The sequence below is a fragment of the Camelus dromedarius genome, chromosome 14 (genome assembly GCF_036321535.1).
Source record: "Camelus dromedarius isolate mCamDro1 chromosome 14, mCamDro1.pat, whole genome shotgun sequence".
In the NCBI taxonomy this organism is placed as follows: Eukaryota; Metazoa; Chordata; class Mammalia; order Artiodactyla; family Camelidae; genus Camelus; species Camelus dromedarius.
Window position 1 is genome coordinate 64,167,387 of NC_087449.1, and position 211,313 is coordinate 64,378,699.

At 41.0% G+C, this 211,313-nt stretch overlaps 6 protein-coding genes, 1 long non-coding RNA gene and 2 other non-coding genes across 29 annotated transcripts in view; 3 read left to right on the top strand and 6 right to left on the bottom strand.

Moving 5' to 3' along the window:
- PEX14 (peroxisomal biogenesis factor 14) overlaps positions 1 to 2,018 on the bottom strand; it is a 120,056-nt gene extending 118,038 nt beyond the window's left edge. The window contains exon 1 of the mRNA XM_011000819.3: positions 1,953 to 2,018. Within this exon, the coding sequence (XP_010999121.2) occupies positions 1,953 to 1,988 (36 nt within the window). The 5' untranslated portion in view covers positions 1,989 to 2,018. The remainder of the gene's footprint in view (positions 1 to 1,952) is intronic.
- A 1,564-nt stretch (positions 2,019 to 3,582) lies between these two features.
- Positions 3,583 to 12,090, top strand: DFFA (DNA fragmentation factor subunit alpha). The gene is made up of 6 exons (XM_031464041.2): positions 3,583 to 3,762; positions 5,319 to 5,480; positions 6,733 to 6,875; positions 9,830 to 10,019; positions 10,243 to 10,391; positions 11,132 to 12,090. The coding sequence occupies exons 1-6, from the start codon at positions 3,627 to 3,629 to the stop codon at positions 11,342 to 11,344; spliced, it is 993 nt and encodes a 330-aa protein (XP_031319901.1). The 5' UTR covers positions 3,583 to 3,626; the 3' UTR covers positions 11,345 to 12,090.
- A 4,822-nt stretch (positions 12,091 to 16,912) lies between these two features.
- Positions 16,913 to 19,694, bottom strand: CORT (cortistatin). The gene is made up of 2 exons (XM_011000816.3): positions 18,241 to 19,694; positions 16,913 to 17,204 (listed from the first exon to the last, which is right to left on the bottom strand). Exons 1-2 carry the CDS (start codon positions 18,373 to 18,375, stop codon positions 16,983 to 16,985), a joined length of 357 nt encoding a protein of 118 aa, XP_010999118.1. The 5' UTR covers positions 18,376 to 19,694; the 3' UTR covers positions 16,913 to 16,982.
- A 3,092-nt stretch (positions 19,695 to 22,786) lies between these two features.
- On the bottom strand, positions 22,787 to 32,928 carry CENPS (centromere protein S). 2 transcript variants are annotated; one of them, XM_011000817.3, is made up of 5 exons: positions 32,787 to 32,928; positions 29,370 to 29,493; positions 28,799 to 28,832; positions 24,893 to 24,959; positions 22,787 to 23,218 (listed from the first exon to the last, which is right to left on the bottom strand). In XM_011000817.3, exons 1-5 carry the CDS (start codon positions 32,838 to 32,840, stop codon positions 23,078 to 23,080), a joined length of 420 nt encoding a protein of 139 aa, XP_010999119.1. In that variant the 5' UTR covers positions 32,841 to 32,928; the 3' UTR covers positions 22,787 to 23,077. The 2 variants fall into 2 exon arrangements, with proteins under 2 accessions (XP_010999119.1, XP_031319898.1); XM_031464038.2 differs by lacking the exon at positions 22,787 to 23,218 and adding an exon at positions 23,240 to 24,620.
- A 3,505-nt stretch (positions 32,929 to 36,433) lies between these two features.
- On the top strand, positions 36,434 to 53,283 carry LOC105107011 (uncharacterized). 7 transcript variants are annotated; one of them, XR_010383981.1, is made up of 6 exons: positions 36,434 to 36,621; positions 38,130 to 38,323; positions 39,302 to 39,409; positions 40,427 to 40,521; positions 42,630 to 42,679; positions 52,760 to 53,283. It is a non-coding gene; the product is annotated as an uncharacterized LOC105107011 (long non-coding RNA). The 7 variants fall into 7 exon arrangements; XR_010383984.1 differs by lacking the exon at positions 52,760 to 53,283 and adding an exon at positions 49,639 to 49,767 and having other exon boundaries at positions 36,437 to 36,621; XR_010383985.1 differs by lacking the exon at positions 52,760 to 53,283 and adding an exon at positions 44,836 to 45,199 and having other exon boundaries at positions 36,437 to 36,621.
- PGD (phosphogluconate dehydrogenase) lies at positions 39,703 to 53,414 on the bottom strand. Its single transcript, XM_031464037.2, has 13 exons — positions 53,277 to 53,414; positions 52,540 to 52,615; positions 51,662 to 51,841; positions 49,683 to 49,748; positions 49,018 to 49,136; positions 47,289 to 47,358; positions 45,104 to 45,238; positions 43,422 to 43,611; positions 41,131 to 41,261; positions 40,826 to 40,959; positions 40,334 to 40,433; positions 40,055 to 40,177; positions 39,703 to 39,958 (listed from the first exon to the last, which is right to left on the bottom strand). The coding sequence occupies exons 1-13, from the start codon at positions 53,282 to 53,284 to the stop codon at positions 39,839 to 39,841; spliced, it is 1,452 nt and encodes a 483-aa protein (XP_031319897.1). The 5' UTR covers positions 53,285 to 53,414; the 3' UTR covers positions 39,703 to 39,838.
- Positions 53,415 to 56,507: 3,093 nt separating this feature from the next.
- Positions 56,508 to 56,654, top strand: LOC116156983 (small Cajal body-specific RNA 16). Its single transcript, XR_004140948.1, has one exon. It is a non-coding gene; the product is annotated as a small Cajal body-specific RNA 16 (non-coding RNA).
- Positions 56,655 to 61,382: 4,728 nt separating this feature from the next.
- KIF1B (kinesin family member 1B) lies at positions 61,383 to 201,132 on the bottom strand. Of its 14 annotated transcripts, none has more exons than XR_010383980.1 (52): positions 200,778 to 201,128; positions 187,670 to 187,850; positions 168,608 to 168,684; positions 167,691 to 167,870; positions 165,405 to 165,470; positions 161,932 to 162,110; positions 161,242 to 161,353; positions 158,213 to 158,290; positions 157,430 to 157,495; positions 156,510 to 156,527; positions 153,287 to 153,362; positions 149,396 to 149,474; positions 148,500 to 148,642; positions 147,503 to 147,544; positions 144,541 to 144,752; positions 136,638 to 136,717; positions 135,486 to 135,561; positions 132,178 to 132,257; positions 131,560 to 131,666; positions 130,689 to 130,772; positions 130,285 to 130,465; positions 130,087 to 130,159; positions 110,860 to 110,953; positions 109,821 to 109,969; positions 108,278 to 108,456; positions 107,339 to 107,476; positions 105,599 to 105,847; positions 98,142 to 98,260; positions 97,115 to 97,200; positions 96,658 to 96,787; positions 96,329 to 96,491; positions 93,706 to 93,796; positions 91,912 to 92,030; positions 91,225 to 91,280; positions 90,587 to 90,787; positions 89,070 to 89,178; positions 87,623 to 87,689; positions 86,834 to 86,918; positions 84,831 to 84,936; positions 78,991 to 79,105; positions 78,099 to 78,232; positions 77,233 to 77,294; positions 75,926 to 76,071; positions 75,516 to 75,755; positions 74,355 to 74,426; positions 73,215 to 73,336; positions 71,596 to 71,745; positions 71,079 to 71,271; positions 70,755 to 70,873; positions 65,849 to 70,201; positions 63,295 to 63,426; positions 61,383 to 61,476 (listed from the first exon to the last, which is right to left on the bottom strand). XR_010383980.1 is itself a non-coding variant. In XM_064494067.1 (50 exons), exons 2-50 carry the CDS (start codon positions 187,773 to 187,775, stop codon positions 70,159 to 70,161), a joined length of 5,574 nt encoding a protein of 1,857 aa, XP_064350137.1. In that variant the 5' UTR covers positions 187,776 to 187,850; positions 200,778 to 201,128; the 3' UTR covers positions 65,814 to 70,158. The 14 variants fall into 14 exon arrangements, 12 of the variants coding, with proteins under 12 accessions (XP_064350137.1, XP_064350135.1, XP_064350136.1 ...); XR_010383979.1 differs by lacking the exon at positions 61,383 to 61,476 and adding an exon at positions 62,548 to 62,781; XM_064494067.1 differs by lacking the exons at positions 61,383 to 61,476; positions 63,295 to 63,426 and having other exon boundaries at positions 65,814 to 70,201; positions 144,541 to 144,674.
- Positions 107,933 to 108,038, bottom strand: LOC116157007 (U6 spliceosomal RNA). The gene has a single exon (XR_004140972.1). It is a non-coding gene; the product is annotated as a U6 spliceosomal RNA (small nuclear RNA).
- Positions 201,133 to 211,313: the final 10,181 nt, after the last annotated feature.

The following is a 211,313-nucleotide window of genomic DNA, read 5'->3' on the forward strand; positions in this document are numbered from 1 at the left end:
CAAAATGAGAGACTGATGCCACAAGGCGAACTCACAAACTTTCCGAGAGACAGAACACTGGCTCAGTCCCACAGGTGTAAAGCGTTCTTCTCACATACAAACCAGGTCTGGGGGAAATAGCCAAACAGTTCTTTCAGTTCCACTCTGCTTTATTCAAGAAATGGGAAACCAGCTGATCAGGACTTGAAAATGAAATAAGCAGCAGCAGCTAAAGAGAGTGGGTTCACGTAAAACGCGTGCATTTGCAGCTTATTGTCAGATAGTGACAGGATCTGGCATGAAGTGCTCAAGTTTTTCCCGAAGCTGCCAGCATGTTCTGATGCAGCCTTATCTCTACCAGCTTTGGAAAGGAGGGCAAAGGAGAAGCAGAACTGAAAACCAAACAAGCGCTGGCCAAGCCCCCTTAAGCATTGTAAGAGAGAACAATTTCCAGAACCAAAGCAATCCTTGGGCACTGCAAAGGCTCTAAGTGGCAAAATTTTTAGTAACCCTCACAGCACTGACAAATTAAATGTCCTGGCACTCTTTAATCCCAGCCTGTGGACATTCCTAACATTTAACAGTTCAGAGAAGCCCGGAGTCTGAGGAGCCTCAGCATTTCAGCAAGCTAAGTGGGGTAAGGCAAGAAAGGAGAGCCCCCTTCTCTCAGGCTACGCCCCACAATCCAGAACTTCTGACAGTGAGAAGACCAGAATCAGCCCTAGTTATTTCCCATGTTTTACAATCCAGACATCTCTGAATCATTTGCTTTGAAGCTGGTCTGGGGAACACACAACTCCTCTAAGTGCAATTCCTGTAATAGACTAGTGAAGAGTGAAAGAGTAAGAAACACTAAGTGGTGTTGTTCTGCCAAGGAAGTGAAATACCAGGAGGCCGCTAAAAAGTCCACAGGTGTTTCAACGCGGTGAGAGATGAGTGATGAGGTCCAGGCTGAAACCATTTTCTTCCGCCTCTGTCTAATCCTTACTAAACTTAACGAGTGGAGTCACACACACCAGGCTTATTCAGGCACATGATTCGGGGCTTGTTAACAAGACCCTAGTATCCACTCCTGTAAAATGGCGGTTAATAGCCTGTACTTCATAAAGGTTGTAATGAGCGTTAAGCGAGATAATAAACGTAATTTGTCCTCGGCATGATAGCACACACTCAGTAATTGTAAGGTACCGCTTACACCCATCCTCCTCACCCCATCCTACCCCACCTTTGGACTACAAAAGCCTTCAGAGGCCTTATCATCCACTGCTTCCTTACAGCAGATGTAAGACATGAGGACTGGTCCTCGCGGTCTCCTAACTGGAGTGGAATTTGGTTGAATCTGTGGCTGAAAAACTGGAGCCCTGGACCGAGAAAACCAAACTCTGGGAAACAAGGACGGATCACTAGCGAAAAGCTCGGTGGCGTCTGTTTACAGTGAGTCCCCTTCCTATCAACGCGCTGAGAGGATCCCAATACATTCCCGACCCTCCAACTTGGCAGGGGAAGCGCAAAGGTGACTAAAGACGGCGAGGCTGGCAGCGGGGCCACCCGGGAGGCTGGCGATTGGGAACCCTGATGGAGTCAGGCCCTCCCCGGAGGGAAGGGCCGGGAACGATCCAGCCTCTCACCCCTCTCCTCAAGCAGGGGCCCTCGCAGCTCAAGGTTGGAGGCTTCTCAAGGGTCCCGCCACCGTCCTAGCTAAGCTCAAGTGGGACCCGTGGGGCTGGCCAGCGGGAAGTGGGGACCCAAGGACGCCCCCGAGCCCTGGCTCGGGAATGTGGTCAAAGAGGGGTCACCGGGGGAGGGGCCTGGCGGCTAGGACCTGAGGAGGGGCGGGGCCCCGGAGGGGGCAAGAGGTCGGGGACCCCGGCTGCGGAGGCTCAGGGTACCCACCCGGCTCCCAGTCGTCCGCCGAGCGCCCCCTCCAGCCAGGGTCCCTGCCAACCGCGGCGGGGCAATCCCACTCCCCTTACCTGGCTCGGGTGCTCTGCCTGCTCCGAGGACGCCATCTTTCTGAGGCCTGACTAATCTATCGCAGCTGGGCGAGGTTTCTCCCAAGCGCCCTGGCTCTCGTTCGCTTGCCCAGACAAAAGTAGCCGGAACTGAGCCTGTCGATGGGGGCCACTAGGGAAGGAGAGGGGAACTCCCATGTCACGGTCACCACGCAGAGTTTCCATTAGGTCTCTGCTTTCCAAGAATACTGAAGTCTGTCCTTTTTGCATCCTTAGATGTGTGTCATTTTTATTTAATTAAATCTTTGTCCATCCCCACAGTGCCTTGGGCACATGTAGGGACTTGCTAAGTATTTCATAAATGACTGTGAAGAAATTTGGAAAATAATTGATTAATGGTTCGGTTCAGTACTATTTGTTAGGTGCCTACTATTTGCCAGGCACTTTGGTAGGCGCTAGAAATAAAAACATCTAAGACTCAACCCCCGTTCTCAAGTCTAGGCCAAATACACACACACAATTACAGTATCTTCGCAGCATGAGGGGCTTATTAGAATACAGAAGAGGTTGCTTTTTGGAGAGGAGGAGGTTCTACGAATCATTATTTTATAGCGGTTGAGTTGTTAGATTTTAAGCTAATTGTAAAATTACACAAAAGTGTTGCATACATTAGAACTATCAGTCAGTTCATTTTGCGGTGGTGTGTTGATCAATGATAGAGTTATTCAAAAGGGTTTCCTCTGTTAATTCCTCCTACCAGTTTTAAATGTCTACTTTTTAATGAGATAATATCGATTTCCTTTCATAAACAAAAAATGAAAGAAGTTGACCCTGAAGAAATATGGACTGACAATTATTTCTTGTTTATATAAAATGCCCCCTTTTAAGCAAGGAGATTTTTGATAATTTATCATTATTTTCATCTTAAATGTTAGTTTTTCAGGGGTAAAACCAGAGACTTTTCCGTAAGTAACAGTATTAGAACAAGGACGAATATGTTGTCAAGCAGCATCTGGATAATCTCAACAGTGATGTGGTTCGCATTTCCCATTTTCTCTCTGATTTCTTTGAGACCTTAATGTTTTAATCTAGTTACTTGAGCATTTCGTCCCGAGGTCCCAATCTGATTTGCACAGCTGAAGCAGAGAATCGAACGACTGGAAATGTCCGAGTATCTTATGCTTCTCTGCTGTTTTCAGGAAGACTGAAAACTACACTCAACAATTTTTAAAATTGACTTCCTTCAGATCAGCCTGAAGATGGGGACAGCTTATAGATCTTTTCCGGTTGGAAAGGGAAAACAAGTTAACAGAGTACAATATCAGACCGTTTTATTTAAGTATTATTAGTATTATGCATCTATATACGCAAATAGAACTGTTCAAAAGAGTACACCTGCGTGTCCTTCATAATGCAAAATAAATCCCTCTTGATCTCTTGGTGAATGCCCGATTGTAACTCCTAAATATAAGATTGGGAAACACACACACGCACACGCACACGCACACGCACACGAACACACGGAGCCGCACGTGATTAGCGGCAACTGGAACTACATCTCCCGGCGTGCCTTGGTCCCACGCGTGATTTGCTACAGCGAAAACTACGTCTCCCAGCATGCCGCGGGTTTGGGGCGGACTCCCGCGCCCAGCTTCCCTGAGTTCGCTGCGTGGGTCAGGTCCTACCCTGAAGAGGATGGAGGTGGCCAGCGGCGCCCCGGCTCCGGAACCGGGCGAGATCCGGGCTCTAAAGAAGTGTCTTCTGCGACGCAACCACAGCCGGGAACAGCACGGCGTGGCGGCCTCCAGCCTCGAGGAGCTGAGGAGCAAGGGTTGGCGCGGGATTGGGGTGAAGGCTTGAGGGGCTGGGGCCGGGGCTGAAGGAAGCTTGGTGGGGGGGGGGAGGGGTGAGGATGTCAGGCTGGGCAAGGCGGGGTCTGGAGAGGCGACTTGGGGCTTCTTGTGACTCGAATGGAGCCTTGAGCCAGAAATGACTCATGTGGGATAGCGACTTGTCAGCTTCAAAGCGTTTACAAACGCTTTAACTTAATGTATCTTGTGTGAGACTCAGATGGTAGAAAGGCAGACGGGAAGCAATATGCAAATTAAGGCAGACTTCGATATCTTGCCTCACACGACTCAGATTTGGGATCAAACCCAGCCCAGTGTATTCCTGGCATTCGGGCTCCCTAAGGTGGTACCGGGGTTCCCAGCTGAGCGTACGGCGGAGTAGGGGCAGGTCTCCACAGTCAGCTCTGGCAGGTACCTATGCGGTAAAGAGGGAGCTGCTACCCACCATTCCGAAGGTCCAAACAAGGAACTTGTGTTGTGAGTGACGAGTTCTGAGCCCCATACCGTTACTAGCTGCCTGACCTTGCACTTAACCATGTCTCTACCCACAGTTTTCTCAAGGGCAAAGTGGGTATGTTTCCAGCCCTGCTTCACAGGATTGTTGGGACTCTCCAAGGAGATGATATATTCAAACGACTTACAAGTTATTAGCCTGTGGCAATAAATTGTTTACCCAAATAAGTTCTATAAATTAAACGTGTGAGTCATTCGCAGGCATGTAGTTAGGTGTGTGTCACAGTGCTCAGTGCTTCCTCCCAGAATCAACAGATATCAGACTGAAGTCTTTCAGAGACCCAGACACAGCCAAAGCACTCTAAATGCTTTAGTGACGTGGCTTTTGCCATATGGGTGCTTACCTGTTTTTTTCTTGGCATTAGGGTGCTTAAGTTTTAGTGCCCTTTCAGTGCAGTGGCTGGATGCACTTGGCACAGAGGCTTGTGTAAGTGCTTATGTTTCTGGATCTCGGCCTGTGCAAGGCTTGCTGTTCTATTTGGGTGATAGACAACATTGGCCAATGGTATTTGTAGTCTCGTGGCTACCTCTCTGCATACTCTAGTCCCATTAGCATTTTAGGCATTGCCATTGCCAAATGGGATGGTACAGACCTGCCCTGGACAAACCCTCTCGCCCAGTGATCATAAAGATAAAAAGCTACTGTTACAAACTTCGGCCTTCTGTTTCTCTTATACTTTCTTATAGGTTAGTAAGACTGCAAAGAAAAATACTGCAAAGAACATATTTTTTTTCCTTTTCTTTCTTTTTTAAAATTTTCTTTTTTTCTTTTTGACATTTGATACATAAGATTGTTGTGAGATTAAATACTATATATGAAAAGCACTTAAACAGTACATGTGGTACTGTTAGTATTATATTTCAGGCATGTGGTAAGTGTTATATTAGTAGTAGTGGTTGTCATTATAGTCAGTTTTACCTACCAGGGATTTTTCTAGGCTCTAGGGGCATACATATTGAGAATACAAGTACAGATGTAATTTCCCTATGTAACTTGTCAATTACCAAATATTTCATTCCTCAGCCTGTGACATTCTGGCCATCGATAAGTCCCTGGCACCAGTCACCCTGGTCCTGGCAGAGGATGGCACCATAGTGGATGACGATGATTACTTCCTGTGTCTGCCTTCCAATACCAAGTTTGTGGCATTGGCTGGTAATGAGAAGTGGGCTTACAGCAATTCAGGTAAGAAGTGCTGGCCATACATAAAATATACCACCCATCATGATTCATTTTACTGCACGGGCACCTGGTGGCTGTTTGGCTGGGTGCTTAGGTATTTGTGCAGCAAATGTTTACTGAGCACCTTCTGTGCTGAGTCTTGGGGTGAAGATGAATGAGACGGGCTCAATTCTCAAATAGCTCAGACCAACAGCAACTAAAATGCAGCAGGACAAAAAGATCTGTGCTGTAGGTGGGGTCAGACTGGTCTGAATCCTGGCTCTGCCATTTACTAGCCACGTGACCTTGAGCAAATTATCTAACTGTTCAGCCCTGTATTGAGATATTAATTATAGTACCCATCTCCTAGGGTTGTTGTAAGGATATTAGAACATAGCACATACCAAACCAAGGTTTCTCAACAACACTGTTGGCATTTTGGGCTGGAGAACTCTTTGCTGTGGGTGTGCTGTCCTGTGCATTACAGGATGTTCAGCAGCATCGTTGACCTTTACCTACTAGATGCCAGTAGCATCTCCTCACCCCAATTCTGACAACCAAAAATGCCTCCAGACATTGTCAGATGTCTGTTGGGGAGCAAAATCACTCCCAGTTGAGAACCACAGATGGAAAGCATTTAGATCTTACCTGGTACATAGTAAGCGGTCAGTAAATGTTACCTGTCGTCATCATCATCATCACTGCAGATACAAAGAGAACTGGTATGATGAGCAAGGATCAAAGAGCTAAAGAGGTGTCTTGAGGAGAGTCCCTGTGCCACTAAAGGAAGGAAGTCACCCTTCAGCAGTGGCTCTCCCAGCCACCTTTGTACTTGGGCCCCAGGGACAGCAGAGAGTACCTACAGCTCCTCCAATCAAGGATAAGACCCATCCCCAGGCACAGGAGAAGTGCTGTTGAGGATGGATGTTTTTGTATGCAGAAACAACACACCCACAGATGTAAAAACTAACCAGAAGGGAAGTGTGGGAGTATCTCACATGGCCGTACACTGGATTTAAGTGGCTTCTTTTCATAGAAGAATACAGAGCAGTTTCCCACGGAAATAACTTGAAGATGGGACAAGAGGAGAAATTAAGGTCCCAGATGGGGATTGGCTCTCCTGCGAATCTCTGAGAAAAAGTGCTTCCTTCACCATTGAAATTATTCTCAATAGTCTTTTGGAAGGATGTGCAGACATCCTCAAGGTCTGTGTTGGGGGAGGAAGTGAAAACAGCACTTCAGGTCAATCTAACTGGCATTTTCTCCCACGTGTCAGATGGAGGTACAGCTTGGATTACCCAAGAGTCCTTCGATGGAGATGAAACAGACAGCGGGGCAGGGATGAAGTGGAAGAATGTGGCCAGGCAGCTGAAAGAAGATCTATCCAGCATCATCCTCCTGTCAGAGGAGGACCTCCAGGTAAGCCTCCTCCGAAACCCACAGCCACGTTCCTCTGGCCTCTGCTGCCTCCAGCACCTTAGTTTCCATGCATCTTGCCATAATTTCATTATTTTGTAATTTAAAAATAATTCTTAGATGACAACCAAGGCTCTCCATTGTCTAATTCTCTCACCTAGAGTAGGAATTTTTCACCCCTCACCCTGCCTCAGAATCACCAGTGGAGCTTTGTAAAGATACAGAAGCCAAGGCCCCACCTAGATCAATTTAGGCCATTGTGTGGGTCAAGGATGTACTGCCAAAGAATGTGGAGTTAGAATAGCTGGGTTAAATCTCAGCTCTATCACTATGACTTTGAGCTAGTGACTTATCTTCTCTGCTTAGGTTTCCTCTCCAGTAAAATCAGGATAAAAATAGTATGTGTTAATTTTTTTTAAATATTTATTGAGCCCCTGTCCTGTGCCTGGCATGGTTCTTTGCCCAGGGGTACAGTGGTGAACAAGCCACACATAGTCCCTGCTCTAATGGAACTCAAATTCTGGTGGAAGGAGGCAGACAAGAAGCATGTAAGAGGGGCCGGTGTGCCAGGAGTGATGGGGCTACTGTAGATTGGGAGATGAAGGAAGGACCCTTGAAGGAAGTGACCTTCTGGTTATTTTTTAAACTTGTATGTTTACTTTGAATGAGTAATATGAATACATTCTCATGGTTCAAAATCCAAGAAGTATAGAAGGATATACTGGTAGCAAACAGAATAACCCAAATATCCACCAGCTGATGAATAGATAAATTAAATGTGGTCTGTCCAAACAGTGGAATATTATTCAACCATAAAAAAGAATGAAGTATGAATACACTTTCTAACACGGGTAAACCTTGAAAACATTATGCTAAGTGAAAGAAGCCAGACAACCACACATTTTATGATTGCATTTATATGAAATTGCCAGAATATACAAATCCATAGATATAGAAGGTGGATTAGTGGTTGCTTTGGGCTAAGGTTGGTGGGGGGCTTTGAGGAGAAATAGAGAGTAACTACTAATGGGTAGAGAGTTCTTTCTGGGGTGGTGAAAATGTTCCAAAACTGATTGTGGTAATGATTGCACAACCACAAAAAAACAACTAATTATACTAAAACCCCCTGAATTATATACTTTATATGGGGAATTGTATGGTATGTGAATTATATTTCAGTAAAGTTGTTTGTGGGGGTAAAAATGGGATATACAGGAAGAGTCTGACTTCTGCCCCTAGCTACCCCGGTTTCCCTTTCTGGAGACAACCAATCTGTCAGTTTCCCATTCTGGGGATATTTTATATACAAACAAATATGTTTATATTTTCTCCTCGTCCCCTGTATTACACAAATGGAAATTTACTCTCTTTTAAAGAAAGATTTAGAGAGTATTTCAAATCATTTTCTAAAAGACATCCTCGCTCTTTTTTACTGCTGCATAGTACTCCATTTCGTGCCTGTACCATGATTACTGAGTGAGTCTTCTCCACTGGTGGACATGCGGTTGTCATCAGTCTTGCTATTCCAGTCAGTGCTGCAAAAAATTTAGGCCAATGTCTTTTTGCACACATGCTTGTCCATAGAATAAATTCATAGTTTAGTTGATAAACATTGGCAGGTCCCAAGAGGTGACACTGAAGGACAAGAGAAACCTGCCATGGAAAGGCTGGGGCCAGAGTGTTCCAGGCAGAGGGAAGGCAAGAGCAAGCTTGATTTTTTTTCTTTTTGTAAGAAACAAAAAGGGGTCATGATATCCCTTCCCATCCCAATAGACTGGCATATTATGATGTACCCTTAGAATAAGGAACACAATAGTCCTTGCCAAAATAGGGATGCCAGAACATGAGAGCCCAGCCCTGACAGCGAGGTTCCACAGTGAAGCTTAGGACACTTAAAGGGAACTTGCAGAGGCCGGCCACGTGGGAGGTAAAGGAAAGTCCCCACCATCACGGGGACTTTGGGGAGTGAGAACAGATGGGAGGGAAGGGAAGAGCACAGAGACCAACTACAACACAGGGTCCTGAGGATTAGAAGTAAGACCAACTGATTGTTGTGAAGTTATTAACCTCTCTGGCCTCATTTTCTTCATCTGTAAAATGGTGGTAATACTAGTACATACCTTGTAAGGTTTGTACCTCTTGAATTTTGAACCTTGTGAATGTTTATTAATGCTAGTTGTTTGAAAATTGATGCAGTATGAAAGTTAAAGATAACTTGTAAAGTCACCTCCTCAAAGAGGCCTTCCCCAGTCTGGACCCTCCTTGTCACTCTCTGTTCTGATAGTTTCACATCCATTTTCTCACTGGTACATAGTAATTGCTCAGGAAATGAAGGCTCATTATTGTGGGTTTTATTAAGCTCCACAGCAATTCTGATCTGCAGCTGAAGTTAGATTTACTATCCAAGAATTTCAACAGTTTGCTCTTTCTCTCATGAAGACTGTTTTTAATCTAGTGCTGGATGTGCCAAAAGACTTAGCCTTCTTAAGATTTAGGATATGATAAGTGAGCTCTCCCTTATTTCACAGACTGAACATGTTATTTAAGTTTAAAATATAGTTTATATTTTTAAAATAGTCTTTCAAAGTATGAACATGATTAACAAAAATGTTGAAGGTTGAAATCATTAGAAAACTTTTGCATAAAACAACCTCAGACTGATTCATTGTACAAGGGATCATAAACCTCTTCCTTTATATTCTGTACAATGAACAATTGGTTTTTTAATATGAGGACTTTGTTTTGTTTTTAATAAGGCACTAAGGCATTATTTTCCTAATTTTTTTTCACCAAGGAAAATTGAAAAAATTACTTGCCTCTCTCGACTTTCAGGCAGCCTTATTAGGTAACTTTGGGAACTAGATGGAACCAGTCTCCGAAACTGTTGTATTTAAGAGCTAGAACCTCATGTTTAGAAAGTGCTTTTGGGTTTCTGAAAATCTGTATTTGTCTGTCAGATGCTCATTGATGTTCCATGTTCAGAGCTGGCTCAGGAACTATGCCAAAGTCAGGTCACAGTCCAGGGGCTCCAGAACACCCTCCAGCAGGTTCTTGACCAGAGAGAGGAAGCCCGTCAATCCAAGCAGCTCTTGGAGCTTTACCTCCAGGCTTTGGAGAAGGAGGGCAGCGTCTTGTCAAAGCAGCAAGGTAGGATTCGTTGGCTGGGGGGGCTGTCATACTGAGAACTCAGGAGAGCCTTCCCTTGAGACAGAGCCAGATGCTTATCACGTGGTCCGAAACAGTGGAGCCACAGCTGCTGGCATCTCAGGAGGACAGGCCTCTGGCCGCCCAGCCAGTGGCTCTGGCCACTCGTCAGCATGGCTGGATGTGGACGTGGTGTGCTCATCTCCATCTCACGTCTGCTTTGCAGAGTCCAGAGCCGGCTTCGCTGACGAGAGGGACGCGGTTGACACGGGTATTAGAGAGAGCTCGTCCGAAATTGCGCTTTCCAGCCGGATCCTCACCACGCTGAGGGAGAAGGCGGCTCCAGAGCTGAGTTTGTCTAGTGAGGCTTTGGAGGTGGGCAAGCACCAGGGCCCCTGAACTGCAGAGAGGGACTCCCCTGGAGGGGCAGTGTTGCCCTGCAGAGGCTTGTATGGGTTTTTTTTCACCTCTCCAGACCCTGAATCGTAGCTGCCCATCTGCCTATTATTTATTACATGCAAAGCATTTGCAAACATCTCATTTAATCTAAATCATAAACAAAATAGGTATGTTCCCTCACATCATCAAACATTATTCCCTAGTGCAGAGTAGCTAATGAACCTGACAGGGAGGAACTGCAGGACTTGGGCTCCTGAGGTGGCTCGCGTCAGTAGTTGAAGATCCGTAGTCTGTCAAGGCCCATAAAGTGCCCCTGGGAAAGGCCCGCTGGAGGGGATCCCCCAGTGCTGGCTCTCAGGCTAGGGAACCCGAGGCTTGACGAAGGGGACCCATCAGAGTGGGTGCTGCTTATTCTCATCCATGTCCCGAGTACTTCCTGGGTGTAGCTAGGAGGGAAGGAAGCCGTAGTGACTTGAGCTTGGCTACATTTCCTGTGAGCGGAGGACGTTATAGTTGTTCCAAGTAAACTACGCTCTAGAGAGAGCCTTTCCCGTGGGCGTTATATGCTGAGAAAGGGCCTGTGACAATTTACTATGAAGGAAACCTGGCATCTCGGCATCAAGCCACAACAAACTGACACTGCCTGTTCTCGCTCCCCTAAAGAGAATCATGAGAGCAGAGGGGCTGGTTCTCAGTGCTTCTTATTCTTGCTGCAGTTGGTTGCCAAGGAAGACCCTAAAGCATTGGCTGTTGCTTTGAACTGGGACATAAAGAAGACGGAAACTGTTCAGCAGGCCTGTCATCAGGAACTCGGCCTGCGCCTCCAGCAGGTTCAGAGCTTGCATTCTCTGAGGGGCCTTTCAGCAAGGAAGAATTCAATGCCTGGAGAAGCGCAGAATCCCAAACGGGCCAGACAAGACCCCACGTAGCTGGCAGCCAGAAATACGCCAAAGAAAACCTTGGTTTTTGTTGTCAGTAAACGCCTTCAGCCTAATTATTGTAGCTACTGACTTCTCTACCCCCTGCCTTAGAGAATGTTCTCCTGGAACAGCCTGGAAGACTGGCTTCATGCCCTCTCCAGAAAAGCTATTCCAGACCTCCACATATGGCTCGTCCACCTCTTTTGAACCACAGAGCTGCACCAGCAATAGCCCACCTCTTACACACCCTTATGTTCTCTGTTTAAAAGTAGTTGGGAAGGGCAGTGAAAAGAAACTGTCATATTTCAGACCCACTATTTTTGTTCTAAAAATAGAACTGCAGGATTTTTAAACACAAATAATGGTAGAGAAGGTGAAATAAGAGAAATAGTGACAGAAGAGAACATAACTGATGATGGCCACAAACTTGTTTCTCAAGTTAATGAATTTCTTCATTTGTTTAAGGCACATATTAAGTTTGCAGACCATAGGGACATAGAGTAATTCACCATTTCTAATATCTAATTCAGTATTATGAAACTATATCTGGTACCACTGTGAAACTTTTCAGTTTCCTAATATGTTTTATCAGCAGGAGGTATAAAAAGGTCATTAAATCGATCTCCATGTGATAGGACTCCAAATCTCTCTGGATCAAAGCAGAGACTTCTGATTTATATCCTCCTGTTTCTGTACAAACTTGTTCTTTGGGTTTGGTAATCTACAATAAAGTCTCTCTTGCAGGGAAAAGATAATTAGTTATTGACTGACTTGACTTTTTTTTAAAGCATACTTAGAGGAAAATAAAATGCTATTAAGAGATACATTGGCTAATTATTAAGTAAAGAAACATAACAATAAGTCCTGGGGTAAGGGAGAGGTGCAAAGAACAAACAGAACCAAAAACACTCTTCCTTCTCCTGTGACCTTCTTCGAGGAGGGCTCACATCTACTCAGCATAGTCTTACTGATGCTTTACAACCACTGGTTCTCACTTATTAGCCCGATTTCTTTTTTAATAGCATATTTTATAATGCCTTCTTAATTATCCTTAAATGAAAGCCAGACTTGATAACCTACCCATAGGCATACTTTCATCAACTTAATACCCCCAAATGTAAAATTTCAGAAGAAACAAAATAATTTCCAATAAAACAGTATGTATTCTCAGCATGTCACTGTCTGGAGATGACCATACTAAAGGCACAGTGAAGCTGTCAGATGCTTGTACTTAAACACTGAATTACTGTGAATTTGACAGAGGCAGCCAGGCATGATGTGTAGCGATTGTCAACTCAAATACCACAAGCAGCACTGCCTTTTGTAATGGAGTTTCCCAAAACAGTGAAGTTCTGGATAAAGTAACACCTCTATCCTTGATTTACAAGGTAGCTGCATTTATGAAAAAATCCAGGGAACAATAAAACTGGAAAAAATACTTTGTATTTATATATAAAACCGAAATAGGTTTGGGGCTACTTTGGAAGAGGTTTTCATCCATATGAACATGCAGCCTGATATATAAAAGTCTTGTGGGATATGGGGTGATTCTCCACTGTGTGGAGCAGTCTGTGCTTTGCAGGAAGATTAGCACCCCACCTCCTACCCCACCCACTCAGTGCCAGTAGCAGCCTCCAGGGACTGAGACAGCTAAAAGCAGCCTCACACTTTTTCAGAATGTCCTTGGAGGGGCAGTAATAACCAGTTGCATTCTGCTGTGTGCTGGCACCCACCCCTCCAGTGCCCCACAAAACAGTGAGCTAGGCAGGGCGTGGCTTGTCACCTCTCGTTTTATACATGAGCAAAGTTGTGCTCAGTGAGAGTCAATGACATGCCGCATGTCACAAGGCTAATTGGAAAGCCAGGATTCAAAGGCAGTTCTTCTGGTTCTCATTCCAGTATTCTTTCCACTTGTTTGTATTTGCTCTTAGGTCCACACACTCTGTATCCAGATCACTGGTTTTGTTACACCAGTGTAGTAAGTTGAAGTCAACTCCAGCTGGAAAAGGCCTAATACGTCTGCAGCATGATTGCCAGATTGCTAGCCATCATCACTGTGCTGATGGTGAGAAGCAGTTCAGCCTCGTGAACCCTGTGTAGCTAGCACAGTAGTAAAGGAAGCCTGGGCTCCACAAATGATAGACTAGCACCTCCATTCACCAGTTATAGCGACATCTCCATCTTTGCCCTACTGAATTAAAAATGTTTTCTTAAATTCTGATACACAGTAGAGCTTTGGTCGGCCAACCTGCATGTTGGTATTGGTCTTCCGTATTTGAAACAAACCCAGCAAGCATCTCAGCTGTGCGGGACGATGGGGAAAGTACTGCAGGTTTTGGAGTGAGACAAATCCATGTTGAGTCTAACTTTCTGGGACGTTAGTTTCCAAAAATGTAAGGTTAACTTGAGGCCCCAAGGATCAAAGGGTTACGTTAAATGAAGTATGAGGAAGAGCACAGTCCCCAGCACAGAGTAGTAGGGAGAGGGGCCCTTTCATCTCCCCAGGGGCAGAGAGAGAGAGCAGAGAGATGGGGGTGGGAGCAAAGACCTCAGGTCTGCAAACTCCAGCCCAAATGCAGAGTGAGAGCCGTTGCAGACACATTATTTTGCCCCGGGTACCACTTACCTTCCCTACACCACTGTGCCTTCAGGCCTTCTAGAAGCACAGCAATATGTCTAAAAATAGGGGAGGGGGGAGAGAGAGAGGGAGTAGGCCATGCCTGTTCTTCTGGTAAGAGAAAAGAATGTCAAAGAAAGCAGCTGGGACTAATGAACTCTGCATTAGCCATATTCCATTCTTTCAACTCAAGTCAAATGTCGGTCCCCATTAGGCAATTGGCTTTGACAGGAGGCTGTGCTAATTACCACTTTACCAACCTTTAATTTCTGGGTAAAAGCACAAGGAAAAAATCTAATGAATTTTTCATTTTCTAGAGAAAGGAATAAAATAATAGTAGTCTGTAAAAAAAAAAAAAAAACATTCATTACAAGATATTAATGTGCCTTTACTAAACAGATTTTTAAATTTCCTAATTATCTTTTCTTTTTTCCCCTTGCCTTCAGAGTTTTTTCTTATTTTGTTGTATTAGTAGGGTTTTTCCTTAAATTATTTTGGCTGGGTCATAACATCACTTGAGGTTTTTAAGGAACTTGGAAATTATCTACTCCAAATACCCATCCACTGCCTGAATCTGCGACACAGCTGACCCGGGGGTGGGGGTGGGCTCCTGCCGACCTATTGGGAAGCCTCCAATGAAGGGAACAGACTCACTCCTCCCCAGGAGCTGCATTAAAATTTTAGACTACAGATCCTTAAATTGGCTGTTTGCTCAAATTAAGTCAGACAACACTGCACAATTAGAAGGACGTGAGCCAACAGGGTAATGCAGGGCTACCGGGTTTTCTTCAGTATTTTCTAATACTGATACAAGAACCATCACCAAAAACATTCTGCGTTTTCTCCAGCTTATAATTATTTTCATAAGGCAAATGTGTATTTTTTTAATCACTTAACTATTTAATTACAAATGGAAAGGATAAATTAGTGTTAATTTTTATTAGAGTTTTGAGAAGCTAGAAATAGTGGGTTTCCCAGCTGTCCTTTCTAGTCTAGAAACAGATTTCCTTCCTTTTAACAGCTAAGTGACTTTTCTGTTTTTTTCAAAATTGAATCCGTATTTCTGTCGAAGAAGCTGTTATTATTGAGATGTGGGTTATCCCTTCAGCAGGTGCTGTTAAATCAAGTTGTTTAAGTATCTCCCATGATCTTACTGGTCTGAGTTTCCACTGAAATGGTTTGCTGTCAACCCTGAAATATGAACACTATGAAAGGATTGTTGTCCAATGCTTATGTCACACTCAATTCTTCCCTAGCAGTTAAGGATCTATTCTGGTGACAAATACTGTAAGTAAATGCAAGCGAATGAACTAGAAGTTGTCCAGGACTTGACTATATTGAACTACACAAAGGTAGACTTTAAGAAAAAGTCTACCAAAAACCTGCTGGTATGAAATCACCCTGATTTACGAATCGTGGGCGCTATGAATCTAGTCTAACATGCAGTTGATGCCAGCTATCATTTTATTAAGTCCTCTGAACTAAGGCAGTCTTAAACTTGATAGATTTCCAGGCAGTGTCATTAGTATAGCCTCACTGTCCTTCAGACATTAGTTAAAAGTTAAAATTCCCAGTCTTAAGGACAATGTAAGTGTGACCCCCAACTGAAACTGAAAAACAGCATGTTTTTCTTCTAGAAGAATTCTAAGTTCTGAAGGTTAGCTGGCCTTTCAGGCAGGCATCTTCCACCAGTGCACTGACCCAATTACTGGTCTCTTAAAGCTGCTGTGTTTCAAAATATGGATGCTATTAAGGCTGTTCCATCACATTATACTTTACTCAGCTAGTAATTATGAATATGAGCTCAGCTCTGCGGAAAACAGAACGGAACGGTCAGCAGTCATACTCTATGAGTCTGTTCCCCTGGCGTCCAGAGAAGAAAATAATATCACAGTGCCTCCAGCCAGCCTTTGCCCGTGTTCCTGATATGAGGCTTGACCCTCAGAAACTTTCCATAACTCCAAGTATGAATCTCTAAGCTTCAAAGTTTAGCATCCGAAACCTCACACTGGAAGTTCTCTTTACAGTCTGATACAAATGTCACAAGCAATATGAGTAATTGAGGAAGGGTTCCGGGGCTATGGGGGAGAATTAAACTTCGTTTGGGGTTTAAAACTCAGCACTTTACCTCTAATGCCATCTGGGCAAATGGACTAAATCCTGGTCCACAAGGGGCTCAGTAGTTGCTCAGCGTTACATCACAGAGAAAGCAATCTTCCTACCCTGGTTTAACCATCATCCCCTATCGCTTCTGTGGGAAGTTACTGAGGAATGGAGAAATACAACAATTTATACACATAACACATATCAATACGTATGCACCTGTGTCCTAAGTCCAGAACTTGCGACTCTGAAGTTGGTTGTATTAGAAGTCGAGGCAATCAGGCTACAGGCTGGACAGCAGCACTGCTCACTATATTTGATTTGAAATAAACCTGAAGCTCTCACCATAGAAAAGAATTATAACAAATTAATATTAACTTACTGATTAAAATTAACACCGGTATTTTCTAACGGCAGGTTCAAGTGTAACTTTTACAAGCATGTCAACATGTCTGTTTGACAGCATGACATTTGTTTTTACATTAATTTTAGTTAAAACATGAGGAAAAAAATGTGCTCTTTGAGCACAATGTGAAAAATTTTCTTTTAATATGAGGGGAATATTGTTTAAATTAGACAATTTATACCAAAATAAACTGAAATAAGATGTTATTCCGAGCACTTTGTGGCCTTCAGCTATTTTAAATCAAAGAAAGGAAGACAAGGACAGAGCAACTTCCAAGCACATGATGAAGGAGGAAGGAGAAGCCCAGTGGCTACACTGAGTAGTAGAGTACAGCAAAAGAAGCAAAATCCAGATTACTCAAGACATTCAGCATCGGGCATTGTTGGTTTTAAATTCAAAATACTCCTCAGGTTACATGGGAAAGAGAAGACAACTGCATAAAGAAGAAAGATCACGGCTGCTTAATATACTTTATTCAGATCCGTCTGCACTTCTTCGTGTGTGTAATCATGGCTGGGGTTTTATTTGCAGGAGGAAAAGGTCTTCCAGAAGAAATTCTTGCAGGGCGTTTTATCTCGGCGCATGGACTGCTGAAGGGGCGGCAGGCCCTCCTCCCGTTTGGACACCTCCCTGACCTCCCCTCCTGTGAAGGGCGCTGCACTCGCCTGGGAGGTCCACTCATACCACCACGCAAGGAAAGTCAACAAGCTGTTTTTCTTTATTTCTGCCACTTCCTGCATATGCTTTAGGGGACAAAGGAAAGAAAAGTCAACCATCTGGTTCTGCCAGCATTAAAAGATACATAATTCCTTCCTTAAAAAAAAAAAAAAAAAAGATGCTCCAGAACAATAAATCACACTTCCATTTAAAGGATGAGTAACTTAACACCTTAATGAAATTACTCTAATTAAAGAAAAGAAAAAGTTGAAAATTTTCAATCAAGGGAAAAAAATCTGCTTGTTTTGCCCCTAATCTTTGCTTAGGTCCTTAACTAGAAGAGGTCAGGAGATCTATCATGTTCCCTGACAAGTGACTGGCAACGAGGAAGCCCCCCAGGTGGATCAGGCTAATGTAGCTTGGTTTTTCCATCACTGGTCTTACTCCTGGCTGTCCACAAATTGCTTTTCAAGACAGATCAGATTGAGACATTATACTCTGGCCTTTCAAACTCCTTAGAAAGCTTCTAAGAGTAATCTGATGATAAATGACTTGTCTGGAACTCATCGGATAATTTCAGAGAAAAATCCATTTTTAATGGTCAACTTTACGTACTGTTTCTTGGAAATTTTTCAAAATGGAAAAAAGAGAAAAATAAATCACCTCATGAAGTTACAAAGTCTCACAATGGAAAATGTAATGATGTCAATTAATCTGAGCCAGTGAGAAGATGTGGTGTATATATAAATTAAGATTATAGAGGTATGTGTGACTAGCACCACCATAGCAGCTCTGTGACTGCACTGTAATAGACTGGTGTAATCACTTAATTCTTCAAAGACCAGCAGACGGAGATCACTAGCTGGAAGATGCTCTGCTTGAGTTTCAGAGCTTTCTAACAAACTTCCTAACAATTGAAGGTAAACAAGAATCAATGGTCTGTGTGGACACCATAGCACCACAGGGCAGCTGAGGGGCATGCTATGAAGTCCAGTCCTGCAGTCTGTCCTGTACAGACGTTTAGCCATAAAGAGGCTGGGGAATCCACAGGGATGGCCAAATACGCCACGGAAAGAGACAGCCCCAAAGTAGGTTAGCACACGGCTGAGCCGGACTACTCACCCCGCTGTTGTGGCCGGCGAGGCCGCCCTCCAGGGGAAGGGCAGCGGTGGCCCCTGAGAGCAGCAGCAGCAGACAGAGGGGCGGCAGCATCCTGCAGGCTGACTGGCATGACTCTCCAGCTCTGCAGCTGCTCATCCTGCTTGGCAGCCCCCAAAATCAGTGTTGTGTGGACTTGAGTCTCTTCTTTGGAGACTGGAGAGTATTTTAAGCTCAGCCTGCAGGTGTTTTTTTGTACATAAGCCTGTCTAAAGCCTGGTACCCCCTCTTCCCTCACACTCAAGCAGTGACGCATAAGCCTGAGCAATCAGTGCCCACAAAAGTGCTTTTGGATTGGACTTACCCCCTTCATTAAAGCCTGAGATCTTTTCCTGTGTTTAGAGTGGATTTGCTCTTACTTTGGCATGCATGTGCACTTGCTTCTGAAGAAGTTCTACCTCCTCGTAATTACGCCTTTACCAAGCAGGAAGCCATGAGAACAAAACCAAGTGATTGAACATAATACAAAATTAGCCTTGGATAAGGAGCTTGAAATCTGCAATTTTGCCCACATTAAAATATGACTGAATCTGCTTGGGCAGAAGAAACAAGGAGACAATGAGGGCTCAGGGAGCCACTGAGAACATCCACTGGGCTCAGTAAATCGCAGGCAAGGGTGACCCGAGTGTGACTGTTCCCCAGCACTGCCTCCCAGCCCAGTAGGCCAGAGACACGGTCCTCCTGCCCAGGCCTTCTCAAACTGTGATGTGTCCCCAGATCACCTTATTAAGATTACAATGCAGATTCTGATGCAGTAGGTAGAAAGAGGAGCCAAAATCCTGCAATTCTAACAAGATCCTGGGTGATGCCAACACTGGAGTCGCCAGGTTCAAGTCCAGTATTTTTCGAACTGCTGCTGACCACTCACTTTTGTTTTGAATGAAACAGAAATCAGAGTGCATCATATTGAGTGAGGACAAATATTGTTTTGTGTGTGTGTCAGGTGTAAAACCTGTCTTAGTGACTGCCCTGCACTTGGCCAGCTCCTGGGGCTTGCTCTCCTGATGACAGAACCACTGCTGAGGAGTCCAGAACGTGAAGCCCTCCGCACCACCTCCTGCCCTTTCCCGATAGGTCCCAGGTTCAGAATCACACAAACAAATGCACAGCACCTCTTCACTGACTGTGACAGCTAGGAAAATCTGAAACCTCCACCACAAACCTACTAAGATGACCAATATCCAAGGCAAGATTCTAAATGAAAGTAAAGCAACCAAAGAACTGACAGCTCTTTCCAGAAGTGAACATCGAAGTTCTCAGTTTTCCAAAGTCCTGGTTCACAGCCCTTCACAAGGGAAATCTCAATCTTAAATTTCATTTCATGGCAGATTTGCTATTTAAGATCCTAGGTAAAATCGATGTGGCCTGATAACCCAAGGCTCACACACTGCATGTTGCTTAGTCCTTTTTTTTTTTTTGGTACCAAAGTAACTTTTTTGCTCAAGATAATTTCCACAAATGGTATTAAAAAATTTTTTTAGATATTCTTGCAGAAAGTCATGGCACCTCAGCCAGCTTCTTACATCCTTAGTGTCTTTTGCAGATTTCATTCGCCGCACTCAAAAGGCATTTAGCAGCTGGTATATACTACATAGAACTAGAAAGAAGCCACACCATCCATCCCAACAGAGCCGTTACAGCCTAGCTAAGGGGCAAGATACATACTCTGCAAATGAAAAGTAAACTTGCAAGCAGTAAGTGAGCCAAGGAGGGTTACATGCTGCAGGCTGCGGAAACCTGCACCTGGTCTTATTCCTGGCTGTTTTCAAGGTGGCAACAACGTATCTTAGTACTTCAAGGTGAGGGCTCTAGACTAAAATCCTGGTTTTGCCATTAAATTAACCTCTCTATGGCCTCCGTTTCCTCATCTATAAAATGGGCACAAAACAGTAGCTACTGTCTACCTCACAGAATTGTTGTAAGGACCAAGTATAGATGACTTAAAGCACCTAACATAAGTGGAACGCACAGGAGGCACTCATGTTAGGAACTGTTATTAAGATGTCCTAAATCCTTAGTCCTTACTCCTCCACAGCATAAAGAAGAAGGGACATTGGAACTCCATGGTCAGAGCCATGAAATCTAAGCAAGGGCTCCTCCTTATCCCCCAACACATCTTAGACTCCAGGGTACAAGCAATCACGGGGCACTACGCAAGGCACTGAGTGATTGCTATTCACCACCCCAAAGCCTGTCTGCAGGGAGCTGACAATCTAATGTTTTATGTAACAATGTTTCTGAAAAGATGTACAATGGGAACTTTGATTAAAAGGAACTCAGTCCTGAATTATTTTGAAAAAGGAAGATTGCCTATTCTAAAAGGCAGAGAACTAGGACGTAGAAAGAAGGTGGAAGACTCTTCTCCATATACAGAAGAAACCTGCAACAATCAAGTGTCCAACAACAGAAAGGATGCTCCGCCCCTGGAGGAGTTCAGCAGAGCCTGGGGAACTAATCGTCAGCAGTGCTGTAGCAGGGGTTCCTCCTTGGTGGGAAACTGGACTAAATGACCCCAAAGGGTTATCTATGGAGTCTGCATTTCAGTAAAAGGAATAGGCATGCCCAGATGAGCCATTCCTGGACATCGAGGTTTCAAGATATCAGCTGAGCATGAGCTGCTGCTGTGTGCAGAAGGGGATGCTGTGACGTTTCCCTGGCTCGTTAATTTCAGTAATAAAAAAATTAACACAGGATCTTTTATTTCTTTTTTGAGGAAGTGGTGTAACAAGGAAGACAACAAATATTATAAATGTAAATTGCCCCCAACTATGTTCCCAGGCCACATTTATTTCAAAGACACCTGCTGCTTTATATGGTCAATCATCTGGTTATACGGTTAGTAAGTCCAGCTGAGGTTCAGACGAGCTTCCAGGACTCTGATGAAGCAAGCCCATGAGGAAGAGCTCTCTACAACGCCTTTCTGCCAACCATCAGCAAAGATGGAATTGCAAAGGATGACCAACATCACCTTGGACATTCCAGAGTAGACTAAACCCTAACTGGAACATGTAGGGGGGAAGAGGAGCTCTTGAGAACACAGGGAGCAGAATCAGCTATTCCTTACAAAGTCTGACCACCTCTGTGTTATAATCCCTGAAAAATGTGTTGTAAGACCACTTGTCTAAAATATAAACAGGTTATACATAAATATACCAAATAAACCAAAAGATTACACGAACACCAAGTCAACTTTCTCAACTGGCTAGAAAACTTCACGTCAAAATACCCACGCCAACTGGAAGGTGCCCCCTCAACCTTCTAATCAGAGACAGGACACCCTTGGGGCACACAGGTTCACCATTTCGAGTCATGTGTATACCGACTACAGAAATCTATAAAAACAAGATGCATTACAACGGTCCCACCCATTTTCTCTTACTGTCACGTATAACATTGCTTTGAGGCATTTTTAACCTATTTCACTGATAAGAACACAAAGTTTCAGAAAGGCATACAGCTACAAGAGCTGCCAAACCAGGCTGCAAATCTAGATTTGCCAACCTTTAGAAAGTCCATAGCATCTATTCTCCAAACTTTCCCTGATGAGGCATTCAAAGAGAGCTGATCTGAAAATGAAACTGCCAACACGCACATCTTAGGCTGGAAGGTACTATAAGGAGGGCAGGCTTTCTGATTCCCTTTTCTTTCATTGATGTGACACACAGATGTTACAATTATTATCTGAGATCCGAATATCAGATCATGGGACTGTGAAGTTTGAATTCAACGCTTGAGTATGACATGAGCTTAGCATCTCCTTTTGAGAGACAGGCTCTGGGGTATCTTTTGCTGACTATATCTAGGCATGGATGGTACAAATTCTACCCAGAAATGCATGTCCTTTTCGCTCTTGCCCCGCCAAGAGTCAGCACTCTGGATGTGAATACCATCTCTACTGGTCAGTAGATCCTGGGTGGCTGGTTAACCTCTTCAAGCTTCAGCTTGCTTAACAGTAAAACGGGGATAATCAGATAAACCCTGAAAAAAATCGTGAAGATCCAGGGAGCTACCATTGGAGCCCTCAGAGCAGCAGGCAGAGGACTCTGTAAATGCCAGTCCCTTTTCTTTACCTCTGTTGCTCAGTGGGGAAAAGGCACACCATGGACCTCTAAGAAACCCCAGTGAGAAGACAGCAGTACTGGGACCCCCGGAAGCATCATCTCTCACAAACTACAACAGAGGACACACACTGAGGTGTTTTGGAGGAGGAGTCTAGATTTTCCTCTCAAGCAAAACTTCTGCCCATAGTTTAATTACAAAATAGCCAGAGAAAAGTCACATAAACTCTGTTCCTGGAGAAAATCACCTTTTAAAAAGTAAAAAGGACCACTTCCAAACATTCACCCTTTTACCTTCTGATCACAAGTGACATGGGTTTAAAAAACAATATTCGTAATCAAAAGAACTAAATAAATATAGCTTTAGTCATCTTTCAGGGATTGTCAGCCTGCAAAATTATGCAAAAGAATGAAAAAATAACTATGATTTTTGTCAGAAAAAGTTGACCATATTTAATTGCTAACACAATTTTATTAATTGCAATAGATACAATTTCTAATATATACCATTCAAACGCTCGCCTTTTTCATGTGCTTCAGTAAGACGGGGGAGTATTTTGCTTAAGAGTTTCCAGTTCTCTTTTAAAAATAGATTTTGCAGTCAATGACTTGGAGAATACAATACAAAAAGCCTCCTAGCCTTTTTTTTTTAAATCTCCACTTTCAAAATTCCCTTTTTTGGCAGTAAGTGTTTTTGGTGGCTCTACCTGCTGAAGGCTGCTTTTTCCAAATGGTGACAGAGTTTAATCCTCACTTTCCACTGCACCAGCCTCTGCTGGCTCCACTGAATTTTTGTTTTCATCCTCTAGCTTCTTTTTCTTCTTTGCTTTTCGTTCCAGGTTAAACTGAGCAATGTCTTCATTTCTCTCTGTGATGTATTTTAGCTACAAAAAAAATTTTTCTTAATTACATTTTTCTCTAGTTGTAAAGTCATTTACAAACCTAAGGAAAAAAAATATACACCCTTTCTCAAGCACTCCCACCCTGGGTTACATTCCTTAGAGATAAATAGAGCTCCAAATTTTTTCTGGAAGAATCAACTACAAAAGTCAATTCACTGCAACTCACATATCCTACCAAACAAGCAGGAGTTCCTCGAGTAATCAAAAGAGTTAAAACTTGGAGCTTACTGAAGGCACGTCAATCACAAGTATATTCTACAAAGCACAAATACAGTCAACATCCCCCTAAATTTATCCAGCTAAAATTACTGAGCAACTACTATGTACCAGATACCAGGGATACAAGGGAAATAAGACAAGGTCCCTGCCCTCAGAGAAGATTTGGTCAAACACACAAGAGTAGCTACGATCCTTCAGTAATATGCTTCTGTCGGATGAAAAGAAAAATTAAAAGTCCAAAATAAAAACAATATTCTGAGGTAGACAAATATGCAATAAGCAGACAGCTTCCTAATTAATATTCCAAGATGAAACTGTATTGACGATTTCTTGGCAAAAGACAGAAACTGCTCACTGAAACTGACCAAGTAACAGTTACGACAATTTATGTGGAGAGAGAAATGTCTTTTCCACTGACACCCAGCACCACCAGGCACCTGAGCGATTTTACTTAGGGATTGTATCATGTTTATCCTTGACTTAAACTCTGGAGGAAGGCTACTTGAAGAACAGAGACAGAAAAGAGCCCAGAGCAAACAGCACTAGATTCAGGGTTAGAAGGCTGAGGTTCAGCTGTCAGCCAGAAAACTCCACATCTAACTTTGGGAAGCTACTTAACTCCAGTGGCCTAGCCTGCAAAATGGGGCTAATTAGTCGTGTTATATAAAAACCCTCATAAGGTGGTTGTGAGCTTTAAATAATACATGTAAAATATTACCTACCTGTAGAAGTCCCCTGTAAACTCTCAAGTGCTATACAAACTGATCCATTCAACAACGACTTCGCACCCACTATGGGCCAGGCCTTGTTCTAGGCACGGCACACGGAGCAGAGAAGAAAGAGACACAAACCCCTGCCCTTGTGGAGACCACGTTCCGGGGAGGAACGCAGGGTATCTTAACTGCGAGGATTAGACTAAGTCGAGAACCTCACAGGGGCCCTAGACTTGCCATCGGCCACAGCCACTAGCCAAGATGACCACAGCATCACCTGTGAAGCGAGGACTTGGTCGAGATGACTTCTAGAAGATAGAAAACATGCTCAGCTTCCTGCACATCTCAGCTGTACAGATACTCCTTCCACACCTGGCCCGTCAGAACTGTGGGTGCCATAATGAAGCCATCCTCACACACTGTAGCCTGTGACCTGTCTCTGACATCGTGTTCTAGATGAAACATGGGACCAAGTTTTGAGATATTACAGAAAAGGCAAACTGTGAAATTCAGGGAGTGCTGATTAGAAAATTTCAAATTGGCTTAGCAAGATCCATCATAATGAAAAGCAAGACCATAAATTACAGGCAGGTCTGAATGGTTAGAGCATCTCTAGTTTTTAATGCAAGGTGCCCTAGGGAATCACTTCATGGCTGCAAGTGATTAATTGGGAATAATGTATTCTGATGGGAAAGGGGAGTGAGGGGAGAAACTCATCTCTCACCAGTGAATTACTCCTCCTGGCTAAGAGCTTCACATCTTCAGTGTTAATTGTGCTTCTTTTCGCATGTCTGTAGAAAGGGCAGAAACAATTCACCAAAATGTTTGGTATTATTTAAAGTTTTGATGCAACACAGAAGTTCATGGCCAGACTTCACACTAGCAAGGATCTCTAAGTAGCTCATCTTTTCAGATTCAGGTCATTGAGCAACACTGACACAAAAATGACTTAAGTGATGAGCCAAGATACCAATTAAATAAAAAGACAGAGAAAGCAGAAGCCCATCTGTCCACCTCCAACTAAGGGCCAAGGGTGCCTGAAGAGTATGAAAGGAGTATGAGGCACTAAACCTTCCCAAATGACCTGCTTGACCAAACGGTCACAGCAAGTGCCATAGAAAAAGCAAGGAGCAGGTCAGTGAAGCACCTTCAGTGAAGAGAGAATACAGCCCAAATGGGGAGGATAGGGCTCAAGTGGCAGAGTGCATGCTTGGCATGCACCAGGTCCTGGGTTCAATCCCCAGTACCTCCTGTAAAAATAATTAATAACCTAATTACCTCCTCCCCACCTGATTCCCTAAAAAAGAGAAAATGGCCCAAAGCTCACAATACAAAGAGCATCTTCGCTTAAAGAGACATTAAATAGAAGAATAAAGAGAATTTCCATGAAGCATGGCTTCATTTATACCAAGAACATAATGCTCTTCTCCTCGACAACAGCCCAGTGAGAACAAAGAACATCCTTTAAATATCGACTTAAATTCTTGTTCCAGTCCTCTTATCTTTGCTTTAAAAGGTAACTTGAGGTAATAAGTGCTATTCAATAATTTATTACTCTAATTACACCCTTTCTTGCCATTTCTAACTTCCTCCAAAAATAAGAACTTTGTAATTAGGAGTAAGTAGAAATCTTGGTATCCTTAATAACTATCAAAGTGGCCAGCACGTGGTAAGTCCTCATGGAATATCTGTTGAGCTAAAGATAAAATCACAGAAATTAGACTCTATAATTTGGCCAAATTAGTCCTTCACATCCTGCTAAATGTGAGACTATCAGGTGTCATCTCATCATGATTGACAGTATCTGCCTGTCCTGAGATAATATCCGTGTCAGAAGATAACTTCTAATTAGCCACCTGCCAGGACCAGCAGAGAGGAGAGGGAAAAAATGTCAGACAGGGAATGTACCAGCAGCCACAAAGCACAAAGCCCTCCGCAGATGCCCTGTGTGGAGGACAGTAACTGCCACGGACACCCAGTGGCCCTCATCTCAGTCACAACCTCAGGTTGCTCTGTCCGTATTCTCTGCCTGCAAAGTGCTGGAAGAGGGGTAAGTAAAAGGAAGCAGCACACTGAACTCACAGAGCTTACAGAGTAATGTTAGCTTGTCTGCTCACAAGGAAGCATTTAGAAACAACAGAGTCAGTCCTCTCCACCACGGGGCTTGTCATCGGGTTTCTCTATACCATGTTTTGATGGTACCACTTCCCTAGATGGAGGGGCAGGTATATCCTATGCCGGCCTCTGCACTTCACAGACTCTCCTAAATCAAACCTCTGGCTCCAGAAAATCACTCCAGGGAAAGTAACAAAGCAATTTTTCATATAGCACTTTTAGAAGATTTTAAAGACTATTCCCAAAATGTGTCTAGAATTTATTTACTATTGAATAGCTCTCTTCTTCAAAATGTTTCATCTTTACCATATGAACAATATTAGGTGACTAGAGATTTCAAAGCCAAGTAAAGGAAATTCACAACTCAAATTGGGAGATGATTTTCCAAAGTTTATAGGTGAATTCAGTATTTACAATTTAAATACATTTTCTCAGAGAAACAATGTTACAAATACTGGCTAGGTTCCCAGCCTCCAAAGACTATTTAATACGTAGCTGACCTGAAACAGTACATATTTCAGACTTCTAAAACTGGGGTAATCATAGTTTTAGGAGCAAGGACTGTGTCATAGGGAAAACTCAAAGCCATAAGTTAAAGTTGATCTTCTGGGAATGTCAATTTTACTCATGATAAAACTTTAAAATAGGATTGGGGAGGGTAGGTTATTTATTTATTTATTTATTTATTTATTTAGAGGAGGTACTGAGGACTGAACCCAGGACCTCGTGCATGCTAAGCATGCACTCTACTACTTGAGCTATACCCTCTTCTCCTAAAACAGGATTTTTTTTATAGGAGAAGAAACTGTAATATTTTGAAAATGAACGTAAAATTAAGACAAAGGACAAGTCTTCAAAGAAAGTCCGCGTCTGTGCTCACCCAGGGTTCTTAGGAGGAAGTCTGAGGAGCACAGTGTGTACACACTTGAACACGGAAGACGAAGCATCTCTCAGTAAAGCCTCTGACGGTCTCGCTTAGGGAACATCAGCTATCAGCCCTTACACAGACTCCTTTACTTAAAGATGATGTCCTTCCTTGTGGAGCTTACAGACCAAGTGATACCCACACACCACTTCCACCAGGTACCCAGCAAAAGGAAATCGATTTCTCAATGTAATTATTAAAAAAGAGTACCTGAAAGCTTAATGTGTTACAATGCTAAATAGTTCTAATTTCATTTTTATTTCTAGTGTTTTTACAGACATATTTAAAATTTGTCATTCTCTTTTCCCACAGCTAATATAGAAATGGCAAGAAAAGTCACAAATGGGGGCTTGCAACTGGCAGCTAGTGGGTAGAACCCGGGGGTGCCACTAAATACCCTACAATGTGCAGGGCAGTCCCCACCACAACAAGGAATTATCCAGTCAAAAATGTCAATAGTGCTGAGGTGGAAAAACCCTGATCTATACTGATAATCTCTATGTTCAAATCAAGTAACATTTGTCTACTTATTTACATTTTTTGGTCTTCTTTTGTTATATAAAGGACTCATATTTTAAAGAAAGAAAGAAACGAAATGGCAAGTAAAGGTAATAAATGTATTTCACATGAGACTCGGGGTGGCGGTGGAGGGATAATGGGGCCCAGGTAAGGGGCAACCCCCTGAATTAACACTGATAAGCCGTCTGAGCTATCAGCATCCCATATATTATCCTTATCCTTTTGGCCAAGTTGAAGATGCTAAGCAGTTTTTAGGGACTCACACACACAGAAATGGGAAAGATTTAGAGCCTGCCCTCTGAGAACCTACGGCTTTAATTCATTCAGAATATTCACTGGAGAAACAAAGAGCTAATAGGAGCAAGATGAAAAGTATGGGTGTGGGAGAGGCTGGCACCAAATCAGAAGTGGGGGCAAACTGGAAAGCTTTAGCCCTTTCAGGCCTTCGTCATTCAAATTGCTTCGTAAAAGCAATTTGTTGCAATTGTTTTCAATTACCTGAGGTACTAATTGAAGAGATGAGCATAAATCACCTATAAAAGCTAAGGCTTTACCAGCTGAAAGCAAGTCACCCACTTTTCAAGGAGCGTGCGTCTCCCTGGTAACAAGCGCGGCGAATGCAGGCCCGATGGGGACACGGGCTGTATTACCTCTACCCCAGCGAGCGTCACCTCAGAACATGACACAGCCCAGCCCAGCCTGGGCACCCGGCCCAGACGCCCATCCTCACGCCCCAGCATCGCACCACCCGCAGAAATGGTCTTAAAAGCACGAACACCGGGCTCATCCAGTGTCCTGGGAACTTATTCATACCTTTCTGACCCGGAACTGAATGATGTCGGTTTGGTTAACAAAAAAAATACTTGGGAAACTTCAAAAAATGCCAAATCAAGTCTGAATGGACATGATTAAAGCAGATGTTACATTCTTGCAAGATCATGATTAGAGACTGAGCCTCCACAAAATACAGGGGGGGGAAGCAAACCGCTCTCCTGAAATTCACCACCAGATGGAGAGTTATCAATAGCCTGTAAACAAACACAGCATCCGACAATCAAGCTCTCTACCCACCTTGCAAACATTTCAAGGTCTCTGGCAAAATTTTCTGAAAGAGAAAGAGATGTGCTTTAGCTACCATATCTCAATCTTACTGCAGAAGGAGAAAAGTGAAATCGCAAGGTCTACAGTAAGTCCAGTGACTAATACAACAAATTCTTTTAAACGTAAGAGGAGGCCCTTCAGCAGCTCTATCGCTGGACAGGAGCTGTTAGCCATTGTATTCATTATGACCTCCTGGTCCTCCGTGGCACCCACCACCCTTCATTATAAGCTTCTGGTAATTGTGGCTACACCCTTCCTTCCTAGAAACTATCCCTTAACTTAAAATTTTGCTACAGGTTTGGGTTTGTGAGGACATTAATCTCTTCTGAAGTCAAGCAAATATCAATGCTGTAAGTTCAGCTGTCAAATAAACGGTAGGTGACATTAAAAAGTTATAAAGCAATGAATTTAAAAATGGAATGTCTAATGTTCCAGGCAGTTTAAAAACACAACAAAACAAAAAGGTACTGAAGCCCCCGCGTTAGTGCAAAATCAACCTCTGGGCTTTCCATATGTATACAGGAAGACCACGGCTGCATACCGCACTGTCGGAAGGTCACCTCCGAAATCGCCGCAATGGTTTGTTTGCTGAACTGCACTTCTTTGTCCGATGCAACTTCCTCGCAAAGACAGCCAACGGTGTAGTGAACTGCTGCCTTTAGCCTCTGAAGCAAAATCAAAACACTTCATGGGTAAGACTGCAAATAAGAGCTATTCATATCTTAAAAAATTAAGACCAAGGAGGGGGTCTGCTCAGCCTAATTCCTTCAGCACTCTCCACAATGGCTGAGTGACTTTTCAAGTGTACTAATAAATTAATGGGGCCCTCTGGAGTGTGACTTGTAGAAACATTACTTCCTAGTTAATGGCTATGATTTAGGTCAAGTAAAGATAAGGAATTACGATGGCAGGTCAGCAGGGAGAGAAGGCAGACTGGAACGTGGGAAGCATCTGTGTGACTTTGCTCAGTTATTCCACATGTACGTGCCAAGTGTCTACTGGGTAAAGGCGTGTGCTAGGGGTCTGGGGAAGGCAATGAAAAAGCAGACAGGGATTCTGCCCCCAGATGGGGGTCAATCAACCAAATACAAAAGGATCCCGTCCCTGTGCTTCAAGTCCTTGCCAGCCCCAGTCCTGCACGTGACAAAGACAATGGTGACAGCAACACAGGGAAAGGCTCTGGAGGGCACACCTAACCCTCTTTTTTTTCCCCCAAATTTTGTAACAGCTTTATTTGTAATAGCAAAAAAAGTGGAAACAACCTCAATGTTCTTCAAGTAAATGGTTTAACTACATGGCTAACACACCAGACTACTACTCAGCAATAAAAAGGAACAAACGATTGATACACACAAACCCCTGATGTATCTCTGAATAATTATGCTGAGAGAGAAAGCAAATTCCAGAAAGTTATATTCTGCATGATTCCACTTGTACACCATCCCTCACAAAAGGGCTTTGTTATGAAAGCAGATTAACAGCCATCATAATTATAATCCTAATTGTTCCGTTTATTGTGTGTCCATCACAGGCCAGGTACTATACTTGGTCCTCTCCAGATGTCATTGCCCTTAAACCTCACAGTAAGCCTGAATTAGAAATATTTCTGTCATTGGGCTGACATAGTCCTCCAACCATCTGACCCTTCAATGGTATGAAGATACACCTGCCTTGACGTGCTTCCTTTGCCGATGTAAAGAAGTTGCTCTGCTAGTTTTCAGGTTTTTTTCAGAGTAAATTGTCTAAAAGTAGCCGTAGCCTTGGTGCACCCCTGGGAGGAGGAGAGTTCAGGCTCTTCCTACATCGCCATCTTGAACCACCTCCCAAGACTCATTTATTTCATAACTGAAAGTCTGGACCCTAACCCTCTTTTGATTTGCTGGTTTCCTAGGCCACCTCTAAAGGACTCTCTCTGCTCCCAGCAACCCTTTCGGGTACTGGAAAACATCTCTCTTCCCCATGCAGAGGAGTAAAGCAGCAGAATAAGCTAAGCCAAGGTCTTAGTCTCGTATCAACAAACTTGCTGAGCCCCGTGTGTGCTCCACCTCTGCACTGGAGACAGAGCTGAACTGAATACAGTGGTAGCTGAACCCAGTAAGTGTTCACAGTAGAGGCAACATGAGGAGGAGCTGCAAAAATTCAAATCCAGGACCCCAGAGTAGAGGCCAGGCAGAGAAGCAACTACCTTCCTTAGTTTCAGATGTCACAAGAGTAGGTAAGTGGAGGGCTTTGGCAGGAGGAGACAAAGAGACCACCACCCTGGGAGGGATAAAGACCCTCCATCTTTTTTAGGTATATGTGGAGGTGAGGTCAGGGGTGGAGGGACACGACAGGGATCCTTCTGACTGGTCCAGAAGTTTTCTCTGTCTCTCCCGCTTCTCCACCTCCTGGAATGGGCCAAGTGCCTTCTTCAGTGCTGCAGACATTTAGAGGCTAAATTACTAGACTCTAAACTCCTCAAGGGCAGGACCCTTCAGTTGTTCACTGTTGTCCATCTAGTACCAAGAACAGCTGGCTGAATGAATGGAGAGATCCTCCATCCCACTGCATAGAGAATGAGGTCCAAATTTCTCAGTCTATCTTTGCAGCCTTAGTCATTCATTCTGTAAGCATTTATTGCCTTCTGAGAGCCAGGCTCCATCCTAGGGGCTGAGAATACAAAACTGAAAGGACAGCCCTTGCTCTCAAAGAGTTTATCTCCCACCACACTTCTGCCATGAATGGACTCTTCCCAACCACCAATGTCAGGGAACACCAAGAGGGTGGAGAACAGCTCCCGAGAAGACCAAAGAGACAGGACTGCCAGATGCAATGCCTGATCCTTGACTGGATCCTGGATGAAGGAAAAACGACCACTAACGAAACATCTCTGGGACAAATGGGGAAATCTGAATAGGGACTGGCATTACATAATAGGACTTTATTAAGATCAAACTTCTTGAGTGTCATCAGCGATTATGTTGGAGAATGCCCTTGTTCTTGGGAGATGCATACTAAACTATTAAAATTTAAAGGTGAAGTGTCAAGTGTATTTAATTCTCAAATAATTCCAATAAAAAGGAAGCAAGAGAGCAAATACAGCAAAATGTTAACAGTTGGTGAATCGAGGTGAGGGGCATATGGGTGTTGAGTGCATTACTCCTGCAACTTTTTCTGGAGGCTTGAACTTCAAAATAAGGGGAGGGGGTGGGTAAATAGCTTCTGAAATGTCCTTTCTGAACTAGAAAGGAAGGTCCCATGGACTGAGCTCATTCCCGTGCCTCTTCGGTTAATCCTCCTCGAGGCTGTCGGCCTGGTTCTCGGTTCTCACCCCTTCACAGCGCTGTTTTCACGACTCTGCTACACGGTATTTATTCCCGGTGCTGATTAAAGAACTGAATACCGGCAACTATCCTGGGAGGTGGTTATTAGTACTTCGATTTTCCATCTAGGAGAACTGAGTCTGGGCAGTGTCAACACAACCCTCCGGCTGCGGAGCCGAGATTTGAACCCACATCCGCTGGCATCTGGAGCGGGACGGCCTAGGTTTGCACCAGGCTCCGAGGCCGTCTCATCAACCGCAGAAGGGAGAGCGCACCGGTTACAGGAGCCTACATTTTAAAGCTCGTGCCGGGCGCCTCACCACAACCCTGGCCGAAAAGGGAGCCTGAAGCTGTCACAAAGCAAGAAGAGCCCCGCCGCGGGACTCCCAGGCGCGCAGCAGCCACCTCCTGGGAACCCTCCTTCCCGCTCGCCCCGACCCCTGCGCTCAGACTGGCGATACCATGGAAACCGCCTCCCAGCACCCTCCGCGGCAGCAGAGTCGACGCATGCGCGGGCGGCCGAAAGCGGCCCGAGTGCGCCCTACGCCTCCGGGACGGTCGCACCAAGGCGAGGCCGGGCTGACGCGGGGCGCTTTTCTCCCCAGAATCTCTACGCCGTCCTCCCCCAGCCCAGCCAGGACCGCGTTCGCCTGTACCTGTCGGTAAGAGAATCGCTGTTGCTCCTCAGCCCCCTCCTTCTCCTCCATCATCACAGCAGGCGGGTCCTGGGAGGCGCGCAAGGACGGAAAGAGGCGGCGGCCGGAAAGGTCCAGTCGGATTTTCCCGCCGCGGCGCCGGGCGACGGGCCGCGCATGGGGCCAAAGCGCGAAGCTGCCTCGTGCGTGCCCCCTGGCGGCGGCGCCGGGAAGGTTGTCTCTCCCGTCTGCTCCCGTCCCGCCCCAGACCCAGACCCAGCTCAGCTCCCCGCACAGTGGTTAACATCAGTTCTCGGAAACTGTGTGTGGACAGCGGCACGCAACTCTTTATTGTAAATTCTATGCGGCCTAGGTAGGCCTTGCAAAATCCAATGTGGGTTTTTCTAGTTCTGTCACCATAGTGTCACAAAGCCAGACCACGGATAAGTGCTTGATTTCTGACCCATGCAGCGAACAAATTGCACACCCCATTAACACTGACCAAGGAGTATAGTTCTGACCCTAATGTTGGCTGATTTTCCTTTATGTCAAAAATTAAGTAAAATGAAACAGTGAAACTCAACGTCGGATCTTCACTGCTTCCAAACTTTCTTCAGTTATTTCCCTCCTTCCCAACTTCACTCTTTTTGGAGTTTCACTCACACCTCAGTGACATAAATGAGGAACTTCTCTACTGAAGTCAAATAACAGTGTTCAAGTGCTGGAGGGGTATCTCCTCACCTTGTGCTGTTCACAACTTAAAACGCTGCAGACACGATACACATTCAGGTTTCATCTGCATTATTAACATTTTCCCCCTCATTTCCTTAAGGGAACAATCGACAACAAATCAAACCCCGATTTGTAGATTTCCTCGGTGTAAATATTTACGCCATTGCTGATTTCAAGCCACCAAATATGGGGAAGCTGAACTCAGCATTTGCTACCAAACCAGGTTTGTTTGCCCCACCAGCAGCAGGCCAACACTATCACGCTGAAGTTCACAGCAGAGAAAGGTTTTGTTCAGCCACATAAGGAGACAGGAGAACAAATCTCAGATCCACTTTGGGGAAGGCAAGAGGCTAGGTATTTAAGGGATAAAGAAGCAGGGTGGTCTTAGGCGTGGGGAAATGTGATTGGAGGTAGGGAAAAAGCAAAGTAATCGGTGTTCTGCGCAGGCCCACTTTTAGGGTCGGTGGTCCCAACTAGTCATAGCTGGTCTGAACTGGGCAGGAGCCAATTCCAAATTTCTGGAAAACAACTTAAGCCCCCGTTACTGTGGTGACCTACAGGTCAGAAGCGTTATCTACAGAGGTGGTTAAGAAGTCTGGTGATATATTACCCAGGCTACGTGAAGCTTGGAGGGTATGCAGTTAGAGAAAGGGAAAAAAACAACCAAAGCTGGCTTAATCAATAAAGGCAGGTTACAAGCAGCGGGGTTTCTAACAGGCTGTTCCCTTATCTGCTGTTCTGTGAGAGGAACTCAAGGATTTGTGCTGACAGCTTCTGTTAACCCTGTGGGGTGCGGTTTCACACTGAGAAGAGATGCTGCACTACACCACACAGACACAACAGACATGAACAATGTCAAGAACACAGATAATAGAAAATGTGCAACGTAGTAACATAATTAAGCACTGATGAGTTTTGAGTTTTTATTTGTTTTTAACATAATTTACTTAAGCCTAAATTTATGCAACTTAATTCTTAATAATGGCTGTGTTTGTCTCTGGTTTTCAGTTTTCCTGAAAATTTAGAAATCAGCTCTCACCGTAGGACTGGCTTTAGCAGACCACTGGCCTAGCACATAGTAAACACTTAACAGATCCAAGTTGAATGAATGCACTGTATTGTAATTAGTTGTTAAAGATGTGTGTCCACCTGACTTAACTGAGTTGCAGTGAGAGCCCCAGTGCCTGGCACATGCAAGAGTTCACTAAATGTTTGTTGAAGATCTGACTCTCAGCAGCATCTTGAGTCCTGATAAATCAGAGGCTCCTTGATAGTAGGCACCTAGGCCCTCAGATCATCAGCAATGCAAGTTTTTTAAAAGAAATTTGACTTAGATATACAGGTATCCCCCGCTTTTGAAAGTTCTCACTGAGCCACTTGGCTTTTACGAAGACCTACGATAGTATGGTGACGGCCTTTTTCTCATAAAAGTGAAAATTCTCTTTGGATTTCTTTTGGTTAGTGGAAACAGGTACTTGGGTGGTTCCTTTGTAAAAGCGAAGTGGGGGAACTCAAATTTTCGGGAAGCAGGGGAACCTGTATATTTTCTAACACCTCACTGCAGTCATCAGAGGGAAAACAGTATTTTTAGACCTTATCACACTTCTTTTATGATTTAGTGCTGTGTTTCTTTTTAATTACAAGTGGGATGAGAATGGAAAGCCTTTCATGTTGAGAATCTCTAAAGGCCTTAACACATCCCAGTCTTTCCTCTATCCCAGCACCTTCTACTGCATGTTAAACTCACCTGCCTTTCATGACAAATGTGAAACTACGGAAGGAAAGAAGGAGTTTATTTGTGCTCAGTTGGAAGCTCAGAGTTTGTGCTTAATTGGAAGAATATACAGGCAGCCTCTCTCTCTTACTGCCTCTGTGGAGAAAGTCAGGGGTAGAGGAAAAAGAGTGAGAAATGGCAGATGGAGAATCACACAGGGAATTCCTTTTGACCCCTCACCCCGCAGTTGCCCCACATCTCAGCTGAATCCTAAGTGGTCAGGCTGAGGAGGCAGAGATTCAACATGCAAAGTTATTAGGGGTTGATTAATTGTGTAACCTAAGGTTTTTGTTCTTCTAAATAATTTATGAAGTTCTTGGAAATACTAAGCTGTAACAAGTTTAAATTGCGAGTTAATAGACTGATGTGCTCTAGGACGTTAAATCTGTAGACTAGTATGTACAGAATAGTCTTGTTTCTTTTTTTTTTTTTTTTTTAAGAGCATATGCATCTATGTGGGGATATGGGATAGTTGAAGGGAATAGAAAAAGAGCTGGGAGGATATGTGGCAAATACAATTAACTCCTGAGCAATGAGTTGAAGAGAAGGCAGAGAAAGGCACCCACATTTTTCACTTTATATTTCTGTATTCTGCATTTTTAAGCAAACTCCAGCCCCCAGGCCAGGCCTTGGGTTCAGAACCCAGCCCCTCTCACAAGCTTTGTGACCCAGAGCAAGTCAGAACCTCTCCAAGCCTCCGGTCCCTCATTTATAAAGTGGGGATCATGGTACCAGCCTCACAGAGCAGTTGTGTGGTTTAAGTCACCTCCCCGAAGAGCTCAAGAAATAGAAACGATTTCCCAGGCAGTTTCTATGCTTTGTACCTCGCATAGTGTCGCATTTTAAAGCAGATGCTTCCCAGGGTGAGAGAACTTTATTCCAGTGACACTTGTGGAATACCCAGGCACTTTAGACTCTGAAGAGAAAGGTCCAGGGCTGAGGTGTTACATTATAGGAAATGGATGTTCAGTTGGCCCTTGAACAACACGGGTTTGAACTGCTCAGGTCCACTTACACGTGGATTTTTTCCAGTAGTACATGATCTGCAGTTTGTTGAATCTGGAGGTACAGAACCACAGATTTGGAGGGCTGACTCTAAGTTACATAGGAATTTTCAATTGGGGTGGGGGGGGTGGGTCCCTACCCACCTCTCTCTCAAGGGTCCGCAGTGTTTGACTGGAACTGTTTTTACTCGATGAAAAGCGAGCACGTACACTGGCCACTAGGTAGCAGCATCGCGCCACAAAACAAGGCCCTTCCTGTCCCGGGTGGTGACTGGTCCACACCGAGCGCTGACTTGCTCCTGGTGGTGTTCTAGGTGCCCGTTTTCTATCTCAGCTGCCCTCGGAGGTAAGTTGTTACCTTTCTTTTATGTGTGAGGGAGGAGGGTCACAGGTGAAAGAGCTTCGCCCGAGCCGCAGCCGCAGCCGCTAGGAAGTGGTGGAGCCGGTTTTGATGGAGCCGCCTAGCCTCTGAGTCCACGCCCTTTTCCTGTACTCTCATCCCGCTGCCCTCGCCGTAAATAACACAAGGACGTTGCAGGTCTCCTGAGTCCTGCTCAGCTGCGTTAAGTAGGGTACCATAAACGTTCAGTCATCATTTATTTTCCCTGAATTGTACTATAAAATGCTGATTCAGGAATCAGTCTCCATTAGCTGTTATATGTATTCCAGAAGCTCATGAGGTCAGGACTTGACTTCCCTCACCACTAAACAAATGGTTCCAAACACAGTGTTTGCACACAGTAGGTACACAGTAAACCTGCCAATGAATAACTGAATTGCACACATCGAGCGGTGAGATAATACGGTGATTAAGTGCATGCGTTCTGGTACCAGATTGCTGGGTTTCAGATTTCAGTTGTTCAGGAGCTCTGTGACCTTGGACAAGTTACTTAAAATCCTCATTCATGCTTCACCTGTAAATTGGTGAAAGTGCTGGCACCTACTTCAGAGGCTCTTGTATTAAATGAGTAAACTTAAAACAGTGCCTGGCATACACTCTGTCGGCTATTATTATGTTCTCATATAGGCCATTTAGACTGTACGAGACCCTCAGGAAAACCCCCAAATAGGGCCAGACTTCCCGATTCCCCATGTAACAAATTGTCCTCTTCAAGGTAAGCATACATGGCAGATTATGTTTGGAAAGAAAAAGGTCAGTATCTCCTGACCCACATGCTCCTCTAGAACCTCATCACTCCGCCGGCAGGAGGTAAAGCCTAATTCTCCTTCCCTCGAATTTGAAGGGTTTATGACTCTCGTAACTGATATAACGTGGCTGAAATAATGCTGTGTGACATCCACGGCTAGGTCTTAAAACACTCCCCTTTGGAGCCCTGAGCCACCAAGTCAGAAGTCGGCCTAGTCTGCGGCCGCACAGCTAGGCACCGTGCACCCTTCCGGCCGAGGGCCCTCGCTGAGGTGCCAGCGTCAACCACCCAACAAAGAGGACAGACACCTCCAAGTGACCCAGCCGTGGAGTCAGCCCCAGCTTTCAGTCCTTCTAGCTGAGGCCCCAGACACTGTGGCACAGAGACAAGCGGTCCACCTTGTACCTTTCCAAATCCCTGACCCTCAGAATTAGAGGAATAATAAAAATGGTGGTCATGTTGCACCAATCAGTTGTCGCTGGAACCGCACACAGGATGACTGGACAGGGAGCGTGTACGTGCTGACACACCACTGACACAGCGTGCACGTCCGGCAGGCCTGTGTGCCCTGCTAAAACATGGGCTCCGCGTCTGCCGCAAAGCAGCATGCCACCTGCAAGCCCCCGCCTAAAGCCTCTGCCCAGAACCCCCGTGTGCTCCCCCGTCTGACCCACGTGTCTTTTTAACTAACTCCTTTGTATCCCAGATAAGCAGAAGGAGGTTGTGCTTGATGTCATAAAAGGGCTACAATTTCTGCTGACGGAGGCCCTTTGCTGGAATAGCCACCAGACTGACCCTGCGGCAGCTGGGCTGGACAGGACCAACTTGGCTGGAGGCAGAACGCGTCTGTGGCCCCCTCCATCCACTTTCTGAGGTGTTCGACTGCCTCTCCTTCTGCAGGTAAATAATATTCACTGTGGCAGACACTAATTTAATCCTCAAAACAGCTCCGTGAGATAGGTATTCTCTCTATTTTACAGATGAGGAAGTACACAGGTACAGAGGCAAATGTGGGAAGAAGGAATTAGTGGTCTAGCCAAGATCTGGGCCCAGGCAGGTGGCCCCAGAACCCAGGCTCCTAACCAGCAGGCTAGGCTGCCTTCACCAGAGCTATTTTTATTCATATACTTTTTAAATAAGTCATGGGAGGTAAAATTCAAAAGGCATGAAGTCATATATAGTTAAGTCTCCCTGTCAAGGACCTAGGCAAAGGACTGTTACATTCTTTTAACAATAAAAAGAGCTTCCATTTATTTTGCCCTTCCTGTGCCAGAATGTTGTCACCTGGGAGCTTTTTAGAAACAGACTGTGGGCCTTCACCCAGACCTGCTGAATCAGAATCTGCCTTTTTTCCAAGACCCACCCCCTGGTGGGGGGGGGAGGGCGGGGTGGGGGGGCAGTATGTGCAGTTTGAGGAGTTCTGCCGACTCCTCTAGGGTCTGTCTTAACCCAGACAGTTGAGCACACAGAAGTCTCACCAGGAACCTGAGGGCTGGTTCACAGTGAATTCTGAGTGCTGAGAAGTAGCATTTGTTTTCTCTCAGAAATACCACTGCTTCAGGGACAGGCACACCCTGAAGTGCTAATGATAATTACCAGTTACATAGGTGCTTATTATGTGTCAGGTGCTGGTCTGTTTTAATTAGGTGAAGCCTCAAAATAGCCTTAAGGAGGCAGGTACTGATATTATCCCCATTTTACAAATGAGAAAACTGAGGCCAGAGATATTAAACAATGTGCCCAAAGTCATACAGCTAGTTAAGTCGTAAGCTGGTACACGCCCTCCTCGACTGCCTCCTCATCCTTCCCTCTAGAGTTAATCATTACCTAACGTTGGTGTTTCTGGTATTATTGGGGTCTTCTTTTCATTTTTTAAAGATAAGAGGAAAATATGTAACAAGGCCAGAAGGAAGTAAACTAATTTGGACGTAATGAAACCGGCTGCAAGCTTTTCTGCCAGTGAGGCTATGGCTCCGTGTGGCTGAGGTGAGAATATCTGAGTCTGGAGGAAAAGCATAAATCTGATTTTTTTACTTTTATTAAGGGAATTCAGCTGCATGATACAAAGTTTCCAATTTGATCAAGTTCCACAGAAACCTTCCCTGTGTGTCTGTGTGAAAAGAGCTGCTGCCTCTGTCAGGGCAGACGTGACTCGCCTGCTAGTCCCAGGGGCCGCTGGCTCGGCTGTGTGCACACACACGCTCAACCCCTGCTTAGTCCCAGGAACCCGGGGCAGGGGGCGGGCTGCTTCTCACAGAACTACTTCACAAATAAGCGGGTTGACTTTTCACAGGAGTCTCTTACGACACTTTATTTTAAAAGATCTAAGCAGAAAGTAGGGCGAAGGGCCATGTAGGCAGTGCTGCGTGGCACGTGGAATGTCTGGGTCGGGGTCGTGGGGGTGATGGAGTCTGGTTAGGCATTGTATGAAGATGATGACACACTGCCGCCATGGCCTGTCCAGTTAGTGTGGATAAACTGCCCCGGCTTGGCCAACAGTTCGTAGGTGTGAGCCCCAAAGTAATCCCGCTGAGCCTGGAAGACAAGACGTCAGGCTGGTTAGGATACACACAGGCACACGCCCCTCGGGTACCACCCAGGTTAATGTTACCAGCTACTCCGAAAGCTCACCTGGATGAGGTTGGCCGGCAGCATCTCGTGCCTGTAGCCGTCGTAGAAGGAGAGAGCAGTGGTGAAGCAGGGCATGGGGATGCCTGTCTGGACCCCAGTACAGACTGTTCGCCGCCAGGAGTCCTGAGCAAGAAAAGCAGAGCCAAAGGCTGGTGATTAGCTCACAGGAAAGATAACAGATTTCCATGCGCATCAGCGCTGGTAAATGAAAAGCAGGTGCCCCCAGAGCAAAACCCACCGAGATAGAATTCCCGTGCCACCCAGCTCTAGGCTACACACCTGGCAGTTTTCGACAGCTGACTTAAAGAAGTCATCTAGTAGCAGATTCTGAAGTCCTGGGTTCCGATCAAATGCATCTTTTATCTTTCCCAGGAATACACTGAAATAATCAAGAGGGAGGAACTAGCAGACTGAACACCTGGCAGAAAGCAGGGGAAGTAAGGTGAAGCTGATGGAGACCCAGCGAGGTACGAAGGCACGTGTCCCACCCCCCGAAGTTCTGTGTCCGGCCAGGACAGACAACCAAGTCCCAAGAGGGGAGGGCGGAGGGCATGACAGTCGTCACAGAACTACTTTAAAAGGGGCAGTGTGGACACTTGAGTTAGAATAACTGATAGCCAGGAAGAATGTGAGATGTGACACCTAAGCCTGTCTGGTCACTAGTGTACTAGCGAGAGGATTCACCGCACAGTTATAGGAGAACTGTTCACACAGGCGCCCTGAGACCACGGTTCTCCGGCAGGGCAGGTGGGGGTCCCTCCCACCACTTACCTCCTGATGATGCAGCCCCCTCTCCACATCAGGGCAATGCCACCATAGTTGAGGGTCCAGCCAAATTCAGTGGCTGCCTGTCTTAGCAGCATAAAGCCCTGAGCATAAGAGATGATCTTGGAAGCATAGAGGGCCTGGAGAATGACACAAAGGCTCATGAGAAGTGCACACGACCAGCCTTGTCCCCCTGCAGTGCTGCGAGTCCATGCGGGCAAGGCTGGCCTGACCGCGCCTCCGTGCGTGGCGTCAGGGTGCTCTCCCACAGCACCCCCCACCCCCACTGCCGCTGCCAGGCCTGGCCCCACCTTTCGAATGTCCTCCAGGAATGATTTCTTGTCACCTTCAAACTGGGTCTTCTGAGGCCCCTTCAGCTTTTTGCTCGCTTGAATCCTCTCGTCCTTCAGAGATGATAAGCATCGAGCAAAGACCGCTTCTCCTACATGGGTTGGAGGCAGGGGGAGGTAATATGTCACCAGAGTTTACACAGAACCCGAGGAGCAGTACACATGAGCCAGAGGATGAAGGAAAAACAAATGGAGCAAGATTTTCCATTTTACAAACAGCTGAAAGTCTCAACCTTAGGCCACAAAAGATACCCTGGATCACAAGGAACTTTTATAAAAAAGCTCTGAACAGTTCATTTGGAAACTAAAACTACAAGTCAGTCTTCCAACGTAAATTCAGGGATTCAACCACAAAGATCACCATGAAATTCAAAGGGGAGTTTTTAAAGGAAAATACGAAGAGGCAAAACCACCATTATTCAGAATTATTCAGTGTTGGTCCACCAGTAAAATTTCAGTTTCAGCTGGGAAGAATTTAATTTTTAAATGCTCACCAAAAACTCAGTTTATTTTCTTTTGAAGCACTAATACCCAACACTTTGAAACAACTAGGACACTGAGAAGTAACACAGACTTCACTCTTCAAAAACCTCCATTTTCTAATTCTTACAGTTTTCAGCATATCCATGATCACTGTTACAGTTTCACAATTTTACTTCATTTGAATAAAAAGCATTTCAATATAGTATTTTAACATTAAGACATTTAGTATCTTAAAAATTATCACTTATAAATGCTTGCCCAATTGACAACTTGTAAAATTAGAATAAATTAACCCTTTTTTCCCCCCAACAGACAAAATGAATTAAAATCTTTGGGAACTAACTCAGGGCTTTATTTCTGAGGAAAGGTTTCTGGCCATAAACTTGAGAGTGGGTATCTTCCTGTCCTTGTCCTCATCCAGCTCTCTGGGGTCCTGCCGTGCATAGACATAGACATAGACACACACACACCCCCATGACTTCGCATTTCTGGGCGGAAGCTTCGTAAGACAAAAGGCAGAAAGAGGCCATTGTGGCGAAACCCTCAATGTTACCTAAAGATGAGCCGGAAGACTCACTTCCCCATTAGTTCAGAGACAAGGACGGCTCCCGTCCAGGGAGTAAGCCTGCCTGCCGCCACCTGGAAGGCAGGGCGCAGAATCTCTAAAGCAAGAGAGTAGGGGGGTCTCTGAGGCTGTGATGCTCTTGTATTTGAGTCAGTGATGAATAACCTGCTCCCAGTTCCTGTCTTGGTCCCCTGCCCAGGGTAGCACTCAGATTAGCCAAAAGGAGTCAACTTCCTTCTCTATCGAGCTGGACTAAGCAAAGGACTTCCCTCCTTACTGTGCCTCGCAGCCATACAGCTCACGGTCAACAGAGTGAGGCATAACCAGGAAATGGAGAGAAGGGAGGAGACTAGGGAGGGAAAGGCAACCTCCATCTGGAAAGCAAACACAGTATCGAGTTTTATTGCTACAGGGGGAATCATTCTGCAGGAGCAAAGATCAGCCTTTCATCAAACATGCCAGGTACCTTTTTTCACTCTCCTCTTTCAGTCTTGCCGGAAGCGTATCTATTTTATTCTTAAAGAACCAATGTGTAGTTTCGTTAATCCTCTTATTATTTCTGTTTATTTCTGCTTTTGATTATATCCTCTCTGCATCTTTTTGAGTTTGATGCTTGTTGGCTCATTAAGACAAGATAGAAAGGACGGATGGGAAGGATATACACCAACTTCAGGAGAGAAGTCTTCTTCTAAAGGGAGAATGGGGAGGAGCTCAGGAAAAGAATATCAAAGGCCTTGAGATGTACAGATGATATTTTATTTCTTAAATAGACCTGAGAAAAACCTCAGCAAAATACTAATAAATGTTGAGTACCTAAACTCAGATTATTCCATGAAATTCAGTATGAAAAATTCCATTAGTTACCTTCCCTATTAAATAGATCATCGATCACTGACCATAATTAAATCACTAATGTCAGAACTATCCCAAAAGTCAAAGACAGAGACTAACTTCTGAACTTATCTCAATGCTCATACAACTGAAGGATTATAAAGAAGAGAGTCAAAGGGAGCGTCAGCCTCACTCACACTGTGAAATTTATTCAAATACAGAAAGAGCAGATCAGACTCTAAAGCTGACTAGGGTTGAACCGATTCTCTGAAAGACCTAGTAATTCTTGGTTGCCAGTCTATACCAGTATCCCAGAAGGAAGTCAGGATCAACACAGTGAGAGGAAACGGTTCAATCAAAAGCTGAGTGTTACCAATGAGGGTGACAGGGACACCGTACTCCAGGGCGGAGATGGCGGTCCACTTCCCAGTGCCCTTCTGTCCCGCGCTGTCCCTGATCTTTGGCAGCAGGTGTTTGCCATCAGTGTCTTGGAACTTGAGAATATTGGCTGTGATTTCGATCAGGAACGAGTCCAGCTCGGTCTTATTCCATTCCTCAAAAGCCTGTGTGCAGGACGTGAAAGAAAACACTGAGAGAAACACGGATTACACAGGCGATGCTCCCCTGCCTGACCCATCCTTTTTCTATGTAAACACTGCCCTGCCCTCATGATCTGCTCGGCGCCTGCGCCTACAGGATCCTCTCCCCTGTGCCCGACACTCTCCTGCCGGTGGAGTTCTGTGCTAACCGAGGGTCGGCTGTCGGGCTTCAGCCTGTTCATGCTGAGTTTCCCTTCACCAGACTGCCTCCCCCAGGGCCATGTGCACCCTGCCCTCCCTCGGGCCTCTGTACAGGCACAGTCGCCTCCTCAGAGGCCTCCCTCGATCATCTGATCCAGATCTGTCTCTCACACTCACCCACTTTTCTTTATATAGTGACCACGAACTCGTCTTACATACTTAACTAGTGTAAGACTGTCGTCCCAGGTCACGAGGGCAAGGACTTGGTTTTCTCCACCATTAAATTCCCACCCTAGAACAGCGCCGAGCATACAGTGAAGCGCGCATATGTGTTGAATGAATACATTAAATATTACGTAAACGACTTAACCATGAACACAAAAAGAAAAGCCAAGTTTCTGTGAAAACTAAGTTAAACTATTTTGGAAAAAACGATAAGGGCAAGTCAGTGAAACAAAATCCGTGGGGATGGCACACAGTTTTAAATTAGGAGGAAAAAAATGCAAAAAATCCAGGATTCTGCACTGTGTGTCTTGCAAGTGTCTTTAAATCATGTTCCACTTGAAAGAACCCAACCTGCAGATTCTAGATGATAAGGAAATTGATGAGACTGTAAGCGGCAGACTCCTCACACTTAAAAGCACTCGGCTCTCCAGGAAATGGCTGGTGAGCGAACACACCATGAATGACGCCGAGTTGTTTAGAAAAGAGTACTAATGCCTGCAGTTTCCTTTGAAATGTATTTTTTAAAAAGATAAACTGATAGAGGGATGGACGGAAAGTCTACAAAGCAAGGACGGTAAAAGGTAAATGCAGAATCCAGGTTTGGGGGGAGCTGTTTTTAACTGGAAGTACTGGGGGTTGAGCCCAGGACCTCAGCGCGTGCCAAGCACATGCCCCACCCCCAGACTGTGCGTGCACGAGCGTTCACTGTCAAGGTCTTTCCACTTTGTTGTATGTTTGAACATTTTCATAATTAAATGTTGGGGGAAATGCTTATGTTTCCCAGCTTAGACTAACTTTTTTAATTAACTGTCAAAAACCCAGTCCTAACTTGATCAGAAAAGAAAGCTTCTCCTGCGCCTCCCACGTGGGACGATGGGAGGATCAAATGAGAGCATGGAGTTAAGTGACACAGGCCTGACACACGGTCAGGGTCCCTGCGTGGTGGAGATCACCGCCAAGTCTCTGGCTTAGAAACTGGCTATCAGACTTTCCAGCATGACCAAGGGAAAAAGCGGGAGGAAGGATTTTCTGTCACCAGCAAATCCCTTCTCATCTGCGCAGCGTTACTCACCCGGGGCCGGGGCCTCACCTGTGCCATCTCCTTGTGCTCCATGCCCAGGACGTCCTTCATCAGGTGGTAAGCCTCACAGATCAGCTGCATGTCACCGTACTCTATCCCGTTGTGCACCATCTTGACAAAGTGCCCCGCCCCCTCGTCTCCCACCTGTGAGAGCCACAGCGTCAGGGGGCCCTCAGAGAGCCAGGCAAGCACCGGAGAAGCCCACGTCCCGCTCCGGCAGGGCTCCCTCCCCGTACCAAAGTCACAGACACAAAGAAATACTTACAGTATTTTCACAAGAAGAATCACTACATAACTCAACACAAGCTTTAATCCAGTCCAATGTTGTTTTAAACCAATTCCAAACTCATTAAAGATTTTTCAGAATCCCCAGACTTGCTCTAAGTACCCAGAGCCCTTTAGCCTGCATTTTCCATTCTTTCTCGTCGTTATTAAAAGTAACTTCCCACTCACAGGTAAAAGGAGTCTTCTTTTTCCTGAAGTTACCACTTTTCTAGCAACTGGAGGTGAAAATAAGCTGGACAATTAAATCGCTTTTACTTTAAAATATATATAAACTCTTGTAGTTGTTTCTGTGGCCACTGAGGGGGAAATGACCTCAGATCCAAGGCTTGGCCCTCCATCTTTTAAGCCCAGAAACGTGTCCTTGCCAGGGTCCCACAGTTGACAAGATACTGACTTATAATGAAGCTAGCAAGACGTGTGAGATCAGAATACCAGCTTGTGAATTTATGATGAGAAATGTAACTGTGTATCTTCCTTGGTTACAAGTGTTAGCCTGGTCCACACATTCTGTCCCTGTGGAGAAGCTGGGAAGCACATCATCTGAAAACTGGCTGGAGGGCAAGGGGTCAGAACAAAGGGAGTGCTGGGGCATCGGGCCCTGCACTCTTACGTGTCCCTCTCTGCGACTGGGACGTAGCTGCTGGGACCTGCGCAGGATGGATGCCGGCACACCATCCCCCTGCCATCAGAGACCTCCTCTGTCCCTGTTTCCATCGCTGACCTACCTTCTTCTGATTTTGACACTTTCTTTGGCCATGAAGTAACGTAGCTGATAACACCCTTACTGCACCCTTCCTTCCTGTAACTTCAAAAATGAACTAAGGAGGGCCTGCGTTTACTGTTTGTATCAGTTTTTTGCAGTAACCTAAGGGTAAGGCGTGGGGCTATGGAAAGGCAGCCAGAGTTGATCAAGATACACAGGCAAGTACTGTTTTGTTCCTCAGGATTATGTCCTAAATGTACACAAGAGGAGTTACTGTCACTGGACTTTTTTTTTTTTTAAATATAGTAATGTTCCGTGAAGGAAGGAAAGCCCCCTTCCCAGCCCTTCCCACGGGTGAGAAAGTCACTCAGCCCTGAGTCACAGCCCCAGCCTCTCCACGAAGCAGCTTCTGAACGATGTCGGCGACCACCGGTTACAGTGTGAGGAGCAGCTCAGCGCTGGGCGCCGCCAGGCCCAGGAGGGAGGGCTCCCCTCAAAGCTCCACATGTGCCTTGGTCCTTGTTCGGCCTCACCTTTTATCTCAAATACTACAAATATAACATCCTAAAAATGGCACGCGGAGCGAAGTGCAAGAAGCCCTGGAGCTCATCCGGTCCAACCCCCATATTCAACAGATGAGGAACCTGAAGCCCGGGTGAGAAAGTGACCGCCCACTGTCACACTGCTCGCCAGGGGACGGTCAGGATGCTGGCTCGGGGCTCCCCGGCCTAGCTTGTTTTCACCCAGGGTATGGACTGAGGCTGCAACACGGGGTGAGGTTTATCTTGCCAGCAACACAAAATACAGGCAGGGGGAGGGTGAGCCGAGGCTCCCTTCACGTCCCGCCTCTGCTCCAGCACAGCAGCGGCCCAGGCCGGCAAGCCCTGCTCTAGACTCTCACATTCTTCCTTTAGCCCTGAAGTCACCTGGCTGAAACAGTCTTCCTTCACCTCACCCTTCCTGCTCCTTTTTAAGGAATCCGTCCTTTGGATGAATTCAGGAGGGCTGCTTTTAATATCAACCTCCAAGCTACGAATATTCAGTCACGATACAAGGACATGTATGTACATGCATTGTAGGCGTCAGCTGTGCTGGCGACGCACTGACTGAGCAGTTTATGTCACAAAGCAAATCGCTGGGACCACGGTGACACCAGCTCTGCCCTCCGTGGTGCCACCTGGCCTTCGAGGGTAGCCCAGCACTTACCCAGTCACAGCAGGGCTCTCCAGTGCCCACCTTGGCGGCGATGCTTTGGAAGATTGTCTTGAGGTGGGGCCTGGGGAAGGGAAGTGTGGTTAAGCTGCTGAGAGAGAAGGGCTGAAATCTACCAACTAAACACTCAGGGACGCCCCGACCCACCCAGTTTTTCTCTCTGATGGGAGGTGGGAGGGCCTGCGAGAAAGTAACGCGGAAGCCGAGTCCTCAGAGCGTGCAGACTGGCTGACTTGAGACAAAGACAGACAGGCTGGGCAGAAGGACCACCAAGGCGCCGGAAGAAATTTCTGCTGCGCTCTCAGAAGTTGCCATTCCAAACAGCAGCAGCGAGACAGTTCCTGTCAAGGCCCCTTTTATTCGCCTGGACATCTGTTACCAAGTACAGCACGATTCTGGACAGACAGCGCCGTGCAATGTTTGCAAGGGCTACACTCACTATTCAGAGAAGCAGCAGCTGTGCATTCCCGCCGCCCCCCCGGGGAGAACGCACTACTCCCAAGGCTCATCTCCTCCCTGTGGACCAGGAAAGCCTTCTTCACAGGCTTTTGGTAAAGAGAGAAAATCTGCTGCAAAGTTAACACTCGGGATGAGGGGCTAAGACAGCTACACCTTAAGCTCTTAGAGCTTCTCCGAACTTTTACTGTTTCAAGTAAAAGTCCCATTTTACTTCTGACAGGTCAGTGTGAGAAAAGTGACTCCGAATTGGAACACCTCTGTATATGGAATATTTCCACGTGTATCGTCTGCATTTCTCACAGCCCGCTGGGCAGTGCCCCAAGATAGGTATTTGTAAGCTTATGAGAAGCAGGAAGGTCTCTACTTCTAGATCTTAACGTACTGATGAGAACCCCCAGACTTAATCATTAGGGAGATACTTTAAAGAATCATCTTTCCCAGCTGACCCCCACCTTTGGGGTCAGGTGTGATCACTCCTTCCTTTAATGCCTAATATAATTCTAGAATATTTGGAAACCAAACTCACTCAGAAAAGCACATTACCTTTCCACGTCTCCCTCCTTTTCTATTTCTTTCTCTTCTGCTCCATCTCTCTATCTTCTCTATCTGGCTTTCTCTTTTTCTGCAGTCTCAGCCGCGGTGTTTCCCTCAGTCTAAGTTGTGTATAATTCATTACTTTCATCTCTCCATTTTAATTCTTTGTCCCGCTCACCACCTCCCCCAACCTGTGTCTTACACATCATCACCAAAGCACCTCCCCTTCTCCAGCCAACCCTTCCTCTTAGATACAGCACAGTGAGCAGTGTGAAGCTTGCTTTTTCCCTAGTCAAATAAAAATCTTCCACTTCATTCCCAGGGACAAAAGAGGCCCCATCTGTTTTTTCTATTACTCACAATTATTAATTAAACAGTTATCTTAGGACCATGTATCAGTTAAAGAGGCAGACCTTACTCCTAAGTCCAGATAAGGCACAGGACACTATCTGAGCTACTTCCTCAAAGCCTCTGAACCCTTTAAGCCTATTTAGAACTTCCATTATCAGTAGTGAAGAAAATAACAGAAGAAAAGTGGCAGAAGAGGAAAAGACACGTACATTTTGTCCAAGAAACAAAATGTTTAGATAAAAGAAAGATTTCCAGCATCTCCTACCTCCATCACTCCAGCAGGATGGAGGACACGGGGTGGCAAACTGCACACCGCTCACTTGTTCTCAGAGCTCAGGCTCCCTTGTGCAGACACGAGGATGGTGCTTCTGGTACTCACCAAGCTTCTTTGTTCCCTCCTGGCATGAGTGATGGGCCATACCGGGCCCCTTCCTCTCCACCACTAACACCGCTCCCCACAAATAAGATTCCCTTGGCCTTGAGATCTCGACACCGTCTCTACATGAGAGAAAAAGAACGTGTTTATGCATCTCTAAAATAAGCTTCTCCCAGTGACTGAGAGGAGGTATGAGACAGGATGGAGAGCCCACAATTAACTTAAATGACCCACGGGTCCAGGAATAACCTGGTCATTCAAGAAATTTAATTCCCTCGGTTTGGGAGTTAAAAAAGAAAATCCATGGAAGTTTAAGATAGCTACCATGTCCCCAGAGGGAAATAATAAAGGCAAACATACATTCTCATTTTACTGGAAAAGACCTTGTACAGTAAGACTCAATGAAGAGTTGGTTTAATACAAGTAAGACTTAGGGCCATTTGGCATTCAGATCATACTGGGACCTCTTCCAGCAAATGACCCATCAGAGCAGCGGTTCTCAACCAAGCTGCACATGGATGTACATCTTAGCAAAAAACAAAGGCATCAGTGCCAACCCCCAAAGAGTCAGCACCACCCAGTCTACTCTTCTGTCACATGTGCAATACTGACACTTTTTTCTAGAGCGTTCTCAGAACCTGGAGGAGTCTGGACTGCAGAACACTTACCGTGGTATCCCGGTATTCAGAGTTTCCTCCATCGATGATGATGTCACCCGTGTCCAGCAATGGCATCTGCCACCAGGCACCAGCGTTAAGGTGGACCAAAGACATGAAAGAAGAATAAAACATACCGTGACCAATTAAAGCAAACAAGAATTTATCCCAAATAAACCCAGTCCAAATATATAATATATATATATATATATATATATATATATAGTTATTTGATCTTCAACAATCCTCTCTGGGGCTAGAGCTAGACCCTATCCTGACTAGCAAACCCAGTCAGAACTCTCCACAACTGAAATATTTCTTCTTAAGTATTCTAAGATTTCTACAACAAACAAAACCTACTTGGAAAATTTTGTATTTCCAATGTGTACTACCTGATTTATATTCCCAGATTGGGTTAGTTCTAAAAAAAATTAAACCACTTCCAATAAAATCTGCCTAGAACAGAGTATGGATCCAGTAAATATCAAGTGGTTTGGTCTGAATAAATGATTTAATCACCACCATTTGGAGACGGCAGGAAGAGACCAGGCCTTAAACAAGAATATCTTCCTATATACACCAATCAGGCTGGCTTCACTATTTAGTATCCAGTCTTCCCCTGCAAGGCTCCAGTTTACATAACTTGATATTTCCCTATGCTGCAGAGTCCTCTACCAGTTTTCAGTCCATTCTGTCTATCACTAACCATGGGCAGTTTGGCATCTTGCTACATTAACGTTACTACAACGTTCTTCCTTTTTTTACGGTAGCACACTGTTTACAAATTCCTCTCCCCTTAGAAACAAGCCCATTGTTAACACTCCTCCTTTAGAAAAAAGGAATGTTCATCCCTTTCCTTTGTTTACTGCCATAATACTTCCAATAACAAAACATTTCTTCCAAATGCCTTGGTTTTCTCAGAGTTGATACAGTTGAACTGTTTCTGAGTATCTAGACACATTATTTCCACTGGTTCCCCTTCATCCATATGCATTTTTTTTTTTCCTGAGGGGAAAGCACCCTGAGGCTGCAGGGAGTGAGGGAAATCCTCCTGGTTAATACAGTGGGATCTTTCCCCATAGGTGTGTTGAGGACGTGGGCCCAAGAGGTGTCCCAGAAAACACTTAAAGCAACAACACTTTGACCAGAAGCTGCCGGGCATGTTCCCTGGGGAAACGGCATAGCCATGCCAGTGGGTGAGTGGCCGTCAGTCCTCCAGTGGGAACAAGTTGGGAAGAGAACAGACTGGCAGTGACCACGCACAAACGGGCCCACTATCCCCGAGTCCTGGGACGGCAGAGAGCCTCAATGAGGGGTCAGACCAACGCGTCAAAGAACCAAGATGTGCACCTATGCGAAGCCCCCCTGGGAGGATGATCAGGGACCAGAACTGCCGTAGCCTGCCTCCCAGAGGCACCCATATGCCCCAGCATGGCCATCACAGCCCATAGGCCTATTTTTTAATTCCAAAAAAGATGTATTTGCTAGGATTCCCTCAGGGGATCTCTTGTCATTTATAGTAAATTATACAACAATTTGAGAATTGTTGCTATACAGGAACACTGAGAAAAATGAAATCTACTTATAAATTTTGACACTAAGATTTATTAGTCAATAGCACTAAATATTCATAATACATAATCAAAACTGTAAGTTTTTTTTGAGTATCAATGATAGAACTCACTGGGATTACCACTGTTTCTATTCTGGTGGATAATGAATTCTTCCTGAAATGTCTCTTGGTGTCCTCAGAGTTTTACATACAAGGAATCATCACCACCCGAGGTTATGGTGTTACTTAACTAACGCCGATCAAGTTAACCTACACTGAGACATTTAAGCAATAGTTTGTCCATACTGAAAAGATCATATCTAGAAATTGAAATGTGTGTGTGGGGGGGGGATCTCTTAAGGAAAAAGTACAACAGCTAAGGGAAGGGAATGAGGAAAGTTCTGTCCCACGAGTAGCAGCTGGAGAGAGCTGGCCTCACCAGTTTTTCAATGAAATCATCAACCGCTTGGCCAGCCTTCACCAGTAGTATGATCCGCCGAGGCTTCTTCAGCTTGGAGACCATCTCCTCCAGGGAGTGAGCACCAATCACCTTGGTTCCCTTTGCCTCATTGGCCAAGAAATCATCAACTTTGGAGACTGTCCTATTAAAAGCACAGACCTAGAAGGACAAATGGCCTGATTAGGAGATCTAGGACATAGAAGACCTTCAGACTGGACCGAGTGACAATGGAACTGCTATTCTGCCAAAGGTTTTGGGGAAGTGGGACCCTGATTTTACCTTTTTCCCACCCAAGTGCTGACTGATCACCGGAAAGTTAATTTTAATACAATAAAAAGGCAAAGAACAGAATATAAGCAAAGATCAACTGGCCAGGACATAGCGGGCTAGACAGTCTGTCACTGTTTGGTTAGGACTCAAGTCTAGAAACCAGGTAGTTCCAGACTGTTACTTTTTGTCATTTTGTCACTGATAACCCTTGTAGCGAAGCCAGCTTAGTATTCACACCTGAGCTTTTCACGGGCTCCAGCTCCCATCAGGCAACAACCTTAGAGCTCACACTCCCAGGGTTCCTCCTCCTTAGGATACTGACAGGTTTATTCAAGGCTGCAGACCTTACAGAGCTGACAGATACGTTTAGCAGGACTCTTCTTCCTGAGAGAATTGTGGAGCTGGCCCTCCCACACCCACCCATAAAGTGGTGCGTCTCTACTGCAAAAATGTCATAAGCAGCAACAGAGCACATATAATGAGAAACACGTTCAGGTCATACGGGACCTTGGAAATGAGAACGATCACCAGCACTCAGGCTGAGGACCAAGAACCCCTAAGAGAAGAGTGTGTTCCTCCTGACTTACCACAAAGCCGTGGTCGTTCATGTTCAAAATTAAGTTCTGGCCCATGACAGCCAGTCCAATCAGTGCAATATCAGCTCTGAGAGACGGGAACAAAGAACAAAGAAAAATGTTTCAGTTGCACTTAATCCGTTACAACTCAAGGACCCAGAGTTTTCTAGCTTTTGCTAATTAATAACCTGTCTTAACTTCCCTCTCCCCGCTCCTCCTTTTTACACTTTAGGACTCCGGCCTGCAGCCCTTCGTGCAACTGGAGACAGGCCACTCTCCTCTTCCACTTCATGGAATCTCAAGTTCTCCTGAGACAACCAAACGTGCACGTAGGAGGATGTTCACTGCACGTAATCTCTGCGCTCCGGCCGATCCGGTAACGACTGTTCCCGGCGTCCCGTCTCCCACAGCCGGGCAGCCCTGCAGGCAGAGCCGCCGGCCGGCCGGGGACCCGGGCCTCCCTCGGCCACGCCTGTCCCCCACCCTCGCTCCGGCCCATCCAAGGAGCAGGATCCGCCTGCGCCGCTGCGAGGGGTTAGAGGGGCCGGGTCCAAGGAGAGGCGAGGCCACGGGGTGGCTCGGGGTCCGGAGGTTCCGAACTTGGGCCCGAGGGGGCTGAGACCGTGGAGGTCCGGGCGCCACGAGGCCCGGCTCAGCCGACCCCCGGGGCCGAGGCGGCGTCGGGGGACGGACCCGCCCTCCGCGCGGACCCTCGTAAAGTTTCCCGGATCCCGCGGGCGGTCACTCACTGGGCCATGGCGGCGGCGGCGGCGGCGGCGGCAGAGGCAGAGTGAACTCGAGCGAAGACAGCCGAACGGCAGCGAGCGAACAGCGCTGACTACCGGAGATGAGTCCCGCTCCGGCTTGTCTCCGGAGGCCCGGGCCACGGCTCTGCAGCGCCGGCCAATCATAAGGAAGGGGCGGGGCTAGAGGACCACGCCATTGGCCTGGCCCGGCGCCTGTTAGACCACCTGAGGCAAGTGGGCCCGCCCACTCCGAGGGCTGGCTCAGGAGAGCGCCGAGCACATCGATAACACCACTCAGCGCGAGCGGGGGCGTGGCGCGGGCCGGGGGCCGGGGACCCGCAGAGGGGGCCGGGCGCGGGCCGGCGGCAGAGGACGCGTAGGGCGCGGACTCTGCTCCGCGGCTCGGTGAGGAAGGATGGTGGCTGAGGTCGGGCCGCGCTTTCCAATGAAGGGGCATTTGGACACCTGTTGTCCAAGTTTCCATCACTTCTTCCTTCCATCGCTCCGGTGCCCTGTAGGGTTTATGCGTGGAATCGCTTGACCCCAGGCAGGGTCCCAGGTGTATTCTTGTCTGCGGACACGTGTGATGGGTGCCAGAAAATGTTGCCCCTCACCACTACCCTATGTGGGAGACGTGTAGCCCCCTTTTGCAAGTGAAGAAACAGGCTCAGAGAAAACAAGCGGGGAACGTACTTGCTGGGATGTGATGGGGCCCGTCTTAGAGGTCATGTCATTGAACTCTTCCCATACAGCTGGGAAGCTGGAGACGACGTGTTGGTGAACGGTTGGTCCAGGACATTAAATACCACCTCCCACGTGCACGAGTCCCTGGCACACGAAGCATTTTGACCCTCAGCACTGAACTCTGCCACCTCCAATGTAGATGCTTGTGAAAGAGGCTTAGCTCCTCCCGTACATTTTAGGGTTTTTTGCTTTCTGTGAATGTTTCCTGTCACCTAATACTGCCTTGCACATAGTAAGTGCTCACCAGATGTACAATTACTAAAGTCACACAACTGTTAATGACTAGTTCGTGGCCCAATTGTGACTGACTCAAGGCCAAGGCTATTTCCATTACACCAATTGCACAGGTTACTTTGTAATAAAGTCTTAACAGATACTGTTATAACTTCCATGTTAGCAAATGTCCCACCATATCGGTTTTTTTCCTCTTGGAAGTTGTGTGTTAATTAAATCACAGTAACTATTTTTTAATGCAATAATGGAATCTTACTCTGAAATTTTAAAATGATATCACAGTCTACTTTATCTTGTAATTATTTTTTCTGTGTTAGGGTTTCTCCTAATATAAATATTCTTTATATCAATTTGTTTTCTTTGAGTTGCTTCCATATTTGCCTGTTTTGCCTCAGCCAGGCCTAACATTCCTGATGGTACAATTTTCCTTTTCTCTTTTACTCCCCCATCGCCTGGTATGGCATTCATGGACTGTGGTTGACTCTCTGTACAGATGTCTAGGTGGTGCCAGGCTTAGCACAGAATTCCTCCTGAGGGCACAAGAGGTCCCCGTCCCATAAGTCCCTTCCTTCATTTCTTCTTGCTTCTACTGGACGCAGAAATGTAGTCATAAGCAAGCCTGAGGTTTATTTTAAAGCTATAAGCAAGGTGCCTGGCTGCCCTCGGCAGCTCCCAGAATGGAAAAGAAGTGAATGGGGAGATGGGCCCTGATAAGCCAGGCAAACCAGAGAGCACAAGCTGACAGCCACAGCATGCTCTGCACTGAGACCTGGGCCTTAGTCCCAGCTCTACCAAAACAGATGACCTGGTAGCTCTGAATGAACCAGGCTGGCAGGAATCTTGAAACTCTCCCAGCCCAGTGTCCCCAGACTCCACTGTGCAAGGAGACTTGTTAAACGTGAGTTCTGACACCACAGGTCTCGGGTAGGCCAGGAAATGTGCATTTTATTAAGACCCCCAGGTGATTCTGAGTGCTGGTGGTCTATGGACCAAGTTCGGAGACAAGTCTCAGAAAGTGGTCAGGATGTCTGGAAGCCCCTGAGACCCTTTCAGGGGGAAGTGGGGATGGAGGTATTTCCATGGCACCAGTAAGATGTCATTTGCCTTCTTCATCATCATTCTCTTACTTTCTTCATTATCATCCTCTCACAAGTGTACAGTGGAGTTTTCCACGGGCTACATCACATATGATATGGAAGAGATTAAATACAGAGGCAGATATGAGAATCCAGCTGTCTTAAGCTATATGAAACAGGACATTAGATTTATAAAACTGTGAAACAGTGCCACTCATCTCACTGCATTTTCTTTTATTTTGGGAAATTGATATTCAAAAGTTTCTCAGTTTCAATTTTTTAATGGTAAATATTAATAGATACGATGCACACACACAAAAGCTCTTCAGGTCCTAAATAATTTTTAAGAGTATAAGAGGGCTCTGAGCTTAACAGGTTTGAGAACCACTGACCTAGCTAAACTCTTTAGATTCGAGGAAACCGGGACTCAGAGAGCCGAGACTTGCTTGGTCACTTAGTGGCAGACACTGGACCTTCCTCTTTGGGGTGGATTGGATGCGCCCCAAGGTCACTTCTAGTAAAACCTGGGGTTGGGAGAGAGCCTCTGTGGTTGGACAGATGGCTTCTCAAATGATCTGGAATGTCCTTCTTGGAAGCTGCTTGCTGGAGAGGGAAAGCTGTGGGTTTGGGTGTCACACTGACCTCAGCTGGCTCTGCTTCCACTTCTTTCTAGTTGTGCAGCTGGCCCAGGTTATCGAATCTGTTTCCTTGTGTGTAAAACAGGAAGGAGAAAATCTCACAGGGTAGCTCTAGGGTTAAATGAAACCAAGGGACTTGTGTCCAGGACTTAGTACCGAGATATTAATTTCTACCTTTTTAATGAAAGGACTCAGAAGGGAGAGATATAAACCATCATGGAAAATGGGACTGAATAAAAAATGTGTCCCAGGCTTCCTTGTGTAAACTTCTGGGGAGAGAGGGAGAAGAACACCGTCACAGCTGCTTGCAGAGTTCCTGAGTGGCTCCTGCGGACCAAGCTCAGCTGGCAGCAAAATGGTCCGTTATGTGGACTGTTGCTGTAGAAAAAATTCCTCCTTGACAATGACACACCCAAGCATTTCACAGTATCTGTTTTCCTGATCCAAACACATCATCCCGGGCGACTTCTCCTTTTGCCTGGAGTCATTTCCTCTGTTCTACACCCCTTTAGGGTGCACCAGTACATCCTATTAAAAATGCTTTTTTCTGGGTGCAACCTCATACCAGGCAGCCCAACCCTGACTTACAGGAAGTTCCCAGGGGAGCTTTTCCCTGGGTTTTATTTGCAGTAATAGGTGGGAACATTCTAGCAGCAGTTTGATGATCATTTATGATACTGCAAACAGGACCAAAAAAAAAAATGTGTTTCTCTCCAGAGCATCCTGATACAATGCCTGGGAACGTGCACCTCAGTCTGAGCTTGGGTCCGCAGGGCTGACAATGTGACTGACTTAGCCAGGGTGGTGCCACAGCCTTTTCTCTGCTGCATCTCCAGCCCAGGTGATACATTTTCCTTTCAGATTCAAGCACTCGGGTCTTTTATTCACAAAACACAGCAGTGCTGAGACCAGGGCTCACCTCTGTCCTCTCCCTTTGGGATCTCCCTGCTGGCACACTGTTCCAGACACTGAACTACCTTCTGGTTCTGGCCTCCGGTGGTGTTTTGCCTGCTCTTGACCCTGCTGCCTCCTACCACCTTGCAGTCCTGGCTCACGGGTTCCTCTCCTCTCCCAGGATGACTTAGATGCCTCCCTGTTGTGTGCCATGAGCACAGTGACTGTCACTGCCTGCTTTCTCTCCCATCTCCCTCACTGCACCATCAGTCCGACAGGACAGGGACCATGTCTCTATCTTGTTCCCGCCTAGCAGATGGCCACTAACTGTTGCTATCCAGTGACAGTTTTGTAAAAGGGATACCATTCAAGCCAGTTGGTCTGTGACAATCCTTGTTCACAGCTGTCTTCTTGCAGAGTTTTAATAGCAACCCCTTTCACTCTTAAAATTGTTCTGGCTTGAATGATAAATTATATTGGCATCCTACTTTAAAATGAGATCATCTCTTCTTCATAGCACCGTCCTTTTGTTTAAAAAAATTATGGAAGTATAATTTACATGCCAACCAATTCATACATTATAGAAGCATACAGCTGGATATTTTTAGTTAATTTACACTGCTGTGTAACCATCACCATTTCCATCACCCCAATAGTGCCAGTTTGTAGTCAATTTCTGCTCCCACCCCCACCTCAGGACCTATGATCTACTTAATGTCTATACAGTTTTGTTTATTCCTAGAAGTAAATGGAATGGTATGTAGTTTTTGTCTGGCTTCTTTCCCTTAGTGGAATGTTTTTGAGGCTTATCCATATCACTGTATTTGTGAGCAGCACATTCCTTTTTATTGCTGACTCATACTTCATTGTGCATAACTTGTTAATGCATTTATCTGTTGATGGATACACAAATTGTTCTAGGTTGGGCAATAAAGAATAAATAATTCTATTTTGAAAATTCATGCACAAATCATCGTGTGGGCATATGTTTTCATTCTCTTGGGTAGATATTTGGGAGTGAAATTGCTAGGTGATACAGTTAAGTGTATGTTTGAGTTTTTAAGAACTGCTGAATTATTTCTGAACTGGTTGTGCCATTTCCCACCAGCAGTGCATGAGGGTTCCAGTGTCTCCACATCCTTGCTAACACCTGATACTGTCTTTATGATTACTGCCATCCTAGTGGGTGTGCAGTAGCATCTCACTGTGGTTTTAATTTGCATTTCCCTAATGGCAAATAATGTTGAGCACATTTTCCAGTGCTTATTAGCTATTCACATATTGGTTAAATGTCCATTCAAATCTTTAGCTTGTTTGTTTAAAATAAACATTAGAATAGATTTATGTTTATAGAAGAGTTGCACAGAAAGTTCGGGAAGTTCCCTTGTAGCCCTCACCTAGTTTCTACTATTGTGAACATCTTAACATTACCAGGGTGTATTTGTCAGAACTAAGACATCAACATGGGTATAATACGATTATACTCCAGACTTTATTAGAAGTACCAGTTTTCCCCTTTTCTGTTCTGCTCTTATCCAGGACACCACATTATGTCACCATGTCTCCTTAGTTTTCTCTGGTCTATGACAGTTTCTTAGTCTTATTTTTTCATGACTTTGATGGTTTTGAGGAATACTGGTCAGGTATTTATAGAATGTCCTTAATTTGAATTTGTCTGATGTTTTTTCTTATGGTTATAGATTTTGTAGAAGAATACCACAGAGGTAAAGTACCATTCTCATGACATCGTATTACAGGTACATGTTATCAACACCAATGATACTAACTTTGATCATCTGGCTAAGGTAGTGTTTGTCAAGTGACTTCACTATAAAGTCATTTTTCCCCCCTTTCTATATTTTATTCTTTGGAAGCCATTCACTAAGAGCAGCCTACTTTTTTCCTGTTTGTTTTTTCTTTTTCTTTTCTTAAAAGCATAGTTTGCTTGAATACTGAGTTTTAAAAGTTCTTCATGTATTCTAAATACAAGTTCTTTATCAGCTATATGATTTACAAATGCTTTCTCCCAGTTATGTGGCTTGTCTTTTCATTTTCTCAATAGCTTCTTCTGAAAAATAAAAGTTTTAAATTTTGGTAAAGTCCAATTTACTTTTTAGTGACATATCTTTAAATAATCTGTGCCTAACCCAAAGTCACAAAGATTTTCTCCAATGTTTTCTTCCAGAAGTTCTATAGTTTTAGCTCTTACATGTAGTATGATTCATTTTGAGTTAATTTTTGTGTAACCTGTGAGTTAAGGGTCCAAGTTCATATTTTTGGATATGGATATCCAATTATTCAATATTTGCTGAACAGACCCCATTGAATTGCCTTGGCACCTTTGTCAAAAATCAGTTGACCACAAATGTGAATTTTTTTAATATATATATTCTTTTTTTATCATAGGTTACTACAAGATATTGAATACAGTTCCCTGTGCTATACAGTAGGACTTTATCTATTTTACATGTAGTAGTTAGTATCTGCAAATCCCAGTTCCATTTATCACATATAAGTGATAGCATAAGGTATGTCTTTTTCTTTCTGGCTTAACTTCAATTAGTATGATAATCACTAGGTCCATCCGTGTTGCTGTAAATGGCATTATTTTATTCTTTTTTATGGCTGAGTAGTATTCCATTGTATATATACCACATCTTCTTTATCCAGTCATCTGTCAATGGACATTTAGGTTGCTTCCAAGTCTTAGCTACTGTAAATACTGCTGCTATGAACATTGGGGTACATGTATCTTTTTGAATTAGAGTTCCCTCCAGATATATGCCCAGGAGTGGGATTGCTGGATCATATGGTAAGTCTATTTTTAGTTTTTTTAGGGAACCTCCATACTGTCCTCTGTAGTGGCTGCACCAAATTACATTCCCACCAACAGTGTAGGAGGGTTCCGTTTTCTCCACACCCTCTCTAGCAACCACAAATGTGAATGTTTTTTGTTTCTGGATTTTCCATTCTTTTCCACTGATTTTATGACAATACCATACTCTCTTGATTCCTTTATAGTAAGCTTTAAAATCAGGTAATTTAAGTTCTTCAACTTTATACTCTTCCAAAATTGTTTTGGCTATTCTAGGTCCTTTCCCATTTCTATGTAAATTTTAGAGTTAGTTTGTCAATGTCCACACAAAAGGCACCTGAGATTTTACAGGGAGTGCACTGAATCTGTAGACTATTTGGGGAGCACTGCCATCTCCATTGGTCTAGATCTCCTTTGCTTCAGCAATGTTTCACAGACCGAGTGTATAGATAGGCTTTGCTCTTCTTTTGTTAGCTGTATTCCAAATACAACCTTTGGTGTTACTGTGAATGGAATTTCCCTAATTCCATTTTCAGATTGTTCAATAGTGATACAGAGAAACACAACTAATTTTTGTAGGTTGATCTTCTATCCAGAGACTTTGCCATCTGTAATCATGTCATCTGTGAATAAACACAATTTTACTTCTCCCTTTCCAATCCGAATGCCTTTTATTTTCTTCACCTATTGCAGCGGCTACAACCTCAAGTACTGTGCTGGTTGAAGCAGTGAGAGGTGACATACTTGCCTTGCCCCCCACCCTGGGGGGAAAGCATTCAGTTCTTCACAACTAAGTATGATGCTAGTTTTAGGTTTTTCATAGATGCCTTTCAAAAGATTGAGGAATTTCTCTCCTATTCCTCATTCGTTTTTATCATGAATTTTCAGTTATCTGTTTGCCATTTCACCTCTATAAGTTTTTGCTCATGTCTGATGCTAGGTGCATACACAATTATAGTGGTTATAACTTCCTGCTGGACTGACCCTTTATCATCATGAAACAATTCTCTGTTTCTAATAATATTTCTTGTCTTAGGGTCAGTTTTGCCAGGTGTTAATATAGCCATTACAACTCTCTTGTGATTACTGTTTACATTGTAAAGTTTTTAAAACCTTTTAGTTTCAAACTATGTGTCTTTGAATCAAAAGGTCTCTTGTGGAAAGCATATAGTTGGATTTTCCTTTTTAACATCCAGTTTGACAACCTCTGCATTTCGATGGGAATGTTTAGTCTTTTCACGTGTAATGTATATTGTCCATATGGCCGGCTACGTGGATGCCATTCTGCTATGTGTTCTGTCTCATGTCTTCCTTGTTCCCCTGTTCTCCTTTCACTGCTCTTTTGTGTTAATTTGTGTATGTGTGTGTACTATCTTAATCTTGAGGTTGATTCTTCTTCTCTCGGTTTGATTTTTGAACTGTATCTTGAGTTATTTTCTTAGTGGTTGTTGAGGGATTACAATATACATCTTTAGTTTATTACAATGTACTTCAGCTTCATATTGAAAACTTCTGGTAAATACAGAAACTTTACTACAATATAGCTCCATCTTCTTGCTCTTCCTTTTTGCTATTACTGTCATGTATATTTTATCAATATATATTTGAAGCCCGATAATACATGTTATGATTACTGGTTCAAACAATCTTAGATTTTTTTTTTTAAAAATTAGGAGAAGTAATACAAAGTATCATTTCAGCTATATACTCATATATACTTAACATAAAGTATATATTTAGTTATGTATTTATCATTCCGGAGATCTTCATCCTCTTTCCCAGACTGGATTTGGCACCTCAGCCTTGTAGCAAATGAGAGAGACCCAGAATCAGAAAATGCAGGAGCAACTTCAAAAAGGACAAACATGGAAACCTCCCCAAACTCCTGCCATCCATTCTCTGGGGCTAACAACAGTCTGCAGGCTCCGTGACTGCAGGGACGCCGCCTCCTGTCTGTCCTGCCTCCCTCCTCACATCAAAATGAGCTATGTCTATGAAAGCTCTTTGTAAACTTCAGATGCTATACAATTTTAAGATACCATTATTAATACTATCTAATTTGACCAAGAAACTCAGCTCAGGGAAGCTGACTTTCTCAGCTAGTTCGTGGCAGAACTGAACTTTAACCCAGATCCGCTGGGGCCGGGCCCAGTGCCCTTGCTTAATCAGATGAGCAGGCCATAATCATGCAAACTCGCAGAGACAGACTTTCACATAGCAGTTGGGTTTATCTGAGTGTTAGAGATGTTGAGTTGACTTTAAATAGAAAGCAATATTGAAATTAGCTTTCAATGACTAGTTCCAGGGAATCAACAGCACTTGCAGAAATTTTACAGGTAGAATTTTACACAGTGGCTTTCTCTGAGAGGGCCTTGGTGCCTCTCATAACTTTTTTTTTTTTTTTTTACAATTATTTCCTTCTTCTGTGAGGCTCAGTTACAAGGAAAGCCTCCCACCAGATTTTGCTGCAGGAAAATTGATTGCTCTAGTCTGAGATTTGGCAAGGGAGAAATCATGCTGAGTCAATGTGACTAAACATCTGGACACACCCAAGTTTCCACTGAACAGAATCATTTGAGGCAAACATGTTTAAATACCTAATCAAACCATTACTAACAGTACATGCTACACAGCCTTCTCATTTCTTTGTTAAGGCGGTAACAGCCTGCAAGAAATACTGCTCCCCAGCATGGTTGGAAAACTACAGCTAACTGGCTCAGGAAAGCAGGGCTGGGACAAAGGCAAGTCTCCCCAGAGATGAATGGGGTAGAGTCAGGGCTCACTGGGACTGAGGCTTCATGCTGACCTTTAGTTTTTAGAAAATCCTCCAATGTTTGGCTTACAAAGCTTAAGTCAACTCACATTACTGTTCACCTTTATTATAACTTTTTGCCTTGCCCTAATTCCCCAAATCCCAAATCAAAGCTTGGGCAGGAATTCTACAAAAACAGCCCTTCTGTGCAAACCTTCCAAGGCTGAATCCTTTGTTTGACTTACATAGGGAGTGTGGAAGTAACGTACTAGCTGGGGCAGATTTGAAAATCCCAGCTCTGCCACTCACTTGCTGTATAATTCTTGCAACTGAAGTCAAATGGCTTGTTGGCAGGCTAGGCAGAAAGAAAGCAATTTTGAAAAAACCCAGAGACCTTACGTTCTCAAGTGTAAGCATATGATGTGCGCACAAAAGATAAAAATTTAGGACAGTGCAGAGAACACACGTTTCTAAGGGAGAATATAAAAATCTCCACCTGACCAAAAGTAGAGTAACAAGAAAAGTCAGATGTAAAAGTAATGCATTAAATAAACATGTACAGCTCCACGGGACCTCCTGACACTCTGTACTGTCAGCCTTGTGAGAGCATGGCGCCTATGTGACCCTGGATGAGGCCAAGGTGTAGGGGACAATCCACTTTATAAAAACAGTTTCATTGAAACGTCCAGCAGAGTTCAGGAAGACGTGGACTAGAGTTGACCGACGAGTCCCAGAGAGAACACAGTGACCAGGAGGCCCCATCCCATGCCCGCTCTGTCACTTAGCTGTCTGGGAGCTGCGCGCACATACACGTCGGCTCCTAGTACTGCAGATGAACGGCGCTGCTCCCCTAGGACCCGGGACTTACCTCCAAGCCCACCAGCCACCTGGAGGGAATCACTCCGGCCAAGTCTCCGTTCTGGTCTCGCCCCATCATCAGGTTCTCCCTTTGAGGTCACTCGTCCCCGTCAGCAGACACATAAGCTGGACTATCTCCTTCCTTTAAAATAAAAACCTCTCCTTAACCCCACGTCCCCTCCCCTTCTCCCCTGCACTCTATTACTCACCCTTTCAACAGCCTCCCCCTCTGCTGTCTCCAGCACCTGCTCTGGTTAGGCTTTCCTTGGCCCCACTCATGATAAGCACTCCTCACCGATGACCCGCTAGAGAAGATGCGCTCCTGGTGCCTCCTGCACATGACGTGAGCTCCATCCCGGGATCACGCCTGCCACCGCCCACCCCTCACACAGCACCAGGAGAGCATGTAACCGGCTGAGTTTGGAAGAAGCCCCCAGGCACGGCCAGCCCGGCCCGCTGAGGGCCTCGCTGCCATCGGGGACATCTCAGCTCTCTCTGTACGTCAGCTCCTGAGAGCTGGCCCCACGACAGCTGCACTAACATCATGCAGAAGCTTTATTATGCAGGACCTGAGGCCCCGCCCTAGGCCTACTCAGCCAGAAGCCGCACTTGGTATGACCCCAGGTGAGTCTGGTGTACACTGAAGTCCAAGCCGCACTGCTCCCGGCTATCTGATTCCAAGGTTCAGTTTTAGGAAACCCATTTACCCACAGTTAACAGTGAAAAGGGTGATATTTTGACCTCCCATCTGCCTTATTCTTTTGTTTCTCAGTTGGCTCTGAAACTGGGAAAAACCGATGGTATTCACCGGCTCCTTCAAACTTCCCTGACCTCCCTGTTGCCAAAGCCTGTGGTCACTGCTCAGTTCTTATTTTAACTGGTCAGCTGCACTGGACAGTTATCACTTCCTCCATCTTCAAACACTTCCTTAACTCAGTTGCCAAACACCACTCTCTCTCCACTGGCCACTTCGTCAGTCTTTGCTGGTCGTCCTGTCCCCAGGACCGCCCTGCACCGCACAAGTCTGGGTTCCCACCAGCCACTCCCTCCCCAGATTCACCTCTTGCCTTTATCATCACCTTCTGTGACAACTCCCAAATGTGTCCCCAGCCTCTTCCTGAGTCCAACTAGGACATCCAACTGCCCCATCGGCTACACGTGCGGGTGGGTATCTCAGAGTGAACGTGACCCAAAACACATTCTTCATTCAGGAAGAGCCCTCCTCCCAGCCTTCTTCATTTTAGGAAATCCAGCGCCTGCTCTGTGCTCAGGCACCTGCCGGGACTTCCCTTTCTCCTTTCTCTCCGACTCTGCACGCAGCCCAGCAGCACACTGTTAGTGCTGACAGTAAACCGCGTCCTGAATCTGGCGGTTTCTCCCCCGATCTACTGCTCCCGCCTCAGTCCGAGCCTCCATCCCCTCCCGTGGGACCCTGGGCAGCATTTCCTGTTCTGTCTCTCTCCCTCCACTGGTCCCCCATCTCCACACACTAGGCAGGCTGTTTTCCAACCCACAATCAGAATGGTCTTTTAAAAACACAAATAAGATCATGTGATTTATTTCCTCAAAGTCTCCCCTTGGCTCCAATTTCACTCTAACGGAATCAGTTACCTAAGCCCGAACCACCACCTGGTCCCTGGCCACATTCTTTCTCCACACCGGCCTCCTTGCTGATCTGGGACCTACGCTGCGGCCTTGAGTACTCACTGTCTCTGCTTCCAGACCTCTTTGCCCAGGGTTCTGCGTGGCTGACCCGTTCTTTCATTCAGCTGTCCACTCAAATGTCACCTTCCACAAGAGGCCTTCCCTGACCGCATGATCTATGGAGATGCCTCCTTCCCGTCCGTTCTCATCTTTTATTCAGCTTTATTTTGCTCTGTAACATTACATATTTGTGTAACAAGCGTCTTCCCTCACTGGTCGGAGGGCCGCGGGTGCTGGCTCATTCTGTTCACTGCTGAAACACCAGCATCCAGACACACCCCACGGACTCGCAGGCATGTGGACACACACCCCACAGACACGCGGGCACGTGGACACGAATCACTGCTTTCTGCATGAATGTTACTTCTCCCTCCCTGCTTACATTTCTCCTCAAACACCAGGACAGTGGTCCCTGCTCATATGCTCTGCGCTGGTCATGCTCTGCTCTGTGTCTGTTAAACTGACACAGGGAAAATTTCAACCCCTCTATTACCCTCCCCACACCCCACCCGCCACCAAACGCCACCGCCACCACTACAGAATCATTGGTAGGCATATAAAGAGAGGCTTCAGGAGAAAAAAAACACAGATCTTCCACAAACCTTCCACCTAAAACAGCCACTTCCATACTCGGGAGGAAAGCACTTTCAAAGAAACAGCACCACATTAGTCATGCAATAGCTGCTGTTCTGACTTATCAGAAGGGAACATGTAGGTCACAGCATCGTGACATTTGTCTCAGAAAAGCAGTATCTCTGCAAGTCAGGAAAAATCTCTGTGCAAACGCCTTTCGGAGGGTGCAAGAATAAACGCACATCAAGAGCCTTCTGATGCACTGGTTGTACCTTTATTGTTTTTACCTCGTTCACTAACAGTTCCGTGATGCAGGTTACCATACACAGTTAGATGATGTCTGCATTGCACACCTAAGCTATACAGCAAAGAACCAGAATTAGTACAAATACAAGAACTATATTTACATTCTGTATACTCAAGCTCCAAACATCAGATAATATTTACATAATAAAACATGAAAATGAAAATCTGAAATTAATAATGTACATTGTTGCTAATGTGCTCAACTCCTTCACTGGGGAGAGATCAGTTTGCAAAGTCTTGGTTCAAAAAGGCCACTTATGCTTCACGGGTTTTGCTGTAGTGCACGAGGATGGTGACAAGAGACCTGAAATCTCAACAGACAATTTCTTTAGAGCCACAGAGTCTAAGACAGTTTGTGAGAAGGCTGATGGATTCCTCAGGTGAACTGGTGCCAGAATACGCAGCATGAAAAAAATTAACTCGAAGACATGAAAACGACACGTGACAGCCAGGGTTTGGCAAGAGACCAACCTCAGCTCGGACTTTCCATCTGAGCACAAGCCATGTGGCTGTGAGTTTTTAACATGAAATTTGTATCAACTCTAATTTCTTCCTTTGAATGGTTAGAGGCTTTCCTAAGATTTTATGGGGCTCAAATACCAGTTTCATAAATGGCCTTTTGAACAACAGCAGCAGATAATCTCTCAGCTGATATTTCCGTTTACTAAGGAAGCACAGATCATACATTCCTGCTACGCACAGTCAGGGTCTGGCCGCACACCTGGGTGGATCCTCACTGGCCGGTGGACAGCTGCAATGCACACGAGTTAGAGCCCTACTTCAAATACATTCAGCAAACCTTCTGAGAGCAGCAGCAAAATTAGTCTCTTCTTTTTAAAGAGCAGGTTAACAATCACATTTTAAAAAGGGAACCAAAAGGAAAAATGAAGGACCCAAGTCAAACAAGAAACGAACAAGCCCTGATACTGTCCTGGAGAACCCGAGTGGAGCCCAGACAAGGGGATGCCAAGTACCGATAGGTGCCTCACGCCAGGTCATCCTTGCTTTTCCAGTTCAATGTGCAATTAATTACAGCGGTATAAATATACAAATACCTACAAAATTAAATATCCCTGTAAATCAGATAGCAAGCAGCAGGCAACAAAGTCTTTGCTTTGATATATGTGCCAGGAGAAGTCATTTTATTTTTAGATACCAAAAGACCTTTCACAATGATTCAATTTATTCCTCCAGTGTAAAAGAGCTGAAAAATCCCATCAAAAATATGAGTAGTCATGTGAGTTCTATGTAGCTGAAGGGGAAAAAAAGCAGTGGTTTTTCAGTTGGGAAAAATAGTTCCCTCGCCTTCGCCATGTTATAAATACACATCGGGATTCAGGCGTCCACCCGGCCGCCAGCAGCAGCCTTGGCCGTGCGCCTGGCTTGTGCACGAGCTGGCTGGCCCTGCACAGCCTGGCCTGAGAGCTGACTGACCCCCAGGGCGGCGCAGCGACAAGGAAGGTGTCAGCACTGGTTTGGTGGCAGCTGTGAGGCCACGTTTTGCTTTGGCAGGAGACAGAATGATGGGGGAGGAGGGGAGGGGACTGTTACCTTTATGTGGCACTCATTTCTCCTTAATTGGCGTAAGAGTGTTCTTTCTTGCCCTTTATGGCTTGTTTAAATGAGTGCTTTAGGTTAAAACAAAACAAAACAAACCTCAAAAGGTGGTTTCCTTAAAGGTTCAAGTTCTTTCAACTTTCCTGCCATTATGCATTCAGCTAAAGCCTCATAAATAGTTCCTAACATAGATTCTCAGAGCTTCAAAGTGGAGACGGCCCTGTCTACAAAGGGAACATCAATCCTGAAACTGTTCCAGCTCCAATCTGAAAATGGGCACCCAGAGAAAGCGGTACCTACAGAGGCTGTCTGTACCTGCAGCCACAGCTGAGGCCCCGAGGTGGTGGGAAGCCCACCTGCCGGGACCCCTGCTTCCTCACAAGGCCTTCTCACCTGGGGATGTTACAAACAGTCCAGCTGGGCCTGTGCTAGTATCTGACACCTTCTCCAAAGCAAAGACTTTCCAAGCCAGTTTTGTTTGAGTTAGAAGGAAAAACAGAAGTCATCTCAGCGTATCACAGGTTTTACTCTCCCACCACCACCACTGTCCCCACCTCCTGGTGCCACAGACATGGATCCTCCGATCAGACTTTGTAACAGCAGCAGCATCCATGATTTAATTCTGAAAGTAACCTTCAAATCTCATCTTCATGTCCCTGAAATTAGATTTAATGTCAGCCCAGGAAGCCGTCTCTAAGCACTGACAGACCCTGGATTTGAGTATACACCCGAAGGGCACATTGTGTCCATCAGACAAGAAACCTCTAACTACATTAAAAGTCTCATATACCACTTAGGAAACAAATAACATTATAGTTAGTGACCTATGTTTTAAGGAGAGGAAGAAAGTTAAAAAAAAAATCTACTATAGAGTTTTAATTGATAATTGATCATTTTTTAGGCAAGGTCACAGCCTTTGATTTCTATCCTTTCTTTTGTTAAGCTCTTTGTGACTCACTTTTCCTCCTCTTTGCAAGGCAGTTATGATGAACGAAGCTGGGAGCGAGCCCAGCCAGGAAGTCAGAAGCAAGGGGCTGGGTGATTACGAGCCTGCCCAGCCACCATTCCGTACAGTGCACAGGCCCTTCCCCTTCGCTGCCCGAGAGTCAGCAGCCTGGAGGCTGAGGACCCCAGGTCCCACCCAAGTGGGAGCAAGCAGATACTCTCCTGAAAGCCTGAGGGACGGGCAGACAGAGGTGTGGGCAAGGGAGGTGAAGGACACAGTACAGAATAACCCCAAGTCAACTGGCGAAGCAACGGAAGTAACGGGAGGCCATCTTCCCCACGTCCCTCCCATAAACTCCTTGCAGCTGAAAGAGGAAGACGTCCTCCAAGATGGCCCTGGGAGCAGACCCTGCTCTGCCAGAGGAGGAGACCGTCAGCAGTGAGCCGCCACCCTTCTCCTCTGGCTTTTTTCCAGACGGAGACAACCAAGGAGCAGGATGCAAGCAGCTAGGCCTGGGGCCAGGGCTCAGGTGGACCCTCTTCTCGGCCCCCAGGTAGGGGTCCTTTTCTTTTTAGTGATGGGAGGACATCGGTTATAATCCTGGGACCCAGGAAGCAATGCCCATCATGTCTGCTTATTTATGAATACAGGGAGACAAGCATCATTCAGAGTATTTTCAATTTGACAAGGGTCATTGAACATGACCACTGGATTTCGAGGGAGACTTCCAAGTTCAAACGTAAGAGCTACATGTCTTTGATTAGCGGAGTGACGACAATCATAACGTCACTACCTGGCATTATCATAATTATGATGATGACAGAGGCCATCAAATTCATCACCAGAAACTGAAACACGCCCTCCTTGTGTATGACATCGCGGCACTAATTCCAACTGTACCGCCATAACTACTCATGCCAAGAACAGGACTGAGAAACTGAGAGGAGAGGCTCCCTCCCGGTGGAGTCAGAGGAGCCCTGCTGTGACAACGACAAGTGTCCCACTGGCCGCCCACCTCCACAGCCCACTGCCAAGTCCACGGTCCTCTGAAATCCACTGGCAGTGTCCTCGGCTCTTCCCTTCTTACAGGGTCAACAGCAGCCACTGTCCCACACCTGCTAAAGAGTCCTCTCTTCCACTAAATGAAAATTACATGGCTATGTTCTAAATAAGTCCCAGTTTCAGAGAACATAACCTGTCCCATTTCTAAACTCACTACAACCTTTTCCCTGAATGGAAAATGCAGGGATTAGCAATGGCAAAAAGAGACAGAAGGGGGAAAGGTTAACTCTTTTTCCTCTTAGGTTCTAAAAAGACCAGATGTCTCCTCCTTTAGTCTCGAAGCTACCCAAGAAAAATTAAAATTATGTCACAAATAGAAAAGAGAAATAAATATTATGTTGTCTTAAAAAACAGACAGAGATCTCCAAAGACAGCAGTACAGACATCAGAGTGGTCGCAGTAGGGACCTATCATACAAAACAAGCCAAAACACACCAAAAAGTAATTTGTAGATTCACTGGATCCCCTCTGGGTTTCTGGTTTTTGTTTGTTTTCCCCTTTTGTTAGGCCACATGCTCCTAATGAGATTCTCAGCACAGGAAAAAGAAAAGAGTACAGAGCAACGGGGATGGGGAACAGGAGTGCTAGAAAGAGTGCTGGACAAGAGGGACAAGGAGTTAAGCCACAGGATCACACACAAGAGTCACCGTCAAAAATCACAAAGAGAAATGAGAGGTAACACTTCCTTTATCTCTCGAAGGTGATGAGGGCGCTCGGCAGAGTCACTTAGTACTTGGCTTGGCTCGGGCATCTGCGGGAGAGTTTCGACCTGTGGGTGACAAAGGGATTAGAGAATTAGGCAGATGGCAGGATCAGAGAACTGGGTCTATATAGTCTCGCCCTCGCAGGTCTTCTTCCTCTGTGGTTCCCTCCTTGAATGCCCTCCCATCCTGCACTGCGGGCCCAGGTCTCCAGGCTCCTGAACAAACAGGGCAGCCTGCAGTCCTCCTCACCCTGGGGACCCGGGGACACAAGTCCCTAACAGGATCTGAGGCTGGATCACAGGGCTGAATACTGGGAAACCATGAAGGCTCTCAGTCTTCCCTTTCTTCAGTCCCACCAGCAGCAGACCCCTTAAGAACAAAAAGTCAAAGCAGGAGATAAATTGGGTGCAAATTGACCAGAGTCTCCTTGGCCCTTCAGGACACCAGGAGACACCTTATGAGAAGCTGAGGCCCCATCACCACCTTACAACCACACTTGGACTCCTGTCCCTCCTCTATTTTAAACTTGTTTGGAACAAGACTTCCTTTCCTAAGTATGGTGCTGTCCCTGGGACCAAAAACCACGAAGAGGAAGGAAACACAGGAACAACTTCTTACCGAATTGTGCCAGCAAGGAGCGGGTTAAAGGCATATAACCAGTCACTCATGTCTTTGTCATTGAGAGCCTGCAAAAGGACCCCGCGGTGCTTTGTGCATACAGCAAAGGTGTTCAGCGTCTGGAGGAAACACAGGAAGATGAGAAAGTCACTACGCGCACTGAACAATGGGGACCACCTGCCATCTTCAGGAGGCTCACAGCACTTTAGACCAAAGGTTCAGAGACAGCAAATAGAAAAGAGTTTCTGCACCACACAGCAGAGTCCAGAACACAAAAGGGAAGACCATGTATGGCAATGAAAAGCAACAGGGGGCAGGACTGACCTTCACCATGGCCTGCTGGTCCTCGCTGTATTCCACCTGAGCTGTGGACAGGTTAATGATGCCACGCTCCACTGGGTCTTTGTCACTGTTATAGATGAAGACATAAGGGCGACGGACCACGACAAAATGTTTAGCCCAGTTGCTGGAGAGTGGCTCCTTGAAATGCAGATATCCTTTCTTAGAGACCACTGAGCTAAAAAAAGCACAGCACAAGAGAGGTTAGTTGCTCACAAAGATAAAGTAATCATGAGCTGAGGGTGAAGGCCAAGACCCTAGGATGAACAAAACAGGCAAATGATCCATTTGGCCTAGAATCCGATCTGCCAAAGTAACGCCGCGAAAGACCCAAAGCCCCCCCCTCCACATGCTGTGCCGGGGTGGCGATGGTACACCCGGAGCAGAAACCCGATTCCATCTGCATTAGGTGGCAACACAGAGCCCACACGGAAGAGCCGGAAGTAAGCTCTTGTTAATCTGCCTTGTCACAGCCGGCATCCCTGGTCAATACGGTACTCACCCTGGCCTGATTTCTTCAATATCTGGAACAAGATTGAGAAATTCATTTTTTCCTGCTCGGGCCAAATAGGGTGTTTCCACAGTTGGGACAATCTGAAACTGTTCAAATTCTGGGCAGGGACTAGAGGCTCGGGAATTGGCTTCAGGAGTCCTTGAAAAGAGAGAGGTGAGGAAGAAAGGGGTAGTGCAAGCTTCAGTAAGGTCAGTGCACAACCACCTCACCAGGAGGAACAGCGCTTCTCCCCGAACACCTTGCAAACATCAGTTTCAGAGAGCGTGGCTCAGAAGACAAAGCTGGCGTCAGAAAGGTAATTCCAAATTCAACTGGTGTCATCCCTCGGAAGTTACAAAAGGAAACTGATCACTGATGACTGCCAAGTCACTCAGTCTGCCCTCCTATTCTGAAGCCCTATGAACAGAAGTGTCTGGAATATGAACTCCATTCCCTCACATGTTTCTACTTAGTCCCAAGGCCACACCCAGGGCAGTGGTTCTCAAAGTGTGGTCCCTGAGCAGCAGCAACAACTTCACCTGAAAATTTGTTAGAAATTCTAATTCTCAGGCTCCAACCCAGACCCACAGAATCAGAAACTCAGGATGGGGTTCAGCCATACAGGATCTATTAATAAGCCTCCCAGGTGATGCTCATGCCTCTGAAGTGTGAGTGAGGACCACCGCCTGAGGAGTGGGCAGAGCAGGCCAGCAATGCGAGGAACCTGGGTTCCTAAATGACCGCGTGAGCACAGCTGCAGCACCAACCTGGACCAGCCCGAACTGCTGTGTGAGGAGGGATCCCTACGCTCTGTACTGTTATCTTTGTAGAGCAGCTTAGTCGAATTAAATGTACTTCAGTCGCCCGGCTAGCTCAGTTGGTAGAGCATGAGACTCTTAAATGTACTTCATTAATTCTCAAAAGCCATTTTTCTCATACTTCACTGTTTCTTGAGTTGGGAATGCATCTTCTAATTGATGGCATGTCACATTTTAGTTGGCACTACTTTTTCTTTCTTAGTGGCACATAAAATAATGTCTTAGAGTTGATGGCATCCCAAATCTAATTAAATTACCTGTTTGTGCTCTTTTCTCTGGCCCACTGTGTCAGTGTTGGTAGAGGAAGACAGACCGCTGGGTGATAGCCAGATGGGTTCTGACAGGTGAGCAGAGTGAATGGACACAGGCAAGGGAGGTTGGTGGTGCAGTGCAAAGCAGTGGTTACAATGGAATCTAGACTTTGCCTCTATTATTCTTACTTGTGTATTTTGTTGAGTCATTAAAATATTTTTTCCAAAATAATTCCAAAATATTTTTCCCAAAATGGGGCTTCCTGTGCCTGATGCAACTGGGGAGACATCAGGGTTGTGAATGGATGAGTAAACCAAGCAGGAAGGGATTAAGAAGAGGAGTCTATGATGTGATGCAGAAAGTAAAGTGTGATGTTAAAAGACGTCAGCAGCATCTTCCAGTCACTGTGATATCCAGAAAAGGTTCCCACGTATCTCCAAACGCTGCCGGGGGGACCGTGCTGCCCTCAGCTGAGAACCACTGAGCTACAGGAAGGTTGGCATTTTCCTTGGTTTATAAAAGATTAGCTTCTTCTCTCAGTGAAACCTGGGTACTTACTTCTGATCCAAAGAGTTGCTCCTAGCGTCTACCAGAGAGGGGCAGGTGGAGGAGGGAGTGAGGGTAGCGCTGCTAAAACTGGACACAGAGGGATCCCGTCCAATCGGAGAGATGTCAGACAACTGCAAGAAAACAGGACACGGCAAGGGAGATTCAGATGAACAAAACTGTCTCTGCAGGGAACAAGTTTTGACAGCCAGTGACTCCCTTCCACAAATCTTCTGTTTCAGGTCATTCAAGAAAAAGTCTTACAAACATTTGATGGCTTGAGTGTCACAATAGGAATCAAGATGTTTACAAAAGAGGCAAGGCTAGCTTTACATTTATACAATATATTTATATTTTACATTGCTACTGCCTCTTGCATTAATTAAATGACCCTATCTACACGTGCCAAGCACTTATAACAACAGGCACTGTTCTAAGAACACAGCAGAGGCCCTGGCCTCCCAGAGCTTACATCCTAAGTGGAGAAGGCAGACAATAAACCAATCCACACTTTAAGGAGTGTCAGGCAGGGATCAGTGTTTCAGCAAAAAATAAAGCAGGAAAGAGATTAAAAAGTCTGAGAGAGCTGCTGGCTTGACAGTATGGTGGTTAAGGAAGTTTGCCCCAGAGAGGCAACATTTGAGCCGAAAAATGAAATAGATAAGGAAGTCAATCACGGGAGTATCTGGAAGAAGATCATTCCAAGCAAAAGAACAGCCAGTGCTCACAACCCGGAAATGAACTTGGAGTGTCTAGGGGATAGCAAGGAAGGTGAAGACGATTAGAACAGAAAGCATGATACAGAAGTTCTTTAAAGTGCTCACCTCACTCTTAATCAAAGGCAACAAAATTCTATGCCACTAAGAATCTCAGCACTTCTTGTGCCCTGTCATGTAAAACAATATATCCCTCCCTACAGAATATTCTTCTCCAAGGGATTCAGAGAAAAGCCAAATGTTTCCCATCTGATAATCACTCTAAGAGACACACAAGAATACTTTTATCTTCAGAAGTCAGAGTTCTGCAAACAGAGTTTGCAAATTAAACAAATGCAAGATCAGATACGTCCTACAACCTCAAATACAATGCTATGCCTGTCTGAAGCCCCCAGAAAGCAGCATAACCTGAGGACAGGAAACGTGAGCTGCTCACCTTACAGTCACTGATGCTGCCGTGCACCTGGCTGAATTCTCGGTTGAAAGTGTGGGTGAGAAGTTGCAGGCACTAGGGAAGAAAAAGGGAAGTGTAAGAGTTAATGGTTAAACACAGCCCTGGATTAAAGCAGTGTGGGAAAATAACATGCTAAGACCCAGAGTGAAGCTCAGATGCTGTTCAAATCATCCAAGCATATAGCAAGGGAAGCCTGGTACATGCCTAATAAAGACGACAAAATAAGTGGATAAAAAGCCATTCTTGAGGCTACAAAAGTGAATTATTGCGACCACAGTTTAGAAGTGCTTCAGAATGCAATAACTTCCTTTTCATCCTCCATTTACCCTGGCACTAAAAGACAGGAAGATTTTTGGGTGGACATAAGTTCCTGAATCAACAAGAAGGCATTTGATTATTAAAACAACAAACCCAAAATCCCTCGTTTCTGTACTCCACTGTCAGCCAGCTGCCCAGACGCCACATGCCCAGAAGTCACCTTCAGCAGCTGCCTGGCCCTCTCCTGCCATATCTGGGCATGAAGGTGCCAGTTCCACCTTCCAAACATCTCTTCCACGATTCCTCTCCATCCCACATCCTGCCACAGTTAAAGAACTACCGTCTCTCGTCGGGGTTACTGAAATAAAGAACTCTTCCTGCCTCCAGTCTATCGCTTCACCACAAATCCACCCTCTTTACTGCTGTCGGAAAAATCTCCCTAAAACACAAATACCTATTTGAGATACTTCCGCATCACTCCCAGGACTGAACACTTCAGTCCAGTACACAGACTCCTCATGATCTGGCTCTGGCCCATCTCTGTCCCTCTCCTGCATGAATTCCCCAACGCTGATCATGCTGGACATGGCTGGCTCTCTCCTGCACAACCCTCCAAGTTCAGGTCACGAGTGCTCTCCTGTGGAGGCCTCTCCTCGGACTCCCACAGCATTCTAGACCACACCTCTATTATCAGCTTGTCACCTACCGCCTGTAAATTTATTAGGTGTAGAAATCGAGTCTTACTTATTTCTATTTTCACAGTGTTAGCCCAGGCTTTGAAACAGAGGCCCTCAAAGAAAGATAAAGATGTAAATGAAAAACGGAAAGACTAGCTCACTGAGATTCATGGGGGAAAATGCTCAGCAAAGAGGAAGGGAGTCACACCTTGGTGGCCAGCTCTTTCTCTCGATCCACCAGGCTTTCAATGTCCGCTGAATCGTAGCCACTGCTCTCACTGGGTGTGATGGCACTTTCAAAGGTGGTGGTTGAGATCTGAGAGGAGATGCTGGTGGAAGTGCTGAGGGTCCCACTGCTGAGACTGGGGGACAACGAGTCGCTCAGGGATTTGGGGATGCTGTCACCAAGTCTCTCACGGAGCAGAAGGAAGTGGCGGGTTTTCTCCACCTAAAAAGATCAACACTACTGCCTCAGCAAACACAAGCTCATCAAGATCTTAATAAGCCAAACATTATACCTCCAACGTGACAGAAAACTCAAAAGCCAGGATCACACAGAGAAGGTGAATGTGGGAATCGTGCCCGAAGTTCACCAGAGCACCTCCTGCCCTGGGGTACCTCGTGCAGGAGCTCCAGCTTCTCCAACTCCCACTGGTGCTCGAGGATGAGGCTGTCTCCGCGGGGCCGCCAGCCCGCCAAGTTCTCTTCCCCTCGCACGTATGCCACCGAGGTGTCCAGGATCTTTCTTCTCCTCCTCTGCATGCCTGAGACAAGAGGAAATAATGCTTTTTTCCCCGAGAAAAACCTGACTCCAATTTTAGCTCCAAAAGAATTGATAATTCATATAGATGGCAAACTGAGACAGTTTGGTCTCAGCACGGGATTTTGATTATTAATAAAAATTGATACCGTTTCCCCCAAAGCAACTCTCTGAACTTCTTTTAAAACTGAATTTTATAATCTTTGATAGTTATGAAGCTGATAGTGCAACTTAAGAAAATGTTAGTTATTATGTTAAGTGAAAACAGAGAGAGATTAAATAGTCTGTATACTATGGTTCCAAATATATAAAAATACACCCATACAAAAAGAGTGGGGCAAGTCTCCCCACACACCCCTCATGTCAGTAGCTCAGTTAAGGTACTGCCTACAGTCCGTTGTGGTGGATGACAGACTGCTTTAGCCTCCATTATTTCCCATTAATTTTTAAAAATGTTATACTGGCTTCACATATAAAAGACATGAATTTTATGTTAATTTTAAAATTCCTGAAGGAACTATCGAGACACAATAATTAGCTGCTACTGGGACTTGGGTTCATACTCAAAGTCTTTTATCTCAGTCTTACTGGTGGGCCCTGAACTCTTTTCCACATATGTTCTCCAAAATGATTCAAACTTACATTAAATGTTCTTTAACACTGAGTTTTGTCCATAAAAATGTAGAATACTGCTTAAGGCCACCAAGCTAGAGGAACAACAGCAGTCCAAAGAGACATTAAAAAGGACCAGAACAAGTTCAACTTAATAATATATCTTTCTAGAGGACAGGAAGTTGGATTTTAGTTTGACAACACCTATAAAGTTATACTGTCAAGTTATCTTCGGGGCTGAGGTGGGAACAGAAATGGTTCTGAAGTTTCCCAAGCCAAATTCATTCTAATGCACTTGAAATCTTTTACAGAATTCCACAGCCCATTAACATTTTGTTCCATACAATTTTTATAACTGTGTTGCATGTCATAAACCAAACAGTGTTGCAACTCAGAAAAAGGTAATTCCCACCACCACCACCAAAGTGGCTTGTGAAATATATCTGGTTTCCAAAAAATGTATATACATCCTGCATGGTGGGGTAGATTTCTGACATAATATACTCCAATCATACGCAAAGACAGCAGTCACCTCCCCAGTCCGCGAACTTACCTGGACTGCCTGTGTCTGCCATTTTGCATAAGCTGAGTTCATAAATTCCAGTGACTCGATTACTATTTAAATGAAAACAAATAAACAACTGCTTAATTTCACACAGCACAAAAACAGAAAAATCTCAGTTCTCGTTACTTAAAACATTATGTTCTCTGCTGGGCCTGCAACCTGCCCTCAAATATAATTACAGATGCTTCTTATCAATCACTGTTCTTTTCCTGTTCTGAACATCAGTATATTTTTTCTAAGAAGAGTCTGTTTTCATTGCAATCTTTTGAACATTCTCATTACAATGGATAAATAAAACTGAATGATAAACTAGAAAAGTTATATTACAAATGCAAAAATTAAAATTTACTTTTTCTTACCCCAAGAAAGAAGAGATGAGGGGGAACAAGCCTGACCAGAATGAAATGATAAACCACTTCTAGGGGGTGTGATTAGGAAGGGGTAACTGAACCTTCTATTGCACTAGTAATACTCAGTTTTTAAGCTGGGTGGTGATACACAGGTATTCACTGTATTATTCTTGATGCATTTTTATATATCCTAAGTATGAATAAATCTTGAAGAAAATCCTAACTGGTAGTCTGTTAGAAATAAAAATGACATTTAAAAGAACATTTAGTCCCTGCAGAATTGTTTGAGACGTGTTCACAATGGAACATTCCTTCCTTCCTTCACTAACTCATCTATTTATCAACAGTTTATTAAATGCCAACATTCAAGTCACTGCAATCCGGGTATCAGTTACCAAAATGTTACAGGTTGTGAATCTGTAACGGCAGCCAGAGATACCCAGAAGACTGCTGATTCCATATGGGGCAAACCAATCGAAAGCTAAACTTGTCTCAAAAACTCACGAGTCTGGTGACTTTGAATAGCCGCTGCCGAAGAGGCTGCGCAGGGAGCGTGGCGGTGAGATCTTGGCGTCCCGGGAATAGAAGACCATGCACACGTCCTTGGTGATGACAGCTGGCTGGATGCAATGATCCAGCTGAAAACAGACAGGAATGGGCTCCGATTAAAAGCAGATGGAGCATCTGCGACCAGTTTGGGCATCACCATATCTGGAAAGCTGGTCCCAGATGTGAGGGGTGGAGGATTTGCTCTACCAATTATTTCAGCGGCAACTCAGGAGATACTGTGCGCAAGATCACGTGGTACCCTTTGCAGATGCATTTATCTCCCCCCCACCAAATTTTCAGTTTTTCCTATAATAAAGGCTAATGTTCATTGTTTATTATGTGCCAAGCACTGTTCGAAATCCTTTTATGTGACCTCTCAACAACTTCCTGAGGTAAATGCTATTATTATTACCCCTGTTTAAGAGATGAGGAAATTGAAGCACAGAGAGAGAAAGGCACTTGTCCAAGGACAAGTGACTGGCAGCACAGAGACTGGAACTCAGATTGGCTAGTTCCACGGTTTGTGCTGTTAACCATGACTAGGCTCTGTCCACAACTACAAAAGAGACAGTTTTCTTAAAATCATACATTCTTTGAAGAATAAGGATTAGGATACTAAAGCTGATACTGTAATAAAAGTTATGTGACTTTTTTATTAACTAGAGACCAGGAACAGAATCTAATATAACCAGAAGAGTCAGTAAAGCATAATAAGAGAAATAACTTAAGGATATGGATGGAGAAAGGAGAACAAAACTGTCAAACCTTTCCTCCCCACTTCCTGTTCTAACTTGCCCACTGTTTAGGGCTGGCTGTTCACAGTTTCTCAAGTCCTGGGTCTTCTCACCTCTAGGTAGGCCGACAAGGTCATGTAGATCTTCTCCCCATAGGGCGTCACTCGGTTCAGGAGGAGGGAGTTGTGGAGGGAGCTATCCCACACAGCCTCAAAACGATAGAAGGTCCTAAGGTCAAAAGGCAAGAGGAAGTCATCCAAAAGAAGCTGAGGTCACCCTAGTCCAGGTACTGTCATTGCCAGTAATGCTGCAGAGCCCTACACCAACCAGCACTTCCAGTTTATGGAAATCCAACAACACAGCAGAACCTGCATCTCCTGGGAGGAAGAGGCAGGCCTCCATCCTCTTGCCCTCACTCAGCATCAAGGAACACTCAGTTATGCTTGTTTTCGTTTCTACTAGCCTGCTTCTCCTCTGCCAATAAACATAAACACAGTGAGCTCAACCACAAGGATTAAGATGAAAAGGATGAATGAGTCTGGACAAAAACTAAAAGGAGAAAGAAAGACTAAGCTAGCTCCTCTGTCAGTCAGCAGTAAGGGCAGGAAGCAAAGACTCAGTCATTTGTAAGCTGCAGTCTTCGTATCTCAATCCTGTTCTGCTGAGCCTCTGAAATGTCACAAACATACCTGGGAGAGTATAGGGAGAAAAGAAGGAGTATAGGGAGCCTTGTTTTAAATAAAAGAATAAAACATTATTCTTAGTTGACATCTCAGTAAAAGAGAACGAATTTTAATACCACAGCTAGCCAACTAATATTTATGAGTTTTCAAAATAATCCACATGAAAACCTTACATTTAAATAACAACTAGAGGCTTGATTATTTGATAGATACCCATAAACTGGTTTTTTAAGTTGTTTTAATATCTTTCTTTTTCCCTACTGGTAAAACATCACAGACGCTAAATGACATTAAATCTTACAGCTCCGCCAGTTTCATCTGCAACCCCGAACTGAATTCAACAGCCGTGTTACAGATCAACTCCCAACTCCACTCCGTTAGAAGTGTGGGGCAAGACACCTCGTTTACCCCTGCAGAGTGGGTTTCCATCACCACTGGCTCTTTGCACATGTAATACACTTCATCCATTTCAACTAGAGAGAGTTTTTGCACACCCTGTTCCCTGCCCAATACATTCTACTTCACTCCCTCCCAAATAGCAATCTCACTGTTGTCTTTTCTAGATTTCCTATGACAAACAGCTGGCCCATATTCTCTCTAAGCACATCTCCACACTCCTTTCTCTTGAAACAATCATACAGAAAACCATACACTTCTAAATGAACTCCTTAACCACACCTCATCCTCTGAGGGCCGGTGTATGAAGCCCTGATTGTTTCATATTGTAGCTCCTTCTAGATCTAAGTCTTCCTGAAGTACAGACGACCCTTGACCAACAGGGGTTGGGGCCCCGACCCTTCACATAGTCAAAAATGCATGTGTAACTTGCAGCTGGCCCTTGACATCTGAGGTTCCACATCCACAGATTCAACCCCGGACCATGAAGCACTGTAGTACTTTCTACTGAAAAAATTCCACGTGTGTGGACTGTGCAGTTCAAACCTGTGTTGTTCAAGGGCCAGCTGCACAGGATACTCTCTCTAACATGTAGTTTCAAGGCAGTATGTGTGGGTCAAGAAAATTATCTACAAGACAACAAAAGAATATACAGACAACTAACAAAATAAAGATGGACAAAGCAACAAAAGGACCCAAATAGTGACCACAAAAAAGGACAACAGAAACCTTTCCCCAGCTCCTGAGCTCAATGGGCTCAGCAGAGAACCCTTTATGCATTCACAAAGCCCTGTTTCAATCAGATCTTCATTTTAATTTGGTTTAAGATAAATTATAATACTGTGTGATGAAATCCATTACTTCAGCAGAAGCCACCTGACTGAGGGCTGTCCCCGAGACTGCCCTCTTACTGTGTCCCAGTGATTGTCAAGGTACCTGGAATGTCGCGCTGCAAGGCCTGGCTACACCCATGCTGAAGTGAAATGAAGCCCCTCCTTAGAGCAAGGGCACGTGTTCCTTCGGAGACACCTGACAGACATTCCTAGCACTGCTGCCTACAATCTGTGATTCATTAAGTTCCAAACCAGAACTTAAGCACCTGCCAGGGCCAGTATTTAGGTTTCATGATTCCCTTTCAACTGGGGCAAATGTTGGAATTTGTGTAAGAAAGCTTCTTCACATTTCTGTTTTTCAGGTTAAGTGACAACTTAACCTAAAGAGGAAATTTCACTGGTAGAAACTTGGCTAACATAAAAAAAATTCTGACTCCACTAAAATCTTTCTGAATTGCAATGTGGGGGGAAAAGGTAGGTTTTTGTTTTATGGGTTTTTTTGGTTTTGCTTGGCGCTTGGGAGTTACTGCAGCACATTTTTTTTTTGAAATACCCACCAAGGGTGGCAATTCTTAAGAGGTAATTATAAGAAATACAACCAAGACTGGTGAGAAATGTCAACTGAATCAATCTATAGCAAGAGAATTTGGAGTTAGAAACAGGGCTAAGTCCTAAGACATGTTTTCTTGTATGGCTCCTCAGGTAGTCAGGAAATGATCCGAGGTGGATCTCTCAAGATGTTCTGGACGACGGCAGCATGTGTCTATGTATGTGTGTGTGTGTGTGTGTGTGTGCACATCTTTAAAAAAACACTTCGGCTATACTGTCATGTATCACTTCCTTCAGTTTTCTTGTCTAAATCAGATGAAGAAGCAGATGGGAAAAAATTTCCTTCACTACCAAACCAGGAGTTTTTTCTATTCCTAAAGAAGAAAATAAATTGATGAGTCAAGCAGTCCTGACAGGAGAAAGAGAAAAAAAAAACAACAAAACCCAAATATTTCTCAAACTTAGCTACCCAAACAACCCAAATTGGTCTTTACTACTGCACAGGACAAAACAAAGAAAAAAGTGAACAATTATGCAAAGCCTGAGATTCCGTATGAAATGAGTGGGTAATATTCTGCTCTGTAATGTGGAAGAGGAAAACCTGAAGGGGCGTAAGACCAAAATGGGCGAGTTTAATAAATGGAATGACAAAATAATTAAGAACTCTACAAATTACTTAAGAAGCTGTATGTGAGACTACACACGTGTCAGAAAGCCTTAGGGCACAGGGGTGCAGAATAAGGTCTTCCTCTATTCTAGGTGGGCACAGGTTTGCATGGGGGAAAACTACTAAATTAAAATAGCAGTCGAAGCAACATAAGACATAAAGCATTCTGATAAACTAGAATCTTAATCTTTATGTGCAAAAAAGCAAACAGAAAATACCTAGGAATATCCTTATCAAGAAAGAGCCTGCAAAAACACAGAAAAGGTTTTTGTTAGTGCAGCAAAAGAAAAGGAAAAAAGAGAGAGAGAAAGAGAAGGGAAAAAATATATAAAAAGCACAAATTTGCTAATAAGCAAAGTGAATTCAAGTGGACAATTAGCAGAGAACTCCATGGGACAATCTGATAGAGGGCTTACAATGACATGGGTCCCTCCCCTGACACATTCAGTTGAGGAAAATGCTGGGCAGAGAAGGGAATATGAAGATCACCTCTACTAACAACCCTGTAGGAGGTGACTTAGTATCAGAAACGGCAGGAAGTTGCTGGGGAGTTAAGGGAAAATCAAGCCAATTAGGTAACATAAACGTAGGGCTGGGGAAAAAGGAGTCACGGCCCTTGTCAGTTACACTCCACTGTCAGTGTATCAGAAGAGCCCTCTAATACACTTACAGAACACACAGGAGTTCTGTGAATTCAACTTTAACCATTAAATCTTAGGCAAAAAGAACAAAAGCTCTCTTAAGCAAATTCCATTTAGCCACTTACCACATCAACTTATGCTCTCCACAGCCCGAAAACATGAAGATTGATTCCACTTGTCATTGAACATTATTCTAAAGTAATGGGATGCTCAAACACCCAGACAATTTGCTACAAAGAGCTGAGTTTCGTGCTTCTCAAGTGTCAGTAGGATTTGGTCCCAAACCTATTTATGCAGCTGTATTTGTTATTATAATTATTAATTTAATTAAACTTTAGATAAATCAATGAAACATGAGGGCAAAAAGAATTTTTGTTTAGTGTGAAACAAAACTAAGTGTGAAAACTACGTTGAATGTTTTTAAAAGATCTGATTATGGTGAGCTGTTTACAAACAGCTGTTAAGTATGGGTGAGATCAATGTAAAAGAAAGGGGGAAATAATAAAATTTTAATGATACATGATAAAAAGTTTAAAGGATTGTGCACTTAGATTTTCTTCATCCTAGTTCCACCAAACTGAAAATCACAAATGATGAATTATGGGCGTGGTTTTACAAGAAAGACAATTAGAAACCTAGTAAGCCTACAATTAAAGAAAAGGCCTTCTTGGCCCTACAGCAAGAGCTTGACAAGTTAATGTGCATTCATATAGCGTAAATTAAAACAAAAGTGTTTATAAAGTGTGTACCTTTTTATTATTCTTGACTTTAGCAACTTTTTTCATTAATTAACTCTAAGCTTCAATTGTGAAAGATGAGCCGCTTCTAACAAAGCCGAATCCATCTTCCACAGCATCTGACCTGCTGCTGGGCATCAATCAAAGGCTTCTGAAGATCACACTAACTAGTTTTAGCAAATTTAGCACAATGAGCATTTCAACCAAACACCATTATTCCCTGTGTATTTTGCTAAGTACCCCAGGGGAATTTAAGATAGATTTCTCATTGTTGCAAAGAAAACGTAGTGAATCCCAGCAGAGGAGAGAATGCTATGTGGGGTTAACGCTGACTTCAGAGTGATGGTATTGTTCAAGATTCTGCCCAGGAAATCTTTATCTCTGCCCCTCCCCCTCCGCAGACACATACCCTTTCACCCTCCTTTCCTGTCTGTCCACAGCCCCTGCCAGCTCCTCTTACAGGCAAAAAGCAAACAGACATTCTTCCTTTTTCCTCATTCTTATGCAAAACTATAACATAAGGAAACAATGTAAAGAAATTAATCCTAGCCCAAACTTTTAATTCTGTTTCTGCATATTGTCTAGTTTTTCCTCTCCCTCTTGTCACAAGTTGTGATCAAGTTTTTCAGGAGCAGACAGACAGTGTTCTGAGCCCACACCAGAACACACGGTCACTCCTGTTTTCCAGACTTCACTCTGTAAAGAAATGAAGTCTCTGTGCACAGTGACAGGACTCCTTTCCTGGAGAGGTTAAGAGGGCCCCAGCAGATTTATTTCCAGTCTGATCTGGGAAAGCAGAATGACTAAGTACTTTATGCACTGTCTGTCATCACTTGATTATAAAATGGAATTTTAAGGGAAGCTAATTCAAAATTAAAAATAAAATTTATTATTTATGGCAGCCAATCTTGGTCAGAAGACTTTATAATAATTTATTGCCATTATGAATAAACAAAAATGAAAAGCAAATACTGAGATTCCCTGAGCTGATACTGGCAGCAGCAGAGACGAACACAAGAGGGTTCACTATACACTGGAGGGCATGTTTCCATGACACCCAAGACCGAGAGGTGAGAGGTCTTCCACAGCAACCACTTCACAGGAAAACATCTGGTCTTAGCCAGGATTAATCTATACTTTTAAGCCCACGGGTAGCATGCTGAATTTTCAGCTCCTGCTTTTTCCCTGTCACTGTGCTATATCTACTCAAACTCCGCACAGGACAGAACATTTCTGTTCTCTGAGGGTACATCACATGCGAGGTGCTCTGATGACTTATGTATTTATCTTGGAAGAGCAGGGTGGGCAGGGAAGGAAGTAGGGAATTTTGAAGTGAAAAGGGTTTTTTTCTCCATCTGAATAGGAGTCATTAATGAACAAGGAATCTAACAGTGCATCAAGCAATCGGCCCCCATGGGGCTGACGTCTCACACTCAGGGCGCCCCACCTGCTAGAGTTGTGGGACGACTTCAGGTACTTGGCAGAGATAATATTTAGGGAGAGGATGGCATCAATTGCAGCTTCATCCACCTCAGCCTTATTCCTGATTCGGCCTAAAAGAAAGAATAAAGAAACCAGAACAAAGATACATTAAAAAACAAAACAGTAATTCAGTAAGCCAAAAAGAGGCTTTTAAATCTTTGTGTAACTTCAGGTGCTGTAGAATGGTCCGTCTCCCATTCTTCTTCCTGTCTCCCCTTCACATCCCATGTCTAGTCAGCTGTGAAAACTTACTCTTTGTTCAAAGAGTTTCTCATATCCATCTCAACTTTTATTTCCAACATCACTGCCCTGCTCATGAAGGCCATCCCCTCCGGATCTGAGACACTGTAACAGCCATTTAACCGGTCTCCTAGCTGCTCTCACATCGCCCCCTTTCCAATCCATTCTACATTCACCTTATATAAACTTCTTAAGCCACTGCCTTCATGACACCACTTTCTTGTTCAAAATCTTACAGTTCTGTTTTCAGATTAACACTAAAGGGTGCAGCATTGCAAAGAGATTAAAAACAGCTTCTGGACTGCCTGGTTTTAAATCTCAGCTGCAACACCAGCTATCTGTGAGAACTGGGCATACGCTCAACCTCTCTGAGCCTCAGTTTCCTCACCTGTGAAGCTGGAATATTAATTCTTGCCTTATGAAATTTTTACAATCATGTGTTTGTCATGTTATGTTATATTAAATAAACTAATATTTTTAGAGCATTCAGAAAAACACCCACATTTCATGTTTGTTTTAAAAAATAAATCATAGGGTTATAGAGAAGCCTCGGTAACTGCTGCCTCTGCATCATACTCTACCCTTTCTAATCAGAAACCATCTTTTCTGCTTTGTGTAAAAATTAATTTTGAAAAGCCTGGAAACCGCTGCCCTGGATAGGAGAAAATATGATCTTCCTTCCAGGGGTTCTGAATCGGGTCCAGAGATACCCAAGGGGTTTATGGATAGAATTCAGGAGGTCTGAATTGGATGGAGAAAAAATTTACAACTTTATCTTCAGGAACCTCTAACTGAAATTTGGCTTTTCCTTCAACTACGAGGGGAGGGCACAAACCACAGGAGAATCAGCAGTACCTGTGACTCTGCCCCCAGTAGAAACCACAAATGTTTCCATATCACACTAATGTGAAATATCTTGACACACATCACCACTTTGAAATGGTAGAAATTAGACCCGCTGCTTATTTAATGCACAGTTTGTTACACATTTGTTTAGTATTTTAACAACTGTGTTTCAATATTATTAGTTCCCTTTGTAATCCTAAGTTAAGTACTTTATTTTCTACATTTAAAAACATAATTTTGAGGCTTCTCCACTGCCAAAGAGGTCCATGGCAAAAACAGGTTCAGACCCCTGCCTTAGACCATCATTCTGAAGCTTGTACTGTTTGGCCAATTTTTCCCTCTCACTGTGCCTTAGTTTGACTGCTTCACTCTGGCCATAGGTTTCCACCATTTTCACATTAGACATTCCTGACTCGCTAACTCCAAATGTTTGCGTGTGTGAAAAACAAACAAAACCCTCTAATTTCTCTCGAATCTCCTCCCACAAAGCTACCCCAGGACTCCTGGGTCCTTTTTGTCAACATTCTTAGTGCAAGTCTTTTTCAGTTGTTCTCATTTGGAACTTACTCCTCAAACGGCTTTGTACGTACACACACACCGTCTCCTCAACTAGGCTACACGCTCATGGGGAGCAGGGACTTCCCTTTGCTCTCTCACAGCCTCTAGCACAGAACCTCCCGTGGTAATTGAGGAAAATAATGGCAGGCAAGGTAACCTTTGGTGGGATCTGGGAAACACGAATAGTTTCAAACTCAAGGCCTCTCTATTCTGCACAGCCACGTTCCAGGCGCAGTCTTCCACACTCTCCCTGTGCTCCAAACAGGGAAAAGCCTCATCTCTAAAAAGGCCCAGCCACATCCTCAACAGATGGAATGTACTCACCTACCACCAGCTCACGAACATCCTTCCAATGGAGTTCACTCCCCTTCTCATGGATAATGGTCACTGTGATCCTTCTCTGGATGCCCTAGGTAATGGAGCAGGGTTGCAATTTAGTTAGGACAATCTCTTATTTCCTCTTGTTTGTTGTTTTCTGGATCATATGGTGTAGGGGTGGGCAGGAAGGAGAGGCATGGACAGAGAGAGGCAATGCTGTCCACATTTGTTTTTCTGAACAAAGGGACATAGGTCAGGGACTAAGGAGGAGCCAGGTTCTGATACTGCCTTAGGAACAGATGCCCAGGCTGTACATCCCATAGTATGCTCACCTGGGTCATAAGCATTTTTTGAGCACTGATGAAATCTACTTTTGATTTGCCAAAGAGGGACCTACATTTCATGGCCAGATCTTTAGTCCTCGGAAATCTTCATCCTCTATCCCTATTAAGAACTTTTGGCTGTGAAAGCACAGTTTCCAAACATCACAAAGTGAAGACTGTGTAAAATGATATGGGAGCTGCACAAATTATAGTAACTGAATGAAACAGACTCTTTTCAAAAAAGCTCTTTTAAAACACATGTATATATAAAAGCAAGGGTATATATAAGCCAAGGTTTGAGAAAGAAACATTTAAAAACAAACATAAAAACAAAACAAAGACAGGGCAATGTCTGGCAACTTCCAAATCTCCTTGAAATGGAGATTAAAAGCAAGGAAACAGAGTTATGTTTCTTATTCTAACTCTTTTTTGGTTCTCCTTCCTAGGCCCTATTTTGCTCCCTCATTAGTACCTGGTGAAGCAAAAATGTCCCCTGGCAGGGTAAGCCTGCTGTATGGTCAACCACAGCTGGGATGTACCTACAAAAACAGAAATGCAAAAGAGGGAAGTTAGACAGAACACTTGTGCTAACTGCGACTTCATCTGCAAGGTCCTCCCTCCCTGGATGCTCTAGCTCTCCATGGTCTCTGTTTTTCTAAACTCTAATCCCATGTCTTTCTCACCATTTGGGCCTTTAATCATGCAGTCATTTGCATCTGCATTTAGTAAACCTCTCTACATATCTCTGTCTCATCATCCTGACTAGACTGAAGTGTTCACAGGGCAGTAACATCTTTTGGCTCCATCCCAGCTCCCTGTCTAACAAATATTCCATAAATAATGTATTACTGCAATGGCACGTGTCAGGAGATAAGAAAGGGATAATTTCAGATTCTACATCATCTTTTTGAGAATCAAAAAGCAATTAACTCACTAGAAACCATTACTGTAACTACTTCTCCGTCATAATGCAAGTTATAATCACATTATAGATCTGTCTATGGAAAGTCAAATTCCGTAAGCAATGCCACTACTGACAACTACATACAGGATCGATAGAGCCAAACCTCACACATAGTAGGACTCAATAAATGTTTCAGGGAGGTGATCATGATGGTGGTACTCAGCATCATAAGCAGAGAATCTCTCAGATAACGTTTATCCCCTACCCTTTACATTCACTGATATAGCCCCTTGCCTCTGTTTCAGGAGAGACGTTGCCTTTATTTGTATTTTTCAAAAGAACTGAGAGACAACTATAGACAGTAAGTACATTAGTAATTAGTCTAACACAGCTCATACAAAGAAAATAAGCTGATGCTGACCATTCTGATCTGGGTCGGTGGGCCTAGGGGGTGATTCTGCCCCCTAGGGGACATCTGGCAATATCTGAAGACATTTTTGGTTGTCACAACAGGAGGGGAGGTGCTACTGGCATCTTATGGGGAAAGGCCAGGGATGCTGCTAAAAACCCTACAATGCACAGTACAGCCCCCACAACAGGGAATTATCTGGCCTTAGACAGTGCAGAGGTTGAGAAACCCTGGTCTACAGAATATCCTGTCCCGTAAACCCGAGATACTAACGTTAAGTCTTCGGCCATGTGTGCAATAAATATGCTTCTGACTCTGACTCCCTTTGCTTTGCTGCTGATAAAACCCACTATGCAGGTTGTCTTCCCTCATAACAAAGTGCCAGTCTCCATGAGCTTGCTGTTGCTAACAAGAAGGCAAATTATTATACTAGATAGTTAGTTCTGACAGACACCCGACTCAAAGAATAATACAAAGTCCCCCCAAATTCAATTCAAAACTGGAATGTGACAAAGATTCGTGAACCTGAAGATAAGAGAGACTCAAAATTACATTTTCTAATTTTGAAAAACTGCCTTATTTTAAAATGTAGAAAGTTGGACTTACTCTCCTGTAGGCTCCAATTCACTAATTTCAAACCAAACCAGAAGATCGTACTTGCTCATGCTCTGGCCGAGGCTGGTTTTGCTCATGGTATTTAACTTGGTAGCTGGAACTTTTAAAAGTTTTTAGAAAATGTTAAGATCTGGTTCAAATCTACTCAGCAAAGGCATAAGCTTTTCTAATGTTAGTCTTCAAGGACACATTTGGGAAAGGCAGCAAGAATCGGGATAATTTCAGTGCAGAAGACCCAGAGAAACTTCACCATCACCTACATAAGTACCTCTAACTTCAGAGAACAAGGAAAAAGGAGTCAGTGTCTTTCTCCCTCTCAAAAAAACTGTACCCAACAATGAGAAAACAGGTTTTGTGCAGACACGAATGGCTCACAGAACCATTAAAAAAACTTTCTTTAGATTCTCCCACGCAGAGCACGGTAACAATGGGGGAGAGATGAGGGGAGAGCCTTGCACATCACAGGGTAGCATCAAAGCTGGTTGTGGGGAAGGCAAGGCCTGTCCTCCAGCTCAGCAGGTCCTGAGCCTCCCTGCACATAAGAGTCACCTGGGGATCTTAAAGATGGCAAAGCCCAGGCCACAGCGAAGGTCAATTAAATCACATTCTCTAGGGGTGGGAATCCGTCTGCTGGGAGGTCTAATCTGTAAATGCAGAATTCTGTAAATGAACTCATGTTACCCATTTTCTTCAGATGTAAATTCCATGTTCTCATCTATACTGATGAAATACATCAGCCAAAAACCTCACTATTTCCAAGAATTTCAGATTCTACGTGGTAGGCATTTTGAAACACTACTTAGAAATCCTGAAATCTTGACAATACAGAGGGTTCTCTGCTATGACTCTGGGAGTCCTGGCATGAGAGTCCAGTGACTTGGGATCTAAATACCGCTCAACTGCTAACTAGCTATGAAACTCTGGTTGAGTCACTTAACCTCTGGGAGTCTGTACAATCCTCATCTGTAAAATGGAGATCATAAAATATTTGGCCTGCTGTCTCAAAAAGGTAACTGTGCAGATCCACTGACACAATGTGTCTAAGAGGCTTCATGACTCATACAGCCCTAGTCAGATGCACAGCCTATCAGCTTTATTCACCCTAGCTGAACTCCAGGAGAGCTGGCAATGATGGTAGTCAAGAAGGTAAAAGGGTTACTGGTTCTGGTGAGCATCTGAGGGTCAGAAAGCAAAACCAGAAGCATTAAAAAAAAAAAAAGCCACCTACATCGTTAGAATTAAAAATACAACTACAAAGAATCCAAACAAACAAATATAAGGAGCACGCCCTTCACTGCTGAGTGATGAGAAAGGGGCTTAAGTAGAGAAGGTGCTTCCTAAAACGTGGTCTGAAGGAAATGTGATACGATCTTGACAGTGTTCTAAACTCTACACTCAGGTCAAGTAGCAAACAGAAACGTCAGTGTTTCATACACAGAGAGCCAAACTTTAGGACAAGCCCCTGAGGATGGTTCTACATCTAAGGCAGGGCTAATTTAGCTACTAACCATCTCGTTTAGGTACCCTCTCACTCTGGCAGCTGGGAATTGGCAGCAAGAGAAAAGGCGGCAATGGGTCAGCCCCATCCTGGAAGGTGGCAATGGCGGAGGATGCGAACACACTGGCATGCTCAGAAAATGTGTCCAACACATGCACATTCACATAGTCAGATACGAGAAATCGAATCAGTTCAATCTTTCTCTCATGGTCTGAAGGCAGGATGGAGGTGAGGAACACAGAATGAGCACAGGGCAGGGTGGGAATGTGGCAAGTGGGCAGTGAGGAAAAAGGATGAAAATAAACAAAGAAAAATAAAACAAGATAAATGAACATGCAGAATAAATGTAATATGCAAAGATACGCCCAGTTTCCTGACAGTTACAGGGAGTTACACACAAAGAGACTTAAGGCTAGGGAGCTGATCACAATCTGCAGTAAGAAGACCAGAGTACTGGCAGGGATAGAGCCCTACTGCTCCTTACTTCTTATTTTAAATCAGGCAACAAGAATTCTAGTTCCTGCCAGATACAGGAACACATAAGGATACACGAAAGTGGAGCAGGAATTTGAATATGACTTTTTTTTATCTGTAAAGTCACTCAGAGTAAGAGATGTACATCATACAAAGAACACAGCTAGTGCTCACCTGGCTTGGAGAGTGGCATGGGTGGCGGGAAGAATCGTCGAGATGGCTGAGGTGGGCTGCAAAGGAAGACAACAAGTATTTTCAAAACTAAAAAGAGTCCCATGATGATATTAATTGCATGTTTAAATCCCCTTTAGAAACGGATCATCAGTACTTTCAACTCTAGCACACCATCAAATACCAGACATAACCCCACACAGTAAAACCGAGGTTAAGACATCTTAATAAAAATCCTCTTGTAAGTCATAGCTAATAAATTAAAATTTTTTCTATTAACAGACACTCTGCCATCACTGAAGTCCCCATCATTGCTCTCCTCACCAATTCTGATGTCTCTACTTAGACACACACACTTTAGGGACTTTATGCTTCAAAAAGTTCTGGGTGATTAGGAGCAATTATACCAATTTTCATGTTACATCCCTATCACCTCAACTTTCTATCCTATTCAAAGTCTCTTCCTACAAAAAGATGGTATTCAAGGTCACTTGGCCAAAATTTAGTTTGCCCTAACTACAATTAGTGATTAGGAGCCTTACAAAAGAGATAGTGATGTTTCTATAAAGGAAACATAGAGTAATATATAAAACTCTCATTTAGCTATCTTAGTCCCTCAGAAGACTTCTTCCTTCCCAGCAAGTAAGAATAACAACAACAGCATCAACACAAAAACCTTGTGGTCCGAACCTGCTAAGGTCCTGTCCTTGCAAGTGAAGTGGGTGCTGCTGATAATGTCCAAAGACTTCAAACACGATAGGCTTGGTTTTGATATATTCCACAAATGATTCCGTAACCTCCACTGCAATCTAATATGGAATAAAGCCAAGTTAGACTGGGGAAGGGTTTATTACAGGAAAAGACACATTTTTGCTGCAAACAGCACTTTAGCACTTTTGAATACCCCGTATGTGCTGGATATTTTACTATGCAGGCCTCTCACACCAAAAGATAGGGGATCCTCTCTGGTCTTCACTCTACAGTACCTTTACCAAGACCCTCCATCACCTGCCCTGACTGACCTGTGGTTTCTCAGCTGCTCTTTACACACTTAATGTTTGGACTCAATTAAACACCTGTGCTCCCTTCGCCTGCTCTCTCCTCTGCTGTGCCTGAGGCTGCAGCCCTGGCCGGGAGGCCTTTCCCTATCTCTGTACCTCTATCATCCCTATACTCCAAAGGGCTAATTCAATTAAGAAAACCATGACTGTTCACTATGTGCAGACACAGTGCCAAGCCTGACTCACCTTCTCTTATTCACGCTACATCCTTCAGGAAGTTCCCCCACCTCCTTTCTCTACCCAACCATCCACCCCACCCCCCAACAAAGAAAGTAACTTAAAGTCTCTTCCCATTAATGGAAACAACTCTCCCGTCTCTCCACTCCCACTGTATTTAATGGATACCCTTCTAATGTTTCTATATCTTGTACTACTACTGTTTAAATACACATTTTATTCATAATTCTAAGCTCCTTGGAGGCATAATCCTCTGAGATTCATCTGTACCCTTCCCAGTGACATCAGGCACAGTCCTTGTGCACAGTAGGGATCAATATTTATCATATACATGCATGCTCACATTTATACAATTAAACATGAAAAAATAGTGTGTTTTGTGTTTGCTTGTTCCATTTTTGGAGCTGTCCTTTCCTCTCATATTTTAGAGCGTGGATACAGTTAACAAGAGAACAAGACTGTTTCATGTAGAAGTGAAGGTCCTAGATGCTAGAGCCACACTATCCTGGGTTCCAACCCCATCTCTGCCTCTTCCTAGCTTTGTAACCTTGATGAGTGACTAACTGCTGTGTCTCAGCTATCTCACCAGTAAAATGAGGATTATGATAGTGTATGGCACAAAAGTGAGGATTAAATAAATTAAGATACAAAACAACACTTATACCAATGACTAACACAAAATAAGCTCTTGAATGCTAGCTATTGTGATGAAGATGATGACTTTTGAAGAGAGTTTGAGTCAACCTTCCTAGAAGAGATAGGAGGTCTGTTCTCTTACTCCACATGACAGAGTTGTAAGGGGCATTAAAGTATTAATCATAGTATCAGCTGCAAGGAAAACAGATTTTGAATCTTAATTTAGCTACAAAAGGTATTTCATAGTTCCTACATTATTTGCAACTGAACAACGTTAAGTATCTTAACAAAACTCACACTAAACATGCTTATTCTTCTAGGAAGGAAACACTAAAAACAACTCACTACATTCAAATTGACAAAAGAATTTATTGGCTGACCAACCCCTAGGCTGCTCACAGGGCCCACTGTAATTCAGAGATGCTGGCTGCTGCGTGCACAGGGGATGAGCTCACAGAGCTCCCCTACGCGGCAACTCAGATTATCATCCTTCTTTGGCTGAGAAAGCCAAAGGGAGCCCACACCTGACGACCGCCTCACACCAGCTGCTTCAAGGTACCACAAACCACAAACCCACAATACATTTGGCAAAAATGTCCATGTCACTTACATTCTGCACGTGATAAAAGCCCAGAGGACTTCCTCTGCCATTGTTTTTGAGGGGTTCAGTGGAGAACGCTTCATCATGGCGATGCAAAAAGCTTCATAGGAAAAAAAAACCCACAAGAATTTTGCATTAAATGGTTTCATCAGGATTAGTTTGGATCTTACAGAAAGGAGCACCTTATTAGCAGTCTTTAACTGAGTCAAGTTCTTTACATTTCTTTGTAAACAATGTTTTCCGTATCACTCAGACAGCATTTTAGATTTTATTTCAAAAATGACTGAAAAATCAACTGACCCTGATCACTTAGCTATGTGAATGTATGAAGACTGAATTCAGTGAACTCTTGTTCCTTTGCAGAAGTTTTTTACCAAAAATATAAATTATGTAATCATGTTGTACAGAAAAGTTCTGGCAGATTCAAGCTTCTGTAAGGTAGTCCTAAAGCCTGTGGGTGACACACTTGCCTGGGAGTCTCTCTAAGACCAGCTAAGAGTAGACTCAAACGTCACTTCTTCCAGAAAGACTTCCCTGACTCACCTAAACAGTTGTGTTCCCACAGCTCTAGGGACTTGTTTTCCTTCAATAGCAATGACATTATTGTTTATAATAATGCATTCATACGCCTGTCTCTCCAAAAGACACTGAGTGTCTCCCACAGGGCTCAAAATTAAAAAATACTTCTGAAATATTTGTTGAGTCAGTGGGCTATGTTTATTTATTCTTACAAGTAGTGAGATTTTATTGTTCTGTCTCCCTATGATAAGCCTGAAATAGAAGTAGAGAATTACAGAATACTCAATTCAAATATTTACTGCCAGAAAGAAATATCCACCAGAAGGACATCCCACACTCCCACAAGAAAAAAGGGAAAAAAGAGAACACTTTGAATAGAGGGGAGAAAGACCAGGATTATGAACTCCTGGTCTTCCAAATTATAGCTGTCCTTGAACAACATAGGCTGGAACTGTGTGGGCCCAAGTATACATGGATTTTTTTCAATAGTAAATACTACAGTACTGCACCATCCACAGGTGATTGAATCCTTGGATGTGGAATCTTAGACACAAAGGAATCTCAGATACATACTTGGATTTTTTACTGTGCGGGAAGGTCAGTACCAAGTCCTGAGTTATTCAGGGGCCGACTGTAATTCACCGAGTCTGAGGACAGTGCTGCATTTGCCAGGCACCTGCATCCCTGATGCCGCACCCTGCTGCGGTACTGCAGCACTCCACACTACGTGTACCCTTTTCTATTCTCTTTCTTCTCATTTTCTCCTTACCTCTCTCACTCTCCTTCTCTTACTTTACTCCCTTTTTTTCCCTCCCAGTTTTTTCCTCTCCAGACCACACAGGGTACCTGCCAGAGGCCCCAGGGGCATCAGCTGATCTCTGATCTACACTCCTCCAGTGCTTTGCTTGGAGCAGGTACAAATATCCTGGGATTCCACACTGGTGATGCATGAAATCATTCACACTGCTCTACAGCTGTATTTTCCCTTTGCAGGCCAGATGAGAATTTATAAAAACCCAAGAAGAATTTGAGTCTTCTTTTGAAGTGAGTCAACATGCTCTTTCAACCAGAGCTAATGCCAGGTGGAGATGCTACTCTCTTCTTAGGAGATTTCAGGACAAAAGTCACATACCACTATTGCCACTTCAGATCTTTTCTATAAAGCACATCAGTTACTGACAGAGGCCGTTAGTGAAAACACATTAAATGGGCAAAGTCAACACTGGATGGATAATATTTCAACAATTATGACTTATAACAAATGACAGTAGTGGCTTAGTATGTAATAATCACACTTAACTTAGGACCTGGCTAAAATTTATATAAAAAGCCATGCTTCAGAAACTGCATTAGGACCCTGGAGGCCAAGATGCTCCTGAGGGGAAAGGAATGGCAGAAATCTAAAGCAGCCTTTTGGTGGCACCAGCGGCAAACCTTGGGCTTTAGGAGTCGGGTAGCTCAGACTTCATTCTCTCCCACTGCAGCCTGTTCCAAGTACTGAAAAGATACACTGATGTTTGGAAGTATTAAGACTCTCCACGAAAAATGTTTTTAGAGGTCTTGAGAGGAAAGTGCCTATAGCATAGACTTCCAGAGGGTTACAGGACAGAAAATGCTTATTAGTGGATGAGAAAGGAAACCTGTCTCATCTTTAATACTTACTAGCTTTTTTTCAGTTGATATAGAATTCTGTTCTTTAAATGACTTAAAATTTCCCTTTTCCAAGTATTAAATAGGCATAATTGGCAGCTAGATAATTCATTGCTTTCAGACTTGTTTATTAATAAGACATTTCAGCACGAGGAACATAAAAAGACTAACAAATTAGGCTTATCTGGATCAGGTCCTAAACTCCTGGCAGATGAGGACAGTCTACAACAGAACCTTCTAGCAAGACGTGTGGCCACACTCCTTCCCACAACGAACTGTTTCATTCCACTGCAGGTTTCCAGGTCTCACTCCCATCCGGACTGAAGGAAGCGTTCTGTTTCAGTGATTGGTAGTTGCTTCTCTCTTGAGAGGGTACCATCTCCAAGGGTAAGAGCACTCTCCAGTGCACAAAAGACACCATCTGGGTGAACAGGTAGGGAGGCAGAGCACAGGGACAGCTTACTTGAACTGACAGAAGATGTCTGCATACTCTGGGAGGATCCCACTGGCCTGCAACACTGTTACACGGAAAGTGAAGGCACTGCCCAGTTTCAGGTGGTTGCCAATCTCTTCAGAAAATCCTTCCATTACCATCTTACCATCCAACAAAGTACTTGACTTCAAATCTAAAGGGGGTCAAATGAACACAGATATGGTTCAAATAATGCACAAAGCACCTTTCAAAGAGGAGAGAATGTCTTTCCTAGTTGATAAAAGCAACTGTCTCCCTTGAAAACGGTCCTTTCCCCTCTTTAAAAACATCCTCAATCATAATGAACTCTGATTACACACCCAAGTCATTCATTCGATTGATTTCTTCTGGAGGAGTGATGACCTCAGAACTCTGACCCTGCCCTTCCACAATCCTCAGCTCTTCCAAGGATAAACCAGAACGAGTCATTGCAACCGAAGAAAAGTCACTCTGAAAACAAGGCAAGAGAAAGTAAATAATAAAATAGTAAGACAACATATTTTCCCCCAGTTTCCCTATGTTTATTTGCCCCAAAAATAACAGTGACTGAAAAATTATGTGGACTAAGAGCTGCCTGAGAAAAGGCAATGCAATACAATACAAGTGCAGGGCCTTTACCCTCACCTCAGTAATCGTTAGCTATGTCCCAGAGTCTCCTAAACAAGCCTGTGTTTAGTTCTAGGTGGAACCGCTCCCCAGTGCTGAGTGTTCTTCTTATAAGCCTGTCTATTTCTTTCTCCTTCCACAAGGTTATCCTCTTCCTGGAAAGTTTCTCACCTGATTAAAGCACTCATTATCAAAAGATATTTTAGCTGTTCCTGACTGTCGGATTCCAGAGCCATAATCAGGAGCTTCTTCATCCCCTAAGTAGAAAAGGAAATAAGCAAGAACGGAATGAGACCAAATGTGGGACCAAGGCGGACTGTCTCTTACTGGATTGCAAAATAAACAGCAAATTAGAGGAGCCTTAAGGTTCTCAAAATTAATACAAGAGGAGACACTACAGAACAAGTCTTTTGCATAAGAAAGAGAGAATGAGACCAAAGCAGTAAAATCAAACAGGCTGCTTCCAACTCTTCAAGCAAATTTACCAACCTCCTTAGCTCAAATAAAATTAGTTACCAAAGAATCAGTTTTATTCTTGATATTGTTCAAATGTCTTAATTAGAAATACTGAGCCCTTTACTTGGCAAGATTATATTCAATAATACTCAACAAATATTTGAAAATATTAGATTGTACTTGTGGAGACCCCCATAAACTCAACATTGGTGACTGTCACTCATTTCCATGAGGAAAAGCTGAAAGGTCACTAAATATAGCGTAGCGTTTGGAAATTAAAACAGAAAAGTTACAGGGAACAGCCACAATCTTTCCTCAGAATGTAGGCTGGATCATGGAAAACTGTAAAGGATCAAAATCTTGACCCATACATTACAAAACAGCAGCCAAAGGAAAGAAATGTCTAGCAGAAGCACCCTGAGAGAAAATCAGGCAAGAAAACATCTTCTGAAGCAGTTATGATACATTATTTAAAGTGCAAATGACTTTTATAAAGTTAGTCTAAGAGTTGTTCCTCATGTTAAAGGAAATCCTTTTACCCCATCATTTCAAAAGAGCAGTAGCTTGAGCCAAACAGAATCTGTTTATGATACTTGGGAACAACAGCTAGAAAGGAAGCACAAAGGCTTTCTTCAAGACAGACAAACGCACCACAGTTTGTACTGTAGCGTGTAACTGAACTGGCCTGCTTTGTCTCTAGACAAAGAATCCACAGCTCTCATTTCAGAAAAGGGTCACCTACCTGCAATGGCCTGTACAGCCACACGCAGAAATCCCCGCACTTCACCCTTCTCACTGACAATGGCCACCCTGTGAATCAGGGGCACGGGGTACAGCAGGTTGCTCAGGTAAACAAATGCCCTAGAGACAGAAACCAGGAGACAAACATCTGAGCATCCCACAGACAGAGAAGGTGGCTTTCAGATTTACCGAGAATACCTTCATGAAACTGTGAGCTGGCTTCTGGGCCCCGTCTTAAGGTTGCCTCTCTGTTCTGTACTCTCAGGCTGCCTCCAATGGCTTTTTCAGCACAAATAATATATAAACAAATGCAAATGCTCGGTAAGGCACTTGAGAAGACCAACTTATACCAAATTACTTCCTATAGAAATTACTACTGTACATAGAAGAGTAACAGTTGGAAGTAGACTTTCCAGATACTGCTCTATAAATACTACTAAGGATGGGGAAATGCGAGCCCCTTAAACTCTGACCTTTTAACATAACTAATTACAAAAAGGTTTTGTTTTGCCCAACAGACAAAACAGAAATCAGGAGACAAAAAAAAAAAAAAAAAAAAAGTCAGAGAAATGTGACTGAGATAGAGTTAATAACTCTAAACAGACTTCATGTCACAACATTATGGGTCTTTATTTTTACTCTAAGAAATGACTATGATCTTCAGGCACCGTGACTGACACACACATGCAGAGAGGCTACGAAGCCAGAACTTTCTGAGTTAGGAACTTTTGGGAACTCTGGATGGGCATCAAGATAAAAAAAAGGCAAGGGAGAAGAAGACAGCTGATCCCTAAAGGATTGCTTTTGCTCCTAGAGTCCAAAACATAACTCAGAAATGCATGTACACAAGGTAAGACCTAACATTTTCTATTTCAAATGAACTAGCAAAGTTATACCACACTAGTTCTCTTTTCCTTCTTTCATTATTTTGTAGCTATTGATTTTTTTTAAAGCAATAAAAACTGGTGATGACAAAGCTTGGGTGTTCATTCCAATTAGTGGATGGGAAACAGAATCTAGTTCCTACTGTTACTCTTGTCTTCCCACTTGGTATGTGCTGATCTTTGAGCACAGACAGGACAAAGAGCAAACATTTGCATCAAGAAGTCAACCTTAACTGAACATGACACATACAGGCATACCTCGTTTTATGGTGCTTCGCTCTCTTGCGCTTTTATGCAGACATTGCATTTTTTACAAATTGGTTTGTGGCAATCCTGTCCCCAGCAAGGTGCCACTTTTCCAACACCATCTGCTCATTCCACGTCTCTGTGTCACATTTTGGTAATTCTCATAATACTTCAAACTTTTTCGTTATTATTATTTTTATGGTGATCTGTGATATTACATTATAACTGTTTTGAAGTACCACAAATCACATCCATACAAGACAGTGAACTTAATCAAAAAATACTGCTGTGTGTTCTGACAACTTCACCAAGAGGCCATTTCCCCCATCTCTCTCCCTCTCCTGCAGCCTCCCTCTTCCCTGAGACACAGAAATACTGAAATTAGCCAAATTAATAATCCTACAATGGCCTGTAAGTGTTTAAGTGAAAGGAAGAGTCTCATATCTCTCACCTTAACCGAAAAGCTAGAAATGAATAAGCTTAGTGAGAAACATATATTGAAAGCAGAGATAGGCCAAAAGCTAGGACAGCCAAGTTGTGCCAAACAGCCAAGTAGTGAATGCAAAGGAAAATTTCTTGAAAAAAGTTAAGAGTGCTACTCCAGTGAATACATAAATGATCTAAGAAAGCAAAAAAGCCTTATTGCAGACATGGAGAAAGTGTTAGTGGTCTGGACAGAAGATCAAACCAACCACAATATTCCCTTAAGCCAAAGCCTAATCCAGAGTAAGGCCCCAAGTCTCTTCAATCTATGAAGGCCAAGAGAAGTGAGGAAGCTGCAGAAGAAGAGTTTGAAGTTAGCAGAGGCTGGTTCATGAGATTTAAGGAAAGAAGCCACCTGTATAACATGAAAGTGCAAGGGGGAAAGCAAGTGCTGATGTAGAGAGTGCAGCAAATTATCCAGAAGGATAGAGCTTAGATAATTCATGAAGGTGGCTACTCTAAACAACAGATTTTCAATGTAGACAAAACAGCCTTCTATTGGAAGAAGATGCCTTCTAGGACTCTTATAGCCAGAGAAAGGTCCGCGTCTGGCTTCAAGGCATGAAAGGAAAGGCTGACACTCTTGTTAGGAACTAACGCAGCCAGTGACTTTAAGTAGGAGACAATGTTCATTTGCCATTTTGAAAATCCTAGGGCCCTTAAGAATTATGCTGGATCTACTCTGCCTATGCTCTATAAATGAAACAATAAAGCCTGGATGACAATGTATCTATTTACAACATGGTTTACTGAATATTTTAAACCCACTGTTGAGCCTACTGCTCAGAAAAAAAAAAAGATTTTCCTTTAAAAATATTACTGTTCACTGACAATGCACCTGGTCACCCAAGAGCTCTGCTGGAGATGAATATTTTCATGCCCACTAACACAACACCCATTCTGATCAAAGAGTAAATCTGACTTTCAAGGCTTACCATTTAAAAAATTCATTTTGTAAGGCTACAGCTGACAGAGATAGTGACTCCTCTGATGGATCTGGGCAGAGTAAATTGAGAACCTTCTGGAAAGGAGTCACTACTCTAGATGTCATTAGGAACATCTGTGGTTCATGGGAAGAGGTCTAAATATCAATATTACCAGGAGTCTGGAAGAAGCTGACTCCAACCCTCATGGGTGACTTTGATGAATTCAAGACTTCAGTGGAGGAAGAAACTGCAGATGTGGTAGAAATAGCAAGAGAGCTAGAATTAGAAGTGGAGCCTGAAGATGTGACTGAATTGCTATAATCTCATAACAAAACTTTCATGGGTGAAGAGTTGCTTTTTACGGATGAGCAAAGAAAGTGGTTCCTTGAGATGGAACCTACTCCCAGTAAAGATGCTGGGAAGACTGCTGAAACGACAACAAAGGATTTAGAATACTACATTAATGTAGCTGGTAAGGCAGCAACAGAGTATGAGAGCACTGACTCCAATTTTGAAAGTTCTACTTTGGGTAAAATGCTATCAAACAGCACTGCATGCTACAGAGAATTCATCCGTGAGAAGAATCAATCGATGTGGCTAACTTTACTGCTGTCTTATTTTAAGAAACTGCCACAGCCACTCCAACCATCAGCAACTTACGCCCTGATCACTCAGCAGCCATCAACATCAAGACAAGACCCTCCACCAGCAAAAAGATTACAATTCACTGAAGGCGCAGATGATGGCCAGCATTTTTTTTAGCAATGAAGTATTTTTTAATTAAAGGCATGTACACTGTTTTTTCAGACATAATGCTTCGCACATTTAATAAACCATAATGTAATATAAACATAACTTTTATATGCACTTGGAAAAACAACAACAACAACAAAAAACCTGGGTGACTTGCTTTATAGTGATATTTGCTTTTATTGCAGCAATCTGGCAATGAACCTGCAATATCTCCGAGGTATGCCTGTATGCATGTCTGCTTCTTTTCCTGCTCTGAATCTACTTTAAAACAAAGAAAAGGAACATGGAGTGGATTCTTGGGGTTTCAACTCAAAGTAATGAAAACAATTCCGTAAATAGACAAAATACACTAAAGAAAAACAAATGTTAATAAAACTTTAAGAGCATAAATGAAATATGAAAGTACAATAAAAATAATTGCAAGTGAACACTGAATCAGATCAGATGACGTCTATTTCCCTTTCAGTCTGCTCCAAAGGTGGGGGAGGGCAATGCTAAAAAATACAGGGGTAAAAATACGTTGTACAAAAATTCAAAAACGAAAAATCTAAAAAGGATTACAAAGAAGACTCTCAAACATCAAGTACTGTGACAGAGTTTAAAGACTACAAATTTGGCATAAGGTACCAAATGGATAATTTCACTTCCAAAATCAGCACACAAACAGACCACCTTCATGTCCTAACAGCCCTCCAGCCAGACTTGCTCACTTTTAATGTCCAGGCCATTAAAGAGCCATCGCGCACACTCGTCCCATCTGCTCCTCTCTGAACTCTACTACCCACCTCCTGCCTCTGATTTCACTTCTTCAGGTCTTATCCCAAACACCACTCTCAAATGACAGGTCCCCCCAATGTTTTATGACCTCAGTAACACACGATTCCATCATTCCTACGATTTACGTTTATGAGACTGTCTGTTTCACCCACCAGACTGTAAACCCCTGAGGGCAGGAACGATGTCTGGTTTTGCTAGCCATTGTCTGCAGAGGGCCTGGTATATTTATTGAATAAATACACTCTGTAAATATCTGGTGAGTGATTGAACATCTGTGTATATAAGTGCATGAGAAACTGATTTGTCCTCTAAGTAGAAGTGGAAGATTTTCCAGAAAAATGGGTTAAACCAGAGGTAGAGAAGTAAAGCCATTCAACTTTATATTAGGTTGATTTTTCAAAGCCACATTCATGATGGGTATTAACTATAATAGAACATGTTTAGATTCCTAACTATATTTAATTTGTAGAGTATTTTTATACTTAAAAATAGCTATTCAAAACAAGAACCCCTGTTTTTAATTACACCTGTGTGAGTGCAAATTAAAGATGAGCATCCCCTTTCTGCCCATGGCAGTGGCTACTCCGTAAGTGGAAGAATAGAGAGGATTTCTGTGGATCTCCCTTTCTAGATGAGAGAATTCTAGAATTCTACGGCAGTGGCGTGGGCATCGGCACTGTGACTACACAACTGCACAGTCAATAGACAGCTCCTCGTCCTACTGATAGAACATAGGCTTTGGCCCAAAATCAATTATTTGAGCTGTATAAAAGTTCCAAGGTTTTTGAAACTGGCATTTTTATAATTACTCGTCATTCTTGAGAGTCCTTGTACCTTGACCTAGCAGACTGAAGGAGAACAGGGATGAGAGAAGGGAAGATGTAAAGGACATATTAGCATAAAGTTCTGTGACGTTACATAAAAAGGGAAACAAATTCTGTCAACATAAAGGTAATAAAAGTCAGCATAATTATGATTCTAGTTACAGAAAGAGTATCAGTTCAGGTACTTAGGAGACTTTTAACCCAGAAGACTAGCTTACACACTTCACGTTTCATCCCAAATTATGACGGATGATCATAACATCCCAGCATGCCACAGAGAACAGCTAAAGGGACAAGCTCTTTTAGTTTGCATGTAAAAATTCACCAGAGGCAGCCAAGGCCATGAATCCTACAAAAGGAATTTCACAAAAAACTGGAAAATTTTATAAGTGTTTGCAGTCAAGTGCCAATAGGGGAAATCCAATTCCATGTATCACAAGAACAGCAAAGAAGCTACTCCTCTTACACAGAGAATGACCAGTACATAACTGGGTGACGCTGCATTAAATTGTTAGGTAAGAAATGCAGTCGAGGGTGAAAATAAAAGACTTATCCTTCACTCTAAATTGCCATGACTTCACCTCCTCTCCTAACACTTTTCTTGCAAAGCAAAGTCAGTTTTAAAACCTGGGAACCCAAAGAAATATTAAGGTCATTTCTTGAGCCACAGCTCCACAACTATTTTATTTGAAAATCAAAGTAGAGTTGATTGCTTTATATCTACACTTTAATCTGATATGATTAAAATGAATACAACTAGAGAGAAAATAATACATATTATTTTAAGGCAATGAATTTCCACATTAAGAGGGATTCTGACTTTTAAGTTTTTCATACAAATGCTTCTGAGTAGAACTCTTCATTTTGCTAGTGTGGATGACAGACTCTGAAAGGTAACAGGTATCTCTAAGGCTCTTTCTTTTTTTGCCTACCTAAGTCTTCATTTTACACTTAAGAACCTAAAAGGCCTCCGATTGAGCTGCTCATCGTAAGTTTGGTCAGTGTTCTTCCCACCATGTCACGCAGGAAGAAGCTGCCTGGTCCTCACGCGCCATGATGTACAACAAAAGTGAGCAGCATTAGAAGCACCACTGACACCAGAACTAAGCAGTTAATGGGTAGAAACTTGGTTCCAGCTTCTCACCCTCTTAGAAGACAAAGGAAATGGCTGAAGGACACACACAGCCATACAATTAGGAAAGCATTATGGTCCCATTATTTGCACACAGAACTACCTTTCTTAATTTTAATAAAACCAGCTTCTCTGAAATTGTAAGCATCTATCTATTTCTGGCAATACACCAGACAATGTTCATGGTAGTATAATCCCTTTATGTTTATTCACAGAAATGCTGAATAAATGCCCCTTCATTGTTGTAAAACCCCGAGACTGTCTAATCTTACAACCCATAGTCATAACTGAGGCTTTAATTTCTATCAAAAAGCTTTTCTTTTCCCCCTTCCCATAAAAGTGATCATTTTCTGTGTTGTTTATTTAGTTCTCACGAGGTAACCAACACCATACTATGAGCTAAGTTTTTAGAACTTATGTCCCTACTGGGTCAGGAGACTAACTGCACTTTAATTTTTAGGTAACTGGTGCTTAACCATTAACATTGATGTAATTTTCCTTATTTTTAAAGGGTTCAACAATATGTGGTTCTAATGCACTATTCAAAGTAAATTTAACACCTTAAAACCTAGACATACTTTCTTGTTAATCCAGTAAGTGCTGCACTGTTGAACTGGTAATTAAAATTACTTCAGCATGAAGACTGGATGTAGACAAAGACCCCAGTGTCAGGAACATGTGCGTCAGAGTTCTGCATCACTGACAGATGGGGCCAGAGACAATGCCTCAGTCTGGTAAATTAAACTTAACACAAAGCAGTTTCATGGAGCACTGAACAAATATCCATTGTTGATGGTGTCAACAGATAATTTTACAAGATTCATCATTATAATGCCTATAGGTAAAATTTCAGCAGAAGCCAAAGATCTATGAACATGGCCAAAGAAAGGCACCCCTTTTACTTAGACAGAGGAAACTTTCCATTCCTGATTCTTTTTTGGACCCACAGACTGAGCAGGAGATAACTTAACTCTATTCTTGATTCCACTTTTGTCCTCCTGACCCCTGCTGATGCCACGAATCCTCCAGCCTGACCCTGGACCTGCTCCGCTTTCCTTCTCATGTTATCCCAATGGTTCCTCACTCACATTCCTACAATGAGGAAACACTGGACCACAGTAAAATTCTTCGAGCCCACCCTGTAACACTTGACTCTTAGCTTTAATTACTTTCTCCTCTGGGGTTTCCTCCTTCAGAACAAAACTACTGGGCAATTTAAGACAAGGGATCCTCCACGGAGAGTCTTCACATGGTGCCATATGCTGAACCAAGAAGGCCAGGTACCTCACAAACGCTGCCTGAGAGCTCTCTCTAGCCAGATCAGCATGCCATGAATTGAACTGGCTAAAGCAAAATTGTCCAAAATTGCACAAGGAGCCTCTTTAGAGCAAGAGCTGGTCCCTTTTTGCCTTTCTCACTTTAACCTCACCAACCTTCCCACTAAAATGAACCATGGGGATCGGTCGTAAAACGGGTCATGCCCGTCACTGAAGAGATCTGATCCCTCCTCCGTCCCTGCGTCAGAGCCGGTGTCATCCACGAACGCCTCATCATCAAAATCCTCCATCTCATCTTGCTGCTCGTCAGCCAGCTCAGTGATGTCGGAATCGGCCGTGGAAAAAGTGGGGGAGGGTGTGCGGTCAGCAAGGCGCTCATTCACACAGCCGTGGAAAATGGGGGAGCTAGACACCAGGCAAGATGCCGATTGACACAGCCAAGGAGAGAGGAATAGTTGGTTAAATAGGAAGCTATAGATGCCACAGGACAGAACCCACTGGGGAATCAAAACAATACAAGCAAATGGAAAAGCAACAGGATAAAATAAGCACAAATCATCTAGTTCAGGTGAAAGGGAACAAGGACTGATCCTTCAAATAAGAAAAGGAAATACGTGAGTAGAATATCCCAGGTAAACACCATGCGGTTAAACATTTACATTCCCCAGTTCACAAAACAGATCAGCAGCCAGGTCTCTAAGGAGCCACTCAGTATCAGGTGAATAATAAGGTTAAATCTTTATTCCAATTCCCATGTCATCTCAGAGCAGAAGACGAAATGGATGAAATGGCACATGGCAAAGCAGGTACTGCCTCGCTTGGGTGAGACGTGTTTGGCCAACTCACCTCTTTAGAAACATTCTGTCATCAGAGCAGAGTGGAAAAGACTTAACTTCATTTCTACAAAATACTATGACTTCAGCTCCTCCTTTTAACCCTATTCCTTTAAAACTGTCAGAAAGTTTTCGCAATTAAAAAAAAAACTGAAATTCTGAAATCATTAAGGGGAAAACTTACATTTCTGTGCTTTTAAAATTCTAATCCTCTAAGAACGTGACTCAATATGGACTCACGGAGGCACTATTTGTTTTCATTAATGTTGAAAATAAAGAATACACAAGGAGGCTCAGGTGGACTACTAAGGTGTGCGATTAATTCACTCTTGGCAAAGACAAAAGTGAGACGAATTGCTTTAAAAAATAAAGTGACGACATATCAGATCATGGAGAGACTGTATTTGTGTAAGTTGTAAGTCATATTGTGATTTTAAACTGCAGGATGGGGGAGGGTACAGCTCAAGTCGTAGGGCTCATGCTTAGCATGTGTGAGGTCCTGGGTTCAATTCCCAGCACCTCCTCTAAGAATAAATAAATAAACAAACAAACATAATTACCTCCCCCAACCAGGGAAAAAAACATAAAATAACTAAACTATGCAGAATATAGACATAGGTTTTCTTTTAAATCTATTTTGGTCAACTGTAAGACATTTCGCGAATGACTTGAGAGGCAGGGAAGACTGTCAGTTATTCTAATTCAAAGTCCTGAGACTTCAAACAAATATGCACATTAGATAAAACTGAAGGGAAACATACCAAATGACACAGTGGCTGTCTATGAGTGGATAAAATTATAAATGGGGTGCAGGTGGGAGAAAATAGCCTAGTGGTACAGTGCCTGCCCAGCACGCACGAGGTCCTGGGTTCAGTCCCCAGCACCTTCACTAAAAAAAATTAATACAAACTTAATTATTTCCTCCCCTCCTCAAAAAAAATTATAAGTGGCGTTTCTTCATATTTTTTCTTTTAACTTTCTGTATTATCTGCTGAGGTTTTAAACAATTAAAATAAAACCATTCATTCTTTAAAAAGAAGACATCAATAAAATCATCACATACCTTCCTACAAGTTTGAACCAATGGAACCGATCATAAAACGGATCACTGCCAGTCATGGTGGCTTCACTCTCATCCTGGGCACTGGAGGCCATCTCACCTGCCCTGTCATACATCTCTCGCATCAAGTCCAGCCTCTGCCTGTGTCATGAACACAAAGTGCACTGGGTTAGTATCACAAGCCCACATCAAAACTTCATTTTGGAACTATCCTTCATGCAGGATTTTAAAAAGCTGCTCCCACCAACTAATGATATTAAAAAAGAATGTAGGTCAAAAGTACAGAAACCAAAATACTCAGGATTCAAAGTGTCTAAGTCTAGAGACAAGCCATCAAAAGTCCAGAGTGGCCACCCAACCTCTCCTCTACTGAGTTATAGGAGAAATGCAGTTCAATGGTGTATGGTATCTCAAATATGCTGAAACAGAAAATACCTCATTGTACTAAATGTAAAGGCTACATTGTAACTTTCCTATTTACTATTCATCATCATGAGATCCAGGACAGAAAAGATGAATAATTACTAGATCCAAGACAGAAATAGATATCATAAAATTAGAACAGTTAAAATGTAAGCGCATCTATGGTGGGTTAATTAATTTAATTTTCCCCCCACAAATCTGCGTGTCATCCTTGCACAGAGGCCATCCTAATCTTCTCTGTATCATTCCAATTTTAGTTTATGTGCTACCAAGTGAGCATTATGGAGGGTAAATTTAAATTTAAACATCTACAAGTGACAAAGGTGTTCAGAGTAGGATTCATTCACTGAGAAGAAAACGGATGTATAGCAATTATCACTGGCCAGCAACAGCATTCAGAAATACAGAAAAGCAAGCAACAGTGACATCACAGAGAGGAGAGTCTGAGGGAGCCCACTCGAGCAATTCATTATTATTTCCTAAATAAAACAATTGGCTGTAAGTATATCATTTTCATACTTCAGTTTCTCCAAAGACCAATAATGTGTTGCTCCGTTCTTCAGATCCTGGACTTCTACTGCCACCACCGTACGAGGGAAAGGCCTGTCTTCATGAGTTTTTTCCATCTCAGTGGGAAGTAGTTCAGGAGGCAAAGGGGAGTACAATGTGTCAGTCAGCAGAACAAACTGAAACTGTACCTGAGTGGAAAGAAGAAACCATCGACAAATGGCCTTTTTGTTTTCAGCAAGTAAGCTTCAGACAATATGATGATGCCCAATGGGGAAGAGGTCAAATAGTAGTATGTGCTCAACAGTTTGTGATTATATGAAAAAAACAGCCACTTGCCTATTAAATCATTTAGCTATTTACAGACTTTGTTTACCTAGCCTGGCACAGTGTTTTTACACAAACTAAAATCTCAATAAATCTATTTTGGTTGACTGAATGAAGACTTCCGTAGAGAACAAAAGGTGGACAAAGGAATGCATCTCTAGACTCTCACTAGTGAGGGAGGGTGGCCACGTGTTAAGGTCTTCCACTTTAAATTCAGATGGTTATAATTACTACTCTTTAAAGTGTTATAGGGTAAATGCTTTGCATTCATCATGTCATTTATAGCTTGGTACCACTCTCTATTTTTTTTTTTACCAACTATTAATGAAATGCTAGGTAAGAGAAAAGACACAGTCCCTGCCATCATGTAGTGTACTTGAAGAGGAAAATATCACAAAATGAGATGAGGTACCAAGATTATAAATGAAGAAGACATCTTATTCCCATTTTACAGAACCAGATATAGCCCTAGGAGAAGATGATTTTTCCCAAAGTCAGGCAGTCTGTGTCCCCACCTAATTCGCAATATTTCACCCCTTCCCCCGTGCCCCTCATGATCTTAGAAGTCAGGAGACCGTTACACAGTGGGACATAGAGAAGAATGAATCTAGGATGCGTGTGATGTTTTGGTAATAGTAATCACCATATATAGGCACTACTTCAGCACTTTACATGTGTTCACTCTCTCATCCCTCACAAAACCCCTGGGTGGCAGGCGCTGCTGCCAAGCCTATTTTGTAGATGAGGGAGTGGAGGCACAGGGCTATTAGGGTCAAACAACTATGAGAGCAGAGACTGGAACATAGCTGCCTGGATACAGAGTGCATGTGCTTGTCCACTACACAAAACTGCCTGTCAAACCCTAGAAGAGGAGAGGGTACACAGGACTTAGAGGTGTAAACTCAATGGCAGAAAACTAAAAGCGAATTGAGATCTTCAGAAACCCAAGATAAGTAGTTTTCTACTAATATGTTCCTCTAGCTTACAGTCTCCTCATTTGTAAAATAAGCTAGAAAACATGCTATTTTAAAAACTTCATGTGACAAATATTTAATTAGTACCTACTACGTCCCAGGCACATATATGGAATGAATGCATAAATAAAGCTATTTCATGGCAAAAAGCTGCTGAATTCACTAGAGGGAAAAATAAGCTCAATATGAGGACCACAAACCCCATCAGGCTCAGCTTCGCCTCCAGATGGCCCATGTTTCCACACCCTTCGTACCTTCTTCTTTAATTCCACACTGATGGCGTTGGCCTCCTTCAGGTAAACAGCATTGCCCCAGAGTAAGTCCCTTAATGAGGTAAACTGGTGAGACTTCCATTTCCGGAAGGCCCACTGGGCCAGCTCAAATTCCTGCTGTGTCCAAGGAACTGAAAGAGCAAACAAGTTGTATTTAATGGTGATCTCGTTCTATGTGGAAATTACATCTCTCCTCTACCTCCTCTCTTTTACCAAATTAAGGTATTTTCCAGTCTTTCTCCATTCTTTTGTTTTTTTAAAGATACAACTCTAATGTGTGGCTTATAACAAAGAAAAACTCCTAGTACATTGTACAACTTCAGATATATTTACTTTTCTTTTTAGTACAGGAAAAAGAAAGCCATATTTCACCCTAGATATTTAAAAATAAAGAATTTAGTACATAAATTAAGAGTTCCTTTAAAGTTAATTTGAAGCCTTGAGATTACTGAGAGTTTGGGCAGTGAAATGAAATGTGATGAATGTTCATACTACACTGTGAGGCAACAATTAAAATCCTAATTCAACTAAGAAATTCCGGAAAACTTAAGATAGAAATGATAAGCAATGTGATTAGTAATCTGCCAGAAATAGCTTTAATGTATGCTGATATATTCCAAAGCCCTCACCGGGAAATCCCTGACATAAGCCATAAGCCAGCAAATAAAACAAGAGTATCTTAGCAAATAAGCTCTATATTTACTTGCAACACATATATGAACTTCATATGTACAGTAATATAAGACAGTTTACGTAAATTGCCCAAGAGATTTGTATGAAGACTACACTCAGAGAGCTTGTGTTCTAAGGAAAGCCCCACTCCCACCTCCTAGAATATAGCCTGGACTCTCAGCATTGAGCATCTTTTAAATCAGCTTTAAATTGGCTCAATAAAATGTCAATAAATGGTAAGGCTGATCAACTATGATCAAATCCAGCTTTGATCACAGATAAAAATGATTAATTTGACAATACAGATCCAAAACATATACACAGGAAAGTTTCAGTCTCTAGATTTCACCTTCTTCCTCCTCCTCTTCCTCTTCAGTTGTTTCTGCAGCCAGGGATCGGGTCTCCACCTGCTTCTGCAAGGCCTGCAATTTACTCTCATAGTCCTGAATGAAAAGAAAGGAGATAACATGTAGGGGAGAGAGGAAATAAGAGGGAAGGAAAAGAGAAATGAAAGGAACTTGGGCAAAGTAGAGAAAGCAAAAGACAAAGAAAAGAGAAGGCAGAGTCAGGAAACAATAAAAAGAAAGACATACAGAAAAATGCTTTCGAAAAAAACTGTACAGCATGCAAGACAGTCTGTAATGGGTAAATGGTTTTAAAAAATCTTGTGTTCTGAGGAATTTAACTGCAGTCTCTCTTTCTACTCCCTCAGACTCAAGAGTTCTTTATTTGGGGATGTGGTAGAGGAAAGAGGGGTTTTGAAGGAAAAAAAATGCATGTGTTCCTAAATGTTAAAATACATTTAAATAGTATCTTTACACATCCAAGAATTCCAGAGAAAAACAACACTGGAAAAGATTAAATTCAACAGTATTGCCAAGAGTTCTAATTATCTAATTGTTTAGATGGGAAAAAAATTCAGACCATAGACTCCGAAGCTCCCTATGGATGAAATATTACTATCTTTGCAGCTGTAGGATGAATTTAGACCTCAGGTAACCAAAAGATCACAGCGCTATTAGGATCAAAATAATCTATATATTGCATTTAGTTATTTTAGTTATTCAATAAAGAAGCTTTTTTTAAAAATGTACTATTATAATACAAAATGTATTGTTATAATACAATCATATTTATCCTTCCTTTCTCATCTACTCAATGCAGTCTCAATGAGGGTGATATCACTCCTAAGAGGGCAAAAAAATGGTTCTTGGGGGATAAAAAAAAATTACTTTTTATGTATAAAGCACAAATAAACATACAGTATGTACACTGATATACTGTATATCTGAGGTATTAAAATTTTATGGTAAGGAGAGATTAGGGGGAAAATGTTCAAAAAGGTTTCTTGGCGTGTTAATGAAAAAAAAGTATGCATTTTTGGAAAATAAAACAAGTGAACAAAAGAGACCTTCACATAATAAAATACCAAATCACAGCATAAGGACAGCATTTTAAGGTACGCTATTGGGTTTCTTGCTTCTTTGGGAATGGCTCGGTTACAAGATGTTGATCATGAGACAGAGAGTCTAGGTATGACCACGTTCTGTTTTCAAACAGAGCTCTCCAAATCATGAATCAAATATTCCATGCATTACCACTGAAAGCTTCCCTAGCAAACTCCATTACAAAAGGCACTCCCAATGGCAATGCTAAGAAGGATGCAAATATTCTCCAAGCTCTAGCCATTTATCAGTTAGTCTCACAAAGGAAGCTCTCTCTCTTTAGTGGAGCTGGCAGTGACCAAAAGCCAGCAAAACAGCTTTTTAAAGACATCTAGACACAATTTTGGAAGACTGTGAACTGGGGTGGGGGCAGGGGAGAGAAAAATATAAACTAGCAGGTAAAAGACTTGGGAGACTTGGGCATCTTGCTCTTACTAGTCTTATAATTCTGGGAAAGCTAATCCTGTCTACATTTCACTTTTGTCATCTCCTTAAAATGAAGATTTTAGTATCTGACCTGCCTACCCAACAGCGCTGTAGGAAGGACCAAATGATGAATCACTAAAAATATATGTGAAAGTCCTCTTAAGTGGTAACATACTATCAAAATGACAGGCAGTGTTTTTAAAAAGTTTATTTTCTAGGTACACCTAGCCCCCATCTTGGTTTCTAAATACCATTCCCCACTAAAAGGAGGCGGAGCTCCTTGGGAAAACGACTGATTTCAGGTTTGGAGGAAGGAAAGTACAAGGTGACCCCAGAACATCTTGTCCCAGAAAGCAGAGTATTCAGACTGATGAGATCATTTCAGAGGGGCAAAGACTCCCACTGGCCAATAAATAACAATAACAGGAAAAGACTATATATAGCACATTGAGTATAAAAAGAATCTGTGAGTCCACAGTGATACTGAAAGGAGAGAAAAAGGGAAAGCCCTTCTTTACCAAAAAACAAAACAAAGGCAGTTAATAAATGCAGAGGGAATGACAATTAGGAAATCACTATATTGCAACCCCAGATATAGTAATTTAATCAGGCAAGGATCATTAATAAAGCTAAAACAATTCCATGAAAGGCAGATGGAAAATAGAATATTCACACAATCTGAAGTGCATACTAATGAGAAAGAGCTGGGAAATAATCGCATTAACTAAGTTTATTAAACTTTAACATTACTGGTAATAGGACAAATTGACACTTTATGTCCACTGATGTGAAGCAGTGTAAGTACACAATGTAATCTTTATAGCATTCTTTTTTTTTTTCTTTTTACAGAGGGGAGGTAATTAGGTTTATTTGTTTACTTTTTCAATGAAGGTACCAGGGATTGAACCCAGGGCCTCCTGCATGCTAAGCATGTGCTCTACCACTGAGCTATACCCTTTCCTTCCGGATCTTTATAGCATTCTTAACAAAAATGTTTAACTTAAACCTAATCTTGAAGAAACAATCAGACAAATTAGAATGTGGCCTAGACTCTTCAAAAATACCAGTGTAACAAAAGATAAAAGAAACATCAGAACCAAATGCAATAAATTTTGACTGGATCTTGGACTAAAAAGATGGCACACACACTTCTAACATTTATATTTTTTAGACAATTAAGGAAACTTAAAAATGGACTGTATATTATGTGATATTGAATCAGTATTAAATTTTTGGATGGGATAATGTTATTAAGAAACTCCTTGATTTTAGGAGATACACACGTATTTAGTGGTAAACTGACATGATATCTGCAACTTACTTTCAAATGATTCAGAAAGAGTATATAAATACGGGCATACAAAGGTTCATTGTACTATTTTTTCAAAATAAGAGGTTGGGGGAGGGTCTCTAAAAAACCTATGGATTATACAGAATTCTTTCAGCAAAAAGAGAAAGACTGCTGGTTCATCTAAAAATCATCAGGTGGAAAAAATGTTAATATTTTATTTGAGAATTTTTTTGATTTTTCATTTTCCCCCAATTTTTTAATTGTAGTAATATACACATAAAATTTACCATCTTAACCATTTTTAAGTATACAGTTCAGTGGAGTGAAATATGTTCATAATGTTATGCAATATCACCACTATCCATTCTCCAGAACACTTCATCTTGTAAAACTGAAACTCTTCATCCATTAAACAGTAACTCTCCACCCCACTCCCACCCCCTGGCAACCACCATTCTTTCTACCTCTACTTTCTGTCTCTACAATTTTGACTGCTTTAGGTATCTCATATAAATGGAATCATACAATTGTGACTTTTTGTGACTGGTTTATTTTTGAGAATTACCTCAAAAATAGATTTAACAAGCTGGTCAAACTACCAATGAAAATAAAATCCTCAGACTCTAACAGTTAAGGATAAGAGTGACTCTCCCTAAAGGCTGTGGTTGTGACTTAGTGGCCATAAAGCTGACATAAACATATTTCCCATAACTCTATGGACCTAAAATTTTAACTGCACTCTGACCAGGGAAAACTTCTATAAGTAGTTGGTAGTCCAAATACCAACACCAATTCTTGAACTGGCCTCCTCTTCCCCAGATCAGGCTGCATGTGAGCTTCCAACAAGGACATTTTGCATGTTACCAGAAAAACTCTAAGTACTGGATTTTCCTACAACAAACAGAGAGATTCAGATACTACTGCTCTATTGATTTCACGATGAAAACTAGGATAATTATGGAAAGCACCCTAAAAAATAACGTATTTATCAGTAGCCTTTTGTGTTTATAGGAAGTCCCAACTAGTTGAATATATGCTCCATATTTAAGAAGGAGGCACTGCCCTGGCTGTTCCCTCTTATGTCTCTCCAACCCCACCATCCTTGTTTTTAAGTTTACTTTGTGCCAGGAACTGATTTTCAGTCATCCCCATAATCCTGTGAAGATGCTACTGAAAGAAAGAAAGAAAGAAAGAAAGAAAGGAAGAAAGGAAGAAAGGAAGAAAGGAAGAAAGGAAGAAAGGAAGAAAGGAAGAAAGAAAGAAAGAAAGAAAGAAAGAAAGAAAGAAAGAAAGAAAGAAAGAAAGAAAGAAAGAAAGAGGCTTAAGAAATGAAATAACTTTCCAAAGATTAGAATTAGCAAGTAGTAGCAATAGAATATGAACCCAGGCAACTGGGCTCAGAGCATGCTTTTTTTTTCTTCTTTAAACCACTATCCATCCATTCATACCTTCTTCACTCCTACTATGTACTAGATATCTAGCCAGGAATACAGTGGTCAATAAGACAAAAGTCTCACCAGCGAGGGAGAGATGATAAACAGTAAACAGACACAGAATGCACTACAGAGAGAAGTACTATGAAGAAAGATAAAGAAAGGCAGCTATCAGGGGTTAACAGAGAGAAGAGAGGAGTGGAGAGGAGGAAGACTTTTAGATTAGGTGATGGGGAAAGCCCTCCCTGTACAGATAACATTTTATCAGAGATCTAAGCATGCACACCAAGATCTTTGCTGGGGGTTGTTTATTCCAGTCAAATACAACGAACCGCAACCACAAAGGTCCTGGATGGAAAGGGGCTTGGTGTGTTTAAGCAAGAAAACCTTTGTGGGTGGACTGGAGAAGTGAGAAGGGTCGGAGATACAGTTGAGAAGACAGATAGGAACTGGGTGATGGACAGCCTTATAGGCCATAGGAAGGACTGTGGATTTTATTCTATGAAAAGCCACTGGGTGGTTTAGAGCTGCGAAGAACTATATAGTTTAGCACATGTTTTAAAAACAATACTCTCCATGGAGAATAGCCTGGAGGCTTGGAAGTAAGGCTAGCAGTCATGAAGGTGTTGCAGCAATTTCTAGGGAGATGGCAGTGCCCTGGTCCAGGGTATGAGCAGCAAAGCTGATTTTAAAAAAAAGAATGAATCTGGGATAAGTTTTACAGGCAGAGGAAATGTGACTTACAGGTGATGTGATCATGGAGTGTGAAGGGAAAAAAAGGGGAACTGATGATCACTCTTGGATTTTTGGCCCGAGCTAGCTGTTCTGGCTTAGATAGTTTAAACATGAGATGCCAGTTAGCTCTCTGCATGCCAGGCTGGAGTTGTGTCAGCGTCTAGAGGTCACGAAGAAGGTCCAGGCTGGAGAGAGCACATCTGTGAGTCAGTATAGAGGGAGGCAGGGCAGTGGTTTGCAGACAGACAGCCTGCCTAAGACTGGACCTGGCTCCCCACTTAGCAGCTGTGTGACTATGGGAAGTATGTAAAATGGGAATAACAATACCTACTTCACAGAACAGAGGTATTGTGAGAATTCAGTGAGCTAATACATGTAAAATGTTTACTGGCCCAAGTACAGTTGACCCTTGAACAATGCAGGGATTAGGGGCACAGACCCTCTGCGCAGTTGAAAATGTGAGTGTAACCTTACAGTGGACCCTTGATTTCCGAGGTTCCATATTCGCAGATTCGACCAACAGCAGATCATGCAGTACTGCGGTACCTACTCACTGGAAAAAAATCCACATAAAAGTAGACCCGCACAGTTCAAACCTGGGTCGTTCAAGGGTCTACTGTAAATACTCTACACACACAAGGTGTTGTGTTCGCCATCATGTGTGTCAACAGGGAAGGTGAAGCCACAGAAATGCATGCGATCACCTGGGGGAATGAACAGATAAGGAAACAGCCAATGTCTGTGGCCACAGAGACCATGAAGGAGCAGGCAGTGAGGCTGGAGGAAAATTAAAAGTCAAGAGAATGAAGTGTTCCAAGAAGTAAAGAGCAGGCAACCAGTGTCAAATGCTAGACAGATTTAGTAAGATGAAGACTGAGAAAACACCCTGGATTTGTCATTGTCGAGATCTCTGGTCACCCTGGTAAGAGTGGCTTCAGTGATGAAGTGGGAACAAGGTCTGACCACAGTGAGTTCAAGTAAGAACGGGAAGAGGAAACGAGAAAAAGAAGGTGGACAACTGGGAAACAGTATAGAAAACTCTCTCAAGGAGTATTTCTAGAAAAAGGAACAGAAATGGAGTGGCAGGTCACAGAGAACACAGAACTCTTTTGATACTGGTGAAATAAAGACATGCTTGTATGCTAACAGGAACAGTGCAGAAGGAGAAAACCTATGCTGTAAAAGAGAAGAAGTAAGTGTACAGTAAGTCCTTCAGAAGGCAGCATGAAGGGAAAAAGGGCAGGGCTAAGACGGGAGTATGGACAGCTCTTCCACCAGTGATAGCAAAGGCCAAGTACGAGTTTGGATGCATGATGGATACACGCAGACCCAGAACTGGGAAGAAAAGGAAGTTTTCTTCTGATTGCTTCTTTTTCTCCAAATGACAATCATCAGCTGAAAGCAAGGAAGAGCCTCCTTTCATTCACTGAGGTGCCTGGCTGTACATTTTCAGAGCACCTGGGCTTTTCCCCCCAACAGCATTTGTCACAGATATCCTGTATAACCACTGGTGTGACCGTCTGTCTAATGGCCATCTCCTCCACAACTTGGGGAACTTCACAAGGCCAGGGATCTGTCATTCACCATTGAATCACCAGCAGCTGGCACCTGTCTGTCTTCTAGGCCAGACACACAGTCATGTATTGATCTTCTAGTTAATCGTTCTCAAAAGTGAGAGACCACTTTCTAGATCAAGGGTGGGCAAATCTGTGGGCCAAATCCAGGCCTCTGTCTGTCTTAAAAAACACAGGAGTCTTGTCGAAACGTAGCCACCATGTCCACTCTTTTGCATACTGTCTATGGCTGCTTTTCTGCTACAACAGCAGAGCTGAGTAGTTTCCATAGAGACCATGAGGCCCACAAAGTCTAAAATATTTACAAGCTGGCCCTTTACAGAAAAAGTCTGCCAATCCCTGTTCCAGACAGTGGTTTTCAAAGGTGGATGCTGATCCAACAGCATCAGCATCACTTGGGAACTTAGAAACGCAAATGATCAGACCCCACCCACGACCTCCTGAATCAGAAACTCTGAGGGGTGGGCCCAGCATTCTATATTCTCACAAGCCCCTCCGGGGAGTCTGACGCACACTACGGTTTGAGGCCCACTCTTCTGGGTGATGTGTACAGATGAACAGTGAAGAAAATAAGACAGGCAAGGTGCTTATTCTAGGTGAGTTTACATTCTCATGGAAGGACCTAATAAGTGCATAGGTAACTACACGTTATCATTATTATTAGAACAGTGTGAGTCGTCCTGGGATAGGCTGGGGCAGGAAAAGGGGACATGAGCACTGATCTGGAAGAAGAGTTAAGTGTAATGAGAAAGGACTCCAGTCTTAAGGAAGTGCAAAAGCCCAGAGGTAGGAACAAACTTGGCAAAAGTCCAAAGTGCTTGCAGTGAGAGAATGTTTAGAGATGAAGTCAGAGAGGCAGGCAAGAAGCCAAAACATGAGAAGCCTTGGAGGCTACGATAAGAGATTCCAATTTTAAGATGCGATGAGAAGCCACTGGAGGCCACTAGCACTATGTGACTTTTGTTTTTAAAAGATGCTGGTTGCTATGTGGACAGTGGAGTACAGGGGTCAAGAATAGAAGTGAAGAGACAAGTTAGGAGGCTACATATAGCACAACAGGTGAGAGATGAGGGAGCCACAACTATGGCATCTCTGGGGAGGTGGCATTTAAGGTAAAATCAATGTCACAATTCTGGGTTTTCTGGTTAGGCTGTTTTTGACATTAGAAGTTTGGCTCCTTTTGCTAACACTGTCTTTCTCTTTTAATGGCAGATTATAATTGGCAAGCAAGTGCCGGAAGGGAGATGTCCACACTCCAGTTCTTGTCAACACCTTAATTTACTCACCACCAGCAGCACCATGCAGACAGAGTCTCAGATCTGTGCCTCCAGGGGTCCCACAACACCTATTCTCAGACCTGCACAGCTCCTATTTGCTCCCAGTCTCTCAGTCCTGTCTTGGTCTCATTTACTTTACTTTCCAAACATGAACCATGCAAGAGCCTTCATCACCTTGTATACAAACAGGGCTTATCCCATCGATGAACTGATTTGTTAATTCTACCTCCAAATAATCTATCAGAGTCATTCCTTCTCTCTTTTCTCCTTGCCTCTGTTTCTCATTTAGTTCAGACAGCAACTTCCCAACTAGAGATCTGGGCTCTGAATTTGCCCCCTTCCAACCCAAATTGGCTATTTCTAAAAGGTGAATCTAATAATGCAATCTCCCAGTTTAATATATTCCATAACACTCAAGATAAAATCCCAACTCCTCAGCATGCCACGATCTGGCCCTTGTCCTCCTGGGTCCCCTCATCTCTTACCACTACCTAACACACAGCTGGTGTTCTGACCACCCCTGAGTTACTCACAGTTTCCTGGACCTGACATGGTCCCTCCCTTCCCTTCTCATTCTTCACTGGGATAAAACTGCAGTTGTTACTTTGGGACTCTGCTCTTGGCTCAGCGCTTCCTCTTTCAAAAGCCTTTTCTCACTCTCTCCACACTCACCCTGTGCACACAACTATCACTGAACATATTAAACTGCATTGGAATCGTCTGTGTTGTCCTAGAAATGATCAGGTCTTGGCCACTTTTCCACCAGTTTCTCCAATAGCAGAGAAATACAAAGTACCTGAATGGAAAGGGTATGAAGCTTGAAGCAAACCAATCCAAGCATAACATTTCCCTCAAGTCTCAAATTTCATATTAAAAGCTCATGGTGGGAAAAAGAACTCATGTAGTTTTGTATTCTACTCCATTATGTATGATTATGTTGTTTTTCAACATAAGAAATAATGTTATGTCCAAATGTTCAGTAAGACTGACGGTTCAACTCCAGAAAAATCTTCTGCTGTGTCCTGTTTCACCTCTAGCACATCACCAATACTCTGAGTAGAGAAAAACAGTGGTTAAAGGGAAAAAGAAAGCTAAACAGAGTTACTCAAAGCTTTTTAGAAATTTCATTTCTACCCATATGAAGGGAAATATACCATTTCATTTCAAGAAAACCTCAAATCAAAATTATACAATAAAAAAAAAAAACCCAGAAAATACACCTTAACATAAACTCAAAGAAATCAGAAAGGGATATATGATATCCTCATTCATTTTATACTTCAAAAGTTTTCATGTAAGTAAAAATGTAGCATAAAATACGGGTTAAAGATCTCATTTAAGATAGAATTCTGATAAACAGAAAAGAGTAACAGCAAAAACTCTAAATGAATCAAGTTCATGTACAAATATTTTTTAAAAGATTTGCTTTGCAACCAAATCTTTTAAATCTTTCTTCAGATGAAGAAGCAATAAATAAAAGTCAAGACCAAGTTTAATCAGCATCACTGTTTCACTTTCCCCTCCTCCCAAATCAGAGAGAAATCACACTCTTAAAAGATAATTTCAGTTTTTATTGAATGAGGACTTTATTTTTTAACGTTACAAACTAACTCTCCCTTTCTGAAAAGGTAGATCTTACACTCAAAGACAATCTTCAAGCATTATTTTTAAAGAAACTGGGGGAGAAATCCATAGTTCATTAACAAGAAGATTCACAACTTCTTTTTACAGTAATGATGGGAGGAAACCAATACATTTCACAACCTACAGTGGTTCAAACTAAGAATCTAGAGCAGATTTTTAAACCTCAGAAAGATGACATAAAGTGGACAATTATGAAAACTGCTCATTATACAGAATCTGGCTCTAACAGTAGAGAACAAATGCTTGCTTTGCCCTGCGCCTAAGAAGGCATCTTCATTAAGCTACGCCAGGCCACAGCAGCTTCCCCTCCTCCCAGCCTTTTGAACAAATCATTAAGGCAAGTCTACAAAGGACCAGTAAGGCACAGGGGTATAGCAGCTGACTGCAGGAAAACTACGTAACCTCCTATAGTCTGATAGCCTTTCATGCAGACATTGGTGTGGCAAACTGTGTTTTTTGTCCTATTTTGTTTTGTTCTTTTTTCAGCATCAACCTGCCCCTAAAGCACAAGAGGTAACTTCAAGTCACTTCAAGTCACTTCAATGAAATAAACAATTCCCATTCATTGCATTTCCAGTGAAAAGAGAACCAATTTGAAGCATAAGAAAGAATTAGAAGCAAAAATAAAGGAAAAGCCCTTTGGTTTAGACTTAGTAGATAAACAAAATGTCTTTAACTCTCCAAAGAATACCATGGTATATGGTTTGGTTTGTGAAACTGTACCAATTAATTAAGACTCCACTTCCATTACTGTCATACCATTATATAATTTGAATAGCACAAAGTTAAAAAAAATTTCACTATGATAACAGCAAGGCATACTTCAAAAATATAATAGTGGTTTATTGGTGACCATTTCCCTTTGGTCTTGCAGTATTTAAGCTTAGGGACAGATACGGGCAAATTTAAAAAACAAAGCAATATACCAACAGGCTATACTAATCACAAAAGCATGGTGTTAGTCACTTCTTTAGTGAGAGTCAATTAAGTAATTTCATTCACATAGTTTTTTCCCAATAAAGCAAGTGCTATGAAACACATGAAGAGACATATATCACAATCAAGCAAACCTGGGTTCATTTCTTTCTGGTCACCTGAAATTACAGGCGATTTTAGTTATCTAAATAGTTCGGCAGTCTGAGGGCACCTGGATCAGCAGGTGAAGCACGAACACAAACCAATTCTTTGGAATATCGGTGTGGGTCCAGTGCTTACCACAACCCACATTTGTAAATGAAAATATTGTATTTCTTTTCATTCTATAGTGTCTCCTGCTCACCAGAAGAAACTCACTTCTATTGTTTTGTGTGAAAAGGAGGTACCAGTCCATAATGAGATTAAAAGGCCACCATAAAAATGAAAATATTTAGGTCTATTTTATGTAATCTCAAGTTGGGGAAATGAGAGCCCACTTTTGCTACAGAGTTGAAAACTGAGTTAGTAGTAGTAGCAGTATTAGAAAATGAGTTTTTTGCAAGGAACAAATAGTTAACTGAACTGTTTAAGGAGAATAAAGAAGGACAAATGGGGTTTACACAAGATGCATTGAAGTGACTGATGTGAAGTAGCCTACAAAGTATATTCAGACCACTTGGTGCAGGAGATTGTCACCTCAATTAAGTCAACTCATTACAAACATCATTCAGTGAACCCACTACAGACACCACCCATGTTTAATCTGTCATAAAACTTCAGTTAAAGATTAGGACTGCTCTAGCTATGAAAGCAAAAAAAGCCCCCAAAGTTAACTGGAAGCAATTTTCTGTGCATTACGAAAGCATTTTCATAGAAGCAAAGAAAAAATACTACGATTAAAAATACTGTTCTAATAAAGCATAGTACCCACACGCAAAGGAAAAAAAGAAACCCATATAATCACAATCTTTAAGGCTTCCTTGAACGTTAATTGCTATCGTGGCTGTAATTTTTCACACCATCTGGAAGACAAGTGTTTGACAGGTGACTTAGTGTGACTTAGGAATCTTCAACAACATGAAGTCAGGCAATCTCACAGGCATCTCTGGCTCTTCATACCGCCTCTTAAAAAAGTTTCTGACAAGTTCAAGAGATGAGAAAGGATGTAGAAAACTATTCTTTTTTTCCTCCCCATCAAAATCCATCCTTTTTAGTGGATTCTCCAGTGAGGCAAACTGAGACCACAACATAGTAAAGTGAGGTATTGACACAATAAATGTTCATCAGGACTTCTCTTTCGTTGTTTGAGTATCTGTGAGCATTACTGCTGTTGACCAAAGAATAGTCTATTATACATCATTTCCTTTATTCTAAACCAAAGTTAACTTATTTCACCATTTCATCATCTACTGAAAATAAGCAGCATACAGCCTAATGCTGTAGCCTTCTTCCCATGTCCGAGCTCTTCCCTCTCCACCAAAAAACCTCCCTCTAAACTTATATATACTGCTCAAAGCATCATACAAGTATCCTGTTGGTATTTCTGTTGGCATGATTTTGGTGAATAATTCAGTGTCTCTGTGTGTATTTGTGTGAGAAATAATACGTTAAACTTCAAAATGCAAACCACAAACAGAAATCCAGATAGGTGCCAATTTAAAGATTTCAGTATTATGACAAAACTCATACATATACTGATGCATTCAAAAGGAAAAAAAAAAACCCTACTGAATCAGTTCTATGTAAAATATAGAAGAGTAAGAAGATGTGGAAGTTCCACGGAAGATGCAAAGCTGTGTACTCTAAAGTATGTCAAGATACTTAGTTCTGGTTTATGAAAATTCCAATTATACTTAAAGAAAGAAACAGACACGGGTAAGAAATTCAAAGCTGTGTCCACACAGTTGCATGATATTATTTTTAAACTAATGTCTAACATTTATGGGGAAATAATAGACATTTAATTCTACAAATCAAATTCCCCTGTTAAATGTCTGCATAAACCAAGAGGTGGGTCTTTCTGGGTATCAGACAAATTTATAAGCATTATAAAAACATAACAAACTTACACCAAAACAAGACCAGTCTGTGTAAGTAAGTATATTATCTAGGCACCAAGAAAAGTGTAAAGTTTCAGAAAATTAAGGGAGGTCTCAGTGGTTTGTCCGCAATTCCAGAAACTGCCCACTTATGGTATACAAACAAAAGGAAGGTGTTGAAACATTTACCAGTGTTTTATGTTTTAACAATATTAAAATCAGTTAATATTTGTAGGAACGCAACATTAAAATTATAACGTAAATACTAGGAACTCAAGGCCAAGGCTAGAAGCAACCCAAATCATGAGCTACTAATGCCTGTTTCCTCCACCAAGATTTCAAGTTTGTCCAGTACTTTATACTGTGGTTTCTCGACCAGCTTTGAGATTGGGTGCAGAGAACTGTCGCCTCATTCTCGGAGGTGTCACAAACTGGCTACAGTGGTTGGGTTTGTCAGTCTGCTTCTGACAGGAGCTGGCTGCACTGCCCTCTACCTGACCTCCAGTGTTATAATTACAGTAAGACTGACGATGCTGATGAATATGGCGCTTTGCCTGGAAAGTCTGCAGGTCAGCAGTGGGGTGACTACTGTGGGAGTTTAATGATTCTGACGAAGCAGATGCCTGACAGCGCGTACTTTTCGGTTGGCCGTTATTGAGAGAATTGCTTCTCCAGCGTAACTGAGGTGGCTGTTGTTGATTATTAATATGCTGCTTGCTAACTTGAATGTGATCTTGACTTCGAATGCCCTGAGAGCCCCACGGCAACTGGGGATCCTTAGAAGCTGCCCTACTCCCCTTTTCTTGGCTCTCCTCCTTATTTCCTTTCCTTGCATCTTCGTCTTTCGGAATTCTAAGCTCTATAACCTCATCCTCTGTTATGATGATATGCGTCCCGGGACTCCAAGAGTTTCTATGTTTGGGGTTGCTCTTAAAGGGGAACCGGGGCTTCCGGTTCTCAGGAGGGATGAATCTATGAGGTACATTCTGCCGACGAAGCTGCTTTGCTATCTCTTGCTGCTGCAGGTTCCTGAACCGAATTTGCTCTTGCCTCATCCAGCGCAGACGTCCACGTCTAAAAGCTGGATCCCCATTCATCAGCTGGGAAACACGCTCTTCCTTCCCAAGTTCTCCACTTTCTCCTTTACTTACGTCATTCTCAGACTTGCTACTGGCACCAGCACCAACAGGTTCCTTTGCTTTGTGGTTTCCTTGGGTTTTCTGTTCCTGAGACCCAATCAGTGGCAAGACTTTCTCCATTTTGAGCATTTTATTTCTTAAGACTTTTATCTCCTCATCTTTCATGTTATTTTGCTTTTTAACTTCTTGTAAAATATCTTCCAGCTTATCTATATGAACCTTGAGATCATCTACATCAGTTCCACCTTTACTACTAGCCATCATGTCGTCAATCTTCTCATCCCCCACACCAACAGTGTCCCAGACATCCCTAGCCACTGCCCGCCAGGAGTCCCGCTCATTGGGATCTTTCTTCCCATACATAGCACAAAGCTCTTTCATCTTAACAATGGCCAAGGCTTCAATCTCCTGCCGACTGTGCCTAAAGTCGTTGAGAGCAACCTCATAGCATATCTCTTTCACAGCCTGAATCTTAAGATCTGAGATGGTGACCCACTTGGAATCTTTACTCAGGCGCCTTCTTTGGGGGATCTGATACATTTTAATTGGTTCTCGTTTCTTCCCACTGCTGGGGAGGCCACATTTTTTAACAATGGTTTGCAACTTGCTGGGAGGTAGCTTTTCTCTCAGAGAAGTAATCAGTTTCCAGCTCTCTTCACAGGACCTCTTGTCAGAATCGTCCCCGCTATCAGAATCCGCGTCCTTTGGAAAAACAAAATCAAAAAATGGCCCCAAAATAACCAAAATTAAAATGTAAAAAAGGAAAATCAAATCGAAGAAAAAGCAAGCAAAAAAGCTCTAACCAAATTTAAAAACAAAACCAAAAAAAACAAAAAACAACAAAAAAACACAAAAAAACCCCAAAAAACCCCTAAATGTTGTGCAAGTCTATTAAGACGTATGCTTATTTACTATTGTAGATTATTATTAATAAAGATTTGCTTTTGCTTTTGCTTTAAGTAATATTAATCCAAATCTCCACTTTCTGGCTTAAGTAATGAAATCTGCAATCAAATTTCTTAGAAGGACTGAATTAGTGAGAAACAGTCTCTCACTGTAAGGTCCCATGAAGTTATTAACAAAATGGTGTGAAATAACATCTCCACTTATCTCAAGAAAATGAAGTAAAACCTACACCCCATATATGCTAACACCCATGCAGTCACTTCCCACATTTGCCTTGGTTATTGCTGTTGCTTCTTCCAGAAACTCTTTCCCCCATGAGTGAGCACAGATGCCATACAAGATGTGACGAGCAGGCGGATTAACAAAGGTTAGTAATGCTGTAGGATGCCACGTTTTGTTTAGCTTTACTAAAAAGAGCAGCCCTAGAAAAAAGTTAGAAGATGAGAAAGTAGAAAAAGAAGCAGTCAAACAGGGATTATGTTAAAAATGCTAAGAATCCCTATTAGCAAACCATGTAAGATTCTTATCAACCAAGTTGTTTTCTTCTAGAAGACAAGAAGGTTTTGAACTAGTCTTTCCATGAGCATATAATGGATTTGCTACTCCTTGTGTCATGTCAAATTGATTCATTTCATTTGTACAATTAAAGTTTGTTATCCAGAGAACAACAAAGCATAAAAAAGGATCTTTATAGTGGGTCTGCTATTTTGTTTTCCACACACTTAAATTAATAAATACCTCACCTCCAAAACTTTAGGAAACAAATCTCCAGAACACATACTAAGCTAGGCAAATATACTTTCATTAAACATCATTCCAAATTCCCTAAATAATATTTTAATAAATACAACTTAGAGATGTGTTCTGTTTAAGAAAAATGGTATTTCTAGCGATTTGAGGACTATTATTTTAAGTTGACATCTCTTAACTAGAGACATATAAAACACAAAGATTATATTCTGCTTATGTAAAATGGATCCAATTTAAAATGCTATCTCTAACTCTCTGACTCTCCAGATATTTTTGCACCATTAATTCTTTCACAAAAAACTTTAGTTAGGCCTAAAACAGCCTGACTTCACAACTAAGTAGTTTCAACGGGCTATCTGGATAATAATCGTTAACTAACACAAGCAAATCTTGCTCACATGAGTCTAAATGAAAGCGGAGTAGGATTTAGTACTCCCTGTGATGAACAGGATTAAGTAAAAAGTTCTATTCAGGAACTACGAGTTCTTGGGAAAAGAAACCACTCACCAGAAGAGTAGTTCAAGATAGTCTAGAAAACAAAAATATTCTTACTTAATGGTCTCTTCTACTTGGCTGTAATTATCAAAATTATCTCTAGCAAAGGGTTTAAAAAAAAAAGAATTGTAACTGATAGATAGCATCATGCTTTCTAGACCAAAGATTTCTAAGTACAGTTACTTTCTAGGGAACAAAAAAATAATCTCTAACAATAATAATAATAATTTGGCCCCTGAATTTGGAGATGCTAGTATTAATCTGTATTATTTATATTGGTCTGTAAATGGATATTAAACCATTTATAATACCTTCCTATTTGAAAATTTAGCAACAAAAAGCAGATAAAGCTAAATTTACAGATTCTACACTATTTTTCCTTTTTTTAGTTTAAAAAATCTTAAGTGATAAAATATAATCATAAGTGAAAAAGATGACATTAATAAACAATAGAGAAAAAAGTTATGTCTGACTCCTAAAAAGGTTTTCTTGCAAATACGTATAAACTGAGTTTTACAGAATACAAATTCTCTCTGATTCTTCCTACATAGTTAATTACCACTTTTTTTTTCCTGGTTTCTTTTCTTTTCCTTTACAAGCTGCTTAATGATGAAATGAATACTACCTAATTCAGGAAATAACAAATATTCTAATCACTGCTTTAATATACTTAAGTGACAAAAGTTATGCCTTTAAACTCTAAAACAAAAATAAATGAATTTACATAAATCCAAAAGAACTCAAATTAAATCAACTGGTCATAATTTTCTTTCTTTTTAAAATATGTTCTACTTATAGCTCAAACATCTCCCCCCATCACAGACTGACCATGATACCTGAAAACTCTGTATGCAAAGCTTATGAGCCAAGATGCTTTTCATGTCAAGAAAAAAAAAAAAAGGTTTTAAGATATTTAGATTCATTTACTACAGGGTTGGAAAAACGCTACTCAGATCTGGCCAAATCACAAGTCACTAAATGATCCTTCTGTTTTCATTATGTAACGAATACAAAGTGGGCCTCCTGAAGAGACTCTGCATGAAGTTTATGCATATAAAAGAGAGAAGATACTCAAAACATGTACAAAAGAGCAAACACAGAAAGGACCAGGTGTATAATCGAGCACTGACTCTAAGAGAATGTTCAGCAATGTAACAATGTGACACATTTGGGGAATTTTTCATAATATTTATCCATAGGATGCATTCAAACTATTTCTGTTGGTTGACAAATACAGGGTCATAAAAAAAACATTTTTATTCAGTATTATTACTGAAGATAGTCTTCAGGCTAAAGTATTAGAAATCAATTCCTCTGGAGGACAAGAAATTTGAGTGGAATAGACAGCTGGACTTATAGGAGGAAAGCAACCTCCTTGCTTTAAGGAGCTGCATTTGAAATCCTCCATTACTTTTAGATACACAGAGCAGATGACAATCAGAACCTGATTACTTGCAGACTAAGTATGTTCCCTGGAAACTAAATATGTCTTAGAGACATTTACTTCCTTTTTATTTAATGGTCATTGTCTTCATTTCAGAGCATAGAATGATCATCAGCTCTTGGTTATGGAGAGCACCAGCCATCACTATGTTTTACACCTAGTTAGTTACTCAAAGGTTGGTCCCAGCAGCACTGGCATCACCTGGGAGCTTGTCAGAAGTACAGACTCTCAGGTCCCACCCCAGGCCTACTGAATCAGCATCAGCATTTTTACAAGACTCCTAAGCACTGCTCTACTGGAGAGAACAATGAAGTAAGTCAGAAGACCCAAGTTTAAGTTTAAGCCTCAGACCCAAGACCTCACATGTATTTAAAAGTGGGTAAGACAGCATTTTTTAGACTTGGTTTCCTCAACGATAAACTGTAGGTAATAGTTGTCATTTTATTTACATATACACCTACCAAAGAGGGTTGTTTTGGGAATCAAAAAAAATGATGGATGTTAACCTCTCTGTAAATTATAAAGCACTATACAAATATAAGGCACTATTGTTAATAATAAATCCAGCTTAATTATACCTGTCCTCGTTTGATCTCTCACAGACCATCAGAAGCATGTTATTAGATTATACTACATTATTAAGATAAAAGGCTCCTTCATGTGTCACAAAGCTCTCAAGCCCCTAATCACATTGCAGCTAAATCCATCTGTTTTCATTACAAACTAAATGCCAAGCAGCCCTCCTCTTAAAGAGACTCTATCTATAACACTTATTATCTTGCCTCAAACATTTGATTTATTCTTGCAATCCATTCTTTTTTGGGCTTTACTATAATTTCCAAGATAACAAACTAACTGGTTTAACCCACTGCTAAGTCTGAGAACTGACCTGCCCTGGAAAAGACTGCTTTTGCACAAGTCCTTGGCTTTTCTGGCCCAGTTAGCAACAGCCTCTCTTCTCCAAAGCAGAGCACGGCTACAAGGCTATAGCTCACATTCAGCATTCTACATGCTGTGTTTTATGCTCAGGGAAGAAATCCAGCTTTCTCCCTAATACCCTCTTATCTTAAAAGAAGTCCATGAATCTGAAATGAAATTTCAGAAAATGAAATTTTCTAAACTGAAATGAAAATTTGAAATGAAATGAAAATTTCCTAAACTGCATCCACAGTATCCAAAAGTTGTTATGACTTTTTCTTACATATCAAATGAATGCCAGGAAGGTTCTTATAACCAGGGCTTTGTTAACCAAAATTGGATGACTTTAAAAATGAAAATCTAACTAATGCGTAAACTTATTTATTCATGAGTTTCTATAAAACCTAGTAATCAATTAACATCATAAAACGCTACAGCCATTAGCATTATAAACTACAACCTTAAACTGACTTTCCAGCTGCTCAGCAAACCCTTTCTCAAGCCAGAGCAAAACAGGCTTCCCTCTCCTGCCGGAGTTGCTTGTGCAGCCCCTACTTCCACCGTCACCCCACATGCTACGGAGACCCTTACTGAGAATTCAGACTCCATGCAGGGGAACAGAAAAGGATTAACACATGCAACTGTGCAGCAACACTTTTAGACACAGTTTAACTTAAAAAAAAAAAGTCTGCCCAGCACAAGAACAATCCCCAAGTCAGCCCAAGAGCAGAGAATTAGTACTATCAGGTGATCAGAAACAAAACCAAGGCAAACACCCATCAAATTCAATATTCAAAGTAATTATTATTAAAAGAACCACCACTGATGCATACTCAAAAACCACTATATCAAGAGGCAAAGGCTACCAGAAAAGCTCCCACTATTTCCTCAAAACGCACTTGGTTTTGATAGAAGATATGACTTTAACACATAGGAGGCACAAAAATAGTACCTTTAAGGATACTTTTTCAGACTAAGGCTACTAGGAGATGTAAGTTCCTTCTCCATGAAGAAAATGAGAGAATAGTGTATGGTATCAATGAGAGCTGCTGGGTAAGCAATCGGCCGAGTGCTTGTCTGTGGAACAGGAAAGGTGTGAGAGCAAGCTGCCTTTTCCTAACAGAGGACTCAGGGTGGGCTCCTACCAGTCTCTGTTGCTCCAAGAGAAGATCTGCTTCTTCCTTCTCCTTTTTGTATAAGATCTCCATTTCCTGTAGCCTAGAAGGAACACAAAAGCAAGAGAGGGAAGAATAAATTACGGAATCGCTGAGCTATTTCATGAATTCTACTACATTTTTAAAAGAAGTGACAGTCACGTAAGCCACATTACATCTGCACACTACCTTTTTTCCATCTCCTGTTTCATATCAATTCCTTGTTTTTCCAGAAGCTCTCTCTGGGCAAAGGTCCAGTCCACAGGCTCAGAGGGGGTCTCAGCAGAAGGAGTCTTCTCCCGCTCAGCCCGTGCTTGCTCCGGGTGGTTAAAACGAAACACATGGTTTTTACCCATGATGATGCGGTTTCCTAGCACAAAACAGAAACAGGGTTAAGAAATCATTTTTCAAATGTAGAGTATCTAAGTTTAATAACCTCACTCTCCCTAATGCAAAAAGATAGCTTTTGGAGTTTTACAAGAACGTAAATCCTAATGCTGACTATTACTTCAACCTTTAAACAAAGAGTTAAAGATTAGAGTTGCTTGCACAAGACAAGTGTTCTGAAGACTTCAAACCTCTCCCAGTCTCACCTGAGCGCAGCTGAACAGGCTGGGCCACCCTCTTGCCATTTACGTAGGTTTCTGAACGTTCACAGGGCTCCAGGGTCACAATAACTAAGAGGAACACAAACTAATGTTAGCATCACAAACCACTGGAAGAAAATAATGGAAAGCCGATGATGATGAGGATTCAAGGTAACTGGAAGAGATTCCTGCAACCAACCAAGTGGCTTAGCACCTATATAATAGTTCATTTTAGGGTACCAAAACCAGGGCTATGGCTCAGATAGAAACAGTTAAATGAATCTAACAAACCTCAGAAGAAGGAAAAAGAAGAGTCAGTTTCAGTGGTATCTGACAGTTCAGTATATAAAAATGAAAACTATCAGAAATCTTAAGTATGAGATCTAGGTAATAAGTAGAAACTTAAGATCAAAAGTTAATATTTTGATTAAGGGAGGAATAAATTATAAAGCATAAAAATATTAGATTATTGTTGTTTTGTTAATAACCTGGGCAAAAATCAAGATTGATCTCTTCTTCCCTTTTAGATAAAAATAAATTCTACTGAATTAAGACTAGAGGTCCTCCAAATTTCCCACTACCCAGGATATTTGTTCCACTCTTGTCTATTAAATAATTAACATTCAAGACCAAGCCTAATTGCCTATGCCCTGCTCAATTCTTGGCAGTAACAAAAGGGCTCCTTTTGTCCAGGCTTTTTTCATGTAAAGTAACTATGTCCGTTTCTGCATTTATAAGCAGCCCAGGTTTCCCCATTTTCAAATATTAGATTGTACAAGAAAGTATCACTGAAAGAGATAGGGAATACCAAGTCTTGGGGATTTCTCATAATACAGAAGGAAAAGGTTGTTGGAAAAGCAAAGCCAAGAACTCTCACCATCCCCACTGTTGTTTCTCTCGCTCCGGAAGATACAGTGCTCTTCTTTAATGTGAGCCCCACTCAGCACGATGTCCTGGCGCCGCTCAGCATCTGCTTGGCCAACCCTGAACACAAGAGAAAGTGTTTCCCAGGGAAATTCAGACACAAAAAGCACTGCAAACAATGAGCCTCTTTCTCCCAAAGAATATTCTTTGGTATGTACAAAAAAGGTATTGCCTTTTTTTAATCAGAGGCTTTGAACTGCAAATTCTATTTTCATATGTGATCAACCTCCCTTCATCAGAATAAGAAACGAAGGGGCAATGATACACCAAATAACTCACACAGCATTATAACAAGATACGAGTGAACTAATCTCCTGAAAGAATTCTCATAAGATGGCAGAAGGAAAAATTTTACTTAGGGTCTGGTAGGAAAAAACTATACATGTTAATTTGTTCGGCTGGTTAAAACACTTAAATAATTTGAGAAGAGTAGAGAGGAGAGTTTGTAACTATTTCAGATGGGAAAAACAGCAAATCATCACAAGAAATTTTTCAACAAACAACTTTTTAGTTATTCAATCATCTAAGAGAAAAGAAAACATTAAGTGACCAAAAGAGGAAACAAATGTACCTTGTAATTCCATCTTTGATGTAATAAAGCAGGCATTCAGACATCAGTGGGTCCTCATTGAGGTTAACAAGATGTGGGGTCTGAAAATGGTTACAGATAATCAGTTTGGAGCGAACATCCCTGAGAGGGCTGTGAGAATAACAGGGACTTACAGGAGTGCTGATGGCTTCATGGAAAATGCCCAAAGTACCTAAAAGAGGGACTTCCTTCCTTCTTAGCTGCAATTCCATAGTAAACAGAAAGTACTCTCTTCAGGCCTTCCCAAACTGCACTAATGTATTCTACTTAAAAACATGAATTCTGGAGTAAAAAACAAGATCCAACTCTTGATAAGGTCAAAGTGTGGAGAATACAAAAGAAAAATTAGGGCAGGCTAATTCCATTTCTGGATAGATTAATCATAATTTCTGTAAACACCTGGACAAAAATCTCGAAGGGCAGCAGAATCTGCCACCCTAAATATGCCACTTTGACGTATTGATTATTTTGAGCTGTAGGCACCTGAAAAACAGCACATGCAAAAAGAGTCTTTCTCTAAATTCCCCTTATCTGCCTAAAGACAGATAGTCCCAAAGAAACTCACTTGTCATCAATCCCCTTGCAGGAGTTTCAACAAGTTTCTCTCCAGGAGAGAAAACTGGAGGCTGACACCACACCCAAACTGTCACAAATGGTCACTCTTCCCATCTACTCTTCTAAGGCCCCTTCACCTTTCCTTTTTAAAAGCAATGACTCTCCCCTGGGAGGTTGACCTCCCCCTCCCCTTTCCCTATTAAGATGGCATTTAAGCCGGAATTCTCAGCCATCTCAGGGAGTTACTCATTTTTCCCTGGGTATCTCCCATGTATACATGTTAACAAGCTTTTTTGTTTTTCTCTTGTTAATCTGTCTTCTATTACAGGGGTCTCAGCCAAGAACTCAGAAAGGTAGAGGAAAAATAACTTTTCCTCTCTCACAACCTCAAGAAATATTTAATTTGTCATTTACTTTATAAATATTTTCCCACATCCTCTGTCATTTCCCTTTAAAATTTATCAGTTCTTCCATGGGCGCAGTTATTATTGTCTTTAGTTTGTTAGTCTTTATCTTAAAGAAGAAATTAAAATTACTGACATTCAATAATACATCTTATAAAAATCATCTTCATCTAACTCTAATAGTTCTAAAATCTTTTAAAAACCAACCTTCTTTGGTGAAAATACCCCACTGGAATCCAAAAATAAGTCACATGGTCTTGGGGTCAAAATCTACTCAAGATAGTGCCAGCAAATGTGGAAAAATGAAAGAAGAGTCAGATGAGAGGGTTAAGAAAAGGGACTGCAAAAGATGATTAAAAAGAAATTAGGAAACTCCTACATCTTCCCAACTAGCATCTATTGCTCTCTCTCTCTGTAGGTTAAGAACTTGCTAGTTTGAGAAAGCCAAAGCCCTGTGTGGATAGCGTTCTTTAAAACCTGTCATGACACTGGTCTGAGGAAAAGGTAACCTCAAGAACAGGTTCTTTTTTTTTTTTTTTTCCTCTTGCCTTAATAGTATTTCCCTCTAGCTTCGTTGAGATATGAATGACAAAATCTGTATATATTTAGATTGTACAACATGATTTTTTTAAGGTGTACAATGAGCCAATTTTATATATATATATACACACACTGTGCAATGACTACCACAATCAAGTTAACACATCAGAAACAGGTTCTAAAACTGAATTTGGATCTGGTCAGTGGTATGTATATCCATCCCTTCCTCGCTTGAAGAAGTCTAGAAAGTTAAAGCAAGATGGGTAAAGTAAGGAAAAGCTTTAAAACCAGAGATTTCAGTTTGGAATTTTGTGCTGTTTATAAAACAGTATGTATTCAAGTTATTTATGATTGGTGTTAAATGCCACAACTGTACAAGTTGTTATAAAAACTTTCCCCACGGTTCTTAACATTGAAAGATGTTATAAAGTACCTTAAGATACATGCAAAGGCACAATCTAAATTCTATCAAGCTTCTATAACTGTTAAAATCTCTATAATCATAAATAATATATTTGAATAAATAATGTCTTACTGGAGGAAAAATTTTTAAACTGAAAATCACTGACCTTTGGCAATATAAACATATAAAATACTGTTATTATTGTTCCAGGTCTACAGCATGTACCTAACATGTCTTTAAATCAATCTTCTTTGTTGAAAATAACACATCAGAATTTATAAAAAAGAAAAGCCTAACCAAAAGAATCCTAGCAAAAACCACAGGACTATTTCTTACCATATAAAACAAAAGTACCAATTGAAAACTCCCTACCCATTCTATGCTAACAGAGAGAGACCATTATCAGACCCTTGCATGAAGATGTTTAAGTCTCCAATAGCCAATCTGAAGTCATTTGAAGTGAAGGACCATTTACTATTAGTATGAAATACATGCTTTGTACATCATCAAATAACATGTTCTATTACTGTCATATAAATCAGCACAAAAAATAATCATTTCATAATAGTTTTCTAATTTCTAACAATAACTAAGAGGCAATTTAGTTAAGAAAGAGAAAGAAAGAAAGAAAGGAAGAAAGGAAGAAAGGAAGGAAGGAAGGAAGGAAGGAAGGAAGAAAGGAAGAAAGGAAGAAAGGAAGAAAGGAAGAAAGGAAGAAAGAAAGAAAGAAAGAAAGGGACAGAAAGAAAGCATCTTGCTATTCTAGTTAGCTAAAAGGTATCTACTACTTAGCAACTGCGATTATGTAAGTAGGACAGTAACTACTGGAGTCATTTTTTAAAAAAAAACTGAGAAGGGAGCAGAGGAGGCTAGAAGGATGAGGACAGAAATTGTTTACTCAGCACAGTGCTTGTCTATCACACAAACTGTAGAAGCAAACTGAAGTGGTATTTTTCCACACAAACCTGAACAGGTGAAATTGCTTCCAAAGAGTTATAATGCAGGGTTGCTGGCATCTGTGGGAAAATCTACATAGAAAGAGGAGCCCAACTGAAGCAAGACATGCTGGGTTAGGCTGGGAACTTAAGAGAAAGCAGCAATGAAGATGAGTAAACATACTGAATCATGACCAAAAGTTACAGATTTACTGCCTGGGAACAGATTTACTGCCTGGGATTTTATTTTATAAACAGTAAACATTTCTGAAAGCATTTTAGAAACAAGCTGGCCTTGTACTGTATGAATGAAATCAGAAATACGGAAATGAAGCCAACACTAAAGATTTAAAAGAAAAGGAAGAGGCACCCCTGAAAGACACCAAGTGCCTCGGTGACTAAGGCAAACAAAAGTGCTTCTGTTTGGTTAAGCTTCACAACACTGTTTCCTACCTTTTTAGGTGAGAAAACCCCCAGGGTTCCTCCATCTTCCCGAATGGCAACTCCCATCTCAGCCAACAAGGCCTCTCTAGGAAAAACAACAAGCACATCAGAATAACACCACCAAAATGTCAAGTAACTCAGTCTAATATGAACTGGGAAATAAAGCACCCAAAGCAAAAGCAACTGTCCACGATTAAAGTCATGGTACAAATGTGAAAGTCTCTGCTTATCCCATCATTAATGAGAAATTATTTTAAGAGAAACAGTACATTCAAAATAAATTATGTTCCTATTTTAGGTAAAGCTATATTCACCCAAACAAGCACTTTTTCACATCTGACTTTGGAGGCAGACAATAATTCATAAAGAATATGTCTACTAATATAAAAAAGGAAGAAAGGAATATTCCCTTAAGATAATACATCCAATTCAAAGAACCATTTCTTAAAAATCCAAGAAAGCAATCAGAAAGTAACTTTGATACAGGGAATATTATCTATAAATTTTCTCAAATGTCATGTTCCCATGCCCAGCATCAGACTGGTTCAGCAATCCTAGCTTAAAATCTCTACAATAAATAAGAAAATTCTAATTGTTTCATACATTCCTTTATACATCAGAATTCACCTCCACTTCATCTTCCATGAAGGGGGAAGATAAGAACTATTATTTTAAAAATGTATATTTAGCCTAATAGCAAAAGTATTATTTTGAGTTATGTTCATCTTTTGAATAGAAAACTGAGAGGCTAAGATAAAATACGGATTTTAAATGTTTGCAACTCAAACTACTTAATCTTACCAAACAGGTTCTATAAAAAGTAACTCTGAAATATGATAATCAGAACAGCTTTTTAAATTTAGGCCTTTATCAAAGGCAGTTATCTTGCAAATTAAAAACCCTATCCCTCAGTATCTTCCATTGTTATATGGATCCCCAGCAACATTTAGTACAGTAACTAAGAACTCAAGTCCCTAGAGAACATTACATTATGTGAATTTCACTTGAGTGTGAATCTCGCCATAAGTCCCAGCCAGGTTCTGTTTGTTTTGTTTTAGGAGGAAAGGTTCTTCGTTTTTACTATTTTGCCTTTTCTTACTATAAAAGTAGTCCAAATTCCCCAGAAAATTTAGAAACATTCCCAGAGTTTAACTTCCTGACCTCTCCATTCTGATGGCCTCTGTTTTACGAAGCTTCTCTTCCCAGGTTTCATTCAACTCAGCAATGATCTTCTCTGATTCCTAAGGAAGGAAATTCACAGTTCAAGTGGCAGACTCTTATAATTTAACATACCATGTCTAGGAAGGACAGCAAGAGGCAGGTGATGCCCTTTAAGGATATGAGGCAGAATCTATTATGATGAGATTTTTTTTCCTTTCTTAATACATAAAGAAATCAGCCCCAGATGTATTAATTCTTTTAAGTCCTAATAAAAATACCTTAAGAGTGTGTGTGTGTGTGTGTGTGTGTGTGTGCGTGCGTGCGTGCGTGTGTGTGAAGAAAGGTAGTATTAACATTCCAAAATGCAAGGGAATATTTCTCCCAAAGGTATTCATTGCTGTTTTGTTTCATTATAATTTCACCATAACACCAACAGGGTTCAGAACATGCTCCCCCCAAATATGATGCCTCAGCATATTGAATATTTTAAGTTGAAGTGATTTAAGAAATGGTACAAGCAGGAAGGACTCTGATCTCCTCCAGAAGCAAGTCATAAGACCCTCAGGAGATATAAACTCCCTACACCTGGAGGAAAGGAGTGTCCTTATTTCCAAAGATGGGGGAACACCAAGAAGAATCTGAATTAGGCCTTGATAAGGCTTCCCATTTAGTACACGTGCACCTCGTCTTACTGTGCTTTATGTTCCTGCACTTCGCAGGTACAGTGTTTTTTACAGATAGAAAGTCCATGGCAATTCTGCATCGAGCAAGTCTATCGGTACCATTTTTACAACAGCATTAGCTCACTTCGTGTCTCCCTGTCACAATTTGGTAATTCTTGCAATATTTCAAACTTTTTCATTATTACTATACTTGTTATGGTGATCTGTGATCAATGACCTTTGATGTTAGTACTACAGCTCCCTGAAGGCTCAGATGATAGCATTTTTTTTAGTAATAAGATATTTTTTAATTAAGATATATACATTGTGTGCTACTGCACTTAACAGACTACAGGATAGTATAAACCTAGCTTTTATATGCACTGGGAAACCAAAACATCTGTGTGACTCACTTTGCTGTGATAGTCACTTAACAGTGGTGGTCTAGAACTGAACCTCCAGTATGTTCGAGGTGTGCCTGTACTCTTGACTCATCCCCCTCTGTCTTACCACATCTTTCCACAACTTTCCACTCTTCACCAAACTTAGCATAAAAATGCTCATATTTAACACTTCTTTGGGTCTTCATTTCCTTATGAAGTCTCTCATGTCACATAAAACTTGTATTAAATAAACTTGTATGCTTTTTCTCTTGTTAATCTCCCTTTTGTTAAGGGTCCCCAGCCAAGAACCTAGAAGGGTAGAAGGAATGATATTTTTCCTCCTCTACAACACAATATTCCCTGAACACAACCCAATACCCAATACAGAAAGGTTTAGTCTTTTTTTTTAAGTCTTTTTTTTTTTTTGGTGGGGAGAGGTAATTAAGTTTACTTGTTTATTTTTGGAGGACGTGCCAGGGATTGAACCCAGGACCTCATGCATGCTAAGCATGAGCTCTACTGCTTGAGCTACACCCTTCCCCGAGAAAGGTTTAGTATTAATCTCATCTGAAGGCATGTAGCTATTAGAGTGACAATTTCCCAATCTCTTGCTGAGTGTTTATTACATGTGAGAAATATAAGAACTAAAACATGTTTCCTGATTTCAAGGAGCTTACTCTATATTAGGGAGAGAAAGAAGTAACTGGTCATTTGTTCATTCAATAATTATATATAACCCCATTATATGCCAAGCCCTGTTCTAGGCAACTAGAAGTAAGTCAGGGAACAAAATTTTTACCTTTCATGAGACTTATATTCTAGTAAAGAGACCAAGAAAATCAATCAATTTTAATCAATAAGTCAAGTGTATAGTATGACAGACAGTGATAAGAGCTTTGTAGATAAATAAAGGCAAGGAAAAGAGAGAGTGTAGGGGGAAGGGTGAGGAGGGAGCAATCTGGAGTGGGGTTCTCTGGACAGGGCTCAGTGACAAGGTTCTATGTGAGTAGAGACAAAGGAAAAGCAGGAACTGCCACATGGGCATGTGAGGGAATCGGTAGGAAATGCCTGGCATTTTCCAGGAACAGCAGCAGGGCTAGAGCAGCATGTTCGAGGACTGTGAATGGGAACAGTAGAAGAAAACAACCGAACAGTGTGCTGAGTGCTAGGACTGAAGTATTCGCAGGTCCGCTGGAGTGGGGGATGAGTCAAAGCTGAGTGATACTTACCTTGTGAGTAAAGGATAGGCAGCAGGAACTGATGAGGCAAAAAATGGAGAGGGAAGGGGTACCAAACAAGAGGATGAGCATATGCAAAAAGCAGAAAACGCTAGCCATGGAGATGAAATTAGAAAGTCAGATATGATGGTGATAACAATGATGAGACGACAGTAGTATGATTCAGGGTGAAAAGTCTTAACAGTTCACAAAATACTTCACTGTATAATTCATTTAACAAGCTACTGTACGAAGCCTCTGGGATCCCCAAACATAACTATCTACATAGAAAGAAACTGTGAGTATGTAATACAAGCCCTAAACCCTCTGGCATTTGGTTTTCTGGAATGAAGCATGGGAGCATGTCAAAAAGCCAAGAGTAAAGATTCAAGGCAGCAGCTGCAAAAGCAAAGGAGTACAGAAGTCAGAAGAAACAGAAGAGCATGATGATGATGATGATGAAGGAAAAAAGGAAGGACAACAGCTAGCTAAGCTAGGCAAAGAGCAAAACTGATAAAAGCTAGAAAAGGCCTGGCTATCAGTAAGGTGGATATAAAGGGAGCTATGTAGGAGGTACCCAGAAAAGAAATGAGTCACTTACAAAGTAGAACAAGTCTGCAGGAAAGGTCAGGAGGGTAGACGCAAAATCATCTAAACTGGTTCTCATTAACCACCCCCGACCCCCCATTCCGGATCACGACCAGAGGCTGAAAGACTGAAACAGCTACCTGAAGGGTATCCCTGCACAGTCCTCCAACAGGGATGAATAAAAGGCAGTGTATACGTCACTCCAAAGCTAAGTGAGGAAACAAGCCAGCCACACTGGAGCGCCAGCAACCAGGAAAAACCCATACAATTCTGGCAAGGAGTGAGATGGCCAGGAACGGACGTGTCCAGGTACCAAGTTGTCAAGAGCATATATATAATGCGCCACAGAAGTTGCTCAACAACAACTTGAACTAAATGCTTCTAAATGCTTCTGCAAATGACTGTAAAAGGGCAAATATAAGACAAACTGGCACCATAACCTATAAGATGGTAAGTCTTATTGAAGACAGCTGGGTGGAAATCTTTACACTCTCAAGGTGACAACTTTTCCTGGGTTCAATCCCCAGCACCTCCATTGAAAAACTAACTAAATAAATAAACATAATTACCTCCCCCCGGAAAAAAAATCAAAGCCACAACTTCAAAAACAAAGGAATGGTGTAACAGGACGCCTAACCAACAGCACCTAGACTAGTGCCTTTTATATATGCTGCGGTCCACAAGCTACTTATGCTGGTTAGGAAATACAAACTGACCTATGAGATACTTAAAATATTTTTTTTTTCCTCACTGGTTATCTTCAGAAAAAGAGTATGTCAGAGCAGAGGTTTAGCTGGCTGTGTTAAAGCTATTCTATTTTGGGACAACTGTAAACTCACCCCAAGGAAGCAAAGTTACTGTCTAGGAATCCTCTTACCATCTTCCTGCCAACTCTAATGTGAACTCTGATTTTACTTACTACCTGGAGGGTAAATCAGAATATGATCGCCTTGTAGATAAGAGATTTAATGAGTAACCTGACTAAGGTATTACTTTCATTTTTCATTACAGCTTCAAGTTGTAATTTTTATGTTGTCTAGAAAGCTATTTTTTTAAAACTTTGAAGAAAGGTGAGAGAAAATGATATTGAGTGCCATACCAGCAAAACTTCAGTGATGAAAAAAGCCGTTTACTCCGGAAGCATTCTAGAAATAAAGAGACTGAGGACCAGAGAAACTAAGTAATTATCCTGAGGTCACACTTTTCCCTGAGTTGAGTCTAATAAAGGCACAATCAATAGGTTTTAAAGAAAATATTCTACGAAACAGCTCACTATAAATTAAGAAAGAATGAGGACTATTCTTCCTTCAAGCCTGAGTAACAAACTGAGTATAAAAAAATAGAGATGCCAACAGGAAGACAGCTTTCAGTCTGAGTCATCAACTTACTCTGCAGGCAGGCCTGGCATGCTGGTGTCCAGTGCTGCTCGTGACTCATTCTAGAAGCCTAATTAAAGATTAAACTGAAATTGGGATTCACACTCCAAAAATGAGGAATCAAGGAGACACTTTAAGGGTCCTTTCTTCCTGCAGGTACTGTACATTATAAAATTCTGAAAAAAATCGAGTGACATCAGGAACTTTTTTTTAAAGCTCCAAGGAATGTTGGGCTCAGGCGTCATTCACCTTTGATCTCACACCATGTTGTGCCTAGCCAGTTGTACAGCACTTGGTCCATAATTATGTTCATATGGCTAAGCACAATTTAATTTCTTCATCATGATTCAGTTAAGGTGGCAGAGAAGTCCATAGAACAAGTCAGAAATATTTCCCTGAAAAAAAATTACAGTTTAAGTTGTGATATTTAAAAAGTTAAATGCTTACTACAACATGGAACATTCCTTGAAGCCATCAGATAGGTTTTACTGTACTGAACACAGCATGCTTCAGAAGTGTGTTCCAAGCACTGGGCCCTCAGGCTGCCTAGCACAGCATTTACCCTTGCGTGCTTCTGTAATGGATATCTGTGGCTATTTATAGTCTAAGCCTAAGCAATGGCACTCACAGTACTGACTTTGATGCCAGACTAATAAACACCAGAGCCACCACGTAGTTGCTGTAGCTACATGTTTAAAACCTTTTTAAGTAGGAATCCAAATCAAGGATACAACATCTCAACTTAGTTTGAGTTGCAACTACAAACTGAAAGCAACTGCCCTTCACTCTCTTTTGCCAGAGGTTTGTGGAGGGCTCAGGATATTTACAATGGGTAACGTAGGTCTCTTCCATATGGCAACAGGCTATTCCTGAATGAAGCAATAGTAACACCTGTGTAAAAGTATTCTACCACCTCATCATTTTTTTAAGTCAAAAATAAAGAGAAGTAAAGGGACATAAAATGTTATGAAAATGAATTAACCGCCTCTATTACCATTTTCCATGACAGTATTTTTCTCGTACAATGTCATGTCTTAGGAATGCCACTCCTTAATACTCAACAATCAAACAGTCCAAAAATGAGAAATTCTCAAGCATTTCTATAGTACGACCACTGCCTTGCCCTGTGAACACAAGGTGTTACCTGCCTGCAGCATTAAAACGGAGGTCTGCCAGAACCGAATTCCTACCACTCACAAAACAGGAGCAGAACTAAGGTACTTATGCTTCAGTAAACCACCATGCTGCATTAAAAACCCAAGATTAAATGAAAAACCGTAAAGAAGCTATTTTCTAAAGCTAGGTAAAATGGAAGATGTCATTTATGTTGGCTTAAGCGGGAATTAAAACAGAAACTTATTTCCTGATTAAAGTACTACAGTTCCACTGAGCAGCCAGGCCAGGGAAGGCTTTCTGGAGTGACGGCAGTGTTACTCCTGAGAGACTGTCTGGAAGATACTGGGCGACCTAATGCTTAAAGAGTCTGCTCAACATCTTGACTCAATATTCAACATTATTTTCATCTGGTTCTCCTTGGCAGTTGGGAAGAATTTTTTTTCCTACACAAGATGTGTTAAAGGAAAGTGTAATCTCATTTGGACACGAAAGTAAGATTCAAATAGTAAGATTCAAAAATCCCCAAAGAAAAATAACACTTATATTAAACAGGAAATGGAAGATTTCACTTGTCCTTTCCACAGAACCCCCGCATGTCCCCACTGGCCTGAACAGAACCACTTTGTCACTGTTGCCTATAATGACAAAATACAGAAATAAAACCCTTTTTGCATACGGCTTTGCTAACATCTTCAATAAAATTTAAAAGTCAATTTTACAACAGTAAGAAATTATCCTTCACTCTGCAACATTTAATGAAAACATTTCCCCCTCCCTCTCTCTTTGCCAGGTATTTTTGAACTTCACTTACTTTCCACTAACATGTTCTGAAGGAAGAAACACAATCATTACTTTTGCTTCCAAAGGATGTTATGGTAGAAGTGAGCAAAATGCCGAGGGAAAAGGTAGGCTGACTAAGAAGCAAAAGCTTGAAATAACCTAAATGTCCATAGACAGATTACTGGAGAAAGAAGTTGTGGTACATTTATACAATGGAATACTACTCAGCCATAAAAAATGATAAAATAATGCCATTTGCAGCAACATGGATGGCCCTGGAGAATGTATTTCTAAGTGAAGTAAGCCAGAAAGAGAAAGAAAAATACCAAATGATATCACTCATATGTGGAATCTAAAAAAAAAAAAGACAAATGAACTTATATATAAAACAAACAAACTCACAGATATAGAATACAGACTTGTGGTTGCCAGGGGTGAGGGGGGTGGGAAGGGATAAACAGGGAATTTGAGATTTGCAGATACTGACTGGTATACATAAAATAGATAAACAAGCTTATACTGTGTAACACAGGGAAATATATTCAATATCTTGTAGTAGCTTACGGTGAAAAAGAATATGAAAATGAATATACGTATATTCATGTATGACTGAAGAATTGTGCTGTACACCAGAAATTGACACAATACTGTAAATTGACTATACCTCAATAAAAAATATATAAAAAAAGAAAAAAAAGAGAAGAAGCAAAAGCTCATTCTTCATACAAAATCTTTTTCAGCCTCACCTGCAAACCAAAATGAGAGCGTCTACCACCTTCAATTACCAAGCTTAAGTCCCTTTTAGTGATGCCATAAACCTTTTCAAATTTAATTTGTCAAAGTGTGTCACTGTTCTCAACAGTCCTGTGGTGGAAGATGCTGAGTACAACATGAAGGGGGCTGCACACTGTGGCAGGGCTGCAACTTCCCAGCTCCTTAAGTTTTTCTGTCCTCCTTGTTTTTCCTACCCTGGTACTCCTTTCTTTCTTTCTTTTCTTTTTTGGGGGGAGATAATAAAGTTTATTTATTATTTATTTGTTGATGGCAGTGCTGGGGATTAAACCAAGGACCTCATGCATGCTAGGCGTGCATCCTGCCACTAAGCTATACCCTCCCCCTCTACCCTGGTACTTTTGAATACAAAGGCCACAAGGTACAGATCAAACTAGCATTCTGGAGGTGACAAGCAGGGAAAGAAAAGGCATTTGTGATGTTGTCACAGTGATTTGATGGATGGCACCACAGGTGACAACTGTCTGCTCTCATTGCATTCACCCACAGGAAGAGAGAACCTATGAGTCAGAAGGCCTTGCTTCTCCTAACTTTCACATTCATGAAGAGAGACAAGAAAGTACATGACAGAGCCAGCAATAATCTGGGAAAGCCACGCTGGGTGCCATGGCAGGTTACCTGCACATGTGGGTCACTAAGATTTGTGACCCCATGTGCACCAGCACAGGAGGAGGCATCTCTTCTATGGCAGTGATCACAGGGCTTTCTACGAACTTACAGAAAAGATATCATTTCACGTGCCTCTGAATAAACCTGGTACAATCTGCCCACACATCTCTCCTTCACATCTCTGCCTGGCCATGTCAGAATCAAGCATTATGGTGAAAAGAAATTAATCACCTTACAAAGCAGCAAATTTCATTTTCAGGACACCTTTGAGTTAGAAAGTTCTTTCATACGCTGAACCAAAATCTCGGTGACTTTTAGTCCTAATTCTGCCATGTGGAGCTATGTATAGTATTTCTCATTGCGTCTGAATTACTTCTTACCTTTAGACGTTCAATGGCTTCCTCTCCTCCGGGTGTAGACATGATTCTCTCCTGAATACTGGTCACAGATGTTAAGCCCACCTGACTATTGAGTGAGCAGGAAGACGGAGATGAAGTAAGGGACCCCATGGATGCTGTGGAAAAATTGCCAGGACGTTGATTCTCAGAGGCTAGCAAGTACCTATGTTTACTGTTCTGAAAATCTTTCAGATCTGGGAGATAGAAAGAAGGGAAGGCAGAAAAAGTGGAAAAAAGGGAAAGGAGCAGAAGAAAAGACAGGAAGGAACACCAGTATAAGAAAGGATAGCATTAAAGCGCCAAGACAAAGACAAGTTATGATACAAAGACAAGTTATAATTGTTCTAGATGGCAGTTCTAAAACATGTCTGTCTTTAATAAAGGTAAGATAGAGGTTAAGAACCACTTCTGAATTTCCAAACTAAAAAGTTCCAGAGTGGGTTAACACTGTGCCTGGTAGGGAGTCATCAGAGCCTCAAAGGATATTGCCTAGGAACTGTCCCTCAACAACCATGCTACATTCCTTCTATTCCTTCTGTGGCTCCAAATCTACAATGTCTTAGGTTTACACTACTCTTAAATCCCAATAGTTTGCAACAGTAAGGGAAAAAAGATGATAATTTATTTATCAATATCAATACATATCAGCCTGGCCCAATATTTTAAGGCATTCAGCAGAACTTTCCCAAGAAAATGTTACATTAAAACAAATATGTGAGCTCTTAGTAGTGTTTTCTGTATGCTTAAAAGGATTTTTTAAATATGCCTTCTAAAAAAAGGAGAGGTAATATAGAAATGACAGGAATTTTGTATAAGTCTTAGTTAAGAACTCAGGGCTGATTACCTCAATAGGGAAGAACAACTAGGAAATTACTGAATTTGGTGTAGCTCACATACATCTATTAGAGCAAGCAAAAATTAAGTCTGATTATTTGCTAATTTAAGTAAGGCTCTTACTTTATCTAATAGCATGACCATGAGTCACTGGTAAGCTGAGTTCCTACATGGAATGCAAGTTTTAGAAACATACCTTCATTTACTAAGGTCATCAATAGAGTTTTAAGCTTCGCTTCTAAACTTAGTTTTGGTAAAAAGAGCCACAAACAACAAATTCACTAATTTTCTTTCTCTGATTAGTCATCCTTCTCAAACAGGCACCAGAGGAAATCCACAGGTATTCCTATTTTTAAATTAGCTCATTTTTAAATGTAAGGAAATCTACATTGCTTAAAATTCATATTTAAACTAAGTAAGTTTTCCTTAAAGGATATAATGTGAGTCAACACAGACAGTCAGAAAAAACATTATTAGCTTTCTCTGGGTCTATCCATCTGAACTTAATCAAAGCTAGTTCTTGAAGCCAGTTAAAACGTTGCTTCAAGACAGTTTGAAAACCACCATCTGCAAATATAGAACACAGGAAAACAAGCAAGTTTTAAAAGGGGATAGGAACTGGAACAAAAAATTAGCCATCTGGTGATGGCAGCCAGGTGGGAAAGAATGAGATGGATGGAGTTTAGGAGGTCCAACTGACACATGCAAGCCCTGAAAGGAATTAAGAGTAGTGATCAAAACAGAAACTTAGAAATAATCAGGGCCGCTTTCCTGCACGGATACAGAATTAAACTTAGTCATGCATAGCTTTTTGGGAGATGCCACAACTGCTTAGAAAAGAGTGAGGAAACAAGCTGGCAGCAGCACCACCTGGAGCACAAAAGCAAGAACAAGAGGGTATCTTTCCCACACCAGTATCAGTCAGCTTTGGAAATCTCAGACAGAGCTGTTCCAGTCCAAGAGTCACTCTGCATTCAGACATTATCGTGTCTTCAAGGCCCAACCTCATCACAGCAGCCAGGGCTACATTTGGTTTCTCATATGTATTTCTCCTCACTGTCTGCCAAGCCTTATTACATGCCCTACTATAGAAACAAACAAACAAACAAAAAAGAGAGTAAAAATCTAAAACTTAACCCCCAAAATCAAGATTCTTCTTTCATTCTAAGATAATTCTTTGATGAATTATCTTAAAAGGGTAAGAAGTTATTTTCTCACCAACATAATGATACATATGGAGAGACTAATGAGGTGTGATCCTTTATAAAATGGCCTCATTTCAAGTACACATTTTAGATACCCAAGTTTTAAAAATTTAATCTGTAATTCATGAAAAAGAAAAAAAGAAGTTTACCTAACCATCAAATAGCCGAGGCCCAAGATATGGAAGAAATCACCTCAGGACAAGCACAGGTGAGTCCAACATTCACAGAGCTACTCAATCATAAAGAGTTTGGCCAACTAGAAGTGACTGCTTTTAATTATACATACACTAAGGCTCAGAATTACATGGCTAATTAAAAAGAATTTTTCTATTAAATAATCAGACCCTGAAGGATCAAGAGGCCAAAAAAGGTGTAATAACAATTAAAAACTAAGGCTCTGAATTACACTACCCAGTCTGACCACACAGAAACCATGGGATCTCACTTGGTAAACTAACCACTCCAGGCAGCAGTGTCCTCACTGGTAAAATGGGCAAAATGGAACTTCTTCAGAGTCATTGATAGGATTAAATTGATAATACCGTCCGGACGCCCAGAACAGGTCCTAGCATATTACAGACACTCAGTGTGAGCTACTGTCATCACTTATCATCACCATCCCTGACTCTGGATTTAATTCAGTCACATAAGTGGGAAAACTGAACAGCAGAAGCAGCAAGAGGTTTTTAAGTCTCTCAACTTTATCCAGGCCACAAAATGAAATTCAGCAAAGACTGCTTTGCTAATGGAAAGGGCAAAAACAGGATCATTTCTGAATCTACAGTGTGCTCTGTCTGGGATTTCCCTGTTAGCATTGCTGGCATGCAAAGCTCTTTAAGGCTGATCCAGCAGAGGCAGATTAGCAAGTCAGAGTACTGGAAATAACCAATACATGAAATACACACATTTGCCTCCACTTCCAGAGTAATCATCGATCAATGGATCAACTGAAGGTAAGCAAGAGGGAAAATACAAGAAGGGTCAAAGTTCAGGTTCAGCAGTGACACAAAGAGGGAACAGAGCAGTATTTGGTATTTGGGAAGATGGAAAAATTAACATTTAGAATAACACATTATCATTTTACAAACTGTACCCATTCATTTTAACTCCGGTGCTAATCAGTAAGAACTAAACTAGAAGAGGCCTTGAAACTCTTCTTAGAATTCCAAACAAAGTAATATTAATCTTACATTCAAAAAATAAAAATATGCTTTATTAAATAAACCCATATACTATTCTACCTGAATAATGTAGTTAGCTCACTTAGGAGAACCTCTGACTAGATATTATGTAGGCAGATCCCTGAGGTTAAAAAAGATTCATCTTATGAAAACATTGTAAGACTCTCTGGAAGTCTAATTCTTGAACTTGATAAGAACTGGTTATTTTCTCCTTCATAAGTTTATAAGGAATGGGTTGGGGGGGCATTCAACCATTTTGTAGGAGGGTAATTACTCAAAGGTAAATCTTATCTGAAAGGAGACTGTAATGGTGGGTTTCTTACATATATATCACTACTATACTAATCCAGAGAAATCTATAACACAAAAATTAAAATTTCATGTAACAATTATATGAAGTGATTAATTTCTCAGCAAAAATAAACGTAACATTCCAAATAAACTTCACTGCTGATCTAAAACTGAAGCCTAATAAAAACACAAGTAGTGATGTATTATGTTTTAAAAACTAATTTCATGAATTCAAATGGATTATGTGGTACATAGCACATACAGGAATTCTGAGATCATTTTCATTGGGCTTTTTAAGAAGTTAGGAAAAAACAAAACCCAAAAAACTTTTTCTCTACCACCTAGTTTCATCAAGTTCCTTAAATCTAAGTTTAAGTATAAGAACCCTGGAGAGGAAAGTGGATTTTGTGTTGATCCTCAGTTCACTTACTATCAATAATGTCTCCCAGCCCCTGAGCACGAAGAAGGTCCTTCAGTCGTGTCACCTCCTCCTTTAATTCACGAACCAGTTTGGCATTGGGGTCCTCATTGATAACAGCATTGCATTTAATCTGTTTTGCACGATCTGCATATCTAGATCCAAAAAGAAAACACATTTTTACCATTCCTCAAATGCTCTACTTCTCATAAGTAACATACCATTATTTCTAAATCAAACAGTTTGAGTATTTACATATTTTACGAGCCTTAGTAATAACACATTTGCAGAAAGCTTTACAGTACCTTATAAAGATGAGGAAAAAGGTGCCAATGAATTTAAGTGATTTACTCAAGATCATAAAGGAAATAAATATCAGAGAGGACTCTATAACTAATCTATTAGACAATACAGTGTTTGTTTCATTATATCAAAAATATTTTTAATGGGAGAAGAGTTGAAAGTTTCAGATTAAAGTAACAGAATCCATTCGTACACAGAATTATCCTATTAGTAAACATACTGTCAGTAATTTTTTAAAATATTACATATACTCATAACTATTGCTTTTTATGATGTGAGCATTCTATAATGACAAACACGAGGACAGTTCTTTTTATAGAAATGAATACTGTAAGAAATTTTTATTATCTAAAAGTTATCCAAAAAATTTAGTATCTTTCCTATGAAAAAGTTCCTGCGTTCCTCAATGAAACTGAAAACTGTAAACAGGTAAATTTTATTATAATAAAAATCATTTTTCCCCATGTTTTCCCTGTTATGAGAGGGATGGCTCATTATTTACTCAAGCAACTACCCACACAGGATAAAAAAAAAAACCATGGCATAACAAGATGACTTATGGTGGCACTGTGTTCTGTTCAGATGCTGAGATCAAACTGGAGTACCTCAAAGTGCTCAAGGTTTCATCATAGTTGATATCTGCTGGGCTCAGAGCAGCAACCATTGCAGTCCGAGAATTGCCACCTAAAAAGATGAATTATGATTACCTCAAATCATACTCATTTTAGAAAGAATTTTATTGAATGTGTCCAATCAGACAGCACAATCTCAGCTGTAAGATTTAATCTACAGATTTTTTTGAATGTCCCCATGCCAGGCACTGTAATGCACAAATCTTGGTGTCTGGATGTAACGTGTCCAGTTTCCCTCTTCGCACTAAATCAAGATCTCAGACACTCCACCAAAGCCACTCCTAGTAATGTGAAAGTCACTGGTGACATGGACAGTCCAACAGGCCATTCTCTGCCACTTCCTTCTATCAAAAATATCTGATGCAGCTTATCACTCCCTCTTTCCTGAAGAAAAGGAGGGAAAAGGGGTAAAGGAACAATGAATGGAGGGCAGTGACCTCAAGATCCAAAAACAGCAAAGAGGAGTAAGGGTTAGTCATGTCTAATTATGTGCACATCAGAGCAGCATGGGATTTTCAAAAAGGAAGAAGGAACAGAAGTTTGAAGCAGGTGTGTGGTCAGATAAACAACTACTTCAGAGTTCATGTCCTGAAGTCAATGAGATATAGGAGTAAAATCCTGATTTAAAGGTGAACAAATCCAGGGAAGTAGCCAAGATGGCAGAGTAGGAAGACTCTGAGCTCACCTCCTCCCCAAGGCACACCAGCTATTTACAGGGCAATTATTGATAAACAAAAAAACGGAAAGACTAGCAAAAAGATCTTCTACAACGAAAGTATCAAGAAGGAATCACAATGAGATAGGTAGGAGGGTGGAGATGTGTATAGTCAAGACTCATAGCCCTGGATGGGCAACCCACAAACAGAAGGATAATTACAACTGCACAAGTTCTCCCCAAAGCGTGAGGAGTCTGAGCCCGACATGAGACTCTTACACCAAAAGACGAGCCCCCAGAATGTTTGGCTTTGAAGCCCAGCAGGGCTTACATCCGGGAGAGCCAGAGGGCTGTGGAAAACAGACCCCACCCTTACAAGGTGCACACAAAATCTCACACACTCTGGGAGCCAGGGCAGAAGCACTGATCTGAAAGGAGCCTGGGTAAAACCCACATGCTGATCTTGGAGGACAAGAGGTAGGAGCTCACCCCGGGGCACATAGATACTGGCAGCAGCCACTTTTGGGAGCTCATTCTATCACAATGACGCTGGTGCTGGCAAGCTCCATTTTGGAATCCTCCCTCCAGCTTACTAGCACTGGGACTGGCCCTGGCCACCAGCAGGTCTGCTGCTTTAAGACCTCCAGAACCCACAGCCACTCTGGGACCCAGCCATGTCTACCAGAAGGCCCAGGACCCGGCCTCACACACAAGTGCGCTGGCACTAGCCCCAGGGACCCCTAGGGCCCTGCAGCCAGAGACCCTTGGACCTGGCTTCACTAACTAGCGAACAGGCACTAGCCCTGGGGCCCCCTGGGCTCTGGTCCCGTCTACCAGCAGGCCGATATCAGCTCTGAGACATCCTGAACCCCTCAGCCAACTACTCCAGAATCCAGCCCCACTCACCAGTGTAACAACACCAGCTTTGGGACACTCCAGACTCTGCAGCCAGCCCTGTCAGGAACTGGCCCTGCCCACCAGCAGACCGACAATAGATCTAGGACCCCCAGCCACACAATCACCAACTCCAGAACTCAGCCCCACTCACCAATGGTCAGCAGCCTCCATACAAGGCAGGACCTAGAAACCAACCAGACTGGGGGTCAGCCACACCTACCAGACTGCTCACGGTAGTCAGCCCACCACAACAGAAGGACCCACACAGCCCAAATAGCACACAGCTCTGGTAACCAGAGAGAAGTACACTGCTGGGATGCACAGGACATCTCCTACAAAAGGCCACTTCACCAAAGCCAAGACACATAACCAACCTACCAGATATGTAGAAATAAAAACAGCAGATTAGGCAAAATGAGGCAACAGAGAAATATGTTCAAAATGAAGAACTAGAAGTAGAAATAGGCAATCTACCCAACAGAGTTCAAAGTAATGATTATAAAGATGTTCAGAGAACTCAGGAAAAGATGAATGAACAGAGTGAGAAGTTAGAAATTTTTAACAAGAGTTACAAGATATAAAGAACCAGAAAGAGATGAAGACTGCAATAGCTGAAATGAAAAATACACTAGAAGTAATCAATAGCAGATTAGATGAAACAGAAGAATGAATCAGCGAGCTAGAAGATGGAGCAGTGAAAATTACTTAAGATGAACAGAAAAAAAAAAAGAAATGAGGACAGTTTAAGAGACCTCTTGTACAACATCAAGTGTACTAATGTGACCATTATAGGTGTCCACAAGGAATAGGGGGAGAGAACATATTTGAATGTATCACAGCTAAAAACTTCCTTAACCTGTAATATGAAACAGACATCCAGGTCCAGGAAGCACAGAGAGTCCCAAACAGGGACCAACCCAAAGAGGACCACACCAAGACACATCATAATTAAATGGTAAAAATTGAAAGATAAAGAGAGAATATTAAAAGCAGTAAGGGAAAAGCAGTAAGTTACCACAAGGGAACTCCCATGAGTCTATCAGTGGACTTTTCAGGAGAAACTCTCCAGAAGGGAGTGGCACAATATATTTAAAAAGATGAAATATACAACCAAGAACACTCTACCTGGCGAGACTTTCATTCAGATGTGATGGAGAAATCAAAAGTTTTACAGATAAGCAAAAGTTAAAAGAGTTCAGGTACCACCAAAGCAGCTCTACAAGAAATGTTAAAAGGACTTATCTAAGTAAAAAAGAAAAGGCCACAACTAAAAACATGAAAACTACAAAAGGAAAAATCCCATTGGTAAAGGCATACATACAGTAAAGATAGTAAATTAGTCATGTATAAAGCGATCAGGAAGGCTAACAGTCAAAAGGAGTAAAATCATCTATATCCTCAATAAGTAGTTAAGGGATACACAAAACAAATGATGTAAAATATGATGTCAAAGACATTAAATGTGAGCAGAAGGGAGCAAAAAGGCCAGATTGTTAAAATGCATTTGAACTTAAGAGATCAGTAACTTAAAATAATTCATGTATGCAGCCTGAAATGTACAGTGTGGGAAATACAGTGAATAACTACATAATATCTTTGTATGGTAACATGTCATAACTAGGCTTATTGCGGTGATCAGTTTGAAATGTATAGAAATATCAAATCACTATGTTGTGTAACAAACACTAACATAGTGTGGTAGGTCAACTATATTTCAGAAACAAACCAAACAAACTCATAGAAAAAGAGATCAGATTCATGGTTACCAGAGAGAGGCAGGGATTGGGCAGAGTGGGGATTAGATAAGGTGGCACAAACTTCCAATTATAAGATAAATAAGTACTAGGGATGTAATGTACAACATGATACATATAATCAACACTGCAGTATGCTATATATGAAAATTAAGAAAATAAATCCTGAGTTCTCATCACAAGAAAAAATTTTTTTCCATTTCTTAATTTTTTATCTATATAAGATGATAAATGTTCACTAAACTTACTGTGATAATCATTTCATGGTGTATGTAGGTCAAATCATTATGTTGTACACCTTAAACTTTTGCAATGCTGTATGTCAACATCTCAATAAAATCAGTAGGAAAAATAAATAAACAAAATAAAATAAAGGTGAGCAAATCCAACCAGCTTAAATTAAGAGTAAGAATTAAAAAAAGGTAAAGAGCATTCAAGTTAGTAATGTGGGTATCTAGAGATTATTTTTCTCCAAAACAGACATACAGGACAGTTAACCACAAAAGATAATCAGTAAACAGCTTTAAAAAGATGATTACACACCAGTGATCAACATACCTAGATTTTCTCGAAGAAGCCATGTCAGTACAGAATCTCTGTAAGGAATAAAATCAGTTTTCTTCTTCTTCTTACTCTATTAAACAGAAAGAAATGGCTTTAGCTTCTCTCAGCATTGTTAGAAAGGCAAACCAGTCTAAAATTCCCAAGTAAATTAAATTACAGTAGGACCCTATCACTGTTGAAATTTAACCCTCACAGCTTCAGTTCTACCCAAAGCTCATCTAATAATTCTTTTTATATTTTGTTTAAAAAATTTTTTATCACAAACACAGCAGTTTACAGAGTAGTATAATGAGCTACCACATGTCCATCATGCAGCTCCAACCATTATCAATATTTTGCCAATCACGTTTCTTTAATTTTCTCTCATTTTTCTGCACTTTTTTTTCTAGAACCATTTTAGAGGAAACTGCAGACCCCGTGCCCTTTGATCCCTAAATACTTCAGGCAAATAAGGATATTCTCTTAAGTAGTCACAGTTCGATGACCAAATTCAGAGAATTAAACACCAATACTATTAATCTAATAACCTGTCTTTTACGGCTTGTGTAGTGCTCTAAAGCAAATCCAGCATTTCACCTAAAAATAGTTCAGATACATATCTCTAACACAGAAAGAGTTCATACAAAAAACAAATAAATATAAGACTATAATCACACTTAACAAAATTAACAATAATTCCTTGATGTCATCTAATACCCAATCCTCAACTAATAATCTTTACTTTTGCAGAGGGGCAAACATGAATCCTGTGCATTCCAGGTTGGATGCATAGGAGAAAGTCATTTAGTTAATGAATTTACTTGGCCAACCACCAAATCATCAAGTGGGTTATTGCAGATCTAGTAACTCTTGTATAGTAATACACATTTGATTTCTTTGAAAAGGAATTATATACAAAATAAATCCAACCATTAGAATTAGGACTCAAAGTGAAAAGGTCTAAGAAAGTGATGTAATTTGATAATCTGGAAGTTTGTGGACTGCAAGATAAAGTTTTCATATTTATCAAGAGTTTACTTGTACTGCTCTCTCCATGGCCCATCTCATTATCACAAGATAAAGCAAAAGGCATCAACGCAAAGCCAATGCTGAAACGGAGAAAACTGTATCCTCTGAAAGTAAAAGCCAGTGCAAATGCTTTGCATATAATAGCTACTCCAATATTTGCTGGCTGACTACTATGCTGTTAATCATTTAAGAAGCTACTAAGGGGGAAGCCAGGGTTCACTGGTAAACATCTTCCCAGTAATAGGCAGCTTTATAATTCATTTCTGGTATAATCTGAGGTTAAATTAAATTAATGATGATCTACTTCTTGCTAAAGCATGGGTTTTCAGGAAAAGAATACTAAGTAGCTGATCTCTGGTTTGTTGAGGAGGAAAGGAGGTAGGCAAGTTGGCACTTGAATTCCATCTCATCAAAAATGTCCCCTACATCTCATCCCACTCCACTCCCAGACACAAGCTGCATCAATTAGAAAGTCATTTCCCATAGCAGGTTCTATTTCTAAATTACAGAGACATTTAGGGAGAATTAACCCTCTTGGTCATTCATAGCTAAGTGGAACTTTCATTCCACTATAAAATTCTTGAGGTCTGAAACCTCAGTTTATCTTTTTCCAGTTCCCCACTGCGCCTAGACACTCCACTTTGCCTATGGTTAGTACTGAAAATCCTAGAAGATTAAAAGTATGCCAGTTACAATAACTGCCAACAGTACTGTTAAAATAAGCAGTGTCAGTTTCCAAAATGTTCTATTTTCACGTCTATTGATTGGGACTAAATTAAGAAGGAGTAGCTAAATGAAGAAGCATAAACAGAACTTTAATCTTTTCCTTTTGAAAAGCCCCAGAATTTTAGCCATTTCTTCTCTATTTGCTCTCATACAAATTAATCTCATCTGTTCTCACATCCATAATTTCCTTAAGTAAGTATTTCAGTAGTTAAATAAAAAGCTTTACTTAGATCATTAACCTCTCTAAAAAGAAATACTATTAAGTATGGATGATAATAATCCCATTTCTCCCCCCAGTGGAAGTAACAATACATCGTAATTCACCAAAACTTTTTTTTATTACATAAAAACTAAAATTTATTTTTGGTCTGTTATAGTTTATGGCACAAAGTACTAAACTGGATTTTACAAAACTGATTATAAAAAAATCATTTGCAAAATTTTGTGGCACAGAGTAATGTGGGAAAATACACAGATACTTTGTAAACTTTTCCTTTGGTTAATATGGGTCTCAACAGATGAGCAAATGGACAGGACAAGTTAGAATAATTACTAAATTTTAAGTCTTCATAGCTCTGGAACCCAGATTAGATATCTGAAGAATATCCACAAATGTATAATATCAAATAGCAGATAGATGTCTTAATCTAAGGTAGTTTCTTCCAATGAACAGAACAAAAACAAACAAAAAAAACAGAAAAAGAGCATTACATTTTATTAATATTTTTGTAGAAGTAGAGAATAAACAAATCTATATATTTAAAAATATCTCAATGCAGATACTACCTCTATCCCCAATGTTACTCTGGTGATTCACAACTGTTAATTGCCTTATTTATGCAAAAGATTAGTAACAAATTTTAGAATACTCATGTAGAAATATAAGGAAGAAAATCTACTGTATCTGGATTAACAAGGATGCAAATAATGTTTCTGAGATGCAGCTAGAAAGTTAACTTGATTCTAGAGCCTTCACTATGTATAACCAAAGAGTAGAAAAAATTTCAATGATTTAAATAATCCATAATTTTTCATGGTAGGAAGCAAGATAATACAAAGAGATTTAAGAAAAATACACCAATAATTTCAAAAAGTCAGCTGTGTTTCAGAATGGTACCCATGAGAAACTTTTTTGATTGCTCTCTAAGAGGTTTACAGGAGACTTCAAGTGACAATCCTATAGATCACTAGGAGAAGCATCATAAGATAAAACAATGTAGAGCTTCCTCAAATTCTTCTCCTGTTTCCTTATTCTGAATTCATTCTCCAAAGCACATCATATTCCCTAAATTAATTTTGGTGTGAAGTCTTATGTTTCATGGTCACCCTAAACAGCAATTCTAAATTCCAGAGCTAGGAAACAAATAATAAAAAGTTTTTTGAAGGTTCCATTCCTACGTATGCCTCCATTCATCCTGCTGAGGATTTAAGATCATCACAACTGATTTCACATCTAGTTCATTTCCACCAAACCCCACCATACCTTGCTGGTGCAGTTATCCTACAGATGAAAGCATTTAAAAGAGAATGAGAACACAGGATAAGCCTCCAAATAGAAAATATTTTGTTTAAATTTTAAGTCATAAACTGAATATGACTTCTCAGAGAAAGCAAAAAAGCATTTAATTCTTTTTAGGGATTCAAATGAGGTAAAATAAACTAAATTAGGGCACACAATAATAACTAGTATTTCCTTAGCTTCTAACCTAAGTAATGAAGTCCCTTATACAAAAATTGTTTCAGCTTTAGTGTTCCACTGCTAAGGAATAAGAAAAAATAAAACTATTTCAAAAAATATATTATTGGCCCACAAATCAACAGCATTCACCAAGTCAGATTGCTCAAAATGCTCCAAAAGGTACAGTATCCTATTTAGAAAAGATCACATAGAAAAGAATATGCAATAAATATACTTGGTTTTTATCAGAGATACAAAATAAGGCTCCAGTAGTCAAATCTTAGGTCTCTGCAAAGACCTTGTTTGTTTGTTGGGGTGGGGAGGTAGGTTTATTTATTTATTTACTTATTTTAAAGTTTTTAAAAAAATTTTTGAGCAGGGTAATTTGGTTTGTTTGTTTTAAAATGGAGGTCCTGGGGGACTGAACCCAAGACCTCGTGAATGCTAAGCATGCACACTACCACTGAGCTATACCCTCCACTAGATCTTGTTTTAATTATAGTGTTTACAGATCTACATTTACGTTCATTCATCCTAATCATTTTTATTTTCAGTATAAAGTCAAAGTGTTATACCCAGTATCTTATCTGAAAAGTTCTAAAAGGAGAAAGGCAGGATAATACAAAGGACCAAAAAAGGACAGTCTTCATAAATAATCATAAAATACTGTCAAGTACATTTGCTAAACAGATATATTTTCCCTTACAATGAAGTATAGTACTTACCACCTCCGCCAAGGCTGAAATAACTTTACCCAGAGTTGTAAGAGACTTATTAATATTTGCTCCTTCCTGAAATCAATACCAAACATTAAGAATTATGATAAAGAATTTCTATTACTGCCACATCATATATAATACATAAGATAAAATTAGCATTATTTGTTTATTTATGACTACAAGTTCTAAAAACCTCCTTTAATCCTCAACCTTTACTCCCCTCCATTTGCTGACATGCCAGGACCAAATGCCTAACTCACAGTCCTGAAGTCTCTTTAAGATGTTGGTGCTCCAAAAACTTACAGATGCAGCCTTCTTCCACAACTCACTGATGTGAAACTTCTACTCTTGTTAAGCATATCTCTAGAGAAGTCCATGCTTGTTCTCACATCTGGATCTTGTGCATCCTTCTCCCATTACTGTCCCTTACTTCCATCTAGCCAAATTCTGACAGTTCCTCAAAATACAATTCAATTTTCACCTTGACCATGAAATCTTTCTTTCCTATTGTTATCTAACATATCTTTTCATTGAAATTACAAATCAGAAGTCAGCAAAGTTTTTCTGTAAAAGGTTTTGTGGGCTTTGTGGTGTCTGCTGCAACTTCTCAACTCTGCTTCTGTAGCATGAAAGCAGCCACGGACAATACACAAACAGATATAGCTGTGTTCCAACAAAATTTTACTTACAAAAAACAGATAATGGGCCAGATTTGGCCTACTGGCCATAGTTTGCTGACCTGGGTTATAGAACATTTACTGACTACACTATTTATTTGGCAAAATATACCTTTAATCGAGTTCCTTTGGCACCAGTCGAATCAGCTCGTTCACTTCCTGCTAGATCCACCAAGCTGATTTTACTGACCTGTAAAGAGCAATAACATTGGGGCAATTAAGAAATAAGCAAAGTAGAAGCAGAAAACATTGAGAGGCAGGAAATTAAAAGATTGAGGCACAGAGAAAAGCGGAAGTGTTAATTAGCCCTCTTTTTTGTGGCATAAGACATACATACTGTAGAAAATTTAAACAGCATGCAAAACAGTACATAGCAATTATCTTGGTTTAAAAGAAGTAATTTTAGGATAAACATATTTTACAATGATACTTCCTAAAGTATATAAAACTCATTAACCCATTAAATGGCATATTAAAAATGAAGCTTCTAGCAACTGGAATTCTCACACATTGCTGATGGAAATGTGAAACAATACAATCACTTTTGAAAGCAGTTTGACAGACTCTTAAGAAGCTAAATCTACACTCAGCGTAAGATTCAACCAACCTACTCCTAGGTATTTACCTAGAGAAAGAAAAACAAATAGCCTTACAAAAACCTGTACACAAATGTTCATGGAGCCTTCATTTGTAATGATCAAGAACTGGAAACAACTTAAATGCCCAACAGTAGATGAATTAATGCACAAATTGATATACCTATACCTATACAATGGAATACTAATCAGCAATGAAAATGAGTGAAACATTGATACATACAACACACATGAATCTCAATATCATTACTCTAAGTGAAAGAAGCCAGGCAGAAAACAGTACATATTTTATGATACTATTTATATAAAATTTGGAAAGTGTAAACTAATCTACAGTGACAGAAAGCAAATTAGGGATTGCCTGAGGATAAGGGTGGAAAAGATTACACAGGGGCATAGGGCAACTTTTGGGAGTAACAAATTCTCATTATCTGAATTGTGGTATTGGTTTTACAGGTGTACAGTAGTGCCCCTTATCCAAAGTTTTACTTTCCATGGTTTCAATTACCCTTGCTAAACTGTAGTCCAAAAATATTAAGTGGAAAGTTTCAGAAACAAACAATTCATAAGTTTTAAATTGTGCATAATTCTAAGCAGCATGATGAAGTCTTGCTCCATCCCATTCCATCATGACTGGGACATGATCATTCCTTTGTCTAGTTTATCTCACTCCCTAGTCACTTAGTAGCCATCTCAGTTATCAGATCAACCGTTGCAGTATCACAGTGTTTGTGTTCAAGTGACCCTTACTTTACTTAATAATGGCTCTAGAGTGCAAGAGCAGTGATGCTGATAATTTGGGTCTGCCAAAGAAAAGCCATGAAGTGTTTCCTTTAGGTGAAAAGGTTAAAGTTCTCGATTTAAAAGAAGAAAAAAACATATATATGCTGAGGTTGCTAAGATCTACAGTAACAATAAAACTTCTAGTCATGAAATTGTGAACAGGGAAAAAGAAATTAATGCTAGTTTTGCTGTTGCACCTCACACTGCAAGTTATGGCCACAGTGTGTGGTAACTGCTTAGTTAAGGTGGAAAAGGCACTAAGTTGGTACAAAAAGATATTTTAAGAGTGAGAGAGACCACTGAATCACAAAGCAATGTCACACTCCATTGATATAATTGCTCTTTTTTATTATTAGTTATTGTTCATCTCCTACTGTGCCTAATTTATTAATTAAACTTTATCACAGATATGTATGTATAGGAAAAAATAGTATATGTAAGGTTTTGATACTCTCTGAAGTTTCATCCACTGGGGGTCTTGGAATGTATCCCCCACAGATAAGGGGGAGACTACTGATCCACATATGATCCAATTTTATACTCTAAACATGTATGGTTTATTATACTTCAATAATACCTCAATAAAGTTGTTTTAAAAAAGCTTCAGGAAAGTTTAGACAAAAGTATCCAAAACAGATTATCAAGGTTATGGGAGTAACATTATTTTTGTAGATTTGACATCATGGAAGAAAGGAAAAAATGCTTTCACATAAGATGTTCCTTATTGCTAGTCAGACAAACACTGACTAGTAAATAACATTAATATAAAACCTCTGGCTAAGCAGTGTCAAGTTATTTGATCACCTACATGAAGAATGTATTTTGAAAATAATTTTCAGCTAAAAACAAACAAGTCACCAAGTAACAAGTGATTTTAGTTTTTAGTGATATCAGCATCACAAAGTACTCAGTTTACAAGGCAAGATGTTTTATAACAGCCAATATAATAAATTTAACTTCAGATTTAAAAATCCAGCTGCATGCTTCTTAGGAATGTAGGCAGAATAGAAATCAATATAAGTTTATTACTAATAATAATAACAATAAAATTAACATTTATTGAGCGGCAACTCTGTGCCAGGCACTAGTATATGCACTGAACCTGTATTAAAACTTACTCTTCTTTACCAATCCTATGAGGTTAGAGAAGCTGAGGTACAAAGAATTTAAGTAACTTGCCCAATGTAACATTGCTGAAAAATGGCAGATCTAAAGCAAGCAATTTAATTGCAAAGTCTACTACGTTTAGCCAACCACTGTAGAAAATAAGAAATTAACAAGCACAAGGTATTTGAAGAGAATCAGAACTGCTGTGCAGTTACTTTTTTCCAAGAATAAAACACATCTTATCTGCTCAATTGTTTTCTTAAACTGTTGAATTCCACAATAACATTATCAGAGCTCAAAAAAACGAAATACACATACCAGAGAAGCTAATAAGGTAATCAGGAGGTTCCAGTCAAGAAGGAAGGATTTTCTCCCCAAGGAACTGCTTAACTCTCTTGCATGGAGTAGTTTTTGAGACTCAAAAGTCTTAGATTGTATTTTTCTTAACCCTATTTTCTATTGTGCAATTCACTTAAGAACCTACGCTCAAAACTGGTTTAGAGTGGAATAAAGTAACAAGCAGAAAGTATAAAATACCTTCCATTAAGCAAAAGGGCAACTTTCCTCCCTTCAACCAAATGCAGAAGGTAGCAGAAGGGACTTCTGAAAATCCCCATTCTACACAACTCAAAGCCAGAAAATGAAGTTCTCCTACCTTCTCAGTGGAAAGGTTGGTCTCAGAATCATGTTTCTTCTGGGTGAAAACAATGGTAAACACAGCGTGGGAACGGCTACTTGTTTCATTCATGTTGGTGGCTGCCACTGTCCTAAATAAACATAAAAATGACCACGTGACAATGCAATTCTTAGATGAGCATTAAAATGATAGCATCCTCCACATTATAAGCATAACAATCACAATCAACAGCCTTAAACTTATTCAGATTCCAAGACTGTCACTTACACAAAACTGCTCTCAACACACCTTACTTGTAAACCTATCAAGTTACCCTTCAACTCCAAAGGCACCCCATCAGAATCATTTTTCATACTCCAACTGTACCTTTAGAAACCACTGAGGCATTTAATTTTTATTCTTTACTAGGTGCTCATTTATTTCAGAATTATGGGCATGTGATAACCAACATTCTACCATGACTTGATCAAAACCTAACAGTAAATCTTAACCAAAGTTCAAACATGCTTCAGCAGAGCATTGTTTGGATGAGAAGAAGGTTACCAAATATGCGGAAGCCCTGGCTTCTCCAGCACAGCCAAAGGATCAGAGGACTCCACAGTTAAAGCAACTTTCACAACTATAAATGTGGTCTTAAATCCTTAACCAGGAAAAAAGGGCCTCAAAATTTGCCAAAGACCTCAGTCATTAGTCTGTTTCCTACCATACCTGGCCTTGTTCCCAGCATCCATGAGGTCAGCAATGTCTGTGTAGGAAGTGACTGCCAACTTTGACAGATCCTCCACATATGGGCCAAGAAGTGGATGTTCACGCACACGCAAATGACCCTTGTTTTTTGGATTCAGTAAGTCTCGTACTCTTTCACAGTAAATTTCCATGTAGCTCACCTAGGAAAATATTATTAAAGTGATTTAGAGGACTTGGAAAAAGAAATCCTATACATTAAAGAGATTTTTTAATTTTTAAACTTTTATACTTTTATTAAAAGATGTACAATAATAGATCAACAACCTTTACAATGTGAAATGCTACAGTTCTAGTCCCTTTTATTCTATTACCAGTAGCACAGACCACTGAGTAGATCAGAACCAGCCTTCCAATTTTCTCAGGAAGGAAAAGGGGGTAAATGGGCTCTCTCAGCACACAGTAACCACCATTTTTCTTAAGCAGAAAAAAATATCATTTTTAGTAGCAACTTACTAGTTATCAATAGGTGTTTTTAAAAATGTATGCTGTTGTCAATAATTGGGGATTACAATGAGATTACTCCAAAAGCTTGGAAAGAAGATTTTTATCAGTGTTAAAACCAAGGAACAACATCAATATTCCAGAGCAGGGAAAACAAAAGAGACCAGAGACTCTCATACTTTAAGACTGGTTACCTTGTGACCAAAAATATATCTACCAGGAGGGGTAAGGGCTGGTCACCATGAAACCTGACTGTTTGGCAGGACCTACCCAAGTCTCATGGGGAAGGAGCAAGCCTCAGATAGTACAGTTCAGGAATTCTCATCCCACCAGCAGGACCATTCCTATCCTGGAAACGGATGTATTAGGCTACCATTTCTTCACCTGAAGCAACTGAACATTTAATCTGTCTGATCAACTCCTCTCCAATTCCACGTTCATCAAAAAGTCAAGGTTCCAACAGAGGTCTGCCCACAGGAAGATAATATATCAGTCTTGCTAACATGAGTGTTCTGGTCAGGGTAACAGTTATCCCTCACGGGAAAGTAACAAACCCACATGGTGGTTTCATAACATCAGTCAACTGAGCTTCACTCAAGAGTCTGACTTTGAAGGATCTACAAGCAAGGCTCTGAAGTGCGGTAAATTCAGCACAGTAAGTCTCATTACGATGCTTCCCCAGGAATAAACCACTTCTGTGTCACTGAGCTGTTCAAGCATATAACTTCTGCATTTTTCAACTTTAAATTTCTAGAGAAACATTTTTGGAGTATCTGAAATAGAACCTTATCTCCATTCCCACTGCCTTTTTCTTTCATTCAGTCGCTGATCTGACTATATTTATACTGTATTTTAAAATCAGTTTTTAAAATATCGAGAACCCTCAAAAGATAAAGTAATCAATCCATTATGAGAATAAAAAAACAGGACAACAAATATTCTTTCTTAAAGCAGGTCATCTTAGCTGAGAAACTGAAATGGTACCTTTAATCATTCTCATGTACTTAAAACTTGTACATAAAATCCTGAATCCCAGGAAGGTATTATATCTTCTTGGAAAACCTGCTGTTCCTTTTCACACAGGTATAACACTAAGAGGACCCAAATAACCTGAGTAAAGGTTGGGGTGCTCCATTACTTACTGTCTAAATGAATGAAAATTCATCTAAAGCCATGACTATTTCTTTTATTTCTGAACCAACCATCACATACCCCACTTGGCAAATTCAATTCACTGAGCACCATTACCTTCCAGGCACTTTCTAGGCACTGGCATACATCAGTGCATAAATATCCCTGCCCTAGTGAGCTTCTAAGTCTAATAAGGGATACTGAAAATAAACAACAAACATAAAAAATAAGTAAAATACTACGAAGTAGGTTAGAAATGACGAATATTATGGGGGGAAAAACAGGGCAAGAGAGATATTAGGAGTGCTGGGGTAGAGGGCAAGTTGCAGAATTAAATAAGATGATCATGGTAAGCCTCACTGAGAGGGTATGATTTGAACAAGAGATCTGGAGGTGAAAAACTTAGTCAAAAAGATATCCAGGGAAAGAAAATTTCAGGCCAAAGGAAAAGTAAATGTAAAGGCCCTGAGGTTCCAGACGTTACTGGTGTGGTCCAGAAACGGGGGAAAAAAAAAAAAAGCCAGCGTGCCTGGATCACAGGCAGAAGAGGAGGTAGAGGTCCCCCAAATGTAAGGAACTAAGTATCATCTAGGGATCTATCTTGCACTCCAAATAAGCCTAGGAAATCTGACTCATATGAAGGAAAATGACATCTCTTAATATTTGTAAGTTCAAAACCTTCAATCATATTGTCACTCTCCCTACCCTTTGAATTTATTTAAAATATGTAATATTTTAATAAGAATGATTAATAAAGACCTACTGACTTTTCATTTGCTATACATTTAATATTCAAAAAAGAACAGTTATAGGACAAGACAAGCTATTTAGAGAATTCATTTTAACAAAAATACTTTCAGAGCAGCACACCCCCCTTTTGGTGTAGGACAGTCACAAGGCAGAATTCTTTAAAATTCATACAACACTTGTAAAGTAAACTGCAAAGCAGTTAAGTGGGTCAACAAGGAACTGTACTGAGTCCTATAGAAAACCACAACATATACATTTTTAAAAATCTCGAATTTGCTTAAAAAATAGCCTACTTTCTCAAAACAATAGGCTAATCTTAGTGGAATGCTTTAATAATTCCAGTTACTAAGAAACTAAATACCAAAAATGGGAATGTGTAAAACAACAGTTTCATAAAGCACTTGTATAAAAGAAAGGAAATGTTTATCAAATAAACTAACATACATAATGTAATTCTACAGACCTCTTCTCTAAAGAGCTAGGGTACATACACTGAATAGAGAATAACTTTCTAAGATTATAAACAATTATAAAGGGGAGAAGAGATTTGATTACATGTATTTTTAAAACCTACGCCTGTCAAAAATTGTTATTAATATTATAAGGGGGAAGAGTTCACACAAATAAATGAGGAAAACACTGCAATCCAAAATGTAAACAGGCATATGCATAATTTACAAGATGTTCAACCATACTAATAATCAAAGAAATTCTAATTTAATTAAGAGAAATTTTCCCTTATTAAGTTGGCAAAGATTAAAAAAAAAATACTAAATGACGGCAAAGGCACAATGGGTGCTTATACCTTCCTAATGGGACTGAAAATTGGTACAAGCTTTCTTTCTAAAAGGCTATTTGGCAATTTAAATGTATTATTTTGACAACCAGGACACACAAAAAGGAAAATAACTGAAAATAAAGCCATAGACTTATGAATAAGGATTTAACTGCAACTGAATTCATTATAACCAAAACTTAGAAATAGCTTCAAAGTACAGAATTGGCAGAATGGTTAAGTGATCTACAGCTCAGTCACAATTTGGAACCATTTAAAAGTAGCATTTGAGGGAATGGAGTAAAAAGGACTCTTTTTAACCCACGATTATACGCACCTCTACAGAGTAAGACATTTCTTCATTACAGTTGTCGTTGATTTTCTCAAACAGTTCTTCACATAACTGTAGAAGAATGGGAGAGGCATGAGTAGCACAAATCAGAGAACTAAGCTACCCATGAGTGCTAAAACAATTAGTGAGATCCCCTTTCTTTTTCTTTCTCAAAATATTAATGCCAACAGCATCAAACATAAAGGCTTTGAATAAAATAAAAGGAAAGCTTTGAATATATTGTTCTCATCTAATCTCTATTCTCTCTCAACAATATCATCTCATGTCTCCTTAGAAAGAAATCCACATTCAGGGGAAGATGAGGAATTTTGTCTTTTCTAGGTAATGTCATTGATTTCAATCCATGTGCATTAACTCTTTGTACTATTCTAGAATTAATGGGACTCTACTATCAGTATTATAACTGTAGGAGTACAACTACTATTAAACTGTATTTTGCACACTTATTACTCATCATGATATATAAACTTTATTATACACTGCCAATTAGTATATACATTATATATTTAAACTTATATGTACATATAATCTATACATACACATATACATGTAGAGACAGAAATATACACTATTTGAAGGCAGTAAATAAAGGTATTTTCAAGAGTAATTTTGACTTTACAAAATTTTCCCCTTACCTCTTAAGATTCCAACCCCTTTTATGAGAGGCTACTCCATTACACAGTGACATTTCTAACAGAAAACATTAATTTCTCAAGATCAGGAAAATTATAAAATTTCATTCTCCCTCATCCGTTCAATTTATTTTAAATTGTGATATTTTAGTAAGAATAATTAATAAAAATCCATTGAATTTTCATTTGCTATATATTTAGTATTAAGGCAATTAATATACATTTGAAAAAATGAGCTATATGTTGATAATTCTCTACAAGTCTAAACAGAATTTAAAATTACTATAAATGGCAGCTTCTAATGACAGACTTTTTAAAAAATCCATGCTTTTGCATTAAAATAAAATATTCCAAAATTCTACCAGAAAAGACATACATACGTAATTACACAAAAATTCCAATAATAAATGACAGTTAAAAGAAAGGGAACGAGAAACTAACTGCGGTAATAGGATAAAATTAATATAACTACTTAATATTACTTGCTATAACCTACAAATATTTTAATGCTGAAGAAGTTATTACACAGTAGTAAAAGCAAAGATTCCACAACTACCTTGCCAGCTTCTGGATTCTGACGCTGGCACTTACTTGGGCAAGTGACATGACCTCTCTGTGCCTCAGTTCCCTCATCTGTAAAATGAGGGTAACAAGAGCACCTCCCTCTCAGGGGCGTATGATGATCAGATGAACTAGTATTTGTAAAGCACTGAGACCTGTGCTTGGCATAGTGAGTGCAACATAATGCTTTCTCTAAGTAGTACTATAATTATTGCCATCACTATACACAAAGAAGGACAATTCTCAAATATATGTCTTAATACAGCCATATACATTTTACAGAAAAAAAAGCTAGTATGTTCAATTTTTTCTGAAAATTTCCTAATCCTTATTAATAGTTAAGCATTTCAATTATACAGTTGAATTTAAAATTATAATTCAATAATCCATTAGAAAAAGTGGCTATTGCTCCTTTATGTATTCTAATTTCAGAATACAGATGGCCACACTAGACCTATAGTAAAAGAACACTTTAAAACTAATCCCAATTATTGTTAATGAAAGCAAACAATATCCCTGTTATTAGCAAAAGAAGTTCCTACTAAATGTACCTATGTCACAACTCTTCTCCATTCCCAAGCATTACAAAATCAAAAGACTAACTTCTCTTAAAAAAATGATACTGTTCAAGCTTAAAGTGATAGTATTAATTTAATAAAATAAAAGGAAAGGCAATCAAAAAACAGAAATAATCACTTTCTTAAGAGATGACCTATATATAAACTTGGGGAAAAAATCAGATCAACAATATTCACTAGATGTCCCCAGGATTCAGAACATAGCCTGGTACATACTATCACTTTTTTAAGCTGGTAACATTGTTCAAAGATAAAATAACATGACATTGGATATACAGCAAAACCTTTACAAAAGGTCAACTTTCCCACCTTTAAAGGTAGACATGTATACACAACATGGACCGTTAGCTCCTCTGAGGAAAAGGGACCGGTGATTTATCTTTGTGTCTCGCATATGACAGCCCCTGAATAAATGTTTGCTAAATAAAAATAATTGTTAAACTGAAGACTAAGAGTAATAATGAACAGAGGTTTCTTGTTGTTTTGATTTTTGTTTTTACCTGTGGAATGATGCCAGCCTGGCTTTCTTCTTGTTTACCCATCATTGTGTAAGACTTCCCAGCACCAGTCTGCCCATAGGCAAAAATACAGACATTATATCCCTCAAAGGCATGTAAGAGCATTTCCTTTCCAATATCATTGTACACACGGTTTTGAGATGCAAAACAGGGATCTTCCGGCTGTGAAGATTAAAAGGAGAAGTAAATGGCATTTTATTTTCTCTCTTACGCTTATTTGATTACTTCTATAATAAATAAAAGTGTTTGGAATCAGAATAGTCATTTAAAATAAAATTTTAAGTACCCCCTCCACACAGTTCATTCTTCTCATTAAACACACACATAAAGGCACTATTAAAGACATCCAGGCCAACTATACATAAAAATATCTACATGAAATTATCTGACATGATTACATTTCATTTTCCATAACCTTGAAAGTAGCACTATTCTATTCATAGGAAGTTCCAACAAATTTTTCCTAAGTGGAAAATGGGACTGAAAGATTAAAAGATCAAATCCACATATAAAAATACTACTTTGAATTCACTCCAGGTGGTGTGGCTATTTCTCAATAAACATGCTTTTCAGTGAAGAATGTTTTCCAACCTCTTCACAGGCCCTTCCACTGGCCACTAGGCTTTGCAATAGTTTAAAACATCTACTCTAAAATGAAACAGGAAAAAAGAGAACAAAAAACTGGTAAAAAAGAGATGCAGAAACAAAGTCTAGTTTAGGAACAATCCCTAGAAGCCAGCAAGGCCTGGGGTCCTATAATCAGTAAGGGTACACAGGAACGCCCTACTCTCCAGTTCCCTAGATGTTGGTAATCTTTGTTTTCCTTGTGGACCTGCAGGCTCTTTCAAAATGTTCAAAACCCACATTGCTCTGTGATGCTGTACCATGAGTACACTCACCGAGGTGTGAGACCAGTAGGAGTAGTCAAAGCTGAAGGACTTTGGAGCTTCCTTTGGGTTCTTTGGGTTAATAATACCTAGAGGATAAAAATGTTTTGATTTTGTAAGTCACTCAGTTAATATGTTCTTTAGTTCAATATGATGTTATAAGCTCAAAACATTCAAATCAGTAAATTTACACCACTGAATCTGAATGGGGCAATCAAAAATAAATAAATAGTCACATTTTAATAGGTAGGATCTATATACAGAACTTGACGAGAATCATACCAACAACATTCACTAGATGTCACCAGGATTTACAACAGAGCCTAGTACATAGTAGGTGCTATTTTGTGACTGAATCCTAGGTAAGTGAGCAGACAAAATTTGGAAATGGGCCACATTACTATTTCAAGGTGCTTCATAAGGCTTGAAATATTTCAACACATCAGAGATAAAAATTAGAAACTTACTGAATGAATCCACTTAATTTGAACAAACTCTTTTTTAAAGATCTTAGTATCTACTTCAGAAAAGCATTTACTAATGAAGCATTCATGGGAAGGATAGTTTTATTTTTGAAATCCAAAGCTGATAACGAGCATATAAGTTATTTTATTTATATATATATATATGTGTGTGTGTGTGTGTGTGTACATATGTGTATACATCAGAATCACAGACCTCTAAACAATAAAATTACTTTTGAATGGAAAGTATGGAAGCCTCACTGCCCAAATAAAAAAGTGATTTCCCGTGTGATTAATCCAGTTACATAGTTCAGGGACTGACTGCTGAGGCATGGCCTCCCTTCCCTTCTCACACACACATAGAGATTCAGTGCTTCATATTTCACATGGAACAGAATCTTTATAACATATGGTCATGAAATCTCCTCAAAGACCAGGCATCTTAACCAATCCACTTCTCTAAGGCAGGGCCACATCCCAGGCTATCAGTGAGATCAGGATTAAAAAAATAAATCTGTCCCAGGCAGCTGCTGCTCAGGACACAAATAGCAACAGTTGCTACGGTGCTTAGTTCTCTCTTGCTGGATTCCACTGGGTATGGTCACGCTTCTGTTCCAAACTCAAATGCTGACAGAGTATTAATAGGGCTCACACTGCACAGAATCATGTGACAAGCAGACATGGTTCTAGAAAGCACATCTCCCTACATACACGAATGGTAAGCAAAGAAGTATGCTTCTAAACAAAAGGCACTACCTACAAGATTTAAATAGCCAACATTCACAGAGCACTTACTCTGAGCTGTAAGTACTTTCTGTTTACTAACCTATTTTAATCCTCCCAAACACTCAATAAGGCAGATGTTGTATTATCCTCATTTTATAAAGAAGCCATCACAAAGAAATTAAGTAACATACCCAAGGCTACAGAGCTAGCTAGTGGCGATTTAGGATGTAAATGTGGAGAGTCTAGCTCGAGCCCACACTCTCAGCCAAGACACCCATCATTTAAATATTCCCTACATGCAGTGATCACCAAGGCAAACACAGTAAGGCATTTCTATGCAAATGCACGGGTTTATGACCACCCCTCCAACTTGTATAGCAGGCATTGTTTATTCAGAACTCTCCCTACATCTGAAACTGGGTATATGAGAATTATAGTTCCTAAAAGATGAAAGACCACACACAAACTCTATCAAGAAGACGGAATACTCTGTGAACCAGATTCCAGGTTTCAGTGGCTCAGCAATAAGGACAATGACTAAATGGAGGATATAACCTCGGAGGTAGTCTTTACCACTCAACAACACAGTTAAAATAAAAGCTTTCTAACCTCTAGGGAGAAAGCATTCCTGGTAGAGCAGTATGTACAAAGGTCCTGAAATGAGAATGTGCCTTTAGTAAGAAGGCCAGTGGGACTGCAGTGAGGGGTGAATCTTTGGAGAGGAGGTCACAGAGGGAGTGGAGTTTTGTTCAGCGTGGAATCGGAAGCCATTGAAAGGTTCACTAGAGGCATGATGTGGAGGTGATCTGGATTACGTCTGAGAAGGAATATTACCTGCAGTGTGGAGATGGGACTTTTCAGGGGCCCAGGGGGAGAGGTGGGGAGCCCAGTTAGGAGGACAGAGTGTACATGTAATAGAAAGGGTACAGGATTTAGAATCAAAGAACCAGGATCAGTAAGAACAATTAAGAAATATATTTCAATTTTTTTGTGACCTTGGGTATCGCATTTTATGTCCTCTCTAAAACTGAGATAATACCTAGTTCACAGGATTAAACGAGTGAAGCACTACACACATGTTAATTTTCAAAAAGATATTTTATCTTGTTTTAAATTCTCTCAATGTGTTGTGGGTATGATAACCATATTCCATGGTTTTTAAACCAAAGCAAGAAAAGTTCACTAATTAATAAGATAAGCTAAAGCGTAATACAAGAATTCTACTTCTTGGCAAGAGTCAAAGTACTATATTGGGGTCCTTTAGATGTGCCATCAAATCTCTGGTGCTCCTACCACAATGAAAACTCCTTCAGCACACAGACCATGTCTTATGGATTCTCTACACTGCCCTACACCAAACAGGCACTCAGATGAATGTCCTCCATGTCGTGTATAATTTTGATTTCATTAAATCCTGTACCATTTTCAGGAACATAAAAAGAAAAATCAAAATAGTTCATACCTATGCAATATACACATAAAATACCAGTAAATGTCATCAACTTTCACAGTAAGAATATAGAGAGAATTGAACCACTGAAAAGATTGGGCAATATTTAACACAATGATTCTCGTATCAAAGTCAACGGAGCTAAAATATGGTGTGTAGGACTTCTAGTTTCCTTCTCAGAAAGCATGTATATATGAATGGAGTTACAGTAATCAATGAATATGGTCAACATATAAGCCATATTTTCACCAATGTAAAAGCTATAACAAATGTAGTATTTCTCCCAGGGTCATGCACCATCAGCGCACAGGCCTTGTCTAAAACAAATCAATACTCTAGACTTTTTCTTCAAGGAATGAACTCCAGGCACATTTCTGAGGACTAGAGTCAGATCATAACTCTATTTTAAGTGCTGTATACTTCATATTGCTTTATGTTCTATAAAACCACCTTTTCACGCCATTTTTCAAGACCCCCTCTTCAATCAAGAAGGGCCTCTTCTTCTATCGAGATTTCTCTGGACACACAAGTATACTCCAGACCTGCACCCACCTCCACAAGCAATTTTCCACAAATGATCATGGAGTCACTTTTGACTTTCTTCACTTACTCTCCACATCTGATCTATGTTCAAAACATACCCAGAATCCCACAACTTCTCACCACCACCATCATTACCACACTGGGCCAAGCCACCATCTCTCTCACCTGAATGACTGCAGTACCTCCTAACTGGGCTCCCCACCTCTCCCCCTGGGCCCCTGAAAAGTCCCATCTCCACACTGCAGGTAATATTCCTTCTCAGACGTAATCCAGATCACCTCCACATCATGCCTCTAGTGAACCTTTCAATGGCTTCCGATTCCACGCTGAACAAAACTCCACTCCCTCTGTGACCTCCTCTCCAAAGATTCACCCCTCACTGCAGTCCCACTGGCCTTCTTACTAAAGACACATTCTCATTTCAGGGCCTTTGTACATACTGCTCTACCAGGAATGCTTTCTGCCAGGTATCTGACTAGCCCACTCCCTCATTTCATACAGGTCTCTATTCAAACAACACCTTGTCAAATGGCCCTTTCTGGCCATCCTATTTAAATCAGCATCCACTTCACTCTCGATCCTCTTATCCTGCCTTATTTTTCTTCACTGCATTCATGCCTACCTGACTTATTATATGAGTCACTGGAAGGTAGGTTCCATGAGATCAGGACTTCTGTTTCATTCACTGCTACATCCTCTAGCTCCCAGGACCGGGCATGACACATAGCAGAAACTCAATATACACCCAAAGAACCAATGAATATGTTAGTTTTCTCTTTCCCTAAAGATTGTCATTTCTCTGTGGCTGGAAACCATGACTCTTCTCTCTGTATAACTCACAATGCTGACCTCAGAAGTAGGTGATGCTCATTTGGGAACTGAAATGTAGCTCTCTCAACACCACTTGCTTCCTGAATCTTTTCTCCCTGAGCAGCCAACTTACTCAGCTTCTGGCTAAAAACATTAATCTCTGGGAAAGGAGGTATCTAAATTCCAATCTAGAGAACAGAAATACAACTTTCAGGAAACAGTAGTAATAGGTAAGCAGGAAACAGGAGGAAAGATGACAAGGGTTTAAACAGTACAGGCAAAGGAAGATGTGCTGATGGAGGTCACTAGTATGGACAAGGATAAAGGAAAATACAATGGAGGCAGAAGAATGGAATAGGTATTGGAAATCCCACCTCTTCCCCAGGTTTTTAGAATTGTCTCTTGTATCTTGTATTTTATAGGAAATATGGGATCTCATGGCAGACAGAGGTATCTTACCTTTAAAACCTATTGCTGCAAAATTTTTTGCAGTGTCCTAGATTTAACAAAGCTTGCCTTGCATAAGGATTCTTGTGTAAGTGTGAAACAAATTCCTGATTTCACACACAAGACACATACCCAAGAGGCACTTTCATGTGGTAAACGCCAAAAGACATAAATAAATGCCTATATTCTCAGCACTCATCTTCCCAAGTAATTCCCCTGAAACATCCATTAGAAGGGTGAGCACAGAGCAGGGATTCAATAGGCACTGGCTGAATCACTGTTGAGTATCATAGCTACATCCAGGATGGTGCATCACTCAAAGACCTTCATCAAAAACACTGTTGCAACAGCATCCATCTGGACACATCCAATTTCCTAATCCTTCTGCCTATCTTGCAGTAATCACCACCCCTTTTCCTTGTGGAATTATACTCAATGCACTCCCAAGTCTGAAATAATGCTAGCTTCCACATTAGTATTACTCTTTCTCAAAGGAAGGGTTAACACAAAAGATCCCAAGATCCTGTTTAAGAAAGGAAAAGTTAAACAGCCCTTTCATTCATTGGGCACATTTACTGAGTACATTTATTAAGCACAAACTAAGTACTAGGCACTGTGCTGGGCCTGGCAAGCAAAGAGTTATTTCCACTCTTCTAGAGCTTCGAGCCAATGAAGGAGATGGACATACAATCATACAAAATAGACACACAGTTTCAAATCATGATAAAATCCATGCTAGGTAAGCACAGGGTTCTATAAGAACATATGAACAGGAACATATAAAAGGAAACATACATAAAAGAGGATTTTTTAAGTCAGTAAACTGATTTGATGAAACAGAGAGGGCTGAGCTGAAGGAAAAGCAGGAGATAACTAAGCAAAGTGACAATAACACCTAACACTTACTGAATGCTTACTATGTTCCAAGCACTGTGTAAAGCTTTATACACCCATTTAATCTTCAAGTAACCTTATGTTATCTCTATGTTACATCTGGATGATCTGAGACACAGAGATGATGGCACTTGCCCAAGGCCAAAACCTGGAATGAAATTTGGACCATCTCTAGCTCCAAGGCTCTGAACCAGTGGGCAATACGCATACTGAACCAGGAAACTGCCTAAGGGAGCCCTTGGGCAAAAAGAAGAATGTGAAACGCAGGTTTGGCTCAAGTGCAGTGAGTAACAAAGGGTAGAAAAGAACTAAAATCTCAGGGTCAGGTGTAGATCTGAGGAGCTGGTGAACCCCTGAGCAATGAGAAGCCACAGAAGTGACTTGATTAAAGTGATGGGCTACGGCGTGGATACTGGATTAAAGGGAGCATGAGTGGAAGTGTGGAGACCAATTTTACAGAACACAAACAACTACCACTGCAGAACATCTGGGAACTTTCATTTGCCATTTATATAATGACTCCCATGAGAACTGCATCAGGCATCAGAGATCCATGAGTTCTAGTATGTGGCATTCATGGAGCCAGCCAGGAGAGACAGAGGTCAACTACTATACCAAAAGCATTGTTTCTTGATCCAAAACTGAATTTTGTCTTACAATTTGACCCAATATTCAACGATTAAAACCTCAGTTGACCTAGAAACTATTTCTAGAAGATATTATTAAAAATTTTAGCAAGGAAGGAAACAGAATGTTACAGAGGCTTTAATCTACCCCACCTTAAGTATCCAATATTATCTTAGGGTTCATCTACAACTTGGGCACATAAATTCAGTAAGCTTCTATTTTCTTATCTGTAAAATGGGCACAATAAAAATAGTGCCTAACTTTACTGAGTTGCTGGGATGATTAATGACTAACCTATGAGGGCTTATTAAATATTCAAAATATTCATTCATTTAACAATTATCTGAGTGCCTACCATGCCTTCAGGCCTGCAGGTAACTAGTGAAAAACCAGTCCCTGCCCTGAAGAAGCTTATAGTCTAATCAGGAAGTCAGATAACTAACCAATAGAGATAGTATAACCTGGGGAAGAAAAATAAACAAATGTTAGGAGATAACAAAGTGACAGTGGAGGTAGTAGGAGTGATTATTTTAGATAAGAGTGGGCAAGCTGCCACATCTGAGTAGATGGTATATGAGCAGGGACCTGAATGACATTCAGGGGACTGCAAGACCACCAGTGTAGTTAGAAGGGTAAACAATAATGACCTGTGAAGTCAGAGAGCTGGCCAGAGGTCAAATTCTGTGGGGCCCTGTGGCCAAGGTGAGGATTTTTAGTTATATTCTAAAAGTGATAGGAAGCCAACAAAGGATTTGAAGCAGAGGGGTGGCAATTTGATTCACATTTCTAAAATACAATTGTGGCTACTGCATAGGAACAAAAGCAGAAGCAGAAAGACAGGAAGCCACTAGAGTACTGACTTGGACAAGAGTAGAAACAGTAAAAAGTAACTGAATTCAGGATAGATCGTGAAGGCAGAGACAATAGGACTGACCTACTGATGAATTATATGTGGCCTGTAAGAAAAAGAGAGAAGCCAAGACTGACTCCAATGTTTCTGGTTTGAGAAACTAAAAGAATGGGTGAGACTGAAGGAAGAGCCATTTTAGCTGGGCAGGAGAGGAAAACAATTCTGTTGAGGACATACTAAGTTTGAGATACTTCCGAGGCCTTTAAGTGCAGTTTACCTTAAGTTAGCAGCTGAGTAGACAAGTCTGGAGTTCTACAATGGGGTCCAGGCTGGAGAAGGAAATTTGGGAGTCATCATCACCTCAATGACATTTAAAGCCTAGATGAAATCACTTAGGGAATCTGTCTTCTCTGGAGACAGAGACAAGATCAAAAAGAAGAGACAAAGTCCTGGTGTACTTTTAACACAGGCAGAAAGGAAGAACAGAGAACAGCTTGTGAGGGAGGAAGGCAATCAGGAGAGCAGGGGGTCCTGAAAACATAGAGACAAATGAAATCAAGTCATGTTAACCACTATTATTTACAAGACTTTATTATCATAACCTCCTTCTAGACTCCTGAGGAATCTTCGTTCAGACTATCTCCTGACTTCCCCAGTAACTCACTCAGCTCATCTTCACCTCTGGGCCTTGGCCCCCGACTCACCATCCAGATCTCATCTGGTTTCAAGGCTGTTTTCTTAAGTCCCCCTTCATACATTAGAAAGACAGCCTCAGAAATGAAGATCTGATTGTATCCTTTCCCAAGTCCAAAGAGAAGATGACCTCACATGTATCTTCTCTCCTACACCTTTCACATCTTTCCCCTTTTGTCTTCAAATTTTTTATTCTTCACACTGCAGCTGACATTACTTACCTTAGGAGACTCGAGAAGAGTGAAGAACAGGACAGCATCTTTCATGTAAAGGCCCTTAACCAAGACAGATGGAAATGCCTTTAAAATGACTACCACAAAATGGTCCATAAGCTTTAGTTTATTGATGAATCATAGACCATATTCTCTTTCTTGGAGTCCCTTCAAGTCAAAATTAGCTTTATAAAGTCTGCTGAGTCCCCCAACTTAACCCTCTTTTTTCCTTGCTTTCTTTCCAACTTTGTTACTTCAGCATCAAGATGCAGAAATAATGTTTTAGTTACTAAGCCCTAGAAAATAAGGCAGTCAAAACAAGATTTGTACTTAAAAGCCCTTTTATTCTCCAGAATAAATTTGTTTATCTAATAACTCAAAGACTCTATGTAGCAATTACACTGTTGTTGGCAAACTCTTACAGATCTTGCCTGCAACTACAATTAACATATCATTGTGGCAACAATGTAACTTTATATTAACTTTTCTAACATGGCATGTTTTGAGCTTGCTAAAAAAGCCCAGTGATAAATTCAGCACAAACTTCCTCTTCCAACAGCTTTCTATAACCAAATTTAAGAAAAATGGCACCATTTGTACACCATTTATATGCCAAAACCATAAAACCAAAACCTACAAGCAGCCTCCTCCCCTGCTCAGAATAATGTATTTCCAAAAATATACTAAAATGGTATAATGCATATTGCCATAAAGTAGATTTGAGCAAAAGACCTAAATCATAAAGCTCCTTACTCACTTAAAATCATGTTTAGATTCCAAATCTTATAAAACAGGATAAATGTACTATGTATGTTCTCTATACAGCTGACCCTTGAACAACATGGGTTTGAACTGTGTGGGTCCACTTATACGCAGAGTTTTTAAAATACTGCATTCTACACAATCCGGGGTTGGTTCAATCCGTGGATGCAGAACCGTGGATATAAAGGATCGATTATATACCATAGGTGGATTTTCAACTGCGCAGAGGGTCAGCATTCCTAAACCCCTCAATGTTCCAGGGTCAGCTGTATGCTCAATTCCAGAATATTACACATACAATAGAAAAGAAAAAAAGAAAAAAGCTACCAACTCAGCAGTGTCACAATGTCATCAACTGAGTATAAAATAAATATGCTACTATAGTAAACATTAAACAAACTCTCAATTAACAAGAATTCTGCTCTTCCTAATTAAATTTTAAATGATCTTGAAGGAAGACTAGAAAGGCCTAGCTCTCCTTTAAGCCAAGTGGCACAAAGATATCTCGACTAATAATGCCCTTTTTATTCATAAATTCCCTGCATCAAGAAGTGACATCCAGATAAATTTTAACCTAACAGTTAAATTCAAATTAGACACAGACATTCAGTATTACTACACAGAATACTAAAACTTAGTATTTTGAGAAGCAAAATGTATAGCTCAGAGGTTAAGACTGAGGGCTCTGGACCCAGACAGCACCAATTCACTTTCTAGTTCTCTCAATCCCAGATGTGTGACCCCAGGCAAGTTAGCTAGTATCTATGCCCTCATATGTGAAACAGGGAAAATAAGAGTATCTGCCACAAGATTGGTGTGAGGATTAAATGGGCTAAAGTCTGTAGTGCCTGATTGTGGCTGGCACAGCTTACGTGTTTCTTATTGCTGTTGTTAATTACTAATTGTGGTGGTTTTTCCCCACTAAAAGGCAATTTAAAAAGTAAAAGCTGCTTTTGTTTTCCCCTTCACCAATTTTGCCTTCTCAATTTTATTCAGTTACAAAAGGATCTATGGAGTATCAGACCAGAACAATGTCACAGGGAAACAGTAAATGTAGTTAAATCATTTCCTCATTTACATAGCTTCTGCTAGTTCTGGCCGTACAGTCTTCTGTTCTGCCAAAACAAAAAGAGGCTTCCCAGATATTCTCTACCTCTCCTGGCCCTGCCCCTCAATTATTTGGATACCTCTCCTAATGCCTTCATAATGGTCATCATGCTGCTTCAATTATTTATCTCAAAGACTAGACTGAAAACACTCTGAGCCCCTGGTGCCTCCCAGCCTATGCTTGCTGAGTAACAAAAGTCTAATTTCCCACAGATGCTCTGAAAAACATAATTTCATATTTCCTATTCTTACACATATATGTACATAGCATTCACCCCTAAACAGTACTACCAAGAACAGTTTTTAGCCACTAGAAATGTTTTTCCGTAAAATAAGCACATTGTCGATATACTACCAAAAATTAAATCCATGAGTACCAACTCTGCCTACTACACGACTGAAAGCAGCAGTCCCCTCGTGGTCTCACTAACTGCACTCCAGACTTTGCCAGCTCCCAGTGCAGTGCTTCACACTTCACTGGGCAACTACCAAAAGCAATCAGCACCATGTTGGCTGGCACAGACGTTCAAAAATGAACTCCAAAACATCTCCTGAGAATTTCAAAGAAGGCATTTAAAAGGGGGAGGGGGGGCATGGTTACTTTCCCCTTTGAAAACAGCAACAAATGCACACATAAAGGCTGCATGAAGTAGATTGTTGATATAATCAAGGCAACCCCAAAAGACTAGAACAGTAAGATGCAAAGCAGCAGGTTTTCTACAAGATTTTTTTCAAACTTCTCTCTTTGCTGTTTTGGAATTGAGATGTGAAAACAACTTATTTAGGTAATTAAAGAAGTTTAAATTACACACTGTAATAAAAAACAGTTCCAAATACACAACACCAAAGGCCTCCTCCAACTTAGTAACAGGTTCAACTATTTCTGCCTTTAGATTTATATTCCCATTAAAAATAACAATTTAGTACCAAAACTAACCACAAAAAAAAAATTTAACAAATAACTTTCAAATACCATCTATGCAGTATACCTGACTCCATTTAAACCTCACAACTCCTCGAGACAGCAGGCTGGGTAGGCATTAGCAGCACCTCCATTTAATAAATGAAGAAACTAAGGCTCAAATGTCTGATAACAGAGGATGGGCTAAATAATGTACAATTCCTAAACACAACATAGCCACTAAAATCATGTTCCCGAAGAATACTTTAGACTTGGGAAAATGTACCCGATATATTATTAAGTGAAAGACCAAGGAGGCTACAGAAGTTTTTTGGCAAAGGGAGAAGGGAGGTCACTGCACAAATGAACTTTTATTCTGAGTGAAATGAATCATCTCAGAATTTTGAGCAAAAAAATAATCTGCCCTTCATTCTCTAAAAGGATAGAGAAAAGACTACTAGAGGACAAGGGCTAAAGCAAGGAGACTTGTCAGGAGGTTACTGAAGGTGGTGGAAAGTCAGATTCTAGATATGTTCTGAGGCACAGCCTACAGGACTTTATGATGGACAGAGAATAAAAGAGAAAAGGTCAAGGATGCTTACATGATTTTTGCCCTGAGCAACTACAGAGGTAAAGGTGCCTTTCACTGAGTTGAGGGAGAACACAGGTGAGCAAGACTGGAGAAGAGTATTAGTTTTGGACACATCGAGTTTAAAGTGTTTATTAGACAAGCAGGTAGAGATGCCAGGTAGACAGCTGCATAAATTGCCTTCTAAAAACAACTCCTTCCCCAGCTGTGCGGAGCTTACAATCTTCTTTACAGAACTCCTAAAAAGTGGTTTTAAGGCTCAAGTGTCTGATAATGGATGACGAGCTAAATAAATTATGGTTTATAAAGACAACAGAATACAATATAACCATTAAAATCATGTTCTTGAAGAATACTTAAAAGAACAAGTGCAACAAGTTAATGATAAATTAATTTATCTTATCTAGAAGAGGCTGCAATCTAATGCCCTTCTTTAGGACCATAGAATTTATCCTAGTAGAAGAAAAACATAATAAACAGAGGGATAGGTTCCAGAATGTTGGCTTAGCAAGCTGCTGCGTGAGAAGTCATGAAATACCAAGTAAAATTGTGAGAAGGCCACTAACAGTGCAAGACTTGAACCTTCCCTTACCAAGTCATTCTAAAGGACAAAACTGGTTTCACTCAACTCCAACTGAGTAAACAGTATCATCTCAGGGGTATCTTTATTTCTCCACCCCCAACACATACACACACACACCCCCCTCAATGCCATAGCTCCAACTCCTGACTACAGGAAAAGTATTTCATGTCAAAAAAAAATTTAAATTTTAATACCACTGGTACCGAAGCTGATTTCAATGTATTTTACTTAACTCTTCCTCTTACACCATATAAGCCTCTTTACCTTCTTGCTGCTTATCTTCCTACATTCCAGTGACCAAATGAGTGTCATTTAGTCAATGCGGACATGTAACTTAAAAGTAAACATTCCAGGGGGAGTGTATAGCTCAAGTGGTAGACAGAGCACATGCTTAGCACGCAAGAGGTCCTGGGTTCGATCCCCAGTACCTCTGTTAAAAATAAACCTAAATATCTATCCCCCCACTGCCAAAAAAATAATAAAACACTACAATAATAAAATTTCCTCAAAAGTAAACATTCCTCTCTTTGGAAAAAGGAGTCAAAAAGTGGTTAGAAGACTTCAGAAAGGGGGGCAGGAGGCACATATCATGTACTTGTGCTTATCATGCAATACACCCTGGTCACAGGTCTAGACAGACATGGGTGCATAGCATCTCAATTTGCAAGATTAAGATTTTTTTCCTTTGTTTTTATGCTTTTTAAATTAAATATTTAGTAGATATAAAATATATGTAGAGTATAAACAGTAACAATAAAGCAAAACCCCAGGTACCCACCAGCCCATGACTCTGACGCCTGCAGCTCCACTGTGTGACCCTCCCGGATCTCTCTGGCCCACCATCCCTCCACTGAAGCACGCAGAATTTTGTCATTATTGCTTTACTTTTTTATCCTATGTGTTTGTATGGGGTAAAGAATAATATAGGAAACAGTTTTGCATGTTTTAAATTTTATATAAATAAAATAATCAACTGCTTCTACAACTTGCTTGTGCAGCTGTAGTTTATGATTTCCATGTATGGGTGTATAGTAATTCTCTTCCTTGCTGTATACGCTAATGTAAATGTACCATGATTTACTTATCCATTCCCCTGCTGATGGATACTTGGGATTATTTCCAGTTTTGGGCTCTAAAAATAAAAGTGCTGTTAGATTAAGTATCTAAATATTCAGTAGTTTTAGTGACTCTCAGTGAAATGCACTACATTGGTAGAGGTTACTGAGAGATCATGACTGGGCATGAGTGATATATGCAGTTCACCAAATGAATCCTAAAAAGGGTAGGTTAAAAAAAAAATCAAACAAAAACACTGCACATTCCATCTCCAAGGTTAGAGCATGTGATGTGGAGGTGAAGAAGCAGTAGCTGAAGAGCTGGCCTCCTACTTCTCCAGCCACACTGTGAAGCACTCTGAATATTAGTTACAAAGTTGACAACTTAGTCTGACCTAATTATGTCCTGGCTTATCCTGCAAAAGACTTAAGGAGACATTCTGATGCTAGGCTAGTGACACTAGTGCTTCTTAACCCTTTTGAGGGGACAGAGCTCTCTCTCAACATGTATTGAAAATAATTACCCCCTCCCTAGAAAATGCACAAAACACATTTTGCATATATTTTCAAAGGGTACCCACCTTGAAAGATACTCAGAAGTCTAACCATGGACCCCAATAAAGAAACCCAGAGAAAAATGCAAGTGAGAATTAGGTAACACTAAGGAGAGAAGAAAACCAAAGACTAACAAAAAAAGACTAGAATACAAAATTCCATAGACTCTACCCATTTAACCTAGGAGGAATAACAACAAAAATCCATCAAAGTGCAGCAATAGGCTATAAAGAGGTAAGAACAGACGTGACTTTTCTTTCCCTCTTCTTTATTTTCCAGAATGTTCACAAAGGTAATGTATATGCATTAACATTTATTTTCATGTAGTTATATTAATTTATGCTAGAAAAAGCATACAGATATAAGAATCCCTTTCAAAAGTCTTCCTTTCCAAATCTCCATTTTGTCCCTCCCCTTCCCCCATCCCAAATTTTCATTAATGAACATGAAATCATTCTGTGCACCAGTTGTGATGCACAGGATTTGGTTTAGAAATGTACATGTGTGCATGAAAAAGCCTTTTAAAATGTACAATGTACTCAAATAACAGGAACAACAAAAACAAGAGTTTCTTTTATCCCACCTAATACTTGGGCATTGAAAAAAAATGATCTTGGGCTAAGGAAGATTAATAAAAATATGAAGGAGACTTACCAAAAGGCTAAAGACAGATTCCCACGTTAAAGACAAAGCAAAAGATCACAGTTTAATCACCTGAAGGAGCGTGTGAGAATCAGCTTTATCTACCTCCTGTTTTTCAGAGCAGAATTTATGCAGTTTAAAAGTCTCCAGATTTACATATATAACCTAACCATAAATGTGAGCAGGTAGAGCATTAATTTTGCCCCATTTTCCTTTTTTAAAGTAATTAGACAATTTAAAAAAGGCTTCTAACATGGGAGAAACTTGAAATATAATGGGTATTATTAAACAAAGCTATTTGTATGTACTCTGGTCTCCAAAATGTCAAGGCAGTAACATTTATCTGTGCTATGGAAAATATTCAAGACCAGAAAGTGCCTGAGTAAAACCGCCACTACTCAGTTTTCAGATTTGGCACATTCCCTAAAGTATTCTTCACCCTCTTCTACTTTTTCACAAGAGACCTTATGGCAGGAACATTCCACTGCATTCCATCTGCAATCATCTATAATCCCTGTGAGCAGCAGTCCAGGCCAGCTTGCCAGCATAGCAGACTTTTAATGCGGCTAACACATGTGGCTACAGCAAATTCATTTCAGTTTTTGCAGTAATTCTAGGTTCAAAATCCATGCTCTCCCCCAATCTTAAACCCATTTTTTTTTTTCAAAACAAGCCATTAGTATTTTCTAAACATAACAAGTTGGCTCACTTAAAATCTCTCACTTAAAAGTTATTTGGATTACATATTAAGTCAAATTACTAAAAAAAAAAAAAAAACCTGCCATATAAAACTGGAAATAGAAGTAGAACACTTTTTAAAAATACCAAAAATTCTACCTTGTACAATAGTTAAAGGTTACACAATAAATGTTTTCCTTCAAAAAAAAAAAAAAAAAACAGTTCTAGAGGAAGTCTCTGATATGATTAACTAATTAGCTCTCCAAGAACAAAAACCTTTCAAAGGAACCAAAATTACCCAAAACCTTCTATACCATGACAAAGTAAGTATTCGGCTAGAAAACTAAACTTCTTCTAAGGCTGATTCATCTAATGAGGATTTTTATTTTAGGAGACTAATATTTTAAAAGTCACAAATTTCTCCTGCTGAATGTTTAAATGCAAAGAGGCAATGTGCTATATAGTCAGATGGCGTAACTATCCAGATATAATACTAAGTTCTAATAAGCTATAATTCCAAATTTTTCCCCAAACATACTGGATGTTTAGTTTAAATCTTACTCCTCAAGGTCCAGCTGAAATGCCCTATCATCTATGAATTTTACATTTGCCCTTTGCCAAACTCACATCTGCACTTTTTTAAAACCCCTTTTTTATGGCAAGTATCACTTTGATCACTTTTACTTTGTATTGAGGTTTTTTTGCTATGTCTTATCTCTCTTATTACAAATTTTTAACAGCTCCTTAAGGGCAGGGTCCTATGGTACATGCAACTCTGTGATGCCTACAGACTCACATGATAGCAGACTCTCAAAACAGGAAGGAAAAGAAAAAAGAGCAAGGCAGAGCAGAGCCACTCAGCCTATTGTCTAGAAAGATTCTGGACAAAATATGATGGAAAAAATCATTAGTAATTCAGCATGATGGTCCACAGACTGGTTTTCACGGGACTAGCACAACATGCCCAGGCCTATTCTAACCATACTGATTACTTTAAATAAAAACTAGGCATTTCTTCTTTAATATTTCATCAAAAGACAGACAAATATTTTCAGTAATTCTGGAGAGATCTTCATGGGAAATAAACAAGAATCAGTAAACAGAACTTACATCCTCACAAACTTCAAAATTTATGGCCCTACCCTAGATGTTGAACTAGGAATCTTCCTGTCTTCTTCAGTTTGCTATCTACTACAAGTAAACACATTTGAAATCCTTCATCCAGAGTGAACACCATATTTGGATAATTTTACTTTTTTCCCCTAAACTGACATTATTTTCTATGCAATCAAAATAATAAGGTCAAAAAGAGAGCCACATATCTTAGAAACAAACAGGTTTCTATTAGCCATCAATAAAAAAAGCCATTAGCCTTTTTTATTAGCCATCACTAATCTCTGAGCGAGCTTTTAATCCAGATGATCAAAAACAATATCAAAGTCAGAAAATCAAGCAGACCCAGATCCATTTCACATAACTATCCAGAACTATAGAAAAATCTTTTAATTTTGCTACACTAATAGTTCTATTCTAGACAGGCAAAAGATTACCTTTTTTAATATTCTATCCAGTACTCAGCATACCTTTATACATATAGTAGATACTTGCTGGTAAGTAAAATCCTATTAACTTATAGGATATTCTTTCATGGTAAGAAAAAAAAAACCCAACCTTTACAAGATATAAACATGAGTAGTTTTATTCAGGTGTTTAAAATATACAATGCAGTCAAGACTGAAAAATAGGCTATTATTATACCTTATCACTAATTAAAAGGGAAAAAAAACTACCTTAGAAAAACATGTTGCTGCTTAAACTATCTCTTGAAGGAAATCTAACACAAGTTATTTCTGGGAAGAGGAACCAGTTGACTATGTGATAGGGTGAGAGGCATGTCTGTACTGTATACTCTCTGCACCTTTTGAACTTTATACCTTGTGAATGTCCTACCTACTCATAAAAATAAATCAAAATTGGGGGGAATTACAGCATTGCTATTTGACCTTGACAATGAATATAAACTTACAAACCATTTAAGATGTGGGCATTCTAAAATGATTGTCATCAAGGAAAAAACGTTAGTATTACTACTTGTACTAATAAAAATTTCCATCTGTTTTTATTATACAATAAACTGACTTTTGCATTTCATGATATGGCCTTTTAATACTCACTTTCTACTTAAATGTTTTTAGTAAGATTTCCAACCCTGTAAGAAAGGCAGCAACAGACATCCCAATTATTAATGAAAATCCAACTCCAAGACACTGGAGATTTCAGTATGCAAAACATCAGAGGAAAGTAGATATTTTTGGAATCAGTTCTGGCTCTTGATCCAGGATTTCCTAAAGTCCACCTTTAAAAAGAACTTGTGATATACACCAGCATATTCAGAGGCAACACCAATGACCAAAAAATGCCTCCATACTAAGTTGTATATAATTAAAACATATTTTCCAGAGAGAAATAAGTGGCTCAATAATTAGGATTTAGTGTGGTCACTTCAGCAGCACCTACATGAAAACTGGAACAACACAGGGAAGATTAGCGAGGCTTCATGCAAGGATTTAGTTATATAGTGTATAAAACATAATTTTTAAAATGAAGCACAAATAATAACATAGCTTGAATGAGTGACATTTAAGAACACAAACATTTGTTCTCTAGTTCAATTATAAGCCTAGCTCAAACTGAGAAAGGAGCAAATAATCAATACTGACCTTTTTTCAAAAACAACTTTATTGAGATATATAATTTATGTACCATTAAGTTAACCCACACAAAGTGTACAATTCAATACTAAATTTTGCATCTCTTTTTCTTTCACAATCTATTCATCGGATATATAATTCACAGAATTAATGGCACCACAGACAAAGAAATGCAAAAAACAATGGTACAGCAGTTAAGACTCCTAATTTTGAATCTTTTTTTAAAAAACAGTGTTGCATTTAAAAAAAAAGAGTGTTGCAAATCCTATTTAGCAAGCTCAGAAATGTATAAAGTAATGGAAAGTTCAAAGTTGTATACGAGGAATCTATTTTTTTTTTTTTTTAAGTCAAACTCACAGTAACAGAATAGAATGGTGGTTACAAGAGGCTGGGGGCTGAGGGGGAAAGAGGAGCTACTGATCAAAGGGTACAAACTTTCAGTTATGAGATGTAAGTTCTGGAGACCTAATGTACAGCATGATGACTGTGATTAATAATAATGTACTGTATATGGACAAACTTATTTACAAAATAGAAACAGACTTACAGACATAGAAAACAAACTTATGATTACCAGGGTGTAAAGGGGGTCAGAAGGGATAAACTGGGAGTTCAAGATTTGCAGATACTAACTAATATATTTAAAATAGACAAACAAGTTCATACTGTATAGCACAGAGAACTATATTCAATATTTTGTAGTAACTTAAGGTGAAAAAGAATATGAAAATGAATATATGTATGTTCACGTATCACTGACGCGTTATGCTGTTCACAAGAAACTGACACATTATAAACTGACTATACTTCAATAAAAGTATATATATATATATATGTATATATATATATATATACAAAAAAGTATTGTACATGTAAAATTTGGTGAGAGTAAATCTCAAGTGTTCTTATCACAAAATAAAAGTGATAAATATGTTAATTAGTTTGATTGCACTAATCAGTTCACAATGTATACACATATCAAAGCATCACATTGTACACCTTAAATATATATAGTTTAATTTCCCACTGGGAGAATTCTCTATACAAAACACTGGCAAATGGCCCACAAATAGATGAGATCAGAATTGTTTCCCCAACAATTCAACATTAACTTGTGTCAGAAAGAACAAAAACTCTGCTTTATCACAAAGTTATAGGTTTCAAAATAGTAAAGCCTACCACTATTTTAAGTAACAATCTGCCTAGAAATCCATGTCAAGTAATTACTACAAGTACCAAAAAACCCAGCTTCAGTCATTTTTTACCTAAGCAATTATATAGAGAAACAAGCTAGGAAGCAAAGACTGATAATTTTAGTAATAATTTGCAAGTTTACTGTTAGATCTGCATCTGTTGCTCAACTCAAAGAACTATTATAAGGAAGGAGAGTAAGTGTTAAGACCATCTTGGCAAGCTCAAGTGCTATTTAAAATCAAGAAAGAAAAATAATCTTGGAGACTCAGTAGATGTATTTCATGTTACCATTTACTAAAACTCACTGCTTACACCTTTACTACTGTTAAGACTTCACTTAATAACACTAGCTAAATTAGTTCAGTTCTCCAGGGACTTCTCAATTGTAAGGAACAAAATAAACAGTCCATATTTAAATATGCTATAGCAAACATCACAGGGGAAAGCACTCAATATCATTCAGAACAGCAAAGTTCAAAGTGTTAATACCCAAATGTTCACTTATTCTGAGCACAGCAGGAAGGGAAAAAGAGGAGGACAAAAAAATGAGACAGAACTGATAGAAAACAACATGAACTCACTAGTTGAGTTGCCTTGCATCTGAATGATGCATTTGGACTCTTTGCTGGTCTCTCGAGAATTGAAGGGCCGCACACGGACAGCCACCTTCACTGAGGCTCCCGACATTCTGATGGTCTTGTTATATATATGCAGTCCAGAAATAAAGAATCAAATCTTCTTTTGAAGTTAAGTTCAAGTTTCCTTTGAAAAAAGAAAAAAAATTCCATACAAGGTAGTCAGAATTAAAGAAAGCATAGGTTAACTTGAGCGTAAGAGCTATTATCTTATATCATAGCACTATTTGTTTCCATTTCTAAAAACCTCATCCCTTTTCTTCTCTATAAATCTTGTATCTCAAGAGTAAAAAATAGAAAATTAAAGATGGTAAATTGTTTTCCTGGTCCATTTTCTCTTTATCATACCTATAAAAATCCCTAAACTTAAAAATAAAAAAATATTAACTGGAAAGTAACGTCTTCATTGGTCTCATTTTCCGGGTCAATCTTCAGTAATACATGAAAACAAACCCAAAATGTTTACTTGTTAAAGAGGGCTCCTTTAACAAGTAACTTCCCATCTGTCTTAAAAAGACATGCACTGAACTTTTTATATTTTAATTACAGTTTGAAACATCCAGTTACATGATGTATAATTAAACAGCAAAGGACAAAGATAAGCTCTAGCTAGCTTCTTTAACTTGTAGGTATCCAGGGATTCCTTTAACTTCGATGAGCCCTTTCATATGTATCTCATTTGACCCTCACAACCACCCTGTACAATAAGCCGAGAAGGTTCCAAGAGACCCAGGTTCTATCCTCTGACTCATGGCAGAATCAAATCACATTTCACTACTGAATGAAGCCACAGGAAAAAATGTGAACATTTTTTAGAGGAATAGTTTCCCTCCCAACAGAACAAAATGAACACTATTCTGTGACAAGAACCCACATAAGTAATTTCCACAAGAAAACAAAAGATCTCAGTCCGCACTCTATCTGTTATATAAACATCTTCAAGAACTGAGAAAAAGAAAAAACTAAAAAAGAAAAACACTTATGGGTCCAATTACCAGGGAACTCCAACAGAATTTAAAATCTGACTAATTTTTTTCCACGTAATTAAGTAAAGGTTAGGAATGCTAACCTTCAGCTGTACTACTATTAATGCTTTCCACAGGAAAAGGCCAAAATAAAAACCATATCTTATTTTCTTAACAGCATTATCATTATCTGAATTCTTGTCTTTTGGAACATGTCTATTGTCCGGCTCTTATACAACCACCAGAACGCTTAAGACCTCCTCTGCTAGCACTTAAAACAGTATCTGATAAAAGAACTTGTTTGCTGAAGGAATGAATTAATGAATTATACTTCCCAGTTGTGAGAATTATTCTTTACCTGGATAATCATCCTTTACATGAACTTATTCAAGTCCTTTACTTGGTTTACTGACTTTTTTTGGTTTGTTTCAAATGATTACAATATTTATTGATATTAATCTTTTGTTTGTTTGTGGTTTTCACTGATATGGATCTTATCATATTTGCTACAATGTTTTTTCCAGACTGTTTCACATTTTAGTTTACATTAATCAGACGGTTATTCTTTTGATATGTTGAACATTTATTGTGATCACATTTATCAAATGAAAGCTTAGTTATTAACATTCCCCATCAATACAGCATGACCTATAGTCACTATGTGAGTACTCTGTCAAAATAGAGTGAATGAAGCATTCACAAAAAACAAGACATAGGATGCATCTCTTACCCCCTAGAGTTCATTTTAACATACAGCCATCATCTCAACACTCAACATGTCCCATTATCTTCTTCCCCAAACCAGCAATCTCTGTCAATCTCCTCATTTCTGTCTGGCCCCATACCATCAATCTTGGAGTCATCTTTGTATCGTTCCCTTTGAATCCTTTTATTAGTGTTAACATTATTAATGAAATACCATATGAAAACTTTTAAAACATAAATTTGCACTTTTCTATCCCTTCCTTCCTCTTATTCCCATTGTCCTTACTACCTCATGCCTAGCCTACTTGTAATAGCGGAACTAACTGGAGTTTTTAGTTTTAATCCAACAATCCTTTAAACGGGGTTGCACAAAATAACCACACGGGGGTCTTTTGAAAAGCAAATGAGCCTAGACTCCCCCAGCCTGCTGTTCAATAGTTTGGAGATAAACCCCACCTATGTTGTTTTGTTTTGTTTTTTCACTTTCTAAAGATTATGTTGCAATCTCCAGCTGAGAACTCTGCTTTAAGCAACTGCTTAACCCTACTGCAATACTAACCTTTCTAAAGCATGACTTTCAATTTCACTTCCAAATCCAAAACCTTCTCTTATTCTCCAGTGCTTATAAGATTAAAGTACTCTGTGCTCTAGTCAAGCTCCTTTACTATTCCACACGCGTTCTTTCACTTTCTTTCACGTTCTTTCCATTTCTCTCCTACAATGGGCCTATGAATCTTATTTTCTCCTCTACCTGATGGCCCAATTCCAGTCTTACCTCTTCCAAATGACCAACCAAACACTCCAGGAATCACTGGTATTTCCTACAACACTATATAGCCTGCTTTTTAAGAACACTGCTATCATTTTACAGGACTGTATTCTATCTTGCACTGTTCTTTAATAGCTTTCCAAAGTGAAAATTCTATTCCTTTAAAAATCTCTTTGAACTTGAATTCCTTGGAAAAAATGGTTAATTCCAAGTATGGGCAAGAAATTTCAAGATGATCCTGGGACATTTCAGTATGACCACAAGCAAGAAATCAAAGATGAATGGGGTCATGGCAAAAGGACACAGGTGCCAACTTAAAGAGGCTCCCTCTGGCCAAAGACGAGATAACTAAAGCATAAAAATATATACATACATACACATTGCATATGGATTGAAAAACATTAAATATATAAATTCATAGATTTGTAACAATACTTTCAAAAACCTCATTATTCTGAAAACTGGCAAATAAAACAAAAGAATGGAGCATATCCAGTCTGTATATCCTGTGTAAACTATATTCCAGAACAGCCAAATAGTCACTGAGGGCAAGTTTTTCTTTGCAGAAAACATTCAGCTGATAGATGCAGAAGAAATGACAGAATTAGAATGTCAGCATTTCCCAACCTTACTGATACAAAGGTTTTCTGCATCATCACTATTTACTAAATAAGCCTTAGATGAAAGGTTGGTTGATGTGAGAACATTATACTGTATGAATTAGGCTGACAACATCTGAACCAAATGATCATCAATCTCAACATCACTAAAAGTGGGACATCTGGGTGGCCTATGCCTCCTGATGTGCTACATACAACAGGAAACAGCACCACCTAGTAAATATTCTTACCCCACCCCTTAAAAAAAAACTGATTAAAATCAAGCCCCAGTTTGCAGAACATGTAGAGAGCAAAGGAACAATTTAAATGCCACCTAGAAGATGCAATCATCCAAACCCAGAACACGGAAAAATCTACAGGACAAATCACCCAGTTTCTTCAATAAAACAGCATGATATTGGGGGGGGGGGGGTGTTAATAAAAGAGACTTAAATGTTGACAATTACTGAATATTGTAGATATTTAAATTAAAAAAACAGAACTTTCTTCTTTTATGTTCTATCCAGGGCCTACCAAAGTGTTGAATGCTGTTGATTACCTTACAAACCAACAAGAAAGGCTGAAACCTCCTTGCTGGGTTTTAGATGTAAAGTACTATTTAGACATAAAGTACTATTTAGGTATAAAGTGCTAGGAACCAAAATACTAACATCTCTAATACACAACGCCCCCCACATGAACACTTTTCAATAGTGTTTGACTCCGCTACCTAGCTATTCTCCTGGTATTTAATTTACCCAAACCCAAAATATCTCTCCACTTTCCCCACCTCTTCTACTTCTTTTCTATTTCTTTTAATATTCTCACCATTCTCCTGTTCCCACACAGGCCAAAAAGCTTGCTTCCTCTATGCATCTAATCAACTTTCAAATTGCATGCATTCTATCTATAAAATCTCTTTCCATTTCTACCAACACCATACCATCCCTTTTATGTACCACCATACCATCCCACAACCATCCTACACAGTTCTGTCATTTTCATCTACTCCATCCATTCTACGCAACGCTGCCAGATGCATATTCCTGAAGCATAGGTCTTGTCATATCACTGTCCACTTAAAAATCCTCAAAGTTTCTCTACTGTCTACCAAGCAATGACCAAACTCCCCACAGTGGCATTCAATGTGTTCTGCAAAAAAAACCACCTATTTTTACAAGGCCACAAAACACTGCCTTCCATACACATTCCTTAACAACCACTCACCAGAGGGTTTCCTGAAAGCATCTCATATTTTTCTGCTCCTGTACCTTTGCTACAATGTTCCTTTTACCTACCGTACCCTCCTCCTCTCTTGTTCTTCTCAAAATTCAGTCTTTCTTACAGGACCTTCTCATATACTACCTATTTCTAAAGCCTTCATAGATTCTCCCAACCTCCCAAACCAAATGCAAATACTTCTTTATTTAACACTTCTCAACTCATTGACCTTATCTAGGGCACAATAAGTTGTTTTTCTTTTCTTCACTGTAAATTTTAAGTTCCTTGAGGACAAGAAAGGAATTTTAATCATGTTTCTAATTCCTTACATCACATTTTGACAGTAGTCAAAATATTTTGGTTGAATTTACTGTGTATCAGCAGACTGATGTTAGAATGGTATTAATAAAACACATAAGCTGTTCCAAAATAGACACACAGATTAACCAAAAAGAAAAAGGATAAAATTAATTTCAAATGCCTTCCTAACTGGAAAAGCTAACAGTCATTCTTCTTTGGAAGCGACACGTACATTTTAAAATTACTTTCCCCAAACAACCTGAACCTAAATTTTTTTTTTCTGATTTAACTGTCCTGTGGCAAAACTGCAACCATTTTCACAAGTGAGTTAAAATTTTATACAGTAATAGGGAACTACAGTTAAATAGACTATAACAAGTGTAACTTTGTTACTTCCCTACAACTACAAAGATTATCTCCTTTATAATGGATGTCCGTCAAAGAATTATAGCTTCAAAACTCCCTGGTCCTTTTTTAAAAATAACCAATTATATAAATCTGAAATCAAGTTTAAAATCCAGTGAGAAACAGTAATTACAGAATATTTTTAAGAAGTTATAGGAAAACAATAAAAATTAAAATATATTTTCCAAGTTTTAAAGAGCCAAGGGAAGAAAGTCAGTAGGAAAGGCAACCATACATACTCTAAATCACTTACACAGCTTTGGTTCTAGACTGCTCCTCTGACCAGTTTTCCTTCCTTATGACATATGACTAGAAGCATTAGGAAAGTGGAATGGAGCAAAAATTCCAGAAGGGTTCACTAACGATAAAGAGACAATAAAACATTTAAATCTAATTCATTTGAATTTTTCTTAATTTTTGCTCAACTGCTTAACTTTGATCTTGTACAATTCTCACTTGCCCTCAGCGGTACCCTGGATTATCAGGAGCCTAAAGAGATGAAGAATTCTCAAACAGACCTTTCAGCAAAGTAAATAAACAAAAACAAAATAATCTTAGTTTTTTCGTTGGTTGGTTTCTGTGACATCCCTTTTTTATAGAAAATAGCCAGGATTATATTCCTAAGACAGAGATCAATTCATGTTACTCTCTCCGCTTAAAAACCTTCAGTTGGGGGGGAGGGTATAGCTCAAATGGTAGAGTACATGAGGTCCTGGGTTCAATCCCCAGTACCTCCTCTAAAAATAAATAAATAAACCCAATTACCACCACTCTCCCCAAAAAACCCTAAAACAAACAAACAAAAAAACCATACAAAAAACCACCCTTCAATTGGTTTCCATGGCCTCAGAACATGACCTAAAAATTCAAGGGCCTCCACAATCCAACCTCCTTCCCAGATCTCAGTTTTCACTGTCCAACTTTAAGCCTTCTCTACCAAGCTCCACTTACTACACCAAACATGCAATCCTGGAAGCTCAATCTCCCTTCCAACCTATCGGGTTCATATCTTTTGAGGACAAGGTCAACTGTCGCTATGAAGCAGGAGGCATTAAGTCATGTGTTCCCTAACCCTCTTTCTGAGCTAAAAGTCATACCTTCTCTTTGCTCCCTAAAAAGGTTGTGTTGATTCCTCATGTTTCTACTGATTTCATTCTGCCCTATATTGCAGTCAGTACTTTGCTTAACTCTCATACATTAATACTTTATTCAGTACATGCCTGTCACAACTAAAAATAGAATTAAACCAAGAAATGCAGTATTCAGTACTCAAATGACTTGCTGTATCCCCACAAATTTACAATATCAACAAGCAGTCTATTTAAAAGATAATCTTTTCTACTGAATTACATTTTAAAGAATGAATTATAACAAAATAAATATCTGTAGCTAGGGAGCCCATTTTAAGATGCTGTGAAAACTTCCTTGTTATTATTAAAGTTTGCATCTCTTGGTCTAACACGTTCCATGAGGACCAAGCAGGCTTTAGAATCCAATACTCTGTGTCACTGACCATGGCTACACTGGTAAAATGGCCCCCAAAATATAAGAATTTATTTTTGTGTGTGTATGATTTTGCACGCATATATAATGTCTATTCTTGTTCTTTGACTCTGTGCATAAAAATCAGGCATGAGCCAAGCTGTGAAAGCTCAAAATGGATCACATATTAGAAAAGCTTCTTTCTGCATTCTAACTCAATGCCAGGAATCAGACTGCACAGGAAAAGTTTCCTGACAGATCAGATTTTCAATTAAAATAGACTAGCTCAGTCAGGCTCCCGAACTGTTTTCTTTTAACCACTATCAAAAATAACCTGAAACAATTTTTAGATTTATTAGACACATGTCCTCCTGTCACTGCAATTAAGAATCAAGGAAGGACTCTCCTTTTTACTGGCGACATGACTTTATTCTCATAAACCAAGAGGTGTATCAAGAAACAATAGCTCCTATGTCCTATGCCTTAAAATAAACTATTCTAAATGAAAGTAATTTTATTCATTGTTTTCTTATTTTTTCATGTTTGGATGGTTAATACTAAACTCTATCTACTAAGTCAATTCATTCTAGTATCTGAAGCTACATCCTACAATTTTATTTTAACAGATCCACTGGGAACTCTGCCACTCAAAACCCAATATTCCACTGAAGTTCTTCTACTGTCAAAGTGGAAGACAACAGCTACCCCCAGAATAGTCCAGGTTAAAATAAACTCAGCTCAGCTACAATGTAGAAATGAAAGTTTCAATCAGACATTAATTCAAATTTGGTATTGAGTCAAGGTTCTTTCTTTCTTGAAATCTGCCCGTGACCACACCTTTGCAGCTACCTGCCTGAGAGACAGCTCACTAGCTGGGCAAGAATGCAGGTCAAACTTTTCTATGTGTCAACTATGTGTCAATCTTGCCACATGATAAACCAATACCCAAAGTTTAATAGCTATGTTTCCACTGAGATGACAACACAGAATACAAGTACCCATGCTGTTCTCACCTGGGTTTTTAGATAATGAGTCTTCAGCTGGGATGCTCAGATTTCTCTTTACATAGTTATATACCTGAACCACATTAGTCATATCCTACATAGGAAAGACTTTAGCTATATTTTCATGGTGTATTCTCAGCATGAAAAGCAGGTAGATCACTTTTCTAAATTTATCTCTGAAGAACATTTCTCCCTTGTACTTAAAGATCTGTTGAAAACAGTACATATATCCTTGTATCAGGATGTTTATAACACTTTTCTCTTAGAATTTCTTTAGACTTTATTACTAGAAAAAAAGTTCCTCCTGATGAACCATTAGCTTTCTTTTACCACAATAAAAATTGTACAATTTCTCTTTCTCTCATTACCTTGATTTTCAGAAGTTTCAAAACTAAATTACAATAACCACATTATACAAGTATATATCTCTGTGTTTGTATATTTACTTTTCCCTCCTGTCACATAGATTTTTATTTCTTCTCCATTTTTTAACAGCCTCACCATATATACAGTATTGTGGCAAGCTGCTCAGCTCCTTTTTAGAAGCAATAAGTGATATAAATTATAAATAAATAAAACTGTCCTGTAATAGCCTAATCTGCTATTTATTTTAACACTGGAAATGCATTATGTAGTCAAAATTCTAGTTATTAAAAACAAATAAAATTTTTAAAAGTTAAAATGTTTAAAACAAATAAAGCCTTTAAAAGTTATACAAAAAATTGTGTTGAATGAATGATAGTCATGTGAGTGACTGGAAAAGCAGGAGCCCCACCAAAACAGAAGCAGACAAAGGAGCGAGCAAAGTGAGCAAAGTTTCAACACTGCACAGGCGTGAAGCGTGCCCCCTGGTTTCAGCAATAAAGAGCTGGAACCAGAGCAAGAGCAGCGTCAGTGAAAGGGGGCTGGTCACTGAACCTAGTCTGTGGTGGGTTGGGGAGTAATTAGGAGGCAAGGAATTGGAAATGCAAGTATCCTCACTGCTTCCAGAACTTGGCTGTGAGGGCAGGAGAGACAGCTAGAAGGGTACAGGAATGAAGATCTCCTCCCCTCCCCACACTTTGGTTTAATATGAAAGGCTTGCATGTTTCTATCCTTTATTCAACAGCTATTTATTAGGTGCCTACTGTGTGACAGGCAGTTCCAGGAGTCTGGGATAAATCGGTGAACAAAACAGATAAACATCTTTGCCATGGAGAAGTTCACATTCTAGTAGGGGAGAGGGGACATTAAAATAATATATAGTTATACAGCTGTTAGGTGATAATAAGTGTTATGAGGAGGAATGGCATAGGCAAGACAGGGGATCAGGAGTGTGGTAGGGAGGAGTGCTGTGCAGGTGGTGAGGGCAGGGTAGGCATGCTGAAGTAGGAAGGTTTAAGCGAAGACCTGAAGGAGGTGAAGGAATTAGCCAAGCAGATTTCAGGGCAAGAGTGTTACAAGTAAACGAAAGAGTCAGGGCAAAGGCCCTAATGTGGGACTGTGCCTGCTGCATTCAAGGAACTGGGGAAACAGAGAAAGAGGGAAAGAAAAGTAGCCAATACAGCAGGTCCCCAAAGATTAGAAGGCAGTGATATCCAAAACACAAGCCCAGAGATTAGCTGAAGTCAGAAAGTAACCTTTCCCCTGAGACTGGAGGAAAGAGGGTAAGAAAAAAGGCAGAGACATCTGTAAGCAGAGGAAGGGGAAGTGAGGGAGTTCATGCCTTTTCTTTCCATGAGGCCGTGGGTAACGTTTGTGCCAAGTATGGAGTAGTGGGGAGGCCTGAGCAAAATGGTCAAGATTTCAGAAAAGCCTGTGGAGAATGGGGGAGGGAACTGAGCAGAAATGCTCTGACAGACACCGAAGATAGACTCAGGGGAGACCTAAGACTACACATCAACTATGGCACTAATCCCCAGCACTGTATGAGGTTTCTCCATGAGCCAGAGTGAAAAAGGGAGAGTATGGGTGACAGGAATGATGCAAGGCCAGCATATGCACAGTGGGTCTTGTAGAATAATAAAGAAGAATTAAATACTGCAAGTGCTATTAAGAAGATAGCTGAGGCAACCCACCCCAGAAGTCACAGCGTAGAAAAGGAAGACAAAGAAGTCAAATATGAAAGAGGCTAATGGACCAAGACACTTGCGGTGGGAGAACACATGGAAAGAGACTACAAAAGTGAGAGCTGTAAATTATCAGTTTAAGGTCTAAACATGAATTTGAAATCTGAAGATAAAGGTGATGACATGGTAGAAGATGTGGTCAAAGTATTGAGTTACTAGAACAGAATGAAGCCAAAATTTGCTTGATCTGAAGTCAAAAAATTTTAAAGAGTAGTTATAAAGTTATTTGGCCTGTCTCAGTTTCCTCATCTGTAAAATGGGGATAACAGTATCTATTATACATGGCTGTTGTAAAGATTAAATTGGTGAGTAAATGTAAGGTGGTCAGAAAAGAGCCTGGCACATAGAAAGAACTCAATATGAGTAAGCTATTTTATCATTATTGTTGTGGTGGTGGTTGTTTATAAAGTCATTGATATTTGCCAGGATGATGTCAGAATTTCAGATGGAAGGGAGAACTAAGCAAAGTATCAAAGTCATCAAATAGAGCAATGGTAGAGTATTGCAGAGTTGAATGATGTGCTTTGGCTTAAACAATGTCACATGAAATGTAAAAATTATTTTTAAATCAGACATTTACAATCTTGTGACTTAAAACATACATACGAACCACCACAAAACAATCATAAAAGTATCAATCGACTTAGATAATAAGTATTATACAGCAATACAGAGAGGTAAGAGGTTCTGACTGAAAATGGAAACCACCATGGCATGAGCAGCAATACAGTAAATTGTACTAAAATAGAAAGGAGCTGGAGCTAACCTTCTCTTACCATATCTAAAGACACATGGTAAAGAACTTCAGAGTAAAGAACTAAATCTCCACGTGCACTCTCAATTAACTGGTAATGAATGTCATAAAAATGAGCATAAATGAATCATTGGGCCATCAATCAAAAAGTCTACTCAGAAGTCCAAGGCACCCTTTGTAGGTTTTTCCTATCACCGTCACAACTGTTTCATTTATCTTCTACCAATGAACTGCACAAAAAAAGTTCTAAATGGATAGTCACATTATTTTAAGAACTCCACAAATCTACTAGTATCTGTTCAAACAAGACCATCTTTTAAAGAAAACTACATGAAGTAGATAATGCTATACCTTTCACTTTAGAGCCTTGTGAAATTGTATCATATCAGTTTACAAGACCAAAAGGATATGCTTACTCCTGGAAAAGACCTGCTGTGATTAGTAGCCTGGGTATGGGTTTACAAATAAGGCAGGGGTCCTTTGTTGTCTTTTACTTTGTACCCAAAAGGAGACCATAGCAGGAAGTGGTCTAGAAGGCTTTGGCCTTGGAGAGATTCTGTTGGTACTCTTCTTGGGAATTTATTCCCTGTACAAATTCAAAGTGGGAAAGAGGAAAAGGAAAAAAAAAAAGGAAAACTGCACTCATATCTGATCTCAAAAAGTAAAGTCTGCTTAAAAGCTGTACCTAATTGGATAGATTTTGGGAAAACATTCATCAGAGCAGAGCTGCACAGCCTCAAAACCTTCCCTCCAAATCAGACTCACAGACAGGTCTGATTTTATCAAATGCTGAAATTATATTTAGCCACAATTCTTCAGATTTTTTTTAATTAATAAAGTAAATGTAATAATTTAAAACTCAGAAATATTTCTCAATTTGAGTATGGAATTTAACACCAGACATTCAGTATTTCACTCATATTAATGTAATGCAAAAAGCACTAGCTTCTGTTGAGGCCATTTTTGACTCAACCAAGTTTTAAAAGGAAAGCTTAATGATAAAAATTAAAAATAAAGTGTTAAGACTTCTTACAAAACCTTATCTGAAAATGTTTAAGTAGTTCAACTTAAGTTGTAGGAACTTATTCATTAAGAAACAGAGTCTGAATGGAAGCAAAGGGCACAAAGAAGGCGGGCATGGCACTCTCCAGGTCCTGTCCATATCTAGGATGCAGGAAAAGACAAATTTACAGGCTTGCACTGAATTCAGTTATTGATCATTTCCAGATCTTTTTTTACAATGCCAACATGTGTGCAATCTTCATATTCCATCCTTAAACGGTACATTACCAATTTCACTTGCCTCATAACCCAACAGTCATACCAAGTTAATGAGAAAGCATCACCTCACTTCTGAGAGAACACAAGCTAAGATTTTATTATGACTAAGAAAAGCTGACAAACTGCCACTCTTTGAATAAAATATCCACCATGATATCACTTCTTAAGAGCTATTCAAATCCAATCACTACACTTTCACAGGGCTCAGACGGACCCATGTACACACAAAGCAACATGTTCAGTATCAGCAGAACAGCTGCCTAGAACAGTAAAGAGATATATGAGCAATGGATCTGTTGACAATCTAATTTCAGCTACCTCGAGATTCCACAAAGATGACAACCTGCGTCCTCAGAAATACTGCTGCAAGCCTCTCCCACCATCAGAATACTCGTTTACTTCATCTCAGCATGCTGAGTTACCTTGAAAATCTATCCATCCGATGCAATATACTAATTCCAGACCTCCACACTAGTAAACTGGCCTTAGTAATCCTCTGCCTCTGCACAAGTAAGGCCTCATCAGGCTTCTGTGTCCATAGCACTGGGCATAGAAGATGAACACAGAAACACAGTATTTCACCCCAACAAGAAGGGAACCCTGAAGGCACTTTACCTCGGAAACTCAATTAGCAATTCACCAAGGAGGAAAAGTGACTCTGAAGTTCCATTCTGATTTTAGGGCCTGGAATGTTTTGTGTTACACGAACAATGACTAGCTTGCTGGAGCAGCCTCCCAACCCCCACAACTTGGCTCTGGTGCGGCCAGTCACCCTGAAAGCTGCCAGGGCTGTCACTCGGTGCCTTCCAGCAACCGGACTTGGCTCCTAAAGGATTTGTCAGATCATCCTCCCAATATGGCTGCCAGAGTAATCCCGAGCTGACGAGCGCCGAGCCCACACCAGCCTTCCCGCAGCTGGCCGGCATCCAACAAGCCCCCTCCCTTCCCATCGCGCTCCTCTCCGGTCCTTGCGCCATCGGCTTCCCCCCTCCCACGCGATGCAGGCTCCTGCCTTCATCTGGCAAAAGGGCATACCCATATTCCCAGCAGAAGCCCCGATGCCAACCGTAGCGGGGAGAAAGGGGATGCGGGCAGTAAGAAAAGGGGGCTTCAAACCCGAGCTAAGCAGCAATGTGCGCAGAGAGCCCAGGGAACGCACAGACGGCGGCGGCCCGGCTGACCGCTGGGCACAACCCGAGCCTGGCGGCTCAGGGGAAGCGGAGGGCTGGTGCGGGGCACTGAAGGGCACCCGGCAGGCCGCTGGACCAGGGACGGCTCCCCACCCCCGAGGGCGAGGCTCCCCCATTCCACCCGGTACCCCGGTGGGGCAGCGCCCTCAGTAGTCGCGGCTCCGGCCCGGAGCTTCCCCAGCTCGGACCCCGCCCGCCCCTCCCCCCGGCGGCCCCCTCCTCAGGCCGGCGGCACAGCGCCAACCGCCGCCCTCCCCGCCGCCCGTCTTACCTCAGCCGCGCTGCGGACTGACCGGCGGACGGGCGGGCGCCGGGTCAGCAGGCGCCAAGGCGCGCGGGGGCGCAGGGAGCCCGGCACCGACGTTCCTCAGAGCAAGCAGCGGCCGCCGCGAGCCGCAGGGAGCCTCTGGGCAGACCCATCACGCAGCGGGGCAGCCCCGCATCGAGGGTCGCGGCGGGCAGAGGGCGGGAGCGCGGGAGGCCGGGGCGCGGCAACCGGCAGGCGGTGGCGGGGAACGATTGCGGCGGGCGGGGAACGATTCGGACTTGCGTTGGCACCTCCCAGGACCGCCGCCGTCTGACTGCCCCGCGTCGGTCCTTGAGAAACTCCGCCCGCAGCCGCCGGCACGGGACACCGCCCCGAGCCCAGCAGCCGCGCGTCACTTCGGCCCGCCCCGGCGCCCGCTACTGACGCGAGAGACAGCCAATCGGGACGCAGAGCTCAAGGAGACCGGCCAATCGCAGGGGGAGCCGGAGAAGGGGTGCGGCAAGGAGAGGCGGAGACGGCGGGGGCGCCCCCTGGTGGTGCAGGAGCCGGAGCGGATGCGGCGGTGCGGGGTGGGCGAAGGCGGCGCCCAGAGTCCCCTCCCGGGTGACCCCCGAAGGGCGTTAGTCCGCAGCAGCCGCGCCTGGCTTACCCGATGATCCGCCTTGTAAGGGGACAAAGCCAGGCCGAGTGGGGCGGGGCGGGACTGTGGGGGCCAGACGCTTGCGTCTGGGGGCCGGGAGCCGAGATGAATGTGGGAGGCGGCCGAGTGTGGAGTCATTGTCCGTTTGGAAAACATCTCACACGTTGAAGCCGCCGAACACGGCGCAGTCGGAGCTGAACCACGCAAAGGGATGAGTGTATTATCCCGCAGAAAGCTCCCCGGCCTATTCTTATCGAGTTCGATCACAGCACCTCCCACACGCCACCTTGGGAAAAAAGGGGGAATGAGTAATAGAAAAGCATGACTTAGTGGGCATTCTGCTTGTCTCCTTGGGAGACCGAGTAAGGGCCGTGAGTAAAGGAACAAAATGCTTTCTATCTCCCCGGAGTTAACCAACCGAGCTCCCCTCTGGGAGATGCCCTTGAAGGAGGGTTGTTGGAATTTAGAAAGCTGGAGAATACAAGCGCTCTGGTAACGATTTTTTAAAAATCAGATTTAGGTGCAGCTCAAAAGAAAAAGCCCACAAATGTTCATGAGAGGTCCCACTCAGCACTTAACAAAATATTAATTCAACTGTAATATGTGCAATTACATGCCAAGCTCCACTGTTCTACAAGGCTGTGAAATGCTTTTTGATTTACTAGCAGAACTTGAAAGTAAAATCATATTTTTCCCCGAGTTCAATACGTATTGGATGTAAAAAGCCTAATTTATAAGCATAGACGCTAAAACATCAAAATTAATTTTCTACACTGATGACTACACTAAAGTCTTCATACTCCCCATTCAGTCAACATTTATTGAACATTTCTCATTTCATTTAGAATTTAAACTTCACCTATCCACAAAAGGATTTGACACAGATTACACTGAAACATACAGGCAATAAAACTGTATAGCATTAAAGTAGGAGTAAAGTTAATAATAACTTTTTTAAGTTATAAAAGGCTGTATGTGTAGGGTGCTGTATGAATAAGGGGAATACAGAGAAAGAAAAATAATACTAAATAACAGAGTCAACGGAATGTGCCACCACTGAGCACAAAACTCAGCTCCTAGCTTCCTGAAGGCCAAAGCAAAAATGAAATTACAATGAGTTAATAAACAAAAAAGCTCATCAATTCATCAGTAGACACCAACTTTCTCCAAAAAAAAAAGGCTCTTTTCATAAGTACTCTGATAAGCACCATGGAGAGTTACAAAAACCTGGATGGTAGCTAATACTGTTGGAGCTCTCAATGGAGCTCAAATGAAAAAGAATCTAAAACAGTGAAGGGAATGTGGTGGTAATCAGCACTAGAAAAATTAAGCAGAAGCACACAGAGAAGGGTCAATAGAGGCAGATAAGGCTGTTCTAGGTTTCAAGACCAAAACAGCCTGCTCTCTATAAGCCTTTTGCCTGTCTGACAGATTAAGTCACTCAGCAGAGCCCTTCACTTTCTCTGATTACAGATTTTGTACAAAGGCACCTCTCAAAAGTTGTAAAGTACTAGAAAATTGAATTTAGCCATGGCCCAGTAGAGTTATCCCTAGAATACAAAGAAAGAAGATCAGAAGATCTATAATTGTGATGCACACAGCCACACTGCTACAACTAATAAGGTTTCTGGATACAAGATCAATACACAAAAATCCAAAGTGCTCCATTTCGTTAGGAACAGCCAACTAGAAAATGTGATTGAAAGACATCTCATTAAAAATAGCAATTAAAACTATTAAATATTTAAGGATAAGTTGACAAAACATAAGCAAGACCCAAATGGAAGAAAGTTATACAATTGTATTAATGAAACATTAAAAAAGAAGTCTTCTTAAATAAATGGAGAGGTATTTTTTTATTTTGGGATAGGAAGAAAATATTATAAAGATGTCAGTTCTTTCCAAGATAACCTATAAACTTAACATAATTTCAATGAATATTTCAACAGGATTTTTCATGGAATTTGACAAGGTGATGGTAAAATTCAAATGATAAACCTATCCCATGTCCATTTAAAAAATTCATATGCTAAACAAATCCAAGAATAGCCATAGCAATTTTGAAGAATGAGATGTGGGGATTTGCTCATAAGTTAGCAAGATTTTCTGTAACATCATGCTAATTAGAATTCTGTTGCATTGGCACAGAATATACAAATACAGAAATGGAACAGAATACAGAGTCCAGAAACAGACTACACGCGTATGGGGATGTAACATATGACAGCACTGGCATTACAAATCAGAAGAAAAATGATAAACTATAAATGATAATAAATGAAGCTGGAATAATTGCTTAACTATATGATAAAAAACACGATCCTTACATCATACCATACAAAAAATAAATTTCAGGTGGACTGAAAACCTAAATCAGAAAAGCAAAGTTTTGTGGGTTTTTTTTTTTTTAGAAAAGCAAAGCTTTAAATGTTTTAGTAGGAAATATAAACTATTTTATGGCCTTGAGATAAAAAGAGAAAAAAAAGTACTAACCACAGAAGACTGATGAATTTGACTATAATTAAAAAAAAAAAAAACAACACTTCTATACAATGAAAGATATCATAAAACAAAGCAAACAAACAAACAAAAAAACAGACTGGAAAAATACTTGCAACACATATCACCAACAAAGTATTCAGAATATATAAAGAAATCCAATTAATATACAATCATACAAATCAATATTTTAAAAAAATAACCTCGCAGGGGAAAAAAATGTGCAAAATGTATGAGTAGAAAATTCAAAGAGGAAGGAATGAAAAGACACCTAACTCACTGGAAATGAGATACCATACCACATCCATCTAACTGCCAAAAAAGAAAAGTGTAACAATACCAAGTAAGAACAGGGAGTGAAATGGTACAATTCTGTTAACATCTAGGCAAATGGAAGATGAGCATAGCCCTTTCACTGGGCAATTCCTCTTCCCTAGAGAAACTCTTGCCTAGGTAGCTAAGGGAACAGGTATAAGAATGGTGTTTCCAATATTGTTTGTAACAGGGAGAAATGGAAATGTCCGTCGCCAGGAGAATGGATGGAAAAATTGTGATGTAGTCATATAACAGACTACTATCAGCAGTAAAAAACAACTGACCCAGAGGTACAGTTAACACGCACCTACAGCCCTCAGGGCCCACTCAGGAGACAGAAACCATGATAGTTATTACAAACACAGGAGAGGAGAGAGGGATTGGTTATCCAGATGCTTCCAGGGTGAAAGAGAAAAAAAGGAGAAAGGATGATAACTCAGAGACTAGAAACTGTAGGAAGAACCCAAAGGAAAACCAACTGGGACAAAGGAGCTTGAGAAATACAAACTATAGAAGGGTGGATACAGGGCTGAGAAACAGTAGGTAAATAGGCAGTGCGGTGGCCAAATCTCAAAAACATAAAACTGAGCAAAAAAAAAAAAAAAAAAAAAGCATGCAGTAAAATGTCATTTATACATAAATACACAGAACACTATATTTTAGGACTATATTCATATATAGTTGAAAACGTGTGGGAATGATAATTACCAAATTCAGAATATAGGTTATCCTAGCAGAGAGAAAAGAAAGGAATCAGGATGCAGGACATAGGAAGCAGCCACTTCTTCTGTAATATTTTATTTCTTGAAAAAAAAAAATGACACGAGGATGGGCATGTTGGTAGAGCTGGGTGGTGGATACGTGAGTGGGTACCATTATGTTAGTCTCTATGCTTTACTGCCTGTGAAAAAACATTATGCCATTTAAAACCAGTATCTGTCCACAGGCATCCCAGCTGTAACCCCACCCGTAATCCTCTGCAGGCTGGGTCAGCAGCTGGATCAGAGAGGCTGACCGGTGACAGCTGGGCCAAGCATGAGGGACTGAGTGGGCGGGAGACCATAAGCCATAATCCTCTCTCTGACCTGCTTTTAACATGCACTGGTCTCACAGCCTGCAATGTAAAAGGCCACCGCATCTTGGCCAAACAATTGGCCATCCTGACTCAGAGTCCGTATTCATTCAAAACTGCCGCACACCACCACTTGCACTGACAAAAATGTAGGAAGAGCCCATTTTCGTTTCTGAGGGAATTAAGACTGCATTCCTCTGCAGAACTATCCATGTCCATAAAGAGAATCACTTTCCGGTTATTTTAACCAAGATCAGGTAACACATGGACTTGAGTCATGTTGCACATTTAAAAATAGAAACTGCTTATGTTTTTGGACCTAGGAGGTTACCATGTTGAAGTAGAAAAGATCTGTGTTTTTGACACAAAGTCCTTGTAAATATTAATTATTTAACGTCTATTTGATATAAGTACATATGTACAGATTGTATTAAAGACTGTATTAAATAACAACAATATGGCATTCAAAATAAAAGTGCTTTGTTTTTTTTTTCAGTGAATACTTAGAATGCAATTTGGTTTAACTCATTAATATTAATATACAGTGACACCTCTTATGCTGAGGTTATTTGGAATCAGAGAATCAGAACTGGGAGATATTTTAGGACTGGTTAGTCCACCCAGTCAGGAAATTGATGAGCACAGCAAACCTCTAGTTTGCCAAGGACTAATTTTTTTTTTCTTTTGTGGTTCAACTACCCAGAATCCAGAAGGAAGGAAAAGAAAGCCAGCCAAAATAGATGTTATAAAACTCAAGCATCTTACTCATAGGAAAGTTCCTCAGGCCTGCATTCAATATCTCTTTACTCTTAATTCATTGCTAATTCTAACAAGTTTGACTGCCTCAATCTTTAGCTAATGAGATTGGTGGGAACAAATTGGAAATGGGGGATTGCAATGCTAGGAAAAGCGAGGCTTATTCCAAAAAGGTTAAACTTTTAAAGAGCATATGTAAGATCTCGAAAAACCTAGCTCTCTGACAACATTTGGATCCAAATGACTTTTAGCTATCTCCAAAAACTAAGCTAATACAAAAACTGAATTCTGTAATTGTCTAGAATAGTCAAAATCATACTGCAAGATATAAACACAATTCTAGAAAAGTAATTTCAAAAACATGTTGAGTAGCGCAAAACTGACACCTTTGAAATTAAGTTTCTACTCTTCTAGACAGTCCTGAAAGAAAAAAGTCTCTGCCTGGACCACATTTTCTAAAGTCCTTAAAGGCAGTAGCACAATCATTGGTGTCATTTTTCCCCCTTTCCTCAAATGCTCAATTCACTTAAATGTAAAATGAAAATCAATTTAACAATATATACAACACAATGCAGGGTAGCACAATTGCTGAGATCAGCCTGGCCCTGAGGACCACACAGTATATACCAAACAATCTATGCAGATGTAGTAAATTAAGACCAGAACACTGATATTTTTGTAAAGACTAAAAGAATGGGACACTTTAGTTGGATGTATTCTCTTAGCTTCCAATGATTACTGCAAGATTTTGTTTTAATCAGCTGTCAGCTCTCTGCAAAAGCAGTCAGCTGTAATCAGCCTGTCTGGCTTTTCCCCTGGTCATGACTGGGGATCCATCATTTCAACCAGATCAGAATCCTCTGCGTAGATTCCCCTCTTCTGAATTGCAGTTTACGCCTCATTTTTCTGTAACAAGCATTTTTACTAATTAGGAACAACCTTGTATCAATTAACTGGTCTTAGAGCCATGATTAAAGAAACCAAATTGTTATTTCTGGCAATTGCTGTGCCAGGGACAGATGGCCCCGGAACACATGGGCAGAAGATGGTGTCTGAAATGGGCTCCCTTACAGTGCCAGAGAGTCCAGCTTCCAGGAGGGACCCCTGGGACACGAGAATGGGGATATTCTAGACAAAACAGAGAGCTGGGAGCACAATGTCCTGGTGAATGGGGCTCTGCAGTCATGAGATCTCAGCCGATCCTATCTCCCCATTCCCAAATCCTCAGTCCAGGGAGTCCATCCTGAAGACGTATTTTGCCCCAAAACTCCAGCTCTCATAGACAAAGCCTTGCAGGAGCTGCACTTTGTTACTGTTGCTCAGAGCACAACCACTCGAGATGAATATATAATTGATGCTGAGAGAAAGTGTCTCCTGGAACAAGGGAGTGGAGAGGGGCTGAGAGCATCTGGCCTTAACAATCAAACTGTTTAGATTCTAATTCTGTGACTTGCTATCTGTCCTTGATCCCAAAAGCCTCAGTTTTCTCATCTCTAAAACAGGAGTGAAGATAATACCTAATTTGGTCTTCATGTTGTGCACGATGTCCAGTGCATCATCATATTAATAATAATAAAGCCATCAATCATCCTGTCAGGTCAAAAACAAGCTCATTCACTCTCTTCTCTCTCTCTCTCCCTCCTCTGTTTCCCTGTCTACCGATTACAGTGTCACAGTATCTAAAATGTTATGATGAAATACATCTGCTTCATCCTAGCTGCAGGATCATGGGCAAGTCAGTATCACTAGACTTCAGTTTTTGATCATTAAATATGACAATCAGAGTAGATGAGTTCTAATGAATGTTCAAGTTCTGTGGGGGGAGGGTATTGCTCAGCATGGACTAGGTCCTGGGCTCAATCCCCAGTACCGCCACTTTAAATAAATGAATGAATGAATGAATAAATAAATATAATTACCTCCCCGCACCAAAAATAAATAAATAAATAATAAAAAGAATGTTCAAGATCTAATATCTTAGCCTTCTGTACTTACAGGATTTTTTTCCTTCTGCTCCAGAGAGACGAAGAATTTAACTAGATGCTGGTTATGATGATGGTGATACAGTGATGATAGAAGTTCGTATTGAGCATTGATTATTAACCAAGAACTATATTAAGCACTGTATGTTAATTATCTCACTTGATCCTCAGTCTATAAAACAGGTACTCTCATTGCTACAAATTCACATATAAGGAAACTCAGAGAGGTTGTGGAGACTGGGAAATGGCCTTCCAGCAATACCAGGTTTTAATCCCCAGAACCTGTAAATATTACCTTATATGGAAACAGGGTCTTTCTAGATGCAAATGGGGAGATTATCCTGGATTATCAAAATGGGCCCTAAATGCCATCACGTGTATCCCTATATGAGGGATACAGAGACTGTACGTACGAAAGTGGGGAAAGCTGTGTGGCCACGGAGACAGAGACAGGAGTGACGCAGCCAAATGCCAAGGAAGCAGCCTCCTGAACCTGGAAGAGGCAAGGGACAGATTTTCCCCCAGAGCCTCCAGAAGGAGCGCAGCTGGGATAATACTTTGATTTTTCAGCCCAATGATACAGATTTTGGACTTCTGCCCTCCAGAAATGTGAGCTAATAAAGTCCTGTTCTTTTAAGTCAACCATTTTGTGGTCATTTGTTACAGCAGCCACAGAAAACTCATACAGAGATTAAGCAATTTATTCATGGCCACAGTTAATAAGTGGTTGTAAAGTTGGGATTCAAATGCATGGACATCTGGCTCTAAACCCCATGCTCTTCAGCACAGCCTTGTACACGCCTCATAACACATCAAACAAACAGACACTCACTAAGTATTAACTAACAAAAACAAAAGAAGAACAAACATTGGAATTCCATCCAAAGCAGGGTCACATGCTGGGTGATCCAACCGAATTCATCCTCCCAGTGGCAAACATCTCAGCTTCAGAAGCATTACTTTAAAAGTTCATTCTCCCACACATTTTACATCAAAATTAGGTCATACCTGCATCACAGCCAAGAATGTGTGCACTTCAACAAGAAGATGCAATTTGTAAAAAGAGGAAAGATGATATATTTAGTTTATAGCTAAAGAGGTTACTTGGCAGTAGTGTCAGGCTCTTGGTCCTCTCTTGGCAATCAGAGAAACAGAAGCTGCTTATCTTTTTTAAAGGTTCGTTTCCTTTTTTTCTCCTTCAATGGGGATTCTGTCTTCAATTTTCTCAAAAGGAAAATGAGTAAGGACTAAGAATTAGATTTTTATTTCCCTCAATTGCTACATTCCTGACTGTTTGAGTTCCCAGGCAACTTAGCAAACGGGAAAGTTGGGATTTGGGGTTTGAATTTAGTCCTATCTACAAAAGAGCCCACATTTTTCTCTGTAGGAATTGAACCTTCATCTCTTAACACCCAGTTTATACTCTGAGCATCTTGAAGTTACCAGTGAGTGTCCTCCAATCCACCAACTTTATTCATTTTACCTCCCCTCCCCTCCCCTCTTTATTGGCCATTTAAATGGAAATGCACAAAGTTTTGAGATAAGTGGTCATTACAGCAGGATGGTCTGCTTTGCTCTAAATTAAATGTTGTCCTCAACCGAGATTCATGGGCACAAAGCAGTAACCGTGGAGAGAACTGAGGATGAGGTCCCTTTGGCTGCCACAGTATTTCTCAGTCGTCCTAAAGAAATCAACTGGAAAAGAAAAATGTTTTCGCATCGCTGGCAGCCTCAGTAGGTCGTGGTTTGAAAGGATGATAAAGCATAGCCTTTAAGACAAGGCGTCTCTGAGGAAGCAGCTAAGCATTTAGATCTATAATATTTATATAAACAACTGACTCTGTAGTTAAAGCTAAAAATTAACCCCATGTATTCATAATGTGTTTTTCTTTATAAGAGCTCAAGTTTTGGTTTTTTTCAAAAAGCCATTACATCAGCAATTTCCTTCCACCCATGTAATGCTGACAGGTAACACGCTCACTTTGACACTGAAAGCTACAGAAATAATCTCCAAAGGCTATCAACCCACCAGAGCAGAGAGGCCTGGTGATCAGACAAGCTCTGACAATAGCCGACCTCTCTGTCTGAGTCTCCCTCTCTCCCTCCCTCCCTCCCTCTCTTACACACACACACAGACAGACATACACAGGTTGCACCAAAAGAGCTTAAACATATCACAGGGTTGGAGTTACCATGTTTGTCTATTTTTTAATCACAATCCAGTCTGCCTGTCCACTTTCTACCTTTCAATTAGTGGCAATTTATCCAATGTGCTTAGCTTTCAACAAAAGAGCATAAATAATTTAACTCACCATAAAAAATGATACACAATGCAAAAGGAGGGAAGATTTAAAGGAGACTGCCTGTCTCCTGGAAATTGGCATCATCAACCCTCCTTTATTCATCCCAGGATCCCAGGGGGTTTGGAAACAACCGAAGCAAAGCTCTTGCCCATATTTCTTTCTTTCTTGAGACAAAATACTCCAAAGACACTGTACAGCCCTTCCACACAGGGAGAAATAGTGGAGCCTCAGTGTTTTCAATTAGCAGCTGTGCAGCTGCAGACAAGTAACATAACCCCTCTGGATTTCAGTTTCTTCATCTGTAGAATGAGACAGGTAACCCAGTCAGCCCTCTGTATCTGCAGATACGGAATCTGTGGATACGGAGGGCCGGCTGCACTGCACCATTTTATGAAAGGGACTTGAGCATCCATGGATTTCGGTATCTGCAGGGATCCTGGAACCAATACCCCCGCAGATACTCAGGGACGGCTGTAATAGCTACCACAGGGTTCTTGGGCGAATTAGGAGAGGCTGTAATCTACACCACTGAACTCAGCCACAGAGAGGCCAGAATAGAAAGTGAAGCAGAGACTGAGAAACTATATAGCAACTGAGAAATCTGTGAGGAGACACAAGGTGGTTGGGCTCTGGGATAGAAGGTAATAACAGACTGACCCCCCGTACCCTTCTCCTCTGCTATTCCCCAAGGACCAGCTGATTATAACCACTGTGAAAGGCTCTTGGAAGAGAGCAGTGCTGAGGAAGGGGTACAAGAAGGTTTCTTGAAGGGCAGTGTGACCTGTTGGGGAGACAGATGGGGACTCATGAGAACTATAATTTAATGTCACCAGTTCTGGCCTCTGAGATGCCTCCATGCACACACACGCACACATGCACGCACTCACGTGCACGCGCACATACATGCACTTACCAGGTGGGCACAAACTAGGGCCAAAGTTTTAGCCTTGTTCACTACGTATAGCTGTTACC

Excerpts from the sequence above, each read along its gene's own strand:
- DFFA (XM_031464041.2), top strand. The coding sequence starts at position 3,627 with ATGGAGGTGGCCAGCGGCGCCCCGGCTCCGGAACCGGGCGAGATCCGG. Across the intron at positions 5,481-6,732 it reads GTGGGCTTACAGCAATTCAG|ATGGAGGTACAGCTTGGATT; the intron begins GTAAGAAGTGCT and ends CCCACGTGTCAG. Across the intron at positions 10,392-11,131 it reads TGTCTAGTGAGGCTTTGGAG|TTGGTTGCCAAGGAAGACCC; the intron begins GTGGGCAAGCAC and ends TTCTTGCTGCAG.
- PGD (XM_031464037.2), bottom strand. Across the intron at positions 45,239-47,288 it reads GAGAGCCCTGCTGTGACTGG|GTGGGAGACGAGGGGGCGGG; the intron begins GTAAGTGCTGGG and ends TGGCTCTCACAG. Across the intron at positions 40,960-41,130 it reads TCCTGGAGGACATTCGAAAG|GCCCTCTATGCTTCCAAGAT; the intron begins GTGGGGCCAGGC and ends GTCATTCTCCAG.
- CORT (XM_011000816.3), bottom strand. The coding sequence starts at position 18,375 with ATGAGCAGCTGCAGAGCTGGAGAGTCATGCCAGTCAGCCTGCAGGATG. Across the intron at positions 17,205-18,240 it reads TCGCCGGCCACAACAGCGGG|CATATGCAGGAAGTGGCAGA; the intron begins GTGAGTAGTCCG and ends TGTCCCCTAAAG.
- CENPS (XM_011000817.3), bottom strand. The coding sequence starts at position 32,840 with ATGATGGAGGAGAAGGAGGGGGCTGAGGAGCAACAGCGATTCTCTTAC. Across the intron at positions 29,494-32,786 it reads AGCGATTCTCTTACCGACAG|AGGCTAAAGGCAGCAGTTCA; the intron begins GTACAGGCGAAC and ends ATTTTGCTTCAG. Across the intron at positions 28,833-29,369 it reads GGTGACCTTCCGACAGTGCG|AAAATTTTGCCAGAGACCTT; the intron begins GTATGCAGCCGT and ends TTTCTCTTTCAG.
- KIF1B (XM_064494065.1), bottom strand. The coding sequence starts at position 187,775 with ATGTCGGGAGCCTCAGTGAAGGTGGCTGTCCGTGTGCGGCCCTTCAAT. Across the intron at positions 162,111-165,404 it reads AAATGTCTTACTCTGTAGAG|GTGAGCTACATGGAAATTTA; the intron begins GTGCGTATAATC and ends ATATTTTCCTAG. Across the intron at positions 161,354-161,931 it reads GATGCTGGGAACAAGGCCAG|GACAGTGGCAGCCACCAACA; the intron begins GTATGGTAGGAA and ends ATGTTTATTTAG.